At 36.1% G+C, this 288358-nt stretch overlaps 10 protein-coding genes and 1 long non-coding RNA gene across 14 annotated transcripts; 7 read left to right on the plus strand and 4 right to left on the minus strand.

Annotated features, from left to right (window-relative positions):
* The first annotated feature begins 3701 nt into the window (after positions 1-3701).
* LOC128231876 (tetratricopeptide repeat protein 37-like) lies at positions 3702-58430 on the plus strand. Of its 4 annotated transcripts, none has more exons than XM_052945126.1 (36): positions 3702-3720; positions 8677-8783; positions 9511-9654; positions 10401-10492; positions 12118-12199; positions 12543-12638; positions 14440-14548; positions 15905-16057; positions 18202-18303; positions 19088-19233; positions 20466-20543; positions 21924-22012; positions 35095-35209; positions 36859-37038; positions 37881-37933; positions 38098-38205; positions 39181-39297; positions 39873-39973; positions 40439-40541; positions 41273-41365; positions 41623-41682; positions 41800-42011; positions 42221-42282; positions 42922-42978; positions 44518-44661; positions 45313-45454; positions 46134-46227; positions 46746-46826; positions 47415-47542; positions 48305-48428; positions 49275-49449; positions 50903-51079; positions 52724-52835; positions 53543-53671; positions 54509-54606; positions 58184-58430. In XM_052945126.1, the coding sequence occupies exons 2-36, from the start codon at positions 8694-8696 to the stop codon at positions 58262-58264; spliced, it is 3927 nt and encodes a 1308-aa protein (XP_052801086.1). In that variant the 5' UTR covers positions 3702-3720; positions 8677-8693; the 3' UTR covers positions 58265-58430. The 4 variants fall into 4 exon arrangements, with proteins under 4 accessions (XP_052801086.1, XP_052801087.1, XP_052801088.1 ...); XM_052945127.1 differs by having other exon boundaries at positions 3705-3716; XM_052945128.1 differs by lacking the exon at positions 3702-3720 and adding an exon at positions 3747-3758.
* Positions 5725-6993, plus strand: LOC128232859 (proteoglycan 4-like). The gene is made up of 2 exons (XM_052946635.1): positions 5725-5730; positions 5974-6993. The coding sequence occupies exons 1-2, from the start codon at positions 5725-5727 to the stop codon at positions 6991-6993; spliced, it is 1026 nt and encodes a 341-aa protein (XP_052802595.1).
* Positions 58423-68458, minus strand: LOC128231877 (malate dehydrogenase, mitochondrial-like). The gene is made up of 8 exons (XM_052945129.1): positions 68301-68458; positions 67029-67281; positions 66505-66614; positions 65972-66097; positions 64921-65025; positions 63990-64061; positions 62959-63111; positions 58423-59144 (listed from the first exon to the last, which is right to left on the minus strand). The coding sequence occupies exons 1-8, from the start codon at positions 68364-68366 to the stop codon at positions 59019-59021; spliced, it is 1011 nt and encodes a 336-aa protein (XP_052801089.1). The 5' UTR covers positions 68367-68458; the 3' UTR covers positions 58423-59018.
* A 127-nt stretch (positions 68459-68585) lies between these two features.
* LOC128231878 (serine/threonine/tyrosine-interacting-like protein 1) lies at positions 68586-79092 on the plus strand. Its single transcript, XM_052945130.1, has 9 exons — positions 68586-68833; positions 70910-70971; positions 71457-71556; positions 73756-73824; positions 74395-74462; positions 74816-74961; positions 75638-75735; positions 76706-76818; positions 77499-79092. The coding sequence occupies exons 1-9, from the start codon at positions 68731-68733 to the stop codon at positions 77598-77600; spliced, it is 861 nt and encodes a 286-aa protein (XP_052801090.1). The 5' UTR covers positions 68586-68730; the 3' UTR covers positions 77601-79092.
* Positions 79093-80356: 1264 nt separating this feature from the next.
* On the minus strand, positions 80357-138994 carry LOC128231875 (nitric oxide synthase, brain-like). The gene is made up of 27 exons (XM_052945124.1): positions 138933-138994; positions 123134-124582; positions 117779-117915; positions 108971-109133; positions 108667-108758; positions 108109-108250; positions 107571-107710; positions 106843-107017; positions 105857-105958; positions 102795-102989; positions 102142-102242; positions 101426-101570; positions 98604-98708; positions 95327-95376; positions 94697-94846; positions 94044-94218; positions 92825-92969; positions 91894-91972; positions 90730-90926; positions 90105-90274; positions 89611-89821; positions 88786-88873; positions 87327-87460; positions 86460-86617; positions 85654-85845; positions 85259-85423; positions 80357-83440 (listed from the first exon to the last, which is right to left on the minus strand). The coding sequence occupies exons 2-27, from the start codon at positions 124502-124504 to the stop codon at positions 83369-83371; spliced, it is 4854 nt and encodes a 1617-aa protein (XP_052801084.1). The 5' UTR covers positions 124505-124582; positions 138933-138994; the 3' UTR covers positions 80357-83368.
* Positions 93522-98931, plus strand: LOC128231879 (uncharacterized). The gene is made up of 4 exons (XR_008260446.1): positions 93522-93695; positions 94033-94243; positions 94707-94824; positions 98618-98931. It is a non-coding gene; the product is annotated as an uncharacterized LOC128231879 (long non-coding RNA).
* A 7698-nt stretch (positions 138995-146692) lies between the features above and the next one.
* On the minus strand, positions 146693-149421 carry LOC128232864 (uncharacterized). Its single transcript, XM_052946641.1, has 2 exons — positions 149374-149421; positions 146693-147061 (listed from the first exon to the last, which is right to left on the minus strand). Exons 1-2 carry the CDS (start codon positions 149419-149421, stop codon positions 146693-146695), a joined length of 417 nt encoding a protein of 138 aa, XP_052802601.1.
* A 75647-nt stretch (positions 149422-225068) lies between these two features.
* Positions 225069-239698, plus strand: LOC128232916 (cell death abnormality protein 1-like). The gene is made up of 15 exons (XM_052946718.1): positions 225069-225106; positions 228959-229022; positions 229689-229808; positions 230212-230310; positions 230462-230587; positions 230805-230900; positions 232562-232699; positions 233841-233960; positions 234390-234479; positions 234911-235039; positions 235934-236020; positions 236639-236758; positions 237674-237763; positions 238251-238364; positions 238589-239698. Exons 1-15 carry the CDS (start codon positions 225104-225106, stop codon positions 238651-238653), a joined length of 1461 nt encoding a protein of 486 aa, XP_052802678.1. The 5' UTR covers positions 225069-225103; the 3' UTR covers positions 238654-239698.
* A 1709-nt stretch (positions 239699-241407) lies between these two features.
* LOC128232884 (nascent polypeptide-associated complex subunit alpha, muscle-specific form-like) lies at positions 241408-246681 on the minus strand. Its single transcript, XM_052946666.1, has 5 exons — positions 246131-246681; positions 244528-245393; positions 243698-244331; positions 242895-243528; positions 241408-242649 (listed from the first exon to the last, which is right to left on the minus strand). The coding sequence occupies exons 1-5, from the start codon at positions 246679-246681 to the stop codon at positions 241408-241410; spliced, it is 3927 nt and encodes a 1308-aa protein (XP_052802626.1).
* Positions 246682-257533: 10852 nt separating this feature from the next.
* LOC128232329 (histone-lysine N-methyltransferase PR-Set7-like) lies at positions 257534-262643 on the plus strand. The gene is made up of 4 exons (XM_052945824.1): positions 257534-257596; positions 258166-258367; positions 261822-261926; positions 262578-262643. The coding sequence occupies exons 1-4, from the start codon at positions 257556-257558 to the stop codon at positions 262584-262586; spliced, it is 357 nt and encodes a 118-aa protein (XP_052801784.1). The 5' UTR covers positions 257534-257555; the 3' UTR covers positions 262587-262643.
* Positions 262644-265462: 2819 nt separating this feature from the next.
* On the plus strand, positions 265463-269152 carry LOC128233036 (uncharacterized). Its single transcript, XM_052946893.1, has 5 exons — positions 265463-265505; positions 266640-266774; positions 267620-267728; positions 268072-268143; positions 268995-269152. Exons 1-5 carry the CDS (start codon positions 265485-265487, stop codon positions 269099-269101), a joined length of 444 nt encoding a protein of 147 aa, XP_052802853.1. The 5' UTR covers positions 265463-265484; the 3' UTR covers positions 269102-269152.
* The last annotated feature ends 19206 nt before the right edge of the window (positions 269153-288358 follow it).

Here is a 288358-nt window from a genome sequence, read left to right on the forward strand (position 1 = left end):
TCAGATGCAAAACGCATATACACCGTTTATATACCAAACATTTGACCATTTGCACGCATTTGTATGGCAATTGACAAAAAAGAATATTTTGTATGAATCGCCCATAGTTTGTGTTGAAAATAACATATAACATTATAAAGGAGCTATTACAACGAACATATTATAGAAACACCAAGTGTGCTATCACATGTATATGTATTCCCCCTAATGGTAAATCCCATCATGTTATCGTCGTATTACACATGTATCAATATTTTGAAGTACTGATGGCAGCTGTTGCCAAACTTTCCTTATGTACTTGCAACAGAGTTGTGTCCGTCTGCCACACACACTCTAGCTTAACGGTCGGCTATTTCAACGAACGGAGATTGCCGGACTTGGCATACCGTGATGATACGATTGCCTGTTACAGCACAAACACGAGCATACCAATCGGAACACCTCGGCCAGTATCCAAACGAACAATCTCGAAGCCTGCCGGAGATGACCGAGTTATGACGATTGCGAGCATGCACGTCAGTTTCGCAAATCGTGCTTCGACATACCCATAAAGCGCAAAACCGTTTTCGATCAACATGTGATAATGGGCAAAGGACGCTTTCACGAATGTCACAGCCGTTTCACCTATCTTGAAATATTCCTGCGTTCTTTTTCATGTCCTATGTGGTGCATTTGGTTTGCGTTGCGCGAAAGAACTGTCATAGGCGCTGTTCCAGTGTGGGAAAACGACAATTACACGCAACAAATGTGTTTTATATAAAGTTGTGTGTATTAATTGTGTTAACTTAATCAAACAGTAGATTTGATACTTGTCATATTGTAATTTTGATATTGATCACGTTCAAAAACTGACCTTTACATGAGATACAGAGGCTAGTCCAGTTTACAAGGCGCAACGTTACCATGGCTATAGTACTCCCAACACCAGTGGACCATGCCAGTATATATTTACATGTATACGTATACAATATGTGCAAGAGCTTCGGGACCGGTGCTGAATGTTTAAGACTAAACGCATTAAGGTCGATGGGACAAGTTTGTTAATCGAACGCCATGTCATGGTTAAAGAGTTACATCATGGTATGCATGTGTAATTTCTAATTGTTTAAATGATCAACTATTATATCACAAAGACGAATAAATTAACGAAAAGTACATGTATATGTTTAGCTACTCTAATATGTTTAATAAGCTCATTTTAGTATTGCTTTGTAATATATATCGCAATGTTGAGTACATTCGTGCAAGGTGAGTGCCCTGTGACAATTTAAGACATGCTGAGAATTAAGCCTATACATGACATACGCCGACTGGAGCTTACAAAAACCTGCGTCATTACCATAGTCTCAATCACGCCATCATGCAAGTTATTAAGAGAACGTTGACATTACCCCCTTAGTACAACTTATTTTTTAAGTTATAAGTGCTGTACATGTATATACAATTGATGACAATATATATATATATATACAGCAGAGACGGATTCAGGAGTTGAAGATAGAGTGGGCGTAACTTAGGGGTGCAGCCTTTTGACATACGCCCCTTCCTCAGAATCGAAAAGATTTTGGCATATACTGTTTTCATGGGAATTTGGGGCTACTCCCTCATTTTTTTTAACGATTTGTGGTCGGATATGGTGCATAATAAGCGCATTTTATTACTTTTTTTTCTCCCATATTGATATAAAAAGCACCCCCCCCACCCATCTTAACCCGCTAGTGTACAGTCTCAATCAAACCAAAACTGCTATCTTCATATTTTTAAGAGTTTGATATTTATAATATCATTGTAAACTTTGAACTCGAAAAACGTATCTTCTAGAATGCAAATCTGAAGCACTCAATATTCGTGTCACAATCTGGAATAGTACATCGCCCCTGTGTGCGTCAGACCAGCGCATGTCCTTTACTGCATTAGACAAATTTTGTCATAGAACACGAAACTCCAATGTAATGTGACTCATTGTTCACCGTGGCAAAAGTGATTGCTGAGGTGCTTATGGATCGTCCTTTAAAGCTTTGTCCTGAACATTCAATCCTGGAGAAAGAGGGAGCAATATACGCTATCAGATTGTCAGGTCATTTACATCACCCTCGTCATAACGTCATATAACCTCATTAAATATTCATTAAAGTAATCTGATTTATATACCTACACTTCCGTCTATGATCTGTATAAGCTGTCTCAAACCTAGAGCGTATGAACTAAAGTAGGCGGGAAAAAGACTGCCTCTGCGGTGCTTGATTCTAAAACCGCCGGGATATAAACACATGGCCTTATATACCGACTTCATAAGCGGGTGATCAAAAAAAAATTAGTAACCACATATAAGCACTAAAGACACCTTTTTAGGGGTCAGTATTACTACAAACTGCACAACTTGGCCATGGATTGCAAAGTAAGCACACATATAAATAAAATACATGTATAAATTGTTGCATGCAAACCAGGAAAAACATATTTGAAATCTGCTTTTAAGTGTTGTATTGTGGCTTTCATAACGTTTGTGATTTAGATGTGTTGGTATTTCAACGAGTTAAATTACACGTTGTCATGAAATATAGATGTTGAAACTTTGATTTTAATGAGAACATTTTTCAGTTTCTTGCAGTAATTATAAAAGTCTAAACGAGATTGTTTAAGATGTCTTCAACGACAAGTACCGTTTGCGAGTTCTGAACACTGAACAGCACCTGCATGGAGTACAGTGGCAATTAATTCGATACAGGATGAACTATAGTCACAGGTGTGCGTCATTGGATCCTTTAATATTTTCTCATAAAACAGACACTTAGAATGTCTCAGACTTGAAAGGTAAATACTTCTTAACGTTTTAATCAATACCGTAACATCGTGTGAAAATACTTCATGTATTTCTTTTTCAAACAGGCAGCCAGGGAGTGAATAATGCAACCTATAACCACCAATTCCAAAAGGTCTTACAGTAAGTTATGCTAAATAGCTTTTATAATTGCACATTCAGCCTCACAGCCAGAACTTATTACCATATTACCATTTTTGGACACAAGAGGGTACGCACACTACGGACCTATGTGTCCGTGCACATCCTTATAGAAATACCTCAATATGACTCAATCCACCGAGGGATGAGCATAACAGTTCTTGTCATGGAAGCTTGGCTTTAGCGACACCATTCCCTTAAGCCCGTTATTGAGCACAGCCAAGCCCCTATCCCCTCCCTTTCTCCACCGCCGTGACCCCGAATAATGGTCATTATCATGACCATGGACCTATAAAACTGGTATATAGGTCCGTGTCATGACTTTGGCAATGTTACTATTTTGTAAAAGTCTAAGGACGAAGAAAAACTTACCCCGCATCCTTTGACGACTCACATGGAAAACTTCAGACCCGCCGATGTAACGTTGGGTTTTAATTAACTGTTTAATGACGATGATACGATTCTTCGGGCCAACCATCTACATGCCGTACTTATAGATGTCTGTACAGTACGGATATATTATGTAACAGAATGCACAAATAGCTATGTGAACCTGGTAGGGATCGACCCACGATCTCTCGATCTACAGGCGGACACTCTACCGCGTCGCTATAAATGCTAGCTCATAACGAGAAAGTGTTACTGCCGCTATATTCGAATATCCGGTAGGTTTATAGTTGTAAATAACCTTTCACTATGTTCTTTCCTACATTTAAATTCACTTGGGGGTACTATTGCTACTTTCACTTTCGATGTTGGTTTGTATTTTTTTCTGAAAAAAAACGGTTCCAAAAATGTTAAAAAACATATTATCTTATCGCTTTTAAGAACATCTTATGATTTGAATTAGTCCTATTCATTGAAACTACCGGGTCTCGGGGATACGTGTGGAGACATTTTTTTATATGTCAAATCCTATGTTAAATCTTTACTACTTTAGGGTAGTCCAAATAATTGTGGGATACGTTGACGGATTTTTTTTAGATTTTTGATATGGCAAATCCTTCACGTACAAATTGTTTAGTATCAAAAGTGGGTACTGTAGTTGTTCCGATCAGGATTCTGGGTTAAAGCATAATATTATAGCGTCTATAAAATATCATAAAAACAAGAAATATTACCAGATAATGTTATTTTATATTAGTTCCGTACACAAAAAATAAATATCCAACTTATAATTATGAGTTTGAGGGCTTTTCTTCATTTCATTCTGTCAAAACATAACGATATATACATGAATGGCACCTGCAAGGCTTCAGGGCACAGTTTTAAATCGCTCAGAACATTTCGGCCATGGCCGAGTTGTTACAATTGTATAACGAGGTCTTTCTCAAAGCTTTGTCGGAGGAGGCCGAGTTATTACAATTGTATCGAGTTGTTCCCCTTCGCATAATTATTGTCTGTGTCCGTCAACTTTATTTTTTTTGGAAAGGTAAACAACTTGTTTTAATGCATTAAATGCTTGTTTAGTGCAAAATAACATTTCACTTACATGGTAAAATATTAATATAACTCTTTATGATGAATTTCAACCATAAAATACTTCACTTAAAACAATTTAAATATTTTTAAATCACCCCAGTTTTTTGCACATTCCCGTTTAGACGTTAGGGATTGGAAGAATCCCGTATAACACGTCTATTATTTTTAGACTATACTTTAGGGATGAGAAAAAACCCCTTATTAGACCGGTTGTTAGGCCCTTCTTAAAGTCATCAGTAGAATTTTCTTTAAGGGATTTTGCTCAAGTTTTTGAAAACATGCATTTGTTTGTATGACAAAATATGGTTCAAATATTTGTATGTTTCAATTATCGTTGGCTTTAATAACACTAATAGTCACTAACATATTCGTTGTTGACAGAATTTTTTTACCATTTTTGGTATGGTAAATCCTTCACATACAAATTGTTTTCTACCAAGAATGGATAGTTATTCTGATCCTGATTCCCTGTTAAAGCATATTGCGTCAATAAAATATCATAAAAACGAAATATTACCGGATAATGTTATTTTATATTAGTTCCGTACACAAAAAATAAATATCCAACAAATAATTATGAGTTTGATGTGGGTTTTTTCGTTTCATACAGTCAAAACATAACGATATATATATACATGAATGGCACCTGCGAGGCTGCGGTTCACAGTTTTACAACAATCGAAACACCTCTGAGATGGCCGAGTTGTTACGATTGTATTTACGAGGTCTCAAAGTGTGCCGGAGGTGGCAGAGTTGTTATGATTGGCATAATTGTTGTCTGTGTCAGTCAAGTTTTGTTTAATTGGAAAGGTAAATCCTTTGTTTTAATGCATTAAAAGCTTGTTTTGTGCAAAATATATTTGCACTTACATGGTAAAATATGTATATAAACCTTAATTATCTATTTCAAACATAAAAAACTTCTCTAAATACAATTTTTTTTCAAAACCCCTGTTATTGCACAAACCCGTTTAGACGTAAGGGATTAGAAGAATCTCGTATAACACATCTAATTTCTATTATCTTAGACTAGACAAAATAAAGTTAGGCAAATCATTAGGAAGGTTAAAACTAAGATACCAAAAGCTGGAACCAAATAGCAAATGTTGATATTTACTCAAATACTGTCTTTGAAGACCTCATTATTCATTGGCATTAATAACACTAATAGTCACTTTAACATATTTGTTGTTGCGTGATTGGTTGATTGACATTATCACATGTTGTAAGGTCAAAATATTCATCACTCTTGTTTTAGTCCTGGTTGCTTTGTGATAAAGATGCCGGTAATCCAAAAAAAATCTTGACTTGTTCACACCCCACATTATTAAACCAAAATACTTCAACTTCTTTATGGTCCAAATACATCAGCAAGTACCTTTAAACATTAAAATATATTTATACATCTTTTAAAACAAAGCAAACTGCCAATCAACAACCAAAACAAAGTAAACCAACAACCTAAACAAGCAAACTCACAAGCAAACCACCAACCAACAGCCAAAACAAACCAAACCATCAACCAACAGCCAAAACAAACCAAACCAATTGCCAAAACAAAGAAAACTGCCAACCAACAGCCTAAACCAAGCAAACCACCAACCAACAGCCAAAACAAAGCAAGCCCACAACCAACAGCCAAAACAAAGCAAGCCCACAACCAACAGCCAAAACAAAGCAAACCACAAACCCACAGCCAAAACAAAGTAAGCCCACAACCAACAGCCAAAACAAAGCAAGCCCACAACCAACAGCCAAAACAAAGCAAACCACAAACCCACAGCCAAAACAAAGTAAGCCCACAACCAACAGCCAAAACAAAGCAAACCACAAACCAACAGCCAATACAAAGCAGCTGCTTACCAACAGCCAAAACAAAGCAAACCACCAACACACTGCCAAAACAAAGCAAACCATCAACCAACAGTCAAATCAAGCAAACCACCAACCAACAGCCAAACAAGCAAACCACCAACCAACAGCCAAAACAAGCAAACCACCAACCAACAGCCAAAACAAGCAAACCACCAACAAACAGGCAAATCAAGCAAACCACCAACCAACAGCCAAAACAAGCAAACCACCAACCAACAGCCAAAACAAACAAACCACCAGCCAAAACAAGCAAACCACCAACCAACAGCCAAAACAAGCAAACCACCAACCAACAGCCAAAACAAACAAACCACCAACAAACAGGCAAATCAAGCAAACCACCAACCAACAGCCAAAACAAGCAAACCACCAACCAACAGCCAAAAAAAACAAACCACCAGCCAAAACAAGCAAACCACCAACAAACAGCCAAAACAAAGCAAACCACCAACAAACAGGCAAAACAAACAAACCACCAGCCAAAACAAGCAAACCACCAACAAACAGCCAAAACAAGCAAACGACCAACAAACAGCCAAAACAAACAAACCACCAGCCAAAACAAGCAAACCACCAACAAACAGCCAAAACAAAGCCAACTGCCGACCAACACAAAGCAAACAGGTAACCAGCAGCTAAAGTGGATCATAAGAATGTTACTGCATCGAAAGTGATTACATAGAAAGCGAAAGACATCAAAATTTCCTGCTTCAAGCTTTAGCCAAAACAGAAACAAGTTACCGGTACCTATTGATTTTAATGAGAGCCTGCTATTAAATGATACTTGGAAATGGAAAAGCTAATCTGATGGAACAGCTTAGTCGAAGATCCTAGTGCGATTTTCAAATTGCAATTCCTTAGGGATTACAAGTATTCCGTTTTGAGCATCTATTGATTTAAAGATAGTTTCATCCATACCTTACATTATGTTAAATTAAGACTTCAAACTAACTCCTGCATTATAATCTTTGAAATTCTTTCTTTGAAAGTATGTGGTTAGCTTAATGAATCAGATAGTCCTGTGTTACTAAAGATCCAAGAATCATTAATGATGTAGAGGGTAATTGAAGATTGCAGTGAAATACAGTATTTTATCTCTCGAGCGTTATAGAAAAACATATTTTCTTGAGTGGTTAAGTCACGAGTGAAAATATCTTTTTTCTATGATCACAAGTGAAATTAAATTCAAGCTCACACTAAAATCAACAACTTTTAGTATCTTTTAACGTTTGTTTTCAGATATTTATAGATACCCGTAACCTTAATTCAATTTTAAAATAGCCCTTTTCTACCTGGCAACCTGTGGTTCCCGCAAACTTAAACTGTCATTCATACACTGAGTTATGGAAAAATAGTCCTAGAATGTTCAAGTGTTCTTGTTTTAGTTCAAAATTCTATAAACATTTATCAATAAACTTAATTTGTTTAAAAGCGAATGTACAAAACAAATAAAATTGCACAACTCATGAATAAAACATGAATGAAAATGTCCAAATTACACGTTAGAAATTGTGAATAAAATAATAGAATGTGTGGAAAAGCCGTGAAAGGGAAAATAGATCATAAATTAAACTGTTGATGCCTCGCTAACTAAGAAGCGTCACACTGTTCTGCTACATTGTAATGACAGATAAATGACAATAGTAGCATTGAGTTCTAACACACTGTATTGTATCTTCTAAGTTAACTTGTGACTTGCGGCAGTTTTTATTCACTCAAACTAAATACAGTAATCATCATCATCTGCTCCTGGGGAATTATAAGAACATTATTTAATTAAGTTTATAAGTAAGTTGTGACAGAATTTCTTTCATGGTGGTAAATTTATTTGACTATTAGATTTAAAATCGAAAGGATAATTTTTTAACCAGGTTTATAAGAATGGGGATGTCGTTTGGCAGGCGGACAGGTGTCATGTCAAACATTGGTTTTTGCCCAATAACTTTAGCTAGCTTTGATGGATTGTAATGAGAATTTGTGTGTAGGTAGCTTATGTGAAGAGCTAGCTAGGGATTGCATTTTGGGAGGTGATGTGAAGGTCAAGGTCACTATTACTAAAGACAGAAACAAATATTTCTGCCCAACAATTTTAGTAAGAATTGATTTAAGGTTGGGTGGGTAGCTTATGTAATAAGCTAGCTTGAGATTGCTTCTGAGGGGGTTGAGGTCAAGGTCAGTGTTACTAAAAATAGAAAAATATTTTCACACTATTTTATTACTCAAACAAGAAATAAATCAGCCATAACTTCTGATTGCCCAGTTAAAAACCTGGTTTCGTCACATTGTAGTGTTTCTTATTCATATTGTCATACTGCGCTGACATTAAATTTGCTGATATTTCACTCCTTTTTTTCCAGGTGATTGCTTGTACCTGATGGATGCAAAGGAGGTGAAATCAGCTTTAAAGAAGGCAAGGGAGGCAATTCGACAGAAAGAATACAATGAGGCTCTGGGAGTTTGCAAGGTTACTGAACCTTATTGCTAAGCTGTATATAAATGCATTTAGTGAATGGTGGGAGATCCTTGGAAGTTTGAAAGTATATTCCTAACTATAAATGGGCTCAAACTTCCTAAATTGATGCCTTGGAAGTACAAAAACTTCCTTTTTTTTTTTAGAAAACTTCCAAAGTTGCAAACATCCCATATGTGCACTTTACCACACAACCATACACAATTTGTTCGGTTTTAGCTAGAGATTTGTGGGACAATGTGCCCGTGTGTCCCTAAGCACCCTGTCCCTTTTCTGCAGCACCCTCTCCATTTTAAAATCTAGCTAAAACCCTGCAACTGGGTTTGACGGTGTAGTTTTCCTGATGGGTAGTTTTACATGGCACATGAACCTGGAACACAACGGATTGGATGAAGTTTAATAATGAGGAGTTTTATGTAATGTTTTTCAAGTTTATTATCAAAGGTAAACAATAACTACCATTTAAAATGATTTATGTATTAATTAACATTTATTGCACAGTGCACACCTCAGAGCTTCTATATACCGACAATTTGCCGGCCTGGATCGATTTTGACCATGCCGGACCGATTTCAGGAACAGAAAATGATTAAAAAACCAGTTGAGGTTCCAGAAGCTCTGCCATTCATATTTAACCATAATCTGAAATGCATATATCCCTGGTATGTTCTAACTATAGATGACTTCAATAGTTTATTTTTTAAATATTTCTATCATTCAGGACATCATTGCCTCTGATGGATCTAACTACATGGCCTTTGTGTTGACTGCTGTAGCCGCGGAGGGGCTTTCTCAAAACGACCAGGCTCTTGGCGCATACAGAAGAGCAGTGCAGATAGATGATACACAGATTCTAGCCTGGCAGGTAAAATCATTGATTGTTCAACAAAGTGGTAAATTTATTTTCATTATATGCTTTCAAGTGGTTTATAGAGATTTATCAGTGAAATAAAATCGATTAGTATTAACTTGATATTCTTCACTGTTTTGAAATTAAAGCCTGCATTAGGTTCCAGATCAAACGTCAGCACACACTATATGACGTTGATGTAACTTCCTGTTTATATTGTTTGTTTATATCTTCTAATGAAGGTGTGACGCCAAAACGTTTAAGATAATAAATTTTACATGTTTGTGTGGTTTATTTTATTCATATTCATAATGCGCGCATACAAATTTGCGCGTTGTTCTAACAAATAGTAATTAAATGACTTTTAATTAATTAATTAATTCTATTTAATCTAGCTTTTAGACAAGATAGTATATGTTTGTAAAAGAATAGTAGATTGATTCGAATGGCACCAATTATTAGTGTAAATGAGGTAGGGGAGAAAACTCTTCTTCCAATGAAATTGAATGTTAAGATTTCATGCTCTTCAACTTAAAAGGGCTAGACACCAGATTATACACTTGCAAGAAAAAGAAGAACATTGTTATAAACTTACCCGGTACATGGAATTGATATCGTAGTGTACAATGCATTGAATCTTACTCACTGATATATGACATCGCTGATGACACTTGCATCTTTCGTAGTTTTGGGGCATTTTTTTAAATGCAAAATTGGCTAGAGTTGCCTTCATTCAATAAAACTGTTTTGTTTTTTTCCAGGGCTTGGGCACATTTTATGAAAAGAACTCCATCCCAGCCTATGCCTCAGACCAATGTGATGTCTACTTAAAGCTCATTGAGTTCAATAAAGGGTAATATGGTGATTTAGATATCTTAATATGAGAATAAGCGTTAAAAAAATATAGGCAGTGCAAAATTCACAATTTATGAAATGCAGTTTATAATTAAGGAGGAAGTGCACTGCCATGAATCTAACACACCTTTTTAAAAAAAGGCCTGTGTGACTTTCAACTTCACAATTTAAACTTTATGAATATTTAGGGTTTTAACTAGAGGGTTATGAAAGTGTGCTGCACCATGTCCTTTTTTGGTAGCACCCTTCTGCCCACATAGAGATAAACAGGTGCACCCTTCTGCCCACATAGAGATAAACAGGTGCACCCTTCTGCCTTCATTGAGATAAACATGTGCACCCTTCTGCCCTCATTGAGATAAACATGTGCACCCTTCTGCCTTCATTGAGATAAACAGGTGCACCCTTCTGCCCTCATTGAGATAAACAGGTGCACCCTTCTGCCTTCATTGAGATAAACATGTGCACCCTTCTGCCCTCATTGAGATAAACAGGTGCACCCTTCTGCCCACATTGAGATAAACATGTGCACCCTTCTGCCCTCATTGAGATAAACATGTGCACCCTTCTGCCCTCATTGAGATAAACATGTGCACCCTTCTGCCCACATTGAGATAAACATGTGCACCCTTCTGCCTTCATTGAGATAAACATGTGCACCCTTCTGCCTTCATTGAGATAAACATGTGCACCCTTCTGCCCTCATTGAGATAAACATGTGCACCCTTCTGCCCTCATTGAGATAAGCATGTGCACCCTTCTGCCCTCATTGAGATAAACAGGTGCACCCTTCTGCCCTCATTGAGATAAACATGTGCACCCTTCTGCCCTCATTGAGATAAACATGTGCACCCTTCTGCCCTCATTGAGATAAACAGGTGCACCATTCTGCCCTCATTGAGATAAACATGTGCACCCTTCTGCCCTCATTGAGATAAACAGGTGCACCCTTCTGCCCTCATTGAGATAAACAGGTGCACCCTTCTGCCCTCATTGAGATAAACATGTGCACCCTTCTGCCCTCATTGAGATAAACATGTGCACCCTTCTGCCCTCATTGAGATAAACATGTGCACCCTTCTGCCCTCGTTGAGATAAACATGTGGCCCCTTCTGCCCTCATTGAGATAAACATGTGCACCCTTCTGCCCTCATTGAGATAAACATGTGGCCCCTTCTGCCATCATAGAATTCAAAACTGAAGACTGTCAACTATTTCTGTTGTTTTTATTAAAAATATGATAATAATTACTTCACAAAATTTACATATTTGGCAGTTGGCAATAGACACCAAATATGACTCAGTTCAAAATATTCCAGTTTGTCACAGCTCCATTCAGTGTGCCCAGTTCAAAATATTCCAGTTTGTCACAGCTCCATTCAGTGTGCCCAGTTCAAAATATTCCAGTTTGTCACAGCTCCATTCAGTGTGCCCTTTTCTCCCATACCACCCTCTCCCTCTTCTGCAGCACCCGTCCATTTAAAAACTGGCTAAAACCCTATGATTTTGTCAGTTTAACTTCATGATTTTACAATGTCAACTTAGTACATTACAACTAACAAAGTAATGATTTTATCTTATACAGTTAAAAATATACTGTTAAAAGAGCTATGTCTTTTTCAGACAAGAGGACAAGATATATGAGCTGACAGTGAAGCTTGTTAAACTGACGGAATACGTGAATGATCCCGCCAAGATACAAAAGGTGAGCGCTAAAAAATTATAGGTTATTTAACATTGTTCTGTACAATACAGAGATATATAGACACAGAGTACACAGCTTGGAATATAAAATATTGGATGAGCCGTTATGTTTTATAAGATATTATCAATTTATCGACCGTAAATATGAAAAACTGCAATCTGATTTTTTGTCAGCAGTCTTATATCACTGGTTTCTAGACATTCACGACAAAAATTGGCTAATTTCAAGACAAAAACTAAAATAAGTTGTCAAAACGCCCTATCTGTGAGAAGTACAGCTTTCAAAGGCTGATGTTTCACTCACATAATTGATCATATTCATTTTGCTTGTAAAATCATTTCAGATCCTAGAACTATCTGGAGAGTATCTCGCTAGCCATCCTATGTACAGTGATGAAGTCGAGACCATTCTAACATTCTTCTTCTCACAGACTCTCCAGGTCAGCATCCTTCATACCTATTATATACCATGCAGTCAATGCGAGTACCCTATTAATTATATTTTGTAACAATATCTTTAATTTCAAGATTAATAAAGAGTTTGATCTAGCTGCTTCAGGGTTGGACGATCTGGAGGAGGAACAAAAAAATAATGTTTTTGGATAGGCAAGGGAGGAAAAAATGATGATTTTAAGTAAGAAGAAGAACAAATTTGAAATATTGATTTTTTAGCTCCACTGGCCGAAGGCCATGGAGCTTATGTCGTCACAGATTGTCCGTCGTGCGTGCGTGCGTGCGTGCGTAAACTTTTACTTTAAACGACATCTCCTCTGAAACTGATAAGCGGATTTTGACAAAACTTCACAGGAATGTTCCTTTGGTGGTCCTTTACCAAAATTGCTCAAATGGTTCCGGTCCATTGCACAATATGGCCGCCAGAGCTAAAAATAGCAAAATCTTTAAACGACATCTCCTCTGAAACGGGTCGGCAGATTTTGATGAAACTTGACAGTAATGTTCCTTGGGTGGTCCTTTATTAAAATTGCTCAAATGGTTCTGGTCCATTGCACAATATGGCCGCCACAGCTAAAAATAGCAAAATCTTTAAACGACATCTCCTCTGAAACGGATAGGCAGATTTTGATGAAACTTGACAGAGTTGTTCCTTGGGTGGTCCTTAACCAAAATTGCTCAAATAGTTCCGGTCCGCTGCACAACATGGCTGCCAGGGCAAAAAAATAGAAAAACCTTTAAAGAACATCTTCTCAGAAACCGATGATCAGATTTTGATGAAACTTAACAGAAATGTTCCTTGGATGGTCCTTTATCAAATTTGCTTCAATGGTTTCGGTCCACTGCACAAGATGGCCCCCAGTGGTAAAAATAGAAAAACCTTTAAACGACTTCTCCTCAGAAACCGATGATCAGATTTTGATGAAACTTGACAGAAATGTTCCTTGGGTGGTCATTAACCAAAATTTGTTAAATGGTTCCAGTCCACTGCACACCATGGCTGCCAGAGCTAAAAAATAAAAAAAACTTTATACGACTTGTCGTCGAAACCGATGACCTTTTTTCGATAAAACTTGACAGAAATGTTTGTTTGGTGCTCCTTTACTCAAATTGCCCAAATCATTTCGGTCCACTGCACAACATGGCAGCCAGAGCTATTAAAGTAAAAAATTTTTTTAAATAACTTCTCCTCAAAAATTGATGATTGTATTTCTATGAAACTTGACGAAAATGTTCGTTAGGTGGTCTTTGCTTGAACCGTTTGGCCAGTGGAGCACAGGCACTGATGTGCCTCTTGTTTGTCTTAGGGTTTAGCTTCCTTTTGTTTAATTTATAAGAATAGGATACAAATGTACATCCAGCCTAGAAAATCTAAATTATTTGTAATTGTGGGAAATCACATACCTTATTTAAATAATTGGTTTGAATCAAGATTTAGGTTGATGTCACTGAATACTGTTTGAAACATTGCGACTGGTTGAAATTTGTTGTGACAGGTAAAATTTTACCTGTCGCAATGTCCTGTGAAGAAAAAGGTTTTCGCGTTGTCTGAGTACATGTAAAGTTAATCTCAGATTAGGGACTTGCTTACATTTAAATCTTGTTGAAAATGAAGGATGTTGTTCACAATTAATCCTTTTTCAGAAGCCAGATTTACTTTCTAGTTATATGAAACTTTTCTTTTTAATTCATATACTACATGTATATGGTTTGAGGTATGTTTGGCTTCCTTTTTAACCAATTTTACTCTGTATTGTAATATTCTAAACTTAATTTTTACTTTTTTAGAGGGATGGTGATAGCATCTCCAAACTGGCCCAGACTTATCTTCAAGTTTACCCAGCATCCTCGGTTGTACTCAAACATTCCATTCTAGGTTGCCTTGACAAAATGATAGGTAGGTTAATCTTCAGGGTTAAAATTCAGCCTTTGTGTCGTTAGATATAAGTACATGTTTGTCTGTTTTCTAAAAAAGGAAATATAAGCAATTAATATAATATTTGTGTGGTTGTTGGCAAATATTTATTAACAAGCATGAATGTACGATAACTCCTCCCACTTTTTCTAATCTGGTCATATCATGTCAGATATGAGTCTGGTCATATCACTACAGAGATGACATCTGTCCTATACACCAGTTTTAGCAAAGCAGTGAATATGATAAAGACATGGGCAAAACATTGCAAATACATTTAAACACTGTTTATCTGAAGTCATCAGGACCCAGAATTTTTTTTCAAATAATTTCAATTCCGCTGCCTTCATTTCCCAAACAATGTGAAATAAGATGGATTCCTAATCAAATGGCGTAAAGAGCTAATGGAGGGTCTTTCCGTAGGACGAGCAGCCTCGTTCTGGGATAGACCTCTACCTAATATACCAAACCAACTCAGAAACTAGTAGAATAATAACACAAAAGCATATGTGAATTTGATTCTTCTATTGTCCATCAATAAAGGAAATATATCCTAAAACCCTATACAGTTACATTTCAAAGCAAGAACAGTGCATCGAAACATGGACAACAATTAACAGCACATTCACGTAACTACATTATTGTAGCACGTGCCATACATAGTACATGTATCACGGCGATTTGAGCAATGTTGCACAGCTTGATTTGCAACCAAGACAGCACATTAGTGTGAAGACCGATTCCTGAAATCCTTACTTGGCAAAGGCATTTAAATTTACCGACAATAATTAATTTTTTTGTGTCATTTGTCCAATAGCCAGTTGTAAAATTACTGGGACTTTTTATAGTACCCGACGATGTGTCCATAAATGACATATGAAGCGTGTTTAGTGTATTGTCATCACATTCACACCTTTGGCATTATGGGCCAATCGTTGTAAAAACAAGACAAACAAACTTTATACACAATAGCAGCTTTGTTGGCAAAAGCTTTTTAATTCTATTTATTCAACATTTTTTTCGAATATTCGAATACCGATTTTGACACACATTTATAAGAAGCGTTAAATGTTCTTCATTATCATCTCAAACCGATGCCCATGTGCTATCACCAAATGGTTTGGAAAATATGAGATGGCTGAGTTCGAAAACAATGATTGATAAATCCGTGTGAAAAAACTAATCAGGATCGTATTTTTATCTTCGTAATAGTGATAATTTCAAAACGACAGTGTTCGGATTAACAGTGTCTAAATGTAGTTCAAGATAAACGTTACTCTAGTCTTATTTCAATAAGATCAATTAAACAGTGTTTAATTATTAATTTCTTTATTAAAGTTGATGAGACAGTAGCCACTAAACTCCCAGACCTGGTATTGAGGTATGAAGCTGTGCTGGGTGGCTGTAACTGTGATGTGATGACAGTTGCAAAGGCGGCCATATCTTTTACGAGGAAGGATTGTACTTCAGCGCGGAAAATTCTCCAACAATGTAATAATTGGTTCCCTGTACTGGAATTTTAACAGTGTTAGCTAAAGTGCATGGGTAAAGCTGTCTTATGCCAGAGAAGCCTTGGCTTAAAGGGGCTAGCCACCAGTTGAAACAATTGTAAGAAAAAAAGAAAATTCTCAAAAACTTATATAAAATGGACATTTTTGTGTACAATGCATTGAATCTTACTTACTGGTGTATTACATTGCTTACGACACACGCATCTTTTACAGTTTATGCACATTTTTCCAGTTCGAAATTAACTAAGGTTGTCTACCTTGTAAAACCCATTAAGTTTAAAAATAGCATCGGTATATCTATCCGTACTCATAAACAGATATGAATTAGCTGGGAAATAATGATGGGCTGTAATAAACAGGAGAACACAGATGAGACAGCAACATGATTGTTGCAATTATTATTTAAACCATGTAAAGTGATGTATATTCGGCCTAATAGCTTGCAGGAAATACTGTATTTGCCTAATATTGGACTATCTTGTGTCTTACCCCTTCAACAGCAAAAGGATTATGTTTGAGGTTTATTCCAGCAGGAAAGATAAGCATTTAAACATTATTTATTTTAGTGTTGATTGCTATACTGCTTGTTCACTATTTGTTTCATTTTATTGCCTGATTTGGATCAATGCTATATCATTTCGTTTTTATGCCCCCTTTTGAAAAAAGTGGGGTATATTGTTTTGCACATGTCGGTCGGTCGGTCGGTCGGTCGGTCGGTCTGTCTGTCTGTCGGTCGGTCGGTCGGAATACCAAATGGTTTCCGATCAATAACTTGAGAACGCTTTGACCGAGGGACCTCATACTTGGTATGTGTATTGGTCATCACCAGCAGATGAACCCTATTGATTTTGAGGTCAGTGGGTCAAAGGTCAAGGTCAGTGTGACCTTTACATGAAAAACGGTTTCCGATCAATAACTTGAGAACGCTTTGACCCAGGAACCTCATACTTGGTAGGTGTATTGGTCATGACCAGCAGATGAACCCTATTGATTTTGAGGTCAGTGGGTCAAAGGTCAAGGTCAGTGTGACCTTAACATGAAAAACGGTTTCCGATCAATAACTTGAGAACGCTTTGACCCAGGGACCTCATACTAGGTAGGCTTATTGGTCATGACCAGCAGATGAACCCTATTGATTTTGAGGTCAGTGGGTCAAAGGTCAAGGTCAGTGTGACCTTTACATGAAAAACGGTTTCCGATCAATAACTTGAGAACGCTTTGACCCAGGAACCTCATACTTGGTAGGTGTATTGGTCATGACCAGCAGATGAACCCTATTGATTTTGAGGTCAGTGGGTCAAAGGTCAAGGTCAGTGTGACCTTAACATGAAAAACGGTTTCCGATCAATAACTTGAGAACGCTTTGACCCAGGGACCTCATACTAGGTAGGCTTATTGGTCATGACCAGCAGATGAACCCTATTGATTTTGAGGTCAGTGGGTCAAAGGTCAAGGTCAGTGTGACCTTTACATGAAAAACGGTTTCCAATCAATAACTTGAGAACGCTTTGACCCAGGAACCTCATACTTGGTAGGTGTATTGGTCATGACCAGCAGATGAACCCTATTGATTTTGAGGTCAAAGGTCAAGGTCAGTGTGACCTTAACATGAAAAACGGTTTCCGATCAATAACTTGAGAACGCTTTGACCCAGGGACCTCATACTAGGTAGGCTTATTGGTCATGACCAGCAGATGAACCCTATTGATTTTGAGGTCAGTGGGTCAAAGGTCAAGGTCAGTGTGACTGTAAGCTGAAAAAAGGTTTTCTGATTGTCCATATTTTATTTTCTTATATAGTAGACAGTAGAAATTTATATGTCACTAAATGCATGAGTTGAAGTATCAGTTTTCAGTGAACATCTAGTTTAATTATGCCCCCCTTCGAAGCAGAGGGGTTATATAATTGCTTTGCACATGTCGGTCGGTCTGTTGGAAGACCAAAGCTTGTCCGAGTGATAACTCAACAATTCCCGGACCTATGGTCATCAAACTTGACATGAAGATTAGGTATGACCAGTAGATGACCTGCCTCATATGCATCCAATGACAAATCAGCTGTCATTTCAGTCCATGCATATTTCATTCAATTGTCCAAATATTTCTGGCAACTTGTTCATTACAGTGTCAAGTTCTGGTGGTCAGCTGGTTTGTGTTGTGTGTCTTCAAGCCAAAATGGAATTTGAACTTCACCAGTATATTTCTGCTATCAGAACTTGCAAAACAGGTAAATGTAACATTCAAGAAACCTGAAACTCAAAATGCTTTACCTTTTAAATGAAAACATACATTAGGCTAAAGATTAAGTATTTTGTCCAGGTATTTGAATGTTTTTTTTCTCTTGATACAAACATAAAGATATTAGGGCTTTCAAAGAATGAGGAGAGCTATTCTTCTCACCCTGGCTACGGCATCACAATTTGGTTACAATTTTGCATTCAAATACTGTCATAGCTATATCATAGTAACTGCATGATGTCTTAGATAATTACTGTATACAAGGGTCCCCAGACATCACTCCAAGTTAAAAAATCAAGTAAGACAACTCATGATTAAATAAAATGCCAATTATCACCCTTGCTTGTCTTTCCAGAAATTCTGGTGAAAATTTGTTCAGCAAGAACTATCACACTACCAACACCAATGTGTTTCATTCAAACTTAAAACAAAGCTTCACTTATAAAAGACCTACTAAATATAGCTGCAGGCAAGTTAGGTAACTCTCATATTAATTTACGCAAAATAATGGCAATTGCAAAATAATGGCAATTGTTAAAAAAAAAATTGCAATTTCCATCAACTCCATATCTCTCTTACCGCCATTTGTATAATCAAGCAGGCTGTCTTATTGACAGCTATGGTTCAACATGAAAGTATTTCAGTTTTCTTATACATTGCAGATATCTTGATTTAAAATATTCAGATCATGTTTTATAATGTTTACCTTGTATAAAAACAGATATGAAAGAAAATATTTTTAATAATTAAATAAAAAAATATTTGTCTTGTAGCCATGGACCTTGTCAACAGAAAGGACGCAATTCTCACTCAGCTGTGTGGTAGCGTACGTCAGGTCATCAATGTTCTAACTGTGCGATCTCTAACACAAATAGGCGACACTGCCTCACTTAACAGGGCTTTGGGCATCATAGAAAAGGTAATGATTCAGTTTTCTCACTGTTTTTATTGTTTGTGTTATCAGAGTTAAGTTAAGTTTTACTCTTAGGATTTGCAACATTTCACTTACATAAATAAATGCTGAAAAAATCAGCTTCAAAGAGTGTCAAACAATATTAGCTGTTTAAACAGTGTCAGTATCTTTGGCATCGCAAATTTGAGCTATGGGGATAATGTCCTAGGATCTAATGTTGTATGCTCCATTTAAGTTTATATGAACATAATGGTCAAATCCATGAGTTGGGATTTTGAGCTTATGGATTGCCTGACCAACAACAGCCAGGAAAATGATTGTCCCATTACCATTAAAGGGACTAGACACCAGATGGTCCAAAAATAGGCAAATACATTATTTCCTCAAAACAAGCCTAGAACTATCAATACAATCTAGTATGAGGCTGATGATACATCACTTTACTTGATTAAAAGAATATTTTGTCACTGTCTCAGTGGAGTTAACCTGTCTAAAAAATAACGCATAAAGTTTTGCCAGTTTATAGTGACACTGTGTAAACTTAGCATGTGAAAGTCACATGATTAATACAGATACATAGAAAGACATTATTTTTGAATTTACAGGTATTTTTGTGGTAGACAAACCCAGAAATATACACAAAAACAGAAAGATCCATGTGCTGTTAGGGATGTGCTACATCAGTTAATAAGATTCAATTAAGGAATGAATTGCGGGGTTGATGTTATTAACGGGAATATGAACGCAATTGGGCTGGTCAAAGTACGCGTGGAGTCCTTCGGACTCCACACACTTTGACCAGCCCAATTGCGTTCATACCCCGATAATGACATCAACCCCGCAATTCATTCCTTATATTTACACCAATAGTTCATTATTTTATTCAAGAAATGTTAAAAAAATACTTCATTTCATTTCGGATTACCTTTCAGTTATCCTTTCTTACCCATTCTGTAAATAGGACGACCCGACTGTTACCGGAAACATTTTTTTTCAAATGACGTCACAAAAACGCGGGAAAAGATCAACCACTCGAAATCACTTTTAAACATAAAATTGAAACACTTTGAGCAACAAAACGTTTAAAATATAATAACTTTTTATATTTTACGGGATCTGCTGACACAATACAAACAATAACAAGATCAATAGTTTTCATGTATATTGTTATGCGATGAATTGCTATCCAAACATATCCGAAGATGTTGCGTTCATCGATTGATGTTTATTCTTTTCAGGATCTAGAGCACAGTGAGTCCACACAACTCATGAAAGGGCAGATATGCTTCAAACTGGGGGATCTACAAACTGCAAGGGTACTCCTGACTTTCTTCTTGATGCTGCTTGTAGACATGTTCTCTATACATTGAAACTTAACAATAAGTTCATGGGACTTATTTATTTTTAACATTTATGCATAATTTTTGAATTTCTTTGGTTATAATCTGCACTCTCACAGATTTACCATTCAGACAATTTGTTAACCAGGTTTTCACATAGGGAAACCTGGTTATTAGAATGACAAACGTTGTTGTTCAGGCGTCAAACTCACCTATGAAACTGAATATCTTCAGTAAGAGTTGACATATCTTCACCAAACTTGGTCTATAGGAAGAGTTATGGATGCCTTTAATGGGATTGCGTTTGGGGTCCCAAGGGTCAAGGTCAAGGTCACTGTTACTAAAAATAGAAAAACGGTTGAAACTGAATAACATTAGTTAGGGTTGACATATCTTAGCCAAACTTGGTATTTAGGAAGAGTTTATGGATGCCTTTCATTGGATTGCGTTTGGGGTCCCTAGGGTCAAGGTCAAGGTCACTGTTACTAAAAATAGAAAAACGGTTGAAACTGAATAACTTTAGTTAGGGTTGACATATCTTGACCAAACTTGGTATAAAGGAAGAGTTTATGGATGCCTTTCATGGGATTGCATTTGGGGTCCATAGGGTCAAGGTTACTGTTACTAAAAATAGAAAAAACAATTGAAACTGAATAACTTTAGTTAGGGTTGACATATCTTGAACAAACTTGATATAAAGGAAGAGTTTATGGATACCTTTCATGGGATTCGTTTGGGGTCCCTAGAGTCAAGGTCAAGGTCACTGTTAATAAAAATAGAACATGGTTGAAACTGAATAACTTTAGTTAGGGTCCACATACCTTGACCAAACTTGGTATAAAGGAAGAGTTTATGGATACCTTTCATGTGATTGTGTTTGGGGTCCCTATGGTCAAGGTCAATGTTACAACATTGAAAACCTGGTTTCGTCGCATTGCGGCGTTTCTTGTTTTATTTTGTCTTAGAATGAACTAATATTTGCGTTAATGTGTGGAAACCAGTGATATAAGATTGCTGACAAAAGCAGTTTTATGATGTACGTTTGAAAACTAATGTTTTATGGCTAAAAGCATTACTAACAGTGTATGAAAAATGAGTTTTCGCCACAAAACATCATACTTTGAACGTTATTATGGAAATTGCAATCTGATCTTTTTTCAGCAGTCTTATATTACTGGTTGACAAAAAATTTAAAATTTGTCAAAAATGTCAATCGGTGAGAGTGCAGAGATTAAAAATCAAGGTGTACATTACAAGTCTTGTTTCAGTGCTATATGTTAATGCATATATACATGTACCCATTCTGATTTTTTTGTATGCCATCTTGGTTCATGATGTATATATATTACATTTCAGTCATGTTTAATTGGAAACTCCACAGAAAAGCAAGACCTTGAGGGTCAGATATTCTTTGCAGAAAAGGACTTCAAGGCAGCAAAACAGATGTGAGTTTTAAGAATATTATTTTTTTTAAGGATGCACTCTTACTTAACCTTATAAATACATTACTTTTTAAATAACCGTAATGCCACACCAAATAAAGTTTAGTTCCTCGGATTTTTGCCGAAAAAAATTGGAGCGAGCGAGCGAAAAAAAAAAAAATTGTCAGTTTTCATTAAGAGTGAAAAATATATTTTTCCTTATATTCAATATAAATAAGGAAGATTGTTCAAAATAATTGCCCTTAAACCCATTTTAATGCCATCTTGGACCGAACCTCTAATGGACATTGGGAAAATGTCGGAATACATACTATTTATTCATCTGTGTTTAGTACTAACATTATATGGATAAATCTAATTTCTTATATAATTAAAACGTACTTTAATATGACGATCATTCATAATAATAAATAACCCTGCTTTTAGTAAAAAGTTTGAAACGACTTATATAAATCTACCTGAATAAGTTTAACATCATATGCAACTGTATTTAGACAAAACTTAGGATTGATTTTGGATTTGTAAAAAATGATCACTTACACAGGCATCATCAAACATCAGACTCCATATAACATAGGCTAAATTTTGTTTTTATTATCACAGGAAATGCAATGACATGTGCTTATTAAAACAAAAAGAACAAGGGTATTTTTCAGAGTACTTTTTTTGGTTATTTAGATGTTTTTATGCACCAGCCAATCGTATATGCCCCCCCCCCCCCAAGTCCGGAATAGCGGGGACTTTGACTTTCGGTCTCTCAAAATCCGGGTAAAACACCCGACCTGTAGGGACACACTGCTGGTAAAATCCCTGCCAAATGGCCCTGCAACCCCGAATACCTATGTGAGGCCCATTCCCGACTATTTTCAATATGAAGACAAAACCACATTCACTAGGCACTGCGGGGCCACCTGAAAGGTAAAAACACAGCCCATTGCCTCTGCCGTTCCCTGGAACAAGGGCGAAGGGTGGGCGGGGGCAGTGGTTACAATTGACAAGTGCATTACAATCCCGGATTATGCTGCAAATAAAAACAAAATATAAGGTGATAAACTTAGGCTTACTTATGTTGAGGTATATCCAGACCAGTGTTTATATAGCTATTTGTGAAAAGATAATTGTTCAAAACTGTTGTTTTGTCAGAATTTGATCAAAAATGAGCTTGATACATCAATTTGGACCAAACAATGACTCATGTTCCAGTTAAGTTGACCTGTCATCTTCAGCATCGTTTCACAAGGTTATTTCTCATTTATATTGTGTTTATAATTATCATCATTGTATTCATATTCAATCTCATCATTTCATCATTTTATAAAGTTTCATGTTTTATCATGTTTTTAGGATCTCAAGATGTTTCATATTTTTTAGATTTATGTTAACAGTATTTTATGTACAGTATCTTATGTCTGTGTTTAACCAAATTTCAATACTTTTAATCTCAAAGCAAATTGATTTTACAACTGAAAGGTCTGACTGATCATCTGGCCTTGACAATATTACATTTGTACAAATATTTCATTACTGGTCCAGACAACTATTGTATAACACTACTTAACATTTACTGACAAGTTGTTACCTTATTATGCAACAACGTCTGGCTTTTCGAGTACTTATACTTGGTTTGAGCATAGGCCATCAGACTTGAAATATCAACTGTTTGGCTCTCTTCAAACCAGGTACCCTCCAACCCAAGGCACAAGTGGTCTTAACGACAATAATATATTAATCAGCCAGGACTTTGACATACAGTCAACAATAACAACAACTAACAAACGAACGGCTGAAAACTGGTGATGAATCCAAAATCATACAATTGACCACTTGTTGCACATGCTGAGGGTGCCACATACAAGATCACAAGGACCAGTCGAAGACACAAGACGTCCGTTGGTACAAGAACGTGAATCCATTCAAGCTCTCCCATCCAAGGAAGAAAACACTATGGCCGAACGAGGACAAGAAGTAGCCAGGCAAGCCGAGGCAGACCCTGGACTTCAAGCCGGGCCGGAAGGAGCTGCCAGAACACAAGGTAGGCCTCCTTTTAAAGTGGAGTTAGTTGGGAAATATGATCCCACTGTAGATGCTAAGACTTGGGTGGAAAGGTTCGAGTATTTTGGCCGTGTTACTCAAACCGATATGGCATCTCTCGCCAAATTTTTTGGCATGTATCTTGCTATAGGTACTGCCTTTGATTGGTTTACAACATTGTCCGATGACATAAAAAATGATTTCAATACATTAAAAACAAAATTTATACAACGTTTTGGTAAAAAAATAGACAAGGTTCAAACATTAGCTGATTTATTCCACATGAGACAAAGGTCAAAACAAACAGTTAGGGATTTTATTTATGAGGTGCATACAAAAGCACACACTGCCGACATTTCCCAAGAAAACATTTTAAGTGCAGTGAGTGGTGGATTACTACCACATATTAGGGCTGATTTAAAGCGTAATCCTCCACAAACACTTGAGGGATTAATTGAAACAGCAGAATTATCTGAAAACGCATATGCAATTAATCCACCACAAATAAATTTCTCTGAACAAAGTCTTGCAGAAGTAATCAAAAACGCAATAGGTAATGTCAATATGGCAGAACTGAAAGAACAAGTTGATATTTTGGCGGCAAATCAAGCAGAAATATGCTCAATAAACAAATACAATCAAAGCAGTAATCAATTCAACAATAGAAACCAATTCAGATACCAAAACGCCACCTCACAACATAACAGAACAACTCATTTCAATCAGGACTCAAGGCACAAAAACTACAACAACATCTCACCTGCATACCACCAATCAGAATGTAGAGCCTGTGGGAAGGCAAAACCTCATACTTTTGCACAGTGCTTTGCAAAAACCAAAGTTTGCCATTTTTGCGGCATTAAAGGCCATATTAAACCTGCCTGCTTGAAATTGAAGCAGCAAGATAGAAAATAGGGATACTCGCCTGCCGGTGGTAAAAGGGGGAACCACATGGATAGGCCAAACGTAAACAAACTACAAAACTCTTCTACAAATGGAACTTTCAAAACAAACAAGATTATTCTAAAGCCTCAAAAGCAACAACACCTTGAGAAAAATGAAAAAATGAATTCAAACACAATTCCATCTATAGCAAATGTGTCAAGTAAAACTTCTTTAAACAGTAATTCTATTGTTGTACAAATAAAAGATGAAGAAATTAAAACTTTAGTAGATTCAGGGAGTAGTTTATGTTGCATTAAGAAATCCCTCTTACAAAAGCTGTGTCCAGATCTGAAATCATTCAATAAAAGCAAATATTCACATGTTAAAGGCATAAGTGGAAGAATGATAAAAGTTGATGGTACTGTAAAATTGACAATCACGATAGGAGACAAGGACTTTGAACATGATTTTCACATTTTTGATGATATTCATCACTCTTTAATCATTGGAATTGATTTTCTCCAAAAACATGAATGTACTCTGAACTTTTCAAAGTCACAATTTGAAACCAACACTGGTGATCGAATAATAGGCTTTCTCTCAACCTTCAAAATTGGTCTAGTAAGACTAACTCAGTCTGTCAATATTGCACCAATGAGCGAATGTCTGGTGCCAGTTAGATTGTCAAAAATTGCTAATGATGAGGTAGCACTTGTAGAACCAGTCAACTCTTTAACAGATAAGGAGATAGGATTAGCAAAATCTTTGATTAAATCAAAGCATGGTAGAGCTATGTGTAGAATTTTAAATCCCTTTCCATGTCAGAAATATGTTGAATCAGGCACTGTCATTGGCAAATTGGTTCCAATTGATGAAACTTCAATTAGTGCTCCTTTTCAAGAGGATGGCAGTAATGACAATCATGTCACAGACAATGACAATGTTGACATTGACAACAATATAGGAGTAAATTCAACCTCTCCAATTGACAGTGATGAAATATTAAAAACTTTAGGAATTTCATTAGAGGACTCTGGTGTATCTCAAGACGAAAAATTAAAATTGAAGAGTTTTATTGTCCGGAATAGAGATATGTTTGCATTAGACACATCAGAACTAGGGTGCACCAAATTACACACTCATAAGATAGAAACAGGAGACGCACATCCTCAAAGACAGTATCCTTACAGAGTAGGGCCTGATCAAAAGAAAGAAATTGAGAGTCAAGTCAATGATATGCTAAAACATGACATCATAGAACCTTCAGATTCCTACTGGGCTGCACCTGTCATTCTTTGCAAAAAGAAAGATGGAACATTCCGTTTTGCAATTGACTACAGGAAACTTAATGCAGTTACAGTTCCTCAAAATTATCCTTTGCCTAGGTTTGATGATGTTGTTGATTCGGTGAGCACCAATCAATCAAAAATTTTCTCAGTGCTAGATTTAAAAGCTGGATTTCATCAAATTCAGTTGGACCCTGAAACAAAGCACAAGTCAACTTTCACTTGTCACTTAGGAAACTACAATTTCAAAAGACTTCCCTACGGCCTTCGAAATGCGCCGATTGCATTCCAAAAACTTATGTGTACAGTTCTTAGAGATATCAACTTCAAATTTACATTAGTTTATGTTGATGACATTTTAGTGCATTCTGCCAATGTAAAAGAACATCTAGAACATTTAAAAATTGTCTTTGACCGATTGCGTGAAGCAAATTTAAAGTTGCAACCCAAGAAATGCAAACTTGCTACACATAGGGTAGAGTATCTTGGTCATTTTTTCTCAAGTGCAGGTATTGAAGTCAATCCAAAAATAATTGAATCCGTAAAAACTTTTCCAGTTCCTAAAAATCAGAAACAGGTCAGACAATTTATGGGACTATGTAATTACTACCGCAAGTTCATTCTCAACTTTGCAAAGATAGCTCAGCCTATGTATGAGTTGACAAAACTTGTAAATTCTTTTAACTGGAATGATAAGTGTCAAATAGCATTTGATACATTGAAGGACAAACTAACTTCAGCTCCCATACTTATTTTGCCAAACCTTGACAAACCATTCATTGTTTCAACTGATGCCTCGAGTTCAGCTATAGGTTTTGTGTTAGGTCAGGTTGACAACAAAAACAGAGAAAGAGTCATTTCATATGGAGGAAGAACTTTACGTAAAAATGAGCAAAATTGGCCAATTTATGAAAAAGAATGTTTAGCATTGGTGGAAGCAATCAAACAATTTCGACCATATTTATCATCATCCAAATTTACAGTTTATACCGACAACTTTGGCGTCAAACACTTTCAAAAACTTAAAGATGTCAGTGGTAGGAAAGGTCGATGGGCAATGTTTTTGCAAGAATACAATTTTGAGATTATTCATAAATCAGGTACAAAGAATGCCAATGCTGATGCATTGAGTCGAAGAGACTATTTGCCTATGAATGAACAAATTGACCATAACTCAGTACAGGTGAATTGTCTAGATTCAAAATATTTACAAGCCGAGCTATGTTTTGATGAAACTTCATTAATAGCTGCAATGGATATTGCAGATGACAACGAAGATTTTAAGTCTTTAGATATATCGAGCATGTTCAAAGAAAAAATCGACTTGTCAAAGGATCAGTGGGAATGTCATGATATGAAACCCATTCTTGCCTATTTGGTAAAAAATGAACTACCTGAAAGTCTTGTTGAAAGTAGGAAGGTCATCATTATGTCAGAGCAATATTTCATACGTGATAAAATTCTCTATCATATCTATGACCCAAGCTTAAAAAGACATAAAAATCAGTCACCTTCATGGGCACAGGTTGTTTTACCTAGGAAGCATAGGTCAAACGTCATGAAATCTTATCACGAACAACACGCTCATTTAGGATTTGAGAAAACATATCTTGCAATTAGGGCAAAATATCACTGGCCAAAAATGTACCGTGACGTAGAAGAACACGTGAGCAGTTGCTTAGAATGTCATAAAGCCAAACGCAACTATGACAACTCGACACCACCATTACATCCAATTCCAGTGCCTCCTCATAGCTTTTATAGAATACATCTTGATATAGTTGGACCACTACCTCCATCGAGTGAAAACAAGTTCAAGTATATACTAGTGGTAGTCGACTCATTTTCAAATTGGTGTGAAAGTTTTCCAATGCGAACTCAGGATGCTGTTGAAGTTGCAAAGATTTTATTTGAAGAGATCATTTGTAGATATGGAGCTCCTAGGATAATTGTCACAGACCGAGGGTCAAATTTTCTTTCAAAGTTAGTGTCTGCTGTTTGCGAAAGATTTCAAATAACTAGGCACCATACATCTTCATTTCATCCACAAAGTAACTCAGTTGTAGAAAGGGTTAATGGATTCTTAGGACAAGCTCTTAGAACTCTGTGTATGGATAACCAAAACAATTGGGCAGAACTAATACCAGCAATTATGCTAAGTTTCAGGAACGCTGTTTCATCATCAACTGGGTTTACACCTTATCAAGTTTTGTTTGGTAGGCATATGAATTTGCCTATTGATATAGCTCTTATTCCTAAGGAAGACTTGCCTGTAAATGTCAAGGAATTTGTAGACAACCTAAATGAACAGCTGAAGCTTATGAACTTGATTATAAATGCAAACAGATCTGGCCAGCAAATAAAACAAAAAGAATACCATGATAGGAAAGCAAAAGAACCATCTTATGTCAAAGGTCAACAGGTCATGTTAAAAAAGGAAAATGTCAAAGTAGGGCAATGTAGGAAATTGGCACCAAAATATGTAGGTCCATATGAAATTATTGAGTTAGGTCCCAATTACACCTACAAACTGAAACTAGTACACACGGGAAAAATTGTGAAATCATTGGTCAATGCTTCTCGTCTGAAGAAATACCACATCCCATTTGATCGGTATTCAGATGAAAACATTCAAAATGTTAGGGAAAATATGATAGGTCAAACTGGAGACCCTGAAATTGATGTCAGTGGCGATAGTCCAGATGATGATAATGTTCCCACAAACAAAGTAGAGAGAATACTAAGATATTCTCATCAAAATGGAAAGAAATGGTATAGGGTTAAGTTTGAAAACCTTGATAATTCGCACAACAAATGGCTTCTTGCGGATTTAGTCCCAGAAGAGATGCGCAATACCTTTCATTTTACATATACGTCTAAAAATAAAAGACGTAAGACGAAAGTATTTAAATATAGAAAGTGAACTGTCTTATTTTAAACAGTTATTTTAATTTTCAAACCATTTGCCTTTGGTTTGTATATATCATATAATTTATTACACATATGATGTAAGTTCACTACATTAAGCATGGTATTAATAATTTAGTAATCAACTCCCAGAATAACTGTGAATAGGCAGACATAAAAATGTCATATTGTGTAGTTAATACCAGGTTTAAAAATTTGATTGACCAAACATTTCATTATTTATATTTTAAGTAATGAGCAGGCTCATGAAATATAGTGCTAAATGACGTCAAATAATGATATGTAAGCTCAAAATTATTTTTGAATATGGGTATTTTCTACTTGCAGGCTATGTCCTGTTTTTCCTGACCTTATGTCTGCTGTGGCCAAATTCACATGGGCTGATGATTGAGACCAGACTAAATTATGGGACTATTTTTAAACCCATGCCTGATTTGTTTAGCTCTTCAGAACATTGGCAACACACTTTTGTCATTGATTTAAAAATACCAAACTTTCAACATGATGATCAACCAAAATGTAAATGTCCTGAAATTGCTGCTGTATCAAAGCATTTAAGTTCAGTTCATAATGATACAATGTTATATGTTGATACGGTTACCAACAATATTTTGGATATGGTTCATGTTAGTGATAAACTACCCTCTCGTCGTAGACGCAGTTTATTACCTTTCGTAGGAAAAATTGCATCAGGTCTTTTTGGTCTGTCAACATCATCAGATGTTCAGAAAATTGCAAACAATTTAAACGCTTTGCATAAAAATAACGATAAATTAGATGCATCTTTTAAACATCAAATTGATATAATGAGTTCATTTATGGCTACATCTAATGAAAGATTCAATAATGCTATTACTGGTTTGAAAAATAATCATGACATGATTGTTCAAATGGAAAACTCTTTTGAGTCATTTTCAGATAATTTGGAAGAAAAGCAGTCTTGGCTCTTTGCAAAAGTCATTGACCAATCTTACAACTATAACTTTATCAGGAATAACTATCAAAATTTATATTTAGGTTTTATTACATTGCTACAAGGTAAATTATCTCCGCTTCTCATATCACAGTCTGACATGAGCAAAGCATTGAGACTTGTAAAGTATACTTTATTAGCAAATAACCCTAGTTTCAAACTTTTACATCAAAAACCTTCATTTTATTATAACCATGCTGATTTTTCATTACACAAAAGTAATCATGCTATTCTCATAACTGTAAAATTTCCTATTTCGTCATTAGCGCAACCTTTCAAACTGTATGAAATTATTCATTATCCACTACCAATTAATAACACTGTAACACACTCAACTATGATTGAGGATTTGCCAGCATACATAGCCTCCAATGAGCAACACTATATATCTCTACCAAGAAACATATTTTCAGAATGTGACAAAAGCAAGCACTTTATAAACTGTCACATAAATTTTCCAGTAATACCGATTACCAAACCTGATTGTGCACTCTCAATACTAACATCAAATAAAACATCAGTCAAGAACAACTGCAATTTCAAATTTGTACCAAACGCTCTAAAGCCAACTTTCAGACAACTCAATCAAACTCATTTCCTAGCTGCAAACAATTCTCACACAACAATTCATTGTGGAAAACAAACACATGCTTTGGAAAAATGTCATTTTTGTTTATTCCAAGTTCCATGCAACTGTACAGTTACCACAGACACTGTCATTATACCACAACGAAACACAGGGTGTCATACATATTCAGGCTTCACAACATTACATCCAGTCAACCTTATCATGCTACAACACTTCTTTGATGAAAAAGCAATAGCAGACATACAGCCAAACACCACATTTCCTCAACCACTTAACATTACAATTAAACCATTCCACATCTATGAACATCAATTTCAAAACCTTATTGCCAAAGACAAAGCCAACAACTTGAATCTTGATAAAATGATTTATGCTGCTAAAGAAGACAAAATAATATATAGTGATTTAGCTGAACCTTTTCTGCAGGACTTTACAACTGACAATGAAACTTCATTTTCCGCTGCAACCGCATTAGCACTTATATCCATAACATTCTCTGTTGCACTGGCCATAGCTATGCTATTTATGTACAAAAAACACAACAAACTTATAACAGCACTGTTACTTGCAAACAACGTTCCAACCGTTACCAGTTCTAAATTACCTTCATTTCACTACACCGACCAACCCGCTATAGCTACAACAACAACACAATCCCCACTTGCACATTTCCATGAAATTTTTCTGGAATTTAATGAATATGTCATCTGCACATTGGCAATACTTGTTTTTGTATATTTCATATACAAACGTATCAAACCATTTAGTCGTCCAGTTCTATATCTGGAGATTTCAAATGGAAAACACTGTGTGTTTTGTCCAATTTTGTATTTACCAACATGTGCCAGAAACTGTGTAGCTACTAAATCTACACTTACCCCATCAGTTACCATTAAGTTAGGATTAAGGTCAGAACTCATGATTAACTGGAATGAATTACACATTCAGGTCACAAACCCGTCCATTCAACTCAATCTACCACATTCAGTCAAACTCAACCCAATCAATGCATATTCTGTTTACCGCATACTAAATAATGAAAACCCTTATACACTGTACTTATGGGTAACACATAATCAGTTTTGCATCCCAATAGAAATAGGAGCGAGCCAGTCCCATCTGCTCCGATGGAGTCAAATGAGGCAAAACCATTGCTATACCCAAAAATCAGCGAATAAAAAGAACCAAGCCTATCTATCTACCATCTGTATAATTTTGTGCATTCATTTTAACATCAGACAATGTTCTAACCAATTACATTTTTCTTTTTATTAATCAGTGTCATTTTTTTTTTTTTCATATTATTATATTTTTAATTTTTTTTTATCACAGCCAGTTTTAGCATCGAGTCAATTATAATGTTCTCCACATGAACAAGGAGGCCTAGCCTAAACAACATTTTAATTTTAATATGCATGTCTTTAAATAATATGCATTTCAATTAACATTGTTATAGAATATGTGCTGAGTGCTAATGGTATAAGGCCATAGTTCTTAGTCATATTTTTGTGACATTGTATTCATTACTTATATTCAACATGTTGATTGTTGATACTTGCAGATGGAAATATCTTTATTTCTTCATATGTAAATATGCATAAAATTCTTATATTATTATTCTTTTGCATTTAACTCCCCTGCCCTGTAATTCATTTTACTACTACACATGCATTGTGAACTGTGTTCAATGCAGGAGCATTGCTTTACTGGGCCAGAGGATGTTTTCACAAGGTTATTTCTCATTTATATTGTGTTTATAATTATCATCATTGTATTCATATTCAATCTCATCATTTCATCATTTTATAAAGTTTCATGTTTTATCATGTTTTTAGGATCTCAAGATGTTTCATATTTTTTAGATTTATGTTAACAGTATTTTATGTACAGTATCTTATGTCTGTGTTTAACCAAATTTCAATACTTTTAATCTCAAAGCAAATTGATTTTACAACTGAAAGGTCTGACTGATCATCTGGCCTTGACAATATTACATTTGTACAAATATTTCATTACTGGTCCAGACAACTATTGTATAACACTACTTAACATTTACTGACAAGTTGTTACCTTATTATGCAACAACGTCTGGCTTTTCGAGTACTTATACTTGGTTTGAGCATAGGCCATCAGACTTGAAATATCAACTGTTTGGCTCTCTTCAAACCAGGTACCCTCCAACCCAAGGCACAAGTGGTCTTAACGACAATAATATATTAATCAGCCAGGACTTTGACATACAGTCAACAATAACAACAACTAACAAACGAACGGCTGAAAATCGTCGTAACGAGGTAACATTTTGGTCCCTTGTATTATGACTTGAATAAAATAGTACTAAGTTGATCATTCCGATTTCCATTCAAAACAAGTCACTAATTGCGCAATATAATCGCTACCAGTCTCAGATACACATGCTTTATTGCATAATGATTGCTTTAAATAATGATCCTTTAGTGCATGAGACGATCAACAATGACCTCAAGCATGCTCAAAACATATTTATTGTCAAAAATAAGATTTAATTTCCAAACTTCGAGCCACATTGTTTATACCGGAAGCCGCCATTTTGATTGAATTTATTGAAACCCATGCTAAACCGATCAATATTCAGTATAAAAACACTACGCATCGGTAACTTCCCTTTACAAAAACACGAAAACTAGCGTAGAAAAATTATACTTGATTATTTTTAGCCTTTTAATAAATTATTACCTGAAAAAAATCTGCTTGGCAATCAAAATGGAGGTGCGGGCGCACAAAAAAAATAAAAATATTTTTTTTACATTTTCAAAAAAATAGGAGCGTTAAATCTGCGGAACGAAATATCAATTTGGTGTGGCCTAAAAGGATGAATAAATATAAAAAACAATGGTTCTTTGGAAAGATACCATGTTTAATTTAAAAGAAATGGTGCAGAAAACATGGTAATTCTTCCTTATTAGACTATAGTTATACCCCCCAAAACAAAGTTTGGGGGGGGGTATACTGGAATCGGGTTGTCCGTCTGTCCGTCTGTCTGTCTGTCCGTCTGTCCGTCTGTTTTTTTTTTGTCCGGGATTCATCTTTGTCGTTATTGAACAAATCTTTTTCAAACTTTCAAATATTAATGACCATGATGTAAACCTGTGCCTCCGTGGATTTGGTCAGAGTCGCATGATCCTGAGTGGAGTTGTGGCCCCTTAATGAGTTAAATTGGGCAAAATTAGCTTTGTCCAGGATTCTTCTTTGAAGCTATTGAGCAAATCTTTTTCAAACTTTCAAATATTAATGGCCATGATGTAAACCTTTGCCTCCATGAATTTGGTGGGAGTCACATGATCCTGAGTGGAGTTGTGGCCCCTTAATGAGTTAAATTGGGTAAAATTAGTTTTGTTCGTCCTACTCCTTCGTCATTTTTGAATGAATCTTTTTCAAACTTTTAGCCATGGTGAGAACATTTGCCCCTGTGATTGTGGTTGGAATCACATGATCATGTCTCCAATTATGGCCCCTGAATAAGTTAAAATAGGCAAAAATTATACAGCTTTGTCTAGCCTAATCCTTGGTCATTTTTTCTCATTTTTTCTATAAATCTTTTTCAAACTTTCAGATGTCAATGACCATGATATGAACTGTTGAATATGTGATTTGGTGCACCTGTATTAATCAGAATGTTTGCATGGCCTTAAAAAGACCTTTAATTGATTTTGTCCTTAAAAAGACCATCAAAAGTCCTGAAGTTAGGTGCATACAGGCCTTAAATTTGTTACAATATTCGCTTTGGTGGCCTACTCCTTTGTCATTTTTCAATATATTTTTCTCAAACTTTCAGCTATCCATTGCCATGATGTGAACCTTTGTATATGTGATTTTGTGCACCTGTATTATTGCCTTGTGCTTTCTAATGATACCATAACTAAGGCCAGGGCAAACAACCTAGACAGGGAAGGGTTGGGGGGTATTCGTTAGCCTTTGGCTTACAGTTCTAGTTGATCACTGTAAAGCTTTTAAGTCCGACCAGTCATTTAATATTTATGCGTTTTCAACAAATGAATACACGGATGCAATCTTGTTATCAGTAAATAATATTTTCCATAAATGCAATATTTAGTAAGTAGTTAAAGGTTTATCACTCAAAATTTATGTTTGTTATACATGTGTATATGTATTGATTTAAATACAATTATCGTTTTTACTTATTTTTGTTTTGAAATGTTGAAAGGTCAATTGGGTATCTAAATTAAGGATCGTATCAGCGAAAAGACTTCATATTTTAGAAGAAAGTTTTTCAGGACTTCAAAATTTGAACATTTAAACACAAATTCTGTACTAAAACAAAACTAGGCAGGCCAGAGAATTACCTTGATAACTAAATATGTATTTGATTTCTCCACTTCTTGCTACATCACAGGTTTGAGAGTTTGTTGAAACAGGAGACAGATAACTCCTCGCACCTTGTGAACCTTGCCAAGTGTCTATGGGAGACAGGGGAAGATAACCAGCAGTATTTCACCCTTCTGCTGAAGGTACAAGTTATCTTATATTGTTTAAGGCTTAAAACGTCTGTTTATAATTATGAGCTAGTGGATGGCAATATGTTAAGCATTAGCAGGAATTTAATACATTTAAAGCCACAAAAATCACTGCCCTGGTAGGGAGAAATTTGTAGGCGTGTTTATCAGATAAACAAACTATCACTCATGCAGAGGGATGCTGTGCCTGTGCTAAATATGGCTGACGTAATATTTCAAGCTACAGGAAAGTGAACACTGCCATGTGTATTTGTTTACAATCTGCAGTTCATGACCATTAAACTCCTCCATGAGATTTTCAAATCTTTGGCATTTATCAATGTGCTTTTTTCATGACATTTTCTCTGCCATTTTATTAGAAATGTTTCAAAGAAGCTATATAAATCTTTTTAGGCAACATATTTCTTGGTTATTTCACTACTGTGAAATCATTAATGTTCGTGGGGCATTAATACTCGTGGTTTTCGTGGGTTAGGTGATCCACGAATTCAAGATCCCACGAAATATAAACCCTTTATTCACTTTTTCAATTGCCTTGTTACGTACATACTCTAGTATATTATTTACAGAGGTCGCAGTATACAGTGTTAAAACCTGTCTCACTGTATAACTTACGATCATTATTCTGTTAGTATATTATAACTGCCTTTAACAAATAATGATCCAAATCAATTAAATGTGTTTTATGCAGCAAATGACAGTTATAAGCACGTGTTTAAACGTGTGCTGTGAAAATCTCCAAGTTTACAAGATGTGCGTGATGAGTGTCTGTACTCGATTTTTTTATTAAATGAAATAATTAATCGAGTACTAGTACATTGAAGGTTACTAAGCACCGAACGTGACAATATACGCACCTTTTCGGTGTTTTCACAGTTTGCAAAATTCTTAATTGGCATTCAATGGCTTCCCCTATTTGTATTTATGATCAGGGTACATCTTCTTTTATAACCTTTATTCCCAATTAAATCGATAAGTGACATGGGTATATGCACTAATTGGCATGTCGTACCACATTAGTGAGTGTCATAAACCGAGTGACGAAGAAGACGGAAATCACGGGCCAGCGCGTGTATATTATGCAGACGATCTAGGACGATCGCATCTTCATTTTTTTTTCAAAAATGAAAATCCACGAATTCAAGTACCCACGAAATTGTTTTTTTTTTCGGCAAACCACGAAATTTCATGCCCACGAACATTAATGATTTCACAGTATTTGAAAAAAGGCCACTTAGATGTGAAGCATGCTAAAATACCATGAAAACCATCTGGTGGCTTAGATAGTCAAGTTGGGGGTTTAAGTTGACACTTTCATTTAATAATTCATATTAAATTTATGTTCATGTCTTTTTGTATGCTGCTGAAGAAGTAGAAATGTTCAGGTTTCTTAACACTATAAAATTCCACATATATTTGAAATACCATACTCAGCATTGCCAAACATTTGAAATTGGGAGAACTACATCTAAAGAGTACTTTTTGCCTGTCTTAAAAAGTCACTACTTAATTGAAACAAAATGTTTATTCAGTCACCAAATACATCAGTATTTTTCCCATTGTGGACAATCCCTTTTGTCACAGTGACCGGTCTACCGTGAAAATCCTTTATTGAAATGCTTTCACTCACCACTTCTTTTCAGGCTGCAAAACTGGACCCCAACAACAGCGTGACCTTTCTGTATCTAGGTCATTACTACATTCAAGTTGGGAAGGACAAATTAAGGGCTCGCAAGTGTTACCAGAAGGCATTTGACCTTGACCCCAGCTGTAGTGAAGCAGGGGAACCACTGTGTGACTTTCTTACTGAACAGGGAGAAGAGGTGAGAGGGATAATTGTTAAGCTTTTACTTATTATTACACAATTAAAACTGCACTCAAATTGGCCGTTTTGACAATTTTTTAATTTTTTGTGTCTTAGAATTGGTCAATTTTTTCGTTAATGCCTGGAAACAAGTGATATAAGACGGCTGACACAAGATCAAATTGCAGGTTTCTAGTAAACTTACTGTTTTTTATGCCAAAAAATCATGCATTTTTCCTAAAGCATTAGTAACACTTTTAGCCATAAACCATTTATTTGATGAAAACTGCAATCTGATCTTTTGTCACCAGTCTTATATCACTGGTTTCCAGAGATTTATTCAAAAATTGGCTTATTCCAAGACAAAAAATGATTTTTTTTTTCAAAACTGTCCATCTGTGAGAGTGCTGCATTAAGTCCAACTGTTGCAATGTTACCAGAAGGCCTATTATCTTGAACTTTGTTGCAGTAAATAAGATAAGCAAGTTGTTTAATATATTGATGGATAATATTATTTTTTATTATTCTTTTATATTTTATTGCAAAAGGGGGATATTTTCAAACATAAAAGAAAGGCTGATAATCCCCTTTTGGATATAGTAATGGTAGGCATGTGTCTTTGCACAGTTTTTGAGATGTTATCTTCAAACTTAAGATACGGATATATCTCATGTAGGAAAAGTACAGTGCACAGAAGTCATAACTCTGGGTGCAGTATTTCTTGAGTTATTGCCCTTTATGAGTAAAAAAAGATATCCTTTGTGGTAAAGCAAAGTTGATACTGTTCTTAATTCGGCGAGGGTAATGGCAATCTGTATCTGCTCTTGTTCAACTTTAAAATAGACATGTTGATTATTGCAGGATCTGGTCCACCAGATTCTTGTCAAGTTCACGAGCATGGCTCCACCTGGAAGGTAGGCTAAATGGATGTATATTCAAAGAAATATCTTAACTTGATATTTTAAATTATTTATGGCGATCTTTATGATATACACATATTTCTGTTTCTTTCTGGTTGACATATTCCCGTAATTAGTATGTAAATAGTAAGTTATCAGAAATTGTTGCCTCATTCCAGCGGCAAGTGGGCGTGGCTAAGACTGGGTCTGTGGCAGATGAAGCATGGCGACCCGTCTGTTGCCATAGCGTCACTGCAGTCTGCCCTCAGGGCTGATTCTAAAGACACGTAAGTTTCTTGTTTATATTCTTTAATGATCTTCTGTTGATCGATTATAATCGGAATTTGATTGTTTGGGCCTGAAATCAGCAACAATTGATTCGTTTGGTCATAATCAATCATCAATTCAACCAGCAAGTTGTTTTTCTTCCTTCCTATCGTTATTTGCATTCAGTAAATGTCCCCCAATTTTCTTTTTCATTTCATTTACAAAGTTCATTTATACATTCAGAAGTGTTTAGTTGTTATCATTAGCAATATAGCCGAAAGCAACAACAAAACTTAAGAACTTCAAACATACACATAACATAAGCATAGTTTACATGTTATTGTGTAATAATAAATCTACAATTATTATACAAGTATTTTAAAAACTGATTGTACTATCGATCATTTGTAACTTGAGTGGAACCCATTATCCATAGTCAAGCTGGAACCAATTTTCAACACTAATATTCTTGGCTGGTGAACCATCTGTTAAATGATGTGAAACAATGATAATTACAAAATATATAAAAACCGTTCTGTTGTTTTAAGTCCACAAAGAAAGATTATATTGTTTATACATTTGCACACTATCCAGCCTTTTGCACAATATAATGTGAGAGTGTAGTCTTGTGCTGTGTGAGGTAATGGAGTATATAGAGGAAATCTTTTTTTCCAGCTTGGTGTTGAATGCACTCTTGTTATACTGCCACCAAACAAATTTTCTGGGAGGGGTATATAGAGTAAGCTTACATGGCATTCCTAAAGGAAAGAATAGGGCAGCAAAGCTTGACCCAGCCTTGCATTGATATTCATGGGTAAAAGGACATATCTTCAATTCTCTGTTTTCAGTCATGTATGGGAATGTCTAGGGGAGGCTTATCTGTTACGTGGCAGCTACACGGTGTCTCTAAAGGCCTTAACTGGGAAGCAGAGCTCAGCCCGGACAGGCATTAATATCCATGGATATTGCGATATATCTCCATTCTCTGTTTTCAGTCATGTATGGGAATGTCTAGGGGAGGCTTACCTGTTACGTGGCAGCTACACAGCGTCTCTGAAGGCCTTTACTCGGGCAGCCGAACTCAACCCAGCCTCCATATACTGTCTCTTCCAGTAAGCACTATCAAACTCAACATTTTTATTTACTGTTATCATGTATGATAGTTATGAGAGAGATTTCAACAATGATGATGTTGTGATGATGTCATGATGATGATGATGATGGTGATGTGATGATGATGATGATGATGATGATGATGATGATGATGATGATGATGATGATGATGATGATGATGATGATGATGATGTGTTCATGATGTTGTCACAAACTGAATATAAAGTACATTTAAAAGCCTTTGTTTGTCCGTTTTCACTTGGAAAGGTTTATCTGAATTAAAGTGACACTCTTATAACTGATAACAAGATTGTACCTGTGTATTTAAAAGCTGAAAACGCAAAAATATTAAATGATTGGTGAGTGCTAAAAGCTTTACTGTGATCTTCTGTCGTCTCACAAGGTAGAAAAGCCATGTTTTCTTCACCTGTCTTTCAAATTAAACTCGTAGTCATTCATAAGAACCATTGTATTCGACATTATCTATCCTTTTTGGTATATTAAACAATAGAGTTAATTGTGGTCAATCTTATAAGGGAGTAAGAACTTGCATCTTTAAGCAATTTGACTTCAGGATAGCCTCAATCAAGCAGACCCTGGGACAGTACCAAGAGGCCCTGGAGGAGTACAAGATGATCCTGGACCAGTCTGATGACTATGTACCTGCACTGAAAGGTAAAACACTGTTGGAATGATTTTCATATTTTAAACATTCTATCTACCCCCCGGTAATTGATTACCTTAGTGATAAAAAATACCTCACCATCTATTTTTTACCAAAAGTTGGTTAAAATTAATGTTGTTAGTTAAAACATGTTTCATTTGACATATATATATATCAAACATTGCAACATTGTATGTTATAATTATATACTAGTACATGATTTATTGAAATGGATTAAAACGAAAACAGAGCTTATAATGTTTCTTTAAGTGTAGTTCCTTTTCCATTTTGTGTAAAGCATCCGTAAGAACTCCCAACTGGAAGTTCTCAGATACTTTCATTTAGTAATATTGTTCATATCTATGTCTGTCTGCATTGGTACATACACATTATAGAGTGACCTTTTGCAAAGTCACTAATCCAATCGCTGCTAATTGACTTTTGTTCACTTAATTGTAATCCTTACATTACTGTAGGGCTGGGTGAGACATTGGTGCAGATAGGGCGTTCCTTACTCAACCAGTGTTTCTATGGTCGTGCCAGGGACACTGCAGAACTGGCCGTTAAACATCTGTACAGGTAATTTTTCAGAGATGTTGGTATATTTTATCCAATATCTTTGGTGATGATAGTGGGCTTCTAACTCAGCCAGTCTTTTTTATGGTTGGGTCAGGGAGACAGTAGAACTAGCTGTTAAACATCTTTACAGGTAATTTTTCAGAGATGTTGGTATATTTTATCCAATATCTTTGGTGATGATAGTGGGCTTCTAACTCAGCCAGTCTTTTTTATGGTTGGGTCAGGGAGACAGTAGAACTAGCTGTTAAACATCTTTACAGGTAATTATTTGGAGTGGGGATATCCACTGTCCATGTGTTTCCATAGTGGAGCCAGGGACAGAGTAGAACTGGCAGGTAAACATCAGTACAGTTAGGTTTATTGCACTTACTTTTCCATCATAGCTCTGATTTAGTGAATTAAGTTAGGATTTATGGAAAGGCCTTAACGTGTGTTTATTGAACTGTTTCAGCTGACTGTTTAGAGTTAATCGATGAGAAAAAAATAATGAGACCTGAATGGGTTCTTTAATAATCTCTTGTAAAGAACAACTGATTTAGACAATAACTCTTTTGGATACAAAAAAGAACCAACATCACCAGAAAGCTGCATTAATAAGTTAAGGATAAATGGCTTAACGACTAAAATTTCACACTTGAACTACATGCAAAATTAGTGTAGGACTTGAGGATTAGTTACAAGATTTAGTACATTATTACAATCATCATTCAAATCTTTATGATCTTTTTCAGGGCTGGCAGACTGAGGCCTGATGTGTCCTGTCTGTGGAAGCTGATTGGGGACGCTTGTACAATCATACATGTCCTGCCAGAAAAGGGCTTCAGGTATTCTTAAATGGCTTTTTTACAATAAGATTGTATTTTCATTGTTATGTCCTCTTTTCACTGAAAAACAATATGTAAAGCAAGGCCCACAACTCTGAATTTTTGCTCCATGGCGTTCCTGGTTTCCAATACATCAGTAAACATTTCAAGTTAGATAGCTACTTGGATATCTGTGCTGGTGAGTCCTTTTAGAGCGTATCAACAAATTAATATTAAGTTTAGATTAGTCATTACTTTTTTTGTTTGATTTTCTGTAGGTTTGAAAGACCAGAAAAGGGCAATATGACCAAGTTGGAGACTCTAGAGTTTGGAAATATGTAAGTAACACTTGGTTTGTCAATCTTAGCCAATTGTTTTGTTTAAACCTATTCAGAGAATACTGTTTGGGAAATGATCTGCTGACTCCATAAGAGTTTTTTTATCCAATTTTGCAGTTGCTACATTCGGGCTTTGAAAATTCTCCCAGACTGTTCTTCACTCTGGCATGATCTGGGTGTGAATTACATCCACCAATCAGATAGTAGCTCTGGTGATACTGCAATTTCATTGGCTGAAAAGTCTGTCCAATCGCTGAAGAAAGCCATTCAACTGGAACCGACCAATCACAAGCATTGGAATGCTCTAGGATTTGTGGCCTGTAGGAAAGGTACAGGGCAAAAAATAGTTATTTAAAATAAAAGTGCAACATGTTAAGAAATAAATTGATATACTGGTTCATGTTTTAAAGTACTTAAAACTATTAGGCACAACTCTAACATATTCACAAAGGAAATTTTTAATTTGAATAGTATTATCTGATTATTTAAAAAGATTAACAACTGTGATTGCTAGAGCTTTTCCTATTTATTGTTCAAGTGTACAACAAGTCTTCCCTGGCGCAACACTGCTTCATCAAATCTATCAAGGTTGAGGCTAATGTAAGTGGGAACTTTTTTTTAAAATTAGACCACTATTAATAGTTTGTTTGGCCTTAATTGACTGAGTAACAAATATTACCTTCATATAAACATTTTTAAAGCTGCACTCTTACAGATTGACCGGTTTGACAATTTTTAAAAAAATGACATGGAATGAGACTTTTTTTAGTGAATGTCTTGAATCCGGTGAAATATGACTGCTGACAAAAACTAAGTCGGCAGTTTTTTTATATTTACACTCAAAAATGGATAGTTTATGGCTGAAGCAAACGCTTTAAGAAAAATGAAATTTTTGGCATTTTACCAAGCAATTGAGATCTGGTCACATGTAAGTTATCTTAATAAAATATATGACTGAATGGTAGGCATTGATACAGAAATCATCTGATTCTGAGACAAAAAAAAATATTAAAAATGTCAAAACTGTCAAATTGTGAGAGTGCAGCTTTAAAGTTATTTTTAAATGGTTGCCTAAACTACAGTATATTACTTCTAGCACATGTATATGTTCTGAAAATAAAACATCTTACAACTTTTTAAGTTAAATGTAAGTTGCTTATCAAGAATAACTATTTCATGTCTGAAGTATATATATATTGAAATGTTTAATGTTTTGGAACCCTTTGTTCTTGGTTTCAGAATGTCGTTGCATGGACCAATCTGGCAGCTTTGTATCTTAAGAAGGAAAATGTCAAGGTATGTTTGATTAGCAATCTTTGAAAAGTAAAACTGCGTAACTCGAGGTCCTTTTGGCCCGACCTGAAACTCATAAAAAGAATTAAAAAGATCTGCAATGTTTTCAACTTTTAACACCCGTCAATTATATGATTATCTTAGAATCGGAAATTGTGCTTGATTCCCAGACTTATTTAGGTTTTGATCTATCGTCAGTATATATTATATGTTATATGAAAATAGAAGGAATAAAGGTCGGGAGTCGGGACTAAGCCTCAACCTCGACCAATCCGCAGTTCTTAAGAAATCGCCTGCTTGAGCAATGGCAGTTTTACTGTTCATTTGAGGTCATGGGTTCGATCCCTGGCCGCGTCATACCAAAAGACATTAAAAATTGGTACAAGTAGCTCCCTTGCCTGGCGCTCAGCATTTAAAGGGTAGTGCTTGGAAAAGTGGTGTACTCAGTACTGGTTTAACCCAGGAAAGTTGTACCCTGTGTATCGGTGCTTTACACCGGGCACGTAAAAGAACCAAGGGGTCTCTTCGAAAAAGTGCTAGGGTATCGCACCCGGACTTCCTTGTATCCCACCACTGTCTCTTCAGCGTGCTGTCCCTTCAGCAAAAACAAAGGACCCCGTTGGAAATAAGTGCTTGCACTTTCACGGGTTATCCTTGACCGCAAGGTCTAAAGAAATACACATACACATACACATGTAAAATGCCATTTTCCAATGATGTTTTTTTAGCCCTTTAACTCTTATTTGCCCTTTCATTCAGCTATTGGTCACACTTTTTCATGAAAATAACATTTATTGGGAACCATATATAATTATGTGGTGAGTTACTGTGTGCTGAAATAAAACATTTGTTTATTTTAATAATTGATTTAATATAAGCACCAAATGGGCTCTCAAGTTTGTTACACATTGCAAGAGAATTACACAAGATATTGGATAAAATTATAATAATTGACAAATCAAGTACTGTTTATAAATTTATTAAAGCTGCTCTCTCACAGATTGACATTTTTGTAAAATTTCTCAGAATAACTCACAAAAAGTGTTCCAATAAAACAACTTATGTAGCTGTTTCTCGGAGGTCATTTTTGGTCTCAATTTTAAAAATCAAATGGCGTGTGAGCGTTCTTGCACACTATCAGGAACTTTCACTTCTGTAATGGCGGACGGTCACGTGATAACAAAATGGTGGCGGTCTAATTTAAGACATAAGAATCGTCTATTGAACAGCTCAAGTTGATTCAACAAGAGGGTCTTCAACGTGACCCACAGCCATGATCCATTGTCACCCACAGCCATGATCCATTGTCACCCACAGCCTGGAGCTTTCATATGGTTTATCTCAGGTTTTTGATCAACTACCTGGTATTGTCATTATGGAGTTTTTTGCTCTGCTATTTCAGCTTGCGCATCAAGCTTTTAGAGTTGCTCGCAGCTCGGAACCATTGTTTGTTGCCAGCTTGGTGGGGCAGATCATTATAGCCGAGTATGTTAGTTAGTTGTTAAAACAATTGTACCTTAAATGTAAATATTCTCATTTCAGCTAGCCCATGAGGCTTTTAAAGTGGCCCAGAGCCTGGAACCATCGTATGTTGCCTGCTGGGTGGGGCAGGCTATTATAGCAGAGGTTGTTGGACACGAGGATGCTATGGATCTCTTTAGACACACCACAGAACTATCCCACCATGTGAGTAATACTGGATAGATTTGTGCTTGAAGGTAGTTGATGTGATTTTAGCGGTCATAATTAAATAGTGACTAACTGGTTTTCACACCTCATCAAATTTCTTTCAACTATCATTGCAATTTTTACAACTTGCGAAAATTTTTAACACCTAGCAATTATTTGTTTATTTTGGAACATGCGTACGGGCAAATGTGTGAAACCTCGAGGGAGTCATAAGGTTTTGTGCATGATTTGTGTATTTGGGACCAGCTATGGTGCCTGTTCGAATGACCACAGTTTTACTGTACATGTTTACAAAGACATGGTCAATATTTACTTGTGTAGCAAGTCCAATTGATTTTGCTGTAATACACTTTCAGTTGAAAAGCATAAGAGCGTTAGCATCCGTGGTTTGGTTGAAGTTATATAAACCAAGAATATTTCCCATTGAAGTGCTATGGTTGTTAAACAGATTTGTACATTTGTGATTTTTATGATACATGATGCATGTTGAAGGTTGAGTGAGCAATATACTATGACCACTAGGTTTGTTCCATGCTGCTCCAGTGAGATAAGAAGTGGAACATGCACTTTTAAACTATAAACGATATAGGGTTTTTTCTCTCAAAAAGTACTATATTCTTGTCCAAAATTTTTATACAAACCTTATAGGTTGAGGGAGCTATAGGCTATGGCCAGTGGGTGTGTTCTGTTCTGCTACAGTCGGATAAAAAGGGGACTAGTATGTACATGTATGCCATTGAAGAAATGGGAGCTGTACCTTCGGCTTCCGATGCTCTGGCTAGATACACTGGTAGGCATAGGGATTGTTTTCCTTTTTAGTTTGAATATTATATATTATACGATTGTGAAGAAAGTTATGATATCTCATACTAAGTCACTCTCGTTGGCACGATGTTGCGTGAGAGTGTGGTCTTGTGTTGTTGGGGAAAACGGAGTACCCGAGGAAAACCACTTGTCTGGCTTGTTGACCACTTACCAAACTCACATGCGGCCAGGCCGGGAATCGAACCCAGGTCACCATGGTGAGAAGCAAGTCTTCTAGCTGTTTACAGTTGAAATCCATTATGTCAAAGTTGTCATGACCATGAGAAATCCTTAAAAATAAGAAATTTCAACATAACTGAAATTGGACTGAATGACATCTCAATATGCCATTAAACTGGCATTTTTGATATTGATCAAAACAAATTTTGTTGTCATGCAATTGCAAAATATAAAAGGAAAATACAAGTATCTTCTCAAATTAAAGATGAATTGATTTTAACATATTGAACATTACAGAAATATTGGCTAAAGATAAAAGTTCTGATATACATGTGCATGTTTAAGTATCAGGGACCTTTTTTATGTCCGTGACAGTATAAATATGTAATTGTTTGCAATTAAGATACTTTAAGTGAAAGAAAAACTGCCATCATTCATCTTACAAGATACTTATGTTGTAGTTCTAACTTTCTTCCACAAATCAGAGTGTAATCAGACAAACCCAGTGGCCTACAACCTTCATGCTCTACTGTTGGAGAGACAGGGCCTGTATAAAACTGCCATCACACAGCTTAATAGGTACTGGTCTTTAGTTGATTGTGAAGTGTGGCGATTCTGTGGTCTAGTAGTAACATACTTGACTGTCAATCCAGGGGTCGCAGGTTTGATTCTCCCCCGCATCACTTAAAAAATACTTATCGTCTTCTGGGAGGGATATTGGGGGGGGGGGGGGGGGGGGGGTCCCATGTGCCAGTGCTATACACTGGTGCACATAAAAGAACCAGGGCTCTAACCAGAGTTACATTCTGTCTGTGCACTATGCTATAAAAACCTAAAATGTCTACCAATCTTGCCGAATGGGCTTACCTACAACCTTGATTTTGAAACGTAAATAAAGAAATCTGCTGAACATTAAATGCAAAATAATGAACATATTTGTTACTGGAAGAAAGTTGATAGCATATGTCATCATATATTGCTGTTTAAAAGTTACCAAAATGAGGACTCTTTTGCTACTGTTTTTATAAAAGTATTTGTTTGTTGTTTTTGGTCGGATTCAATGTTGCAAAGAATCTCTAAGAAAATATCAATTTAAGAGCGCTGTTGCTGTGCAAGTCCGGCCAGGAGAATGCTGAGATACTAAGGGACGTGCTTGCCAACTGTGCTCGCTGTTATAGGTAAGATGATCCTTCAAACTGAATGAAGTTTAGTTAAAATTTAATAGTAATCAACAAACTAATCACATAAATACATTATATACTTATAAGAATTCCAGGTTCATTTTTAGTGCTAAAAAAAGTTTCTGCTTAAAGACTGCAACAGTATGAAACTCCTTTGATTAAGGAAGTGACATGAATGTTACATAAGAATTTTATGTTATTTAAGTAATGGTAAGATGACCTGAATTAGAATCTTAATAAATAAGAATGGGCGGAGTGAGCTTAGCAAACGAGCCCTTCTTAATCATTAAGATTTGAATTCAGGTCATCTTACTGTCTAAGAATACAACCTTATTGGCTGACACATTGTCAATGCAAATCTGACTGGGATTGTGTATCATATGAGTGGCAGTGGGTGGACCTTTTAAACAGCCACAAAGTTAAAATTCTTTATGATTATGCCTAGTACTTAATTATTGCTTTTCTGCAATCTCATTGGCTGAAAATGTAGGTTGTATTCTAATTAACGATGTACTGAACAATATTGATAGAACATTAAAATCTGATTAAACAATTATGTTATTAAGTGATCATATTGACTTGCAGGAAGAATGGTGACTATCCTATGGCCTGTCAGCTATACAAAAAGCTAGGAGAACAGTCAAGGGTAGAGGACCTGTACCAGTTTGGCCTAGCCCTGTACCAGGGTGGGGACTGCAAAGGAGCCATTCAGGGTGGGTGGATAGGGGTTGGGGGCTGCTAGGTTTGCAAGAGGGGCATGAAGCTAGATCAGTCGAGGGGAGAGGACCTGTACAAGTTTGGCCTAGCCCTGTAGCAGGGTGGGGACTGCAAAGGAGCCATTCAGAGTGGGTAAAGAGGGAGTAGGGGTGGATGGGGGCTGCTAGGATTGTGACAGCGGGATGAAGTTAGGAAAGTAGTCAAGGGTAGAGGACCTGTACCAAGTTGGGGACTGCAAAGGAACCATTCAGAGTGGGTTTTGAGGAGAGGGGAGGGTGAGGACCAGCATTGTGACAGTAGCCTGTCAACTGCATGAGAATCTAGGAGACCAGTCGAGGGAAGTGGGCTTGTACCAATTTAGTCTAGCCCTTTGCCAGGGTTGGGACTGCAAAGGAGCCATTCAATCAACTGTGTGAGAAGCTAGTACAATTAAGGAAGGGCATTCACCGGTTAAGTCTAGTTCTTTATCAGAATGAGAATTGTGGCCATTCTTGGGAAGAAATGTTTTTTGTCTGCTTAAAAACTGATTGCTTGTGTACTGTCAGGAACATGTCTTTCAAAACTTAAATACTGGTTCTAGGCTTTGGAAAGCAAATTTGATTTGTGAGATCTTATTATATTTCTAAGTTTTCAATCTTACCAACAAGATCCTATTATTAATATTGAGGGAAATAAAAGTCAATTGAAAGTTGTTGATTACATACATGTAAAAGTCCAATTTTCCAGTAATAAAAAATAAAAATCTGTTCAACTTTCAGTGTACAGCCAGGCAGCTGAGCTAGAAACAACTGACAAAGAGAAGTCACATATTCTGGTAACCATGGCAATGGTGTACTACAAGATGAATGACCTTAATCAGACTAAAACAATACTTTTTCAAAGGTAGCATTACTAAGTATTCCAATCTGCTTGAATGATGTTCACCTTAAAAAATTGATATGGTGAATTCAATAAATTTTGCTGTTGGTATTTTCTGCTTCAACTTCTTGTGCAAGTTCAAATTATCAGGAGTATTGCTCAATGCCTAAGGCTTTGCCATATTTCTGGCGACCATTGATTCCAGGGCATTATGTTTAGAATTCCATGGGATTGTGACATTAATTCAGGAGATTTCTAAAACAAATGAATCAATATCTCATACATGGCATATTTCTGGAAGGAGTCCGAGTGGATTTTGCTCAGAAAAGCACTTTATTATGTTAACAAGTTGTAAAAAAAGGCATTACCCGGTACCCAAAGTGTTTAATTTTTATTTTATTATTGTGGGGAATATTTATCCTCCATCTGAGATGGTTTCCTATTTCAAGGCATTTTTTTCCTGCCAGAAGATATGGCATGTATGTGAAAAATGTGCGGTACAAAGACCATATAAAAGAAACATTTGTTATCATTCAACCAAAGTGGCAAACTGTCACAAGTTACTCCTGTCAAAATTATTAGTAAGTGTTCAAGAACTATGGCCGAAATATTCTGCCCATACACATATCATCCAAGTCTGGTTAAAATCAGATAAAAGCTTTTTGAGTATGAGTTTTGGCAACTTAGTGTACACCGCCAAACTGTTCGCCCCCGCCCTCCACAGGGGAATCAATGTTAATAATAATGGGCATATCAAAAATTAAAATGTTCCTCCATACACGTTTTGGTTTGCTGCAGTTGTACTGAACTAGAATAACATTTTGAAACTGAATTGCACAAATGGTAACTAAAATTTGTCTCTTATTCCAGTTCTCAGAGTTCTGAAGCATCTCCTGCTGGTCTGAAGGCCCTCTGTGCCCTTGGTCTGCTCCAGTCCGACATCACCTTGGCAACTGCTGCTGTACAGGAGCTCTCCAAACTGGGAGGGGAGAATAGTCACCTGTATGACTTCACTCTGCTGCAATGCATCTTGAATCTTGCTCAGGTATGTATTTGGTTCTACTTATATGAAATAAGTTGGTGGTGTTGAGGTCTTGTAAGCAATGACTTAAATATAAATTCTAGCACACCGGATAGGCATTTCCGGTGAATTCAGCCGTGCTGGAAAACTCCATCTGGCACCCCACCCCATGCCAGATGAGTCACGCGCTGTGACGTAATACTGTTCATTTCCTTTATTTTACACTCTACATGTATGTAACCATTATTGTGAGATTTCAATAGATGAGTTCTTTACAAAAATATACCTTCAATACAAAACAAAATAACCCTTAAAAGACGTGATACTGAAGGAACTTCTTGACGTATGCAGTGAATAAAAATTACTGCACGTCATGAAGTCAGTAAACATCATCACACACGCTTTTTGGTGAAAATACAAAAATGCACTTTTCTATGTATTTTTTCACAAAAAAGTAATTTAAGATGTGCTAGGAAAAATATCAATCATGTGTTTTGGTTCCGGATAGAAAAATCCGACCCTCCGGTACGCTGTGTGGCCGGTAACTCGGCACGCCTCGTTACCTGGCAACACAGGTGCCATCGGGGTCAGATTTTTCTATCTGAAACAGAAACACATGACAGATATTATTAAAGAAACTTCATATGGAATATAAAGACATATTTTTGCACATTATATGTAGGTTACTCATCACATATATATTTTAATACATGTTTGTTTTTTTCAATTAGCAAGCTTTAATATTTGTGACAGTTTAAATAAAATTTAAAAGTTATTTTGTGAAAACATTTTTAGGTTGCATCCTGTAGGGTGAGAGTGGTCTACTGGTATAGGTGTTGGCCTCTCACCCAAGAGGACATGGGTTCGATCCCACCAGCAGTACTTTCTCATGGCCTTTCGAAAATAACACAGTACTGGTTACTGTTCAGGAAACAGCATCGGAAGTGATCTTATAAGATATTCGCTTTCGTCACAATCAAGTTAAAATAAATAAGTATAAACCAAGGCTGCATTACATGCTATAACAAGAGAGTCTTAACAACCTCTTCTATCTAGGGAGTGCTCACTTTACTTTAGAGCAGACTAGTTGGCAAGACTACTTCCTATATTTGAAATTACCCCAGGACAATGGTTGCAACCTGAGCAAACGGAAATGTTGAATGTTGTTCCTCAAGCTGCACTGAAATTGTATGACCTTTCTGCTTCTTTTAGGATAAGGTGGACTCAGATCTATCTCTTGTTCAAGCTAGTCATCTAGAAACCCTCCACACACAAGTTGTTTTAATTTTCTCTCAAACCACAATTACACTGTATGACTTGACTGCTTCTTGTAGGAAGTGATTGACACAGCTCTAGCTCTGGTCAATGCCAGTTTAATAACAAGATCCCACTCCAACCCACATACATAAGTGGTCATACTTCAGGTTGTTGAAAATGACTCACTATCCACAATGATGTATGTTCCATCTTTTTCTAGGACGAGACAGACACAGCATTGGCTCTGGTCCAAGCTAGCCTGGAAGACAGCACCACACAAGGTGACTGCTGGTATCTTCTGACACTTCTACTGCTCATGTTTTACCCCAGTAAATCAGGCATTGCAACCCAGGCTGCTAGAAACGTTCTACTTCATGGACACACGGTGCATAATAAGGTAAGGGCATTATTATGCCACTAATTTCAGTAAAACTGTGGTTGTTCGAACAGGCCGTCGTTCGAGAACTGGCAGTCCCTCGAGGTTGGAGCTTGGTCCTGAACATTTTTCCCTTATATTTTCATATAAAATATACTGACGCATTAAAACCGAAATAAGTCGAGCACAATAGCCGTTCCCAAATACACAAATCATGCACAAAACCTTATGGCTCCCTCGAGGTCTAATTTCACACTTTTTCTCTAACATGTGTTCCAAAATAAATAAACAATCTCTAGGTGTTAAAATGTTCGCAAGTTGTAAAAATTGCAATGACAGTTGAAAGGAAATTTCATAAATTGTGAAAAACCTTTTATCACTGTTTACGCATGACCACTATGAGTTGATAAGGGCATTTGAGAAGATAATTATGAGTCTGAAAAGTATCACGAGACAGACAATCCCTGATTTTGCAAAACTTAAATCTGGCGCATGCCATAATATGTACTGTCATATTTAAATGTTGCTTGTTTAGAAAATGCGCTTTTTGAGCAATTTGAAATACACTGAAAGATATAACATAACAGACTTGAAAATTGAAACTCGGGTCGTTCTTATTATGGTTCCCTCGAGGTTATAGCTCGGACACCGGTGTCCTCGAGCGATCGCAGTTTTACTGTAAATTGCTTATTGATGGAAAGCATATCTTGCTTTGTACTTTTTCTTAATCTACTGCGATCTTGTTTAGTGGCACATCTCAAAAGCCAATTATCTAGTGTGATATTTTATAGTGACACAGCGCTACGACAGTAGCTCAGTAGCCACATATGTTCTGATCTTGTTTAGTGGCACAGTCAAGTAGACAATGATCTATTCTGATCTTGTTTAGTTGAACAGCCCCGTAGCCAATCATCTTTTGTGATCTTGTTTAGTGGCACAGCCCAGTAGACAATCATCTTTTGTGATCTTGTTTAGTGGCACAGCCCAGTAGCCAATCATCTTTTGTGATCTTGTTTAGTGGCACAGCCCAGTAGCCAATCATCTTTTGTGATCATGTTTAGTGGCACAGCCAAGTAGCCAATGATCTATTGTGATCTTGTTTAGTGGCACAGCCAAGTAGCCAATCATCTTTTATGATCTTGTTTTGTGGCACAGCCAACTAGCCAATCATCTTTTATTATCTTGTTTAGTGGCACAGCCAAGCAGCCAATGATATATTGTGATTTGTTTAGTGGCACAGCCAAGTAGCCACCAAGTAGCCAATGCTCTATTATGATCTTGTTTTGTGGCACAGCCAAGTAGCCAATTATCTACTTTGATCTTGTTTAGTGGCACAGCCAAGTAGCCAATCATCTTTTGTGATCTTGTTTAGTGGCACAACCCAGAAGTTAGTCTAGTGGCACAGTCCAATACTCCATTATCTACTATGATCTTGTTCAGTAGGAATTAGATCAAAATAATAAACCTAGTCCAGTAAACCTTAAATTAACATGGAACATTAATGAGGGATGTTGAGGAAGAGAACATTTTGCTAATTTTTTTTACTATTGATTTTAAGTATAAATGTTTTAAATATAGGTCTTTGTAATATATATATGATAAAATCTGTGAATGTAAGATAATAAAATTAATTCAAAAAAAGTTAACAACTACCATTCTTTGTAGAAAGAGCAGTTGCTAGTGCCAGTTGCTGACATCAAACATGGTTACCATGGCAATAAGACCAGCTGTAGAAACGCCTTCCTCAGTGCACAGAGGGCTGTACATCTTTACCCTGGTAGGAGCTTACATGTTTGCTTCATATGAATGATGATAAATACAGGACCATATCACATGTGGGTTAATGTCATTAAAGGGGCTAGACCACAGATGATACAATTGCAAGAGAAAATTGTCAAAAACTTACATAACATTGATACTGTTGTGTACAATACACTGATGTATCACATCCCTTGCGACACTTGCATCTTTTGCAGTTTTTGCGCATTCACCCAATTCAAAATTTACTGCAGTTGTCTACCATGTAAATCGCAGTAAGTTTTAAAAAAGCGTCAGTTTATTTATCCGTACACATAAACAGATATGATTTAAACGGGCAAAATGTTATGCGCTGTTTTAAACGGGGAAACACAGATAAGACAGCAACATGATTGAGGTGTTTATTATTGTAACCTTGTAAAGTGATGTATCATCGGCCTCCTACTGCATTGACAATTCTAGGCTTCTTTTGAGGAATTACTGTATTTGCCAATGTTTTGGACCATCTGGTGTCTGGATACAATTCATACTAAAAAATTGGGAATCATTTGTAGCATTTAGCCCCTGTTAGAGTTTTAGAGTTTATGTGGCTTCTCACTATTTAGATTGTTTGTGGATTGTTTCACAATACTAATTCAACCAGTATACTTAATGTACTATTTACTTTGTACCTGCAAGTTTTTATTTCTAAAGCAATATTTTAAACCAGTTTTCCTCTACTTGTAGACAAGAAGGAAGGCTGGTTGACTCTTACCTCGGCCGTCGGTGTTGAAGCGGCCAGTGCAATGGATGATGAGAGGCGAAGATCCCTGATGACATTCCGGTACAACATGCTGGTCAACGTGGTTCAACTAGGTATGTGCCTGTATTTTTGGTGGTACATTTGAAGGTTTTAAAAAAGATAAATATTTCCGAATAATCATGCCTCTGTATATATATGTCTTTAATCATCGCTATTAAATGTAATTTCTGATAAACATGATGTGAGTTTAATACTTCTTAATCTATGGTTCAAATTGACTTGCGTCCAATTTCTTCTTAAGCTTTTGTACAACTGCAGACCTTGATTTTGTGAAACACTGCTGGCGTCTACACAGAGGGAACATGTGCTGCCTTGGCAGGTCTTCATATTTATAGATAATGTTTCTTCATATTTACAGATAATGTACCACTTTGCTGTATTGTATACTTTCAGACCTAGATCCTATGTTATGACACTGGCATCTACACAGAGGGGAACATGTAATACCTTGGCTGGGCTTCATATTTATAGATAAAGTGTCTTCATATTTATAGATAATGTTACCATTGTGCTGTATTGTATACTTTCAGACCTAGATCGGATGTTTTGTTAATGGTGTATACATGAGAAGGTGACTTACATGTGCTGCCTTGGCAGGACTTCATATTTATAGATAATGTATCAACTGTGCTGTATTGTACACTTTCAGACCTAGATCCTATGTTGTCAATTGTGTCTACAACAGAGGGTGGCGTGTGCTACCTTGGCGGGTCTTCATATTTATAGATGATGTAACCATTGTACTGTATTGTATACTTTCAGACCTAGATTTTGTGTATTGTCAATGGTGCAATGTATACACCATTGCATACAACAAAGGTCGACGTCTGCTATCTTGGCTGGACTTAATATTTATAATGTAACCATTGTGCTGTATTGTATACTTTCAGACCTAGATCCTGTGTTTAGTCTCTGGTGTTTACAACAGAGGGTGGCATGTGCTGCCTTGGCGGGTCTACACAAGGAAGTCATGGACGACCTGGATAAGGTAAACCACTTAGGAAATCTAATCATTCATCACTGTTTAAATTTTAAGGTATGGTCACTCAAAAAGGTATGGTCACTCAAAAAGGTATGGTCACTCAAAATTAAATCTTCTTTTAGTTTCAGGTTATAATTTTAAAACTTAGGGAAAAAATCATGATAAAAAGCATAGGATCATTAGTTTAGTTTCTTTTGGGTTATATACAGCAGGTGCTCCGAAAATCTATTCTGCAATGTAAAACTTGAAAACAAATTACTGTTTTGGTGGGTAACCACAGTGTCAGTACCAACAACATGACCTGGCCCAAGTTTCTCGAAACTTCTTAAGTCCCTTATTACAGGATTGACCTAAGCTCGCTTTGTGTTTTCAATAATTTGCGTAACATTAAGAGTTCTAATACTTTTGATAGGAATTATCTTTATAATAATCACAATAAACCATTTTTCATTCATCCAAATTCGATTTAAGTACGTATTTCCACTAATTGAAATAAGTCACTTAAAGACCTAGATCGGTTGTCCTGGAGAACTGGTCTGTGATTGACAGGAGGAATTAACACAAGCTGGGTAATGGGTCATTGAAAAGCAGTTTGCTGGTCATAATCATTATTAGCAGCACGGGTCAGTCTGGAATTTTTGTGCTTGGGTAAAGAGAAGAAATATATGAACCCAAATAGTTTAGAGTATGTTTATAGCTTTTTATATTATAATGCAAGGCTATGTAGATTAAATCAAATAAAAACCAATTCAATACATTATTACCATCAATAGTGAGTATATGTAATAGGACAATGACGTAAAACATAATAAAAAAAACCCCATATATATATATATGAAGAAGTTTTGTACAAATAATTGTTACATGATTAATGTGAAAGGATGCATACCAATAATACCAATAATACAAATTAAATTTGATACAGTTATACAATGTTTAAAAATCTAGTTAATATCTTCTCAGAATGAAAAGGAATGTATTTTAATTCTACACATTGTATTTAAACATTGTACAGGGTATAATACATACAGCTGTAAGGTACAGCTACGTATATCACTGGTTGAAGTATAACCGAGGTTATTGAGACTGTAATAATTATGCACATACATTTGGCTGTTCATTATACATATGTTCGAGAACAATAGTAGAAATATTATACTTATAAATATTAATCATTGCGATAACGTTGTTATCATAAGTAGGTACAAACTATTTTATATTTCCTCATCATAATGACATTTTGGTCATTTGCTCCTTGTATGATCTTTCCGTCTTCTTTCACACTTACAAGGAGAGACCAGATGTCATTTACACATTTGTACGTTTTTTTTCTTAAATGTTTCCCAAGGTTTCTACGATTATGCTGAACATTTTGTCAATTGGACCGGGGCGTGTATGGTCCATCAATATGCTCGTTCAAGCTAAACGTTGCTAGATCAATCCTGGTTTTGTAGCTTGAAATGTTATAGTGTATTCGTTTGTCCAAGTAAATTAGAACACTGTTGTTGAAACTTTTAACATGTTTCTTTAGATTATAAGTGCATAGTCTGCAGCAGTGAGACTATGGAGGAAATTCTGCAAAAGTCTTACAGCCACTGGATCTCGTTACAAAATATAGTCCGGAACAAAGTTCGGTGTTTTACATTGTGACTCTGCAGGACCACTTTCATGAATATTTTGAAAATGAGGTATACAGTTGTCTATTATAGCACGTAATTCGTCAGGGTTGTTTCTGCAATTGTCTATGGCAAAGTACAAGTGGTTATATGTACTTTGGCTGCTTTGTCAGACAATTGTGGGTGCCATGTTATTGCAATATTTTTTGAGCTCCAGATGAAATTTGTTTCATCTTCTTAGATACCGTCTTTTCGTTAAAGTTTTTTACATTTTCTTTGGTTCATATGGTTTAAAAAAAATATTTACTGAAAGATTGCGGTCATGAGCACGCATAAGATTGCTTATACAGGTTTACCTTAATATAAATATAACAATGTTCTTTCTTTGTAAAGTCGTTATTACATGATTACCTCAATATTATTAAATGAAAGTGTTGACTTCACTTGAATAAGGTGACCCAGACATAGGAATATTATAAAATAAAATAAATAAAAAGCATATTCACATGTGTTTTGTTGTGGTTACTAAATTAATATGATAATAACAAAATTATGATAGTATCACATTGTGAAATAGAGATAATAGCTGTGGGGTAATTACATTCATCATGTGAAATGTTAAATGTATGTTGGTATAAAAAGCCTGGAAGTTATGATCAAGTGTAGTTGATAGCTAGCTCAGCTGTATAAATCTGAGTAAAATCTGGAATTTTCACTTTTGCTAGAAATCTGTGGAAAACTTCATGAAAACAGCCTGACCATACTGATGTTATAAATTGCCCTCAGTTGCCCTGGTCAGCGTAATGTAATAGCTTTAGACTCCCGCTATCCTAATGTCCTATCAATCAGACCAGTAGTCTAGGGCTACCGATCTAGGCCTTTAAGCCTATTAACCTTAAGAAGTTCCAAGAAATTCGACCCCGTTCAATAATACAATTTCATGTTTTATAGTGCTTCATCTTAAGTCACAAGTGCTCTTAAAGGGGCTGTACTCCGTATGATAAAATAGCGATAAAAAAAAAAAATGGTCAAAAACTGACAAACTTGGTATCGATGGGTACAATGAATTGGAACTTACTTACTGAAGTACCAGAAAGTTTACAATTAATTTATTTATCGCAGCTTTTTCGTATTTTTCCAATTAAAAAGATTACTAGGTATGTCTAGCTAGGGGAATTCATTCCTTATGCGTGATTGGCTAGTCGATGTTATCACGTGATATTACCAAGTTAGGTATAAAGCTTATGTATTCCAACCGTTTCGGGTTAGCCTCCATAGCACAGTGGATACAACACTGGACTGCAATTTTGGCGAGACCGGTCTCCAACTCGATTTTTTTTTTTACATTTTGGTATTTTTTTTACAATGATGATATCAAAGAGTAAAACATTTTATCAATTATTGTCCTGAGCTTCGTTACGGAAAAAAACTTTTTTTGGTGCCAATCTTGTGTACAGTCCCTTTAAGTGTTAAATGAATGTACAGGTAACAGCAGGTAATGTATGAAAGGGGTACCTTGGTCTGAAATGTATGCCACACCATGCTATTAAGTGTAATAAATCTTGGTTCATAAATCAAAAGCTCTCAACATATTTATGGTTCATAGTGAACTTAAGCTTCCAAACCATTTTCTTATTACATAACGGTAGCTTTATAAATGCAATAAGCTTGCTCTAGTTGGATTCTTGGAAACATATGGGGGTTTTTCAGATTTGTCTATAGATGGCTCGGGAAACAAAGAATCTATTTGGCATGGATTTTTCCATCAACGAGTGATTCACTTCGCATGATAATTTCTCCTTCCCAAGCTAATCAACATTTTCCAATGCCTATTGAAAATGTCAATTCAGTGCAAAACGCAAACAAAAATATATTTGTCCCATTTTCAAACCCAAATTCTATAATGGTTATCTTGTACAACAAACCAACCTTATGTAACTTTACAGAGGTATGTGATGGTTTTTCAGTTGATGACCGACTATGGAGAGGAAAAGGAAGCGACAGACTTCTTCAACCTTATGAGGAAATATCTAGCAGAAAACCCATGATGGATGTTACGATATTAACTGTCTGTTCTGACAAAACAAAACATTCATAATTTCTAAGAATACTGATTCGGAAGTCATCATTCGTCAGAAAATACTAGAGTTCTTAAGATGAACTTTGTGATGCAATATGTAAAATGGAGTAACAAATAAAGAGAATCAACAGTTACTGAGTTTTATTTTCCATAAAAATACATTAACAATAAATTTTGTGTTACAAGTTTGACCACAGAAGGGAGATCTATATACATGCAGCATAGCAGTTCCAACTTTTTCATAACACTATTAGTGGTCTAGTATTTGAAGTGGTGAAAATACAAGCATACATGTACACCCAATACATTAGCACATCAACTGATATAGAGCACTTAGACACCATACTACACATAATTGTGAAAGGAACTGTTGAACTAGTTCCATCTGAAAATGTAAACAACCTTACCAAGATCAAAAGTTAATAACAAGAACTGCATGTACATGGTGCTGGTTGTTAAATATATACATTTATTTACTAGAGGGGTACTTATTAATCAGTGGTTAAAATTCGTAAAAGCTGTGCAAAGTACCGGACAGTCTTGATAAATTTGAATTTAAACTCTCTTTTTAAGATCAATTTCGGAATCTTCACAAAACCAAAAAAACCAACGCTAACAAACACAAGAATGATAAATCAGCTAGTTCAAGATAAATTTTTCCCACTATATCACAAACACAAACTAATTGCAACATTGTTTCTCCAGTGAACTGAATGTCTATTCTACTTGTTCACAAAGTCTTCGCCTTTCTTGATGTTGGCGAGAAGTTCTGGCATTGCAGCGTCCAACAGTTTCTTCTCGTAATCAAGCAATTTTCCAATGCCCAGGTTGCTCTCTACCCCGTTTTTCTGGAAAAAAGATGTTACAACAACAGTTATAAATTGACTATGAATTGGCTTAAAGCTGTACTCTCAGAGATTGACTGTTTTGACAACTTTTCTTCTCTTTTTTTTTGCCTAAGAATGAGCCAGTTTGTGCGTAAATGTCTGACACCAGTGATATAAAACTGCTGACAATGGATCAGATGGCAGTTTTTCATATTTATGTGCCAAAATTGATGTTTTAAGCCTAAAATATCATTTATCTTGAAGTGTTAATGCTTTTAGCCACAAAACTTTGATTTTTGAACGTAAATATTAACAACAAACGCCGCAACAAGGTTTTCAATGATTGACAGAAAAACTTCAGCCTGTGTCTGTTTTTTTATTTTTAGTAACAGTGACCTTGACCCTAGGGACCCCAAACGCAATCCCATGAAAGGTATCCATAAACTCTTCCTTTATACCAAGTTGGGTCAAGATATGTCAACCCTAACTAAAGTTATTCAGTTTCAACCGTTTTTTTTTTATATTTAGTAACATAGACCTTGACCTTAACTCTAGGGACCCAAAACGCAACCCCATGAAAGGAATCCATAAACTCTTCCTTTATACCCAGTTTAGTCAAGATATGTGAACCCTGACTAAAGTTATTCAGTTTCAATCATTTTTCTATTTTTAGTAACAGTGACTTTGACCCTAGGGACCACAAACGCAATCCCATGAAAGGTCTCCATAAACTCTTTTCCTATATACCAAGTTTGGTCAAGATATGTGAACCCTGACTTAAGTTATTCAGTTTCAATCTTTTTTCTATTTTTAGTAACAGTGACATTGACCTTAACCCTAGAGACCCTAAACGCAATCCCATGAAAGGTATTCATAAACTCTTCCTTTATACCAAGTATGGTTAAGATATGTCAACCCTAACTAAAGGTTTTCAGTTTCAACCGTTTTCTATTTTTAGTAACAGTGACCTTAACCTTGACTCTAGGGACCCCAAGAGCGATCCAATGAAAGGTATCCATAAACTCTTCCTTTATACCAAGTTGGGTCAAGATATGTCAACCCTAACTAAAGTTATTCAGTTTCAACCGTTCTTCTATTTTTAGTATCAGTGACCTTGACCCTAAGGTTCCGAAAAGCAATCCCATAAAAGGTATCCATGAACTCTTCCTTTAAACCATGTTGAGTCAAGATATGTCAACTCTAAGTTATTCAGTTTTAACCCTTTTTCTATTTTTAGTATCAGACTCAGTGACCTTGACCATAGGGACCCGAAACCCAATCCCATGAAAGGTTTCCATAAACTCTTCCCATAGACCAAGTTAAGATATGTCAACTCTTACTGAAATTATTCAGTTTCATAGGTGAGTTTGACACCGCTCGCCCGAACAATAACGTTTGTCATTTTAATAACTAATTTCACAGGCCGTCCGCCAGAACGACGACGATCGGCCTTCTAATAACTATGTGAAAACCTGGTTCAAAAACTGCAATCTGATATTTTGTCACCAGTCTTACTCACTGGTTTCTAGATATTTACCCAAAGATTTATTCATTCCAAGACAACAATTAAACAATAGATGTTTGGGGAACATAATGCCCCCCTGAGCGCCATGTTGTCAGGTATATTTGGACAATTGAATGAAATAAGCATGGACCGAAATGACAGCTGATTTGTCATTGACATTGGATGCCTGGATGCCTTTGAGGGGCCTTTGAGGCAGTTTTAAGATTATGACCATTCAAAGTGAGGATAGAAGATACAGGTTTTCATGTTCAGATGATGACTGATATTTGCAGATAAACATATATCCTCTTAGCAGCAGGGAATAATAAATATGACGTAAATTTTAATTACCAACATGAGTTGTGACCTTGGCCTTTGATTATGACCTCAAAATCTATAGGGGTCATCTACTGGTCACACCCCAACCTAATCGTCAAGTTTGAGGGCAATGGGTGTAGGCATTGTCGAGTTATCACAAAAAATTTTCACACGACAAAGTTTTTTGCGCTCAAGGTTACTGTGACCTTGACCTTTGATACGAAGACCCCTAAAATCAATAGGGGTCATCTACTCGTCAGGCCCAGCCTCCACTTCAAGTTTGATAACCAAAGGCCCAGGCATTGTTTAGTTATCACTCAGACAAGCTTTGACAACCTTTTTGCGTTGAAGGTCACTGTGACCTGATGACCCCTATAATCAATATGGGACATCTACAGGTCAGGCCTAACCTTCATGTCAAGCTTGATGAACATAGGTCCAGAAATTGCTGAATTATCACTCGGACAAGCTTTGATCTACCGACGGACTGACAGACATGTGCAAAGCAATATACCCCCTCTTCCTATATAACCCCTCTTTTTTGAAGGTTGGCATAAAAAAGATAGTCGATCTGTGAGAGTGCTGCTTTAAGTCAGTGAATGATTTACAAAACTATGAGCAGTCAATTGAAGGTCCATATAAAACCTTAATATTTAACAAGGTGGTACAGTTCTTCGCAGGGCTCGTGCTTAATACGACAAGTAATAAATGTCTTACATCAGGTTGTAAACAACTGGCTTAGTCAGTTACAAAAATAGATATCTTGATAATAATTCTTGCAGAATGCATCAAGGACATGAATTGAATGTAGCAAATGATGAATGTGAATTAACAATAAAGTTATTGAATCATTTATACAGGTATAGCAACTGAACTTTGATCAGGCCCAAAGCAGGTTTGGGAAAGCTGCCCATTTTGGGAAAAAGACCCTAGACATTTTGGGAAATTTTGCTTTGCAAAATAGGGAAATTTTACAGTTAAAAGAACGAGCTTTCAAATCTCCTGCGAATGAGGAAATTATTAAATATTAGTTTCTTTTCCCTTTCAAATGACCTGTCAATGGGTTAAAGAAATATCAATTGCAATAAATCGTAACAGATAATATTTTATACTGATCTCTGAATGTGATGTAAATCAACAATTTCTGAATTCAATTACTCCAAAAACTTTACATCACACAATTCATCATGATGTTGAATGAACCAGTACAGGTAACAAGAGCTGTCGTTAGACAGCTCACTCGACTATGCCCCTTTGACTTAGTAGTGAATACAATAACGATGTAATGTTACCAAGTTTGGTCTCTTTATGTCAAACCTAACTAAAATTATTCAATATATAAGGTGACTTTGATGCTGCCCTTCCACCAGCCCACCTGAACAATGACGCAAGTCATTCAAATAACTTGTTTTCCCTTTATGAAAATGTGGTTAAGAATATAAAAATGTACCTTTCAAAAGAAATTTAAATAAAAAAATTCAAGGGCCATAATTTGTATTTAGGGTTAACATGGAGTTATGTTTCTTGTTGTAAGATGGTCGTAAATAATTTTGAATTTTATTAAGTGCATGGAATGAAAGGTATAGAAGTTTTTTTTATTAAAATTCCAACTAGCCCTTAACTTTTACTTGCCTAAAACTTTAACCTAAGTCAATCAGGGGCCATAACTTGTATTAAGGATAATATGGAGTTATGTAGCCTCATTGGATGATGGTCCTGAACAATTATGTGAAGTATTAAGTCAATTGAATGAAGGGTATATAAGTTATTAATAAATATCCCAACCTGCCCTAAAACTTTAATCTAAGTTCCATAGTCAATCAGGGGCCATAATTTGTATAAAAGATAATACAGAGTTTATCTAACCTCATTATGTGATGGCTCTGAACAACTGTGTGAAGTATTAAGTGAATTGAATGAACCCGTGGGAACTGTAGAAAAAGCCCTGTTTATCATTCCTGTATCTATTCAAACAAAATCAGATCAATCTGCAGTCATTAAGATCATACTTACCCCAAGCATGACAGGAGTGGCAAAGTACTTGGCCTCGGTCTCAGTGGACTCAACGTATGCACACTCCACTTTCCCAACAGCTCCGCTCATCGCCTCAATCAGACTCTCAGCAAACTGAGCAGCTGCGTATGCCATCGAAAGGGTGGCTGATCCCTGGCATACAGGAGAACAGGAATGTAAACAGGTGTGTGCTGGGTAAAATTTTAAGATTGGTCAAAATAGCCGCAAGTCTCTCCAAATCTTACTTTTTAATTCTATAGGATTAGTTAATAACTAACCATTCAATTATACATTCATATATATATATATTTACACCTCAACTTCCATTCCTTAAATGAACTGCCTTTCGGCAATTGCGTTCATAAATCGATGAACGCAACATCTTCGGATATGTTCGGATCGTAATTCATTGCATAACAATATACATGAAAGCTATTGATCTTGTTATTGGTTGTATTGTGTCTGCAGGTCCCGTAAAATTTAGATCAACATTTTTTAAAAGTGTTAGTTTATTATATTTTAAATATAATAGTACCAGAAGTGTTTCAATTTTACGTTTTAAAGTGATTTCAAGTGGTTGATCTTTTCCCGCGTTATTGTGACGTCATTTGAAAAAAATGTTTCCGGTTATAGTCGGATCGTTCTATTTACAGAATGGGTAAGAACGGATTACTTAAAGGTTTTCTTAAATTAAATGAAGATTTTTTTTAACAATTCTTGAATAAAATAATGAACTATTGGTGTAAATATAAGGAATGAATTGCAGGGTTGATGTCATTATCGGGGATATGAACGCAATTGGGATGGTCAAAGTACGCGTTGAGTCCTTCGGACTCCACACACACTGACCAACCCAATTGCATTCATGCCCCGATAATGACATCAGCCCCGCAATTCATTCCTTAAATATACTCTTCGTACATGTTTATGATGTATGTTTCTTTTTATATTTTCCATCATTTATCTCCATAATAAAGACGCATAGTTTCATAATTTTTTATTTACATCCCTTAAGAAAAATGATAACTTACAGCACCAGCCTTGGCCTCTACAACTTCCGTGCCAGCATTCTGAATTCTCACGGTCAATTTGTCTCGTACATCCTAAAAAAAGATGTTTAATGGATGATCATTAGATTTGTAAAAGCACTAAAATCCCACAACAACCAAATGGTAACATGTGAGGTCGTTTCATATGCCGCTTACAGAAATTCTATTTTTTTGAAGTCAATGCAATTAATTGAGATATATACATTGTTGTAATAGTGACTAGTATGCACAACTTGAAAACAGTATTTAATGATAATGTTGAGAGAATGCTATAAACTAGCGCAGTCTTAAAATGATTATTAGTTAAGAATATATATATATTGATATTCCAATTACTGTAGCCTGGAGGAGTCCATTTTATTAATAGTACATGTAATTAGTAAATTTGATTCATATAACTAGTTCCTTATAACAAGAATATGATTGCATTAATGAAAGGGCTCTGTTTTCGGCAGTATACACATCAAATACTTTTGTTTGCAGTCATTAACTTTTGAACAACTTGGTAAAGAGTCTTCAGACTTGGTATGCACATTGTTCATGGTCAGAAGACAATTTCTAATGATTATGGGGTCAAAAGGTCAATGTGACTCAATATAAAAATTATGGGCAATTTCAGTTCCAATCCATACCCTTTGAACAACTTGATATAGTCTTCAAAATTGGTATGAACACTGGTCATAGTAAAACAATGCCCCTTCTGATTATTCGGCCAAAGGTCAAGGTTTTTTATACACTCGCAACTGGCTACAATACACATCTAATTTGAGGAATTCTAGTTCCAAGCTTTTTTACACCAGTGAGGTACACTGAAAGATTAAATGGACATTCCAAAAAAGATGACTCCAACATGGCCACTGCTAACTGCAGGTGCACTGACTTTAATCTGACGGCCTAACACCTTGTATATTACCTGTGGGAAGGAGACCTGTGGTGTACACTGGGAGATGAGAGGAACAATCGTGACTCCACTGTGGCCACCGATAACTGGCAGATTCACTGACTTTACACTCAGGCCCTGGTGATGAAATATGTTTTAGCATTTTAACAAAGTTCAACATGCCTTGAAGTGAATAAATGTTAAAAAAAATAAAAGTAAAAGCCACATCCTCGAGCCTAAATAATGTCATGAAACTATGTGATGTGCTTTACATTAAAAGTGGTTTTAACAGAATGCCAATTCAAAATAATTATTACCGGTATCGATAATGAAGACAGTAAAAAAATTGGAATTATTTTTACCGCCTGTGCCTTGCAAATTGGGAAAAATATGTCGCCTTTGGGAAAAATACAAAATCAGGCCAAAATAGTTGCAAATATACATGTTTTAACGTTTTTATGCATACATTATGATGTGAAAGAGTAAGAATTGTCAAGATTTGTTTATATTTCCAAGAAATTCATTAATGTAATGGAGTAAATGGACATTATCAAATTGGGAAAAAATTATAAAATTTTGGGAAAAATGGACAGTTTTTCGCAAGGGGAAACAGCCTTTTAGAAGGCAGTAAATTGCACCAAAAAAATCACTGGAAGTATTTGCCTTTATGCAGAATACTTAAGCACAGGGCTTCCGTTAAAGGAATTTTGGAAGTATATTACTCCCTAGAAATGGGTTAAAACTTCCAAACTTAATTCCTTGGAAGTACAAAAACTTTCATAATTTTGAAGAAAACTTCCAAAGTCAAAAGCTTGGAAGTTCAAAATATCAAAACCTGGTGTCAATATTACTTTTATGGTCACAATTTTAATCAGTTTTGAAGTAACATGAATTATTGTAAAATAAATCTGTGAATTTGGAAAGACATAGTTTCAAAGTATCTGGTTTTGAACATACTATTTAAAAAATACTGGGAAAAAAAAATTGTATTCAGGGAAACATAAACTTCCAAATTTCAGTGAAAAACTTCCAATATAGGAAGTTCATACTTCCAGTTTCAAATTCTTAATACAAAGCAGCTGACCTTAGCTTCTGCAATGAAAGTGCTCGATCGGACCGTATCCAATGTTGTCACACCAAACAAACGTTTAGGGTCGTAGACTCCCTTCTTTTTTAAGACCTCAGCCGCAATTGGTACTGTTGAGTTCACCTGAATAACAAAGAGTGTTTTCTCAGATTCACACAGCTATGATGGTATTGCACTCAATAACACACACACACACACACACACACACACACACACACACACTTTAAAAACATTCAAGGGCTGACCTTCAGTAAATATATCTACATCATTTAAGCTAGCTACATATACACTTCTCTGATTTCTTTGTTCTGTTTCAATCAAAATGTCTTGAACGTTTGATGTTTCAAATAAAAGATCACTACTAGTGATAAAAAAGTTCAAACAACAAGGTCATGCAATGACATAAAAATAAATTTATTATGTAGATTAATGTTTCATTTGTGGATATGTTTTTTAAAAATTTCAGGAGACTTTTAGAGCCATACAATTGCTAATTATAGATTCTTACAATATTTAATCTAGTTTCTTACTGGATTGGTGATAATAGCAATCATGGCTTTTGGGCAGACATCGGCAATAGCATTCACAATATCCCGCACAATGGATGCATTTGTGTTGAACAAGTCATCCCTTGTCATGCCTGCAATGTTATGTGAAATAAGAATGAGAAGCAAACATGAATTCCATTTTTTAAGATTATAAAGCACTTATAACATTTACTTCAGTTATCATTTAGGACATTAACAGTTCAAGCTAAAGCATTAGGAAGCTGCTGTTCTCATAAATAAATATTAATTAGTCATCAAAATTAGACTTTTGGATGAACAAGCCCGAATTCTTACACTAATATTAGGACATCAAATTTTTTAACAAGCCCTGCTATATAAAATTAAGAAATTGAGCAAGCCTGGAACACATTTTACCAGTGCAGGGCTTGCAGGCTTCTTCTAATTTCGACCACTGTCATAAAAAAATATGCATGCATCTGCTCAAATACTACTAAATTCTACTTAAAAATGAATCTATATGCAAAGGCAGAGAAAAATGATTTTACCAGGTTTTCTTGGCACTCCTGCAGGAATAAGAACAACCTCTGCGCCTTTTAGACAATCATGCAGCTCATCGGGTCCCAGGTATCCCTTCACTGATGCTTTTGTTGATATGTGACTTAAATCTGCTGCCACACCGGGCGTGTGTGCAATATCGTATAGTGACAAGCGTGTTACAAATGGGGACAATTTAAGCAGCAAAGACAGAGGCTGGCCTATACCACCACTCGCACCACAAACGGCCACATTTGCGTTGTTCTGAAATGATAATGAATAAATGGTTTTAAAATTAACCATTTGTAACCACCAGATGCACTTAACAATTTATGCATAACACTAAACATACAACAGAACAACAAAACTCACAAACTTCAAACACATAAGTGAATCATAAATCAAAAATGTAGAGTTTGGTTAAGATTTGATAAAGTTATGGTCTCTTAAACAGCGTCATGTCGGCAAATAAATGGAAATTCAGGGTCAAGTCGTCACCCTTTACAAAGATAATAGAATAAAAATTAAAATATTTTTTTTTGCCAGTTATCACAAGTTAGTTACCACATCATATTCTTACTAAAAAATAAAAAAAAAACGGGCCGGGGCGTGGTGTGTCAAAACAATGCAACCTGCCCCTGTGGTTGAGTGTACTATACTTATGCCATTTTGTAATGTACTTGATCTACAGAAGCCAGTCTTTCAATGCCAGTTTTTACCCTAAATGTTAACAATACTTTTAGTAAAATGAAAATCTCAATTAATCCTTTAAGTAAATTGAACCCCCTTTAAACAACTGTGCTCACTTCAAGTTTGTGTAGATGACTAGAATGCATTGCAGAATGACCTTCAATAATTTGAGTTCATTTGGAATTTAAAACCACTGTATAATACAATAAAACAGATGGGTGCTATTTATCCAAAACAGACACATTGCAGATAATTATAAAAATGTACAAGGTCAAAAAATCTGTGATTTTCATCAGTTCCAGTTACTGGGAGTTACTCCCCTTGTTTGCGTCCTTCACGAAAATCAGGTTTCAAAGGCAATCTGACATTGTTGAAATATCTGAGGTTCTCATTTAGATATAACTTGATCTGTGTACAAACAAATAAAGTCAATAATTAAAATAAAACTGTCCAGGTTATTTTACATAATTTCAATGTCATGGTCAATTCGACATGATTTTCCCACACTGTCAGTGTCACGGCACACGCTGCAAAATGTCATTGACAGTCCGTTTTCAATAAATGAAAGCAAATGCAGAGGTGTGTATACTTACTGAGAGAGTGGTTGAAAATGCTCGTGATAGCAAACTACCAGTCGGCTTTGCAAATCTTGAAAACATTGTGATTTTACACACAATTTTGAAGCTTGTAGACTCCGCTATATGAAATTGACCGGAAGTGAAACTTGTTCACATGCGCAGATGTATTTATATATTCATTCGCACATAACAACATAAACTATTTTTAAAGTATATTTTTTAAATCTAAAACAACAACAAAACCCATTTTTAATACTAAAATTATGTTTTATACGATATGAAATTATTATAGATACTTCATCTGTGAGACTGCAATGATCAACATGTTGTTCTTGCACTAGTTTCTCATGCGGATTGAACTGTTTACATCGGATGTTGTTAGGCTCATGAGAAGTTCAATTTTTTTAGCAAATTAACAACCTTTCTTGTCCCTGTTTCTGTAAATATGGAAGGGCTTGTGCTATTGGAACCAACAGAATTATATAATATGCTTCAACAAGCATCAGTCTATTCTAACCTGAGTGACAACAACTATTTGTTATTGATAGGTTTGTTTTTATACACATTTCATATTTTCAACTGTAAATATTTGATATATAATGATGAATGTATGTATTTCTTTAGACCCAGGAAGTCCAGGTGCGTGACCCTAGCTCAAAGAGACCCCTTGGTTCTTTTACGTGCTCAGTGTTAAGCACCGATACACGGGGTACAACTTTCCTGGGTTAAACCAGTACTGAGTACACCACTTTTCCAAGCACTACCCTTTAAATGCTGAGCGCCAGGCAAGGGAGCTACTTGTACCAACTTTTAACGTCTTATGGTATGACGCGGCCAGGGATCGAACCCACGACCTCCCGCTCCGTAGGCAGACGCTTATCCACTAGGCCACGGAGACGGAGATGATTGATCTACTACATATAGTCAATTACTTAATTGGGTAAATAATACTCAAGTGTTAACTTCAGGTTGAGGTGATAAGTTTATTTTATGACGCCACTGGGAACTTCATCCATCTGCATCAGACCTGCGTGAGAATATTAATCTTGTTAGGTCAAAATTGGGCCATATTGAGAATTTGAGTGTGCAGACATGATGTATCCCAAAGAATAATCCTGGTAAGAACTACCGGTACTCTGATTACGGTATGTCACAAATGGCCCCTGTTAATCGTTCATTGAAGAAGATAGTTACTTTTGTTAGTACTGAGGTTGGGCTTCAATGAGCAAATATAACTCTGGGACAGACTCGCTTATAACAGTCAAATGATTTCAAAGAGATTGCTTAACTAACCCATAAATGATATACATTTAGAATTAAACACCCTATACTGCCTAGATACATGTAGGTGCGTCGTATAATTAATGATGGTCCAGGTTGGCACATCTGAACAATGGCTTATTTTAGTGCCAATCTCAGCTGTGAGGTCTGCTGATGTGGGTGGTTTGATATTTTAAGCTCAGAAGTACTGGACTTTTAAAGAAAGCCATATGGTTTACTATAAGTATCTATCATGTGTTTCCGGTACGGATAGAAAAATCCGACCCGAGGGCACGTGCGTAAGGCGGTAACGAGGCTTGCCGAGTTACCGGCCACGCAGCGTGCCCGAGGGTTGGATATTTCGATCCGGACCAGAAAAACATGATTGATATATTTTCTTGCATATCTAAATTTATCAATTTGTGAAAAAAAATGATGTAGAAAACGAACTTTTGTACAATTACACCAAAAAGCGTGTGCGACCTGTTTACTGACGTCATAGAGCGCAGTAATTTTAAATAGCTAAAAAAAGTGTTTTTTACGATTAATTATTTAAAATTTTTAATTAAAAGTCTTGCAAACATATATAATTGATTGCGCTTTATTGTAATGGCATAATATTTTTTTCATAAACCATACAATAAATGAAATAAGAAGTGGCGCGTTGTTGTGCATGACTCATCTTACATGGGATATGTAAGATGGGTTTTCCAGCACTGGTCACATGACCGGAAACACACATCCGGTATGCAAGAATACATGTACACTGGGATTTAATATTTCAGGCCATATTGGCAATGGGCAATATTAATCACAATTTAGGGCATTTATGATGCACAATCAATGTCAAACACCAAACTGCCAGTAAAAAATGGTTTCTAGCCTTTTACATGTACCAGCAGAGATTAGATCTTCCTGACCTGTTCAGATATCTGATAAAAAAAATAAGAAGAACATTATAAATTTCAGGTCTTGTTCTTTATTATCAGACAATTTTTTAATAGTAAATTTGAAGCCTTCCATTTTAATTAATATATTTTTGTTCAGCAGAACAAAATTATGGCTCCTTTATAACTATGTGCTATCTTGACGAACTGTGATATTGAACGTATCTTGTTGTTGAATATATATATACACACAGCAATAATATGATGTTAGAAGAAAGTTTAACTTTTTCTGTAAAACAAAATGCCTCACTAATACCTGATTGATTTTAACAGGCAAAAATTGTAACTATCTGAAAACTTTTCTTCTGGTACAATGTTGGTTTGCAATAATTAAAGATATTTTGTATTTAAGATAACCCACTTTTTCCTTTTTTGTATTCTTAGACATGAACATAACTTGTACATTGTATATTTCAGATGCTAGAAACAAGGATGATTACAATGAAAGTCACATAGTTACTGCAAAGAAAGCTCCCAAGGTACTTTATGTGATATGTTTGAACTAAGGTTGTGTTTAAAAGCTGAATAAAATTTAGAAATCACTTACTGATTTAGGGGGATTGGGGTGGCGGCATGCCCCCTCAAAGTGTCCATGTTTACCTTTTATGTTCTTATCGAAAAAAAGAGTAATAAAATAGCCTCAAAATGCACTATTTAAGATATGTAATGTTAAACAAGATTTGGGGTAGTAATCCCAAACCCCAAGGCTTTCCCCATTTCGATTCTACGGGAGAGACTCATTTAAAAAAATTGTGCCCATAGATTGAGCCCTCTCTAATGTCAATTCAAAGAACCCCCCTGGAAATGTTTATTATTGCAGCCTGAAATAAAACTGGACTTAAGAAAATGTACAATTGTAAAAAGGTTTTAAGCAGATATTACTGTAATGAATTAATAAAAAAAAAATATGATTAATTAACTAGTTTTGGCCTTCCTTTTTCTGTTAAATTGTTATTATTTTCAGAATAAGGATGGGCAGTTTTTTGTTCCTTTCGATTCAGAGCTGGAATGCAGACAGAATGTCGTAGTGTATGACAGTAACACTTGCAGTGTGAAAGAAACAAGTAAGGCTTTATTGTATTCCCAAACAAAATATTAATTTCATTGTTATGCCCCCCTTCGAAGAAGAGGGGTATATTGCTTTGCACAGGCATGTCGGTATGTCGGTCGGTCGGTCGGTCCGTCGGTAGACCAAAGCTTGTCCGAGTGATAACTCAACAATACCTGGACGTATGGTCATCAAACTTGACATGAAGGTTGGGCCTGACCAGTAGATAACCCCTATTGATTTTAGGGCTCATCGGGTCAAATGTCAAGGTCACAGTGACCTTTAATGGTAAAATAATTTTAAAGCTTGTCCGAGTGATAACTCAACAATGCCTAGACCTATGGTTATCAAACTTGATATGGAAGTTGGGCCTGACCATTAGATGACCCCTATTGTTTTTTGGGGTCATCGGGCCAAAGGTCGAGGTCACAGTGACCTTGAATGGTAAAAGGATGTCCGAGTGATAACTCGACAATGCCTGCACCCTTGGCCCTCATTCTTGACTTGGAGGTTGGGCCTGACCAGTAGCTGACCCCTATTGTTTTTGGGGCTCATCGGGTCAAAAATCAAGGTCATAGTGACATTGAATGGTAAAAGGTTGTCCGACTGATAACTCAACAATGCCTGCACCCATGGCCCTCATATTTGACTTGTTGGTTGGGCCTGACCAGTAGATGAACCCTATTGTTTTGGGGGGTCATCGGGCCAAAGGTCAAGGTCACAGTGACCTTGAATGGTAAAAGGTTGTCTGAGTGATAACTCGACAATGCCTGCACCCACGGCCATCAAACTTGAATTGGAGGTTGGGCCTGACCAGTAGATGGCCCCTATAGATTTTAGGGGTCATTGGGCCAAAGGTCAAGGTAACAGTGACTTTGAACGATAAAAGGTTGCCCGAGTGATAACTCAACAATGCCTGCGCCCATGGCCCTCAAACTTGACTTGGAGGTTGGGCCTGACCAGTAGATGACCCCTATTGATTTAAGGGGTCAGAGGTCAAGGTCACAGTGACCTTGAAAGCAAACTCGATAATTCCTGGACCTATGGTCATCAAACTTGACATGAAGGTTGGGCCTGACCAGTAGATGACCCCTCTTGACTTTGGGGGTCATCAGGCCAAGGTCAAGGTCACAATAACCTTTAACGCAAAAAAGTTAACAAATCTTCTCCCAGTGATATCTCAACAATGCCTGAATCTATGATCATCAAACTTGACATGTAAGTTGGGCCTGACCAGGAGATGACCCTTATTGATTTTAGGAGTCATTGGGTCAATGGTCAGTTTCACAGTGACCTTGAATGCGAAAATGTTTCAAGTGATAATTGGACAATGCCTGCACCCATGACCCTCAAACTTGACTTGGAGTTGTGTCTGACCTGTAGATGACCCCTTATGATTTAAGGGGTCAGTGGATCAAAGGTCAAGGTTACAGTGACCTTGAACGAAAAATGCTTGTCTGTGTGATATCTTGTCAATGCCTGCACCCATGGCCCTCAAACTTAACATTTAGATTTCTGGTGACCAGCTGATGACTACTATGGATTTTGAGGTCATAGAGTCAAAGGTCATGGTCATAACACACTCTATCCACAAACTTTGAATGGTCATAATCTTAAACTGCCTTAACGGCATACAATGTTAGCGACAAATCAGCTGTCATTTCGGTCCATGCATATTTCATTCAATTGTCCATATAATCCTGACAACATGGCGCTCATGGGGGGCATAATGTTTGACAAACATCTCTTGTTAATATTGATTCAATTTTACACTTACATAGATTTTGTAGGTTTCCAAGGAATAAACAACATTAATTGTATTGTAAATACGGATTAGGAGGGTGCATACTAAACACGACCCCAATTTCTTCCGATTTCTGCGTATTTACAAATATTTTTGTTGACTTTGAGTACCAAATATTAACAAATCTTCAGTTACTGTGTTCCATTCTACGGGGTCCTAAGTATTTAAAAACCTCCAGAATTAGGCACACCAAAAAGAGGAGTTTCAGTCTTGTATGGATTTTGAGTAAGGTTCAAAATATGACTGCTTTTTAGCTCGACTATTTGAAGAAGTCATAATCGCAGCAGTTAAATCATGTATTGCATTGAAACTTTAGATATGTGTTCCTAACTATCCAACCTACTTAATTCATGAAGTCGAACCATAAGGTCTGTACTTATACAGTCACTCTGTGTATCGTTTTCATTTTAGCTGAAGCAAATGACTGTGGAAGCCTTCTTTGGGAAATGGGAAGCCGGAATAAGGTTTACATACTGAAAGGTTTGTGACAGTCTGTGTAATTGTTATACGATTCTAAAAGTTTTATATGCATGGATGAAACAAGCGTTTTGTTTGCTGAATGGACTGTTTTGATATATTATGTTTGTTACATTTTTGAGTTTAATTGAGCTTTCTTATAATAACAAACACCACATCGGTAGTCCAAAACATTTGCAGGTAGTTTAGGCAACTATGAATTAATTGCTAGATTTATATTGCCACCCGCCCTCTCTTTTCTGCCGCCTCATAAATTTTATTGACCTAAATGAAAATAATGAACTAAGGTCTGTACTTGCGTATTGGTCTGGTACTGTTCGGGAATGGCATTTATTCATACCTAAAAAAGGAGAACAGTTACGATTGTGTTTGTGGCTCGTCTAGAAACACATGTATATGGTCCCTTATGCAATAAGAAAGAGCATGGTGAAACAGTCATAAGAAAAATAAAATATGAAAAATGAAATGTCACCCCCAGTGCTCCCATTTAAAAAAATGGATGAAAATCTAGAAATTAACTTATATTGGCCTTAGTGTTTCATAAAGATCTGTTAATTAGCTTTTTATTTTCAGGTGGCTATGAAGAATTTTCTGCTTTGTACCCATTTTTGAGAACACAGAAAATTATTTTTATGCCAAAAGTAAGTCTCTAGCTATGTCTAAGATTTTCAATCTTTGTATTACCGTATGTTCCGTAGGGTGTATATTTATATCTCTGCGATTTACAAGAATATGAAAATTATGGTTGATGCAATATAATTTATATACATCAAGAAGTCAAGTTCTTTAATATGAATTTTTAAAAAAGTGTCCATGTTTTTATTGCATAATATATACACTAAGCATAACACTTTCTTCCAGTGAAATTAAACAGGAAATTGTTGAATTTAAGTAAAAAAAGTAAAATTCTTCTGTGAAATGGCCCCTGAATTAATTCCATAAATCATGTTATGTAAAACATGTTCCATTTATATATATATATTATTTTTTTCAGGAACTTGATGAGATAAAGCCCTACCCTGCCGAGATAATCACCGGCTTTCTGTATCTGGGCGACTGGCGTCAGGGCAACGCCTCGTATGTACAGAAGGACCTCAAAATTAAGGCCCACATAAACTGCTGCGTTGAGGCAGAAACATTGTATGTTATCTTTTTTATGTTACTTTTAATATAATATTTGTGGGTTTTGAAGCTTGATTGATATAAAAAAAGCAATTTATGATTTAAAGTGTTCATCAAAAATAAGTATTGGCTGTTAAGGCGACTACAAATTAATTACTAGATTTTCATCCCAGCCAGCACACTCTTTTTTCCACCAGATCTTAAATTTTATTGACGCAAATAAAATATTGTTTTTTAGTGTATCCGTCCAGTACTGTCCGAGAACAGTGTTCATACCTACTGTGTCAATGTATAACATTCACATATAAAAAAGGAAAATTGTTACGATAATGTTTTTGGTTCACCTAGAAACACATGTATATGGTCCCCTATACAATAAGAAGGAGCTTGAACACATATTCAAAGGTGAAACAGTTGTCTAAGAAAAATAAAATTGTCACCCCCTACCCCCATTTTATAAAAGAATGGATGAATATCTGGCAATAATTTATATTTGCCTATTGAAGTGTAAAAAATTATATTACGCACATGGTGTTTATGTTGATTACTGATAGACACATGTGTGTTACCTTCAGGTACTAACCACCCACAGCAACATATTCTCGAAAATAATCACAGTTCAAAGCTAAGAAAAATGCTGTTTGTATTAGACATTTGTATACTGATATTTATGAGTTTTCCTTTATATTTCCAGTTTTCCTGCAAACAGTGGACACCTGCTTCACATCCAGTGTGATGACTCCAGCGATGCCGATCTCTCAAGCAAGTTTGAAGTCGCGTGTAAATTCTTAGGTGGGTTCAGCAAATTCATGTGCTTTTGCATGTATTTAAAGATTTCACCATCTCTGTAACATAAAACTGAAGCATTAATATCTATAAAAGTCTAAGAATCAATTTAAAAATCAATTAAAGATCCCAAAACAGTAGATGAAATTATAATTATACTCTTTGTAAAACAAAGGGGGAACGGGTAGGTTGGAGTGAGCTTGTAGGTTGGTCTGATGGTTTAATCCCTATGATAACTAATGAATAGGTCGACAGCTTTAAAAAATTATTGGTACACATGTTTCACACTACCGTATAAATACACATCTTGTTCGACCTTTGTTACAATCTAGCCATTTTTTATGGACTTGTGCCCTTTTTAATTAGAATTTGCTAAAAGTTTGGTGTACAGAAGTTAACTCATTAAAAGGACGAGTTATTTCAATAATTTTTGATACAAATATTTAACACCATAAAACACAGTTAATGTTTGACTTTGTTTTCAAACATCAAACTTTTTACAGAGTTATTTCCCCTTTTCCACTTCTATTTGCAAAAAAAGGTGTTCAGACAATAACTTGTACAATAGATTTAAATATGTTTTGTACATGGGTTTAACACTGTAAGATACAGGTCAAGTATGACTCTGTTTACAATCCACCAATGTTTGCTGGAGTAATGACCCTTTTTCAAATTCTTTTATAAAAAATGTAAACAAATGGTGACAAAAGAATCAAGGATTACAATATTTTTTTGTACATGGGTTTGGTACAGGGTTTAACACCATAACAGTCATGTACATGTTCATATGATTATTTTCAAATGGAATAAGTTTACCATACCTGTGCCCAGGCCGGATGTCCGAGTGTTTGTCACTCCTGTGACAGCTTGAGTTTAAAAAAAACTTGGGTTTATATGTTCTAGTATTAACACTTATGTGGGAATAATTTTACTTTACCATTGCTTACTTTTAATTATTATGCACTTTATACTGCAGACTCATGCCAAGAGAAGAACAAGCCAGTATTAGTGTTCTCTAACCTGGCTATCAGTCGAAGTGCCGCGATTGTCATGGCATATCTCATCTACCAGCGGAAAATCACAGTCGAGGTTAGTAGAACAGAGTTCATAGTAAAACTTAAAGGGACTAGACAGCAGATGATACAATTGCAAGAAAAAAAGAAAATTGTCAAAAAATTGCATAAAATTGATGTGTACAACACATTTAATCTTACTTACTGATGTATCATATCACTTACGACATGAGCATCTTTTGCGGTTTTTGTGCATTTATCCAATTCAAAATTTACTCGGGTTGTCTTCCATGTAAAATCTAGTAAGTTTCAAAATAGAGTTGGTATATTCGTCAGTACTCATAAACATATAATTTAAACTGGGAGACCATAATGCACTATTTTAATACGGGGAAACCCAGATAAGACAGCAATTTGATTATTGCATTTACTCTTTTAATTATGTAAAATGATGTATTATCAGACTTCTTCTAACACGCATTGACAATTCTTGTTTTGAGGAAATATTGTTTTTAATGATTTTTGGACCATCTGTGAAAAATTACAAAAGTTGTCTTAACAATCAATCTGTGAGAGTGCAGCTTTAAACAGTGAACAATACGTAATCACGAATTGTCATAAGGTCAATTTTAGACAAAGTTCATATCTTGCACAGTAACCTTTTTCCCGAGTATACAATTAAATAATTAACAATTAAATAAAAATGTATATATAATTTTTGTTTATCATTTGTTTTTCTTACCCACTGTGTTTCAGGAGGCTTTTAACCATGTAAAAAAATGTTCCAACTACATCCAGCCAGTACAAGCGTTTATGGACCAGCTTAAAACCTGGAGTGCCAAAGTTCTGGGAAAATAACTGACAACATGTTGTTATATTCTGTGATAATGGTCTTGTTCTGTGTTGCACATAATTTGTTTACAATTCAGAATTATGGAAAAGTTGTTAAAGAGTATTCTTTGTTGGAACTTTTAAAACTGTTTAACTTATTTTTTTTATAAATATTGATTTGTTATTCATTTTGTTTTTACATGGATTTGAAAAAAAAGTCACAAAAAAGTTGTTCCTGGTAATCACAATGCTTTTAATCTGAATGAACTTGATTGTTTTGTATATATCTCTGTACTATTGTGCCAATTTTCCAAATATTTTGTATTTCTTAGCTTGACATATCTCTTATGCTTATATTTTATTTGCTTAACTTAAAGTCCCTCTTTTTCAAGTCAACTTAGGCCATCTTTATATAAAAATGTTAATGAAACGATTTCTTTTAAACCTTACATGAATCGGAATCAGTTAATATGGCTGAACCAATTTCATCTTTAGTATGAATGAATTTGGACAAAAGAAATTGTAGCGAGCATGCAAAATATTTTTTTTTTTTTTTTAATTGGTTTTATCCAGGATCAGGTGCTAGCTAGCGAAACCATTATCCTATATGGAATATAATTTTGAAAAATGATCCTGTATAAGTATGACTTGATTATCCATTCCATGTGTATTTTCAAGCAAATACCCAACAAAGTACCCCTTTCATACGACTGTTTCAGTTGTCTGATCATATAATAACATGTTTTTGCATTATTCGATGCAAAATGGGTTTACAGAACTGTTGTTTTTTTGCCTTTTTTCAACTCTTATTTTTCCTTTCATTTAAAAAAAAAATCAGTGCAGAAAATCTGGTCAAATGAAATATCAATTTGATGTGGCCTCATTTTTATTTATTTATCTGAGATAGAATCAGAATGTTACTTTTTTGTGGATAAAAGACTGTGTATTTTTACTATTTCTTCCTGTTGTTTGTTTGATAGTTTATATTTCCATAAGTGTCAATATAATCTTTGTTTGTTATTCCAGTCTTCAGTGTTATTTCTGTACAGTCAAAACTCGCTATGTCGAACTCTGTTATCTCGATATTTTGGTTATAGTATCTCGATATTTTTGTTATAGAATCTCGATAATTTGGTTATAGTATCTCGATATTTTGGTTACAGTATCTTGATATTTTGGTTATAGTATCTCGATATATTGGTTATAGTATCTCGATATATTGGTTTGTCAAGCTTTTTTCAAATGTATTTAGTTTACCTATACACTTTTTGTAATTCAGATATATTGAATGTTAGTTATATCAAAAGATTTTCCTGAGGTCTCAAAGACTTTGATATAGCAAGTTTTGACTGTATGCTCTTTGGAAAAAACATAATGTACAATTTGTTGTGATGCTACTTTATCAGCATTTAATGCATTTGTTAAACTTTTCCCTATTGTCCATTTCTGTTTTATTTTATTTGGGTAACTGTTTTCTGTCTTCATATTATTACATTTACATTAAAAAATATCAACTTTTTGGTATCTGCTGCCTCTTTTCTTTTTTTTAGCTTGACTGTTCGAAGAATAAGGAGAGCTATAATACTCACACTATTGTTGGCATCACATCTTGATTAAGGTTTTGCATGTAAGCCATTATCTCAGCAAATACATCATGTATTGCATTGAAACTTTAGATATGGGTTCCAAGCTATCTAACCTACTTAATGATTGAAGTTTGATAACTCTATCATGCATATAATGCAAATAACTGCCCTTTATTACTGGACATAGAAATTCTGGTTAAGATTTTGCATGTAAGCACACATAGGTAAATATCTCAGCAACTACTTGATGGGTTGCATTATTGACACTTTTCTACTAAACCATCCAACCTACTTGAATGGCCAAGTTAGATAACTCTATCTGTCATATGATATAAATTTTGCCCCTTTATCATTGACTTAGAATTCTGGTTAAGGTTTTAGCATGTACGCAGATTTAAGTCAATTACTCAGTAACTTCTTTATATAATGCATTGAAACTTTATACAATCAAGTATAATAAGTTTATCTTGCATATAATGCAAACTTTGTTACTAGGGGTTAGGGTAACCCTTAACTTGGAAATTCTGGTTAAGGTTTTGCATGTTATAAACTTAAACAGTGATACATGCATGTTTCTCCAAAACTTTGCAGTCCTTGAACTTCTAAGCGGCGGAATAGTTCATTACACTGCCTTTGTGACAGCTCTTGTTGTAGAGTCTAGGTACTGTTACAGCCTTGATGTCTGCATCTTAATATTGCAAAAACTTCATATTTGGCAACATGTAAAAAAGGGTTCAAGATATTCAAAATAAACTTGGCACACATGTTGCCAGAGGTATTATGCACATATACACAAGGCCCATAACTCTGGTTTAAATGTTTTTTTAAGTTATTATGTTGAATCTTTGTTTGCCTAAAAAGACCAATAGGCGAGTGAAAGATGGGACCAATAACAATGATCGTACTTCTGGTTGAAAGTAAACTCACAGCTAAGCTTTTGTCATCATCGTTCCTCATCCGTCATCAACACTTAAAGATCTATGTTGACATACAATTTAATTGAAACTTGGTCAAAATGTTGGTTTAGCTATAGTTAAAGGGGTTGTGGAAGTGTCCTAAATCCAAGACGGCAAACAATGGCAGGGTTTTTCATCAAAACCATCCAACTTGTTTGAAGATCAAATTTATTTACATCTACTTGGAAAGATAAACTCAACAAAATATTCAATATGAAAAGAATATAGTGAAAAATGTGTATAAATTCAAGTGTTTTGCTTAGGACTATGATGAATATAAGAAATTCATAACAAGCAGAAAAAATATAATTTTCACATGCAAAATAATGAAACTTTTTGAAGGTACATTCCATCAAATCAATAGCAGGTCAATTTAAAAACAATCTTACAACTCCAAAGTTAAATGTCATATGTTAAATTATGCACTCGTTTGACAGTATTGGTCAGCTCTGATTCAAATGCTTGAAACGTAAATGCTAAATGTTTAAAAAAAAAGAAAAGAATAAATCATGTTTAAACAGCCTTGGACCATTTAATCAACATTTTGTATATTTCTATGTTTAAAAAGCACAACAGCACAGACCTATAATCCATGGTTTATTGGTCCGTAACAACACCAACTACTTTACTTGATGGAATATCAGCATTTGGAACTCCTAGGCCATTTTCCATCCTAAACAACTTATAATAAAACTAAATAACTACGCTGCAAGTAGATCACGTAACGTAGTAATATCAATTTAGCAGTTAAACTAAATGACAAAAAGTATAACTAGATTGATAATCTTATTTATTTATGCAATAAAACGCTTCACTGGCAATCAAATTAAACTTAGATATACAAAATACATGGTAGAACACTACAATTAATTATTATTATTATTTATTTTTTGACGAACTCCTGCTACTGATGCGAGGCACAGTTTAGGATGGAAAATGCTTGAAGAGTTCTGACTGGGAATACCAGCTGGGAACCCATTTGGAAAGATCAACCTTTAACTCTCAAAAGGTCTTTGTTATCATTTTAAAGTGTCAAACATTGAAAAAATAATTTCATTTGAAATGAGAACAAATTGCTTGTTGCAATGGTAAAACAATTCATCAATGGGTTAAATAATAGCTATATCGTTAACATTTATTTAAAGATGCACTCTTACTCCCAAATAAGATTTACCACAATTAATACAAATGTCGAAAACAATGGTTCTTATGAAGGATACCGAGTTTAATTTGAAAGAAAGGTGCAGAAAACACATCACGGTTCTACCTTATCAGACAATAGTAGATCACAGTAAATCTTTTATCAACCACCGATCATTTGTTTTTTTTTGCGTTTTCAGCTATTAAATACACAGTTACAAACTTGTTATCAGTAATAAATATTTTCATAAATGCATTATTTAGTAAGTAGTTAAAGGTTTATCACTCAAAATTGATGTTTGTTATACATGTGCTTGTATTGATTTTGAATAAGAGTGTCACTTTAAAAATCTGTCTGAAAATGCTCTTTGTCGAAAAGCAGTAGTATTATGATGCAAATGACTATTGAATCATTTAAGGCGTGATTTAAGGCAAAATTCTGTTCAAATGTGTATCTGTCATAAAAGTAAGAAGAATAACTCAATTTCAAAAATGCAGATGAAGTAAAAACGGCTAAATTCCAAATTAAATTAGTGATAGAACGAAACTACAAAGTAATTGGCAGCACATATGTAATGACCAGGAATAATTTAATGATTCTAAACAAATTAAAAACAAATCACAAACTTTTTTGTGGGCTATTTTTTAAAATAGTTATAGATGTACAATAATTATATCCATACATAAATACCTCTACAAGCTTTCAAGAGGACCTGGGTTCAACCTTTTCCCTATTTTTTTTGTAAATCTTCATTAAAATTTTACTCAGGTTTTGGTCTGGCTCCTTTTTCCAACTTTTACTTGGAAAAGCCTCTACTATCCCTACTCATGCAAAAATAGTTTGAGAAATAATTGTGTGTTCTAAAATGCACTCTGAATATCAGACAGAACAGAACATTTAATAACCAAAATGCAGAAAATGAAGAAGGGTAGAACAGAACAGAACATTTAATAACCAGAATGCAGAAAATGAAGAAGGGTAGAACAGAACAGAACATTTAATAACCAGAATGCAGAAAATGAAGAACCCTTTATGTACATGTACAACTAAATTGATGAAAATAATTGGTGTAAAATATTTGCCTCTAAGTGGAAAATAAAGAGCCCTTCTTTTTTGCCCTATTTTCAAAAACAATCCTACAACTCTGATCTATCTTTTTTGTAATTTGTCACTTGAAAGCCTGCTTCTACCTAAATCTTACAACAGAAATTGTTCTTGCAGAAATGGACAAATCTGATATTTGACAACAAAAAAGTAATAGTACAATATTGCTATAGTGTATTGCAAAATATATTAAACAACACAATAAAAAGTATCTGAAATAAACTATAACTAACAAATACCTTTAACACATAGATGGCCACTTAAAACACTAGTAAACCTCTCAAAACACAACCTTAACATAATCGCTTGACACGATAAATGTAATACATTTAGGTATACAAGAAAATGAATATATAAATAATAACTTCAAATTATCACAACAAAAAGTTTAGATTTCTAAAAACGTCAACAGCTATATGTACGCTTATACTACTAATAATATGTGTATGTTATTTCACTTACGTGAATGTTCACATGTCATAACCATATGACCTTGACAACTATATGTTATGTAGTCGTTCATGTTTAAATGATGAAATATGTCAACAAATATGTACATGATAAATTGTTTTTAAAATTAAACATAGTAAATACCTCATGGAGTTAAAATAAACTTTCAATACTTTTATCGGGTGGTATTCAATACAACTAAAGTCATCCATATGGTCATACATTATTGATTTCATTCACTCTATTGGTCAGAAATTACCAACAAGTAATCCGATTAGCTACATCGTACTAACATCCAATTAAAACTAATATTGAATACCAGCCCTGGTCACAATTTGAAATTTATAAGTATAATATATAACACTCATAGAGAAAGTTAATTATGGGCGAATCTCCTATCGCCAAAGCTTAAATTGTTCGTTATGCACATGATCTTCTAGATTCGAATATTCGTCCTTGTGCGCCCAACATATGTTAAAAATACGTGAATTATCCTGCTGGGGCGTGGTCGCTTAGGCCATTTGATATAATGCAAACTATGGCTGGAACGTGGTCACTTTAGGCCATGGAGTCTGGGCTGAACATGGAACTTCGTGGTGCCTTTGGTTTGCTTTTCGGTCCTTTGTAGTCCTGTGAAAACATAAGTGGAGCACTGTAAATAATATTGCTTCAATAACATGGAAAAACATTAAATAGATCTAAGTTCCATAAAGATCATTTTAACAATTTGAATTGATCTGCCAACGTTTTCTGTTATTTGATTTCCAATGTGTGAATCATATCCGAGTAAATGTATCTTAAAAATTTAGTTTAGCCTTCCTTTGTTGTAGAAGCGGCTATCTGAAAAGTTCCTCAAAAATGAAACTCATCGGTATAGCCGAACCCACTCGCTTGGCTCGAATTCCTCGTTGTGTCGAACTGGATTTTCTAGCACACCGGATAGGCATTTCCGGTGAATTCAGCCGTGCTGGAAAACACCATCTGGCATCCCCCCATGCCAGATGAGTCACGCGCTGTGACGTAATACTTTTCATTTCTTTTATTTTACACTCTTTGTAACCATAATTATGAGATTTCAATAGATGAGTTCCATAAACATTAACTTTACAAAAATATACCTTCAAAACAAAACAAAATAACCCTCAAAAGACGTGATACTGAAGGAACTTCTTGACGTATGCAGTGATTCTAGCACACCGGATAGGCATTTCCGGTGAATTCAGCCGTGCTGGAAAACTCCATCTGGCATTCCCCCATGCCAGATGAGTCACGCGCTGTGACGTAATAATTTCAATTTCTTTTATAATACACGTTATGTAATCATAATTATGAAATTTAAATAGATGAGTTCCATTAACATTAACAACTAACAAAAATAAACTTTAAAAAACAAAACAAAATAACCCTTAAAAGACTTAATGTCGAAGGAACTTATTGACGTATGCATTCGGAACTCCTCGGCCATTTTTTCAAAAACAACCTCGGATGTATATGGACGGTTTACATACTTAAAAAGTGGTACGTTTAAGTCCGCTGCAAATAGATCGCGTAGTAATCTTATTTAGTAGTTAAAATTTATGACTTAACTCTTGGGAGTCGTAATTATGTTTGCAATAATACACTTCACTGGCAATCAATTTAAACTGAGAGCAATGAATACAACTCTTAAACACTACATTTAATTAATGCTTTTATTAAAAAAATACGGACTACTTCAACAGATGTACCGGCATACATCCGAGGTTGTTTTTGAAAAAATGGCCGAGGAGTTCCGAATGTGACGTATGCAGTGAATACAAATTACTGCGCGTCATGACGTCAGTAAACATCATCGCACGCGCTTTTTGGTGATATGTACAAAAATGCGCCTTTTTTGAATATTTTCTTCACAAAATATGTTATTTAATGTATGCTAGAAAAAATATATATCATGTGTTCCCGTTCCGGTTAGAAAAATCCGACCCTCGGGCACGCTGCGTTGCCGGTAACTCGGCAAGCCTCGTTACCTGGCAACGCAGGTGCCCTCGGGTCGGATTTTTCTATCCGGAACGGAAACACATGACAGATATTGTTAATAAAAGTTAGTGCGCGTCATGACGTCAGTAAACATCAGCGCACGCGCTTTTTGGTGAAAATACAAAAATGCGCTTTTCTATGTATTTTTTCACAAAAAAATGTAATCAAAGGTATGCTAGAAAAAATATATATCATGTGTTTCCGTTCCGGTTAGAAAAATCCGACCCTCGGGCACGCTGCGTGGCCGGTAACTCGGCAAGCCTCGTTATCTGGCAACGCAGGTGCCCTCAGGTCGGATTTTTCTATCCGGAACGGAAACACATGACAGATAATATTAGTAAAGGACCGATTTCTAAATACTCGAGGCTCGAGGTATTTTCACCGGTCCCTGGGAGTTCGAGCCAACGGAGTTCGACTGTATTTGCAACTTACGCCTGTAGGAATTGGTGACACGGATTCCGTATCTATGCTGGCACGGTTGCGCCCCGCCGCGTTAACAAAGCTCCACGCGCGCTTTGCCTGGTCACGTGCTCGATCAGTCACCTCCGAGCTGCGCAGTGTGACGCCGAAAATGTCCTCATGGAATCGACTGTTGTCCTGCACAATATATTTAATGTCAGTTTGAGTAAATATATTTATAACGAATATATGATGCAAGCAAGTAATAGTCATTTATAACGTAATTAGCGGATTTGGTCGTACAACATGTGACTAAATATCGAAGCGCGCTTTTAGAATAATCTACTCTAAATTTAGGAATGAAAACAACTAAATTTGAGTGATGATCGATATTAGACAATCGACCACGTATATCTTCAAACACTTACCCTCAATTTCATAATTAAGCCCTTGGCATCTTGTGACGCCATGTTCCCTTCTGTTGCCACTATTTTCTCGAGCGTGGCTGTGACGTCAGACGCCATTTTGACGTCACCACATACGTAGAAGTGACCTGATTGTTTCACTATACACCGGAACACGGCAGTAGAATTCTGCTTTAATATGGATTGGACGTATGTCTGAAAACCAGAAAGACACTATCGTAGAATAATTTGGAGTTTTGGATCATTCGTATAGCCGTGTAACAAGAATGCTTCCCGTGGAACATTAATTCGAGAAAGTCACATAGAGTCGTATGGTTTTGACATGTGATCATACACGTACGTTCCCAGGGTTAGGGTGAACGCTATCCCTGAGATATTGTATTGTACAGCGTGTGTATACCACGTGATAAATTGTGTCATATATGCTACGTCGGAAGGCAACATTTTGCTTAAAATGAAGACTTATATCAAAGATAACGTTTCTTTTACTACACCGTTTTAAATAAAACAAAGGGCAGTTTATGCCGCTTAAAGAGCCCCGCAATTTATCACGTGGTATACACACGCTGTTGTAGTGGCCGTCAGTGTGTTTCTATTTAATATTACATGGAATTAGAGTACAACCTACATTTTTAGCCAATGAAATTGCAAATAGGCAACCGTTAAGAAGTAGACTAAATCATTGAGAATTTCAACTTTCGCGCGTGTATAAAGGTCCGCCTACTGCCAATCATCCGATACACACTCCCTGGGTCAGATTTTGCACGTATTAGACCTAATTAACGAGCAATGAAAATTGTCTCCCCCACCTTGGGTACATCTTTCTCCCGGGACAGTGCGGTGTAGACCTGCGTCAACACTCCTTCCGCTTTCATCTGCTCCAGTTCCTCCCGATAGATAGCGTCTATCTCGGAGTTCCGGCAGCCGAAATACAGGTGAATCTCGCCCCAACCCTTCCGCCCGCCGCCTGGGGAAAATATTGTATGTCTTGAATTTAACGCAAAATCATTTTATTGGCGTTTATATTTTTATGTTGTTTCTCAAGAACAAATACACATTTCAAAATGGTCCATTCCAAAACATCTCAAATCCTGGCCGATTTGCTGCCATCCCCCATAAATCAAATTTAGGTATTTGACAAATATGTTAGTTCTGGCTTCCATAACTTTAATGTACGATGCAGTTTTTTTGTGTTTATAACATGCCCCCAAAAGTAACATATATATATAACGTGTTCGCTGAAATATGTATACATAATGTACAAGAATTTTACCCAAGATGGCTTAAATAGACCTGTACCAGGCTGTGCCACATACTTGTTAACTACATTGTATACAGAAGGTGAACCCAGAAGCAATTATAGCATTGGTAGTGTGTATGCTCATTTATACTCGCCCACTCGGCGAGTGCTTCGATAAGATAGTTAGTTATTTTAGGTTTGTGGAGCAAAGTGCAAAGACGGAATGTAACCCTGGTTAGAGCTACCCTGGTACGTGCACCAGTGTATAGCAATGGCACAAGAGTACCCCCATATAATGTCCCTTCCTGAAGACGATTAGTATTTTAGTAGTGCGGAGGGGAATCGAACGTGCGACCACTGGATTGACAGACAAGTGTGTCCACGGATCCGCCACTGAAATATAACACGGAATTACGCCATTGCTACTTTTACTCACGGGAAGGCTCCGGATTCATCTCTCGGTCGATCTTGCGTTGCTGCCAGAAGCTTCTGAATGGTGCAATCCCTGTGCCGGGCCCCACCAGGATGATGGGAACAGTTGGGTCATCCGGCATGTGGAACGCTGGGGCGCTGAAAGGTTACAGTAGTCATGATGGTCTGCTGCAAGGAAATACCTGGGTCTCTGGTCAGGAGGAAAGGCGGACGCGCCACTGCAGCGGTCTAAATCAAATTTGTTGGAAATTTCTAATCCAAATTGTACCGAGGCCTTTTCTTAAAATCTAAAGTCTAAAAAATTCAAAGCAAACCATGTTTAGGCTGTATCGCAAATCGAAATCAAAATGGGCCGTATATATGTTGTAAATAGTGCTAATTAACATGACGCGGCCTGTCAGTCAAACTAGCCGGACGATACCCGACTGACCAATCAGCGTCCAGATTAGGCGGGGCTTATCAGTTGCATGTTGCTATCCGCCATGACCTCTAACAATCAGCACTTCACAAACAGTAGTGTAATTACTCTGTTTTCTATATATTAAACACAAAATAGTGTTTTTTTTTAACTGAGAGATAGAAAAGACATGGAAATTTATAATACTGACATTTTCCCTTATTGCTGCCCAAATTATGCAAATTATACATTTTTAATTTGACCGTACATATGCTAATATAATCTTTTTTCTTTAGTCATAAAACAAGAAATATCATTATGATTATAAGTGCATAATATTGACGACATCTCGCGATTTATTTTGATTTTTTTTCTCCTTCTTGTGCGTCAAGTTTTAAATCTGTAGCATATATATACATTTTTAAGTTTGTTTGGACAGACTGTTTGGACAACCTGTTTGTGAAAAAGACAACTCAGTTAATTTGAGTTACATTTTTTTATATTAAGTGTAGATAAAATATCAATTATCATATAGCTAAAGGTCACAAAACGTATATACGTATAGATAAAACAAAATCATCTTCGTAAATGACGCAAATCAATGTATAAACCTGTGCATTTATAACTCCTACATGTATGTTCCTTGTATGAACAGTTTCGCATTTCATTTAATACGGAAATTAATTCATTGAGAGAAATATTACGGTAGTTATATCAATAATAATAATTCACTAAACTTGTATAAAAGATGATTTTTAATGGATAACGGAAGAAAAACAGCAAAATCCATTTGATCTATACAAAAGTCATTTTTTGATGACTTTCGTAAAGGAAATAAAATAAATACATGCTTTTGGTTTCCCTAAATTTGAGGTTTACAATAGATGATCAAGGGAAATAAGTATTAAGACTAAATATGTGCGCCTTGCTACCCTTGACGAATTGTCATTATACACGTGCACATGTTCCATCTGGATATTTTAAACGGTTCTTGAATTGCGGCAAAATCTATGCAGGACAATGGCGACGATGATGACACCAGACCTAAGCAGACGATGAAACTTACTGCCTGATGAGACAGGGAACGGTGTCCCCGACCTCCCGTCTGTTGAGCCAGTTGGAGCAGACACCCTCGTGCAATGCCCCGTTACCACCTGAAAACATACCGAAAATATACTTCAGTAAAATCGGCGCTGATCACACATTAACACATTTGAACTGTTTTTAGTGGTAGAAGTTTTCTACGGCTGAAAGACAGACATTGGTTGCGGGTAAATCATATCCGTCCTAATTTTAATCTTGTGTTGAATTAAATTACGTTTGGATGCCTTTTGACCACTGCCAACGTCGAAAGCGGAATAACTCTTGCGTAATACAATGATTCGGAACACTTCGGCCATATTCCATTGAAAACAACCTGATATTGAAGGTTTACAATGTCAAGATTCTTTACATTCAACTACACTGCAAGTAGATCGCGTAGTAATTTCAATGTAGCAGTTAGACCTAATGACTTTCGTCTATGAATCTTAGTTATGCAATAATGCACTTCACTTTGAATCAATTAGAACTAAGATATTCAAAATTGACGTAAAAACACTAAAATGAGCCCCGATGGCTCGGACTCGCTTGGCTCGAGTTCCTCGTTGGCTCGAACTGGATGTAAAGGACATATTTATTTATACTGAAGGTAAGCATTCCCGTTTGGCTCGATTTTTCCGAAGCTCGAGTTATTATCGCCGGTCCCCTGAAGTTCGAGCCAACGGGGTTCGACTGTATTATTTAAAATTTTACGAACTACTTTTAATAATGTATTGACATAAATCCGGGGTTGTTTGCGATGGAAAATGGCCGAGGTGTTCCGATTGACGACAATGATACAGACGCTTACCCTGAGTCTTATACTTGACAACAGCCACGGTCGCGTGAATCTCCCCGGGGTAGGACTTGAGAGAGGACGAGATGCTGTAGAAACGAGACTGCAGGAGCGGAAGTTGGGTGAGCAGCAGGGACGCTGGTACGCGGAGCGACGGGAACTGGTCCAACACCTGAACTACGTTAGGGTAAGTCTCGTACTTCCACTCCTCATAGATGTGCGAGTCCTGGAAAGATATAGAACACTAAACAGAGATTTAAATGATGTTTTATATTTGACATATATTTTCAAATGAAATACTGTGAACTCATTCATATTCGTGGGATTGATATTTTCGTATTATTTTTCGAAAAAGGACACTTTCTTAGTTGATTAATTTCATGGAATTCCATTTTTAAAGCGCAAAGGAACATTCAATAATTATGTATGTAACCCTGTATGTACCCATATTTCTGCTAATACAGAGCATCACATGATACAAAATGTCTAAATTTTAAACACTCCCGTACATTTGTCAGATTCTCTAGGCTCTCCTTATCACAATCCTTGCTGGCCTGGGTGGCGAACAGCTTCAAAAGGGCCTGACTGGGCGGAGTTGTGATGTCCAGGTATCGTAGGAACGCCGTGTGCAACGTGCACACGGGGAGGCGCGGGTAGGGGTCCCAGGATTTCGTATTGCCTGGAAGAATGAAACATCTTGTAAATGATTAAATGAAATCGACTAAATATTCACTTACAGTCAAAACTTGCTATGTCGAAGTCGTTGGGATAACCCGAAATACTTCGAGATAACGACCATTCGATATAACCAAAATTCAACACGTGTTTATGTTAACCAAACATATCCGAGATTCATTTCGACATAATCAGACTATCGAGATGACCGACATAACGAGTTTCGAGTTATGAGTATTCTGATTATTAAAAGGGCACAATTACAAGACTCAAAGCCACCAACGCTATTGTCAATGACGACAGAGGCCATGCGTGACAGAAGCGATAGCTGGGATTCATATAATGGTATAGTCAAAACTTTTTTATAACTTTGATAATTAGTGAACACGACCTTATCGGTAATCAATATCGACGGACGAAACATTTCACTTCAACCTTTTGTCAAAACGGAAAACTTACCTAATGGGGTTGACCTCTCGTTCATGACCTCGATCTTGATCAGCTGTTCAGGGGGCGGGGCGTTGTGAAGGCGCATCAAGATGGCGTCCACGAGCGGCGGAGCGTTCTCCGAGAATATGGCCACGTGATCCCCTGGATGGTACAGCATTTCACCGGACCCAAGCGTTGCATCGAGCTTGATCAACATCGTCTGTCGACTGCAATGGATTTATGAACTTTATAACTCTGAACTAGTTTCCGTATGCACCATTTAACAAGAGCCGTTCTCAAGCGTATATAAAAATAAACATTAATAAGCTCCCTGAATTCTATTTTTTCTATGCAAATTGATAAATAAAAGAAAACCGAAAAGAAAAACAACAACAGAAAAGAAGAAGACCAACGATGAAGACCAACAAAGGAGAAAAACAAAAAGGAACAACAAAAAACCCAACAAAGAAGATAAAAGAAGAAGAAGACCAACAAAAAAGAACAACAACAAAGAAGAACAACATAAAAGAAGAACAACAAAGAAGAACAACAACAAAAGAGATCAACGGAGAAGAACAACAAAGAAAAAGAACAACAAAGAAGAAGAACAACACAGAAGAACAACAAAGAAGATAAAAAAATATCAACAAAGAAGAAGACCAACAAAGAAAATCAACAAAGAACAAGAATAAAGAACACCAACAAAGAAGAACAACACAGAAGAACAACAAAGAAGTCCAACAAAGAAGAAAATTTAAAACCGGACTTTGAATGCTCGTTAAGCTGGCACATGTTTGTTACAACAAAGAAGAACAACAAAGAAGAACAACAAAGAAGAACAAAAACAAAGAAGAACCACAAAGAATAACAACAAAGAAGACCAACAAAGAAGAAGAACAACAAGGAAGAACACCAAAAAGATTAACCAAAAAGAGGACAACAAAGCAGATCAAGAAAGAAGAACAACAAAGAATATCAACAAAGAAGATCAACAAAGAAGAGGATCAACAAAGAAGATCAACAAAGAAAAATGCCAATAAAGAAGAATACCATCAAAGAAAACCAACAAAGGAGAACAACAAAGAAGAACAACAATGAGAACACCAACAACAAAAAAATATAGAGCCATAGATGTAAGTAGAGCACCTTATAATTATGTTTTTTTGTATAATTGTCATTGATCCATCTACTTACTCCGATTCTTTGGCTTGAAGCTGTGTTCTCTCCATAAATCGACATGGAACAACATTTTTGTTGTGGATGGTGGACAGTGCTGAAGACAGAGTCAAATTTATATATTAAATTCAAAATTGGGTGTCGTTTAGATCTATATCCTTAGTCATCTAAGACGGTTTATAAACCCTTTTTTTTATCATTTTTAGAACATTTTTTAGATTTTTTTATCCGAATATTTGACAAAATATGTAATCTGGAAAATTATATACATTAGATATTTATGATTCCAATATATTTTCAAGAAGTATTCCTTTTGACTGCTGCTTGTTCATACTCGATAAAAAGAATCATGGTAAAAAGTAGCTCTGTATCTTCATTACTTGCGGATCGTATATTCAGGATCTTAGACAATAAAGTAATACATGGTTTGTTTTCAACTGATTTAGATTGTAACGTGTATTCAGTAGGCGGGGAACCAAACTTGACTTCATGTTTGTTAAATTGTCAAGACGCAATCATTTACGATATAGAGTAGTACTAATTAAAGGCCAATGGATGATTCGTTGGCTTTCAAGAAACAAGAATTATAATATTAACTACATTCAAAACCAAATGTTGTTCCTATTTCATGATTTTTCCATACTAGCCAACTTTCGATGGAGTCGCAGTGTACCCCTCATACCATATTCCTAGCATTTTGTTTGTGCATAATACAGTCGAAAGACGTTTGCTCGATATTGTAGGAACCGGCTTAATTAAATACTTCTAGCCTCGCGAATATTGAGTCAAGCGGGAATGCTTACAAAGAGTTAAACAAAATCTGTCCTTAACATCAAGTTCGAACCAACGAGAACATCGATCCAAGCGATATCGAGCCAACGGATTTAGACTCTAGATATAAAATTGTGCCTTTTTCTTACTCAAAAGTATGGCTTTTAAATCAAATTACCTGTGATTGGTTCCGGTTCCTTGTTTCCTGTGGCCGGAGTGACCCTGAACGTATCTGGTGTCCAGTTGTGGTCAGTCTTGGACAGTGTTCCAGCGGCGTCCTGCAACGCGCGGTCATCTCCAGTGCAGAACGTCTCACAGGCCGCCTAGATGAGATATGCAAGTAAAAACGTATGACTTCTAATACATTACCATTCCATCTTGTTACGTTTTACATGTATTTAAAGCTGCACTCTCACAAATTGACTTTTTTGAAATTTGTTTTTAGTTTAGTCTCAGAATCAGCTGATTTAGGTAACAACGCCTTCAGATCAGTCATCTAAGATAACTCACAATGGAACAGATCTCAACTATTTAGAAAACTGCCGAAAATTTCACTTTTCTTAAAGCGTCAGTAGCCAAAACGGTCAATCTGTGAGAGTGCAGCTTTAAGTCACCATTCAGTCCATAAAACGATGAATCTCTTACATAAAACATACTGATAACCTAGATTTTAGAAAACAGCAACCGGTTTGTTCGTCCAAGTTAACTTACACAAAAGAGCCACTAAGCAAACCCCAACGCTCGCCTCGTTTTCCCAAGTCAATCGAAAATAACTCTACCATATGTAAAGCCAGTATTATGGGCCTTGCTATACATGTTTGTATGTTTTCTGGCACCAATTTCCATTTGCATATCTTACCGGTTTTAGGTTATGGCGAAGGATGAAGTGTTTGCACGACGACCCCGAGGCTATCACCAAACAAACGAGCTTATAAAATCACTGATTGGTCGACGGCGTTCGGCTTAACTATATTGGTTGCTATTGAAGAATTAAAATCATTTTCTTCGACATTTATGCGTTCCTGGATGCAGTTTTGAAGTAACTCTGGGTAATTTATGGAAAAGCAATTCGCGTTTTATTTGTGATTAATAATGGCCGATATTTCTAATCGCCGTTCAATATTGGGCAACTGACGTAAAAAGTTACATCCACATTGCATTCCCATTATCTAATTGCTATCGGATAATCAGATTTTAAGCAGTATACAAGACAATCTTTTTGTTATCAGGACTTCCTGACCCCTCGACGCTTCAAGCCTGCCAAAGTAATAATGACCCCCTCCACCCCCTTCAATACCTCGACCCCTTTCCGTAAAGAAATTTCGCCCTCGAACTCATTGGAAATTTCAAGAAGTATAGCCTTTAATTTCTATAGTCCATCTCCAGACGCCGCTCACCTTGAAGACTTCCGTGGCCCACGTGCGGAACGACTCCTCCTGGCCACAGAGCTCATCACCCTCCGCGATCTCGTTGATCCGCTCGGCGCCGAGATTAGCGAACATCTTGTCCAGGTAGTGTGCGAACGCGCAGAAGTTGGGATAGGCACTGGAGCCCAGCCCGAACACCGAGAACCTATGGGTAAAGGGGGATAATTATTGTAAGTTTACAACACGCATTTTACGTGTGTAATAAATGAAACAATTTAATGCCACTTATCTTGAATACATGTGAGAAAATATTAATAATATATCTGCTAGAGAGGGCAATTGATCAGGGTATTTTGCACCTGTAATTGCGAAAAAAAAAAAAAATATTTTTTTTTAATCTTAAGGGCATAATGGATGAAGTTATTTTGGCGTGAACATTTCGAATTAGTCAGCGTCAGTATACAGTCGAACCCCGTTGGCTCCAACTCGCTTGGCTCAAATTCCTCGTTGGCTCGAACTAGATGTAGAGGACCGATTTCTTTATATGGAAGGTGAACAATCCCTCTTGGCTCGAATTTTTCGAGGCTCGAGGTATTTTCCCCGGTCCCTGGGAGTTCGAGCCAACGAGGGTTGACTGTATTAATGTATGCTTCACTTAAATTTTAATCATTTTAACCATTTACCTGACGTTAGAAAGCGGACCAGTCTCCAGTGTGAGGTTGTCCTCAAGCGACTTGAATGTGTCATCTGACGCTTCACTCCCGGCGTCAATTATCTCTATATCGTGCGGCTCCGAGACGCTAAGTCGCAGGTAAGACAACTGCTTGCTTAACCTGGATATGAAAAGTAACTCAAAGATGCACTCTAACAGATTGGACGTTTTGACAATTTGGCGTAAATATCTGAAAACCGGTCATATAAGCTTGCTAATAAAAGATCAGATCGCAATTTTAATACCTACGCTCAAAAATTGAATTGTATTGGTAACGCTTTAAGACAAATTAAAATTTCGGCAGTGAAAATAAGATCCGTTCTATTGTGTGTGCTCCTTCATTACTGATTTAAAAGCATTGATGCCAACATCACCTAATTCTGGGACAAATATTGATAAAGTTGTCATAGTGTTCAAGCTGTGAGAGTATCTATCGAGTTCAATGCAACGAACCTGACAAAATATATTAATTTAAATGTGAATATGAAAACTAATTATTGCTTCAATAGTTAAAATGAATAAAGGGGTATATTTATTAATGGTTTATTTAATTAAATGAAATGTTTTAAGCAGAAACAATCGCAATGCGGGTGAATCTTACTTATCCTTTGTGTCCGGATGCTTGGTTTCCAGCAGGTACTTTGCGAAAGACTGAAAAATACAACGTAATCTTGGTTACAAGCAGCAACGACTATGTTGATAATGTTCAATGTACTAAAGCAACGACGACTATGTTGATGATATTTCAAAGTTATATAGCAACAACGATTATGGAAATGTATCAATTTACTATAGCAACAACGACTATGATGATTTATCAATGTATTAGAGCAACAACGACTTTGATGTTGTTTAAATATGCTAAAGCAACAACGCCAATGATGATGTATCAATGTATTAGAGCAACAACGCCAATAATGATGTGTCAATGTATTAGACGACCATGATGATATATCCATGTATTAGAGCAACAACGACTATGATGATATATCCATGTATTAGAGCAACAACGACCATGATGATGTATCCATGTATTAGAGCAACAACGACCATGATGATGTATCCATGTATTAGAGCAACAACGACTATGATGATGTATCCATGTATAAGAGCAACAACGACTATGATGATGTATCCATGTATTAGAGCAACAACGACCATGATGATGTATCCATGTATTAGAGCAACAACGACTATGATGATGTATCAATGTATTAGAGCAACTACGCCCATGATGATGTATCCATGTATTAGAGCAACAACGACTATGATGATGTATCCATGTATAAGAGCAACAACGACTATGATGATGTATCCATGTATAAGAGCAACAACGACTATGATGATGTATCCATGTATTAGAGCAACAACGACCATGATGATGTATCAATGTATTAGAGCAACAACGACCATGATGATGTATCCATGTATTAGAGCAACAACGACCATGATGATGTATCCATGTATTAGAGCAACAACGACTATGATGATGTATCCATGTATTAGAGCAACAACGACTATGATGATGTATCCATGTATAAGAGCAACAACGACTATGATGATGTATCCATGTATAAGAGCAACAACGACTATGATGATGTATCCATGTATTAGAGCAACAACGACTCTGATGATGTATCCATGTATTAGAGCAACAACGACCATGATGATGTATCCATGTATTAGAGCAACAACGACTATGATGATGTATCCATGTATAAGAGCAACAACGACCATGATGATGTATCCATGTATTAGAGCAACAACGACCATGATGATGTATCCATGTATTAGAGCAACAACGACTATGATGATGTATCCATGTATTAGAGCAACAACGACTATGATGATGTATCCATGTATTAGAGCAACAACGACTATGATGATGTATCAATGTATAAGAGCAACAACGACTATGATGATGTATCCATGTATTAGAGCAACAACGACTATGATGATGTATCCATGTATTAGAGCAACAACGACCATGATGATGTATCCATGTATTAGAGCAACAACGACTATGATGATGTATCCATGTATTAGAGCAACAACGACTATGATGATGTATCCATGTATAAGAGCAACAACGACCATGATGATGTATCCATGTATTAGAGCAACAACGACCATGATGATGTATCCATGTATTAGAGCAACAACGACTATGATGATGTATCCATGTATTAGAGCAACAACGACTATGATGATGTATCCATGTATTAGAGCAACAACGACTATGATGATGTATCAATGTATAAGAGCAACAACGACTATGATGATGTATCCATGTATTAGAGCAACAACGACCATGATGATGTATCCATGTATTAGAGCAACAACGACTATGATGATGTATCCATGTATTAGAGCAACAACGACCATGATGATGTATCCATGTATTAGAGCAACAACGACTATGATGATGTATCCATGTATTGTATTAGAGCAACAACGACTATGATGATGAATCAATGTATTAGAGCAACAACGACTATGATGATGAATCAATGTATTAGAGCAACAACGACTATGATGATGAATCAATGTATAAGGGCAACAACGACTATGATGATGTATTCATGTATTAGAGCAACAACGACTATGATGATGTCTCCATGTATTAGAGCAACAACGACTATGATGATGTATCAATGTATAAGGGTAACAACGACTATGATGATGAATCAATGTATTAGAGCAACAACGACTTTGATGATGAATCCATGTATTAGAGCAACAACGACTATGATGATGTATCCATGTATTAGAGCAACAACGATCAATGTATTAGAGCAACAACGACTCTGATGATGAATCAATGTATTAGAGCAACAACGACTCTGATGATGAATCAATGTATTAGAGCAACAACGACTCTGATGATGAATCAATGTATTAGAGCAACAACGACTATGATGATGTATCCATGTATTAGGGCAACAACGACTATGATGATGTATCCATGTATTAGGGCAACAACGACTATGATGATGAATCCATGTATTAGGGCAACAACGACTATGATGATGAATCCATGTATTAGGGCAACAACGACTATGATGATGAATCAATGTATTAGGGCAACAACGCCCATGATGATGTATCAATGTATTAGAGCAACAACGACCATGATGATGTATCAATGTATTAAAGCAACAACGACTATGATGATGTATCAATGTATTAGAGCAACTACGCCCATGATGATGTATCAATGTATTAAAGCAACTACGACTATGATGATGAATCAATGTATTAGAGCAACAACGACTATGATGATGAATCAATGTATTAGAGCAACAACGACCATGATGATGTATCAATGTATTAGAGCAACAACGACTATGATGATGTATCAATGTATTAGAGCAACAACGACCATGATGATGTATCAATGTATTAAAGCAACAACGACTATGATGATGTATCAATGTATTTGAGCAACTACGCCCATGATGATGTATCAATGTATTAAAGCAACTACGACTATGATGATGAATCAATGTATTAGAGCAACAACGACTATGATGATGAATCAATGTATTAGAGCAACAACGACCATGATGATGTATCAATGTATTAAAGCAACTACGACTATGATGATGTATCAATGTATTAGAGCAAAAACGCCCATGATGATGTATCAATGTATTAGAGCAACAACGGATATGATGATGAATCAATGTATTAGAGCAACAACGACTTTGATGTTGTGTAAATTTACTATAGCAACAACCATTATGGTGATGCTTCAATATGCTTTAAGAACAACGACTATGGGGATGTTTCAATGTACCAGAGCAACAACGATGTTATATCGCAACATCGAACATGTCGATGATGTTTCAAATTTATTCACATTTCAAATATCTTACCTCGCCATTTTCAGGTGGGTCTCCATTTCCGAACGTGCTCGTGACAATCAGCACGAGCGCCTCATGCTCGAGTTCTGTGACGTCATAGTCATCCATACAGCACACCTGGAAAAAAGTGGTTATTTCGTCTATTCATTGTACAAACATGTAACATTTGTAGCAAAAATATCATCTAAGGAATTCGTTGGTTCTTAAACAATTCTTGACGTTTTAAGGCTCGAACATTTTTGACGGTCAAAATAATTCAACAAAAACAAACTATGTTGCCTTGAACTTAGTTCGACTAATTGGATGCACATTTGGAATGTATTTACGATATATCCGCATGCCAGTTTTTTAAAAACAGAGTTAAAGTAAATCCACATGACTGAACAATATTATATATTGCAAAAATGGTTTATTCAAAACATTATTTCGCGTAAAACGAAACCTATGATACGAGAAATATTAGTTAAACCAGATGTTCAGCTTAGGTGTTGCACGAACACATAAATTATTATGCAAAATATCTAGGTGATTCACTTTAATACTTTATGAAAATACAGTTTATATTCTTCGCTTTTTTCGGAATTTAGGAAGGGTTCAATAAGTTCGTTTTTGAAACTTTATTTTAGACATGAAACGTATATGAACAGCCAGAACAGCTATATGAAAAAAAACAAGTTAAAAACTAAAAGCGGACAATTCCTATTTTTATTTTGTTTTATCATTTGTAGAAGGTTACACGTAACCATAACTGGCGACGATAAAAGTATGGAAACGTTTTGTGAGCACCCTACAGTGATCAGTCGGCTGGTTATTGTGATGGCTATGGTGTTTGAAGATCACTAGAACTCAAATAGGGCCTGTTTTATTCAAAGCTGAAGATTATTATTAGTCGGCGCCCAGAAGGGCGTCGACTATATTTGATATTACTTTAGAAATATTCCAACTTAGGGACTAGTTCATAAATTGCAGCACAATGCTTTCAATAGTTTCCACGTTGCGCCCAGAAGGGCGCCGACTATATTTGATATGATATTACTTTAGAAATATTCCAACTTAGGGACTAGTTCATAAATTGCAGCACAATGCTTTCAATAGTTTCCACGTTGCATGATAAAATATGAAGTTTAGTTTGTTTTATAAAACTTTACACTTAATTGATAATGAAACCTTAAATTATAATAGCCCTGCTTATCATTATGAAAATTTTGATTTTAAATACCAACTCAATCATAACAACTCGGCCATCTCCGAGATAGATACAGGCCGTGGTGTTCCGATTGATATCAAATAGATGGAGGTTACACGGTACTATTAAAATATCCATTTATGTTTGTAAACCTCCTACGCAGTAACCTCCCTTGGTGACAGCAAAAATGCCGAGTTTTGAAAAATTAACCTCGAGCTTAATTGTTTGTTTTGAAAATGTCATTCGAAGGAATCAACTCCAGATAATTCCCCTTTGATGTATAGTATTTTTATCCCCGTTCTATATAATCATATGAGTGAAATGTGTTACAAAAACTTATACAAAATATAAAACAAGGAATTTACATAACATGCCGGTACAAATAAAAGGTGAAATTCATGCTATTGAAATCTATGTATTAGACCATTAACTCTATTTTATCCGAAGAAACGAATGTATATTTTTGTTATAATTTAGTTTAAACCGAAGGATTAGCTTGGGGAAAACCCCCAGAATATCTATAATTCCGGGCTTAAACTATTCTATCGTAACCACTAGCGTATCCAGGGGGGGGGGGCGCACCCGGCGCACGCCCCCCCTAAAATTCCCAGAGCTTACATGTTCTTTGGTATGGAAACAATAAAATATACTATATTTTCCTTTTTTTTCTTCGCTCGCTTCGCTCGCGTATCTTTATACAACATTGCCTTTTGAGATGTACTCGTACACAACACAGAGTGCACGCAATTTAAACCTTCCCGCCTTCCCTTACTGTAATAATTCGGCACTATATAACATGATCATGTTGATGCTCCGTAAAACCCATACAAACAAACACATCAGTCAATTAATTTCCTTTGGGTACATTTATACGACAACAAATATGGCTGTGCCGTCAAGTCCCAAACGCCCCAAGAAACAGAAGAGTTTGCACAGTTTCTTTAGCAACAAAGAAAAAGAAAGAAGAAAAGCAATTTTAAATTGGTTGATCTAGGCAAATATGACTTGTTCACTGTTCCACCATGCATGTAGATATGATGCAATTGGAGCATATGTTTGTCGTTTAAATATCACGGATTTCTTCAAGCGCCGTGGATATTTGCCTCGAATCAGAGAGATAAATACTGAACGTACGATAACGACATTGATCGCCGTGGAAAGGCATCAAAATTCCTCTTCGAATGCACTATATTTCGACAAAATCGGTTGAATAATAAAATACTTACGGCTATTTTTCTGTGTTTTGTTTACACTTTCTTTCTCCAATTATTAGCGTAAAATGACGTCACGTATATACAAATTATATAAACCACTTAGTCGTCCTAATAGAAACCTCGTTATGATATTAGAACTATAGGTATGCCTCTGGATCTGCTAGTGCAACCTTTAGAGTGATTAAAAGTTACGCCCCCCCTAACCCAAAATCCTGGATCCGCCCCTGGTAACAATATTATTAACCATAATGTCCTTCCAATATATGTACACCCAACATAAAACAAAAAAATATCATTGAAATAATAACCATTTTTGGTTATCTGCATGCACGTTTTTCTTCTAATTTCATTGCGCCGACTTGATGCTATGCATCAACTTTTTTCTTGTATTGCAATGGTCTAGCTTAATCTCTCATTAATTGTTGTCCACTTACCCTGGCGTCAAAAGCGTGCTTGAAGATCTGACAGAGTGTCTTGGCGAACCCTTCGGACTTTCCAGTCTCAGTGGCGTACAGGATCACACATTTTACCCGCCGAGCCAAAGCTTTGCCCATCAATTTAGCAGAGAACTTCACCGCTCTGAAATGTATGATCATTATTGTTATAAGGGATGGGTAAATGCTTTAAGCTCGGACTTTCCCTACTGGTACGCCCGGCTAAGGCCTTACTCATCAACTTTGCCGAGAACATTACCGCTCTGAAATATATAAATGAGTCATTATCGTTATAAGGGAATGGGCCATGTTTAAAGCGAATCACTCGGACTTTCCGTTTTGGATTTCCCCGCGAGCGACCTTACCCGTCAACTTTGCCGAGAACTTTTTCGCTCTGAAATATCCAGTTGGATGTTGTTTTTTCCCCTGTTTCAATATATAACACGCTTGCTTTGTTTTTGATAGAGTTGTTACTTGACTCTGAGTAGAACATGTATATAGATATTAGAACATAGACAAGTCTAAACAATGGTAATTGCTCTTTGAAGCCGATGTACATTATGCTACTTTTTAACTTCTGTTATAAGATTTTGATTTTCGTATATATAAGTAAATTAATTCCCTCGTATACCAATAAACAAATATTTTTTAGCAGACAGTAATCTCATTTTAGCTCTTTCGCGTTTCCGGCAGCCAGATAAAAACAGCAGTAATACCTGGCAAGTTCCCGGAAGCCGATCTTCCTCCGCGGCCGATCGGTTGAAGAGCGCGTCCGTTCCTTGTCTTTCTTCCACACGTGCGTCTTCCAAGCGTCCGTCTGAATCAAAGCATGATATGGGATACTTTAAAGTATGCTTATCCTTTATGCTGTATGAACGCAGTAGGGCACGCGAACAAATTCCATGAAGCGCGCTAGCGCTTTTTGGTCTATTGCTCGCTTGTCCTACTGCTCTAAACATGAGACAAACAACATGGGCGGTTAAAGTGACACTCGTATTTAAAACCGATACATACACATAACAAACAAACATTTTGAGTGATAAACCTATCACTTCTTACTATATCATGTTTTATGGAAAGTATTAAATACTGATAACAAGATTGTAACCGTGTATTTCGTAGCTGAAAACGCAAAAAAATATTAAATGACAGTGATCAACTTTCACCTCATTAGGTAGAAATACTTTGTTTTCTGCACTTTTATTACAAAATAAACACGTTATTCTACATATGAATAATTATTTTGGAAATTTATTTATCATTTTCAGTAAATTAAAACAGCTGTATCGATTGTGGTACATCTTATTTGGGAGTATGAGTGCATCTTAAAGTGAAACAACGTCGTGTTTATTAAAATAACGTTACCCACCTGGTACTCATAGCTAGGCTTAAGCTTATAGGCCAACATCTCCTGGTGAAACACGGGAAGTAGCGACCCACTCATGGGCGGCACGATCCATACCCAGTCTGCCGGACATCCGCCGCGCAGTTTCTGCTCGTTGTCCAGGTGCTTCATGAAGGAGTCGGAGGCCGCGTGATGATCTGTGATTGTCACGCCTTGAGACTGCAAGACAGTAAACACCGAAGTATAAAGCAAATGGCGAACTGGTACCTTTTTTTTCTTTTTTTTATATTTTGTTATTTATCTAAAGAAACCCGTAAGTCCCTTTTAACAGGATCCTACCATTGGTATCATCATAATGTTTTTTTTAATGAATGGGACTTCAACGACTTTAAAGCTGCACTCTCACAGATTGAACGTTTTGACAACTTTTTTATTTTTGTCTTTGAACGAGCGAATTTTTGCGAAAATCCATTGAAACCAGTGATATAAGACTGCTGACAAAATATCAGTTCGCAGATTTTGATATTTAAGTACGTAAATGATGTTTTATAAACAATAATTTTCGAACGGAAATATGAAAATCTACGATCTGATTCTTTGTCAGCAATCTTATATCATTGCAGATCTTTACGCAAAAATTTGCACGTTCCAAGACAAAAAATAAAAAAAAAGTTGTTAAAATGGTCAATCTGTGAGAGTGCAGCTTTAAGGAAAACCAATCGATTGAAATAAACAGACGACACAGATTATCCATGCAAATTACCAGAATAGTGTTTTTTATATCCACGAAATGGCAAAACACACAATGACCTTAAAATTTTAAAATATGAATTGTAACAACACTGGAAAGGTAAATTAATCGAGTTTCAACCATCATATCAACAAATATACCGACAATGACTTCAGAAAAGAAGACGCCTCTTGCGCATTGTGTACTTTCATTGTTTTATATATAATTTGACCGGTTCCAATTTAACACATATCTAAGGAATGGATATGATAGAGAGATTTTCTCGCTACCTTTACCCGTGGATTGTTCTCAAACGAGGTGCAACATTTATTCAACCACTTCCTTGATTAGCCAAGAATCTTCTAGCCAGGCCTCGGAGCCACATTACCAGACGCACGTTTGATATTCGGATTACCAAACATACTTTCCACCATTCAATGTTTCATAACTCATAACAATAACATTTCACATTATAATTTATTTCGAACATAATTTGAAAATAACCTTTTTTGTTGGTTGTTTCTAATTTCATGTAAAGGTTGTTGGTAATTCCAGAAGTATTAAGGTGGGCGCCTTAACCACAGGATTTATAATTCAGAGCCGAAATGTCTACGTTTTGTGTTAAATTATTTCAGATATATGTTCAACAAACTATATATATTAATTTCTAATGCCTTGGACATATGACAATATGGCCTTTGATGTCGCGTCTGTAATTAAAGTTGCAAGGAATTTTGCCATTAAAGTTCTAATATAGGAAAAATGGACCCATACAATTATAAGTATATAAAAGCTGCACAAGCGGTTGAACCATTTAATTAGATAAAATGTAAAAATGAAACAGAGTTATAAGTTCAGTTGCAGGAATATGATTCATCATAATGCATAAATCGACCAAAGGGGGCATGCATGGATTCATTCAACAATCACTTAATTGGCGGTTTTGTTGATATCAAATTTGTTTTAGTTTTGCTTTAAAGGGTTTCGGCGACTTCGAAACCTGTTGAGAAAGTTTCACTTGAAGTAACACACGCATGATTTTGTGTACAGTTTCAACATGATGGTGGAGCCTTTTCCTGTAGCCATTATTTATAAAAAAAATCCCAAACAATGATTCTGCATATGGTCTATTGGCTGTTAATATAAAATGGTGTTTCAACACACGTGTTGGATGTCTGTCCGACATGTCGTTTTTTAAAGTAAACAAGTTTTAGGATGGAACGAATAGACGAAGCTGCCCTCGGAGGAGGTCTCGAAAGTTTCAATTAATATTTTAAGTTTTCGTAAACGATACAAACGATAACACTGTTTTTCAATGAATTTGAAACTGTTAAAACAAATACACAATTCATGAAACCGATATAAAACCAAAATCAGTTTATTAAAAACAAAAACGCCCTAAGAAAGTTCGTCATTTGGTACTTCTAAATTGACCTATTTGGTACTTGTAAAGTGGCATATTTGGTACTTGTAAAGTGACATATTTGATACTTGTAAAGTGACATATTTGGTAATTGTAAAGTGACATATTTGGTACTTGTAAAGTGACATATTTATTTAAACATGTTTTTTTTGTGCGTGACAGCCGTGTTTATACTTTGGTCTTGTTTTTTGTTTCATTATTATTGAAAAGGAATAACAAAACAGGGAACATCTGTTAACATTGCTCGTTATCATATTTGAATTTACTATATATTGACGTTATTTATCTGTTTCAATGCTTATGATTGATGTATTATTATTGGCAATAAATACTCCGATTATACTGATTAAAGCTACAATTGGGAGTTTTGACAGTTTTTGTCTCACAAACAGCTGATTTTGCATCATTTTTGCACCAATACATTAAAAACAATCATATAAGATAACTCACAATAGAATATATCTCATTAGTTAAAAAACCCCGAAAACTCAATAATGTTTTTCTTAAAACATCCATTTACGACCTCAAAAATGAAAAACTGCGATCTCATATTTAGTCAGCCTTCTTCACTTGTTCCAAACATTTACGCAAAAATTGGCTCAAAGTTGTCAAAATATTTTAATTGTGAGATAGCAGCTTTAAACTAAACAAATGGAAAACGTGTATGTACTCAATAATATTACATGCAATTGAACTACAATCAAACCCCGTTGGCTCGAACTCGTTTGGCTCGATTTCCTCGCTGGGTCGAACTGGATGTAAAGGACCGAATACTCTCTACTAAATGTAAGCATTCGCGCTTGGCTCGAATTTCCCGAGGCTCGAGGTATTTTCGCCGGTCCCTGGGAGTTCGAGCCAACGGGTTTCGACTGTAATTTCCTTTTTTTCCAAAACATACTAATATATCAAATCTGCGTTACTGCCACTACGTACCTGGAAGCTGTGTAGGACGGCGACGTTCACCTCGACCAATGTCCGGTCTTTCCACAGCGAGGACGACTTCCGGGTGTCAAACCCGATGCGTTTGGCGATATCCTGTTGAAGGGAAATACGAAGTAATGTTAACTTATTTTCTTTACAACGAGTTTGAAACAAGTTTCCACAACATTCGTTCACAACTCTTTTTGGGACGTTGTTACGCGAGGGTGTGACCTTGTGTTGTGACGCGAGGGTGTGACCTTGTGTTGTGACGCGAGGGTGTGACCTTGTGTTGTTACGCGAGGGTGTGACCTTGTGTTGTTGTTACGCGAGGGTGTGACCTTGTGTTGTTGGGGAAATAATAATTTGGAAGGCATAACTTGTATCAAAATCACACATGAATAATTTTTGAATATGTTTTGATGTACTTTGAAATACTAATATAATACCCTCCATTTCTCAAATGATTATTTTAATTATCATCATCATCATCATCATCATCATCATCATCATCATCACCATCATCATCATCATCATCATCATCATCATCATCATCATCATCATCATAATCAACATAATCATCATCATCATCATCATCATCATCATCATCATCATCATCATCATCATCATCATCATCATCATCATCACATTTGTTTAAGTATATATAATACTAAATGTTTGAATAAAATTTCATTCTGATTCTGATTCATATTGGGGATACATATCTGGTCGGTTATTCTGTGGGCTACTTTTACCCTGCGTTGCTCATGTACTTGTGTTTGTCTTACAGGACAGTTGAAACTCCGAAAAAAACAACAACGTTAAATGTTAAATCAATATGTCTCTGGTTTAAATTGAATGAAAACACCGCAATAAGTCGTGCAGTTTTCTTTTGAAATGTTATTAGGAAAATAGACCTCGAACATTCAATCATTCTACCATGTAGTCTTAAAGACCCCCCCCCCCCCCCCACCCACACACAAAACAAACGAGAAGCGTACCTCGAGTAAATTATATCTGAAAGGGTCACACAGATCCCTGGCCCCAATTTCCGTCCCCATGAACCAGCCATTAAAAGGGGCCGCGACGAAGAGTAGACCACCGCAGTCAAACACCATACTGGAGACAGCCGGAAGTGCGTACCACCTCAGGCCCATGTCCGCGAACCAAGGGAACCTGCAACACGATCATAGAGGGTGTTCAATCACACAATGTAAACGTTTCTATTTCAGAAAGAAAACACCACGTTGGCAGACTTAACACGTGACACGTCACTAGCGGATCCAGGGATCCGCCTCCACCCCCTTTACTAAAGTCGCACAAGTTTATTTGATTTCAATAAAGGAGAAAACAAGTGATTTAAAACGCCCAAAACGCACCATTTCGTGCTAGAAATTGTTCCCCAACCCCTCTTTACTCTTTTTAAAGTTTAAGCCAAACAATTTTCGGTTCTGAGGGAAGGGCGCAAGGTTACGCCCCCTTCTAACGTGGTTTCCCGGATCCGCACCTGCACCCAACGCAAACTGGCACCATGTTTTTTTTTCCATTTTTAAATTACACTTATCCCTGCCCATTCTTTGTATCGTTTATCGAAAAAAAATACAAGGACATGCCAATATATATAACAATGATTATAAATCAGTTCTCATACGTTTTCCATTCACTATTAATTACAAGCACAGACAAAATAACACAACAAGACGTCACCATTCTGACTTCATCAACGTACTTAGGATGTTTGAAATGGACCTCGAGGATGAGTTCCGGGGGAATCTCGAACAACTCGGGGTCATGGCCGTTAGCCTGCAGGACGAGCGGAAGTACGTCAAACCGCGTCCCCTTGCCCTTCCAACCCAGCTTCTGACACACCTGTAGATGGAAAGAAACATTTAAAAATTAAAGCAAAGAAAGATAAATTTAAATGTATCTGTATTTATTGGGGCCACTGTAACACATGTGTGGATCGAAGAATTCTTGCAGCCATAAAATGCAGCGATCAATTTTGCCTACCCCTGGACAAAAAAGGCATTTACTTTTAGATAAAACAGCAAAACTTATAGCCGACTATAATGCTGAAACCAATTGCCGACTTTTTACCGACTGCCAACAACCTTTTACGACATCTGTTAACCAACTGGCCTAATAACCAACTGGCGACCAGTGGTTGTCGGATGTTGGCGATCGGTCGTGGTTCATCTGTGACTTGGTCTTAATAAGGCCCATCATACCACAAGCACTTGTTTTCCCCTTGTATCAGAGTCACATACCTGTGTAAGCTCAACATTTGAGGGATCGCCAACCACACTTCCGTCCTCCTGCTTATACCCGGCGTAGCGGATAAACTGCTGGTTCCAAACCCGGAAGTCGTGCTTCCCGTCCGTCCGTGGCGGGAACACGGTGATGGCCGACCTGTCGGAGAGAAATGGGGATGCGTCGTTATTTCATGTATAGATTTTTGGCCAAGCTGCAGTGTATATTGTAGATATATTGTTACGCATCGACTGACAAACATTTACAGTGAAAACTCGCTGTCGCGAATTTATTGGTACCTCAGAAAATTCTTCGAGATAATGAACATTCCATACAACCGAACCACAAAACATGTCTAACTAAACCTAAAAAGAAATGGTCGAAATAACCGGAACATCGAGATAACAGTTCGACGACATTCGACTGTATACTAAAATGCGGTACATGAATAAAAATTTCGAACACTTAACAAAAAAAAAGCATATTGATTGTGTTTGGTTAAATAACAATATATCTAAACCATACCAATCAAATCAACCAGAAAATGACTGACATGTTCCAAAACCTTTAAATACCTGATATTTCCTTTGTTTGTTCCATACTTGATGTGGTTACAGATGGCCTCAAACATTCCACGAGCAGTGGTGATATGGCGGGCGTCGAAAACCTGCAAGGGAAAAACGCCATTTTTAAAAAAATAATATAAATAGATTCGTTTAAATGTTTGATTTTTGTATATATTTGTTCGTTTTAATGTGTTAACGTACTTTCCGTTCTGTAATTCTCTCACTATCGACCATGACTTGCCGTCAAAGGCCTACGTAAATGGCATCATAGCCTTTAACATCATGAAATATGCTATGATTCGTCTTTCATCACCTGTAATTTGGACCACTGTATCCGACCGATACACCGAGGTGCGTTCCTCCACGCCGTTTTGGCGCCGAACGTCAGTTCTGCCGTGGTAAGTTCGTACGTTCCCGACGTTAACACAGCCTTCTCCACTTCCGTCCAGCGGTTCGTGTGTGCTGGAGTGTTCGACCTGAAAAGTATACGGATAGACGGCGAATGGTTAGTTGTTCGTAGGAGTTAAGTCTGATAGATGGAAACACGGGTGTCAACTTTATACAGGTATGAATTTGACTTAGATTCGTTGAGAGGATTATAAGCGAAAGGCAGTATTTTGAGACGACGTACTTTGTGGCACACTTTCTTCTTTCCTTCATAAACGTATTTCGAACATTTTTTACGGTTAACAGACGCTAGCTCTAAAAGTTAAAACTGTTCGAAAATCTTTTATTTTTTAAAGAACACTTCTATGTTAGACCAGGTGTTGTAAATTTATCGAACTTTAATAAAATATCACCATAAGTGTTCTTTTAAGGTTATTTTCACACACAAATGAAGCTTTTATTACGAACTATAGAAGCAGTAAAATGGCACTATAAATGAATAACAAAAATCGAGAAAACATGACATATTGACGAGAAAGAATTTCAAATATTGTTGATATATTATCCTTTCTAAGTAATTCACGTGAATACGATAGAAAATAATGTGCCACGACTCCACTGTGTTGTAACTCAATATTCAACTTAAGTCAATGTTACGGTCATACAGCATTGACTTCATTCACTCGTTTGGTCAGTCATTAATAACAAGTTATCCGATTAGCTACATCGTTCTTATATCCAGTTAAGACCAATATTGAATACCAGCCCAGATGTAATATAAAAGTACGGTATTTCGCGCGTTTATCCAAAATGATGTTCGATGGAAATGTCAGAGACGTTTCGCGGACAGGTGAAAGGAGTTCCGAATAGTTAACACACCCAATATAAACGGCAATGTCCACACATCCGATATCAACAGTTCATATACCCGATATCAACAGTAATGTTCACACACCCATATCAAAAGTTCATACACCGGATATCAGCAGTTAACTCACCCGGTATCAACAATTCATACACCCGTTATAAACTGTACATACACCCGTAATCAACAGTCCATACACCCGTTATCAACAGTTCATACACCCGTTATCAACAGCCCATACACCCATTATCAAAAGTATCAACAGCCCATACAACCATTATCAACAGTTCATACACCCGTAATCTACAGTACATACACCCGTTATCAACATTACATACACAATATATCAACCGTCAATACACCCGTTATCAACAGCCCATACACCCGTCATCAACAGTTCATAGATCCGTTATCAACAGTCCATACACCCGTTATCAACAGTCCATATACCCATTATCAACAGTCCATATACCCGTTATCAACAGTCCATATACCCGTTATCAACAGTCCATACACCCGTTATCAACAGTCCATATACCCGATATCAACAGCCCATACACCCGTTATCAACAGCCCATACACCCGTCATCAACAGTCCATACACCCGTTATCAACAGCCCATACACCCGTCATCAACAGTTCATACATCCGTTATCAACAGCCCATACACCCGTCATCAACAGTTCATACATCCGTTATCAACAGTCCATACACCCGTTATCAACAGTCCATATACCCATTATCAACAGTCCATATACCCGTTATCAACAGTCCATATACCCGTTATCAACAGTCCATACACCCGTTATCAACAGTCCATATACCCGATATCAACAGCCCATACACCCGTTATCAACAGCCCATACACCCGTCATCAACAGTCCATACACCCGTTATCAACAGCCCATACACCCGTCATCAACAGTCCATACATCCGTTATCAACAGCCCATACACCCGTCATCAACAGTTCATACATCCGTTATCAACAGTCCATACACCCGTTATCAACAGTCCATATACCCGTCATCAACAGTTCATACACCCGTTAGCAACAGTCCATACACCCGTCATCAACAGTTCATATACCCGTCATCAACAGTCCATACACCCGTTATCAACAGTCCATACACCCGTCATCAACAGTTCATACATCCGTTATCAACAGCCCATACACCCGTTATCAACAGTTCATATACCCGTTATCAACAGTCCATACACCCGTTATCAACAGCCCATACACCCGTCATCAACAGTTCATACATCCGTTATCAACAGTCCATACACCCGTTATCAACAGTCCATATACCCGTTATCAACAGTCCATACACCCGTTATCAACAGCCCATACACCCGTTATCAACAGTCCATACACCCGTTATCAACAGTCCATACACCCGTTATCAACAGCCCATACACCCGTTATCAACAGTCCATACACCCGTTAGCAACAGTCCATATACCCGATATCAACAGTCCATACACCCGTTAGCAACAGTCCATATACCCGATATCAACAGTCCATACACCCGTTATCAACAGTCCATACACCCGTTAGCAACAGTCCATATACCCGATATCAACAGTCCATACACCCGTTAGCAACAGTCCATATACCCGATATCAACAGCCCATACACCCGTTATCAACAGTCCATACACCCGTTAGCAACAGTCCATATACCCGATATCAACAGTCCATACACCCGTTAGCAACAGTCCATATACCCGATATCAACAGTCCATACACCCGTTATCAACAGTCCATACACCCGTTATCAACAGCCCATACACCCGTTATCAACAGCCCATACACCCGTCATCAACAGTTCATAGATCCGTTATCAACAGTCCATACACCCGTTATCAACAGTCCATATACCCGTTATCAACAGTCCATACACCCGTTATCAACAGTCCATATACCCATTATCAACAGTCCATACACCCGTTATCAACAGTCCATATACCCGTTATCAACAGTCCATACACCCGTTATCAACAGTCCATATACCCGTTATCAACAGTCCATACACCCGTTATCAACAGTCCATATACCCATTATCAACAGTCCATACACCCGTTATCAACAGCCCATACACCCGTTATCAACAGTCCATATACCCGTTATCAACAGTCCATATACCCGTTATCAACAGTCCATACACCCGTTATCAACAGTCCATATACCCGTTATCAACAGTCCATACACCCGTTATCAACAGCCCATACACCCGTTATCAACAGTCCATACACCCGTTATCAACAGTCCATATACCCGTTATCAACAGTCCATACACCCGTTATCAACAGTCCATATACCCATTATCAACAGTCCATATACCCGTTATCAACAGTCCATACACCCGTTATCAACAGTCCATATACCCATTATCAACAGTCCATATACCCGTTATCAACAGTCCATATACCCGTTATCAACAGTCCATACACCCGTTATCAACAGTCCATATACCCATTATCAACAGTCCATACACCCGTTATCAACAGCCCATACACCCGTTATCAACAGCCCATACACCCGTTATCAACAGCCCATACACCCATTATCAACAGTCCATACACCCTATATCAACAGTCCATACACCCGTTATCAACAGTTCATAGCACCGTTATCAACAGTCCATACACCCGTTATCAACAGTTCATACAACCGTTATCAACAGTACATGCACCCTATATCAACAGTCCATACACCCGTTATCAACAGTTCATACCCCCGTTATCAATAGTCCATACACCCGTTATCAACAGTTCATACAAGCGTTATCAACAGTACATACACCCGTTATCAACAGCCCATACACCCATTATCAACAGTTCATACACCCGTTATCAACAGTACATACACCCGATATGAACAGTCCATACACCCGTTATCAACAGCCCATACACCCGTTATCAACAGTACATACACCCGATATGAACAGTCCATACACCCGTTATCAACAGCCCATACACCCGTTATCAACAGTTCATACCCCCGTTATCAACAGTTCATACTCCTGATATCAAAATTATCATAAAACCGAGTTCATACTCCATCATACACCCAATATCAACCGCTCGAACTCGTGATATCAACAGTGCATACACCCTATATCAACCGTTAATACTCCTGATATGAACAGTTCATGCCCCCAATATAAATAGTTCATATACCCGATATCAACAGTGCATTTGCATGATGCCAACAGTTCGTACACCCGATATAAACAGTTATGTTATTTCACTCGATATCAAAAGCCCATACACCCGATATCAACAGTACATACTACTGATGTCAACAGTTCGTACACCCGATATAAACAGTTATGTTCATTCACCCGATATCCAGAGCCCATACAACCGATATCAACAGTACATACTACTGATATCATCAGTTCTTGCACCCGATATTAACAGTTTATACACCCGATATCAACCGTAACGATCACACACCAGGTATCAACAGTGCATATACCCGATATCAACCGTAACGATCACATACCAGGTATCAACAGTTCATATTTGACGCTTATAAGTAACAGAAACATATAGGGAATCAATTTTGCGTATTTGATGAACATTATCCTTGTTGGGTGTGCTTAATACCATTCCAGCCTCGCATGGTGTCTTTGTAGCTGTTATGTATGCATTAATGGTGTGTTTAATGTACTGCATTTAGTGTCCCATAACGGTATACGCTTACTAACTTCATGGGTTTGTTTCCTTTCACTTGTATAGTATACTAAAATATTTATCAATTTGCATAGAAATACGTGTCATGTCACGTGATCAATAATATTAATTATACATATATCATTTAGAAAAAAATCGTTTGTACATTTACGTGAATATTTTAAAGTTTGCATCAAATAACCCCATTCGACACTGAAAGTAGAAAAATAATGTTCACGCAGTTGGTCCCGAAAATAACGAAAACTGTGATACAAGAACCACTCGTAACCCAAGTGTGACCTGTTCGTGGTGCACTAACAAATGTAATAGATCGAATTATTGAATTAATTATCAATAAATATAGTTTAACGTCTATATTGCATACCATTAAGCCAACGTTCAGTTTTATGCACCTACGGGGTAGTCGTAAATATCGATATTTATAAAAAAACATTCTCTTATAATCATCGGCTGTCCCAGCCCTACCGTTCATACTTGTAGAGCTAAGGTCGAAAGATCGAAAGTTCAAACCATAAATTGTTGAAATCTCTAGTTCACAATTCAGTTTACTATCGTATAACAATTATCAAAATACAAGTATGTAAATATTAATAGTGTCTGTTATGAATTTATTACCCGTAATCAGAGGTGCTATTGAAGTGGACGTTTCTGTTAGTTTATCAATTTCGTCCTTAAATCAAACACTTCAATTCAGTTATCGATCCTTATGTGAATTTTTTCGTATATAGTATCAAAATGAATTTGGAAAGAAAGTATCTGATTGCGCTAGAGCTATCAAACTTGTTGACCTTATACATAATTTGTGAAAATGTTCAATGTAAATATTTATATTATAACCGTAAGTTCATAGCTGGAATAACAAATTTCATGTAATATATTAAGTTGCATTTACGCCTGATATTTTTATTTTTATTTTTAAAGAGTCATATGATGAAAAGGGTTTCAAAACTGAAAATAGCGATTGTCTAAGTGTTCAACACGAACGGTCTCTATAACAGCTAGCGCAAAAATGCAAACTTCTAAATAACAAACTAATTGCTAAATGTCTTTTAGTTGACAGCTCAAACTAGCTTTCTAAATCCCAACGATTCTTCTGACGGGGACATTGGCGTATGTACTAGGTGTTAAACTGCTCTTATATGATGTTTTTTGTTTTAATATTTAATGAACTTAATTGAAATGTCCTAAGAATTTGACGCCAAATCATAGCTTAATTGACTGTATCCCAGTCCTCTGTGGAATGGAGTATTATTCAAATTTAAGCCTGTTTATATTCCTTAGAGTTTAGGCCCATGCCTACGCCAATAGGATTGCCAGAGAGATTCGCATTCAATCATTTAGGAGAGCTCCGACAACCGACAAGTCCATTAAACCGATTGCAAACGCCAATTTTCCCATTTAATTATTAATTGATTTTATTAAGTTGGTTATGTAATAGTTAGATGACATGAAATTAAATCTTAATGATTAAGAATGGGCGGATTGAGCGTAGCGATCGAGCCCTTTTTAATAATTAAGATTTTAATGAAGGTTATCTAACTGACTTAGAATACAACCTCATTGGCTGAAACGCAAAATCTGACGCAGGGATTGAGTATCGGATGGGTGGCAGTAGGCGGACGTTTAAACACCCCTGATATATAATGCGTATGAAAGTGCGTGTGTTTGTGTGTGATCGAGGTCTTCCTTTAACTTCGACTAAAACTAGTACTAGCATACATCCATCTAGTTTATTTGGTTAACGTTTTGGTCCGGCCTTCGTACTTCAATTACTCTTAAAAAATGAACCCTGATGAAAACGTTCTTTTATCTGAAACCGCTCGGAAGTAAGTACGCTTTTGGGAGCAATAGTAGAAGCATCAGGGCTTGGCATTTAAATTGTATTTAACTTTGCTTGGAAAACATGATTTCCTAAAGGTTGAAGTCTGCCGATGCTGTTACATACTTGTTTGTCTTCACATGGGGAGTGTGCTATGCGGCATTTCCTTGGCCATTTTCTTACGCTATTAGCAAATAAAATAAAATTCGAAGCATTCAAAACTGTTTGTTTTATGGTGAATGTTTGAACAAATAATTACTGACCGGATTTCGTTGGGGCATTTAACAGTATTAATCCGCACTAAGATACAATAACAATTCTATCCTAGTCTAAAAGATAATTATTTACAAATAGATTACGTAAATACAAGTACCGGCTGAAGCTACACAATCCTTGGATTATCGTTCTGTTTCAAGAAATTAAAATCGCCAGCAATGTTAATCCGCCCTTTTGATGAGAAAGTTCCGCAAACAATGATGTTATATCAGGAACAATAAAATGGTTCCGACTGGCCGACCATGTAGGTGTAACATCAAACTAGTAAGAAAATTGCAACTAAGGTATTAATTATTTCGTTCGTCCCTTTGATCTTAAAATTAAAATGTAGAACTATGAAATCCCTACTCGTTTGTATGTTGGTAGATATATAGTCGATGTTTTTTATTAAGTAAAGTTATTAAGCCGAATGGGCAAAGCCCCAGTGCGAGTATAAATAAGCCTACACACCACCATTAAGTTCGGTTATTTTTCTTGAAGATTTGTTATCATTTTTTATACTTGATGAAATAATTCAGCAGAGTTGTTATTAAATGAACGCATTATTCCCGGCACCGCCCGATTTGGGGTAGATTGATAAATAATTAACTATTCATAAACTATATATGATATCAAATAACGGTCTTTTCATGAAATCAAAACATTACTATTGGTAAAAAATAACGAAAAGTCATATAAGAGTCTTAATGTGCCATCAAAGAAAACATATCGCCATTGACTTTTGTCTGACTAGGTCACATCGTATTCATATTATGAGCAATTAATAATTTTACTTGATGTGATCGATACACTGTCATGGATTATCAATAATTTTCGTTTTATTTTAGCCAAATGCTTTTGATTTAATTTAATGGCCATTTGTTACACAATAAAACGTATATAAATATCATAACACAGATGCAATGTTTTTAATTTGTAATTCCAAACAAATTCATTTATTGCAGATGCATCAACACTACCAGGCAAAACTCATGTTATACAAATGTAGTTAGATGGCGTGAAATAAAATCTTGATAATTAATAATGGGCGGAGAGCGCGTAGCGAACGAGACATTCTTAATCCTTCAGATATTACTTCAGGATATCTAACTGACTTAGAAAACAACCTCATTGGCTGACCCATTGCCAACGAAAAATTTGACGCAGGGAGTGTGTATCGGCAGTGGGTGGGCCTTTAAACTACCACGAACGTTGAAATTCTTAATGATTAAGCCTTGTACTTAATAATACCTTTCTGCATTTTCATTGGCTGAAAATGTTGGTTGTATTCTAATTACATATAATAAATGCAGCATCACAACAGGTCAAACTCACTTTATGCATTACCGTAATGAGCAGGCGGACCTTTCAACACCCACAAAAGGTGAAATTCTTAAAGCTGCATTCTCACAGATTGATAATTTTGACATTTGTTTTAAGTTTTTGTCTCAAAGTCTGCTTATTTTGGTATCAATGCCTTCAATTAAGTCATATGAAATAACTCACAACTGAACAAATCTCAATTGTTTGGAAAACTGCCAAACATTTTATTTTCCTTAAAGCGTTAGAGCCCTTTTAGCCATAAAAATCAATTATCGAACATAATATGAAAAACTGCGATCTGATCCTTTGTCAGCAGTCTTGCATCACTGGTTACTAAACATTTATGCAAAAATGTGCTAATTCCAAGATAATTTTGTCAAAACGGGCAATCTATGAGAGTGAAGCTTTAAGCCTAGTACTAAATGATTGCCTATCTGCAATATCATTGGCTGAAAATGTAGGTTATTCTCTAAACACATTTAAACGGTAAGAGTCTCACCGGCCTTAAATATGTTGGTTCAAATACGGGAATATTGGGTGTGGCAGGAATGAAAATACTTATTTGTGAAGGTAAGGTGCATACATTGTAGTTCTATAGCAAAAAGCACTTTAGGTGAAAAATAAGGAGATCTATTGTGGTCACCGTCGTGTTGGCTTAAAACCAAGCGCGTTTTGTCTTCGGACACCTCTTGTAAAACAACTATTTTGATGTGAAATATTCGATAATTTTCCAAACATCATAGAAATAACTTTATAAAACTTGTGTCCTTACCGTTTGATGGACTGGTAATACTGGTTGATAAAGTCTCGGGCATGCACGAGAACCTCTTCCTTGGGCCTTGGCTCGCCCGTCACGAGCCCGACGTCCATCACGGAACCCATACAGAAGTTGGCGTTGCATGGCATCGGCTTGAACATGAAAGAGAAACCTTACCGAAATAGTTAAATACATACACGTTACATTACACACATGTAACAATACACACATGTTAAACTACGTACATGTTACACTACATGTTACACTACATACATGTTACATGACATACACATTACACTACATACATGTTACACTACATACATGTTACACCCTTTACACTACATACACGTTACGTTACACTACATACACGTAACACTGCATGTTACACTACATACACGTTACACTACATGTTACACTACATACCCGTTACACTACATGTTTCACTACATACACGTTACACTACATGTTACACTACATACACGTTACACTATATACACGTTACACTACATACATGATACACTGCATGTTACACTACATACATGTTACATTACATACACGTTACACTACACACACGTTACACTACACACACGTTACACTACATACACGTTACACTACATACACGTTACACTACATACACGTTACACTACATACACGTTACACTACATACACGTTACACTACATACACGTTACACTAAATACATGTTACACTACATACACGTTACACTACATGCACGTTACACTACATACACGTTACACTACATACACGTTACACTACATGCATATTACACTACATACACGTTACACTACATACACGTTACACTACATACACGTTACACTACATACACGTTACACTACATACACGTTACACTACATACACGTTACACTAAATACATGTTACACTACAAACACGTTTCACTACATACATGTTTCATAACATACACTTTACACTACTTACATGTTCCATAACATACACGTTACACTACATACACGTTACACTACATACATGTTTCATAACATACACGTTACACTACTTACATGTTTCATAACATACACGTTACACTACTTACATGTTTCATAACATACACGTTACACTACTTACATGTTCCATAACATACACGTTACACTACATACACGTTACACTACATACACGGTACACTACTTACATGTTTCATAACATACACGTTACACTACTTAATGTTTCATAACATACACGTTACACTACTTACATGTTTCATAACATACACGTTACACTACTTACATGTTTCATAACATACACGTTACACTACATACATGTTTCATAACATACACGTTACACTACTTACATGTTTCATAACATACATATTGTTATATTAAGTTTTTAGAGGTATTGCTTTCTTCCACGGCTAACACGAAACTGGGTTTTTTACATTGCCTCAAGGTCATGCTTAAGGTCTGTTTTAGTATATCATTTATTCCATTGTAATTGTGTCAAACGTTTTTGAATATTTGTATTTATTCATAAAACACTACGGACATAAACATTAGTTATCTTAAAATATGACTGAAAGTTATATATAAACAGCATGTTCGTCTTGTCTTAAGAATATGTGTCACTAAAAGTCTCGCCCTCGTTTTATTGAAGGGTATCCTATTTAAGTGTTATTTCAATTAAACGGACTTCAGTATTTTGTAATTATACTTGCTTGCTCTATCGTCGATTCATTTTTTCTAAGTCTTACTACGATTTATTGTGGTAGTTCAAAAACATCATTTTACTTTAAAAATATAACCTCAACCCAATGACCCCTTATGACCTCAAAAGTTTTTTTTTTTTTTACATTTTTACAAAAGTTTTTTATTGCGACATTAAGACCTCTATTAATGTTTATGTCCCTTTTTTCTATGGAAAGTGTTTGAAATTGCAGCTATGAGAGGACAACTCATATCAAAATGATATTTCCATCTGTTTAATGTCGTAGATCCTTTCCTCAACATGAACTTTGCACGCGCTGGTTCAGCGCACGCCGTTTGGAATATAAAACATTTATTTCCAAATGACACCGCTCATGAATAGATTTCTTGATTCATATGAACTCCTTAATTATCAATTGAACGGAAACTTATTGGGTCTTTATGGCATATCAGATTATTTTTGATCGTTAAATGGTGTATAAAACAGTTTATTGCAACATGTGTTCATGCCCTTGAACCCAGGCCATTAGTATTAATAATCGCTTTATGTTACAACTGCTGAACGTCAAAATATTACTACGAACGCGATGAACCAATAATTTTCAATTTTCAGATTTTGAATCTCTCCCTCTTTTGTTTAATTATTATATTTTTGTTAATTAATTATATGAAATAGTTTGAGTTGTGATTTTACCTTTCTGCATTATACATGCCGTTTGTTAAGGCATCATACCGCTGACTGAATTTAAATATTTTGTGTAATTAATCACAATACAGTCTAACCCCGTTGGCTCGAACTCGCTTGGCTCGAACTCCTCGAGGTATTTTCGCTGATCTCTGGGAGCTCGAGTCACCGGGGTTCGACTATATACTTGCTGCTATACATGATATATGTGTGCAATGTTATTACAGAGTCAAACGTCAATACTGAGCTGGTATGAACCTTCGTGATATTATATACCTGCCCCGGGCCCTACCCACCAACATTAGGGACACCAAGAGGCCCGGCACGGGCATAATTGGCTTAAGACTACATGTACGCCTTACTACCATTACTAATGCTACAACGGTTACCTGGTACGGAGAATTTCCGGAAAAAGTTTAAAATCATTATAAATTGTAGTTTAATTCAAAACTCTATTACACATTATATTCTGAATTAAGTAGAAACCCTACATGCGACCACCCCGTTACATGCAACCACCCCGTTTCCACGACCAACCCGCTATTAAATGAGACCGATTTTCAGAACCGATCTGTTTCCTCTATTTCAATGGTCGTTAACCCCGATAATACGGGCGCCGTATCACATCTTACATAAAAAAACCGTTACCGACAAGCAATACAACACACGTAATGACCGTGAAGTCGATTTTACAAAAAAAACCCAACGTTTTCGCTGTTTATCAATAACCTAAGTTTACATCTCCGAAATCGTTGATTTCACTATTACTTAAGTCGGAACTCGTTATGTCGAACTCGGTTGTCTCGATGTTCTGGTTATGTCGAACCTTTTCGATTTTGTTGGGTGGTGTTACAAACTTTTTGTATTTCGGTTATATCGAATGTTCGTTATCTCGAAGTATTTCTGTAGGTCCCAACAACTTCAACATAGCGAGTTTGGACTGTATTAGCTTTCAAAGCCCTCACGTCTCTCGATTTTCTTCCAAAAAATCTTAACAGCGAAAGGGACCAGAAAATACAAATACTTCAAACGCTTACTTTATACGTTATTCATTCATTCATACATCAGCTGTCGCACATTTCTACCTTCATTCAAAACAAGATTTAATACGCTTTATTTAACATAATGCTGGCTATCATGAGCTTTATTGTTTGGAAAATACTTAAATATATATATAGTTATGTAACGGCCGATCGAAATTACATCGAAAAGTATGGCAGCCTTTGTCACAATACTGTGGTGCTTCTTTCAAGTCTTAAAATGTTTTAAATATCACATTCGTATCTACAATTCGCTATCCAACGGGCCGATTGCTCAAAACTTATAAAAGTTAACAACGTGATACGCGAGGTCGCTGTGACCTTTTAATTGTACACTATTAATGATGTGCTCATTCTATTAAGATAAAACAAGTAAATTTGAAACCACTGTTTCCCAAAAAATCAGAAATACTGCAGATCATAAGTGTATCCATTAAACTTCAATATCAGTATTTTTATGAAAGTTAACAACGATTACGTTAACAACGTTGTTAACTTTAACAAAGTTGAGAATAATCGGCCAATCGTAGGATACATTGTACTTAATTTTACTGCCATATTAAGATTTGTTGTTGTATTGTCAGTTTTCTTTGACTCCTAAAGTGCCCAAACAATTGTTCCGACCAGACTCATACGTTTTTACGAATTTCAACAACAAAAACTGAGAAAGAAGTTTGCTGCCCTTTGAAATTTCAAGTCTATATCCCAAGTGAGACATACGTATTGCAATTAAAATTTTAGATGACACACCATTTTAGTATTTTTTGCGTGAAAATATAATTAAGGATGCGTGCGGTAGACACATAAAGAAAAAAACCTTAACCGCCCCCCCCCCGCCCGCAACCCCCGCCCACCTCGAAACTGTAAAATTAATAATGTGCGAAGTATATTTCCGGAATGCTTTTGATTTTCAACATTTATTACAAATTGATTATCCTTGGATATTGGTATATATCATGATAGGTTCGCATGTTTTTTAAGACTTTGTATTTCGTTTGTTCATTTAATTAAGTTATACAACTTATATTTTCGTAAAACTTCTTTTATCATTACTTGATCTACAAAAATATTAATTAAAACAATGCACTACAGTATTTCGGAGTATATTTCGAAATATAATTAATGTAAACAGAAGGTTATTTTTTTACATAATTTATAAAAAAATCTACGGACTCAAATCTACTTATTAATCGATTGGCATTCTAGTTCATAATTAGTGAACTTTCATAAATTGTTGAAAAATGAATACATCATAAAAACTGACGTAATCTGGTAATCATCATTTACTTTCTTCCCAGTCTAGATTTAACTAATGCTTTTTAAATGTCTAAGTGAAGATGGCGAGGGATAAATAAAACATTAAACATAGTTTTTGCATCAAATATGTTGTAGTAAATATAATGTTACGGTGTGTGCGCTTTTGCAAAAATAGAAATTAATGAAATTGAATGAATTATTTAAATTTGGTGTCATGATTTTTTCATAACTTAGATACTTTCAAGATATTTTAAAATCATTCCTGTATCATATTCACCGACATTAATTTATGCCTGATTGGTATTTATAATTGTAATAACTGACATTCAGTTATTTAAGAGTTGTTTAAGTCACTTTTACTCATATTTCTTGTGGTTACAGGAACTATGTCGAATAAATACTCTTCTCTAGCGGAGATAAACAAGGTAAATATCTTAACTTATTTAACGTATCAAAGAAAAATACACATTCAGTAAACATTCCCGCTTGGCTCGATATTCGCGATATTCGCGAGGCTCGAAGTATTTTGGCTGGTCCCTGGAATATCGAGCCAATGGGTTTCGACTGTATTAAATAAAATAGGCACACTATTGAACAAAAAACTTTGCATGTTTCTCTACAAATTCGCATCATATAATACATGCAGTAATTTTATATATTTGACATATCGTAGACATTTCATGCGGTTATTGTTTTATGTTTTATGAAAGTTCTTACCTCAATTGATTTAAGATGCAGGGTATCGGAGCACATCGGCCTTTCCTCGGCAACGTTGCGCAATTTGACAAATTTCTTCACCGGCGAGTTTTTACCGGAAGCGGAACTCGTTCTTTCCAAGACGTCAACATCAAGCGTCCTCCGGATCTTCGCTGCATCCTCGCTGGGACGCCTGGAGCCTGGACAACTAGCTATCTCAAGCGATGTCACTGCGCCATTCATGTTGTTACACTCGGAGATATGATGACCATTTACTGGTTTGTTTAAGGCTGGCCCTGCCTTGGACTCTGTCGTTATATTTCCGTTCTGTCGCACCATTTTCACATCGGTATTTGAAGTTGCCGTTGGTACAAGTTTTGAGCCACGTTCAGCGTGCTGCGTTTCTCCAATTGTTTTGATTTCATTATCATTCATACTTTGGTCCTCGTCAATAAAAACCGATATGTCATCTGAAATATTAGAAGATCGTTTATTGTCCACAAGGCGTTGTCTGCTAGAATCATTGCACTGCACCCGACTTTCCCCATTAACAAAACTTGTCACATTAGTCCTGTTATTTGATTCGTCTATTAAGAGCCCTTCAGTTTTCGCGCTATTGCCTCTACAACTTTTATAACCGTCTCCATTCAACTCAGATATCTCACCACCCGTCGCATTGTTCTTTAGGCTGTTATTATTATGCGTCAAATCATTTGGAAGGTTCCCTTCGTCATTGCTTACTTTGCTTTTTAATGATAGGATTGAATTTTCGTCTAATTTTCGAGCTTCATTAGCCTCGGTCGGGTTTTTGGGGCGACCTTGGAATCCTGAAGTTAAATAAGAATTGTCAACGCTATCATGTGAAATCCCAGCATCTAAAAGGATGTGCTCATTATCCGTTTCGTGTTCCCCCGCAGACTTATGGCATTCACAATTTATTTGTGTCTGCTTTGTACGACATGCACGTGCATTTGAATTAGTTGAAAATGTCTTCTTAATCCTACTTATAAGTCCATCATTATGCAAAATAGGCTTAGTGATTCGGATTGTCTTGGGCACTCCGTCTGGCGAGAATCTCGTTTCGAGATGAGAGGTATACCCCTCCGGCCCCTTCAGTATGAGAACCACGGGTGTATTGACCGGAAGTGATTTCAAACTCTCTAGTGACTTCTCGTATTCAAGATTCTCAAAGCTGACGTCATTAACCTTCAGGATGACGTCACCGATTTGCACGAGCCCGCTTTCAGCTGCCGTACCATGTGACACGAGATCTGACACAACAACATGCGGCGTCTTTGAACGCTTCCGCACTAGGAACCCGAGGCCATTCTTCTTCTGTTTCATCAGCTTGACTCGTATGACATTTGAGCCCCCGACTTTCTCTGCCTCCATGTTTTATTTTTAGTCTCTACTTGTGTTTATATTGTATTATGTTCGTAGTTCTTGAAGTGTTTGTATTTCCCGTCACATCTGAAAAAAACACACGCCGTACTGTTATTCATACATGGTTTATAATCTTCATACAAAACTGAAAGAGTGTCTATCATTGTTTTGTCCTCCAAAAGGAGAAACTTCACATCTCGACTGTATGATATTTACACTCTTACTGTATAATGATCACGAAAATAATAATGTAAACTTATGAACTTAATTACTATATCTATGAAATATTTCTGTCGCGTATAAACATAATACAACTATCATACTGTTTGAACGATTTTAACGAAAGGGCGGAAGCCGCCAATTATTTATGTGGTTCTAATAATGGCCCATCGGGAATAGAAATAATTTTACTTTTGTATTTACTCGATTTATTTCAACTGACAGTCTGTACATTGTTGACAAACTCTTAAACGGACTCACTCATATTTCTGGACCAAACACTACTAGTTCCCCCGTAAAACATCTGAAAACACCTATTTTATAACTATTTTACTCCATGGTATCGAAATTGCAGAAAAAAAACCATGATATAAAAAAAAGAATTTTGGTTTTAGTGGTGTGCGAACTCACACCAGTACAGTTATATATTTTAGAAAACCCACGCCCCAACTACTAGGCCACAAGAACTTCTTCAAAAGTGATTGATATTTTGACCATTTAACAATACATTGATAACATCACGTGATAATGTCAATGAACCAATCACGCAACAGCAAAGTCGTTATTAATGCAACTGAAAATTGTGGTCTTCAATGTCGATATTTTAGCATATATTAACATTTGTTAAAGGTTTCCAGCTTTTGGTGTTTTAGTTGTAACACTCATTATGTTTCTTTTTCTCATTTTATTTCGTTACAAAAATGTGCATTTTACAGAACATGAGCGAGTCACTTTAAAGGTCTAAACTGAGTCTAAACTACAACCTTTTTCAACAAAACGATCTTATGAATGGAGAACCGTTCGACAATCGAGTTCTTTGGTAAAACTTTTCTTTATAAAACATTGCAAAAACTAATGTCTTATCTAATAGATAACGTTTAGCGGGTAGTTTACTTTTAAGCGGTGTTTAAAATAAATCTCTTTTTTATAAAAATAGTTTTTAACGTTTAAGTTTCCAAAACGAATGTTAGAGTGAACTAGTCACTTTTATCTTTTCAGCTATTTACTGCGATTGAATAACTATTTCTGTCTTGTTGAATATATAACGGCCTTCAATTGTATGTACTTTATGTACTGTATGGATCAACCCAATACTCCCAACACAACATTCAACGTTGTGTCTATAACTATGTTAATGAAATTGAAAGCCCATGGGATTTAAATGAAACAATATCGTTCATTACAAAGATTCGAATGTATTTTCATGATTAAATTACATAATTATGACATTAATGGTGAGACAAAAACACAAAAATTATTTTTAAATCCATATGTTTTCCAGTAAAAATAGTTCAGAAAAACAAACAGCAACACCAAGTAAGTGTATACATCGTAAAAAAGTAACGAATTGGATGGTAAAAATAAATGATTAACATAACTTGTAAGTGTTGACATGATATTGCTTGAACCACCTTAAGCCTTGCTATTTATGCAAAGAAGAACGAATTAACAGATACAGCCAAACCTCGCTATGTCGATACAGCCAAACCTCGCTATGTCGATACAGCCAAACCTCGCTATGTCGAAACAGTCAAACCTCGCTATGTCGAAGCAGTCAAACCTCGCTATGTTGAAGTCGTTGGGACCTTTGGGAATACTTAATGGTAACGAGAATTCGATATAGCCGACATATAACACGTGTATGACCTAACCTAATGTATTCGAGAAAAGGTTTGACATCACCAAACCGTCGAGATAACAGAGTTCGACATAGCGAGGTTCGACTGTATACTATCAATATTGTCGTTTCTGTTTATAATTGATCCGTCCTTTCTTTGCATTTTATCACCATATTATCTCACTCTACAGTGAATATTCTTATCACGTTAAGGGTCAGAAACTGTCTGCCGCGGACACGCTACAGTAAACTAAACGTTTCGGACTGAATTGACGTTGTTACCTCCACTTCCGGCGTGGTTCATACGTTTACGTTGATTTCGTTGTGATTTATTTTCAGCAACTAGTTATTAATTGGCACGGCAGCTAAGTTGACGCCAGTACACGTTAACACCAAACAGACTAACGATAACAATCACAAAAGTCTACATAAGTAAAACTTATTTGAATTCATACCACAGTTTACAAATACTTGTAACAAGTCCGGCAGAGAGTAAGTTATATACTGAAAGAATGTCCGTTTCCTAGGATAGTGTTGTAGTAAACAGTGCAAATCGCATCTTAGAAACAGAATAGAATAACCAATAGACACCCAGTAGATCAAATTACATAAAAAACAATGTTTGGATAATATGTGAAAAAACTGGATCAATATTGAAAGCGAGCTTGATAGAAAGTCAGAACATTTGGGGGCAATGTCTGTAAGGTACTATGCATTTTGTTAAAATAATTTAAATTAAGTAATATTGAAACATAATCCCTCATAAAGCTTTCAAACATAAGCATGAAGAAATCACAGAAAAATGTTGTCTCAAAAGAACGTTGATCAGAAAGATTAGCATTATGCAACTATACGCCAAAACGCGCATAGAAATTGTTAATCAAATAAACTGCTTATTAATATTATACGAGATTATTACATATGTATTAATGATCGCTTCTTTGATACAATTTATAATTGCATACATTGGAAATGATTGGCAAAGCATAGACCCGCCCTAACAAATTGGGAAGACCAGGGCTGCACCGATAATAACAGTGATTTTATGTTTACAAAATCATGATACAACTTTTAACGGCAGCAAAAAAAAATTATAAGAAAAAAAGACAAAGCGTTACCAGTGATTATACTAAGCATATATTTATTTGCTAAGGTACCTTTAAATTTCAGTTGCAACATAAGTTAACTGAACACAATATTATGTAATTACTTTTACTAATCGTAATACTTTTTCAATTTTTTTTTGTCTATATAATTCGTTTGTTTTGAAATATGTTACAGGTATTTTAAAGTTATGGAATATGGTTAGGTTCATTTTAATAAAACGCTTTTTACTTGATTTGATATTACGGCATCAATCAATTAGAAAAACACCACCCCCCCCAAAAAAAAACAAAAAAAACAACAACAACAAACAAACAAAAATAAACAAAAAAACAAAACAAAAAAACAACAACAACAACAACAACAACTTAATACCCTGCAAGACATCGCAATATCTTTCAATGAAAATGCAGTCATAATTCAAATAATCACATGCATTTTTTCTGTAATTCGCTCAATTTCGATTCAAACGCTTGTTAATTAATACTATCTGTCTTCGTCGTAAAATATTATCGCTGGGTCGGGGGGTGGTGGGTAAGCTTACTTATACTCGCACTAGGGCCTCGCCCATTCGGCGAGTGCTCCGTTAAGATTGTTAGTCATTTTAGGTTTTGTGGAGCATAGTGCACATACAGAATGTAACCCTGGTTAGAGCTACCCTGGTTCTTTAACGTGCGACAGTGTATTGCTGGGTCAGTATTCAACACTGCTTTAACCTTATCCTTAGACACGCCTCAGTGATAACCATTCAGCCAATTGGTCAGATAAAAATAATGGCCAATCAAAGTACTTAGACTCTAATGTTTAACTGAAGTTCAATCCATGTTTGTTAATCGTTACGCAAACTTTAAAGCATGTTTTCAATATCCAGTATATTTTCTCATAAGAACGAAAATATTAGAATATATAAGAACAAGTAAGCATAACTTTAAATGTCAATTTTGACCAACCAAGTTCTGGAAGGAACTTTGACGAAGCTAGCAAATAGATGCCCAAATGACGTAATAAGGATGCAATAGAGAAAAATGTACGAGTTAGAATGCAAGATGTACAAGTCAGAATGAACACTATATGTACAAGTCAGAAATCAAGACGTACAAAGCAAAATGAAAGCAAGATGTACGAGTCAGAACGCAAGATGTAGAAGTCAGAGAGCATGATGTAGAAGTCAGAAAGCAAGATGTCCAAGTCAGAGACGAAATGTAGAAGTCAGAAAGCAAGATGTAATTTTGGCTTCAATACCTGTACATAGTATCCTCCCATTCGTTCAATCGTTGTATCAGTATGACTATGATTAACATCAAGTTGATAATAATCGCTATGAGAGCGTTGTGAAATAACAAACAAAAACAAATCTTCACACCAAGTTTTATGTTTCATTCCAGCACGTATGAGCATTTGTCAACGCTTTATTGCAAGAGTTCTAGATTACAGGGTGGATACGGGGCTAGGTTTGGTGTCAGCCTGATTAATTGCAAACATTTAGCTATCCTGGGTGGGATAGGTCACTTAGCACAAGAATAATTCATTCTTAGAGTATAACGTGAAGACAGGTATGTTCCAAAGTTATCTAACACAATGAAAACATAACATATTGCTTGTGAACAGTTTAAAGATATAATCTTATACGATTTTCTACGCCAAGGAAAAACAAAATTATTTTGAATCCACGATCAACGATTTCATATCTTGAATTTAACTTTCGATTAACATATTATTTCAATTCAAGGTGTTCTTTAAAAAGGAATTTATAACATGAACGACTTTCATACCATATATGATCATAAAAAGAAATGGAAAAAAAATAATACACACACGCGCATCACCGTGTCCATATCCTCGAACAATTCACGATCAGGTCTATATTGTCCATAACCTAGGGTAATTGACGATCAGGGCACCGTGCCCATACCCTCGGGTAATTGACGACCAGGGCACCGTGTCCATATCCTCGAGCAATTCACGATCAGGTCACCGTGTCCATAACCTAGGGTAATTGACGATCAGGGCACCGTGCCCATACCCTCGGGTAATTGACGATCTGGTCACCGTGTCCATACCCTCGGGCAATTCACGATCAGGGCACCGGTCCATACCCAAGGGTAATTGACGATCTGGTCACCGTGTCCATACCCTCGGGTAATTGACGAGATAGTCACTGTGTATATACCCTCGGGTAATTGACGATCTGGTCACCGTGTCCAAATCCTCGGGTAATTGACGATCAGGGCACCGTGTCCATACCCTCGGGTCGTTGACGATCAGGTCACCGTGTCCAAACTCTCGGGCAATTGACGCTCAGGGCACCGTGTCCATACCCTCGGGACATTGACGGTCAAGGGCACCTGTCCATACCCTCGGGTAACTGACGATCAGGGCACCGTGTCTATACCCTCGAACAATTCACGAGAAGGTCACCGTGTCAATACCCTCGGGTAATTGACGAGATAGTCACTGTGTCCATACCCTCGGGTAATTGACGATCTAGTCACCGTGTCCAAACCCTCGGGTAATTGACGATCAGGTCACCGTGTCCATACCCTCGGGTAATTGACGACCAGGGCACCGTGCCCATACCCTCGGGTAATTGACGATCAGGGCACTGTGCCCATACCCTCGGGTAATTGACGATCAGGGCACCATGTCAATACCCTCGGGTAATTGACGATCTGGTCACCGTGTCCATACCCTCGGGTAATCGACGATCAGGTCACCGTGTCCATACCCTCGGGTAATTGACGATCAGGGCACTGTGCCCATACCCTCGGGTAATTGACGATCAGGGCACCATGTCAATACCCTCGGGTAATTGACGATCAGGTCACCGTGTCCATACCCTCGGGTAATTGACGACCAGGGCACCGTGCCCATACCCTCGGGTAATTGACGATCAGGGCACTGTGCCCATACCCTCGGGTAATTGACGATCAGGGCACCGTGCCCATACCCTCGGGCAATTGACGATCTAGTCACCGTGTCCAAACCCTCGGGTAATTGACGATCTGGTCACCGTGTCCATACCCTCGGGTAATTGACGACCAGGGCACTGTGCCCATACCCTCGGGTATTCGACGATCAGGGCACTACGTCCATACCCTCGGGTAATCGACGATCAGGGCACTGTGCCCATACCCTCGGGTAATTGACGATCAGGGCACCGTGCCCATACCCTCGGGAAATTGGCGATCAGGGCACCGTGCCCATACCCTCGGGTAATTGACGATCAGGGCACCATGTCAATACCCTCGAGTATTCGACGATCAGGGCACCAAGTCCATACCCTCGGAGAATTGACGATCAGGTCACCGTGTCCATAACCATTGGCCAGAACTTTTTTTTTAATTAGCATCTCATGAACCTTAAGCGGTTTATAGTTTACCGTTGAAAATTTTCTAAGAAGATATTATATATGATATCAGAATCCAATCAATTCATCGACTCAGACACGTACGCAAGAAAACAAAACAGAGTGCACGAAATGCTAAGCTTGAAATGGCTTGTAATACATGACTAGCTAAATATGCAAGTTAAGGGTAAAACATTTAATGCGACAATACACTTTTGCAGAGCCCTGTACCTGACTTAAAAAAGCCGATACTTCGAAAGAAAATGTTTTGCGCTAATTTATCAGTATCAGCTATAACAGACATTTGATATAAGAAAAAAGGCAAAAACTTCTAATGCTCTTGAATATAATATTTATTAATTGACATAATTGTACACTAGAATTGAATATGTATTTTATTGTCATATTTTACATCTAATTTTGTATTGACATGCGTTTTCTCTCTCTCTATTTCGCTGTGTCATTTTGAAGGCGTATCTACTATCTCTTTAACAACTCGTACGAAAATATTTATCAAAGCTTATAAATCAGTATGTTCCAATTTAAAATTTCGCTTTAAGATATTTATTGATCTTATGAATATTTGATCACAACTTGGCCACATCAAAGCGTTGAGATATAATTTAGGATTATAAAATTCATTTCAAATTTAGTATCTTGTTCACCAGAATTTCAGTCAAAGCTCAGGAAATAAAAAAGTGCTACACGTTTTAACGCGTGACTGAGAAAAGTGATAAAATCCTTGTAAACTGAAATTTGAATACAACCTTCATTTTCAGCCAATGAAATTGCAGATAGGCAATCATTAAGTACTACGCCTTATCATTAATAATTTCAACTTTCGCGGGTGTTTAAAGGTCCGCCCACTACCGAAACACAATTCCTACGTCAGATTTTGCGTTGACAATGTGTCAATGAGGTTGTATTCTAAGTCAATTAGATGACATTTATTAAATCTTAATCATTAAGATTTTAATTCATGCCATTTGAATATAACATCAACATTTTGGGAATCAAATGAAGCATGAAACAAGAAACATCATTCGAGAAATCATTTCATTATAATTCTGTAGCCTAATGTCTTTCAGTTTATCAAACCTTATCGAATTTGATGATGAATTGGTTTTACGACATTAAATGATTATATATGAGTATTGATGCCATTGCATATTGACGACACCGACTGAGATATTTTATATGGCCAACTTCAAATCCATAAAAGAAATAAATTAATAGCTAAAAATATAAATGAAAGTTGCACCAATGTATAAACTGTTAAATTACTAAGGACGTTTCCGTAAAGATTTTTGGAATCGACGGTATTGGAATAACACCATAACCGAATCAACACTTTGCCAGTATGAGAAACATGTGAGCCCAATGAATGATAAACATCTTTCAGAACCTTTTCTTATATTCGGATCTCCTCGGCCTTTTTCCAACGAAAACAACCTCGGATGTATATGGACGGTTAACAATGTCAGAAATCTTTACATTTAACTACGCTGCAAGTAGATCGCGTATCAATTTCATTTTAGCAGTTAAATTTAATGACTTCACTCTTTAGAGACATATTTAGCTATGCAATAAAACACTTCAATAGCAATTAATTTAGACTTAGTCATACACAAAACACCTTAAAACACTACAATGAATTAATATTATTATTATTTTTTTTTACAAACTACTTCTAGTGATGAACTGGCATACATCAGAGGTTGTTTTCGATGGAAAATGGCCGAGGAGTTTCGAATGACTTTTCGATACATGAAAACAACGTACGCTTGATTTTAGAGTGTTTCGTTATCAGAAACATATTATATTATAACATATTTTTCAAGCTAATCCCTTTTATAGAATTGAGTCTTCCATTTGACAGATACTGAGATAGCAAAACACATCTCAAGTGTTCAGTTTCAAAATTTTAAGAACACAAAGCTTTATTTAATATCTTTTAAAAATAAATAAGTATGGATCTATTACTAATATGTCCACTATCGGATTTAGGGGGGGGGGGGGAGGGAGGTCATCGTCATCGACATTACTTTACTTCTTTGCTGGTAAATGCGAATGGTTGTATGCTTACATGTTTATTTAAACATCCATGTTTAACTTGGAACATATAGGCGACTTCTCTTGTGACTCATATACGTATACATTTATTTAAGTCTTGATACGGCTTCGGAGTGTTTACAAGTTAAGGCCATGTATAAACTGTTAAAATACTAAGGACGTTTCCGTCGGTAGCAAGTTAAGGCCATGTATTTATTAGGTTAAACTCGATGTTGCCCTGATTTAAAAACAAAACAAAACTTATTACTTATGCATCTGAATATTTGTATAATTTCTTTATCTTTAATAGAGTACTTATACATCAAGAAATTCATAAGAAATCGTTCACGTTATTTCAAGTTTACAATAACATTGAACCACTCACCTAGGGTGTTGCCTGTCATTTACAGTCATTTAGTTAGGCTATTGATGAATCCATTATTTAATTCCATTGCCCTTTAGCATGCACACGATATTTCGAACTTCAAAAGTTTATCAAGTCAAACAAGAATGTTCTCTAAAATACTCCACCGAATACTCACTCGAACAGCTGAGACAGTCGGCAACTTGTGAAGATATTTAGATTATTTTATTTTTTTGTTTAATGTCAACTGAAGATCTTTTTTCAATAAGGGGTCGTTTGACTTTCTACGTAAATGTTTTCATTAGGGAAATATTTTGACAGCTAAATTGCTTTCATAGAACGATTTTTATGGTCCAATATTTGAAAAAGTGGTCTACAAAAGATAAGATTGGCCTATACGCGTTTAAAGTGTCTCTACGATAAAACTTCGACAACTTCTCAATTAACAAACAAAAGGAGTGCCTATGTAAGTCGTACAGGAGTCACGAGAGTTCTAATTGATGTCAAAATTACATTTGATCTTATAAGTAAGATATTTTGATAGTGAATTTATTAATAACCGCATTTCGAATACGTCTTTTGTGTTGTCAGAAGCAGTTATCCATCAAAAATATCTCGTGATTTAGTTGTAAGATTATTTTTAATGGCTAACGTATTATACACGTCATCAGCTAATGTATTTATTTTGTGTTATACGGTTCTGCCCATTACTTTGAATGCACGTCTATTAAGTATTTTAATGTATCCAAATTTGTGAATAATACCAAACATAATTTCCGCCAGTGAAATGTTTAGCGTAACACACCTGCAAGTAATAGTTAGATGACATGAATTAAAATCTAAATGATTTAGAATGGGCGGAGTGAGCGTAGCTTTCTACCTGACTTTGAACAAAACCTCATTGGCTGACACATTGTCAACGCAAAATCTGACGCAGGAATTGTGTTTCGACAGTGGGCGGACCTTTAAACCCCCGCGAAAGTTGAAACTCTTAATGATTAAGCGTAGTACTTAATGATTGCCTATTAACATTTTCATTGGATGTAAATGTAGGTTGTATTCTAAGTACGACAATGATCATGACTTCTTCTGAAAATCCACGATGAACTACGACTAATCGTTGATCTATGACACTGTATGTACGATAACCACGGGCAGTTCCTTGTGTATGTTGCCGCTACGAAACAGTATGCATTGGTCCCCTTGGTCCCCTTGGTCACATTGGTCAAATAGCGAATACACTGATAAACCCATACAGCGCAGTATGAACATAAATATGCCATCTGTGACCAAGACTGATGCCAGCTAGTTCCACTAAGCGCTCGTTTTGGACCAATGGAACAAAAGTTCTATAAGTTACGTATCAACCAGAATTGACTGGCGCAGATAACTGATAAATGCGCATTTAGAAAAACACTGATGTTTTAAGGGCTTTCTTAAACGTGGTTATAAATATATATCACCTGTCATGTATCTTGATTCAGCTACCTTAAAGATGCACTCTTACTCCCAAAGATGTACCACAATACTTATAAATGTTTTAATTTACCGAAAACGATGAATAAATATCGAAACTAATTGTTCTTATGAAGGATACCGTGTTTAATTTGAAAGAAAGGTGCAGAAAACACGGTATGAGACCTTATGAGACGATAACAGATCACTGTAAATCCTTTGAGACCAACCAGTCATTTACTATTTGTGCGTTTTCAGCTCTTAGATACACGGTTACAAGGTAGTTATCAGTAATTAATATTTTCCATAATTACATTATTAAGTACGTAGGTAATTGTTTATCACTCAACATTTATGTTTGCTATACATGTGTATGTATTGAGTGTCACTTTAATTGAGCCGATACAGCGATTTAACGAAAATTTAGACATTATAGTAAAGTAAGAACAAGCCCCTTGTGAGACTCGAACTTTCGACCTCCCGCTCCGTAGGCGGACGCCTTAACCACAAGGCCACGGAGACGGTTACATTATATGTAATCATCGTAAAAATGGTCAATATCTATCATTAGCCAATGCGTTTCAGATATCATTTATGATTCTTTTAGTACGGACTTTAAACACAATTTAAACGTAATGCATTAGCAGTTTGTATACAAGCGGATAATTTCTCTCATTGAGCACATCCTCAAATATTTACAGGAACACCCAAATGTAATATCAATTCAAAGTAATATCGACATCAGTAATAAAATGCCTGTATGGGCAATACTAATTAGGTTTGAAAAGTAACCATATTGCCACTCATTCGGAACACATCGGCCAGTTTCCATCGAAATCAATCGGATGTATATGGACCGCATGCATTGTCAGAAATTCTAACATTCAACTTCGCTGCAAATAGATCGCGTAGTAATTTCAATTAAGAGGTTGACTGTACTTTTTGGAATCTGAATTATTTATGCAAGAATACACTTCTCGGTAAATTAATTTAAAAATTTAAACTTAGCAAAATACATGTTAAAACACTACAGTTAATTAAAAATATCAATAACAATTGTACGAAATACTTCTTCTGATGTACCGGTTGTTTACGATGGAAAATGGCCGAGATGTTCCAAATGTATTGTCACTAGTTTTACAGCAAGTTGTTCTCATGAAGAAGTTTGTCTAATATTTGTAACAAAGAACAGCAATAAACAGTGTTTGTATAGTATTGATAATAATGCAGCACGTTGATTTCAGTTATTTAGCATATGTCATTAAAAGAGATAGAAAACTTTATCATAATGTATTCCGTTCTTTTCTAGATCAGCTTGAGTTTAGATTGAGATTAATTCATTAATTTAAACGATTTAGAGACATGCATGTAATTTAAAACAAAATAGAATTCATATTGTTTGATTTATTGCTTTAAACCTATTATAAAGACAGCAAAAATAGTATTTTCATTAAAGAGACCCATTAAAATATTTAAATTCATATCACAGTAAACATATGTCTCCGCTTCAACAGAACAGAACAGAACAGAACAGAACAGAAGTTTATTTTGATAGTCTCTCGTCATTCAAACAGCACAAAAAACAATGTACCACCCCAAGCTTCTGATCGTATTTATAAACATTTAGATAGTGTGTGTCCCTTAATATTGGTATAGTGGTATTTGCTAATAAATAGACGTAGTACATACACACACCGTTAGAACATTATGACATATTACGCTGTATTTCGGTAGTGACGAGTTTACCAAAACTCGGCCAATTTTGGTAGTCACTAAAAATAAACTTCTGTTCTGTTCTGTTCTATTGTTCTGTTCTGTTCTATTGTTTTATAGCGGAAACATATAGACCGTGATAGTCATTACCAAAGCTACACCGTACTAATTTCGATACTTCATTATCAAAACTAGGTTTATATTACCGTAAACAGGTAGTCATGACAAGACGTGGATGCACTAATTACATCAGTAACAACCACTACAGCCACCATCATTTTTTGAGTTAAACTAAACAATTAACATGTATAATATCATAATTGGCGATGGCAGACTTGTATTTTTTACAGAGAGTACTCGGAATTTGGACACATGGTCTCATTGGTGCGTGATATACTTCTTGTCAACGGTTGCATAAGTGATCATATTACAAAATCTTTCCATCGAACCGGAAACCAGCTCTTTGACCCAAGGGGCTCGAAAACTGCTTTCAGAGATAATTTACGCTGGATATAAACATAGCCAATAACAAAGATAGTTTCCTAAATCTACAACAGCGCCAGTCAGGTGCGTGTACAACTCTCTGACCAAATACACCCCACTCGTACTACAGGGTCGGACAACAAGCGCAAGGCGTAACAATGTGTAACCATGCTAAGAACTAAGATTACAAAAGGCCCTGGACACTTATCCCAGCGTATATGATACATGGGAACTTTGAAGTGAAAATTAAAAGAAGTTCAATCATTTACTATAGGACTTTTGTAGAAACTGTTTACATAGAAAGCCACTTAGTAATAAGAAATAAGGAACTAACTCTTATACAGGTATTTCTCTTTAAGGCGGTTCACACATTATCTGCTAGTCATAAGCAAGTTAAATAATTAGATTGATTTTAGTGGCTAAATATTTGCCATTCTGCTTGAAAATGTCAAATCGCTCAACTAAAAAGTAAAATAATTTATAAGACAACATTCTTAAAACTACCAGCATATATTTCAACTAAGACAGTTATTTTCCCTAATTCCTCGAAAAATGTTAACCACATGGAGGACAAAAAAACAGTGTAAGATCTTAATATATTCCTCCGAGTGAGCAACAAAGGATATATTTCACAAGTGGCATAGCTACGAGTAAACTATTTACTTTTGGTGTTCACAAGGTGAATATATGCTATCTTAAATTGAAACAAACATTTTTTATTACATGCCGTTTATTATTTCAAACAGTGAAATATCAATTTTATTTCACTGATAAATCTCTATAAACCACCGGAAATCATATAATACAAGAATCTTATCTCGGTCAGCCACTAACTGAAATTTATTTTTACATAATAAAGGAAGTTTTTATGATAACAACCGGCTTGTGACAATCGTTACCATATAATGCACTATGCCGCTATTTTATATTTGAAATATGCTTATTTAGCCGCATTGGCCATGTATTATATAGTATTTTCGCATGAGTGAACAAACGGTGTTTGACTCTTACTCGACTATGAATCAGTGTTGTATATACCACGTGATAAAATACGTCATGAATGATACGTAGGAAGCCATCATATTGCTTCGAATGAAGGATTAAAATAAAGATAACTTTTATTTTTCTTTATCATTTTAAATAATGCAACGCGCAGTCTATGTTGCTTAAAGAGTCCCGCCTTCGTTTTATTGCCGGAGTTTAATAAGGTGATTAGTTTTCTCGACAATAATGTTTGACAGCGCTCCATCAGCCGGCATCAGTGAAAATGTTTGTCGAAGTGTTTTAAGAAACAAAACTATTGTAAAAAACAGAAAGCGGAGCTCCGTCAGCGGCGTAGACTGCGTTATGTTTCATTTAAAATGGTGAAGACATAGTCAGCTAATCCTTGTTTAAAGTCTTCATTAAAAGCAAAATGTTGCCTTCCGACGTATAGCATTTATGACGTATTTTATCACGTGGTATACACACACTGATGAATAATAAACTCACAATGCATTTCAGTATTAAACTACATGAAATCCATTGAAACATAAACAGACAAATAAACAAAATTATGCTTACTGATTCATTGCTAATTAGAACACAGACAATGCAAAGCAAACTTAGTGCTTTATTGTAACAGAAGGCTCTATATGCCACTGCTATAAAAGTACATCATAAAATCTGAGTTGGTTCTTTAGCACGCCATGCAAAAACGCTCCTGACTTGGAAAAATCGCTTTTACGTTATTTCTTAGTGAGTATAAGACAGGCAGTTTGTTTCATTTTTAACACTTCTCTTTCATTTCATATCAGGTTTTAAAGTATGCGAGAACATACGAAGAATATTTTTTTTGAATTAAAATAAAAACAACAACAACAACAACATAAAAACACACTCATCAGTATAACGCTGTTGTTCATGACGGATGTTCCTGCGCTGGGCATGGACGCTGATTTTCTATAAAGACCTCCAAACAATCAATAAAACTATAGGATAAGAAAACAAAATGCTATAAACAAATTAATATTAATTCAAAACATAATGCTACAAGCTATTTTACATTTAAATACTTGAGGAAATTTTCTGATAACAAACATACCAATGTTGTTGTTTTTTCATCGTTAGGTTCCAAACACATTTAGAATATCAATTTCAAATAACATTAAACATTAAAAAAACTATTTTCCTTCACGAAGTTCGAAAACGTTTTTGTTAAACAATCACATCTTTAAATTAGGAAATGCTGTTTCAAATATTCCCCCAACGTCCTCTCCGTGCTAATGCTATCATTAACAATGAATCGTTGAAGGAGGAGATATTGGGCAAGTTCCGTTGACAAGTAGAGAGCTAAATAACCGGTTACAAGACCGGGAATTAATAATTTCCCTACATGATCATGAGTGTAATGACCAGTTCGGGTGATTTGAAATAAATTTTCACTATCGGAACCATTCATTTCTAGGGGGTTTGAGATATTAAAAGTAAATTTGGGTTTATTAATTTGTTTTGGCCAAATTGCGAACTGGGCTTTTAGTTATTATGAATTGTTCCGAGTCCGTTTCCTTGACCAGGACGAATATTCGGAACTCCTTGGTCATTTTTTTTTTCGAAAATAACCTCTGATGTATGCCGATACATCAGTAGAAGTAGTTCGTAACACTGAATTTTATTACGAATTAAATGTGGTGTTTAAGCTTGGATTTGTAGATCTAAGTTTAAATTGAATGCCAGTCAAGTGTATTATTGAAAACATAAATAATTTAGATTCCCAAGAGTTATGTCATTAAGTTCAGCTACTTAATTGAAATCACTACGCGATCTATTTGCAGCGTAGGTAAAGTGTACCAATTTCTGACATTGTAAATCGCCCATATACATGCGAGGTTCTTTTCGTAGAAAATGGCCGAGGAGCTCCGAATGCAGGACGAAATTAGAAAATGTATTTACCGTCAGTTCCATGCCCATTCGTAGGCTTTCCAACTTCTACTGCACAATAAAAAAATATACCAATCGGGGTTCGGAATAAAGGTAGATAAGTTATGACCTGCTATAGCACTTTTATCATCTTTTTTTACTCCTGCAGTCTCATGTGCTAGAACTTAACACACACACACCATCAAAAAACACATCAACTTGAGAATTATATCCATCAAACCACTAACTATACATATACAAGGCTCCCACATATATCCATATACTACATTGGAATTTCAGTTATTGCTTATAGCTGCACTCTCACAGATTTACCGTTTTTACATTTTTTGTCTTGGATTCTCATATTTCCGTTCCAAAATTAATGTTTTATGGCTAAAACCGTTACTAACGGTTTAAGAAAAAAATATAAAACATCATTTTTTGAGCTTAAATGTAAAAACATGCAATGCAATATTTTGTAAGCAGTCTTACATGACTTGTTTACATACATTTTCGCATAAATTGGATCGTTCCTAGACATAAAAAAAGTATTTTGTCAAAACGTTCGATCTGTGAGAGTGCAGCTTTATTTGAACGATCTGATCGCTCACAACCTGGAGTACCAATGACCCGTGATCCTCGTGCATATGTTGTTAACAATCGGTTTACTTAAAGCCAAAATACTCTTGAATCGCCGTTATTACGAAAGCAAGTATATGCCTATAATGTTTATACATGTTTTATTAAATTAATCGAGTATACATGGTTTTGAGATTTGCTCCGCTCTGTTTCAGAATGTATTAAAATACTCCAACATATATAATTGTTAGAAGCTGCAGGAATACTTGAATGAGGATACTTCTTGTTTATAAAGTGTTGAGTAAATATTGAATATTAAGAGCGTCCTGTTGAAACCCCTTGCTATTGTAATAGTCCGTTTTTGGGTGTCCTCGATCACTTGAGTCCTTCAAAATAGTCTTTTTTCAAGAGGACTCTTATCTTAAGTGTTTTACATTTTGCTTGCATACTGCTGTAGTTTTGTGCAATGTGTCACTTAAATTAAACATGTTTAAAGATGCAATCTTACTACCAAATAAGAAATACCGCAATAAATACAAATGTTTTAATTTACCGAAAAGGATGAAATCAGTATCGAAAACAGTGGTTCTTATGAAGGACACCGTGTTTAAGATGCAGAACATACGGTATTTCTACCTCATAATACGATAGTTGATCACTGTAAAAATCTTTTATGACCCACCAGTCATTTAATATTTGTGCGTTTTCAGCTTTTAAAAACACGGTTACAATCGTGTTATCAGTTATTAATATTGTCCATAAAGGCCTAATTAAGTTAATAGTTAAAGATTCATCACTCAAAATTTATGCCTCTTATACATGTGTATGTATTGATTTTAAATTCGAGTACACCTTTAAAGGGGCTGTCTTCAATTTTGGCGACGCGGTTTCGAACCCGGTCTCCGACACAATTTGTTTTTACATTTTGGTACTTTTTTTACAATTATGATATCAAAGCGTAACACATTCTATTAGATAATTGTCCTGAGATTCGTTACAGAAAAAAAAACTTTTTTGGTGCCAATCTGTGACACAGTCCCTTTAAAGGATACGTTTTGTAGTTTTTGTATGAAAATGGTCCGTCTCATCTTTTATCTACGTCAAGAGGGATGTTTCGTGCAGAGAGAACCGGATTACCGCTACACAACTTGATAAGTACAGCAAAAAACTATGTTATCAATCCAAAACAAGAGGGTCGCTATGTTATTTTGACGTCCGAATTGATGTCACCTTAAATGAGGTGATTTTGCATTTTTAAGAATGTTATGTAATGAAAACAGGACTTAATATTTTTCCACCAAATGTACTTTCATCGAAAATCCATCTCCCTAAATTGTGGCGCAGTAAAATTAGACAATAAACATTTTTATAAGCCTTCAAATTCGCATTTAATATGATCTCCCACTGATATTATGCAATATTTAGTATACCGTCAAATTCAATTGATATAATATGAATTTTGATATCATAGCCGTATCATTAGTACGAGGAAGAGCAATATATTCAATATTTCAGGAATAAAACCCAATTTGTACACACAGATGGTATTTATTTAACCCCTTAACACTATAGCGTATCTACAGCAGTAAGAGCATTCAACAAAAGTTATAATTAATCCTTAACCCGAATGATTGAGATCAGAATGGTCAAACTACTGCTTTATTGTTTTTTTTTATCCGGAAATGATTATCAGTCAAAAGCAATAATTAAATATTGTGCCAATTAAATAACTGGAGCAGTACTTGTACATTGATAACTTCATCCTTTAGTTGAATACCTTTCAAACATTTAAAAAGTATCACAACATAATTTTTGAATGTGAAAAGTGGAAAGACAACATAATTACAAGAGCACAAGAGGTGTGGAACTCGCGACAGAAAAATGCTTACACAATATAATTCTATAACCTTATTCACTGCGCTAAAAATGCATTATTGAATAGTGTTCCACTGGAAATGTTAAGCAATACAATTTACCACAGTCCGATGCATATTTTCCAAAGAATGTGCCTTATAACTTGTTTAAACAAATGTGCTATCTTGTTAATCACACACACACACTCATAACCGTTTTTATTCACACAGACTATTACACTTACTATCTTGTTTCATTACACCTTACTATCATGTGGAATTGCACCTATCATCTTCTTCGTTACACCTATTATCTTGTTTCATTACACCTATTTGTAGACTTACTATCATGTGGAATTGCACCCATCATCTTCTTTGTTACACCTATTATCTGGTTTCATTACAACTATTTTTACACTTACTATCATGTGGAATTGCACCTATCATCTTCTTCATTACACCTATTATCTGGTTTCATTACACCTATTATCTGGTTTCATTACACCTATTTTTACACTTACTATCATTTTGAATTGCATCTACTATCTTGTTTTATTACACCTACTATCATGTTTAATTACACCTACTATCTTGTTTAATTGCACCTATTATTACACTTACTATCATGTTTAATTGCACCTACTTTCATGTTTCATTACACCTACTATCTTGTTTTGTTACACCTACTATCTTGTTTCATTACACCTACTATCTTGTTTCATTACACCTACTATCTTGTTTCATTACACCTACTATCTTGTTTCATTACACCTATCATTACACTAACTATCATGTTTAATTGCACCTACTATCTTGTTTCATTACACCTACTATCTTGGTTCATTACACCTATTGTCTTGTTTCATTACACCTACTATCTTGGTTCATTACACCTACTATCTTGGTTCATTACACCTACTATCTTGGTTCATTACACCTACTATCTTGTTTCATTACACATATCATTACACTAACTATCATGTTTAATTGCACCTACTATCTTGGTTCATTACACCTACTATCTTGTTTCATTACACCTACTATCTTGGTTCATTACACCTATTATTACACTAACTATTATGTTTAATTTCACCTACTGTCTTGTTCCATTACACATACTATCTTTATATATTTCACATACTACCTTGTTTTATTATACAAACACTATTGTTAAATTACACCTACTATAATACCTTCTATCTGGTTTATTTACACGAACAATTTTGTTTAATTACACATTTTATCTTGTTTATCTACACATACTGTCATGTTTAGATAACTATTACAAATACTATCTTGCTTATTTAAACATACTATCTTGTTTAATTACAAATACTATCTTGTTTAATTACACATTCTTTCTTGTTTAATTACACAGTCTATCTTGTTTAATTACACAGTGTATCTTGTTTAATTGCACATTCTATTACACCTACTATCTTGTTTAATTACATACACTATCTTGTTTAATTAATTATATCTTATTGAATTACACATGTTGTCTTGTTTAATTACACAGCCTATCTTGTTTAATAACACATACTATTACACCTACTATCTTGTTTAATTACATACACTATCTTGTTTAATTAATTATTTCTTGTTTAATTACACATATTGTCTTGTTTAATTAGACATTTTACCAAACATCAGACAAAGTAAGTCGTACACATGATTATACGTAATTTCAAGTTAATTACAGTGTATAAATCATATGACCTTTTTTTGGGCGTCGGCGTATTGGAGCGATCAGGAAAATGAAACACAAAAATATACGAGATATTAAAGACATCCAATAAGCTTCTTTTTGCTGAAGTTTGAATTGAATCTGCGAAGCGTTGCAACCTGTGCCCATTGTTGATCATGTCATCTCAAAACATTTCTTTTCTATCCTACAACCTGTTGCTCTCAATATACAATTTAATGAACCTGAAAACTCTTTGATTCCATATCTACAACAGCTGTTTCATACAAAACAAAACAATTCACACCCTTAACGATTGTAGCAAGTTTAAAGTTTTTCCGATGACATCTAACGCAACTTGACAAGTTCAATTCTTGCTAACAAGCTCTGTTATGGAGAAATAAGTAATTTAAACGAATTTTAATGACTTTTCCCTCGCCAAAAGAACAGAGATTACAACTCGCTTTGATTCAATTTACAGATAACAAACTGTTCTTGTAATTGGTTTAACATTTGACAACGCGCCCTGTTCTAATGAGGACTGGTTCGGGAAACAGGCTAAAACCGAGACAAAAATGAGCAAAACTACAAAAATAGCGAAGTCTGTAAGACAAATGTATTATCCGGACGTCGATGATGCCCAACTGTACGGGATGCAGAGCTATTTTTGTGCATTACGCCATTTCAGTCTTACCCAGAAATGTTTTTTCCAATGCTTTCATTTTTCACTGTCCGTTCCAAGGCGGTGACACAAACATCTTTTCAGGGCAATGTCGTGTTTTGACAGTAATGTATTTGTTTCGTTGGTTATTATTTGATGGTCGAAAAAGAGTGAATCATTTTGCCTGTCGGTTGTTCCATGTGTTATATCAGAACACGTTTGTGTTTTCAATGGATATATATATGCTCAGCACTTAGATAAGTGTACTTTAAAGGGACGAGACACCAGATGGTCCAAAAATCGTTAAATACAACATTTCCTTAAAACAAACTTAGAATTGTCAATGCGAGCTAGTAGGAGTCCGATAATTCATCTTTTAATATGAATTAAAGAGTTAACGCAACAATTATTTTGCTGTCTCATATGAGTTTCCCCGTTTTGAAATAGAGTATAATTGTTTCCCGGTTTGAATTATATCTGTTAACAAGTTTTTTTGGCTAGAACTGGTACATCTAACGTGATTCTCCTTCGAGTATTGCTACTTTCGAATACTGTTATATTCCAATTAATGGTAGAATCCAGTTCACTTATTATAGGGAAGGCTAATAAAAATGTCATATGATTCCGAATGCCCAAGTCCTTTGCATACAGAGTAACTTGGTGTGCGGGTTTTAATTAGACTTCGCCATATGGTCGTGTTTTCCGTGGAATCTACAAACAAGAATCAAGTGTTGAAACAACAAAAGGGAAAGTTTATTCGTAAATTTTTATTGTGTTTTCAGAAATAATATTGTTCTTGGCTTATCTTTAAGGGTATGCCGAATTCGTCTGTCACGATGCTATTGGCTTTAACAAGTGTATTTTTAGAACTTTATAACTCAGTATTTTATTTGATAGAGCAATTTAACCCAAGTGTTAGTACACAAGTACAATACCCTGATAATTCATCCAAAACTTTGCTTCAGCCTTAAACAAATCAGTCAAAATGCTAGGATATTGCCTTTTATTTGTGAAGAAAACATAAAATAGAACACCAACTTTATTAGCATTGTCCAGATATCAAATATTTGATGTTTGGTTTTTGCCCATGCACTTCAATAAGCAATCATTGGTTGCAAAGTCTGCAGTGCGTTCAGTAAGGCGAGCGTTTACAAAACGCCAGTAAACGTTTTGTTTTGTATCCCTGTGGCAACGCAGCGCATACACTGCAAGCAGGGAAACAAACAGCAAACTGAACGCATGGCTGACTTTCGATTACATGAACAATACTACAAGAAGTTAAATAAGATGAAATTTTAAATGATATGAGGTAAAAAAGTTTATATGGCCTCTGGTAGCGAGGTAGAGGTGAATTGTGTACGGCTTCTGGTTCAGAGATAATGGAGGAAGTTTATACAACGACTGGTGGAGGAGTACGTTTATAAGGCTTCTGGGGGCTAGGTGAAGGAGGTAGTTTATAGGGCTTCTGGTGCTTGGTGAAAGAGGTAGTTTATAGGGCTTCTGGTGCTTGGTGAAAGAGGTAGTTTATAGGGCTTCTGGTGCTTGGTGAAAGAGGTAGTTTTTAGGGCTTCTGGTGCTTGGTGAAAGAGGTAGTTTATAGGGTTTCTGGGGGCTAGGTGAAGGAGGTAATTTATAGGACTTCTGAGGCTTAGTGAAAGGGGTAGTTTATAGGGCTTCTGGTGCTTGGTGAAAGAGGTAGTTTATAGGGCTTCTGGGGGCTAGGTAAAGGAGGTAGTTTAAAGGGCTTTTGAGGGCTAAGTGAAGGAGGTGGTTTATAGGGCTTCTGGGGCTTGGTGAAAGAGATAATTTATAGGGCTTCTGGGGGATAGGTGAAGGAGGTAGTTTAAAGGGCTTCTGAGGGCCAGGTGAAGGAGGTAGTTTATAGGGCTTCTGGGAGCTAGGTAAAGGGGATAATTTATAGGACTTCTAATGGTTAGGTGAAGGAGGTAATTTATAGGACTTCTGAGGGCTATGTGAAGGAGGCAGTTTATAGGGCTTCTGGGAGCTAGGTAAATGAGGTAGTTTATAGGGCTTCTGAGGGCCAGGTGAAGGAGGTAGTTTATAGGGCTTCTGGGAGCTAGGTAAAGGAGGTAATTTATAGGGCTTCTGATGGTTAGGTGAAGGAGGTAGTTTATAGGGCTTCTGGGGGCTATGTGAAGGAGGTAGTTTTAGGGCTTCTGGGGTCTAGGTGAAAGAGGTAGTTTATAGGGCTTCTGGGGGCTAGGTGGAGGAGGTAGTTTATAGGGCTTCTGGGAGCTAGGTAAAGGAGGTAATTTATAGGGCTTCTGATGGTTAGGTGAAGGAGGTAATTTATAGGACTTCTGAGGGCTATGTGAAGGAGGCAGTTTATAGGGCTTCTGGGAGCTAGGTGAATGAGGTAGTTTATAGGGCTTCTTAGGGCTAGGTGATGGAGGTAGTTTATAGGGCTTCTGAGGGCCAGGTAAAGGAGGTAGTTTATAGGGCTTCTGGGGACTAGGTGAAAGAGGTAGTTTATATGGCTTCTGGGGGCTAGGTGAAGGAGGTAGTTTATAGAGCTTCTGGGGGCAAGGTGAAGGAGATAGTTTATAGGGCTTCTGGTGCTTGGTGAAAGAGGTAGTTTATAGGGCTTCTGTGGGCTAGGTGAAGGAGGTAGTTTATAGGGCTTCTGGGGGCAAGGTGAAGGAGGTAGTTTATATGGCTTCTGGGGGCTAGGTGAAGGAGGTAGTTTTTAGGGCTTCTGGGGGCTAGGTGAAAGAGGTAGTTTATAGGGCTTCTGGGGGCTAGGTGAAGGAGGTAGTTTTTAGGGCTTCTGGGGGCTAGGTGAAAGAGGTAGTTTATAGGGCTTCTGCGTGCTAGGTGAAGGAGGTAGTTTATAGGGCTTGATAGAATTTCTTACTGCTCGTTTCTCGATCGCTTGATACTATAACCATCTAGGCATTTACCAAACTAATAGAGAATTGACTGGAAACGCTCATTTCTGTGATGGTAATAGAAAAAATATTAAATACCGGTCAACAAAATTTCTTACTTTTCAATCAAACGTTGCTAGTAGATAGAGTTCATTAAACGTTATTGGTGCTAATATTGTTACGTCAGTGGTATATAAAAGTCTGTGTTTGCCTAATGAAAAATATTAATAACTGCTGAGTAGGATGGTGCTAATTTACAACCTACTCGGGTGGCCGTAATCGACAGTGAATCAAAGATTGTGGGTCACTTTCACCGGGAAATAATGACAAGCAAATATTTGTTGAAACATGGAACACGGTATTAACGCAGCGAACCTCAATAATTGATACCACCAGCATTGTGAGTTTTGAGTCCACATTCTATGTGAATTTGAAATTGTAGAAGTAATACATGTTTTGCGACGAACTTATTGTTTTATTATTTGTTCTTTCGACGTTTTGAATTGAGGCCGATATGTTGATTTTGTTTGCTCTTTTACGGTATTACTTCCAAGCAATCACGTTTATTTATTTTTCTAAAAAAAATGGAATCATCAATATTGAGATACACAGAATATTTTTTTATTCACTTGCTTGTTTATAGACATGAGTACATTTCAATATTAAAGTGACACTCTTATTCAAAATAAATACATACACATGTATAACAAACATCAATTTCGACTGATAAACCTTAAACTACTTACTAAATAATGCATTTATGGCAAATATTAACTACTGAAAACACGATTGTAACCGTGAATTTAATAGCAGAAGCGAATTTTTTTTAAATAATTGGTGAATGCTAAAAGATTTATTGTGGTCTACTATAGTCTCATACGGTAGAAATAGCATGTTTTATGCTCATTTAATTCAAATTAAACTCGGTATTCTTCATGAACCATTGTTTTCGACATTATTCATCATTTATGAATATTTGAACTAAATTAATAATTGTGGTAAATCTTATATAGGAGCGCATCTTTAATGATCCTTCTGTTACGTTTGATATATGCTCTGACATGTTATCAGTTTTGTCACTTTTTAAAACATTTGTCCCAGAATCAGCTGATTTTGCCCTCAATGCCCTTAATTCAGTCACATTGGAAAACTAACAATGGAACAAATATCAATTGTTTCGTAAACTGCAGAAAATTTCAGTTCTCTTCAAGCGTTAGCACCGCATTTTGCCGTAAAACATCAATTTTTGAACGTAAATGTGAATAACTGATCTTTTTCAGAAATCTTATATCACTGCTTTCCAGGTTTGTACGCAAAAATTGGCTCATTCAAAGACAAAACCTACAAAATTGTCAAAACGGTAAATCTGTGAGAGTGAACATTTAAAACAACGTAATGAAATTACAATGCAGATGCGACATGAGACAGAATCCCATGGTGATTTTGTGATTTGTATGAGCCGCAATATCATACAGGCGGCGGAATTACTTCGAGCCAAGCGGGAATGCATACATTCAGTATAAAGAAATCGATCTTTAACATCCAGTTCGAGCTGTCGAGGAAATTGGAGCAAAGCGAGTTCGAGCCAACGGGGTTCGACTGTATATCAACTCAAAGGTGCAGATAATTGGAGATATATATATATATATATATATATAATCCGGTATAGTACTCTCGGTGTGGAATAATGAAACTTGTCAATGTATATAATGATGTAAACAATCCCCATCCCCATATTACCGATACTGCCACCTTTGTCTTAACCTGCAGCGGAAATATTGAGCAAGTCGGTAGCATCTGACAATATACTCAAGGTTTCAATACTAGCATGTTTGTGTAGTTCATGACCTTAGAAATACCTCGTCTACAAAACTGTTATAATGTTATAGTGGTGTGTTAACTTCCTGTATACGGGCGGTACACTAAGTTTAAGTGCGGTTTTTTTTTCTGCCAGCCCTTACAGTAATTTTAAGCTCATTCTTGACGGCTGTTTCATTTTTAAGAGGCATCCCTCTTGGAGAATGTATTTCCAGTGTACAATGTACAATGTAGTACACTATTATGTTTCGTGCCATATATATCCCATACAATATATATCCCATCGTACAATGTCCCGTACATGCATTTTCCGTGCATTGTATCCAGTACAGTGTGTGTATATGAACATGTATATACCGTGCAATGAATATCCCGTCATTTAATGTTTGTCCCCTATACTGTATATTCCTAGCATTGTATAGCGCACAATATATGTCCATTAAATGTAGATCCCGTACAATAAATGTCCTTTCGTATAATGTATGTCCCGGCGTACAATGTATATTCCGTACAATGTTAATCCCGTACAATGTAAATCCCGTACAATGTAAATCCCATACAATTCATGTTCCGTACACTGTATATCCCGTACAATGTATGTTCCGTACAATGTAAATCCCGTACAATTCATGTCCCGTACACTGTATGTCCCGTTCAATGTATGTTCCGTATAATGTAAATCCCGTACAATTTATGTCCCGTACACTGTATATCCCGTACAATGTAGATCCCGTACAATGTAAATCTACTATAATGTATGACCCGTACAATGTATGTTGTGTATAATGTAAATCCCATTCAATGTCCCCTACAATTTAAACCTGTACAGTGCATGTCCCGTACAATTTAACCCCGTGCAATGTATATCCCGTACAATTTAACCCCGTAATGTGTATGTCCCGTACGTTTTAACCCCGTACATATATATCCCGTACAATTTAACTCCATACAATGCATGCCCCGTGCAAAAACGTTAACATTTCAAATGTGTACAGAAAATAAAATCCTTTGTGCACCAATGACTTCGAGGTAGATTACTTTAACTATATATTTATTGTTAATAGGTTTGTATCAGATCCAGGATAATAAAACGCTTTACGTCTTCAAACATGTAATGCACATACAATCTGGCTGGCGAGCGCATCTTGATGTGAAAGCTATTATTTTTACATCAATCACTATAAATGAATAACCTACGCACGTATACATGTATAAGAGACAATTGCATGTTTTAGTAAATAATATTACACTTACATCATTGGTTCCATAGATACACAAACACGTATTGTTTCTTATTCCATGGTGATAATTCCTTGAAAGTACATATGTCAGTACTGGTTAGTTGTTTTCAAGGTAATTCAATCACTAGCCGTAGATTTGTTTAACACAGTTTCGAAATGTCACAAATCCAATTTGTCACCAATTGATCTTAAAACTCTTAATTGACTTTAAGTCATTTTTTTGGAAAATGCAACGCTCGTTTGAATGTCAAAGTGACTGTAATTACGCGTACAGTTTATTTAAAGAAAGATGTACTACTATTTCACTACTTTTCAAGGTTGTGATTTTATGCTAAATCAAGAGTCAAGCATCAAATATTTAATATAGGAATTTTGTAAGAGCGGATAAATCACAATTTATCGCTTAAACTATAGGTACACTATACAGATTTAGCTCTTATACACCCAGAGGTTATCAAATAAAAGGCTTAAAGCGACCCTAGGCACGCGGGCTCGGACATTCATCGGATAATCTTATAATAAATTATTGCCAAATTATTGCCCCCGTGTGAACTCGGAGAATAAATATTATAAATTTTAACAGTCTATCCTATGTAAACATTTAAATTACTAGATGAACCAATTTTAAACAATTCTCAAATAAATTTGAAAATAAGACGTTAAATATTTACATACCGGAATAAAATGGTGGGTGGGGCAATCACTGCTGTCACACTTAGCTTGTAATCAGGCCATATAATGTGGTCATCTAAGTCAATGCTTCATGTCCACAAATATGTGGTTTTAGATCCCTTGTGAACCAATTCAATTTTATATTTTAATTAAACGTTTTTGTGCAGATAAGAATTACACCCAAAAGACCTTTGAAATATATAAATATATATCATTTAACGTCCGATTCAGTTGAAATAAAGAAAATCATTTACACTTAATTAATTTAACCAATGCAGTTGACGATCAGTTAACAAACCTTTTACACATCAGTCAGAAATACCATAATAAAATAATACAATGACACCAAAACAGTAGAAGGGACCACCAGATATCAACGTTTTACATCGCGGCCAAATGCACGATACCACGAACATAACATTAGCATTGTTACGCAGGATACCTTAAGTTAAAAAATGAGCCGGCGGTAATTCAAACAATTGTGCCTTTACTGAACGATTTAAGCCCGTAAAATAATCATAACATATCACATACTATATCTTCATTCAGCATTAAACGGCATATGCACATGTATAGCCATATAATAAAGTACAATATTGAACAGTGAAGTAATATCTTTTATGCCACTAATTAAGAGCAGCTCTTTGCACCATGACGCTAAAAACAAGTATGTAACATTTACAATGCAAAACGACGAAAGAATTGCAAGAATTACACAATCAATTAACATCTATATTGTTTGTAAATGACATAATTATGTACTAACACTATCACGTAGATATATCTACACTAGACAACTTAGAGGAATATATCTTAGACATTATTTATTTAATTTTGATAGCAAATGCTAAAATGCTTTATCAATTATTTTTCTTTTTTTCTTTCTTTTTCAGGCTTTCATTCATTTTATAACCGATCGCCATGTATATATGCAGAATATTCAATTTATCAATGATCAAGGGCCATCATTGACTTATATCATTGTCTTTATTGTGTGAACTGATTTATACGATGTAAACTTTGTTCTGTTCTGTTCTATATAAATAAATAACAACATCGAATGTTTTTACACACCAAACTCAACAATGAGTCTTAGTGTGTTTTCATTGGATGGATTTTTAATGACGTACACTATGGCCCATTCCCGTAAAATGTTTACCGACTCATTTCCCTAATATGGTTTAACTCTAGGATCCGGGGCTGGTTTAATTTCCCGTTTATTGTTCACCACTGGCATTTATACATACTAAATCAGTATTTATACATGATGACGTTGTGTGCGGTGTTCTTTTAAGGTAACTTTGTATGGTTCTACTATCACACATTTCTCTGTGTTTATAAACACGGTTTAACGCTGCCTTCAAAGAACATGCAACCACGGTTTAAAGCTGCTTTCACAATAAGCGCACTCCGCCCATTCTTCATCATTTAAATCTTACTTCATGTCATCTAACTATTACTTAAAGCTTCGCTCTCACAGAATGAACGTTTTGACAAAAAAAAATTGACATGGCACGAGCCATTTTATGCGAAATTGCATGTAAACCAGTCATACAAGACTGCTGACAAAGCATTTGAATGCAATTTGAATGCATTGAAGATTTTAAGCATTAAGTTCAAAAATTGATGTTTTATACATTTTTCTTAAACCGTTAGTAACGGTTTAGCCATAAAACATTAATTTTGGAACGGAAAATGGTTTGCAGATAATTGCGCAAAAATTTGCTCATTCCGTTACAAAAAAGAAAAAAAGTTGGAAAAACGGTAAATCTGTGAGAGTGCAGCTTTAAACAAAACACAATAAAATATTTACATTAGATATTCATAGGGATAATCTTACATTTTACAATTCATTTATCCTAAGTATTCGTTTTTGCAGACTGCGATACATTCCGCAGTTTTTATTCAACGTGTTTTATTAATATTAATACCCTAAATTATTATTCATAAACGTTAAACCATAAAATACTGAAATAATCGCAGTTACCAAACTTGATAATTTTGGTAAATTAATCGAAAAATGTTAGTTTTGAATTGAAATGATTAACAGCACCCAAGAATTTATACGAGTCATCTCGGTAATATTTGAATGTTATATACTGATGTGTATGCATGGTTATGAAGTCTCAGTTCAAAACAAAAATATGCTATTTGCACCGCACAATTAAACATTTAACTAGTTACAGTGTTACGCTATGTCATTTCATCACAATTTTGTTGATAAAAAAAATGAATAAAAAAAAAATAATGTTAAAAACATTAAAAGTTTCTAATTCATTTCTTCATTATTAGTATAATAGTTGCTCTGTGAGGCTGAAATTTTCCCAAATTGATACATTTTTACTTTAAATTTCAGCTTTGATAAAACAAATGCTGAAACACCGAAAAGGTAAGTAAATAAAACAGATAAAATAAAATCAGTCATGAATTATAATTATTCAGCACGTGTATGACAAAAAAGCAGTTATTAACATTGGGAGAACTTACTGGTTAATCCAGATCAGTGACTTCTGACAAAAGCATCGAAGCGACTAAATGTTCATCATTTTCATCTCTTACTGCGATTAAACAATATCATATCCGACTAAGATATATTTCCTCGGTTTTGTATATAACATGAATAATTAAACACTCAAATATGAAACCCGGCGAGCTCTTCAACGTTCACGATACAATGCTATGAATTAGGCAGGCTTTGTATTGAATCGAACGTTTCCAATCAAACTACGTGATCCACAGAAATTTGTCTACGATATGGTTACGGAATATGTCCATGGTAGCTCATTACAGAAATTGTCCTGTGACGGTATTACCAGGTTTTTATCGGGTAATTAACATACTGTCCCTCTGTGACGTTATTGCCGGGCGAAGAAAAGAAGTTTAGGTGTTAAAATAACATGATTATGCTGTTAAATAGTCACAGCATAGTTTGTTTGTATTGTTTTTTTGACGTAAGGCAGCTTTAGCAAAATATATAAAATCCGCAACGTGTTTTTTTTCTTCTTCTTTTTTGTACTTTCTTGTATGTTCTTCTACACAAAAAGCATCTTATTTGATAAAGGCAAATAAAGTAAGAAACTCTGCAATCAACACTCCTGTGTATGTTACATTTTGTTATACACTCTCATGTCAATTCACTTATTAGTTTGCTTTGTGTGTTGGAATCATTATCTATGTTATTGTTTGACTGTATACCTTTTACATGTATGTATGCTTAAAAAAAGTGTAATTGATAGTAAGCTGTACATGCTTACATCAGACTAAACTTTATGTATGTTATGTTATGTTTAATTCAACTTCCCTTTTCCTTTCTGTTTTCTTTATAATGCCTTTCATCGTTGAGACCATATTTACTTATAATATATATATAGATGCTTATATTTATTATAATTTGTCAAGAAACTGTTATATGACATGTTTACAACAATAAACATTTCTGTCTGTCTGTTTGTTATATCTCTATTGTACATTTATACTGCATCGTCAATGTACCAAATGCTATATAATAATACACCAGCACGTTTTAATATATTTATTTACTGTGTTGGCCAAAACATTAAGTTATTTAGGTGTAGTGTTTTAAAACCATATGTATTGACGAAACAGTTCCATAACATGTACCACATGTATTCTGCTTAATTTACATTACGAACTAAGATGAAAACACTTGTACTTATTATCATACAGTTAATAATAATACGGAGGAAACTACTTGGACAAGCCTAGAAAAGCCAGGAATCCAAACACGTTCTGCAGTAATCTTGACTTGGACACAGACTCAAAGACGAGGTCAGAGAGACATCAGCCAAAAAACGTATAAGGGAACAACACAGTAGACAACATTTTAAGAACGATCATATATCAATGATAAAATTGAATCTACTTGAACAAACCCAGTAGCTAAACATTTGAAACTTGAACCCTGTTTCAAGACGCAAGCCTATGGTACAAAGGACAATGCACGAAAGACACTCAACGTATAAATAGTGAACAAACACCACATGAACAGGGTGATGAACCAACTGACTTCAAAAGGGTTCTCACATAGGTCACCGCGGGTCACAACCGATGTAAACAAACAAGTTAGTGATGTTAATTTTTAGAAGACGGGAATGAGTTTAAGCCTTTAAAAGACTATGCTATGTTCTGCTTCTACAAAAAATAAAGATATATGCAATCCTAAATAGCGAAAATTTCAGCGTTGCATCGTTCTACAAAGTTCCGTCAAGTTGACATTTTGCAAAGGGTTTCATCATTAAAATACAAGCATCCCTAAAATCTACCGCTGGAATCAACCGACTTTCGGTATCTAAACTATTGACAAGGTAAATCATTGGCGTATACGCTTTGTTAGGGTTAAACTCAACTCGAAGCTAAAGTCAACTGCAAAACTCAACTACAGCACAATAACATGCACAAACCAGTGATAAATACAGGAATCCAGCCTGAGGAATTACGTGAACTCCACCAAGCTTCAATGTAAGCTTGTACAGACACGGATCGAGCTTGCTCAGACACAAAACGCTGCTCAATTTTGCACAGACACTGCTCAAGCTTGCTCAGACACAGCTCATGCTTGCACAGACGCTGCTCAATCTTTCTCAGACACGGCACAAGCTTGATAAGACGCTGCTCAAGCTTGCACAGACGCTGCTCAATCTTGCTCAGACACGGCTCAAGCTTGCACAGACGCTGCTCAATCTTGCTCAGACACGGCTCAAGCTTGACAAGACGCTGCTCAATCTTGCTCAGATGCTGCTCAAGCTTGATAAGACGCTGCTCAAGCTTGCTCACACACTGCTCAAGCTTGCTCAAACGCTGATCAATTTTGCACAGACACTGCTCAAGCTTGCTAAGACACTGCTAAATCTGATACAAACGCTGCTCAAGCTTACTCAGACACTGCTCAAGCTTGCTCAGACACGGCTCAAACTTGCTAAGACACTGCTCAAGCTTGCTAAGACACTGCTCAAGATTGCACAGACGCTGCTCAAGCTTGCTCAGATGCTCAGACACGGCTTAAGCTTGATAAGACGCTGCTCAAGCTTGCACAGACGCTGCTCAATCTTGTTCAGACACGGCTCAAGCTTGCACAGACGCTGCTCAATCATGCTCAGATACTGCTCAAGCTTGATAAGACGCTGCTCAAGTTGTCGAGACACTAGACACTGCTCAAGCTTGATAAGACGCTGCTCAAGCTTGCTCAGACACTGCTCAAGCTTGCTCAGACGCTGATCAATCTTGCACAGACACTGCTCAAGCTTGCTAAGACACTGCTAAATCTGGCACAGACGCTGCTCCAGCTTGCTCAGACACGGCTCAAACTTGCTAAGACACTGCTCAAGCTTGATAAGACACTGCTCAAGATTGCACAGACGCTGATCAAGCTTGCTCAGATGCTTAAGCTTGCTCAGACACTGTTCAAGCGTGCCCAGACACTGCTCAAGCTTGATAAGACGCTGCTCAGGTTTTCTCAGACACTGCAAAAGCTTGCGCAGACACTGCTCGTATAAGTTAAGGAATAGTCAGGTGTATTCCAATTAGTCATGTAGTTTTGCTTATTTATTATTCATTTAGTCGATTTAATTCTGCTTATTCATTGTTCATTTAGTCGAATTTATTCTGTTGATTTTTGAAAGTAAAATATTTTCTCCTGAGGCATTGCTTACTTCGTTGAATAAATTGTGGTTGTTTATTATTTATTGTTTATTTAAACGCGCGAACCATGTTTATTCGTTGTTCATCTAGTCGATTTGTTTTCTGTTGATAAGTCACGCGTTATATGAAAATAAACTATTCTTTTGACGACTAACTTTTGCTTATAAAATATAAACTACATATTCCACCTAATTCAGTATGCTTATTTACAGTGCTTTGTTACTGTTTTAAGTTTAAGCATAAGCCGAACTTTACTCATACAAATAAGCATACAATATATGTTCTACAAACCTTTGTTCACATTCATGTGTGCGTTTTATGTATATATAGGATTTGTCCACACAGATGTGTTTAGATATACTTCATAAATCACCCTTTACAAAACACTTTGTTTAACAACACATTTTCGGATATGTTTTACCCAGCAACTGGTAACATATTTTGACCGCAAATACTTCAATCACCCGTTTATTTATGTAACACAATACTTGCATTTCAACATGTTTTACAATGACGTCGCAGGGCGAAAATACTTCTTATTAGCAACAATATGAATTCCCGGGCTAACTAAAGAATAATAAAGGTTAACATTTCTATCCATTCAGTTGTTTAGTAGAAACTGCATGGACAAGTCGTTAGTTACCAACATTCTTAGTAAAGAGCTGGCATCAATATCACCGAGCTACTCAGGTCAAATCTCAATCTCAACTTTACAGCATGAAAGTATAGTAGGATTAAAAATCTTGCGTGATTTTATATTCGTTGGAAACGTCTTTTCTCTTAGAACGTGATGATTTGTCAATATTTCAAGTTAATTTAAAAAAAATTGAACTGTACTGAAATACGTTTTTGGCTAAAGAATGTTTTCCCTTTGTATTTTGACCAAAGGCGTTAATCAACATTTTCTATAGAATGCGCTTTAAAAATGTATCAAAACAGTAAAATGAGTTTGGATTGACATATATCTTAAATATGTTCGTGATATTGGGGCTAGGGGCCTCGTGGTGTTGGGGCTAGGGGCCTCGTGCTATTGGGGCTAGGGGCCTCGTGATGTTGGGGCTAAGGGCCTCGTGATGTTGGTGCCAGGGGACTCGTGATGTTGGGGCTAGAGGCCTCGTGATATTGGGGCTAGGGGCCTCGTGATGTTGGGGCTAGAGGCCTCGTGATATTGGGGCTAGGGGCTTCGTGATGTTGGGGCTAGGGGCCATACTCAATAACCAACTTGGATTGAACTTAAATATAAGATTAGAATGTACCATGTTTTGATTGGCCTGTATTTTTAGGTAACCAATAGGCGGAATGGACTGAGGCATGCCTAATGTTATGATAAGATCGATATTGAATACTGGCACAAGTACTCTTGTCAAATGGCAAAAGGATCGAACGACAAGGACAAACACATGATCAAAACTAAACTAACAAGTCCAAATAGGTTGAGTTTAAGTTTAAAAACCCTGAGACTCATATCCTCGGCAGACACAAAACTAGTTGAGAAATCTGTGTTTGTTCTTTTGTGCAGGTTTGTATCTTTCAATGAGTGTCAGTCGGGCTTCGATCACAAGATCATGGTTAACGTTTTGGCTGGTAATACGATTGAAGACACAGAGCCAAGCATACAGTCACATGGAATACATAACGATTTTAAAAACGATAGAATCGAGCCTATCAATCCGTTCAACAAAAGATCAACGCGTATATCCGAACAACCAAAACCATTATCAAATTAATTCGCTTGTATTTGCCCGACCAAGACATTCTAGCTAGTCTATGGAAAGTTTGGGACTAAGTGAAACCACCACTCAAGTGTTCAATAGTATCGTATTTGCTTTCAGCCAATTGAATCGAATATACTATGACGTTTTAAGACACAAAGAATGTTGTTATGGAGTGCCTGTTGCAAATATAGAGAAACAAGTTGTTTTATTATATTAAACACCCAGCACAATTGTTATAGCTTTTTAAAGGTCGGAAGATTTGAACACGACAAATGCGTTTCTTAAACAAATCTGTAAATCAGTTGAGTAGCCTTTTTACGCAAACTAAGGTCACGTGACTTTAAGGAGTACCTGATGTACCGAAACAAAATTCCAATTCTTGGAACTTAAAATAGAAAACGGTATTTGCTATGCTATGACGTTTTTAGACACAAGAGAATATTTGTTTAGGATGGCAACAGGCACATACAGAAACCAGTTGTACTATATTATTTAGCAACCAGCACAATTGTAATAGCCTTTCTAAGGTATAAAGTGTTTTGAACACGAAAAATGTTTTTCTTAAACAAATCAGTAAATCAGTAGAGTCGCTTTTTAACGCACCCAAAGCTCACGTGACTTTAATGACTACTTGATATACCGAAACAAAATTCCAATTCTTGGAACTTAAAATAGAAAACGTTCTTTTACTGAGTGCTTATTATGGACCAAGGCCTCGGAAATAACCGGCGCTTTGTTATGAATTGTGAGTTTTCTCCGTACGGAAAAATAATAACTATCAGCCAACCATACACGACAAAGAAGCAAATAAATTGTAATTACCAAATGTTCCATATATTCAACATATTTGTTAACGTATATTGACATTATGGATACAGACAGTTTAAAGAAACAAATTAAGGTTATTTCACATAGCGTCTCACTATATGAATTCATCATACTAAACGCTGCTTCTGATGGGCTTTCAACACATCGCCATATCAAAGTATTCTGGTATTCTCATAAGGGTATAATATATATATCAATCGTATGACAACCAAGTTCGCACATAAACATGAGTCTAATCGGGGGATTAACTATATCTATAACGAATTGACGTATCTATTTAGCTATACGTGACATACTAAGTCATATTTAGTGAATAACCAGGACATACTAAACCAATCTTGATTGAACCTAATAATAATAAGTAGGGCTTCAATTTTTGCAGCTGGGCAGAGGGATTTGGGCCTGTCACCCTGTCGTGATAATTGACAGATACGGGCGGATAAACTACCCACATATTTACGCTTTGAACTCTAGTATGGTTCACACCTATTGAACAATTGTTTGAATCAAAACTGACAAGTTTGTGTCTATAGTTTTTCCAAGGCTAGGGTTAGGAACTATAAAAAAGTCAAGTGAGGTATTCGTACAAATTGTATATACGATTTCAATATTTCTGGTTACCATGCAGAGAATATAATGTTTTAACTATTTTTCATTTAATCCACCGCACCTGTTCTTTTTAAATCTCGATGCTTATTTAACATCTTGAGGCGGATGCACGGAATATTTGTTCAAGGAGAAATCTTGTGATCGCAACTATTTTCCTTATAAAATAAGTAAAGTAAATCCAACATAATAAAACTTATATTTGAGAGATAAACCTTTAACTACTTGCGAAATAATGCATTTATGGAAAATAGAATTTAATGATTATAAGATTTTAACCGTGTACTTAAAAGCTTAAAACGAACACATTAAATGGCTGGTGGCTCCTAAAAGACTGACAGTGATCCACTATCGTCTCATAAAGTATGAATACCGTGTTTTCAGCACCGTTCTTTCACAATTAAACACGATATCCTTCATAAGAACCATAGAGTCTGATATGTATTCATCTTTTTCGATAAATTAAAACAACTGAATTTATTGAAGTATACCTTATTTGGCAGTAAGAGTGCAGCTTTAACGATTTGAAACGGGCGTCTTACTTATGAAATCTCGCATGAGGAACGGATTATCCAAAAACTTGAACGCATTGAAGACCTATCTTAACTACCGGGACATGCTTAAGTAGCTTGATAAAGTATGTGTTCTTCAACAATTAGACCCTTCAAGATAGAACGTTGTCCCGTCAATTGATCCATAGACAAGACTATGTTATTACAAAATAATGATCATGACATGTCATACGCTCACAGAAACCTTGGAATGGCATGATGTGTTTTGTTATTTTTCCACCGATATCAACGTTAACTGACTAATCTTACCTTGAGTTTTGCATAATCATTTGTAGATACAGATTCCATTTTCAATATTGGTAACGCCATTGAACAGATTGTGTGAGGGTAGCTGTTACTAATACTTATCTTTTAAGTATTAACTTTGCATTTACTTGAACAACTTCATGTACCGTTTACGGGCTAAGAGCGATTTGTAAAAATCGTATGTATGACTGCAATGTTCATAATATAGCAAGATGACTTTGAATTTAAACGATAAGTTCCCAATTTAAGGTAGTATCCTTGAAGAAAATATTGTAAAGAAAACAATCAGATGAACATACTGTTCGACAAATGCTATGCTGGCATCATTTGTTTAAGGCATTATTCAAATTGCGTCTTTTAATTTGCATTTGGGAACACACACAAAACAAGCAAAAACTGGCAAGAAACTCATTTCAAAATAGTTTTGAGAATCAAAATAAGTTCAATTTTAATCAGCGTTACTGACGTTTTGAGGCCGTACTAAACATAAACGAGTCCCGCAGAGTTAATCTCGTTAATATAGAAGGCATCGAGTGGTGTCCGTTTGAGGTACAAGTATTTAGTTATAAAGTATTAACACACTTTTCATTATAAGAATGAAATCTTAGTGATGCGTTCATTGTTTGCATTATATTTTAAGCATATATAGTGATTGAACTTTTACTATTTGCTTTATAATAATATCATCGCCTTCTGTCAATCTGTTCTAATTCATATCGACTAGCAAGTTTTTATTAAAATGTTATTATCACTTAATGCGTAATTTTTGTTGGATATCTGGAGTAAACGGATATTTAATTTCAACACTAAGATAGTTTAAGGCTTAAACAAATACTGATAATCTGGAATTGAAATAACATGGCGAATTTCGATATGCAATTAAAATAAAAATAAAACAATGAAAATAACCAGGTCAATATCAATAGGCTTGCATTTAACCAAGATCCCGCTTTAAGGTACAATGGGATAGAACACACAAATATCATGTAGGAGAAACATGGCGTCACAATACAAACATTACACAGGTACCAAAAAATTGTTATTACTAGGTTTAAGTTTAAAACAACTTGATATTGAAAACGTCTGTGTTATGTGAAGCATAATGATTTGTTTTATGGCAGACATACAGACATTTATGATCGCCTTAAATATTTCTTTATTTCAAATTACGATGAATTAAATGTGAAATAAAAAAACTCCTGAAAGATTCAAGTATGAAATGACAATATGTTACAAGCACGGACTGAAAGATTCAAGTATGATATGGCAATATGTTACAAGCACGGACTGAAAGATTCAAGTATGATATGGCAATATGTTACAAGCACGGACTGAAAGATTCAAGTGTGATATGGCAATATGTTACAAGCACGGACTGAAAGATTCAAGCATGATATGGCAATATGTTACAAGCACGGACTGAAAGATTCAAGTATGATATGGCAATATGTTACAAGCACGGACTGAAAGATTCAAGTATGATATGGCAATATGTTACAAGCACGGACCGAAAGATTCAAGTAAGATATGGCAATATGTTAAAAGGACGGACTGAAAGATTCAAGTATGATATGGCAATATGTTACAAGCACGGACTGAAAGATTCAAGTATGATATGGCAATATGTTACAAGCACGGACGGAAAGATTCAAGTATGATATGGCAATGTGTTTAAAGCACTGACTGAAAGATTCAAGTATGATATGGCAATATGTTACAAGCACGGACTGAAAGATTCAAGTATGATATGGCAATATGTTAAAATCACGGACTGAAAGATTCAAGTAAGATATAGCAATATGATAAAAGCACGGACTGAAAGATTCAAGTATGATATGGCAATGTGTTTAAAGCACTGACTGAAAGATTCAAGTATGATATGGCAATATGTTACAAGCACGGACTGAAAGATTCAAGTATGATATGGCAATATGTTACAAGCACGGACTGAAAGATTCAAGTATGATATGGCAATATGTTACAAGCACGGACTGAAAGATTCAAGTATGATATAGCAATATGATAAAAGCACGGACTGAAAGATTCAAGTATGATATGACAATATGTTAAAAGCACGGACTGAAAGATTCAAGTATGATTTAACAATATGTTACAAGCACGGACTTTTTTACGCCTTGTGGTGTTGTGTCTCTCGTTACTGCGAGGCTTTCAACATGTCTTAGTTATTCACATTTATAGCTGGCTTCGTTTGTCCCTGTTTGTAGTCACTGAAAGATGTAATTTTCAGCAATGTTCTCACGTTTGAACTCTCTCAGATCAACAATTTCGTCGAGATCTGCGAGTTTCATTTTATTTCTGTACTTTTTCAACCGCTAGTATATTTCGACAGCAAATACTTCAATCACTCATTCATTTATGTTACAATATACTTGCTTTCCAACATGTTTTTTCAATAATATGGCAGACGGAAAATATTTCCCAAACCAAAATACTTCTTATTAGCAACAATTTGAATTCTCCGTCGAACTAAAGACTAATAAATGTTAGCATTTTTATTTAATGAAGTTGGTTAATAGAAACTGCAGGGACAAGCCGTTGGTAACAAACATTCTTAGTTTAAGCTGGTATTCGTATCACAAAAATACTCCAATCAAATCTCAATCTCAACTTTACAGCATGAAAGTAAAGCAGAATTATTTTTTTTGCATGAGTTTATATTGTTTGAAAACGTATTTTCTCTTAGAGTGTGTTGATTAAAAGATTTTAGATGTTATAACACAATGTAATTGTTAAAACACAAGGAATTGTACTCGAATACACTTTTGGCTGTAGAATATGTTTCCCTTCGCATCTTCACCAAAGGCGTTAATCAACATATTCTATATAATGTGATTTTAAAATGTGTAAAAATCACATGCGGTGTTTACCAACTTTTGAAGCTATGAGGTAAAATGAGTTGAGCTTGAGCTTTGAACATTTTCGAGGTATTGGGACAAGGTCTCTTATCGAATGGCACAAGGATCGAACAACAAGAGCAAACATAACACTAAACTTACAAGATCAAATAGTTGAGTTTAAATTTAAAACCAGGAGACTCATACACATGAACTCCATAATTTAATCCACGATTTTTCATAACAATAGAAGAACCAATCGGGCATATAAATCTGTTTAACAATAGATACACGCGTATATCGGAATAACCGAAACCATTTTCAAAACAATTCGTTTGTATTTGCCCGACCCAGACATTTTAGTGAGTCTGTACGCAGTTTGGGACAAAGTGAAACCACCAAACAAGTGAACAATAGTATCGTATTTTCTTTAATCCAATTTAATCAAATATGCAGGTTTATTGAAACCAGTTGTATTATATTTAGTAACCAGCACAAGTGTAATAGTCTATTAAGGTCTTAACTTTTTGAACACGACAAATGTGTTTCTTAAACAAAACAGTAAATCAGCAGAGTAGCCTATTAACGCACATAAAGCTCATGTGACTTTAATACTTGATATACCGAAACAAAATTCCAATTCTTGGAACTTAGAATAGAAAACGGTATTTTACTGAGTGCTTATTATGGACCAATAACCGGCGCTTCGTTATGAATTACGTATGAGTTTTTATCCTACGGACAAATCCTAAACATATTAACCAACCATACACAAAAAAGAAGCAAATAAATTTTAGTTACCAAATATTCCATATTTCAACATATTTTTAATGGATTTTTATCGACATGATGGATACTGGCAGTTGAAGGAAACAACATTTAGGTTTTTATTTCAAATAGCGGCGTACTTTATGATTTCATAATACTCAACACTACGCATTAAATGCATAAGTTTCTTGTGGTTCCAACAGATCGCCATTTGAAACTAGTCTGGTAATCCCATAACGAAATATATATTAATCAAATGCCAATCTAGTTCGCTCATGTACATGAGTCTACTCGAAGGATTAAATATATCTGCACCGAATTGACGTATTTATTTAAGCTATGCGTGAATTATAAGTCATAATTTATCTAGTTGATAACAAGAGCATACCAAACCAATTTTGCCTGAAACTGACAATAATAAGTAGGGCCCGGATTTTTGCAGCTGGGCAGAGGGATTTGGGCCTGTCAACCTCTGGTGATAGTTGACATATATGGGCGGATAAGCTATCGACAGATGTACGCTTTGAAATACAGGCTAGTTAACACCTCTTGCAAAATTTAAAGGAGCTAAACTGACATGTTTGTGTCTTTAGTGTTTCATAGGTGAGGAATATTTGAGAAGACCAGAATGAATGTTAAATGGCGTATTGGAACAATTTTTATATATGCGTTTTTAATATTTCTGGCTACTACGCAGAACATATATTTTAAATAGTTTTTATTTAGTCAACAAGTCGTCTCTTTTTCTCACCCCGATGCAAATTTAATATAACGAGGCATATGGAGAAAAGTACTTGTTCATGAAGGGCCATGAGGTCACAACTACTATCCTATTTTCGGCAAAGATTCATCCATTGCTGGAAATATAGGGAATCGTTAAAGTGACACTCGTATTTAAAATCAATACATACAGATGTATAACAGAAATAAGTTTGAATGATAAACCTTTAACCCATTACTAGTGCATCTTTAAAAAATCGGAAACGGGCGTCTTACTGAAGAAGTCAATCGCTTTATCCAAAAATGTGAAGGGCATTGAAGACCTATCTAAACTACCGGGATGTGCTTAAGTACCTTGATAAAGTATGCTTTCTTTAACAATGAGACCCTTCAAGCTAGAACGTTGTCCCGGTAATTGATCCATTGACTATGTTATTTCAAAATAATGATCATGACATGTCATACGCTCACAGAAACCTTGGAAAGGCATGATTCGTTTTGTTATTTTTCCACCGATATCATCGCTAATTGAATGATCTTTGGTAGCCTTTTGCATAATTAATTGTAGATATAGATTTCATTTTCTATATTTGTTACGCCATTGAACAGATTGTGGGCAGCTGTTACTTGTTCTTTTCTTTTAAGTAGTAACTTTTCATTTACTTGAGCAAGGTCGTGTTCAGTTAATGGACACAATGTGATTTTTAGAAAATCGTCGGTACGACTGTAATGGTTATGAAACGATAACATTGAATAAAAACGAAGACTCACTATCTAACTAATATATACTAATATATCCTTGAAAATACTACTGTACCGTCTCAAATACTACCGTTTGGCAATTACTATATTGGTTACATTTGTTGATGACGTTGTTCAAATTGCGTTTTTTTTAATTCACATTTCGGAACAAACACCTAACATTAAATGGCGAAGCACTCGTTTTAAAATAAATTTGTTAATCAAAATGTATTCAATTTGTAACAGCATTACTAGCGTTTTGCAGCAAAGTAGAGCATTTGTTCCGTCTCATCTCTAAACTATTGTCTACAATAGAGCTCTTATTTAATGTTTTGATCATTTTATATAATCACGATTGTTGTTTCGGTTTTCGAGCGCATAAAACGTTAACGAGTCCCTAAGAGTTCATCTCGTTAAGTGCATGCATATAGAAGGCAACGATCATTGGCTATTTCAGGTACTAATATTTGGTTATTAAGGAATAATCGCTTTACATTTTAAGAATGAAATCCTAGTTATACATTCATTATTTACATTCAACTTTAAGCATACACAGTGATTTAACTTTTACTGTTTGCATTATAAATATGCCATCGCCCTCTGTCAATCTGTTCTAATTCATCAAGACATGCGAGTTTTTATTAAAATTTTCTTATCAATTAATGCGTAACTTTGGTTGGATATCTGGAGTTAACGGATATTTAATTTCAACACTTAGATAATTTGAGGCTAAAACAAATACTGATAATCTACCATCGAATTTTGTTGAGCAAATGAAATAGAAATAAAACAATGAATACCACCGGGCCAATACCAATAGTCTTACATTTAACAAAGATTCTGCTTTAAGCACAATGGGCAAAAACACACAAGAACCTAGTGAGGAGCACATCACGGCACGATACAGGTACTAAAATAGTGTTTTATTAGTATCAAGAACTGTCGATAATTCGTTGCTGGGGCAATTTTATGGGGGCGACAATCGATAGTGGGTGTCCAACCAAAATTAATGTCTCAAATGTTATTTACGTAAATTACACACTCTTTGTATTTATCGACATAAATTTGGCGCAGTGTTCATCATTTGTTCAATTATTATGTTTGTGTTTTGTTGTTATGTTCCTTTATAAGTCGTCAAAGACAGAAAAAAGAAAGAAATTTACTCACTGTTTCCAAAAAGCATGACTTTAGAATTACAATTACTGATTCCAGGTTGATCATGATGACACTATTTATAAATAATGTTTTCCATTGTAAATTATGAATAACATACCCATATGGTACTGTCAGTAAGTAAGATCCGATACGTGGCGTGCAACTATATCAAATTCATGTTAGTGTTTGATTTTTTTCTTTTAACTGTGTCGTCTGGTGTGTTGTCTGGTGTTTAGTCCCTTTAAACATATCAAAGTTATTTTTGGCTGGTGGTTTTGTCCCTTTATTGTAAACACTGCAGAATGTCGTGTCGGGCAAATATGTCACTTTGGATTTCTTTCGGACCAACACTTGAGTAAGCACTGTCTTCTGTGAGTTTCGTTTTGTCGTTTGTTTTCTTTTATAATCTTCTTAATTCCAAAATAAATGCCATAGATGCCATTTTCTGTCAGTGCTTCCAATTAAATGGACATAACTCAGATACATTTAAACAAGAGTAAACGGCCTCTTATTACACTTATACATAATCCGATTATAAACACATGTACTAAATTGAATTTTGTATTTTTGAACGGCTTCAAAGCAATTTTTAACAAACATTTCATTTTTCGTAGAAAGGAAATACAACCAAGTCTACGAGTTTTCCACGGCTTCGGCAATACCTAGGTCGTTTCTTAAGAACACACAAATACACGAATTAGTAACTTAAAGAAATGCGCAAAACCAACGATGGCTATTTGTAAGAATATATGGGTTGTCAAGAATAATTTAATGCGCCATATTTCAACTTAAATACGGGTGTGTGAATAATTACATGCCCAAGCATAGATACATCGAGAGAAAGACAAGCATTTCAACTCTTTCGTTTTCACACTTAGTATGGAACTGGTGTTTGGTTTAAATACACAAATGCTGTACAGTACAATCAAAGGTTTTGGTAACCAGCCGCAATTTCCTGGATGTTACAAGGTTAAGAAGTTTATTTAATTAAGCCAATTTGCAATTTAAATCATATGTTCTTTAACACGGTTGACTTTTATTGATAATCAAGATAACTTCCTTTAAAAGTATTAAAACTGCGAAAAATGAGTTCCGAAAGGTTGTCGCCAGTTGCCAATTTTTAACAAACATTTTCCAGCGTCATTTGATCGCGATCAGAAATAAATATGTTTTCAAAATTTTATTGATTTTTTTAAAATAACATTTTTATAGTAATTTAATAAACAATTGGTAAAAATAAATACTTGAAATGCACAATAAAACACTGTTTCTAGGATAAGGACACCACGAGCAGACAGAAATGTGTCCCAGAAGGGTGATTTATCGTCGAACGTATGAAATACAACATAACAACAACAGTCTCGAGTTTAGTGAGACTCTGCAATGAGCATACAGATAACGTCAACATTGTCATCACCCATCGCAAATAGGTATATTTTTTATCCAGTTCACTGGTTAAAATCATCGGTTGCAGTTCCGGTGGGTGAAGATAAAACATCTGATTTTGTACAATCTTTGTTCATAGAAAATATAAACAAAACATGTTTCGTCATTCCTGACAAATATTGCCCCTATTGAAGACAAAACCAATGTACAACATGATTAATCAATGAACAAATTTTAATTAGGTACATACCTTTTGTTCTGTACTATAATGGTTGAAGTTGTAAATCAAACTTTAATCACATAATTCCACAACCTTAATTGATAAGAATATCAAAAGAACGGAAACCTGTCACACTCATGAGATAATATTTGTTCTTTTGTTTTGATCAATAAAATCATAGACAATTTATATGAACCAAAATTAGGTTTAAAGAGAAGGCACTTGGCAGGGTTTCGGGATAAACACTCCACAGGCTGCCCTGAAGAGGGTAAAGGTGCTGATAATGAAAGACGCAAGCTTAATTTTTTAAGCTGAAAACTTGATCTATTACCCACTGTCGACACCCACACATCTTAAATGAATTGATATATTGTTTAGTTTGCAATGAACTAAGTTCAAACTGTTTCCTGAAAGTGGGTCGTTCACCAATTGGAAAGAAGACAACTTTAAAAACACTCCTTCGCCAACGTTTTTTTAGTTTGCATACAAATTGCTTAGTAATATATACTGCGATAAATTTAATACATTGCTGTTATAAGGATCCTTTACAGTCCTTGTTACAATCCTTTATTCATTCAGAATTTTATGGAAGTGAATACAAATTAATTGATAACTGGAATAACTCTGCTGATCCCAAATATTATCGGGCGATGTTCAGTAAACGAACACATAGAGATAAACATTTGTTTTAGAATGTTGGTAATAATGTTTATAACTTGATGTGCATGTATAATTTGCTCATCTACATTAAACAAGATTGAAAATTGTTTTAAGTATGTTCATTCAATTAATACATTTATTTTAAACTTGCAATCAGTTTGTTATATAAATAGTACTTATCCGAACTGCTTTGCCTAATAGCACCCTAGAAGGTTAATAACTATTTTTATTATGTTCATTCAATTTGTAGCATAAAGTCAGTTTGCTATATAAATAGTACGCTGTCTTGGTGTTGGTTTGGGTTACAGCAGCTGAGATATAGGAGTAGTCCATTTGATTATAATGAACTAATTTTTGATGACAATAACAAAATTCGAGACTTTAGGAACGCTTTCAGGAATAAGTTACGACATAAAAGGTTAACAATTAAGGGAACACGAGAGATGCAAATTCCATAATATTATACAATAATAAAGGAATTTAAAACATTTGATAAAGATTGGCTGACGTAATGTCAGATAACAATTAAATAAAATTCCTTCCATCGAATTAGACTTCAATGCCGAAAACCAAGGTTTATTTATACGTTGCACCATTCTTATATTGTAATATCGGACAGGAGGGTTCGTCTGTCTCAGTCATAACATTGGGAATAAGGGATAATCTATCTTTCTAATAATATCGGTAAGGCTGTATGGTATGTCTCTCTCATAGCTTATTTAATCTCGCACTCGGGCAATGCACATTTTGCGAATGTTCGGAGAAGATTGTTATTCATTTAAGGTGTTTGGAGCATAGTGCACATAGTTCGAGTTACCCGGGTTGTTTAACGTGCAAACGTGTTTAGAACTTTCACACGGGACCCCTATTTAACGTTTCTCCTGGAAGATTATTAGTATTTTCGTGATATTGGGGCCAGTAGTCTTGTCCAATGGCACAAGGATCGAACACCGATTGCAAACAGATGAAAATACAACAAACTTACAAGATAAAATAGGTTGAGTTTAAATTTAAAACAGGGAGACTCATATTCTCGGCAGAAACCCAAACATTTAAGTAACCTGTGCTTGTTCTTTTGTGATGGTTTGTGTCTCTCAATGAGCGTCTGTCGGCCTTCGATCACACGATCATGGTTAACGGTTTGGCTGACAATACAATTGAAAACGCAGAGCCAAGCACACACATAGACTCCATAACGATGTTTGAAACAATAGGAAACAAACAATGAAGCCCATATGTCAGTTTAACAGTATATCCACGCGTATATAACAACCAAAACCATTTTCAAATTAATTCGTTTGAATTTGCCCGACCAAGACATTCTAGCGGGTCTATTAGCAGTTTAGTACTAGGTGAAACCACTCAACAAGAGTACAATAGTAAAGAATTTGCTTTAAGCCAATTTAATCAAATATGCTATGACGTCTTTTAGACACAAAATAATGTTTGTTTGGGATGGCAACAGGCACGTTTATAGAAACTAGTTGTTGTATTATATTTAGAAACCAGCACAATTGTAATAGCCTTTTTAAGGTCTGAAGATTTTAACACGATACATGTGTTTCTTAAACAAATCAGTAAATCAGTAGAGTCGCTTTTTTAACGCACACTAAGCTCACGTGACTTTAAGGAGTACCTGATGTACCGAAACAAAATTCCAATTCTTGGAATGTATAGAAAACTGTATTTAAGTGCTTATTATAGACCAAGCTCTCAGAAATAACAGGCGCCGCATTATTAGTTACTGATGAGTTTTCTCTGAAAGGACAAATCATAAAAGAATGTAATCCAACCATACACAACAAAGAAGCATACAAACTCCAGTTACCAAATTTTCAATATGTCAACATATTTTTAATGGATATCGACCTTAGGCAGTTGAAAGAAACAACATTTCGGTTATTTCACAAAGCGGCTTTCTATATGAATTCTTAATACTCAACCCTTTGTATTAAGTGCACAAGTATCATGATATTCACACAGAGCACCATATCAAAAGATTCTTGTATTCCAATAACGAAATATATATTATTCAAATGATAATCAAGTTTGTTCATGTACAAGAGTCTATTCGAAGGATTAAAGTGACACTCGTATTCAAAATCGATACATACAGATGTATAACATAGAATAAATTTGAATGATAATCCATTCACTTATTACTTAATAATGCATTTGTAGAAAATATTAATTACGTATTTTAAGATTGTAACCGTGTATTCAATAGCTGAAAACGCAGACATATTAAATGATCGGTGAGTCCTAAATGATTTACTGTGATCTACTATCGTCTCATAACGTAGAAATACCGCGTTTTCTGCACCTTTCTTTTAAATTAAAAACGGTTTTCTTCGTAAGAACATTTCTTTTTCATATCTATTCATCCTTTTCGGTAAATTCGAACAGTTGTATTAATTATAGTACATCTTATTTGGCAGTGTGAGTGCATCTTTAAAAATTCGGAAACGGGCGTCTTACTGAAGAAATCAATCGCTTAAGGATCGGATTATCCAAACATTCAATGGGTATTGAAGATCTATCTTAACTACCAGAATGCGCTTAAGTACATTGATAACGTATGTGCTATTTAACAATGAGACCCATCAAGATAGATTGTTGTCCCGTCAATTGATCCATAGAAAAGATTATGTTATTACTAAATAATGATCATGTGACACGCTCACAGAAACCATGGAATGGCATGATGTGTTTTGTTATTTTTCCACCGATATCAACGTTAACTGACTAATCTTACCCTGAGTTTTGCATACTCATTTGTAGACGCCATTGAACAGGTAGCTATTACTTTTCTTTTAAGTATTAACTGTTCATTTAATTGAACAGCCTCATGTACCGTTGACGGGCTCAGTGCGATTTGTAGAAAATCATCGATTGACTGCAATGTTCTTAAAATAGCAAGATGACGTTGAATTTAAACGATAAGTTACCAATTTTAAGGTAATATCCTTGAAGATAATATTGTAAAGAAATCAATTAGATGAACATACTGTTCGACATATGCTATGTTGGCAACATTTGTTTACGACATTGTTCAAATTGGAACACACACAAAACATCAACTGGCAAGAAACTCATTTCAAAATAATTTTGAGAATCAAAATTAGTTGACTTTTCAGCAGCGTTACTGACGTTTGAGGCCGTACTAAACATAAACGAGTCCCGCAGAGTTCATCTCGTTAGTATAGAAGCCATCGAATGGTCTCTATTTCAGGTACTAGTATTTGGTTATAAAGGTATTAACATACTTTTTATTATAAGAATGAAATCTTAGTGATGCGTTCAAGGTTTACATTAGATTTTAAGCATACATAGTGATTTAACTTTCACTGTTTGCTTTATAATAATATCATCGCTTTCTGTCAATCTGTTCTAATTCATATCGACTAGCGAGTTTTTATTAATATTTTCTTATCAATTAATGCGTAACTTTGGTTGGATATCTCGAGTTAACGGATATTTAATTTCAACACTAAGATAGTTTTAGGCTAAAACAAATACTGATAATCTAGAATTGCAATAACATGGCGAATTTTGATCTGCAATAAAAATAAAAATAAAACAATAAAAATATCCAGGTCAATACCAATAGTCTTACATTTAACCAAGATCCTGCTTCAAGGTACAATGGGATAGAACACACATATATCATGTAGGAGAGACATGGCGTCACAATACAAACATTACAAAGGTACCGTAAAATTGTTATCAGTGGTTTTAGTAGTGATGAAACGGTTATCAACAACTATCGATAATTCGTCGCTGATGTTATGTGGGCGAAAATCGACAGTGTCGCGAATGTTACTCCGTAAATTACGCACTATTTGTAGTGTGGTGGTTATCGACATGTTTTTGGTGCAGTGTACATCATTTGTTCAATTATTATGTTTGTGTTTTTCTGTTGTTCTCTTTATATGTCATCGAAATGGGTAAAAGTTTATGGAAGTTTACTCACTGTTTCCAAAACGCATGCTTTAGTATTACAATTACTGATTTCAGGTTAAATAAAACCTTTTGATCATGATCACATTATGTATAAAGAATGTATACCCAAAATAAATTATGAAACACAGATACAGTAAGTTTCGAATTGAAAAAAAGTAGGCAAAAACTGCGAATGAAGTTTGTGTCGTGAGCAATGTGGTTCTATCAGTAAGATCTAATACGTTACATGCAACGATATGATTTTCAATTGTGTCGTCTCGTGTCTAGTCCTATTAACATATCATAGTTATTTACATTTTTAGCTGCTGGTTTGGTCCCTGTATTGTAAACACTGCATGATGTCACCTCAGACAACTTTGTCACTTTGGAATTCTTTCAGACCAACACCTTCCTTGAGAAAGCGCTATCTTCTGCGAGTTTCGTTTTGTCGTTTGTTTTCTTTTATAATCTTTTTATGTCCAAGATAAATGCAAGCGGTTGCCATTTTCTGCCAGTGCTTCCAATTAAATGGACATAACTCAGATTACGAAATTGAATTGAATATTTTTGAACGGCTTCAAAATATAATAATACCAACATTACATTTTTTTGCAGAAAGGAAATACACCACGGCTACGACACAGCGACACCACGGAACCAAAATAAGTTTTAGAGAGATGGCATTTGACAGAGTTTTGGGATAAACACTCGACAGGCAGCCCTGAAGAGGGTAAAGGTGCTGATAATGAAAGACACAAGCTAAATGTTTACGCGGAAAACTTGGTCTATTACCCATAGGAAGTCGGGTAAATGCCTGACACTCACACATCTTACATGAATTGATATAGTGTTTTTTTGCAGTAAACTTAGTTCAAACTGTTTCCTAAAAGTGGGTCGTTCACCAATTGGAAAGAAGACAACTTTCAAAACGCTCCTACACAAACATAGTTTTAGTTTGCATACAATTTGCTTTGTCATATATACTGCTGTAAATTAAATACTTTGCTGTTATAAAGATTCAATACTTTATTTTATTCAGAATTGAATGGAAGTGAACACAAATGTATTGATAAGTAGAACAACTCTGCTGATCGCGAGTATTATCGGGCGATGTTCAGTAAACGAGCACATAGAGATAAACATATGTTTTAGAACGTTGGTAATAATGTGTATAACTTGATGTGCATGTATAGTTTGCTTATCTACATTTGACAAGACTGATAATTATTTTGATAATGTTCGTTCAATAAGTAGCATTTTTAAAAGCAAATGCAGTAGGGTTGCTATATAAAAAGTACGCTGTCTTGGTATTTGTTTGGGTTTATAGCAGCTGAGATTTAGGAGTAGACCATTTGAAAGCATTTATATAATGAACTCATTTTGGATGACAATAACACAATTAGAGGCGAACGTTTTCAGTAATTAGTAACCGCATAAAATGTTAAAATTTGAGGGAACATGAAAAATGCAAAGTCCATAATAGTATACACTAATAAGGAAATCTAAAATATTTGATTAAGATTGGCTGACGTAAGGTCAGATAACAATTAAAGAGAATTTCTTCTATCGAATTAGACTTCACTGCCGAAAACCATAATAATGATTTATTTATACGTTACACCATTATTATATTGTAATATCTTTCTCATAATATCGGAAAGGAGGTATGATATGTCTCTCTCATAATATTTGAAAGAAGGGATCGTTAATTTTCTGGTAATATCGGGAAGAAAGGAACTTCTATCTCATTTATAATATCAATAAGGATTGGGAGTGTATCAACTTCCTTTCATCGGGAATGAGAGATGATATATCTCTCGCATAAAATCGGAACGGAAGAATTCTCTCTCTCTCTCTCTCTCTCCCTCTCTCTTTTATAATATTGGGCAGGAGGGATCGTATATCTCTTTCATAAGATCGTAAAGGATGGATCGTCTATTTCTCTCATAATACCGGGAGTGTGTCTATGTAAGCTTAATTAAATTCGCACTCGGGCAATGCCCATTTGGCGAGTGCTCCGATAAGAATGTTTGTCATTTTAGGTTTTTGGAGCATAGTGCACAGACAAAATGTTACCCCCTGTTTAGAGCTACCCGATTCTTTAACATGTACAAGTGTTTAAAACTGTCACACGGGACCCCCATTTAATGTCCGTCCCAGAAGATGATTAGTTTTTATTTAATTTGTGCAGCGAGGATCGAACCTGCGACCCCTGGATTGACAGTCATCGGGGTTACCGGGAAGGTGGGATCCTCTTTCTCACTCATTATAGCTGAAATGAGGGATCGTCTATCTCCCCCATAATACCGTGAAGGAGGGATTGTCTATCTTTTACATTACATGATAATATTGGAAGGTTGAAATGTATTCCTCTCTTTGTGTATGCGGTCATTAGTTATTTTTATCTTTCGTTTACATATTCAACATCTTTTGGTTTAAAAACCTGTAGCATAAATCTCAGACATCTTACGATGTTTTCATCCGCTGATTACTCGCACACTGTTTTAGACATATCGAGCCCGGAAGCACCTAGGGACGAAAGGGCTTTATCTATATGTACCCTCATCAGGTGATAATGGATCTAAAACAGTCACAAAGTGCATTTAGTACCAGTCGAGTACCTGTTACGTTAGTTTGACTGTTGCAGGTTGGGGGTCGATGGGTTTCTGTTTCCTGAATAGTTGTACAATCTAATCATGGAACGAATATGGTATTGACAGGAATAGTATATGTTTTGGGCAGGTGATTTAGACGTCACTTAGGTGCTTACTGCTCTTGGAGCCGTTTATATCACACTAAAACGCTGTACTCTAAATAGTAATATTTAAGGCAAAGTTTTATTCGCATAAAATTTAATCTTAGTAACAAATAACATAACTGAATAAATGAAGATAACGCTTATTATTAATAGTGGTATAATATCTCAAACTGGGCTTTGAAAATCATGAATGAACGCGGAGAGTATTGTTAATCGGCGACCTCCTCATCGGAGGGTGCCGACTATATCTGATATTGTCCAAAAGGTAGCTTTAACTTAGGGACCAGTACCTCAATTGTTAATTGTTCTTTTGATATTTTACACGTAGCACGATAAATTATAAAGGACAATGTGTAAACAAAGATAAATTTAAAATTAACAAGCAAATTCGTTGAATTGATATCCCCCGCCTGATTGGGCTAAGTCAATGAATGGAAATTAATTGTTGATGAAATATATATATATATATATATATATATATATATATATATATATATATAACAATTCCATCTATGTTTCTTTATCTTCTACGCAGTACCTTGGTGAGCAGCGACAAAGGCAGAGGGCAAAACCAAACCTAACATTAACCTTAATTGTTTAATTTTAAAATGTCATTTTGACATATGTATACTTAACATGATATCATCAAGTAAATAACTTTTTGTGATCTACATGCATGTTTTTTCTTCTATTGTTATCGCGCGGATTCTTTTTCTTATTACAGACAATCTTAGACTAATGTGTATTCACGCTGTATTAGTTTTCGGAAGGCTAGTTAAGAGCTTGAGCAATAAATGTCTCTTTAATTAAATACATAAACAAACAAATTTAATTATTCGCATTTACCAATTACATTTTTGTATCCCCCAATTATGACAGTTTGTAATATTGACACGCACAGTATTTTGCGACATGCCGCAAACCGTCATGAATATTTTCACACCTACGTCTCGATCTACAGTTCGACATAAAGAACATAGGAAATGTGTGAAATTCGACCACTGGGACTGAAAAACGAGGTCGACAGAAAAAGTCGAAATAAAAAAATAAAAAATCGACACAAACAGATTTATTTTATATAGAATAAGAAGGAATAAATTCGGGACCGGAAAAAAAGTCGACATAACCGGAAAGTCGACTTATCCGACGTCGACATAGCGAGGTTCGACTGTATTTACTAAAATGTTTATAGAAACAACTATTGCATAATAATAATAATAATCTAAGAGGAGTTAAAAAACAACATTTAATATAAAATATCATTGTTTATTTAGTCGCATGTATTATTCTCATTCATTGTTTTCATTTAGTCAAATGCATTTTGCGCATTCTGCTTATTCATTGTTCATTCTGCTGATTCCTAAAAGCTGAACATTTTCTGCTGAAGCATTGGACATTTCGCTGAATAAATTGTTGTTGTTTATTATTTATTGCTCATTTAATCGTATGAATTATGATCATTTTTTGTTGATTTAGTCGAAATATATTTCTGCTGATAAGTCACGCGTTATATAAAACTAAACTTATCTTTTGACGACTACCTTTTGCTTATACGATATGAATTACATTCCAACTACTTCAGTACGCTAATTCACAGTGTTTTGTTACATAAGTTCAAATATAAGCCGAAATTTACTCATACAATTTAACTTAGAAGACTACTACAAACTTTTGTTTGAGTTACTCATATTGCACATGTGTACATCGTATGTGTATATAAGGTTATACCACACAGATAATGTTGTTAAGATGTACTTCATAAATCATCCTTTACCAAACACTTCGTTCAACTGCACATATCTAGAATAAAAATTATGTTTTACACAGCAACTGCTGATAAACTTCGACAGAAAATATTTCGATCACCCATTTATTTACATAACAACATGCTTGCATTCCAACATGTTTTACAATGACTTCACAAGGTGGAAACTATTTCATGAACGAAAAATACTATTTTAAGCAACCATTTGAATTCCCGTTTAGCTAAAGAATAATAAAAGATAACATTTTTTTCATTAGGTTGTTTAATAGATACTGCAGGGGCAAGCCGTTAGTTACCAACATTCTTAGTAAAGAGCTGGCCCCAATAACACAAAAAATCTAGAGCAATAATATACCTAAGGTATTATTTTTAAAACACAATGAATTGTACTCAAATACATTTTTGGCTGTAGGATATGTTTCTCTTCGTAACCGAAGGCGTTAATCAACATGCTTTATAATAGAATGCACTTTTAAATGTGTAAAATATCGTATGCAGGTTTTAATAACTATTGATACGGTAAAATGAGTTGAGTTTGAGATTTAACTTAAGAATTCTTGTGATATTGGGGCCAGTAATCTTGTCCAATTGCACAAGGATCGAACGTCAAGGACGAACAGACGAAAAACAACAAACTTACAAGACCGAATAGGTTGGATTTCAGTTTAAACTAGGAGACTCATATTCTCGGCAGAAACCCTAACATTTAAGTAATCTATGTAAGTTCTTTTGAGATGGTTTTTTATCTTTCAATGAGTGTCAGTCGGGTTTCGATCACAATATCATGGTTAACGTTTTGTCTGATAATACGGTTGAAAACACAGAGTCAAGCATACACATTGAATCTATAACGATGTTTAAAAGAAGAAGATACAATCGAGCCCGCGTACATCGGAACAACCATAACTATTTTTCAAAAATAATTCGTTTGTATTTGCTCGACCCAGCCATTCTTAGTCGGGCGGTAATCAGTTTGGGACTGAGTGAAACCACCAAACCAGTTAACAATTGTATCGTTTTTGCTTTCAGCCAACTGAATCAAATATGCTATGACATCTCTTAGACACAAAATAATATGTTTTTGAGGATGGCAACAGGCACGTATTGAGAAATCAGCTGTTGTATTATATTTAGGAACCAACACAATCGTAATAGCCTTTTTATGGTCTGAACATTTGAGCACGTCAAATGTGTTTCTTAAACAAATCAGTTAATAAGTAGAGTCACCATTAAATGCACACAAAGTTCCTATGTCTTTAAGGAGTACCTGAAATACCGCCCCCCCAATCCTCCTTTGACCTTAAAAAACGGTATTTTAAGTGCTTATTGTGGACCAAGCCGCTTTGTTATGAATTGCGTATGCGCTTTTCTCCGTACGAACAAATAATAAAAATATCAGCCAACCATACACAACAAAGAAGCAAAAAACTTGCAGTTACCAAATATTCCATATTTCAACATAATTTTAATGGATATCGACATTATGGATACAGGCAGTTGATAGAAACAACATTAAGATTATTTCAAATAGCGGCTTACTATATGAATTCATAATACTCAACCCTTCGTATTAAGTGCACAAGTTTCATGTAGTTCCAACACATCGCCATATCAAAATATTCTGGTATTCCAATAACGTTATATATAACGTTCGCACACGAACCTGAGTCTGATCGAGGGATTAAATATATCTATGACGAATTGACGTATTTATTTAGCTATACGTGACATACTAGGTCATATCTAGTGTATAACCAAGACATACCAAACCCATCTTGACTGTCCCTAATAATAAAAAGGCTCGGATTTTTGCAGCTGGGAAGAGGGATTTGGTCTTGTCAACCCGTGGTGATGATTGTAAGATACGGGCAGATAAACTACCCACATATGTACGCTTTGAAGTCTAGTCAGGTTTACACCTCTTGCAACAATTCTTGGATCAAAACTGACATGTTTGTGTCTATAGTGTTTTCAAGGCTAGGGATTTAAAGGGGCTGTACTTCGGATGATGAAATAGCGAAAAAAAAAGAAGAGAATATTGTCGAAAACTGACATAAACTTGGTATCGATGTGTTCATTATGCATTGAAACTTACTAACCGAAGTACCACATAGTTTACAATTAATTTATTTTTCGCAGTTTGTTTGTATTTGTCCATTAAAAAAGATTACTAGGTATGTCTATCTAGTAGAATTCATTCCTTATGCGTGATTGGCTAGTCGATGTTATCACGTGAATATACCAAGTCAGGTATAAAGCTTCAATATTCCAACTGTTTAAGGTAAGCCTTCGTAGCACAGTTGATACAACACTGGACTGCAATTTTGGCGACACCGGTTCCAACCCGGTCTCTGACTCGATTTGTTTTTTTTACATTTTGGTATTTTTACAATTATGATATCAAAGAGTTAATCATTTTATTAAATAATTGTCCTGAGATTCGTTACAGAAAAAAACTTTTTTTGGTGCCAATCTGGTGTACAGTCCCTTTAACTATAAAAAAACGTCAAGTGCCGTATTCGTACAAATTGTACATGTGATTTCAATATTTCTGGAAAACTATGCAGAGAATATAATGTTTTATAACTAGTTTTCATTTATTCCACAACACCTCTTCTTGACCTATCCCGATGCAAATTTAATATCATGAGGCTGATGGACAGACGTATTTGTTCAATGAGTGGTCTTGTGATCACAACTATTTACCTCATAAAATAAGTGAAATAAACCCAACATAATATCATGTGTGTCATGATGAATAAATAAAGATGATTTGAAAATAATAATAACTTAAACATATTTACGTTTTTACGACCTTATCCCTTCGATAACGAGACGTTAAGCAGAGGGAACGGGATCAAACTTTGCATCCATTGCTTACCCGTAACCTATAGGAATTCTTAAACGTGACACTCTTATTCAAAATCAACACATGTATAACAAACAACAATTTTGACTGATCAACCTTTAATTACTTACTAAATAATGCATGTATGGAAAATATTATTTACTGATAACAAGATTGTAACCCCGTGTATTTAATAAATAGCAGAAAGCGCAGAAATATATAATGATTGGTGAACGCTAAAAGATTTACTGTGGTCTACTAAAGTCTCATTAGGTAGAAATGCCGTGTATAATGCTCATTTACTTCCAATTAAACTCGATATCTTTCATAAGAACCATTGTTTTCGACATTTGTTCACCCTTTACGGAATATCAAAACAATATTATTAATTGTGGTAAATCTTATTTGGAAATAAGAGTGGTTCTTTAAAATATTTAAAACGGGCGTCTTACTAATGTAATCAATAGCTTAATTAACGGATTATCCAAAAAAATGAAAATCATTGAAGACCTATTTTAACTACGGTGATGTGCTTATGTAGCTTAATAAAGTATGTGTACTTCAACAATTAGACCCTTCAAGATAGAACGTTGTCCCGGCAATTGATCCATAGACAAGACTATGTTATTACAAAATAATGACATGTTATACGCTCACAGAAACTTTGGAATGGCATTATACGTTTCGTTATTTTTCCAACAATATCATCGCTAACTGACTCATCTTAGGTAGCGTTTTGCATAATCATTTGTACATTTAGATTATATTGTTTATATTGGTTAAACCATTCAACAGATTGCGTGTGGGCAGCTGTTACTTATACTTATCTTTTAAGTATTAACATTTCATTTACTTGAACAAGGTCGTGTTCAGTTAATGGGCACAGTGTGGTTTGTAGAAAATTGCTGTAATTAATTGACTGTAATGTTTTGAAAACAGGATGACATTGAATAAAAACAAAAACCTCGTCACCTAAGTTTAAATCGTTGAAGATAATTTAGTTGTAAAAAGACAAAGAGATGAACTAACCATTTAAAAAATTGTTTATGACATTGTTCAAATTGCGTTATTTACCTTACATTTAGGAACAAACACCAAACATTGACTGGCAAAAAACTCTATTAAAAAAACTTTGTTGATTTTAAATTTTAAAAGCATTACTAGCGTTTGCGGCTAGAGAGAGCAATTTCATCGTCACGTCTTAAAACTATTGTTTTCAATAGGGCTCATATATAAACTTTTGACGATGTTATAAAATCATGATTGTTTGATTCGATGTATGACCGTATAAAACGTTAACATGTTCATCTCGTTAAGTGCATGTATAAAGAAAGGCATCGAGTGGTCTCTATTTAAGGTACTAGTATTTGATTTTAAGGTATTAACACACTTTACATTGTAAGAATGAACTCCTAGTGATGCGTTCATTGTTTACATTCAATTTTAAGCATACATAGTGATTTAACTTTTACTGTTTGCATTATAACAATATCATCGCCTTCTGTCAATCTGTTCTAATTCATACTGTCTCGTGTTTTTATTAATATTTCCTTATCACTTAATGCGTATCTTTGGTTCGATATCTCGAGTTAACGGGTATTTAATTTCAAGACTAAGATAATTTAAGGCTAAAACAAATACTGATAATCTAGAATCGAAATAACTTGGCCAATTTTATTCCGCAAAAGAAATAGATAAATGCAAACCTACGAGTCAATACCAAAAGCCTTACATTCAACCAAGATCCTGCTTAAAGCAAATATACAGATATCAAGTAACGCACCAGTCAAATGAAACCACGCCCCCAGGTCCGGAGATTAGCTGGGTCTTTGCCATCGGTTCAGTCAATCCCAGGTAAAATCCTCGCAATACGGGAACAAACTGTTGGTAAAGCCCCAGCACCCCGGGGACAGCCTAGGTAATGCCCATACCCCACTATTTTAACGCAAAAACGAACCTAGGCCATGAAGGTGGTTAATGGAAAATGAAAGGACAAGTCGTTGGTTACCAACATACTAGGGTATAAACTGGCATCAATATCACAAACATAAGTTAAGTTTCAATCTGAATTTTACGACACTGTATATATTCTTTTACACACACCATTAACATGAAGGTCGATATTTGTACATATAGGCTACGTGTGGGATTGTTCGGATACTATCAATAACGAACTAGAGGTCTAAAATTCCTTAACTCTTTCGAACTTTTGATATGGTTAAGTATGTTATCAATCCTCTCTGGCACCATTCACACATATCAGGGTCACTCAATCTCTTCCTCGACATGCTCGTCGAACTACCAGATATCAGTCTCAAATTTACCCATGTGTCATTACAATGTTCAAAGTTTTATAAACAAAAAAATACATTTTATTTGCTGAGCTTAATAACTTTGATGTACATTTACTGAAACATGGTTAAACGACAGTGTTGCATCTCATGATATACTTTTTCCTAACTACAGTATTCCCTTTAGGCGAGATCGTCCTTCTGACAGCCATGTCTTAGTTTAGGTCAAGGACAGCATAACAGCATTTCGTCGAACTGATCTTGAACTAGGTGATCAAAGTTATTTTGCTTTAAATCATAGTAAAAAAAACCCCATATACTTCTTGGTTTATTTCATCGATCACCTAATGCAAACGCAATGGTTTTGAATCTCATCAACCAGTTAATTGGTTTTGCGTTCGATACTGGCATTAAAGGTATCCTTGTTACTGTTGATTTTAATCATGATGAATTTAAGCATCAACCATCAACCAAATTCAACCAAACAGAAGATAAAAGACATTTCCTTGAAAAATGTTCTTTCTGACCAGGATATTGATGTCCATGCAACAAATTTCACTAAACAACTCTTGTTCTTCTGTGAATTATGTATCCCAACCACAACTGTCACTATTCAAACATCACTCCTTCCCTGGTTTCACAACGAAATTAGTACATATATCCGTCGTAGTAAAGGCATACAAGAGAGCCAAGACAACCACGAACCCGGCACATCTGGCACTCCATAAGCAGTTACGCAATGAAACAAATCATCTAATTCGCTCAGCAAAGCACTGTCATTTCAACAAATTTGCACCTGCATTAAGGGAACACCATCAAATGGTGTTGGAAACTTATCAAGCACTTTACGCAGCCTACGAACGCAAACAAAATGTCCCCACCTTGAAACACAATTCCCAAATATATGAGGACAACTATGGCAAATTAAATATTCAGGAAGTCGAAAACCATAAAAACATTGGAGTCACATTATCATCGAAAGCATCAGGCAAATTCAGGAATATGCCGACATTGTGTGACAACATAACTCAGGCTGAAACTGAAGATCTACAACGAATCCAAACTGAAGAATCTAGAATAATATAAGGAGCAACGCAGTTGGTGTCGCTAAACACTTTTTACAGTGAAACTGGTCTCGAACCCCTTAAATCTACACGCGAAAAAATTCAAATACTTTAAAATGCACCTTTTACTTTTACCTCAAAAACTAGGGGTCAAATTATAGGTCACTAGGTCAAATCTTAGAAAAAACTTTGGAACATACTAGAGGCATTACACATGGTCGAATATTCATGAAGCTTAATCCGAATGTTTTCCTTGATGAAATCTTGGACTTATTTAAAACTGGGTCACATATGATCTAAAATTAGGTCACTAGACCAAATCTTAGAATTGTTTGTCCGGGATGGAAATGATTGGTCAGATTATGTTCAAACTTGGTCATGACGTATATCTTGGTCAAATATGGACCGCTTGTAAAAGTGGGGCACATGGGGTCAAAAACCAGGTCACAAGGTAAAATCTAAGAAAAATCTTTGAAACACATCAGAGGCATAGTGTATGGTCTAATATTCATGAAACTTGGTCAGAATGTTTTCCTTGATGAAACCTTGGACATGTTTCACTAGGTAAAATCTTTCAAAAATCTTGTTTAAAACTATTTTATGGTGGTGATTGGTCGGATTATGTTCAAACATGTTCAGAATGTTCTTTTTGGCAAATTTAACCTGCGTTTTCAAAGTGGGTCATATTGGTCAAAAACAAGGTCAATAGGTCAAATCTTGGGAACACAGTAGAGGAAATCTAATATTCATGAAACTTTATAAGACTGTTTTCGTTGATTGTTGTTGAATAGTTCGAAACTGGGTCACATGGGGTCAGAAACCAAGTCAGTAGATGAAATCTTTGAAAATATTTGTCCCGAACCAAACATTGGTATTGAATAGTCAGTTATGTTCAAATTTGGTAGGAATGTTTGCCTTAGTGAAATCTTACAAAAGTTTTAAAATAGGGTCAAAAACAAGGTCACTAGGTCATATCTTACAGAAAGCTTGGGAATACTCTAGAGGCAATACATCTGCTCTAATTTCCATGAAACTTAATCAAAATGTTTGCCTCGATGAAATCTTGGAATAGATTGAAACTAGTAGGTCATGTGGTGTCAAAAATGAGGTCACTGGGTCAAATCTTAAAAACACCTTGAGGATTATGTAGAGGCTATATTTTTTGCAATATATCTGGACCAATCTTCATGAAACGTGATCAGAATGTTTGCCTTGATGAAATCTTAGATTAGTTTGGAACTGGGTAACATGGAGTCATAAACTAGGTTTCTTGGTCAATTTTAAATGTTACATTTTATACAATATTATTTTCATTTCAAACAGTTGCAATCAAACTCAAACTGATATATATATATATTTCACCAACAATTGATTTCCATTCCTTGACTTAGCCCAATGATGCGGGGATATCACTTCAACATATTTTCTTGTTTACATTGTTTTGGCAGATTGAAAACACAGAGCGAAGCATACAAATTGAGTCCATAAACGATGTTGAAAAGAATAGAAAAAGCAATCGAATCAATGTATCAGTTTAACAATATCAACGCGTATATCGAAACAACCAACACCATTTAAAATAATGTTTGTATTTTGTATCTGTTGGCAGTTTGGGGATAAGTGAAACCACCAAACAAATGTACAATAGTATCGTATTTGCTTTCAGCTAACTGAAGCAAATACACTATGATGGTTTTTAGACACAAAAAAATGTTTGTTGAGAATGGCAACAGGCACGTTTTATAGAAACCAGTTGTATTATAATTAGCAACCAGCACAATTGTTATAGCCTTTTTAAGGTTAGAAGATTGGAATACGACAAATGTGTTTCTTAAAAAAACAGTATATCAGTTGAGTCGCCTTTTAACGCAAAATAAGCTCCTATGGCTTTAAGGAGCCCCTAACATACCGAAACAGAATTCCAATTCCTGTCACTTAAAAAAACAACGATGCTATTTTAAGTGCTTATTATGGACCAAGGCCTGGGAATAAACAGACTCTTCGTTATGAATTACGTATGAGTTTTCTCCGTATGAACAAACAATAACAATATTAGCAAACCATATACAAAAAAAAAAATGCAATTACCAAATGTTCTATATTCAGCATATTTTAATGGATATCGTTATCGATAAAGACAGATGAAAGAAACAACATTTAGGTTATTTCACATTACAGCTTACTAAATGAATTCATGATACTCAACGCTTCGCATTAAGTGCACAAGTATCATGTGGTTCACACAGATCGCCATATCTTCCAATAACGTTATACTCGTATATTTATCACATGGCAATCTAGTTAGCACATTAGTGTGATCAAAGGATTAAATATATCTTTGACGAATTGACGTATTCATTTAAGACATACTTGACATACTTAGTAATATCTAATGGATAACCAGGACATACCAAACCAATCTTGATTGACCCTGATAAAAATATGTAGGGCACAGATTTTGCAGCTGGGCAGAGGGATTTGCGCCCGCCAACCCGTGATGATAATTGACTGACAAGGGCAGATAAACTACCCACAGATGTACGCTTTTAAGTACAGGCTTGTTCACACTTCTTGCAAACTGTTCAGGATCAAAACTGACGTGTTTGTGTCTTTCGTGTTTCCGAGGCTAGGGATGTTTGAAAACTATAAAAAAAACGTCAAATGACGTATTAGGACAAATCTTATATGTGATTATAAAATTGCTGGCTCCTATGCAGAAAATCTAATGTTTTAATTAGTTTTCATTTATTCCACAACACCCCTTCATTTCTTTTCCCGATGCAAATTTCATATCACGACGCTGGTATATATAAGTATTAGTTAATAAAGTGATCTTGTGATCACAGCTATTTTCCTTTTTAAAAAAGTAAAATAATCATCACATACTATAATATGATTAATGATTAATATTTGAAATTGATTAACCCCCCCCCCCCCCAAACAAATTTGAACATATAAACGCTTACACGATCTTATCCCTTTAGTATTGAAACCTTCACGAAAGGGAACGGCAGAAAAAGATGCATCAATTTAAAATCAATCAATACATGTATAACAACAAATATTTTTGAGTGATAAATCTTTAACTACTTCCTAAATAATGCATTAATGGAAAAGAAATATTAACTAACAAGAAGATAAACTTTAACCGTGTATTAAATAGCTGAAAAAATAAATAAATGGCTTTTATGTCCTAAAAGATTTACAGTGGTCACCTAATGTCCAAAAAAGTTGAAATACCGTGTTTTCTACCCCTTTTTAAATTTAACACGGTATTATTCATAAGAACTATTCTTTCGATATTATTCATCTTCTTCGGTAAATGAAAACAATTGAATTAATTGTGGTACATCTTATTTTGGAGTAAGAGTATATCTTTAAAGATAAACGGGCGTCTTACTGATGAAATCAATAGCTTAAGGAACGGATAATCCAAAAATTTGAAGGGCATTGAAGACCTATCTTAACTACCCGGACATGCTTAAAGTAGCTTGATAAAGTTTGTGTTCTTCAACAATTAGACCCTTCAACTGATCCATAGACAAGACAATGCTATTACAAAATAATGATCATAAAATGCCATACGCTCACGAAAATATTGGAATGGCATGATACGTTTTTGTTATTTACCACCGATATCAACGCTAACTGACTAATCTTAGATAGCATTTTGCATAATCACTTGTAGATTTATATTCCATTTTCTATATTGGTTACGCGATTGAACAGATTTTATGAGGGTAGCTGTTACTTATACTTATCTTTAAAGGATTAAGCTTTTTTTTTAATTCAACAACGTCATGTACCGGATACGGGCTCAATGTGGTTGGTAGAAAATCGTCGGTATGACTTAAATGTTCTTAAAATATCAAGATGACATTGAATTAAAACGAAAAGTTCGTCATTTAAGGTTATAATTTTAAAGATAATATTGTAAAGAAAACACAGATATGCCCATACCGTTTGACAAATGCTATGTTGGTAGCATTTGATTAAGACATTGTACACATTGCGTTATTTAACTTACATTTAGGAACAAATACTAAACATTAACTGGCACATCTTTTATTTCATCGTTGTTTACAAAATAGCTCTTTTTTATATTTGTGATAATGTCATATTATTATGTAAGACCGTATAAAAAGTAAACGAGTGCAACAGAGCTCATCTTGTTTAGTTCATGTATATAAAATGCATCGAGAGGTCTCTATTTTAGGTAGTAGTATTCGGTTATTTCGGTATAAGCACACTAATGTCGCATTTATTGTTAACATTCAATTTTAAGCATACATAGAAGTTTAACTTTTAATGTTTGCGTTAAAGTTATACCATCGCCCTCTGTCGATATGTTCTAATTCATATTGACTAGTGAGTTTTTATGAATATTTTCTTATCGCTCATTGCGTAACTTTTGTGCGATATCTCGAGTTAACGGATATTTTATTTCAACACTTAGAATTATTAAAGGCCTGAACAAATAATGATAATCTAGAATCGAAATTACTTGGCAAATTTTGTTCCGCAAATGAAATAGAATCCAAACAATGAAATTTACCAGGTCAATACCAATAGTCTTTAATTTTACCGAGATCCTGCTTAAATCACAATGGGCAAGAACACACAAGTACCAAGTGACAGACACAAGCGTCAAAACACAAACATTACACAGGTACCAAAAAAGAGTTATATTAGTAGTGATGAAAAGATTATCAAGAACAATCGATTATTTGTCGCTTACTATGTTATGTGGGCGACAATCGACAGTGGGTGTCCAAACTCGATGTCGCGAAGGTTACTTACGTCAATTACGCACTATTTGTAATGTGGTTATCGACATGTATTTGGTGCAGTGTGCATCATTTGTTCAAATATTATAGACATTGTAAAATTCGAATTGGAAAAAAAGCAAAAACTTCAAAAGAAACATGTGTCGTCAACAATGTGGTTCTATCAGTAAGTAAGACCCAATACGTTATATGCAACGATATCTATTTCATGTTAGTTTTGACAATATTCTATCTTTTGTAATTGAATCGTCCGGTGTCCAGTCCCTTTAAACATTCATAGTTATTTACATACATGGCTGCTGGTTTTGTCCCTCTCCATCAACGTTGTCTCGTTGGAACTCTTTCAGACGAACAATTTCGTCAAGAAAATGCTGCCTTCTGCGAGTTTCTTCTTGTCGTTTGTATTGTCTAAAGAATCTTTATAAGTCCGAGATAAATGCAAGCGGATGCCATTTTCTGTCAGTTTTTTTTCCAATATAATGGAAATAAATCAGATACATTTAAAGAACAGTAACGAAATTTATTACACTTATACATAATCCAATAATAAACATATTTTCTAAATTTCATTTAATATTTTTGAACGGCTTCAAAATAAATTAATACCAACATTACATTTTTTTCGTAGAAAGGAAATACAACCACCATAACGACACAGCGACACCACCGTTTCCTTAGAGTCTAACAGCAGGCAAGCTATACAAAAACACACGTATTACTAACTTAAACAAAACGCGCAAAACAAATGACGGCTATTTTGTAAGAATATATGGGTTGCCAAGAACTATTTAATGCAACATATTTCAACTTAAATACGGGTGTGTGATTAATAACATGCCCGGGCAGAGATACATCGAGATAAAGACAACTTCAGAATTGAAATTGAAACGGTTGTAAATGTCAGCGTCAGAAATACAAGCATTTCAACCTTTTCGATTTAACACTTATTATGGAACTTCTGTTTCTTTTAAATGCATACATACTGTAGAATAAAATCAAAGCTGTTGGTGACAAGCCCCAATTTTCTCGAAATTTCCTAGGCCTTACAAAGTTAAGTAGTTTATTTAATTTAGCCAAATTGCAACTTGAAGCCTGATTATACATAACACGATTAATGTATAGTGAAAATCATAAAGATAACCGTTGATTAAATAATAGAAACAATTATGCAATGCTTCTGGGATAAAGACAAAAACAGACAGAGACGTATGAGGGAAGGGGTACTTTGGTGTGTAGGCTTATTTATACTCGCATTTTGGATTTGCCCATTCGGCGAGTAATCCGACAAGATTGTTAGTCATTTTACAATTTTGAAGCATAGTGCAAATAAAGAGTACATCCCTTAAAAGTCCGAAAATAGAATAACTAGAATTAGTCAGTTGATAGCAATCCGAAAACATATTTTCTTAAAATGTTCATAGGAACAATATTGCATTATATTCTAAGAGAATTTTAGAAAAAAAACGTTGGCTAAATAGTACGTGAAAAGCACAATAATACTATGAATCTGGGGTAAAGAAACCAAAAAACAATCATAATTATATCCTGGAGTGGTGATCTCTCTTCGAACGTATGAAATACGTCCAAAGCATAACAACAACATTATCGGCTTGAGTGAGATTACATTGAGCATGCAGATAACATCAACAATGTTATCACCCCTCGTATATAGGTTTATTTATATTCAATTTAATGGTTTTAAATCATAGGTTGCAGTACCGGTGAGGAAAGCTAAAACATATGATTATGCACAATCTTTGTTCATACAAAATACATACAAAATGTTAAAATGTTTCGCTATTCCTGACCAATATTGCCAACGTTGAAGACAAAATCAATGTAAAACGTAATTAAACAACGAAAATAATTTTAGATAGGTACATACCCTTTGTTCTGTACGGTTGTAATCGTAACACAAATTTCAATCACATAATTCCACAACCTTAATTGATAAGAATATCAAAAGAACGGAAAGCTGTCGCACTCATGAGATAATATGTTTTCTTTTGATGAATATGAGCCAATAAGATCATGGACGATCTATATTAACCAAAATAAGTTTCAAAGAGATGGCACTTGACAGGGTTTCGGGATATACTCTCCACGGGAAGCCATGAAGAGGGTTAAGGTGCTGATAATGAAAGACAAAAGCTAAACCTTTACACTGAACACTTGGTCCATTACCCATAGGAAGTCGGATCACTGCCAGACACCCACACGTCCTAAATTGGTTGTTTTGTTTTCACTGAACTAAGTAAGGTTCAAACGGATTTCTAAAAGTGGGTCGTTCACCAAAAGCAGACCAAGCTCCTACCCCAACGTAGTTTTAGTTTGCATACAATTTGCTATGTCATATTTATTGCTATGAATTTAAATTATTGCTGTAATAACGATATACTCCTTTATGTTTTCCGAAGTTTATGGAAGTGAACACAAATGTATTGACTACTAGAAGAATACTGCTGATTCCGAATATTATCGGGCACTGTTCAGTAAACGAACACATTGAGATAAACATATGTTTTAGAACGTAGTTAATGATATGTATATCTTGATGTGCATATATAATTTGCTTATCTACTATTTTACAAGATTGAAAAGTGTTTTGGGTATTTTCATTCAATTTGTTTTTTTTTAAAACTGAAAAGACATTTACTATACAAATAATACTCTGTCCTACCATTGCTTTGCCAAATAACAGCTAAGAATGAGAAGTGGTCGAGTTGAAAGCAATTATATTGAACATTGTTTTGAAGATAATAACAAAATAAGAGACTAAACGAACGCTTTCATTTAACTAAAATGTGAGTTTTTACCAAACCAAAAAATACGGTTTCTATCGCTTTAGAAGTAGACCATAGAAACCGAATAACGTATCAAGTAAGTAACCACCTAAAATGTTAACATTTGAGAGAACATGAGAAATGCATAGTCCATAATATTACATGGTAATAACTGAATTAAATAATAATTACTTCCATCGAATGTGACTACACGGACGAAAGTGCAACATTATAAAACTATAATATCGGACAGAAGGAGTAGCTATCACTCTCATACTAGCAGGAAAGAGGAATCGTCTGTCTCTCTCATACTGTCGGGAAAAAGTGATCGTCTGTATATCTCATAATATCGGGATGGAGCGATCGTCTGTCTCTCTCATAAAATCGGGAAGGAGAGATCGTCTCTCTCTCTCTCTCTCTCTCTCTCTCTCTCTCTCTCTCTCTCTCTCTCTCTCTCTCTCTCCCTTTCTCTCTCTCTCATAACATCGGGAAAGAGCGATCGTCTGTCTCTCTCATAACATCGGGAAAGAGCGATCGTCTGTTTCTCACATATAATCGGGAAAGAGCGAGCGTCTGTCATTCTCATAACATCGGGAAAGAGCGATCGTCTGTCTCTCTCATAACATTGGGTAGGAGGGATCGTATTTCTCTCTCATAACATCGGGTAGGAGGGATCGTCTGTCTCTCTCATAATATCGGGAATGAGGGATGTTCTATCGGTCTCATAATAGCCTGAAGGAGAGATGGTCTGTCTCTTTCATAAAATCGGGAAGGAGGGATCGTCTGTACCTCTCATAATATCGGAAAGGAGAGATGGTCTGTACCTCTCATAGTATTTGGAAGGAGGGAAGTTCTATTTTTCTCATAAGATCGGGAAGAAGGGATCGTCTGTCTCTCTCATAATATAGGGAATGAGGGATGTTCTATCTATCCATAATATCGGGAAGGAGAGATGGTCTGTCTCTCTCATAATATCGGAAAGGAGGGATCGTCTGTCTCTTTCATAATATCAGGAAAGAGGAATCGTCTGACTCTCTCATAAAGTCGGGAAGGAGGGATCGCCTGGCCCTCTGATATTATCGGGAAGGAGATATGGTCTATAACTCTCATATTTTCGGGAAGGATGGATGTTCTGTTATTCTTATATTATCGGGAAAGAGGGATCGTCGTAAGGAGGGGTGGTCTTTCTCACTCATAATATCGGGACGGAGGAATGGTCTCTCTCTCTCTCTCTCTCTCTCTCTCTCTCTCTCTCTCTTAATATCGGGAAGAAGGAATCGTCAATCTCGTTCATTATATCATAAAGGAGTGATTGCGTATATGTAAGGTTATTTATACTCGCACTCAGGCAATGCAAAGTCGGAAAGTGCTCCGATAAAAATGTTATTTATTTAAGTTTTTTAAAGCGTAGTGATTAGACAGAATGTAAGTCCGGTTAGAGCTTCTTTAAATCTTTAACTTGCACACCGTTTTGCATTGTCATGCGCAGGAGGGATCGTCTATCTTACTCATTAAACCGGTAAGGATGGTGTTTCTTTCTCTTACATAATATGGAAAGGTAGAAAGGTATTCCTCTGTTTGTGTATGTGGTCATTAGTTAAGTTTATCTCCCATTTACCAAATCGACACCTTTCTGGTTTAAAAACTGTCGCTAAAGTATCGAATATACCCGTATAATGTTATAGGGATCTGGACCAGACATATTGAGCCCGGAATTACCTGGGGACAAAGGGGTTTATCTATATGGACCCTCAACAGGTGATAATGGGTCGAAACCGCCACAAAGTGCATGCATACCTCTCCAGTCGAGTTCCTTTTACGTTAGGTGCCTACCGCTCCTATGGTCGTTTTGTATCACACTAATACGCTTTACACTAAATAGGTACCCACATATTAAAGCGACAGTCCGCAAATCGGGCAAATTAGCCATGAAAAAAAATAAAATTCATCTATGTGTTGATAAGCATTCCTGACTGACGAATCCAAAATTTTTTTGGTTCAAATCGACCTAGAAATGAGTTTTTCGTGTCATTTTCAATATCTCTTCTTAACTATCGGCCCCCGAGAGTTAACGGTTATATAAATAGAAAAAACAGTGGGATTCCAAAGTTCTTGCGCATGCGCAGGGCGATACTATTTCCCGGTCTCTCCTCGTAAAATCCGGTCTCATCCGGTCTCATAATTCCCGGTTCATAACTTATGGCCCCAGGCAACGGATTGTGTTGCTGATGTTTATAACACGATTTTGACAATCTTATTTGTTTTTATATGTAACAAAATGGTATAAAATATATAAACATTATGTCTTAATTTATGCAATTTGTTATAGGTATACACTATTTATGCAATTCGTGTTAAAGGTGTAGAGAAAGATGCGATGCAGTACAAATGCTCATGTTTTTTGCATAAAAGATTGAGGACGGCTAGAGTATGAAGTAACTTAGAATTGCACCTTTTAAATTATGTTATGTTATGTTATTGTTCTTCCTTTTATGTTTACCCCCCCCCCCCCCGACATAATTTTTTTTACCGTAAATGACTGGGTATTAGACGCACTTTTTTCCCTCAGATTTTGATGCAAAAAAATGCCTGCGTATAATACCCAGTAACAATTTTTTGAACTTTTTTTCTGAGGTCAATTTCAAGCCGAGAGTTTGTTTAGATTTATGTAGAAAGGGATGTTACTCGCGTCATATTGATCGAGTATATACGGGTTAAAACGGCAGTTGAAGATCGGGATACGGTATATCGTAAGATGTTTATAATTTCAACAAAAATATTTTTCGATTAAAGTTACCGTAATTCACCTAAGAGTTCGGACACTCTTAAAGTTACCGTAATTCACCTAAGAGTTTGGACACTCTAAATATTTGGACACCCATAATTATTTCCCAAAATAATTTATTTTGCGTACCTTATTTTCGGGCACCCAAAGGACATCAATCATAACTTTCATAGTTACCAAGTTTCACAGACAAAGATTATTGATTTTTATCTTTACAATGCCTGGCTAGATTACCTAACCGTATACACCACTGAGACAATTTAATTAGTTACTACCCATCCTAAACGATTTATTGCCTTTTGAAAAGGAAGTGTGATATATTTATTTGAGGATTAAACAGACAACAAGGGCAATCAAGGGATTAAGCAAACATCGACATGGCATGTTTGTAAAACGATCTGCCAATAAGCTTTTAAACTTGTACCACACTTATAGACTATATGAAGCAATAATCGTACAGTTATACTTTAATCCTGCATAGCAATGTCCATGCTATCCACGAGATCCTCGTGGGTATAACTGTAAGTTATGTGACGTCACACAGTGTGACTCTTTGATCTGAAGCCGATAGAATGTGTTTATTCAGTTCAGTGCATGTATAAAATGGTGTTTTAATTAACTTCATGAAGGATTTACACTTATAGGCGTAATAAATAAGTTTATGACCATTGATTACTACGGATAAATTAATAAGTGGTAAAAAGCAAACATGAAGAAAAAAGGCAGGTTATACAAACATGTAAATAAAATGTAAAAATGATAATTTTCTATGTATTTGGAGAGCGAAAAAAATAATTAATTTATGGTGTCCGAACTCTTGTGAATTACGGTATTCAATATTATTTTGAATAATAAATTGAATTAAACAATAATCAAACTTACGTATAAAAAAGCAAAGTTTGGCACTGTCAAAATATTTTTTGCATAACAAAACTTTTCATTCTCGACAGTATGGTTGTATGGTTTTAACCATCGCCATTTTCACGATTTTTTTTTTTTGTCACTGTCAACAAACATGGTGGCTGAAAATGCCGGACGATTTTGACATTTTTTCTATGCGTCTTTTAACCAAAAACATAGATTAAAAGTTTTTTCCTCGGATTTTTCACATATTTTTTTGCCCTGCGTCTAATACCCCCTATCGTCTTATACCCAGTCATTTACGGTAAGCATAAATGATTACAATTGAAAAATTCCATGTTTGCATATCCGACTCATATCTGATTTACATGTAGTCAAGCATTGTTATTTTTTGTATTACTATTATCAATAGTATACTTATAACTGAATTTAATATGAAAAAAACACACACTCAATGTGTTTGTTATTCATGACATTAATTTCAGTACATGTGCATATTTCATGTTTTTATCTTTGCCTAAATTTATTTTATGTTTTATTGATATAAAATTTGAAATAAATAGTGACATAATTATCATCAAATATCTAATGTTTTAATCAACTGTAATCTTTTGTAATCCTATTACCCCCCGCGGTCATTAACACCTTTTTGATCACGCCCGATAGCTACTATAAAACAGAGACCGGAGGAGACCGGGACCGGATGAGACCGGGACCGGGAAATAGTATCGCCCCCAAGAGTAGTCGGAAAAACCGTAGACCTACTTTCTCTTTTGCCGTCTAAAAATAGCAACTTTCGGCAATTTTCAATTTGTTAAATCTAAGTTATTAAAGCGATTTTTTAAAAAATAATTGCGGTTCAGTCGGTCTGAAACAATGTGGAACTTATTAAAAACTTTTGAAATACGGTTACTTTTGCGGACTGTCGCTTTAAGTCATATTTTCAACATGACTGAGAAATAATAGCAAATTGAGTGATCGCATAATATATTCGCATTAAACTGAATCTAAATAACCAAGAACAAAGCTGAATTAACAAAAATACCGCATAAAACAAAAATGCTTGTAACGGAAAAAGCTTATTGAAGGGACTTTTAACACTCTGCAGAGCTGGCAAGTGCGCCGACTAGATACTATGCATCCACGGGTTTTGTGTCATTTAAGCGGTATAATATCTCCAACTGGGCATTTACACCGATTTGAAAATTATGATTGAACTCGGAGAGTGTTGATTAGAAGACGTATTTTTTAACTTAGGGACCAGTTCATAAACTGAAGATGATTGCGTTTGATAACTCCCACGTTGAAAGATATAATGTGAAGGACAGTGTTTTTAAAAACATGTGTTCTTAAATAGATAAAGTAGTCGTAAATTACATTTTTTTTTAAATATTGATTTGAAATATCAAAATGTCCCCAATATATGAAAGATACACGGTACTCTATCAATTTCCTTAATGTCTTACGCAGTATTCTCCCTTATCGAGCAGCGAAAAAGGGAGTTTTGGTTAACAAACACTAAGATTGTTTGTTTTGCAAATGGCATTCATAAGAAAAAATCCAGATAATTTCCTCAGTTTGAATAAGATTATTGTAAACTTGAAAACAAGCCGAGGATCTTTAATAAATCTTGGTGAAGAACCGAGCGGACTAGGTTAGTACAGATAATTACGCAGGCAATTGAAATGTGGTGACTTAAGGTCCCTGCCTTAGTTTTCTTACTTAAGTTATTTTGTAATTTTGAAATAATTAGAATTTTCAATCATCATTTGGGAAATTTAGTGTGTCTCATAAAACTATTAAAGAAACATAAATCCTTTTCGAGCGACAATCTGATCAACGGATGTTTTATCGCATAGACTAAAATTTTGGCCTCGCATTTTAGTTGTTATTTTTAACGGTATTTCGCATACCATTTTTCCCGACCAATGGATCGAAGGCTTAATTGTGCTTTTTAAGAAAAATTTAACCCCAGTTTTGTCAATTATTATTGACGCATAAGCATTGTAAGCTGTTTTTATAAATATATTTATTGGTATACATAAACGAGTCTGAAAGCATGATATCAAATGTAATGCACAATTTGGCTTCGGAAGGGAAGGTCTTAATTGAATACTAACAACCGACCGACCGACCGGCCGGCAGGAAGGCAGGCAGGCAGGCAGGCAAGCAGGTAGGCAGACAGGCAGACTGACAGACAGACAGACGGGCGGGCGGGCTTTCGGGCTGTGGCGGGCGGGCGCTTTGGCGGACGGGCAGGTAGCCAGGCAGACAGATAGTTTCTTGACAAAACATGATATGTATCAGAAAATTATTTGATAAAATAATGGCAAATAACTAATATATAACTATAAACATATTCAAATAAAAAAGGAAGTCAAATACATGTAAAGTGAAGCATAATCGCGTTTGTCAAATATAAAGTATAAAACGTTCTAGTCTCCCTTGGATTTGCATTGTCAACATGGATGCTCAGTTTGTATCTATTATTGGTTTGCTTAAACATAAGACATATTCATTTATTGTTAAATTCACATACATTTGAACGATCAATTAAATGTAACGATTTAATTAAGTTCCAGCGGCGTGTTAAAGATAAATCTATACAACAGAAAAAGACACACCTATTGACAGGTAAAATAACGTTTTTGATTGATACATGATTTAAACGGCGCATTTACCAAAAGAGAAGTGAACTGTGTAGACTTAATTACCGACGAAGCGCTGTTAGTTACCTTTGAATAAATTCAAATCGACAGACGACACACGTAAACTTGAACAGGGCATGCGGTTTATTGCCCCGGTTTTATAATTTGCGTTAGGTGTTTGAGTAAAATGGAAGTTTATTCAAATTTAGTTTGCATTTAAACATTTTTAAGATATAAAAAGTTAACCCGTTTAATATAACTCTCATTACAAGCTACACACAATTCTATAACATGACTACGACTGCAATTCCGCAAAACGATCTGGTTAATGCTTATGGCGGTTTGTGTACCTATGCTCTTAACATTCTTGTAACAAACGGTCTTAGACCTTTGTATACTTATTTTTAACAGGATTCTTGGAAAGAATATAAGTATCTATCATGTGTTTTCGGTACGGATAGAAATATCCGACCCGAGGGCACGCGCGTAAGGTTTAGCCTCGTTTAGCCTCGTTACCAGCGACGCATCGTGCCCGAGGTTTTTTTTTATCCGGACAGGAAAAACATGATTGATATTTTTTCTTGAATATCTACAATTATCAATTTGTGGAAAAATTGACGTAGAACACGCATTTTTGTACATTTTACCAAAAGGTGCGTGCGACGTTGTTTACCAGTGACGTCATAAAGCGCAGTAATTTTAACTATTGACGTCAAATGGTTTCTTTAAAAATCACGTCTTTACGATTGTTTATTTTCATTTTTTTTTCTTGCATACCGGACGTGAGTTTCCGGTCATGTGACCAGTGCTGGAAAACCCCATCTTACATACCCCATGTAGGATGAGTCACGCGCAACAACGCCACTTCTTATTTCAATTATTGTATGGTTTATGCAAGATATATTATGCCGTTTCAATAAAGCGCAATAAAATATATATGTTTGCAAGACGTTTAATTAAAATTGAAAATAATTCATCGTAAAAAACGCTATTTTTTGTTATTTAAAATTACTGCCCTCTATGACGTCAGTAAACAACGTCGCACGCGCCTTTTGGTGTAATTGTTCAAAAGTTCATAATTTTAGGTATGCAAGAAAAAATATCATACCTCGGGCACGCTGCGTGACCGGTAACTCGGCAAGCCTCGTTAGCGGCTTACGCGCGTGCCCTCGGGTCGGATTTTTCTATCCGTACCAGAAACACATGATAGATACTGATATTCCAGTACTGGTCAGCTGACCGGAAACAGCCGTCCGGTAAGCAAGAGAACAACGTTGAAGTCGGTGCTAGTGCGACTGTTGACAGTGTTCGATGCATTTAATGTTTTCAATGAATAGTTTCAGTCAAACTAAGTCAAATAGTTTCCCCCCAAGAGAATGTTTTGACCCTTTTCTGGTATAGTGGGTGTCGAGACTGATTCATTTGGATTGCGAGATGAAGTAAACGTCAAATGAAATTACTTAAATACTGAGTATCACTTATATGTAGGCACTGTTGATTTGTGTAATGTAGAAAAAGTATGAGGTTAGTGTGAAATTCGTGTAAAAGTGTATAACATAGTTTTACGAAAGATGCCATTCTGCAATCCGTAAGTTGTGAATGATGGATGATATCAAAGTAATAATAATAAAATATGGAAGAGGTTATTGAAACATATATTTACTTAAAAATATTATATACAACATCCACTCGTTTTAACATGCGAACATGCAATCCATTGTTATGCACTCCTCCACCAGCATAGCTTAGCTAGAAGTGCATATCATACTGACACGAAATGACCTCTTCAATGTTTCGCGTCATTAAAATCAATCTCGACACCCAATATGCCATACCCAAAGTCTATTAGCACTTCAAGTGCTTTGATTTTTGTAGAACAGTGGCGAAAATGTAGACAGAGAAGAGTCGGCACTGACGACACCAATAACAAAACACGTGATTTAAAATATATAAAGGTTTATTTGATTACAACCCAATAGCTTAGAAGTCAACGACAAACTGCTGTGTCCATAACATTTCGCACACCTTCCTTCTCAAAACTCCCCACATGTGTCGGAGATTTCACCATCGAATTCAATTGCAGTTGCGAATGTTTACCTCCTGAAATGAAATTATATGGACACAGTAATTATGATCATAAAAATAACAATTCCATACCTCTTTCATGCTTTGCTTTGATTTCGAAAAGGGAAAAATATGAAGACAGAAAGGAGCCTACTTCAGACAACACCCCCTACCAATCACCGACTTCAGACAACATCCCACACAAAGCATCGACTTCAGAAAACACCCCGTACAAATCACCGACTCCAGAAAACACCCCTACCAATCACCAACTTCAGAAAACACCCCGTACAAAGCATTGACTTCAGACAACACCCCGTAAAAATCACCGACTCCAGAAAAACACCCCTACCAATCACCGACTTCAAACAATTACCCGTACAAATCATCGACTTGAGACAACACCCCGTACCAATCACCGTCTTCAAACAAGACCCCGTACTTAAGGCATCACCGTGTCAATCACCGACTTCAAACAACAACGCGTACCAATTATCGACTTCAAACAACACCCTTTACCAATTACCGACTTCAAACAACATCCCGTACCAATCATCGACTTCAGACAACACCCCGTACCAATCAGCGACTTCAGACAACACCCCGTACCAATCGCCGACTTCAGACAACACCCCGTACAGATAGCCGACTTTAGAAAACCCCCCGTACCAACCACCGACCTTAGAAAACACCCCGTACCAATCGTAGACTTCAGAAAACATCCATACCAATCGCAGAGTTCAGACAACACGCAGAACCAATCATCGACTTCAGACAACACCCCGTTCCAATCGCCGACTTCAAAATACACCCGTACCAATAGCAGAGTTCAGACAACACCCAGTACCGATCACCAAATTTAGAAAATAACCCGTATCAATCACCGACTTCGGGGAACATCCCATACCAATCACCAACTTCGGGCATCCCCTACCAATCACCAACTCCAGAGAACACCCCGTAACAATCACCAACTTCGGGCAAAACCCCGTATCAATCACCTACTTCGGTCAACATCCCGTACCAATCATCGACTTCGAGCAGCACCTCGTACTAATCGCAAACTTCAGACAACCCCCCTTACCAATCACCAACTTCGGAAAACACCCCGTACCAAACACCAACTGAAGGCAACAACCCGTACCAATCACCAACTGAAGGCAACACCCCGTTCAATCACCAACTTCGGTCAACATCCCGTAGCAATCACCAACTTAAGGCAACACCCCGTACCAATGACCTACTTAAGGCAACACCACGTACCAGTCACCGACTTCAGACAACACCCCGTATCAATCACGAACTTCAGACAACACCCCGTATCAATCACCAACTTCGGACAACATCCTGTAGCAATCACCAACTTGAGGCAACACCCCGTACCAATCACCAACTTCGGATAACACCCGGTACCAATCACCGACTTCGGGGAACATCCCATACCAATCACTGACTACGGGCACCCATTGCTAAATACCGACTTCAGACAATACCCCGTTCCTATCACCTCCTTAAGGCAACAACCCGTACCAATCACCAACTTCGGTCAACATCCCGTACCAATCACCAGGTAAAGGCAACAACACGTACCAATCACCAACTTCGGTCAACATTCGATACCAATCACCTACTTTGGGCAACAAACCGTACCAATCACCTACTTCGGTCAACACCCTGTACCAATCACCGACTTCAGACAACACTCCGTAGCAATCGCCAACTTCGGACAACATCCCGTAGCAACCATCAACTAAAGGCAACACACCGTAGCAATCACCGACTTCAGACAACATCCCGTACCAATCACCAAATTCGGACAACATTCCATACCAACACCGACTTCGGACAACATCCCGTAGCAATCACCAGTTAAAGATAACACCACGTACCAATCACCAACTTCGGTCAACATTCAATACCAATCACCGACTTCGGGCAACAAACCGTACCAATCACCTACTTCGGGCAACATCCCGTAGCAATCAACAACTTCGGACAACACTCGGTACCAATCACCTACTTCGGGCAAAACCCTGTACCAATCACCGACTTCAGACAACACCCCGTAGCAATCGCCAACTTCGGACAACATCCTGTAGCAACCACCAACTAAAGGCAACATCCCGTAGCAATCACATACTTTAGACAACACCCCGTACCAATCACCTACTTCGGACAACGTTCCGTACCAATCACCGACTTCGGACAACATCCCGTAGCCATCACCAACTTAAGGCAACACCCCGTACCAATCACCGACTTCAGACAACATCAGGTACCAATCACCGACTTCGGGGAACATCCCGTACCAATCACCCACTTCGGGCACCCCCTGCCAAATGCCGACTTCAGACAACACTCCTTTCCTATCACCAACTTAAGGCAACACCCCGTACCAATCACCGACTTCGGGCAACATCCCGTACCAATCACCGACTTCGGGCAACACCCCGTACCAATCACCTACTTCGGACAACATCCCGTACCAATCACCGACTTCGGGTAACATCCCGTACCAGTCACCGACTTCGGGTAACACCCCGTACCAATCACCTACTTCGGGCAACACCCCGTACCAATCACCTACTTCGGGCAACATCTCGTACCAATCACCAACTTAAGGCAACACCCCGTACCAATCACCTACTTTTGGCGACACCTCGTATCAATCACCCACTTCGGGCAACACCTCGTACCAATCACCGACTTCGGGCGACCCCTCATACCAATCACCTACTTCGGACAACATCCCGTACCAATCACCGACTTCGGGCAACACCTCGTAGCAATCACCTACTTCGGGCATCACCCCGTACCAATTACCTACTTTGGGCAACATCTCGTACCAATCACCACCTTAAGGTAACACCCCGTACCAATCACCTACTTTGGGAGACACCTCGTATCAATCACCGACTTCGGGCGACATCTCGTACCAATCACCAACTTCGGACAACATCTCGTACCAATCACCGACTTCGGGCAACAAACCGTACCAATCACCTACTTCGGGCAACATCCCGTAGCAATCACCAACTTCGGACAACACCCGGTACCAATCACCTACTTCGGGCAACACCCTGTACCAATCACCGACTTCAGACAACACCCCGTAGCAATCGCCAACTTCGGACAACATCCTGTAGCAACCACCAACTAAAGGCACGTCCCGTAGCAATCACCGACTTTAGACAACACCCCGTACCAATCACCTACTTCGGACAACGTTCCGTACCAATCACCGACTTCGGACAACATCCCGTAGCAATCACCAACTTAAGGCAACACCCCGTACCAATCACCGACTTCAGACAACATCAGGTACCAATCACCGACTTCGGGAAACATCCCGTACCAAACACCCACTTCGGGCACCCCCTGCCAAATGCCGACTTCAGACAACACTCCTTTCCTATCACCAACTTAAGGCAACACCCCGTACCAATCACCGACTTCGGGCAACATCCCGTACCAATCACCTACTTCGGGCAACACCCCGTACCAATCACCTACTTCGGGCGACACCTCGTACCAATCACCTACTTCGGACAACATCCCGTACCAATCACCGACTTCGGGTAACATCCCGTACCAGTCTCCGACTTCGGGCAACACCCCGTACCAATCACCTACTTCGGGCAACATTCCATACCAATCACCGACTTCGGGCAACAAACCGTTCCAATCACCTACTTCGGGCAACATCCCGTAGCAATCACCAATTTCGGACAACACTCGGTACCAATCACCTACTTCGGGCAACACCCTGTACCAATCACCGACTTCAGACAACACCCCGTAGCAATCGCCAACTTCGGACAACATCCTGTAGCAACCACCAACTAAAGGCAACATCCCGTAGCAATCACAGACTTTAGACAACACCCCGTACCAATCACCTACTTCGGACAACGTTCCGTACCAATCACCGACTTCGGACAAGATCCCGTAGCAATCACCAACTTAAGGCAACACCCCGTACCAATCACCGACTTCAGACAACATCAGGTACCAATCACCGACTTCGGGGAACATCCCGTACCAATCACCCACTTCGGGCACCCCCTGCCAAATGCCGACTTCAGACAACACTCCTTTCCTATCACCAACTTAAGGCAACACCCCGTACCAATCACCGACTTCGGGCAACATCCCGTACCAATCACCGACTTCGGGCAACATCCCGTACCAATCACCGACTTCGGGCAACACCCCGTACCAATCACCTACTTCGGACAACATCCCGTACCAATCACCGACTTCGGGTAACATCCCGTACCAGTCACCGACTTCGGGCAACAACCCGTACCAATCACCGACTTCGGGCAACACCCCACACCAATCACCTACTTCGGGCAACATCTCGTACCAATCACCAACTTAAGGCAACACCCCGTACCAATCACCTACTTTGGGCGACACCTCGTACCAATCACCCACTTCGGGCAACACCTCGTACCAATCACCGACTTCGGGCGACCCCTCATACCAATCACCTACTTCGGACAACATCCCGTACCAATCACCGACTTCGGGCAACACCTCGTACCAATCACCTACTTCGGGCAACACCCCGTACCAATTACCTACTTTGGGCAACATCTCGTACCAATCACCACCTTAAGGCAACACCCCGTACCAATCACCTACTTTGGGCGACACCTCGTATCAATCACCGACTTCGGGCGACATCTCGTACCAATCACCGACTTAAGGCAACACCCCGTACCAATCACCTACTTTGGGCGACACCTCGTATCAATCACCCACTTCGGGCAACACCTCGTACCAATCACCGACTTCGGGCGACCCCTCATACCAATCACCTACTTCGGACAACATCCCGTACCAATCACCGACTTCGGGCAACACCTCGTAGCAATCACCTACTTCGGGCATCACCCCGTACCAATTACCTACTTTGGGCAACATCTCGTACCAATCACCACCTTAAGGTAACACCCCGTACCAATCACCTACTTTGGGAGACACCTCGTATCAATCACCGACTTTGGGCGACATCTCGTACCAATCACCGACTTCGGACAACATCTCGTACCAATCACCGACTTCGGGCAACAAACCGTACCAATCACCTACTTCGGGCAACATCCCGTAGCAATCACCAACTTCGGACAACACCCGGTACCAATCACCTACTTCGGGCAACACCCTGTACCAATCACCGACTTCAGACAACACCCCGTAGCAATCGCCAACTTCGGACAACATCCTGTAGCAACCACCAACTAAAGGCAACATCCCGTAGCAATCACCGACTTTAGACAACACCCCGTATCAATCACCTACTTCGGACACCGTTCCGTACCAATCACCGACTTCGGACAACATCCCGTAGCAATCACCAACTTAAGGCAACACCCCGTACCAATCACCGACTTCAGACAACATCAGGTACCAATCACCGACTTCGGGGAACATCCCGTACCAATCACCCACTTCGGGCACCCCCTGCCAAATGCCGACTTCAGACAACACTCCTTTCCTATCACCAACTTAAGGCAACACCCCGTACCAATCACCGACTTCGGGCAACATCCCGTACCAATCACCGACTTCGGGCAACATCCCGTACCAATCACCGACTTCGGGCAACACCCCGTACCAATCACCTACTTCGGACAACATCCCGTACCAATCACCGACTTCGGGTAACATCCCGTACCAGTCACCGACTTCGGGCAACAACCCGTACCAATCACCGACTTCGGGCAACACCCCGTACCAATCACCTACTTCGGGCAACATCTCGTACCAATCACCAACTTAAGGCAACACCCCGTACCAATCACCTACTTTGGGCGACACCTCGTACCAATCACCCACTTCGGGCAACACCTCGTACCAATCACCGACTTCGGGCGACCCCTCATACCAATCACCTACTTCGGACAACATCCCGTACCAATCACCGACATCGGGCAACACCTCGTACCAATCAACTACTTCGGGCAACACCCCGTACCAATTACCTCCTTTGGGCAACATCTCGTACCAATCACCACCTTAAGGCAACACCCCGTACCAATCACCTACTTTGGGCGACACCTCGTATCAATCACCGACTTCGGGCGACATCTCGTACCAATCACCGACTTCGGACAACATCTCGTACCAATCACCGACTTCGGGCAACAAACCGTACCAATCACCTACTTCGGGCAACATCCCGTAGCAATCACCAACTTCGGACAACACCCGGTACCAATCACCTACTTCGGGCAACACCCTGTACCAATCACCGACTTCAGACAACACCCCGTAGCAATCGCCAACTTCGGACAACATCCTGTAGCAACCACCAACTAAAGGCAACATCCCGTAGCAATCACCGACTTTAGACAACACCCCGTACCAATCACCTACTTCGGACAACGTTCCGTACCAATCACCGACTTCGGACAACATCAGGTAGCAATCACCAACTTAAGGCAACACCCCGTACCAATCACCGACTTCAGACAACATCAGGTACCAATCACCGACTTCGGGAAACATCCCGTACCAATCACCCACTTCGGGCACCCCCTGCCAAATGCCGACTTCAGACAACACTCCTTTCCTATCACCAACTTAAGGCAACACCCCGTACCAATCACCGACTTCGGGCAACATCCCGTACCAATCACCGACTTCGGGCAACACCCCGTTCCAATCACCTACTTCGGGCGACACCTCGTACCAATCACCTACTTCGGACAACATCCCGTACCAATCACCGACTTCGGGTAACATCCCGTACCAGTCACCGACTTCGGGCAACACCCCGTACCAATCACCTACTTCGGGCAACACCCCGTACCAATCACCTACTTTGGGCAACATTTCGTACCAATCACCAACTTAAGGCAACACCCCGTACCAATCACCTATTTTGGGCGACACCTCGTATCAATCACCGACTTCGGGCAACACCTCGTACCAATCACCGACTTCGGGCGACCCCTCGTACCAATCACCTACTTCGGACAACATCCCGTACCAATCACCGACTTCGGGCAACACCTCGTACCAATCACCTACTTCGGGCCACACCCCGTACCAATCACCTACTTTGGGCAACATCTCGTACCAATCACCACCTTAAGGCAACACCCCGTACCAATCACTTACTTTGGGCGACACCTCGTATCAATCACCGACTTCGGGCGACATCTCGTACCAATCACCGACTTCGGACAACATCTCGTACCAATCACCACCTTAAGGCAACACCCCGTACCAATCACCTACTTTGGGCGACACCTCGTATCAATCACCGACTTCGGGCGACATCTCGTACCAATCACCGACTTCGGACAACATCTCGTACCAATCACCCACTTCGGGCGACACCTCGTACCAATCACCTACTTCGGACAACATTTCGTACCAATCACCGACTTCAGACAACATCCCGTACCAATCACCGACTTTGGGCAACACATCGTACCAATTACCTACTTAGGACAACATCCCGTACCAATCACCGACTTCGGGCAACATCCCGTACCAATCACCGACTTCGGGCGACACCCCGTACCAATCACCTACTTCGGGCAACACCTCGTCCCAATCACCTACTACGGGCAACACCCCATACCAATCACCTACTTCGGGCGACACCCTGTACCAATTACCTACTTCGGGCAACACCCCGTACCAATAACCTTCTTCGGACAACATCCCGTAGCAATCACCTCCTTTAGGCAACATCCCGTAGCAATTACGAACATAAGGCAACACCCCGTACCAATCACCTACTTCGGACAACTCCCATTCTCTTCTCGCTGACATCAGGCAACACGTTTGTACCCATACCCGGTCATCATGATATATTCGACTTTAACATCAGCCATTTAATGGAGTTCTCGTAGAATTTGGAAACGTGTTCTATTCGTGTTTACATCGATTCATGGAGACAAGCATTTATTCTGGGTTATTACCTATTTGAAGTTACTTAAATTGTTTTTATTACCCCCAAACAATGGATCTTAAAATATATTAAACAGACAGACAGAATTGTTAATGGTGGATGTTAATTACAGCTTGACTTAAAATGATATGCAACCGAAGATAATTAAATAAAATTATAAAAATATAATTAAATATGGTCACAATGAAACATTGCATATTATGAGGAGAACATATAGCCAAATAAAAACATAACACATTAAAATATATATTAAGTGAAACATAATCGCATTTGTCAAATCTAAAGAATACAACGTTCTAGTCTCCCTTGGTTTCGCATTGTCAGCATTAAAACTTAGTTTGTACAAAATAGCTACATGTTTGCTTAACCATATGGCACATTCATTGCTTGTTAAATTCACATTCATTTGAACGATCAATTAAATGTAACCACTCAATTAAGTTTCAGTAGCGTGTTAAAGAGAAATCTATACAATAGAAAAGGACATACCTATTGACAAGTAAAATAAACGTTTTGGATTGATACATGATTTAAACGGCGCATTTACCAAAAGAGAAGTAAACTGAGTAGACATTATTACCGACATAGCCCTGTTAGTTACCTTTGAAGCAAATAAAATCGTCAGACGACATTCCTTACACGTAAACTTTAACAGGGCAGGTGGTTTATTGCTAAGGTTTTATATTTATTTGCGTTGGGTGTTTAAATAAAATGGAAGTTTATTCAAAATAAGTTTATATTTAAAAAAATAAAATAAATATAAAAACTTAACCCGTTTAATATGACTCTCATTACCTGTGCATCTTATAATGTTAAATACAGAATACGGATGTAAACATCTGGCAACCACGTAAACAGTTCATATCGTACTTCAGCATCGACAAGGACTCATTGGATTATGTTCCTACTGTTTCAGCATATTGAGCATGGTCTCGCACATTTTAGATTAAAAGCAATCTGTTCGGTTTGATATTTGGAAAACCCCGGATTATCTTTAAACGTATAAGTAAAATTTATTTAATTTTCTCCGCATTAAGACAAATATTCAAGAGTTCTCGCGTGGCAATTATTGCCATTATTTTTGACATGAATTAAACCATGATATATAATAACATTCTATTTCGGTTCGTTTATGAGGGCTGACAGGCTTAATTAGCTACAGACCATGTGTCGTTATGTGTTCTGTCGAGGGAATCAAACCGTCCGTCTCTGGTCGGAAGCTTGTTAAACTAGGGAAAGATTAGTAACAGCGAAAATATCAAGGCCCCTTTCTAAATCAAATCTCAAAATCATACTTGAAGATTTCCGCGAAGGAATTTTGCATATGGAAGCTTAATTGTGCATTAACATTTGCAATCGTACGAATATATACCATACTTGTATCCATGCGTGGACTCTTCATCATGGTCAAAGTCACTGTTGATATTTTCCGCCCTTGAACATTGGTACGGGATGAACTATTGTGATCAAAGAGCGTGTTTTAGACTGTTTATTAAGCGAAATATTTGTTATTCTATATTTGTGTTTAAAGATGCACTCTTACTCCCAAATAAAGTTTTTATCAGAATTAATAAAATTGTTTTGATATTCCAAAAAGAATGAATAAATGTCGGACACAATAGTTCTTATGAAAGAAACCGAGTTTAATATGAAAGAAATGTGCAGGAACCATGGTATTAATATTTTCCATAAATGCATTATTTAGTAAGTAATTTGTTATACATGTATTTATATTGATTTTGCATAAGAGTGTCTCTTTAAACGATCGACAGAGAAATACTACATAATATAATAACGTAAGGCCACACCAAATTGATATTTCGTTCTTCGGATTTACCGCTCCTATTTTTTTGAAAATGTAAAAAAAAATATTTTTATTTTTTTTGTGCGCCCGCACCTCCATTTTGATCGCCAAACAATTTTTTTCAGGTAATAATTTATTAAAAGGCTAAAAATAATCAAGTATAATTTTTTACGCTAGTTTTCGTGTTTTTTTAAAGGGAAGTTACCGATGCGTAGTGTTTTTATACTGTATCTCGATCGGTTTAGCATGGGTTTCAATAGATTTAATCAAAATGGCGGCTTCCGGTATAAACAATGTGGCTCGAAGTTTGGAAATTAAATCTTATTTTTGACATTAAATATGTTTTGAGCATGCTTGAAGTCATTGTTGATCGTCTCATGCACTAAAGGATCATTATTAAGCAATCAATATCCAATAAAGCATGTGTATCTGAGACTGGTACCGATTATATTGCGTAATTAGTGACTCGTTTTGAATGGAAATCGGAATTATCAACTTAGTACTATTTTATTCAAGTCATAATACAAGGGACCAAAATTTTACCTCGTTACGACGATGCTGAACTGGAACATGAGTCATTGTTTGGTCCAAATTGATGTATCAAGCTCATTTTTGATCAAATTCTGACGAAACAACAGTTTTGAACATATATCTTTTCACAAATAGCGATATAAACACTGGACTGGATATACCTCAACATAAGTAAGCCTAAGTTTATCACCTTATGTTTTGTTTTTATTTGCAGCATAATCTGGGATTGTAATGCACTTGTCAATTGTAACCACTGCCCCGCCCTTGTTCCAGGGGTATACCGGGGACAGCAGAGGCAATGGGCTGTGTTTTTACTAGGGATGGCAACGAGTAGTAAAATTAATACTCGAGTACTCGGACGATCGTTCGATCGAGTACTCGGGTACTCGATTACTCGGAAAAATTGAATATGTGTTCGCAAAGACAAGATTGTGCATACATGTATCGTTAATGACGTATATTGTGCGTTGGTCGTATTATTGGTCATTTTCACCTTTAAAGTAAACTTTCTTTACGTATTTTTACTATTTTAACAAAAAATGATATAAAAAGAAAACAAATGTTGTCTCAGGCTTTTAATTTGTCTTATTCGTTTCATTTTATACAAGTATGCACTGCAGAAATGAACAACAATCAGAATTACAATGAACGAAAATTAATAGCATACATAAAAATAGTGAACGAAATTCAATACGAAGTTCAGTTGTTGAGTTGTTTGCTCTACAATTTTTTTTTTAAATGATAGTTTTTCGTACTGTGTAATTGTTGTTTACCTCATTAATATTCATAATTCTTGATTTAAAATATCAACCAATCAATTGTGATATTCATTGCAAAAATAGTTAAAATACGCCCATTAAGAAATCAATTCTCGTAAACAGTCGATATTCTTTCGCTCGTTAGCATCCATTGTTTGGTGGAAGGTCTCTAATTGGTATACAATAGAATTGTGTAGGTGAAAGTACCGCTATCAAAACTTCGCTAATTGACATCAGTGCTTATTTGAAATAAGGGTCCTTTGTTGACAGTTTGCAACTATCACAACTACTGTCAACTAATTGATTGAGGTCAATTGTGTACACAGCGGTGATCAGATGGACCGTAAATTGTCCTCTTGGCAACTAACCAGATCTGATATTTTGTCTGTAAATCGTGTATTTGGTGATTTTTATATATGTTTTTGATTTTTTTCCGAGTACTCGAGTAGTGATTTGGTACTCGAGTACTCGGACGTTCGATCGAGTACTCGAGTACTCGGGTACTCGTTGCCATCCCTAGTTTTTACCTTTCAGGTGGCCCCGCAGTGCCTAGTGAATGTGGTTTTGTCTTCATATTGAAAATAGTCGGGAAGGGACCTCACATAGTTATTCGGGGTTGCGGGGCCATTTGGCAGGGATTTTACCAGCAGTGTGTTCCTGCAGGTCGGGTATTTAACCCGGGTTTTGAGAGACCGGAAGTTAAACTACCCGCTATTTCGGACTTGGGGGGGCATAAACAATTGGCTGGTGCATAAACACATCTAAATAACCCAAAAAAGTACAAAAAGTACTCTGAAAAATACCCTTGTTCTTTTTGTTTTAATAAGCACATGTCATTGCATTTCCTGTGATAATAAAAACAAAATTTAGTCTATGTTATAAGGAGTCTGATGTTTGATGATGCCTGTGTAAGTGATCATTATTTACAAATCCAAAATCAATCCTAAATTATATCTAAATACAGTTGCATATGATGTTAAACTGATTCAGGTAGATTTATATAAGTCGTTTCAAACTTTTTACTAAACGCAGGGTTATTTATTATTATGAATGATCGTCATATTAAAGTACGTTTTAATTATATAAGAAATAAGATTTATCCATATAATGTTTGTACTAAACGGATGAATAAATGGTATGCATTCCGACATTTTCCCAATGTCCATTAGAGGTTCAGTTCAAAATGGCATTAAAATGGGTTTAAGGGCAATTATTTTGAACAATCTTTATTATTTATATTGAATATAAGGAATAATATATTTTTCGCTTTTCGCTCGCTTCGGTTTTTATGAAAACTGACAATTTTTTATTTTTTTTTCGCTCGCTCGCTCCAATTTTTTTTGGCAAAAATCCTAGGAACTAAACATTAATTTGGTGTGGCCGTAATGTAGACTTATCGGCAAACGACAATTGAAAGATGCAATGTAGGCGTCTAGTATTAAGTACATTCATTTTTTACTTTTAAAACTACCCTTACCGGTGACTGCTCTCCGTTAAAGATCCGATTCTTTTATGATTGACTGTTTAAATGGATTATGCTCTATTTCGAAATACGTTATGAATATAACGATATATTCCATAGAAACTCATTCGGGTGGATAAACCATTATTCAGTAAGTTCTTAACATTGGCCAAGCGAATTATGAAAAAGCTTAAGTTTTCAAAGAACGAAATTATCTCTTTAATACTGATACACAGCTTATTGTCTGGGATTGTCTTTGCCATTGACAATAATAATTACAAGTCTGTGTTGACCCTATAAATTTATGACATTTTCCGTTTCGTGCTGAACACACTTAAACCATTTTAAATGCATCTACAGACTCACTATATTTATCGTATCAACGGACGCATTTAAAGATTAATATTTCTGTCGGCTAGTATTTGGTGCTTAAAGACTTTGTGAATTAAACCTTCAATTCAATATTAAACAATTAAATAACTGTTATTTATACTCTCAATGGCTCGAGTATACCTTGTCCTTTAGGCAGGTGTCGTTTGTGTCTAATGGTTACATTTCTGAATTTTTGGAATTCTTTTTAATCTGAAAATATACAATACGACCATTCAATTTGTAAATGTATTGTTTCGTTTTTGAACCTGATGGTATCAATGTATGTCTTATGTATTTGGAATGATCATCCATCCGCTTAAAATATGTCATTTGAATTTTAGCAAAACATATTGAAATATTATACAAGCCTTTGTGATAGCTACCAAACCAGTATACATTTTTTAGACAATATACTTAGACGGATTTGAATTTAATACCACCATAAACGGTAGCTTTATTTAACATAAGGAGCTTGCAAATTTGTATATAAGATGAATGAGAAACAGGTGTAGTTTGAAATTATACCCCCACCCCAAGTTTCCCAAATATTTCTTTTTTAAAGCCAGTAAATATCCCAACTTGCACTAAAACATTAACCGGACGCTGACGCTCGACTATTTGAATAATTAGGAGGACTATACTACTCGCCCCAGCGTCGACGTCAGCGTTCGGTTAATGTTTTAGTGCAAGTTGGGATATTTACTTATTAATCCAATACCCTTTATTCAATTCAATTCAAATAAATTCATACTTCAAGAACGTCGCACAATAAGGTTGCATAACTCCAAATCATCCAAGATACAAACTATAGCCCCTGATTGAATTAGGATCTTTGGTTAAAGTTTTAGGGCTTAATGTGTGCGGTTATAGTTGTAGGGCAAGGTTGGATTTTCACTTATAACTTCAATATCCTTTATTTAATTCAATTCATACTTCAAACTGCTGTTCAAGACCATCACACAATTAAGTTAGGAAACTCACCATCATCCTTGACACAAATTATAGCCTCTGTTTGACTTAGAAACTTCAGTTAAATTTTAGGGCACATTGTTTGCGGTTAGAGATTTAGAGCAAGTTGGGATTTTCACTAATAAATTCATTACCCTTCATTCATTTCACTGCATACTTCAAATCGTGCTCAGCACCATCACATAAATAGGTTGTATTAATTCATATGATCCTAAATGCAAATTATGGCCCTTGAGTTGTACGTGGTCAACACACAATAAGGTATCATAACTCCATATTTTCTTCATACAAATTATTACCCTTATTTTTTTAGGTTGACTATTCAAAGGATAGAGAGCTATACTACTCGTCTCGCGTCGGCATCCTGTTCAAATTGTAGGGCAAGTTGTGATTTACACTTATAACTTAAAATCCTTCTTCAATTCACTAACTACTACACACAGTTTAATTATGATCCTCTTTTTATTATTTTTTTTCATTTTATTTGTTTTAGCTTGACTATTCAAAGATAAAAATACATTATATTTCTCGCCCCCGCCGCGCACCCTGTTCAATTATAACTTCAATACTCTTCATTCAATTCACTTCATGTTTTATTCAGTTTAATTATTGCTCTTGTTTATTTTGTTTAAATCATTTTTTTTTACTTTTTTGAGGTCGACTAGGAAAAAAATAAGAATGGTATACACTACTCGCTCTCGCGACGGCATCAAGTTCAAGTTTTAAGGAAAGTATGGAATGTGATACAAGGCAGCGTGATAGTAACAACCACTGTCTGACAAATATCTTGATGCTGTTCATTCAAGTGACATAATAAATCACAAATTAATGTATATGCCATATACGTATCACATCAATGATTAATTCGTTTCTAAGACAAAGCTGCGAACAGTCGAGTGCGCTGTCCTACGATAGCTCTTGTGTTATGTGTACGCCTATATACTGGTCTGAACCATTAAACTTCAAGGGTGTGCCATGAGTTCAGTTCTAATATGTTCCGGACGAGGGACGGCTGTCCGTTACCGTCAGAGATATGAGAATAACGCCAACATTCAGTAGATGTACAACGCAATTAAACCAGTAACAAAATGCATTTAAGTCCACTGTTAGCCTTTGGAAAGCCATTGCAATTGGAATGCTATTCCGGATACAAGTTTTCCTGTTTGGTTGTTGGCTAGTTTTGACGCGATAATTTTGGCTATGTCTGATGCTTGAAAACCATTATGAACAAAACGATATTCTATTCATTGATCAATAGAAAACTTCTATATAATTATAAAGTCAATTCAAGCTATTAAGTTGATTGTTTTATTATAAATAAACGATCAACGGCCTAAATGTATAACATTGTATAACATACAATCTTAAAACATTAAAAGTTGTGGCGCGGCAATGCACAGAAATATACACGCATATTTTAGGTGTTAAACATCGCTAAATAGTTGAAAGTTAAAATAAATCGTCCCCTAATTTACTCCTAAGTACATTCTTATAAGATCCTTAGGTATTTCAAGTGATTATTTCTTGTCAATAGATTTAGCTATTCGTTATTTGATATGGTCAAAGCTATCGTACTAGTGTACGCCTTGTAACGCCTCTGGACATTCATAACACATAACACTTATTTGGTCTATTAATTCTTCTATCTTTCAATGATTCTTTGGATTGTCAGCCTTATTTAATTTCTACTAGCGTAAACACAATGGCGCTAAGTTAAGATAACTTAATCTTAATTACAAACTTGACAATTGCCAACAATTGAAAGATTATAATCTCAAATCAGAATAGCGTCAGATGATTAAATAGAATATCAGAACATGATACAATAAGGTTTTTACAGGCAGGCATTCTAATCCATCTTAATTAAATTCAATCAGGCAAAGGCGAAAGAGATACAACCATGATACATCATTTATATACAATTGCCGCATGGAAAAAGATCATTAAATACTTTTAAAATCAAAGGCAATCCCTGGCAATACAAATATTACAGTGGACTGGTCTCACGAACAAATCAACTTTGAATGGTTACCGAATATGTTCTCTTATTAATTAATAACAAACGCATGCTTATTGGAATTACCAACTTTTTTCGTTAAATCTGTCTTATGTTAACATAAAACAAAACAAAGATCAGGTCATATACATAAACAGTATCGGTCCTCCCTTTGTAAAGATGTATTGCATTTGTACAAAAGGAAGGGTCCAATTACGCTCGATTTCAAATTATAATAAAGTCTTCGATACCCACTTAAACCTGGTTTTGTTGTCTTTTTGAAACATTAACCGTTGAATGATGTGGAAAAAAGGTCTTATACACGCAATCCAATAAAATGACTACGACTGCAATTCAGCAAAACGATCTTATTAATGTTTAGGGGCGGTTCTAGTACCTATTATAGATTACCAAAAGTGCAGTACTGGTCAGTTGAACAAGCTTTAATATGTACCGAAACCGCTCTTGGCAGTTTTGTGAAAACGGTCCCTAGACCTCGCTATCATTATAATATATAACACGAGTTTTGGAAACAAAACTACATTGAAGCTGGTGCTAGCGCGAACGTTGACAAGGTTTAGCGCATATTGTAATGCTATTAATGAAAAGTTTTATTCAAGCTGCACCAACAGTTTTTATACCAATTTTTATTATTCGTTTGTGTTTTTTCTGTGTTGTGTGTACGTAGCGTACCTCTCATTCAGTGTTTGTTAACTCTTTAAACCCAAAAGTAGTATCCATTGTGTCAGCGAATGTTGTGTGTGTATCCAAAAGATCCCCCATCAGCAATCCCCACACCAACTATGACCTACTTATTTGCTTGAACTGTTAGTGTGTGTTATGTTGAAGAAGCCTATTCATCGCATTGATTTTCACTCCAATACGTCAGTACTTTAATATTTCTTATATGCATGCGATATAAAGCGTTTTATGATTTGAAAATCTTTAGATTTTATTTCTGCCCGCCAACCCTCTACCAATAGCCAATATCATGCACTACTCCTACCAATCGCAGACTTCAAACATCTATACCTACAAATAACCGACTACAGTCACATCCCCATAGAATCGCCGACTTCTACAAATCGCCGACTTCAGGCAACATCCCACCGTTAGCAACCACAGCCTTAATGCATCTCTATCGACCAATCGCCGACTGTAGGTGCCTTGCCTACCAACAACCGACTTCAGGCACCCATCCCTTCAACAAATCGACGGGTTAAGGCGTCCGCGACCTTTAGATCGCCGAAATCAGGCATAACACCTTCAATTCTACCAAGCGCCAAACTCAGACCACACCCAGATATAAATCGCTGACTTCGGGCTTAACACAACCTTCTCTTTCAAATGCCGAATTTATTTAACACGCCTGTAACAATCACCAACTTAAGACTAAACTGCACCAATCACCGAATTCAGGAAACAGCTCCTACCGATCGCGACTTCAAGCATCTCGCTGGACATATCACCGACTTCAGTCGACACCACTGCTGCAATTGCCGAATTTGGACACCTCATCCCAATCATCGACTCAAGGCCATTCGCCAAAGTGACTGCGACGAACGACAACCACTTATATTTCTGTGAGACTCGTCGCCAATCGATTGTATGGCCGGTTATCAAGTGTTGCACGAATTGAATCTTTTTACGAACGAATTTTCACTATTGAATGCCCACTGCTCTTGCAAATGTTGGCAACTATCGGGCAATTTTGTTTTTGTTGCTCACTCGGTATAATGTTTTGCATTCTTTGCTTTCATTAAAGAAAACATTTAACTCAAGGAAAAAAGTGGGTTGGCAGAGAGGGTGCAGTGGACCTTACTTGAAATAGCCTAACATTTGTTTTGTTTTATTTTGTGTAACTTAAAGAAGTTGATTCAAATCATATACCTTGGTATCTATCAAGAAACATGTATTGTGTTAAATATACATACTATATCATATCTGATCTAACCTTTTTCCGACCTATTCACCTATCTGATATGACAGTATTATGAAATTATTACTAAAAAAATATATTGAATGGCTCCGTCGACCCCTCTTTATTATCAGAAGTAAATGTGTTATAATAATTATCATTGTAAAAAATTGCATTCATGAATGAATAATTATTATATAATTGACAGCAATTTGAGTCCTTAATTAGCAGTGTGCCTTCAGTTCAAGATGAGATATTTATCGAGTTTGTTTATGGCTATAACAGTCATTAAGCAAATGTTGAAACAAATAGGACATCTTATCAGAACATAATATCGTCTCAAATATCCGTCAACATTTGATATCCATAGACATTCAAGGGTATTTAAGCGCAAGGAATTCGGTCACATCTGTGTCATTTGTTACAGTTTTTCCTCTTAAATAAAGCAAAGTCTGACTTACAGTATTAAAAAAAGAGAAAAAAGTTACCTTAAATACACAATTGACTCCATTAGCTTTACAAATCTCAGTAATTAATATCACCAATCAAAGACTATGCGAAGCTATTTAGTTTTAGCATTGGTCAGTAATTAGAAATCTAAGCAAAATAACTGAGCTATGGGAGGGGGGGGGTGGGGGTTGGTTGTAAGACACTTCCATGCTACTAGACACAACCAGGAATCAGTTTAGTCGTTGTATTTAGCATTAACATAATAACGGATGTTTCACTTGTTCAGATAGATCGCTTGGCAAACCTGAACATGGGACCATGCCAACTGGCTTAAAAACATTCAAGGGATATTATTATTAAGTTTGTATTCTACATTTTGCGCCAACAGGTCTACAAGTTGCGTACCAAATTGAAAGGCGCTGGACTCAAAATGGTATTCACTAACGAAGAGCTGATCAAACAACGAGCTGAACTATTCTCCAGAACCCGTCGTAGGCTCAAGGAGAACAAAGTTGTCGATTGTGTGTGGACCTTCGACGGTGTCATTTACGTTAAAAATAAAATTCAAAATGTCCATAGGATTGAAACACCTGATGCCTTCGAGTCTTGCAAGATAGTGAAAAGACTTAAATTACTTTGCTCTGCCGCACAGTGTACTACGTAGTACTACAGAGCAGATTATGGATCAGTTTATAAACATTTCATTGATATGAAATTACTATGTCGAGCGCACCAAATCCCGATGTAACCTTATCACTTAAAGGAACTCGGTCACACTTATTATGATGATTTTTCTTACTTTAGATGGCCACACATCAATAGTGATGGGTATCGGTTATTGCTTTATAATAAGTTTATGCCCAGGAGAAATATTTATATATTTTGATAATGTTTCATCATTGTAAAAAGCATTCCGTACATATTTCATCCGATTTTATTCTTGCGATATCTTACTCCACTAAACGCGAACGAGTTACTTTAACTCCACGCACTTGTGGACAGATGTGCCTTGTTTTCAGAACATTTTATTTGTTCTTATATTCGTAAGAGGCATTTTACAATATCAATACAATTTAATATTTAAATCTTTATTTGTAAGATCTTGGGGTTCCTAGTTACTTGGGGATTTTTTTGCGGTTGTTTTCATCTTATTACTTTTGTAATTTAGTTAATTAACCGTAGTTAATTATGTCTATATTGAACTACGATTTGTTGGGCAATGAAGTTTACTGTATGGAATATTGACATGAAAAACATTATCATGATTGTTTTTATTTTTACTGCTAATATGATTGTTCATGGTTATATGATTTCTTCTACGCAACTTAATGACATGTTTTCAATATATTGACATTACGTATATTTATTACTGTTATAACATTACCAATTGCAATAACATTATGCACTTTCTTTTATTAATTGTCCGGAGTTTATCCTTTATCATGCCAGTATTTATGCCCAATCTTGTGAGCTCTTTTCATGCATTGGCTCTTACGCTATTGTTTTGTTTTTATACTTGATTCACTGCCCTTGTTCGTGCTTTATGCTTCAATGTATGTCTCCATCCAACATCAGTAAAACTGTTGCACACATGGCCTTTTAAGTCATTGTGGATATATATATAATCACCCTTAATCTCAGATTAGTGGGTTAGAAGGCCCAAGTGTTCCGGTATTCTCGTCATGTACATGCACTCTCTCTGCCACGTTGTAAGTATTCGTCTGGGTTTCTGTTAGCAATGTTAATCCTTATTCAGGCGATAAACACCCAAACCCCGGTCTATCCAAATATAATGTATCTGCAAACACATCTACCTCAGCATATATCCATATTCTTAATGATGGGTTAAGCATTATGCACTTGAATATCCAAAATCTTAAACCTAAAATTGTCTTTCTTTAGGTAGATGCCTAACCATAATTATGATGCATTGATTTTCACGGAACCATGGATATATGATCGAGTTTCTGACACTACAATTTAAACATTCCTAACTTCTCACTACCATTTCATTGCGATCGTGTCGGTAGAATTGGGGGCGGTGTAGCCATATACGTTTGACAAGGAATCCATGCTTTGATTCGACAAGACCTGAGCACGAATGACATAGAAGCTCTATTGCTTGAACTCAAAGTGAATAATCGTAAATTACTTGTTGGAGGTTTTTACAGACCACCAGATGCTAACCCTAACTATTGGCTTCTGCTCGAGCAGAGTATATACAAGGCTTTTAACGAAAATTGTGCAAACATTGTAGTAGACGGTGACTTTAATATGGATGTTCAATTGTCTGTCTCAAGCAAAATATATAGGCTTATAAAATAATATAACGCTTACCAACTGATTGACTTACCAATCCACTTCATCGAAAAGTCATGCTCAAATAATGATCTTATATTTTGTATAAAACACCTAATAATATTATTACAAGCTTTGTTGTTGACCCATTTATACCGCATCTTACACGATATCATTGTCCTATTGTTTGTGTTTTAAAATTCGATAAACCTAAAGGGTCCTGTTATTAACGTCGTGTGTGGTTCTATGATAATGGTTAATATGGTGATTACAGAGATAAATTGGCGATGAAGAACTTGAGTTTTATACACAATGGTGATTTTAATGATGTTGCCGACGAAATTGCTAAAACGTGTGCTTCAGAGACTGTTTCCATTAAAATAGCAACAATTAGGACACATGAAATTCCATGGATGAACAATGATATCAGAAAGCTTAAAGGAGCACGAACCAAACTACACTAACATGCAAAACGCCTCAATACCAATAAAGCCTTGAGTAATTTAAAAAAAGCAAGAAATGATGTTACCATAACTACTCGAAAATCAAAATCAGACCACAATAAGTAGATTAATTAAATTCAAAAAACGTTTCAACAAAGGTATAGTTTAAAACTGCCAAGCAAATTACTAATACAAAAACGTCAAACGACATTCCCACCTTTTCTGATAACAACATTGAAGCTTCAACAAAATTTTAAGGTCGAAATAGCAACTATGTTAAATAGTTTCTTTTTTCAATCCTCTCTTGACGATTCACGAAATCCACTTGATATTATAACTGTTATGAAAGCTCTCTTGAGGACATTATTGTTTCCGAACAGGATGTGAAGGGAGCTATAAGTTGTATGGACCCTTCAAAGATTGGTGACCCAGATCTCATCAACCCTAGATACATAAGTGAAGGAGCATGTGTTCTGGCGGCTCAATTGTTTACTTTTGTCTCCAAACTCATCGATTCCTCCACATTTCCATCGCCTTAAAAAACTTGAAAATGTTACGCCTATATTCAAGAAGTCTGATCCTTTCAAGCCCTCAAACTATCGTCCTGTTTCTCTCCTTAGCTGTCTAAGCAAGCCAATGTAGCGCTGTAAATCAACTTACTTTCTCTATAATGATGTATGTCAATCTCTAAATGAGGGAAAGGAGGTGAGGGCGGTATTTTGTGATATATCTCGGCTTTCGATCGAGGCTGGCAAAGAGGCCTTATTCACACACTTTCTTCTTTTGGCATCAGTTGGATTCCTCTCAACTGGCTCGCATCATATCTTTTCGGTAGGAAACAAAGAGACGATGTTTCGAATTTTTCCTTATCTTGGTCTGATGTGCTTGCGGGAGTGCCTCAGGGCTATATTCTCGGTCCTCTTCTTTTCTCATTTATATAAACGACATTGTTGATGATATTGAAGCTAGCGTTCGTTTATTTGCATGATACTAGCCTATACATGGTCGAGACACGTAAAGCTTCAGCTGCTGTCATCAATTCTGATCTACAGAAACCATCCACTTGGTCAACTAAATGGCTTGTCACTTTCAATTCTTCTAAAACAGAATGAATCATTTTCTCTAGGAAACGTGATAGGGGAATTCATCCTCTTTTGTTTATGCACAATACTCCAATTTTAAATGTTTTTTCTCAAAAACATCTCGGTCTCTGCGTTTCTGATGATGCTGAATGGAAAGATCATACCACTTCTGCTCTCGATAAAACTTGGAAGGGATTGGGTATCGTGCACTTGGGTTCATACTTTCTCGTGCTTGCCTTGAAAAAATAGATATAAGCTTCATATAACATATTGGGACTTTGTCTGGGACAACTGTAGTGCTAATTCACAGAGTGAAATCGAGGCAATACAGACTGAAGCAGCGAGGATAGTAAGCGGTGCCACTAAACTTTGTAACATACAGGATTTTATGGCTGATATGAAGTGGGACATCCTTGTAATAAGAAGAGAAAAACATGCGCTTGTTCTGTTTGTTATAAGATGACCAAAGGCATGATGCCCAAATACCAATCGTCCTTGATTCCCACTCAGTCTCAGGTCATATATCCACTTAAAAACTCTAAACACGTTTCTCTACCAGTTTGTCGAACCAAGTCATATTCGTCATAATTCCTGCTATAGGTCGAGATAGGTCGAGATATGAACTCCCTTTTAATAACAACAAGACAGTCAGAAACAGTCCTCTCTTTCTTGAGTGTAGTTCGAATAACCATGATCTTCACAGAAAAAAATATCATAGACTCTGTTTTATATACATGCACCGCAATCGAAGATGCTTTCCATTTTCTAATGATATGCCCTTTATATTCCACTCAGAGACAACGATGTTTCAATGACCTTCCTTGTGCACCAACCATTGATAATTTACTTTTCTGACGAATGATTTTGAACAAAACATTGATTGGATTTGTTCGGATAGTGTTCGATTCCGAGGGGCAGTGTGTCATGCATAGATGACAAACCAATTGTAAAGCTACATGTGTTAGAAATTATAACAGTATACTACGTAGCAAATATATCACGCATCTTATTTTAAGCATCTTGATCGGATTAGAATACCATAAGTTAAGTGAACTATATAACTATAAGAAAAGGAATTAATATAAGGCTTTAGTAACTTGTTTTCCAATCCTTTTTCTTTGTGTTGTTGTTTTAATACCTTGTATATGTACATTTGAAATAAATACTGTTTAATCTAACGAGATAACGGACCGACCAGTACAGCTATCGGCTGGCTGTCCCTCCCTCCCGAAACCTTAGGCTATCACCAGAAGTGGAAATTAACCATCCCTAAGACCTAAGCAATCACCTGAAAAAGACGTAATTAATCATTCCCGAAAACCTAAGCAATCACCAGAAAAAGAAGAAATAAAACATTCCCGAAAAACTAAGCCAGCAACAAGCCAAAAGACAAAACTAAAGAAAACATGTCGAAAACCCATGCCATCAATTGAAAAAAATCGAAAACAAAATATATGCCCCAAATTTCCAAATTATAGCACTAACAGACAAGAGAAAAACAATACCAGTAATTCAATACAAGTTTATCCGATGAATTGAAAAAAAGACCAAAACACATGCACGAAAACACAGTCCAGCGATTGAAATAATAATATTGAAAGGACATGTCTATAAATCTCGGCAGCAGCAAAAACGAAAACCATTTTCTAACAATTGAAAAACACATGTACTAAAACTCGCAACAGGAAAATGACCATACTCCATATTCCAATAGAACAGACGAAATCATTATCTTAAATAACACAAGCAATTCAATATCGCATATCAAAATGATCTCAAAATATATTTTATATTTGTCCTAATATCAAGTATTGCGTATCTTGGGTAAGATGCAAACATTATTCATCGTCTGTCACGAAGGGTTTTTGCAGCCTAAAATCAACCAGCAATACCTGTACTTAAAATTTCCATTTCAGTTTATATTCGAATTGTCAGTCTTCGCTAAAACTCTTACAATGACGCTTTCGTGATTTGATTGAACAAAATATCATAAACAGCTAAGTTCCTAAACATTAATCGATTATTTTTAGATATAATAATTCTGCTTATTTAAGCATTTTATCTTTTAACCGAAACCAAAGTTTAGATTTTAGAACGTCTAACTGATAAACTATCCATCGAACAAATTTAAAAGCTATAACGAACCGGAAACTTTCTGTCTTCAAAAGTCGAATTGTTATATTAAAAATTTAAACCGCGTCAATTTAAAAGTAAGTTAGAAACAAGTTAAAGTATAATGAAATAGATTTATTACTTTCTGTCCGTCGTATGAATGAGAGCTGAATGTACTTTCAAAAGGGCTTCTGGTTCAGTGTCATAACCATTTGAATATCCAGGGGCCCATTACAATAAAGGATTTTAATGGCAAATTCAATAATCTGAACATTAAATGGTAACACATTCATTTATTTTATATTCTCATCTTTGTTTTTATTTTGTAATACTGATCAAAGTTAAATGGACTCAAGTATGCAGCAGAATATTGAAACTTTTCCATCAAGATAATTTCAATTCATGACTAAAATCTTTAATGAAACATTTCCTGGTGATCCTTAATTTACATACACCAATGCCAATGGGACTTCTATAATATGAGGACAACAGACACGGGATTAAACCGTATGCGAACTCATCAATTGAAAATATTCACGCTACTACTAAATACTTGTATTAACATCATAATTGGACAAGTGACTAAAATACAGGTCAGATTTAAAATCATTAAGTCGTTGTGCTTATGCCTATATCAGATATGCATAATGCTGAAGCTTTCGTTCGGTACAGTAAACTTTATACGACATTTTGTGTGTTTTTCTGCACTCTTATTCGTGCAATTATTCGACTGTGCGAAACCTTATCGTTTTAAAGGCATATACACAGGTGCTAAAACCAAGGATTCATTTGTGACTCATCCCTCTAATTAAGCCTTTTTCCGCATGATTATTTGCTTTTATTTAACGTTCGGAAGACGTCATCTCATGGGCGGAGTATGAATTCCTATATTATAGCGTATGACAGTCGTCCAAATCCTCCTAATGTGTATCACGTGATTTTGTTGCCAAATAACGGATTGTGGTGGAAACCAGGAGCCAATCTGAGACTCGAGAGACAAACATCTTAGACATTAAAAACGTATAAAAGCGAGATGCAGCGGCGTTCGGGGTCCGTCCTGAGGTTTTGGATATCTTTTTATTTGGTGTGCACAGTTTACTAAAATGGTAAGCATTTTACGATTTTTAAGTTATAAATTAAGTACTCCATTATACACAATAGTAAATATTTATTGATATGTTGCATTTAAAGTCCAGCAACAAAGTACAAAACTAAATTGATAATATTATTTAGTGAATCAAAATACAAAACAAAATTACAAATAAGAGTATTTTTTTATTGATTCGTTTCATTTGATCACAAAATAAAATACCAAACTTAATTTTGATGTTAAAAAATAAAAAAAATAAGGTATACCCAAGATTTTACATATTTTCAAAATATTAAGATAAATATGAAACCGATCTTGTATTTGTTTGTCGTTTCTTTATATTGAAAGACTTCTCAAAATTGATTTTAATCTTGTTATCACATACTTATAACATCAAATTACCCAGGACATGCATATTTGATTTGTGTATGTCACTACAAAAGAAAACAGGTTTGTTTAATATATTAAATTGGAGAGAGTAAAATCATGCTGTAGAATTAACAACTTTTGAATCCCATCGTAGAGAGATTGATATACCTTTACTCCTATCCGTTTTAAGAAGGGGTATTTTATCACTATAAAACAAAACGATAGCAAAGAAAAAGCTTAAGCTTATATTCAGTTTTAAACTGATAATTTTGATTTGCAGCATTAACACGAGTTTCGGAAAGCAATATGCAAAGACACATCTTAATCCTAGCATTTAGAGGATAACTCTAACTCTCATAAGCAGCATGTTGTTATTAGAAAAATAAAGCAAAACTTATCTATAAAATGTTAATCCTCTGTCAATTTGATGTTGAAAAAAAGAGATACTTTAAAAAAATAGAAGTGTCATCGTTTTATATCATTACCGCAATAAATGATATTGAAATGCTTCAGAAATCAACACAAATCTCAACGCTTTGTTGTTAAGAATCCTGGTGCCTTCTGGGGAAAATAAACAGTGTCGTTTTGAGAATTTAACAATGTCGTTTTGAGCATTTAACAGTGTCGTTTTGTTAAATTTAAGTATGTTAAAAAACATGGACTGTGAATATTTAGCGACATACGAAATGAGTCTTAATGTCTTTATTAGAACAGTTTTCGGTTTGTATGCATTGAAACTCCTGTAAATTCGTTTATGACCGCAAACTATCTAACAAAACACCAGAAAAGGAAATCTCTGTACAAAAGAATCCTTCTTAAATGTATTTACCTTTCTCTTATCTTGCTCTGCAGTTGTAATTCTAAATAACTACAAATGCCTACCACTATTTTGTCTTTGTTTTTTCAAGGTTTTTAAAGTTTTCTATTTATGGAAATGAATATGCGTCTTTTTGAATGATAGTTATGTGTTACCCATTAAAGTCAACGGAGAACGAAGAAGCATTAAGATTGATATCAGAGAAAATACCATGCTATTGTTAACCAAACCGTATACCTGTATACGATTGTTTGATTATAGATAAGATTCCACATCTGATGTGTGTCAATACATTGATTCATGCGCATCCTTCCTTAGGAGCGAAATATTAAAGCAATTGCACTTGAAGTTTTGCTTAAAACAGTTGTTTGTTTATTTCCGTTTTTTCATTAAAACAAGCCATATTCTCAATAGAACATATTTCCTTTTTTTCGGCAAAGTGATTTTCTTGAGCGACATTTATCAAAATAAAATTATGACCAAGTATGTCTTTTAAACTTCTTATGATAATTTGCCTTTTTTACAAGTATTTTGTTCAAAAAGAAAAACATTAGAATGACCCAGACCAAGTGAGTGACACCCTTTTACAATCTAGTTATGAGTCCGTAATGATTTATTGATATGCTGCATTTATAATCAGCAAACAAAATACACAACTAAACTTTAATCACAAAACATGTAAAGTCCTGATTTAAGATTCATTTAAAAATATTAAGATACATATAAACCAATGTTTTAATCATTTTTTATTGATAAGCTTCTCAATTTTCTTTCTACGTTAAACATCATGTACGAAACGATCAAGTTTCTAGGACTGGCGGATTGGATTTGTGTTTTTTTACTACAGACGAAAACAGCCCAGTATTTGATATCTTTTATTCGCTTCGGTAAAATACGCACAGTTGTACAGTTGTATCTTTTTTCGTATCGTATAATTATATAATGTAGAAAGATAAATATAATTTTATTTCCCTCCCTTAAATACAAATAAACATAAGCAACAAAACAGCTATAATTCATACCAAGTATCATTAAACATGTACTTTTATTCGACTCTAAAGCATTTAACGGAGTGAAAGAAAGTTATATGCAAAATCCTAGCTTTCATAATTCGCAAGTTTTGTTCAAAACAAAGAAAAATAAAACACAGACACAATTAAACCGTATTTGAACAAGTATACCATAACTTTTTGACGTCATTCGTCGCTGCTGGATTATCAATTTCAATTTGCCCTTAGAGTGACGTATGGAGACTAATGCGATGCCAGTGAAGCGTTTATGGCGTACGTTCTCAGTGTGTGTATACCACGTGATAAATTGCGTCATAAACGCTACGTCGGAAGGCAATATTTTGCTTCGAATGAAGATTTTAAACGGAGATAACTTTCCTATTTCTTCACCATTTTAAATGATACGCAGTCTACGCCGCTAACGGAGCCCCGCCTTTGGTCTTTTACCAGAATTGGGTTGAGAGTGTATGTTCTTAAATCACTTCAACAAACCTTTTCACAATACGGCCGTCTGACGGAGCACTGTCAAAACATTATTTTGGAAACAGGTTTGTTGAAGAAAAAAACTCCGGTAATAAAACGAAGGCGTGCTTCTTTAAGCGGCATAGACTGCCCTTTGTTTTATTTAAAATGGTGTAGTAAAACAAAGTTATCTTCGATTTATGTCTTCATTTTATTATTGACTTAGCATATATAACGTAATTGATCACGTGGTATACACACACTTGTTTTATGAACATAGTAATTTAGTTATAGCGGATAATGAAATATATTTTATTTGATCTTTTAGTCTCAATGAATTCATTTTTTTACCCAATTTAAAATGATTATATCACTCTTGTTGCGCATAACATATACATTGTAATCTGAATAGGATAAGGCTATTGCATAGAGTTTATATAAAATCTTGCATCAGATATATAAACTTTAATCAGAGTGACTGTTTTAAAGTATGCATCATAATGAAATACAAAATACACCAAGTTAAAGAGTGGTTTGATACCATTCAAAGAATAATAAACGACTTTTTTAATAGCCACTTTTTAAATTTCGCATTTAATAACATAATGTAATAATACATACATAATATTTAGATAGTATCAATAAAGCTATTATATCAAAGAAAAAACTTGAAATTATAGCATTAATGCTTTTTATATAAATGCCTGAACCTAAATAAATCGAAAATTTTGACAAAGGTTTTGATAAAAAGTGTTCCATACAAACGTCGTAATCTTACTGTATATATTTCCCAAAGGGGTTGTCCTCCATTTAACAGACGCGGCGACATTGGTTTATTTAGGTGCCTTAGCCAAGGACTGGGTTTCCCTGTAGTTGCCTTGTGTTTATTTCAATATAGTTACATTTAACAGCAGATTATCATAACGTGACATCATACTTTCGTACGCTATGATGCTTAAACTGCGGATAGTGTATTATTGCAAATGTATGTTCATGTTTCTTTTTAAACCCGGAGCTGATTTTTTTAAATTCAATTATGACCCCAATTTCGTCCCTTGATTTCGGCCCAATATAGTTGTGTTTTATTCCACTAATGCAGAGTTATTAATTATAATAATGATTACCAGTCATTCATTATTTCCTCCTACATACATACACATGCAAGTACAGTTTTCCGCCACGAAAATTGTCTTTTTATTTTTTTTTTCAGGTTGGACCAGGTTATTTGTGCGTTTTGCTGGTGATTGGTTTGTTCGTGAACAATATCAATGCAGGTGGGTTGCATTGTCTGTTTTGTTTTAATGGCTCAATTTATCCTTTTAATAGTTGAGTTAAAGCTTAACGACGTTTCACAGAATTAAAATGGCTCTTGCATCTCGGTTGAAATTATGTATGCAAACCTACTATGTTGTCTGGTTCCCGGTCTTCTTTATGGCAAATGTTAGACGAAGTGGTAGGGACTATCCAGCGTTGAGCCAATCCTCTTGTTTAATGTTACACACTATGTGTTATTAGTGCCATCAGTGGGCATCGGTCAATCAAGCTTAAAAACATATTGCTGAATGTACTCATTATGACTCCTTTTAAACGTTGGATAAGTGAGTCCTACGCCCTCCACCGCGGTTAGTCGTGACCGAAGCTTTTTTATTACCTGCTCAGTAATATCACATACCTGTAATACATGGTCATAACGCGCATGCTATACTCATTTATTAAATACATCATTGAAAATATCATTATTTGAATTTGAAACATAATTGACTAAGTGATGTGTTATACAAGCGTTTTGTTTTCCATTAGCTCTTGTTGTTATCATAACAAGATATGTGATGAACATTTACCAACTCCTATCGCTTTTTCATAAAAAAAGAATAATATCACACATAAACATCCTAAAACACATCAATGAATTGTGTCAGTTCTGTTTGTTTTCTTTTCAGTTGCCCTTGATGGAACATGTACAGCAGACTGTGAATGTACTGACGCCCATACCACGTGTCAGTCCAGTACCTGTGCATGTGTAACGGGATACGCCAAAATAAGCTCCGCTTGTAAAGCAAGTAAGCTATATGTCCTGGTCTCTTTTCTAGTAGTTTTAATGTATGTATAAGCGTTTAATAATAAATTAAACATTTTTATATTCAATGGAAATATATTTTGGGTTTTATTACCAACTACTATTTTTGTCGATAAAGTGTATATTTGTTAAAATTGCATAACAATAACGTTTTTTTGTCCGTTCAAATGCTGAATTAATATAGTTAATATAGCGAGGAGTGACCGGTAATGCTTACAACAAGTTAACGACTCAATGCATAATCATTTACGTTTCAGTCGTTTTTCTATGCAACACTTACTATAATCCACCGTTTGTAATTGTTTTTTAAGCGTCTGTGGAAAAGAGAAATATCCTCGTTAGTTCTTTTGAAAATCAAAACTAACCACATTCTTATATTTACCAAGGCATTGGGACAACATGTACCACAACTGCTGACTGCGATACGACAACGGTGACTGGCACTATCTGTGACACGACTGCTGCAAGTCCAGTATGCAAAATAGGTAAAATAGATTATTATGGTGAAAATGGTCTACAAATGTTATTTATTTATTTTCCCATCAATTATACTCGATTGATTAACTTCTTGAGAGAAAGGTGGTATAACAAATCACAGAATAAGAAGGTTTAAATAGTTCATTATTACATTTGTAGAATCCTCAGGAGACTGTACAAACGTCCAGACTGGCTGTGTGTCGAATGCAGCTTGTGATAGCAATGCCTGCACATGTACAGCGGCCACCCATACTGAGGAGACATCCTCAAAACTGTGCAAGAAAAGTAAGAGAAGTACTGATTTCAATAAAGCGTTTCTATAAGGCCTTCATATCGTTTATACCGGCTCTAATTTAAAATGTTTTCCCTTCAAATTTCTTCTTATGTCACGATTTCTGAACTTATTTACCAATACAAAAAATAAATAAGAGCAATTTTACTTTTTACTTTTTATATGAAATGCTTACTTAATATGATGTAAACGCAAAACGTTTATTTTCAGAACTAGGACAATCTTGTACAACAACAGCTGACTGTGATGCTTCTGTCACCAAAACAGTTTGCGACACCACAGTGGCTTCGCCCGTCTGTAAACTAGGTATCGCTGACATATGTCTTGACATGTATACAGACTCCATCTCAATATGCTGTTTTCAAAACACATATTTACATAAGCTGTTATCTGGAGAATGTGGACATACATAAAATGATCAAAATTAAATTGGTATGGTATCAAAGTTAAAAATAATATTCTGAAAGTTTAAGCCATAAACACCCATTTCCAGCAAAGAGTAATACGCAGCTATTGTATTATTTTTCTTTCAATGGTACGTTACCGAATCGCAATGGTTGCCTGGTAAGTACCGAGCGCACTCGCTTCTAACCAAGGCGACCCGGGTTCGATTCCCGGCCTGGGCGCATGTGAGTTTTGTGAGTGGTCACCAAACCGGATTAGGTTTTTTTTTGGGTACTTCGGTGTACAAGACCACACTTCCGTGTAACATCGTACCAACGAGAGTGCCATAGTATAAGTTATAATAACTTTCATGACAATCGTTGTAAACATATATAACGTTTTAACTAAATCGCAATGGAAATATGCAGTGAGTGTTGTTATTTTATATGCAAAGTATGACATTGGTTTTACTACTGTGCTATTTTATGTATTGCCTTAAACTATAGGTCAGAGTAACATAATCATTTAAGTGTATTATTGGTTAAGATATATAGGGAATATTATGATAGGACGCTTTACTGGTGACCTGTATCACGTCGAGTTCGGTGTGTACATGTTTACTCACCGGACAAGACGTGATGCAAGTCACCAGAAAAGCGTGTTATCGTAATTTTCCATTTATTATATACCTGCCTATTTAATTATTCCCTTTTTTCGGTTTCAATTTGATTTAAATTCACCGTATAGGTTTTCAGTTCTGTGTAATGACGCGAATTCGCCTTCTTCTTTGTATTAGCGAACTGCTCATATTTATGATAATAAACATGGATAATGCAACAATTTATAGACTTCGATATAAACAAGTTTACTGGTGTAGTTCTCTAGACAGATTTGAAGTGTTTTCGGCTACGCGCTTATCCTCATGGTTATTTGAATAACATGCGAACCACACTCCTAACATGTTTTAACATGCTTCTGGGGCGTGAGCAAAGTTAGATCATTTAATGTATTTAAAAGTTGACAGGTTTTACAAGTGTTTTGGGTAAGCTATTTTTAGCAACGCGAAAGTAGTTCCAAGATTACACACGGTACTCTCATGATACAGAATCAGAAAACGACAGTATCATGATACGGACTACGGCGTGTTGTATTTTCACTGTTGTATATGGAAAAGGAATTTGATAAAAAATTGTCATCGTACGCATAAATCTGCAATGAAGCCATTGAAAAAATCACCCTCATTTAACAACGTTGCAGCGTGTTGTCATTATATTTGTGTACGAATCAACAATCAAACAGCTTGATCAGTAAGCTTGAATTGGTTCTGCAATATTTGCACAAGTACGCTACGTATTACACGTTTTGTTTGACAATTTGGTTCAAAGTACTTACTACAACGACCGAACCCTAGTGATCGAAATTATTTATAGCGCGCCCTATAAGTTCATTTGGTTATGACTTCAATAATAGGGAAATTTATTGCAGTTACTTCTTTATGTTTAAGTTGATTTACAATCCATATATTACACATATAACATGTATGTGTTGAGCATGACAATGTAAAGCCTTTTGATGTAATTTAGGTAGCGGTGGAGGCTGTAGCGCCGGAGGTGGCAACGCCGCCGAGTGTATGTCAAATTCAGCTTGTGACACAGGAGGCACCGACTTATGCGTTTGTACAGCAACACATCCTGAGGATGGAAACTTTCTTTGCGTGGGTAGTAAGTATGGAAATGTCATTTTTGAAGTATGAAACTTGTGACCATGTCAATTAAGATGATGCGTTCAGGTACATATCGTTACTTTATGACAATAGATAAAAATATAACTAGTACACACAGTCATATTTAAATATATACAATACCATAGACACAATATGTTCCAATTATCCTATTGTTTATACCTTACCATAGCTTATTTATGAAATGTTTAATATCTGATTGCCAACAAATAATAGGTTTATTTTTAATTGAAATAAACGTAAAACGTATCATTGCTACATGCATTTAGTAAGGGTTATTCTTGGATTTCAGTGTAAGATTGCATTTTATTTACGAGTGATCAAGGAAAACAACAATAATCACGAGAAGTCATTAGTGAACATATCGTTTTATTTTATCAGAAGTAAAATGAAGTTTTCTATTGTTATCAACAAATTATCTGTTTCTTTGATGAAAATTTTCGGATATTTAATCATGTTTTTATGCCCATACCTGATGTGCACAGAACAAGCACTTGAAAACTAGTTCTCGAACCATTGTGTTTATCATTGAATCTAGATTTATTTCAAAAACTAAACACAAAATATAACATTCGGGGCTCCTCGGGGGTTGTTTTCGATAAAAATGGCCGAGGAGTCCCGAATGTAAAAAATAAATCAGCAAGACCTGTTTATTATTTTTTATAATTGAAATAACTTTTATTTACGAACGAAAACGCAATACTTTCACGCAGCATGATTATCATTTCGTCACCCTGGGTCACCAATCAATACTTTGATGGACATGTGGATTTAAAACAATTTTAATATCCATTGGAATTTGTTTGTTAAGATTTAACCACTTTCAACGCAACAACCAGATGCAGATGAAATTCTTGTCTGCGTAATGAGTTTTTTTTTACCGATTGGTTGTCTTTGTTTATTTCCAAAAAAGTATGTAAAAATTATACAATGCTTTTTCCATATATTCGTGTGTTGTTGTTTTTTGTCATTTCAAATGTGAAATAGTGATTTCAATTTTTATCAAAGGGAAGTAACTGCAATAAGCGATAAAATAGTTCTTAAAGTTGTAATGTTCACTGCACTGCTGTTATATCACTGACACATCTTCAAAAATATTCTTCCTTGTTTTTCACTGCCAGAGGCCGATTCTGCGTGTGTCACCGATGCTGGCTGCATCAGTAATGCAGCGTGCACAAGCAGTACCTGTTCATGTATGACTGGCTATTTGGCTAATACAGCCAAAACATCATGTCTTGGTGGTAAGAATAACTTTAAGATAAGATTAACTTGTTACATTATTCCGTTGTGAATTGATAAGAATTTTCAATTCGAAACGTATGACAATTTTAGAAAACGAGGTTGTGTCGAGTATTTGAACGCTTTGTCGAAAATGTTTTTGTATCAACCACTGGCGGATGGTAGTAGACTTATTTTTGACCTTTTTTCAATTTAATTTGTTTTCAATTTTTGAAGGTTTATTTCATTTTTAAGGAAAAGATAGTCTTTTACGTTAAATAAACATATATTCAGAGAAAACGCACAAATATACTAGAACGAGAAATGATGTAAAGAGTCCAAACAAGACCTCATGTCCCATGGGTAAAAATCAGTGAGAGTTTGTTTTTTCAATTATGCAAAACGACGAATGCACTCGCGTGTATTATATATAATATTTATTTTTGTTGCAGATTATGGGCATACTTGCACAGCCTTGGACCTGTGTGACACTGACACGAATACAGTTTCTATTTGCAGTAACGCTGGAGTCTGTGCTATAAGTATGTGCAGATACACTAAAGTAGAATAGTAATATAATGCATGTATTAATTATTATTTACAACAAATGTAAAACAAGTTATGATAACATTTATATCCTATGCAAGTTGAAAAGATGAGAAACTAGAGCCCCGCCATCTGGTTAAAGGCAGAAACCTATCCAAGGATCCCCAAAATGGACAAAACCAATGCGGGGATCGAACTGACGTCTTTATGGTATCTGATAAATGTCATACGGCCACTATCGAAATGTTGGTAGCTAAGCCTGGTTAACACGCCATTTAATACCATCAGTTTTTAATTTGATGATTTTCTATCTTTATTTTGTTTGTGACTCGGGCATTTTGGTGAACTTGATGGAAAACAAGAAATTATTTCATGCCTATTGATATATGAACAATAAATAAACAACAAATGGTTCTATTAATAACAGAGGCGGGTTCGAGTTGTGCCGGGAAAACTGACAAGTGTGTGGTTTACGCCGGCTGTACTGGAGCGTCCGATACCTGTGCATGTGGCGATGGATACACAAAGGATGGAAACAATGAACACTGCGAAGGAGGTACCAGTAGCGATTTTATTCCCTTTATGCAATTTTGACGTATGACATGACGATTGCTGCCAACTAATAAAAATCTTTATTCCTACAGTCTTTGAAAGGATGTCGAAAATAACTTGACAAAATATATCACCAGGTCGTCAACGCTAAGTTTTATGTGCTTTAATGAAAAGCAAACACACATAAAAAAGTATTTTGAACATAATAATCATTCGGAGTTTCGAGGATTGCCTGCCATCATGGAAGGGAAAATGACAAGTGATGGGAACACCATGTATTTTTATGTAGCCTATGGCTAAATTCAAGGATTGTTTTATTTGCTTTAGTTATTCGCTTAATAACATCCAGGTATGTGCACTAGATAAGTACACTGAAAAAAACATTTTGAGCAAAATCATTTAAATGATAGAAACACGTCAGGTGTGTTTAAATATATTTACCCTATGTGCAGTTATGTTCAATCGAATATCAAGGGGAAGGCACTGTTAACGCCTTGACCATAAACACGGGTAATTCAATCCTATAAGTGTTCATTGAATGCTTTTTACAACCCTTTTCCTTCTTAAGCGACAAAGGCTCAGAGTCCTTTTGAAATGTGCTGTTTCATAAAAGTATACAAAAACTGCAAAGATAATCACTTAAAACGTTAACAGTGTTAGTGTGTGATCGATATATCTTAAAACTGATTCTGATTCTGAATCAGGCACGTTTATTGCCAACAATTTAAGTTTGACAATCATGTTAGGCATGTTTGACCATCATGAACTGCAAGTCTCATAGATATATACAGTTTTGCAACTTGAACATAAAAAGTCTACCAAAACAAAATAAGCATGAAAGTGAAATCATTTGTAAAATCATGATGCTTGAATGCAATTATTTCAAATTTATTTTCAGCTGCCGGAAAAGCCTGTTCATCGTCTGCTGACTGTGGAGCCAGTCTCTACTGTGATCTGGCTCTTACAGTACCTTTGTGCAGAAAGGGTAAGCTAAGTATTTGACTGTGTGCTTTGTATGATGAGAAAAAACATTTTAAGAAGTATTTTATCGTTTTATTTAACGTCTTTTCAACTCCCCACATATCTATATGCCAATAGATGTGGAAACAAACGCTAAAATGCCTTATCGACGGTAATACATTTTAGCAACATATTTCCTAATTATAATTTGGTAGATGTAAAGGAAACTGTGTTAATGCATTCTTTTTTAATTAGATGTGTCTTCAATATGTGATCAATATTAAGGAATATGTCATACGTATGCCTATTAAGTCCTGATATGTCAAAAATACATACTATTGTATCAATTTGCTCAAGTGTGGACATTGTCTGTAATAAAATGACGGCATTAATCGCAAAGGCAAGAATAAGTTTAATTCATCTATCAAACATTGACATTTTCCAAGATCTACTTTCGGTAGCCATTTGAATAAACTATTCACAAGCTGTCCGACCTGTAATGTTTTGCAGGTAAAAGGTGTTATAAGATAAGTATTGACCAATCAATGAGCGATTGAATACATTTAAGAAATATTTCTGTTATACAGTTTTTTTGTGAATTAACTGTTTGACTTTAACGTATTTTTTCTTCCTATACTTCCAGCGGTAGGTGATTGTGGTGGTGACCAGGTCAACTGTGTGACATTTTCCTCGTGCACAGGCACAACGTGTACTTGTGCCACTGGATACACTGAAGATTCAACACTGAAGATTTGCCAAGGAGGTACCCGCCTATTTTATATTGTACATTTTAACGACTGTTATCGTTTGGAATGAAGCTGGCATGATTTTTTTTTATCTCTGGAAGAACTTTATCAAAACATGTAAAACCCAATTTAAATATATAGAATTATTATGTCTCAAGCAGTTTACACAATAAAAAATAATTTATCTTTAATGCCCTCCCCCGATCAAAAAATCAAAAAAAGGTTAAGAAACAAAAAACACAAACAACATTTCATTTCCCTGCACCAATCCAGAAAACTATAGGAAAACGGGATCATCCATCGCAGATGGTTGACTAAGTTGCGTTTTAACACAGTTTATTTAACACTTATTTGGTAATTGAGCATACTTATCTCAGATTAGTTAAATACTACTATTGATGTTAGACTTGTCACCGCTCGTACTTGAACATTAATAAGCTTATACTTCAACATGTTGTTATACCATTGTAAGACATCATACCATTCTGGCTTAATGGATCGTACTATCGCTTAAAGTTCTAGATTCATACTTCTTTGATGCCAATGGTTTGGTAAATTTGCTTTCAAATCCAACATATATAATAATTACCGCATTTGAACAAAATGTTAATGGACATAACAAAATAGCAAGGTCGATATCAGTCAGATCGCTGCATGCAATCTAGACTTACTGACTTCCTCTTAATATCTTTATTAATGTCTGGTTTCTTTATTTATTGGATACGTTCAGCCGAAAACACATAGTTTTTGCCACTTGATTTTCATTCATTTGCGTTGAAACATTATATTAGTATTAATTGAACTTAGTTACAATTTCATGTCACCAAGTTTTGTTGATAGGCTCGTTGACAATATGAATGCCTCTGATTTTTGCGAGTCAATCGCATGCCGTCTCTGGTTGTTCATTTCCTACAAGATTGCATTACTTACAGCTATCGATAAACCCTGCAACAATGACCTTGGCTGCAACACCGGAAGCGATGCTGACCTGGTTTGTGACACCACAAAGACATGCAAGAAAAGTAAGTATTTCCTTGTCAATTATATATGTTCTGTTATTTCGGGACCATACTGTCCGCGTTAAATCAGTGATATTTAGACATATACTATCAGATGTATATGTCTAATACCATAAAGTTTTACTTAATATACTTTTGTTTGAAAACACAGTCTTTGACGAACCGATGCTGCTATTTTCATATTTCAATGTATGTGGGCAGTCTAAGGTTACAATTTCCGATAACTTACACAATGTTACCATTCATTGGGAAACATAAAAGTACAATGCATATTACTTCTTGTGAATGTTTAAGAAATAACGTATTGACACGAACAAGCTTATACATATTAAAATTTACCAGAAGATTTCATATGAACTTTGATAAATACAATTGACCATCAAATATTCTTGTTGATATACATGGTGATACAATTAGCAAAACAATTGTAAAACATAAATGCACCATATAAGCGTTTTTTTTAACAAATATCTATGTGTTTCTGTTTCAGAGCAAGCGGCAACATGTACAACTACCGACCAATGCGTGGCAAACTCGAATTGCGAAGGCGACTGTAAAGTCTGCACATGTACGGGTGGTGTTGTGGATGATAAGCTATGTTCTGGTAAGTTTATACATTGACGTTCTAATCGAAAAATAACATATAAACGGTTTAACACAACGCAATTATTTTCATTACATAACAGAGACTGGTCGTGTTGAAAGTTGATCGACTTTGTATGCTATAAATTAATTGTAATATACTGTAACATTGTTATTTGACTCTGTTAGCTTCAAATTAAACGTTACAACTAGATAAACTAGATACACATATTGTATTTATTTCAGGGGCCGGAGCTGTGATTGTTTCCTTACTCGTGCTCCTGTCTGCACTGGTTGTGGCTAAAGTTTAAGACCATGATAAAGAATCTTAATACCAACACAAGGACAGAAGAATGTTTTAAGAAATACAAATAAAAACTCATCACAAACCTTAAACAAAATGTAGAGAAAAAGGTAAAGAAACGTAAAAAAGCTTACGGAAAAGTCATTATGTTAAATCTATGTATAAAACAATAGAAGATGTTTGACATTTTCCTATCCGAAAATTCCCCAACATATAGAATTTATGAACTCATGTAGTAAATTATCTAAATACCTTTTGTTACTAACCAACATCATAACCATGCAAAAATACAACAAAATTTGATGTACATTTCCGTTGCAAGCTAGTAAACTGCGAACACTAATTAAAATGGACGTTGGTATGCGTCCACTTATATTTAAACAACAATTTTGCGATCAAAAATATTCAAGAGAACTTTTGATGTTTGTTTCATTTTATAATTGGGATACTTTTGAAAATCGTAGTACCTAAAGTTTGCTGTGATATTAACGTTTTTATCAATTTTACGTATCATGATCGCGACGTTTAAAAATCAGCATTTACGCATATTTCCCGTAGATGAGGGCTGTGTTTATTAACTATGCCTTTTCTATGAAGTTGATACTTGTGTTTATGTTATTTTGAACCAACATTTCGATTCCATGTTTCAAAATTAGCCTGTGACATTTTGGTGATACACGAGATTTATGTGAGGAACGGAGTCACGTGATGAAACATAATGCAACTATGGTAAACTTCTAATTACCTCATACGTCATTACGTATGTGGTAATACAATGGTAATTTCGTCATCGGTAACATCAAAAGTACAGAGTAATTTGAAACTTATATTTCTATACAACGATCAACAATTCAAGAGCTATTATAACCATCATCACAAATGTGGCTTTGATGATCATGAAACTTGCGTATTCACCAAAATATCATTTTGTCTGTTGAAAGACAGCACTAGAATTTTCCAATTGTACTCAAGTAGTGGCTACGATTTATTTTGTTTTATGAACTGAAGAAATTCGCAAATAAATGTATTATATATTTCCTGAATTTAATTTAAAAAAGGCTAATAAATGTGGAATTCGAAGTATGATGCTTTTACATGTATACCATGTTGATGTGTTAATAAATTTCAAAATTTGTTTTGCTTTTTACTTTGATATGAAATCGTCAGAGGCAATGCTGAACATTTTCATGATGTCTAAACGATCATTAGAATACAACCTACATGTACAGCCAATGAAGTTGCAGATAAGCAATCATTAAGTAATAGGCTCAATCATTAAGTATTTTAAATTCGCGAGTGTTTAAAGGTCCGCCCACTGCCTCTCACCCGATACACAATTTCTGTGACATAATTTACGTTGACAATGTGTCAGCAGATTATGTTATATTCTAAGTCAGTAAAACCGCTACGCTCACTCCGCCCAGTCTTAATCATTAAGAGTTTAATTCATGTCATCCAACTATTACCTGATGTCATACTCCTTTACCACCACCAATTTTCGTCATAAACGGAGTTTTGGTCCTTGGTCATTGCCTGTTTGATCAATATCCCATTGCATAAGCATTCTACTTGTTCAATATGCATTGTCTAAATATCCTACTCCGATTTGATATTTATTGAAATTAAAGACCAATTACCCGTTTGAACTCTGGACTGCTCGATCGAACCGAAACAAAACATGCGGGGGCTGTATGACAGATGTGCTGTGACCATGTTATGGACATATATACTAATTATAGACGTAGTCAGATCGGGACAGCTAGTATGACCATGGCAATAATTCAAACAAAGTCTCGTGGCTAAATCAAGGTAAAACAAGTCTTAGTCAAATGACAATATATTTGCAGTGTTTGGATTGCAGAGTCATATCAATAGCGTTGAAACATGGTGATAATGTGAACAAAATAATGCAGGCTCATGCTTATTGTACGGGTTTAATTAAAGGACAATTCCATGATTTGGAAAATGCATTTTTTACGGATTTGTTTCGAAATAAAGGATGAAAAATTAATATAAGTGTTACAACTAAGATACTGACGACTTGAACACTTTAACAAAGATTGATATGTGCCCCAATATTGTGTCTAAAGTTCCCGATTTAGAAAAATGTAAAATAAATAAAATTAAAAAGTTACGCCATTCAGCTAAAGGCTGTAGCGAGATTGCTGACTGATATCATCAAATGATGTTTCCTATATTTTCATTTAGGTTGAAATATCCGTAAGATTAGTTAGAGTCTTTGTTAAAAGTGGATATGGCATCAGTTTTTTTTATTTCGATGCATTACCGGGAATCTCATTTTGGGTCAAAGACATGAGAGAGTCATTTTAAATATTAAAAATAACATGTTTATTTTTCTGTTTGAGATCTCGATGACCCCTTTTATTTGCCCCGTAATAGGAACCATACTTATTTAAACATATTGCAGGCATAGTTTGGCCACGTTGACTTTCACAGGGGCTCATTAAGGGGAGTGAAGGAGAGAAGGCGAATGAGCATCACGTACGATTGCAATTGTACTCATATTATGTATTAAACAAGTTACAGTTTAATTTAGGCAAAAGATAAGAACCCAAATATAATGCGCTTAGTCGTAACAACACTAGGCAAAGAGAGAAAAAACAATTGACTTTTGAAGTTAGCGATTTGATTTAAGGTGCCAGGCAGTTTTCAGTTAGAATAACATTGTTGAAAGGTTGTTTAGTGGTTGGTGGAAGAACAATTTCATCACGGGCTTGTTGGAGAACTTTTAAATCAGTGTCTAGTGGGAAAGGACTTCGTCAGGGGCTGGTGGGAGAAGACTTTGAAAGGAGGTTGTGGGAGAAGACTTTGACATGAGGCTATGGGAGAAGACTTTGACAGGAGGTTGTGGGAGAAGACTTTGACATGAGGCTATGGGAGAAGACTTTGACAGAAGGTTGTGAGAAGATTTTGAAAGGGGCTGGTGGGAGAAGAATTTGACAGGAGGTTGTGGGAGAAGACTTTGACAGCGGGTTGTGGGAGAAGACTTTGACATGAGGCTATGGGAGAAGACTTTGACAGGAGGTTGTGGGAGCAGATTTTGAAAGGGGCTGGTGGGAGAAAAATTTGACAGGAGGTTGTGGGAGAAGACTTTGACAGCGGGTTGTGGGAGAAGACTTTGACAGGAGCTGGTGGGAGAAGACTTTGACATGGGATGGTGGGAGAAGACTTTGACAGGGGTGTGGGAGGTCTTTGACATGGGGTTGTGGGAGAAGATTTTGAAAGGGGCTAGTGGGAGAAGAATTTGACAGGAGGTTGTGGGAGAAGACTTTGACAGCGGGTTGTGGGAGAAGACTTTGACATGGGCTGGTGGGAGAAGACTTTGACAGTGGCTGGTGGGAGAAGACTTTGACAGGGGTTGTGGGAGAAGACTTTGACAGGGGGTGTGGGAGAAGACTTTGATAGGGGCTGGTGGGAGAAGACTTTGATAGGAGGTTGTGGGAGAAGACTTTGACAGGAGGTTGTGGGAGATGACTTTGACAGGAGGTTGTGGGAGAAGACTTTGACAGGGGGTGTTAGAGAAGACTTTGACAGGGTCTGGTGGGAGAAGACTTTGATAGGAGGTTGTGGGAGAAGACTTTGACAGGGGGCTGGTGGGAGAAGACTTTGACAGGGGCTGGTGGGAGAAGACTTTGACAGGGGGGTTGTGGGAGAAGACTTTGACAGGGGGTGTGGGAGAAGACTTTGATAGGGGCTGGTGGGAGAAGACTTTGATAGGAGGTTGTGGGAGAAGACTTTGACAGGAGGTTGTGGGAGATGACTTTGACAGGAGGTTGTGGGAGAAGACTTTGACAGGGGGCTGGTGGGAGAAGACTTTGGCAGTGGGCTGGTGTGAGAAGACTTTGACAGGAGGTTTTGGGAGAAGACTTTGACAGGAGGTGTGGGAGAATACTTTGACAAGAGGTTGTGGGAGAAGACTTGGATAGGAGGTGGTGGGAGAAGACTTTGACAGGAAGTTGTGGGAGAAATCTTTGATATGGGGCTGTGGGAGAAATCTTTTTCAGGAAGTTGCGGGAGAAGACTTTGACAGGGGTTGGTGGTAGAATATTTTGACAGAAGGTGTAGGAGAAGACTTTGACAGTGGCTGGTGGGAGAAGGCTTTGACAAGGGGTGTGGGAGAAGACTTTGACAGGGGTTGTGGGAGAAGATTATGACAGGGGGTTATGGGAGAAGACTAAGACAGGGGGTTGGTGGAGAAGACTTTGACAGGAGGTTGTGGGAGAAGACTTTGACAGGGGGTTGTGGGAGAAGATTAAGACAGGAGGTTATGGGAGAAGACTTTGACAGGAAGTTGTGGGAGAAGTCTTTGACAGGAGGTTGTGGGAGAGGACTTTGACAGGGGCTGGTGGGAGAAGACTTTGACAGGGGTTGTGGGAGAAGACTTTGACAGGGGGTGTTGGAGAAGACTTTGATAGGGGCTGGTGGAAGAAGACTTTGAAAGGAGGTTGTTGGAGAAGACTTTGACAGGAGGTTGTGGAAGATGACTTTGACAGGAGGTTGTGGGAGAAGACTTTGACAGGGGGTGTGGGAGAAGACTTTGACAGGGTCTGGTGGGAGAAGACTTTGATAGGAAGTTGTGGGAGAAGACTTTGACATGGGGCTGGTGGGAGAAGACTTCGGCAGTGGGCTGGTGTAAGAAGACTTTGACAGGAGGTTGTCGGAGAAGACTTTGACAGGGGTGTTGTGGGAGAAGACTTTGACAGGAGATGTGGGAGAATACTTTGACAAGAGGTTGTGGGAGAAGACTTGGATAGGAGGTGGTAGGAGAAGACTTTGACAGGAAGTTGTGGAAGAAATCTTTGATATGGGGCTGTGGGAGAAATCTTTGACAGGAGGTTTTTGGAGAAGACTTTGACAGGGGCTGGTGGTAGAATATTTTGACAGAAGGTGTGGGAGAAGACTTTGACAGTGGCTGGTGGGAGAAGGCTTTGATTAGGGGTGTGGGAGAAGACTTTGACAAGGGGTTGTGGGAGAAAATTTTGACAGGGGGTTATGGGAGAAGACTAAGACAGGGGGATGGTGGAGAAGACTTTGACAGGAGGTTGTGGGAGAAGACTTTGACAGGGGGTTGTGGGAGAAGATTAAGACAGGAGGTTATGGGAGAAGTCTTTGACAGGAGGTTGTGGGAGAGGACTTTGACAGGGGCTGGTGGGAGAAGACTTTGACAGGGGTTGTGGGAGAAGACTTTGAAAGGAGGTTGTTGGAGAAGACTTTGACAGGAGGTTGTGGGAGATGACTTTGACAGGAGGTTGTGGGAGAAGACTTTGACAGGGGGTGTGGGAGAAGACTTTGACAGGGTCTGGTGGGAGAAGACTTTGATAGGAAGTTGTGGGAGAAGACTTTGACATGGGGCTGGTGGGAGAAGACTTCGGCAGTGGGCTGGTGTAAGAAGACTTTGACAGGAGGTTGTGGGAGAAGACTTTGACAGGGGTGTTGTGGGAGAAGACTTTGACAGGAGATGTGGGAGAATACTTTGACAAGAGGTTGTGGGAGAAGACTTGGATAGGAGGTGGTAGGAGAAGACTTTGACAGGAAGTTGTGGAAGAAATCTTTGATATGGGGCTGTGGGAGAAATCTTTGACAGGAGGTTTTGGGAGAAGACTTTGACAGGGGCTGGTGGTAGAATATTTTGACAGAAGGTGTGGGAGAAGACTTTGACAGTGGCTGGTGGGAGAAGGCTTTGATTAGGGGTGTGGGAGAAGACTTTGACAGGGGGTTGTGGGAGAAAATTTTGACAGGGGGTTATGGGAGAAGACTAAGACAGGGGGATGGTGGAGAAGACTTTGACAGGAGGTTGTGGGAGAAGACTTTGACAGGGGGTTGTGGGAGAAGATTAAGACAGGAGGTTATGGGAGAAGACTTTGACAGGAAGTTGTGGGAGAAGTCTTTGACAGGAGGTTGTGGGAGAGGACTTTGACAGGGGCTGGTGGGAGAAGACTTTGACAGGGGTTGTGGGAGAAGACTTTGACAGGGGGTGTTGGAGAAGACTTTGATAGGGGCTGGTGGGAGAAGACTTTGAAAGGAGGTTGTTGGAGAAGACTTTGACAGGAGGTTGTGGGAGATGACTTTGACAGGAGGTTGTGGGAGAAGACTTCGACAGGGGGTGTGGGAGAAGACTTTGACAGGGTCTGGTGGGAGAAGACTTTGATAGGAAGTTGTGGGAGAAGACTTTGACATGGGGCTGGTGGGAGAAGACTTCGGCAGTGGGCTGGTGTAAGAAGACTTTGACAGGAGGTTGTGGGAGAAGACTTTGACAGGGGTGTTGTGGGAGAAGACTTTGACAGGAGATGTGGGAGAATACTTTGACAAGAGGTTGTGGGAGAAGACTTGGATAGGAGGTGGTAGGAGAAGACTTTGACAGGAAGTTGTGGAAGAAATCTTTGATATGGGGCTGTGGGAGAAATCTTTGACAGGAGGTTTTGGGAGAAGACTTTGACAGGGGCTGGTGGTAGAATATTTTGACAGAAGGTGTGGGAGAAGACTTTGACAGTGGCTGGTGGGAGAAGGCTTTGATTAGGGGTGTGGGAGAAGACTTTGACAGGGGGTTGTGGGAGAAAATTTTGACAGGGGGATGGTGGAGAAGACTTTGACAGGAGGTTGTGGGAGAAGACTTTGACAGGAGGTTGTGGGAGAAGATTAAGACAGGAGGTTGTGGGAGAAGACTTTGACAGGAAGTTGTGGGAGAAGTCTTTGACAGGAGGTTGTGGGAGAGAACTTTGACAGGGGCTGGTGGGAGAAGACTTTGACAGGGGTTATGGGAGAAGGCTTTGACAGGAGGTTTTGGGAGAATACTTTGACAGGAGGTTGTGGGTGAAGACTAAGACAGGAGGTTATAGGAGAAGACTTTGACAGGAAGTTGTGGGAGAAGACTTTGACAGGAGGTTGTGGGAGAAGACTTTGACAGGGGCTGGTGGAAGAAGACTTTGACATGGGTTGTGGGAGAAGACTTCGTGAGGAGGTTTTATGAGAAGAGTATGACAGGGGTTTGTGATAGAAGACTTCGACAGGAGGTTTTGGAATAAGGCTTTGACAGGAAGTTGTGGGAGAAGACTTTGACAGGGGTCGTGGGAGAAGACTTCGTCAGGGGCTGGTGGGTGAAATCTTTGACAGGAGGTTGTGTGAGAAGACTTTGACAGGGGTCGTGGGAGAAGACTTCGTCAGGGGCTGGTGGGTGAAATCTTTGACAGGAGGTTGTGGGAGAAGACTTTAACAGGAGTTTGTTATAGAAGACTTGGACAGTGGGTTGTGGGAGAAGACTTTGACAGGGGCTGGTGAGAAAGACTTTGACAGGAGGTTGTGGGAGAAGACTTTGACAGGGGCTGGTGGGAGAAGACTTTGACAGGAGGTTGTGGGAGAAGAATTTGACAGGAAGTTGTAGGAGAAGACTTTGACAGGGGGTTGTGGGAGAAGACTAAAACAGGGGCTAGTGGGTGAAGACTTTGACAGAGCTGGTGGGAGAAGACTTAGACAGGGGGTTGTGGGAGAAGACTTTGACAGGGGCTGGTGGTAGAAGACTTTGAAAAGACGTTGTGGGAGAAGTTTTTGACAGGGGCTGGTGGATGAAGACTCTGACAGGGGCTGGTGGGAGAAGACTTTGACAGTGGGTTGTGGGAGCAGACTTTGACAGGGGCTGGTGTAAGAAGACTTTGACAATGGCTGGTGGGATAAAGACTTTGACAGGGGCTGGTTGGAGAAGACTTTGACAGGAGGTTGTGGGTGAATACTTTGACAGGAAGTTGTGGGAGAAGACTTTTACAGGGGCTGGTGAGAGTAGACTAAAACAGGGGCTGGTGGGAGAAGACTTTGACAGAGCTGGTAGGAGAAGACTTTGACAGAGGGTTGTGGGAGAAGACTTTGACAGGAGCTGGTGGGAGAAGACCTTGAAAGGACGTTGTGGGAGAAGTTTTTGACAGGGGCTGGTGGATGAAGACTCTGACAGGGGCTGGTGTATTGTATTAAAACATCCGGCCCGAGTGCACGTGCTGACAATAAGGACTAAGTATTGACATAGCATTTTTTTACAAGTACGTGAATAAGATGACCTAGTCTCAACAACTTATACAATTATATACGCCTCCATAGTTGTCTTTGTAATGAAATATGTTGGTTTGGTTACGTTATTACCTAAATATACTTAAAGTATGGTTCAATACATTTGCGTTGATTGTGAATATGCACATAAGTTTACATTATCATTTTTAAAAAAGGAGGCAAAAAGTATGTGCAATACCTAAGTTTGAATTTTGATACGTATATTTTGATCGACAATAAGGTTATACAATCTGCATTCTTACAAGCCAGTTAAACTTATTATGCGAGCGTATATTACGAAAGGGGAACAACTCATTTAGATAATTAAACACTTATGTTTGCATTATCATTCATTGAAACGTATAATAATGCATGCTTTTGGTGGGAGGAAATCATTACAGTGCTTTTATGTAAGCGAATATTGCACGTTATATTTCTAATTTCTTATAAAAAGTAATCCATTATCGAATTTGTAACTTCGCTAAAGGGCTGGATAGCGTTTCGCACACGTGTCATAGTATACATTCTTGCAAATGGATATTAATCCTTTAAGCAAAATTTTGTTTCTTCGGAAAATGTTCGCAGCTGATTAACACGCCATAAAAAGTTATGGTTTAAATGTACAGTTATACATTTACAGTATTTAGAAGTGCACTGCTTACACCGCTACCATGATAGCTATTTGAAAGGATCAAAATATGTGTATTTTTCCCAATACCAAGAAAATTACCAATACCAAAGATAATTATACCGTGGACAGAGAAAAGAGGCTGTTTTTGCACAGCCTCCATACAGTGCTTAGCTTCCTGATTAAAACACATTATAAAATACAGTTCTTAGGAAAGCACAAAACACACCTATTTATTAGGATTTGTTCAATGACGTTATTATAAGTACACAATTTAAACATGAGCACCATGCTTGCAGGACATTCACTCTCAGCAAAAGTTTGATGAAGGAACTTGTTATAATTACTTGTACAATCTCAAAAACCTATGCTATCACAAATTTGTGTTTATTGTCACGTGACGTTGCATGTCACTCGCTCATAGTCTTTGAATCTTACGCCTTTGAATTTTACATCTTCACTGCTATTATTTCACTAATAAAACTCCATATTTTATCGAAAAGCATGAGCAAAATGTGCCATATTTTACAAACTAACAAAGGGACATAACACTGTGGAAAATATTCCGACCAAACCCTGCAGTTGGCATCCATCACTAGACATGAAGGGCGCACATAAATCGTCTTGTAAAGAACATAGGGCCATAACAACATAACACACTGTTCGATCAATCTTTGACAAAGGCATGCTTCACCATGATAAACATAAATCACTCATAGGAATGTTCATGCAGTTTCGGAGACGAAGCGCGTGCAATAATATTTATGTACGATGTATTGTTAAACAAACGAAGGGTCCTTTTATTTGAAATAATCCCAGCTAATCCAACGACAGCATGCACCAAAATAAAACAAAAACAACATTAATTACTTATGTGAAGTTTAATCCCCGGCCGGCCAAGGTTTAAGAAGATTAAGGATGCACAAGATCGTGTCTACAGACAAGTGGATAGATATACGAGCGGACGAACAGTTGGGAACGCAGAAGGCAGCATGTACCTCCTCCCACAATTTTTTTGTGTAGGGATATAACACTTGATTACACGATAGCTCAAAACAGCCAGTCCGACCACCCTTCCAACATATAACGAAAAACACTCATAATCATCTTTAATTCTCAGTATTGGAATAAATTTTGCAAAAAGTTCAAGCCATACAGGTGATTTGGTATAATTTATGTCCTAATTTTGACTTTAAAGTGTCAAAAATGCATATTTTAAGTTTACCCCATTCAATTCAAATTTAAGTCTGTTATACACAAGTCATTTATTTGACGAATATATGTGTTTTAAAAGTCGTTAGAAAGCCATTACTCTTTACAATTGTTCAGATAAGCAAATAAGATGCATCGTCAATGGATGTTGACAGTCGTGATGATTGCTTCATGCAAGATTGATTGCTTTTTCTTTTTAGTGTTATAAAATATTTTTTATCTGCATTCTTTCTACCAAAGATGGTTTAACATAAAACATCCCTTGCGGATCGCTCAAACAGTTTGTTTTGTGAAACCTTTGTTTAACCTGTTGAATACAACATGTGCGCTGCAAAAAAATTCAAAATGAAATTTTGTTAGCATTAATCAAACGGCGCTTTACTTGATGGCGTGTAACTGTGAAAGAACTCTTTTCAAAAAATAAATAAATACCCTTAAAGAGAAAAAGAGTGATTCGTTATTATCAATTGGCTAATACGTAAAGATTTTCAGAAATGTATTATACAAAACACAACACAGTTCTTTCAGCAAAACTTGGAAGGTAAAAAAAGCAGTGCTTCTGCCTTAAATCATTTCAAATAATTTCCTTTGGCTTACCAACAGATTCTGATTTTGTGCAACTTAATAGGAAGTGACCTATGACTGTAACCTGTCCAACTTCTCTTCTTTCCTTCAGCACTCACTGTTTAGTTTACACTATATTTTTTATTAATTCCATACCTTCTAGTTTATATAAAGTTCCATTGTATTTAGTATTTGTTTTAAAAATAAGCTACAAAATGTGTGTTTACATCATCTCAAAATTAGCTAATTGAGCTGCCACTGAAACTGACGAAACATATTTCAGTATGACAACACTTGCTAATGAGTATAGTTTCATCTTAAATTTAAGTAGATGTCGACATGATTTTTGCAGATTACAAGGTAAATATCCACGACCCACCACACCAGAAAATACACCCGATCACTTTAAAATATACCAAGCAATATTTATCACACCCTGTTTCAATCAAAGATCCTGTTTTCGCTGGTTATCTTATTTGCGGGTAACATGTCAGCTTTTATACCGATATCAGCATGAGTACAATGCCGCCGAACTTTTGTTTAGTTCCGGTAAAGATAGGCGGCAATGACGAGCACAGTTCCTCGTTAGCAATACCCGGATTTGCTTTGAACAAACGAACGTTAACAAGGGTTTCATTCATACCTACGTTAAGCGTTGTTCTATTGTCATATAGTCACTTGATACGTGTACGTCTTGTTTAGCCAGAACTTAAAAGGAAACTCATATTACTATGGAAACTCAAAACTCGATTATCATTGTCAACACGTTGTTCAATGCCATGCTGGTCAGGGTCGTAGCTGTAACAGAATGAACGTGTAGGCCCGAATTGCTTGTCATGTTCGGCGGCCTGCTTCCTCGGGATTTTTCTTTGAATTCAAGAATGTACGTTACTGAATATCCTAGACTAAAATACAGATATTCGTAACACAATGTTTGACGGGCAACCAAAAGGCCTACAAGTAGCTACACTCGTGCATTACTGCCTGTTAAGATATCTCTGTGTATTATAGCATGCGCCATTATCTAAATAAGTATAATAAATATATCATTATGTATAAGTTAATATGTTCAACTTGACTGTATATTATATTTACTTTGGATTGACTATGCTTAATGTTTGTAAAGGTTTCACTAGTAACATCTACTTAAATAAACAGCATTCCATACTTATTTTGCTTTCAATACACTATTGGTAGGCTAAAGATATGCTGTCAAAGTGGTAAGATTAAATGAACTGACGTATACAATGAGGTGAAACTGAATAAAATCAATAATATTAATGGAAACTTCAGGGACAAGTCCAGCAGCCCAGCCATTGAACAATGAGCCTGTTTATAGGCAAAGGGTTCAATGACTAGAATGAGGGACACAAAATCAAGTAACATAGGCATTAAAGCATCACGTTCCCTATACGATAGTTTGTGGGGTGGTTGTTGTGGTGCCATAGTTGATCATGGTGGTGTGCATGTTGATGTAGTAGTGAATGATGTACATGCAGTTCATTACGTTTTCTATACTTGATGTCGATAACAAATTAATTTACAGTAATATTATTTCTGTTATTGCAGCTGTACTAGACGAATCGTGTGCTGCACTGTGGCAAAAAGCGTGGGCAGCACGAATCGCACCTGCTCCACTGGATACACATAGCAGGGAGCATACTGTAAAGTAGATATGAATTCAATATCTTTTAACATATGGCAATATATATTAACTAACGAACGTGACATTGCTTTAAATGCTTTACAGTCAACAAATCTGCTTTGGTTTTCCAGAGCATACATTTAATTCAAATATCAAACCCTCCATACGTATTGTCTTAAACCCCAGCGTTTTTATTGTTTCGTGTATGAAAATTATGCACAGTGAAAACAACAAATGCGGTGATGTATTATCAACAATTAGCTCAATGTATAATGATGAGTAATGACAAGCAGAAACACTACAAATGCTTAAAGATTAAGATCTTATTTTGTTTTGCTTAAATAATACTACCGTTTATTAATCGGATGAAAATTAACAGTCTCTTACACAGTGATTTTCCTTGCCACCTCGTATGAATTTAGCTGGATTTTAGTTATTCAAATGCATTTTCTTAAATTTTATTGCCTTATTTTGTGTTTATTTTATATAATTAGTTAATGATTCTTGGAAAAATTATGTGAGCTTTACTATATTAGAAATGAATTTGGATATAAAACATTTCGATATTTTGATAATGATCACGTGTTTCTACGTGTTGGTACCTCTGCAGAAAAGCGAAGTGAACACAATGTGGCGTTAGGAAAACTAAAGGGAACAGTTAGTTTAAGCTTGTTTAAAGGCAACTCAAATTAACCGCTCATAAATTAGCTAACAGAAATAGTTGAACTTTCCCTCAATAACAAACATGGAGGTGAAAACTTAACATTAAGGGCATACCACAGATGCCCGTGAAGTTGGCAACCCAGCAGCCTGGCATCGCAAAGTCAGCAGCCTAGCAGACTGGCAGCCTAGCAGCGTGAAGTCAGCAGCCCAACAGACTGACAGCCTAGCAGCGTGAAGTCAGCAGCCCAGCAGCTAGCCTGGAAACATGAAGTCAGCATCCCAGCAGACTGGAAGCCTAGCAGCGTGAAGTTAGCAGTTTAGCAGCTCTGCTAAGACGAACTCGTGTGAAGTTTCCCGTCAGTTTTCAGTTTTCAAAGCCAAAAAGAAACCCATAGAAAAAATGAAAAACCCCTATACCTGTTTTTTATTCAATAAAAAATGCATTAAAACGTTTAACATGATGTTAAACGTAATATTATTCATGTTAATAAGAGCTTAATTTTTAATTAACCACAGATCAATTCTATATAACAGGAATTGTTTATTTTTGTTAAATTCATAATTCAACATGGTTTTCTTCTGTTAAACTCCGAATGGTAAACTTTGTCAAATCATTATAAAACTGATTATAAATGAACTATAGTTAAATAGTTACTAAAAGCTCATTTTGTTAAGGGTTGTTGTAGCCAACACACGCACGCACGCACGCACGCACGCACGCACGCACGCACGCACGCACGCACGCACGCACGCACACACACACACACACAATACGATAAAATATGTGCAGTAAAATGTTTAATTTTGTTTATCAACGCATTGTTTGTTTTAACCCATAAAGAATTATTCTGATTTGGCGATGCATTCAATGCCCATGATACAGAAGACAACAAAGCTACCTTATCCCGCACTTTGCCGTGCGTAAAATGACTGTAAACGCGTGCGTGCTTTTGTGCATACATGCCTGCGTGGGAGAGCGTGCATGAGTGTGAGAGCGTGTTTGTGTGCGTGTGCGTGTGTGTATGTGTGCGTATGTATGGGCTTGCGTATGGGCATGTGTGCATGTTTGTGTGTGTGTGTGCGTACGTGCGTGCGTTTGCGCTTATATCCTTTGGAGGTTAATCATATGAGTACACAGCAACCTTCCGAGGCACAATTTACTTCCGAGGTTAATTGTCCCGTTACCTCGGAAGTTTAAACCTCTGAACAGCGTTATAATGTTCACCAGACTCTCCTGGTTAAATATGAAGATTACCTCTAAATAACGTTGTATAGTGTGTCGTGTGTTTGAGTGTGCTTGCACACATTGACATACGAAAACAGGGCGTGGAAAAAGTTTAAAGTCGGGCATGCGCATTGGCTCTCCGTTTCGCTGCGCATGCCTAGTCCGCCCCCGCAGGCACCTGTTAACTTCGCGCATTGGGCATGCGCACTACCATCGACACCTCACGTGGTGTGGGAACAACATGGCGGCTTGCCGAGGTAAGTTGTTTATTATCGATTCTAATGATGGCGGACAGTTTTTCTGCTGTAGGATTTTGCAAATTGGTTGGATTTTGAAGTGTGTACGTATCAATTCTATTGTAATACCTTTTTATGGAAAGTAATGGATGTCGGAGAACACTTCAACATCGTTCTGTACCATTGTTTTAAGACTGTTACGTACCACAGCACATGGCATTAGTCATTTTAGAATGACTACACATGGCACATACCTGTACTGTATAATGATATATCATATACTGGGTGAGTACCTAAATCGGAACACTTTCGGCAAAATTTGTGAAATATTTTTAGTTAGACTTGCACTACAAGTTCGTGTACAAGTACAAAAACTTTCATCAGCATACTAGGATTCAAGACCAATTGAATTGGTTGATATAAATGGCATTTTTCAAGATACTACCAATCTGCATGAAAAGTACTTTATTAACCGCACAATCAAGGACTGCCATTTTCGTCCTCGGAGTACATAAATATGGAACAGTTTTAATTTGTTATTCATTTTCATTTATTCTTTTAAAATTATTGCTCATTATTTTGTTTAAGTAAATTAATAATTTATGTTATTTACAGCTTGTCTTTTTTTTGTCATTTTTGTCAGTAAAATTTGATGATTTCAGTAAAATACAGGCTGTACCAGTATGCTGTGATTATGGCAAGCATGAAGTCTTTCCCCCGCGTGCCATGTATTGACATTTGAACATGAAAAACTTTAAATGATCGCAGTTTTTGAAATACTGACCGGATAAATGTGTCCTTTGGAACATGTATCTGAAGCAAGCGTCTTTATTGATTAAAATCTTAATAACCTGATCCCGATCGGAAAAACACTTTTATAATGGGTGTTCCATATTTAGGTACTGTTCCGATTTAGGTACTCGCCCAGTATATACACTTTATAGTAAGGTTTTTAACGGTGTTTAGTACGTGCTTATGTGGTGGTTAAAGGAGAAATTAGTGTGTGAAAACTGGCTCTCTCAATATCGAAAACATGCAACAGATGCGAGGTGCCTGATCATGCAGTTAGAACTCAAGAACTGACATTTTGTGGTTTACCAGTATGCAAGAATTAGCAGTCGTGAAAATTATACTTTTGAATTCTTATAGTTTTGCTTAGCATCAAAATATTTAACAAGCACTGCTATTTAAAATTCAGAATTTGAGCAAGCCCGAAAGACATTTTACCAGTGCAGGGCTTCAGGGCTTGTGCTTATATTGACCACTATAATTATACATTGACAGATATATTTTACGATTTTTGATATGGCAAATCATTCACGCACAAGTTATTTTGTATCGAATGTGGGTAGTTATTCTGATTGCATCTATAAAATATCTTAAAAACAAGAAATATTACCAGATAATGTTACTTAAATAATAGTTCCGTACACAAAAAAAACAAATATCCAACAAATTATTATGAGTTTGATGCATGTTTCTTCATTTCATACTGTCAAAACATAACAATATACAATACATGAATGACACCTGCAAGGCTGCGGTTCACAGTTTAACAACAATTGGAACACTTCAGCCATGGCCGAGTTGTAACGATTGTATATAAGAGGTCTTTCTCGAAGCTTGCCGAAGATGGTCAAGTTTTAAGCTTGGTACAATTGTTGTATGTGTCGGTCAAGTTTCGTTTTGTTGGAAAGGTAAATCTTTGTTTTAATGCATCTAATGCTTGTTTTGGGCAAAATATCTTTGCACTTGCACAGTAAAATATGAATATAAACCTTTATTATCTATTTCAAACCTAAAATGCTTCTCCAAATACAATTTCAATATTTTTCAAAACCCCCCTGTTTTTGCACAAACCCGTATACAAGTTATGGATCGGAAGAATCCCATATAACATGTCTATTATTTTAGACTAGGCAAGAATCTGCATGTGCAGCCACAATCGATGCAGTATGATTTGTATATATATACATTGACAACACGAACATCAACAGAATAAATGCCCCAGATTTGAGTAAAACAAAAATTAATATCAATTTATTTCCTAAATCATGGTCTTAAATGTGCGGCAACATGTGCATGTTGTTTAAGTCAGAAGTCATTTTTACAGTCATTGTTGGAGTACGATTTATTAAAGTTCTATTGCATAACTGATCTGATTAAATTTATTGCCTTTCCTTTTAAAAAGGATGAATTCAGGTGTGAAATATAGAATATAAGTATATTATTATATTATTGCATAATACTAGTACAGTTAAATGGAAACTATAAGCTTTCACCGATCTTTATCGTAATGTGAAAGAAAAAGTAAGATGTTAAAAGGCTGCCAAACCATGTTTTCAAATTTGTCTTTCTGTTAATCTTTGAAATTTAAATGGCTGTAACACAATTGTTTATTTTCAAAAAAAACGATCCTATTATTGATTGTAAAAAGACCCATCCATTTCAGAAGATGTCGAAATATCGGAAGAATGAGAGCATGTGTTTCTTTTTCATATTTTCCACAGCAGTGGTCGAAATTAGCACAAGCCCACAAGCCCTGCACTGGTAAAATGTCTTCCAGGCTTGCTCAAATTCTAAATTTTATATAGCAGGGCTTGTTCAAAAACATGATTCCATGCAATAGTATAAGAATTCGGGCTTGTTCATCCGAAAGTCTCATTTCAATGACTGCCACAGTAATAGCAGATCGAAATAGGACTCAGTACACATCCATGTACTCCTCATTTCTTTTGGAACTTTCAGGCCTTATGATATATGGATTTTGTCCAAGTGGCCTTTGGTTAAAAATGCTATTTCACAGACTGATTTCAGAAAACCTTCATTAGTAACTTTTGCCCGTTTTTTTTAAATGCATGCTGTTTTGACAACATCTAGTTAATATGTTTATGGGGAAAGTAGATTCACGAAATTATTTAGACTACATTGATTCATTATGACTTACTTATTTGATAATGAGATAAGCTTGGGTCTAATTATGCAAACACATGATTGTCTGCTCATAAAGCACCAATCACACAGGGCAGTATTGGGAGCTATGCTAAAAAGCCTAGATGAAACACTTTGATACACAGCATTGATTAAGCATGTCATTTGTGTAAACCCAGATGGTCATGTCATTAACTGGCGCGAGAAGTAAGTGGATTGAATAGTGGCTGTTTACATCAGACTGTTGTTGATATGTTGTCATTGTTCCAGCCTCATTTTATTGCAATTGCAGATGTTTTTGGCCAGAATCAACGCCCTTGCAGAAAAAAAGCCAACCAAAACTACCTTCAGACAAACACGGCTGAAATTGAGCTGAATTTGTGCTATATGCAGTATATCGATCAATACATAGGTATGATTTTGTCGTGATACATTAGCAGCATATTTGTGGACTTAGTCAGGGAATTGAATTTAGAAAAAAATACTGCTCACCCCTTTGTGTTTGTTAGAAAAATGTATGTACTTAAAAACAACAACAATGTTTTCTGTGTCATAATCAAAGCATAAGGTTTGTAAAAACAAAAAATGTTTTGAGTAGGTCTGATATGCAGTCTGCACAAAATATCTTGCCGATGTTCTCATCATTTTCTGTATTGAAGTCTAATTCTAGGTGGAGTTTCGTCTCCCATTGAGTAACAGTTTCTTTGGACAGTTTGTTAATTTTGGCTGCTATGTCGGATTAGTTTGATCATCACCATCGGCCTTCGTAGATATTAAATATCAATGCATAAAAAACTTTAAAAATATTATTGCTTGTCATGATGATGGACTGTGCCTCAAAATTGATATAAGTCAAATACTGCCGTCTAGAATCTGAGCACGAAATAACAGTCTACAACGTGTGAGTTGTGTATACGTCATCATTTTGTGTGTTTACAAGAAATGGAAAGTAAACAAATTGAAAGTTGTTCTTTTTCAAGAGTTTTCACTCGCATTTTTATACCCCCGACAAACGAAGTTTGAAGGGGGTATATTGGAGTCACCCTGTGGTCGGTTTGTCGGTCGGTCCTTTGCAATTTACCTTGTCTGGAGTATAACTTAAAAACTACTTGATATATAAATATTGCCCTTTATTTGTTTTTTTTTGCTGTCAATTTTTTTTGTCTTTGTTTTTTTTTTGGAGGTAAACTATACATTGCAAAAAGGAGACTCTAGACAAGTACACTTTTGATAGGCCAAAAAAGAACACTTTTTTAACATTCCATCTAGAAAAAGCAATCAAAGTAAATGTGAATTTAAAATTTGGTGGCATGGCACAATATTTATCTCAGGTTTTACGATAAGTATCTCTTCTCCTTAAAGTCCCCCCACTTCTCCCTAATTTGACTGGTGGGAGAAGTGACTTCTCCCCAAAAATTCAGCCTTGTGAGAGCCCTGGTGATAACAACCCGAGATGGTAAAGAAAGTGTCTGAAGTGAAAATGAACAAGAAAGAAGAATTAAGAGCAATCGGTCGGGATATTACTACAATGTGTGCATGAACATGCATGTACTTTGATATCAATACAATGCATTGTTTTCCCATTTAAGAAAGCACCATGTTTTGGGCCCACCCTGCCCTTTTTAATTCCTGGCTAAAACACTATTTACTGGTTCCAGGTAATGGAGTGTTTGCTAGGCAAGAGCTCTTGAAGGGGCAGTTTATTCTCGAGTACAGAGGAGAACCATGTAAACAGCAGTCTGATGGTGATGAAATGTTCAAATACCATTTCAGACATAACAACAAGGAATACTGGTATGTATATATAGTTTTTGTGTAAGCTATAATTTTTGTAGTAATAAATTGCTATTTATTTTCTTTTATACACTACTTTTTTAGCTTGTCTTTTTGTCCATTGATAAAGTCTGGATAGTGTGATGGCCTTGTGGTCGTACCAAAACTCTCTCTCAGATTACATGGTTACAGTTAAGTTTTGTTTTGTAAAACTATGCATTGACATAATATCTTGTCGTGTCTGGGCGGTAATTTTGGGTTAAAATTCAGCGCTATTCCCAGTGCAAAAAACATACATTTTCCCCATGACTGGAAAATATGTGTGGTTTATATTAAGAAACAATATTAAGCAATGTCGGGTGCATTCTCCAAACAAAAAAACATTATCAAAGTCAATAGTTTTCTTGGTTTCAATATTTTAAACTGAAGCATTGTTGTTCACAAAATAAAAAAAAAATCTAATGACACCCAAAGTGGTGAAAAAAACACATAGGAACATTAAACACATAGGGACATTAAACACATAGGGACATTTGTCATAATACATTTCCTTTCTTTGTAGTAATGTTATGTTTCAATTGTTTTAATAGCATCGATGCCTCAAAAGACACGTGTCTGGCATGCATGGTCAACGACTTGGACCGATACACAAAGCCTAATTGCAAAATGGTTAAAGTTGTTGATGACAGACATCAACCAAGACTCTGTCTGTATGCAACTGAAATGATCAGCAAAGACACTGAATTGAGGTACGATTATGGTGTTGCTGATGTACCTTGGAGAAAGCGAAAGGTAAATAAAATGTTTTAATTTTCTCTTCTTTTTAATTGAAGTCAAAATACTGAATGCATTGTACTCAAACTCTGTTGGATGTTAAATAAAGTCTGACGGGTATTGCTTCTCCCTTGGGTAAAATTTGTATTATTGATTTCCCCTATTGATACCCCAAGTTGGTGTGAGCTTTATGACGTCACAAATTTTAATAATAGACCATCATACAACCTCAACCTCTAGTTTCGTTAAGTGTTGAATTATTTCTTTCATTGCTTGTTTTTATGAATTATTCCCTTTAAAACCTATAAAAACTTACGGATATACTACTATTTTGTCTTGATTGAAATGTATGTTATAATTTATTACATAGCCTATGGTGTAGATACAGACATGACTTAATCAATAATTGAATTCCTTGTAAATGAGATTGTTTTATTAGCAAGGTGCACACAATCAAAGCTATTTCATTCAAATGGACTTAACTTGAATCCGGACAACTATCGGCAACTTTATGATAGTAAGTTGAATCATAATGTTGACATCAATGTCTCTGCATTTACAAACTTGTATACCATATTTTGCAGAAAAATGATGTCAAGCCTGTGGTTTTTGAACAATTCAGTAATATCGAGATGTTCCTTGTTAATTGTTTTTGTTATTTGCATGGTTTTTTTGAATATGCAAAAGTGAGAACTGTTCAACTACATATTCAGTGTACATGAAAAGTCTTTTAGCGTTCAAAAATATTGATTATTAAAACAATTGGTACTTACTGTTTCTAAGAAGCGTGTACATGGGATTTAATAGTTAATAAAAAAAAATCATATTGCCTTAAAAAATTTAAAGCAAACAATTCTTTTTGTATTATTAAATACAGAGAGACAATTTTTTTCTGTCGTAGTTCGAATTTACACATGACATATGATATATAAAAGCCTGGCAATGTCATGTTCTCTGACTCATTTCATGTACACTGTATTTGCCTTACATTATTTTATTTTCCAACTTCATCTAAAAGTTATATGACTTAATTTTCCGCCCCACCATTTGAATATTCATAATTTTGTTCTCCATTTGAACAAGATTACGGAAAGCCCTGTCCTACTATTGCCGTAAAAATCCACAAAGTAATAAAAAAATCTCAATAGTTTTTTTACTTTTTCAGTCTGTGTCTTGTTTTTTTGTTTGTTAGAATTTTGTGTTTAAAAGTTGTTCATCAGAACGTTTGTGGGAATCTTAAAACTGTTGAAATGAATAGTTTTTTCTAGGGATGCAAACGAATGGCAAAATTGATATTCGAATATTCGGTAATTCTTTTGATCGAATATTCGAATATTCGATCACAGGCAAGATTGTCTAAAAACTTCTATATTGCATCGATCATTTGCGTTCCAAATAATGACTTCCGGTATGACATTTGCCGAATAATTTTATTGATGTCGGATTGTATGACGTCTGTAATACGTGTAGTGGCTTTATTGTGCAATTTCAAAATAACTTTGCATATGTTATCTAGAATTATACTAGTATGTCATATTGTTTCATTACAAAAACTACGTCGATATATCAAAAGTCAAGGTCATGGCATCTTCACCGTTGCAAACGGTCTGGTTTCCGTCAACTTGTTATTATTTTGTACCCGTCTTTTGTTTGTTACTTGTTTTTGCACTAGGATGTTTTCCTTTCACATGATTCCATAGATTTGTGGTAGTTCCCAAGTACGTAAGACTAACACTGCACAACTTGCACGACACTGTTTTCTTGTCTACAGACCGTGTGAAATAATTCCAAACTTCAGATGAAGCAGGCATTTTGTCGATTATTTTGTTTACGTGTATTTGTTATATTTATTTCCGAACAGTTCGAGAGAGCTTATTCACAAGGAATGATGGACATCAAATTTTATGCGCATTATATTCAGTGCGATTTTAGCTACATTGCTCAGTTTAATTGACATACAAAAGAAATATTTTGTGTTATTGCTGACATGACGAACCCTTAATTGGCATCGTTTAAAATAGGTTCCAATCCCCTTTCAACTTTGTTTATTTCATTGCCGCTAATTGGCAGGGGACGGCACACGTAAAATTATTTGTTTATTTCGCCATGATGATGGGCCTTAATTGACACTTGACGCGCCACTGTGTATTGTCTAGATGCTCGCGCCTCGATAATTGGTGACATGCGTGGGTGTATTGACGAAACAAGGGTAAATTAGAGCGTTTTAATCTTTAAATATAAATGTTAAATAAATGTTCAAGATGGAACAAAATTTAGAAAAAAAGTAAAAAATAAACCAATATTCGAATACCGATTTTAATATTCGAATACCATTCTTTTGATCGAATATTCGAATATTCGTTTGCATCCCTAGTTTTTTCCATAATTAATTCATTATGTGATTGGCCTTTGTCAAGACCACACAATCATCTATACTGCAGTTCATCATTATGTAAAATTACCTCCAGCTCATTTATCCTAAGTGTGTTAGAATTGTACCTCAGAAGGTTTGTCATAATTTAAAATTGTAAAATGATTTTATGGCGCTTGATATACATGGTTGTGTGCTGAAGACAGATACTTTTATGATATCTCATAAATGATTATGAATCCCAATTGGGCTAATTAAAATCATCCGTGTGTCCTTTTTCCCTCCCAGTTGTGTCTGGACTGTTATGAAGTCATCTATGGACTGATTTTAAAATACTTTTGCAAATGTGTTATGCATACAAAGACGTCATGTTGTGTGCAAGGCCAATGTCCTTACCTCCAAGGTCAAAATTACACTATATAACCCGCACTGTATCCTCTTCATGTATAGACAGTTCTCAAAGTAATTTGCTGTTTTGCATACAAAGATGACATTCCACTTGCAGGACCCGTGTCCCTACCTCAAAGGTCACACTTATGGTTTGATTTCTATGGAATGCTGCGTTTAATGACATAGAGTATATCTGTTCATGTCCGAACTGTATCTTTCACATGTATGGAAATTTTGAAATTATTTGGCACACATGTTTAGTATACTTTAGGCATGTGTTACGTGCAAGGTTTGTGTTCTTACCTCCAGGGTCAAAGTCACACTTTGTGTTTGATCATTATAGATTGTTCAATATACATACCGTACATTGAGTATAGGTGGTCATATCCAGGCTGTAACCTTTTGATGTTTGGACAGATTTTAAAATAACTTTGCACATCTGTAAACCACATAAAGACAGCCTTTAAGACCTGTTTCCCTTTGTAAAAGATCCAGGTCACACTTGTCTATGTTTTATTACCTCACAAAGTATGCCAAAAGTTTTTAAATAATGGTGTGTTGCTGTGTGATAAATGACTGTATATAACTTTTTAAAATTTTAAAATGACCTTGCAACTCCTGAAACCCTGTCTTTGAACATAAGACAAATACTTCTCATGGCATTGTGACATGGCAGATGTGCGCATGGTATAGAATTTTGATACATTTCAGATGCTGTTAAAGATGGTCATACAGCTGCAGATACTACAGAGGTCACAGAAACATCTGAAGATGCCCTCGGTGAATCAGCAGAAGTCTTGGAACATGCTTATCATGGTAACTTGAGTGCTATTTAGTTCATACTAATTGATTTAAGCCTGATTGTGTAAAAGCTAACAGCTTATTTTAAACAAACTCCAGTCGGTTTTCTTGGTCAAACTCACCAGTACTGAGTGTAAATATGAGAGGAAACTAGAACATTTTCCTCACTGGGGATCAAACCTAGCACCTCTTGGCTGTGAGGCGGACACTATAACTCTGAGCCATCCTTACATTAATTGTGTTTATGATCTGAAACAGGTACATACATGTTTCTGTTGCATCTAGACAAGCATCGACTTTAAAGTACCTCATGATGTATGCTAAAAGTTTGTAATGAATTGTGTGTGTGTTGGAGTCAAACCTCAGAAAGTTTGTTAAGCTTAATTCAGTAAAACTTATGCTTGTTCTCAATCAACAGATTTATTCAGTCTGGGTTATTTAATCACTCATTGGGTGTCACCTTGGGGGACATTGTTTCTCGGAATGACAAACACATGTTGATTTATACATCTAGATCTTGTATGTTCGTAATTTGGCGATGTAAGCATCTAGTTAGTTAATAATTGCTTGTGTTATTTTTGTACCTGAATACCAGTATATATGTGTGAAGCTTTTAGCTTTAATGAGTTTGTAACAGAATACAATCAACTCAACTGTGTTTTTCAGATGCTGTAGGGAACAGTGGGACAGTTGCCCCATCCACAGTTGCCCCATCCACAGTTGTCTCTGAACATTCTGAAGGGCCGCCTCAAGGTAAATTGAATACAAAAACCAAGTTTCTTTACATAGTTATTTCTCACTGGTGACCACAATCTGTTGATGTTAATTACTTAAGACTATTTTTCTGTGATGAGGTACCTCATAAAGTAGACATAATGCTTGTAAAGATGAACATGGAATATGTGTGTGTGTGTGTGTGTGTGTTGCTTACAAATGTTAGATATCTTGTCATCTATTAAAATCAGGCTTATTATACTCTTTGACATGTATTTGGACAAAGTATGCGTAAAAATATTGGTGAAATGTGTGTGTTGAAATGAAGAACCTCTGTGTGAATTGGGTCATCTTGTGTCGGAAAACTTAATTGTTAGGTCACATAAGAAATAGCCTATTTATACCGTCTTAACCATTTTTTGTACCTTTCTTAAACATGGTGAGATTGCTTCCCTGTACAAATTCTTGGACAACTCTTATACTTATTTAACATAATTGAATTGATCATCAGATTGGCAGATGTTTAAACCATACAGATGTAATTCAATCATACTTCATTTGAAAGTTTTCAAAAGACATATTTCTATATTTTATTACCTCACAGAATATGCCAACAGCTTTAAACTAATGGTGTGTTACTGTTTGTCAAAATTGTAGCTCTGAGTGCTTGTATGGTAACTTAAAACTAAACTTACATCTCCTGAAACCTATGTTTGTGAACATAAGACAAATACTTTACTATCTCACAGCATTGTGACATGGCAGATGTGCGCGTGGTATAGAATTTTGATACATTTCAGATGCTGTTAAAGATGGTCATACAGCTGCAGATACTACAGAGGTCACAGAAACATCTGAAGATGCTCTCGGTGAATCAGCAGAAGTCTTGGAACATGCTTATCATGGTAAACTTGAGTGCTCATTAGTTTATACTACTTTATTTAAGCCTGATTGTGTAAAGCTAACAGCTTATTATGCCCCCACAAAGTGGCGGCATATAGGGTTGCCCTTGTCCGTACGTACGTCTGTCTGTCTGTACGTACGTACGTCCCGAAGATTGTTTCCGATCTAATTCTTGAAAACTGTTTGTCCAATCCTCACCAAACTTTAAACACATGTTTGTGACCATAATATCTTGATCAAGTTCGATAGTCATGGAAATCGCTTTAGTCATTTAGGAGTTACGGCCCTTTTTTCCCCAAAATACTTCAAAAATATATGTTTCCAATCTAATTCTTGAAAAGTATGTGTCCAATCCTCACCAAACTTTACATACATGATTGTGACCATAATATCTTGATCAAGTTCGATAGCCATGGAAATCGCTTTAATCATTTAGGAGTTAGGGCCCTTTATTTCCCAACAATACTTAAAAAATATCTTATCCGATTTATGGCTTATTTTCTGTGACAAAAAATCGAAGTGGGGGCATCCGTGTCCTATGGACACATTTCTAGTTTTAAACACACTCCAGTCGGTTTCCTTAGTCAAATTCAGTACTAAGACAGTGTACATATGAGTGGAAACTAGAACATTTTCTGAGCGGGAATCAAACCTAGTGCTCACCTCTTGGTTGTGAGGATGACACTCTACCTCTGAGCCATCCTGACATTAATTGAGCTTATGACTGAAACAGGTACATTCTTTTTTCTGTTGCACCTAGACCAGCACAGTCTTTAAAGTACCTCATGATGTATACTAAAAGTTTGTAATGAAATGTGTGTGTTGAAGTTAAACCTCAGAATGTTTTTTAAGCTTTATTTAGTAAAACTTATTCTTGTTCTTAAATTATTAGATTCATAGAGTCTGGGTTATTTTTTCACTTATTTGGTGTCACCTCAGGGACATTATTTCTCAGAACAACAAACAATTGTTGATTTATACATCCAGATATTGTATGTTTGTTATTTAGCGATCATACACTGATGTAAGCATCTAGTTAGTTTATAATTGCATGTGTTATTTTCATCCCCCCCCCCAGGTGGGCATATTAAATTGCACCGTCAGTCTGTCTGTCCGTCCGTCCGTCTCCGTAACTTTCCCTTGTATGGACAGATTTTAAAACAACTTGCCACATGTGTTCCACATACCAAGACGACGTGTGGCGTGCAAGACTCGTGTCCCTACCTCAAAGGTCAAGGTCACACTTAGTGTTTATTCACGATGGAGTGCTGCATATAAGGACATAGAGTATAGGTTGTCGTGTTCGGGCTGTAACTTTCTCTTGTATGGACAGATTTTAAAATAACTTGCCACATGTGTTCCACATACCAAGACGACGTGTCGCGTGCAAGACCCGTGTCCCTACCTCAAAGGTCAAGGTCACACTTAGTGTTTATTCACAATGGAGTGCTGCATATAAGGACATAGAGTATAGGTTGTCGTGTCAGGGCTGTTACTTTCCCTTGTATGGACAGATTTTAAAATCACTTGCTACATGTGTTCCACATACGAAGACGACGTGTCGTGTGCAAGACCCGTGTCCCTACCTCTAAGGTGAAAGATACACAAGTGTTTATTCACAAGGGAATTCTGAATATAAGGACATAACAGTGTAGGTTGTCAAGTATGGGTGGTATTTTTTATGTTCAGAGGCAATTTAAAATAACTTGCCATATGTATTTGACACGTAAAGGCAAGATCAACTTTTCATGTACTGACCTTGTTCGTAGGTCAATGTCACATTCGGGGGCATTCGTCACATACTGTGACAGCTCTTGTTTATACCTGAATACCAGTATATTTTTGTGAAGTTTTAAGCTTTAATGAGTTTGTAACAGTTTACATTCAACTTAAATTTGTGTTTCAGATGCTGTAGAAATCAGAGGGAAAGTTTACCATCCACAGTTGTCTCTGAACATGCTGAAGGGCCGCCTCAAGGTAAATTGAATACGAAACCAACTTTCTTTGAGTAATTATTTGTCGCTGGTGATCACAGTCTGTTGATGTTCATAACTTAAAGACTTTTTCTGTCAAAAGGTACCTCATAAAGTAGACACAATGCTTATTAAGATATACCTCGGAATGTGTGTGTTTGTTTGTGTGTGTGTGTGTTCCTTACAAAATGTTATAAATTTTAAAATACCATCAGCTATACTGCGGTTTGATTACCTCACAAAGTATGCTAAAAGCTTCTCAAGATTTGTGTATTGCTCACTTGTTGTGTGTTCAACTTGTACCTCAGAATGTTTGTATGTAACTTAAAATTGATTTTAGGACATCTGACATATGTTGGTGTACATACAATCCTATCAGTTTTAGCATGTCTGTTTTTCAAAGAAAATATCACCATGGTGCCTGGTCAGCGGGGGAGTGAAAAATCTTCAAATAAAGTCACAACTCTTTGGGCAATCATGGCCCTCTTGTTACAATATTAGCATATTTTCTTGGTTGAAACATTGATAATCATTTCATAATGAACAAAGGGAATGAAAACCAGGCAATATCTGAAGAGAATGATGAAGTTGATTCTGTAAAAGTGAAATGACCATGGAGAAAAAATAATGGAATTCAAGATCGAGATTAAATGTATAAGGTAACCGGAAAGGTCTTGTTTCCTTCACCGGTCAAACCTGAATGTGTCTGTTTTAAAAGCTTGTCAGAAAGACATACATCATTACATGTATCCCTGATACAGAATGAACCCACAACTGTTTGAGTGAAATACCTGCACATAGACTAGATAATTAACCTTGCTCTCAAGGAATCTTGTTTTGTCATTTCATTTTATTGATTAAGGATGTGTTCAGTGCACATATTATGAATAATGTTAGTTTCTTTCATGTACTACTATAAACAATAAAAACATTGGTGACTGCTTCGCCAATGGAAAGGGCTACAACAGACACCTTTCCATGGAGTTGTGAAACACTTCTACATCAGCTATAGGTGACTTGTGCTAAACTTTACCTATCCGGTATATAAAACAATGTTATGTACTGTAAGCATACTTAGTAATCTTAAGCAATTGTTTGCAGGACATGTTTTTCTATTTTTGTACATGTTTTTTTGCAGCAATGTTCAAGATTTGACCCAGGAGCAGCTACAGTATTATGGTTGATCAGAGTGAGAGGCATCTGCGGAAAATATTTGGAGGATATATTCTCTGCGAGAGACATATTGCATTCAAGCAGGAAGGAAGAAGCAAAAGTAAGGCATTTATGAGCTCAAACAATTTCAGGAATAAATGCACTGTACTTTTATGGGTAATGTATGAACTTTAGGCCACACCAAATATTTGTTTATTTGTTCGATTGTGACCAAGAAAAGTTGAAGCAAGGAGCAGGAGCAACAAAATTCATATTTCCCATTTCTTTCACAACCAGGAGTTGACAAAGCTGATTTTTTTTAATTGTATAATGCCATAAATACATTCTTGAATTTTCCCTCCTAAATACAAGTTAAAATAAAGAACAAACAACACAAAAAGTATGCACATTATTATTCCTTGTATTTTAATATCTTTTACACCCAAACACCAGTAGAGTAAAATAACTTTTTGCATTAAAACCTTATCTTTTGAATGAGGAAACCAGAATTCTTATACTTCTGCTTGGCAATACAATTTTAAACAAGCCCTGCTGTATAAAACCCAGGATCTAAGCCAGCCCGGAACGTATTTTACGAGTGCGGCGCTTGTAGGCTTGTGCTAATTTCAACCACAAGTGAACAATATGCTTGGTCCAAAATGGTCAGCAAACAGTACCATTAACCCTACAGAATTATCAGGAGCTCTGCACTTGTAATTTAACTTTTTATGGTATTCTGCATCATAATGTTGTTTGGAAATATGGTTTTCATTATTCAACAATATTTATATATAGAGAGAGATTTCCAAAATTACTAGAAAACTGGCGCCAGTTTTTTAGAATGACTATTTAATGCTATTACAGTTCTGTTTGCCCATGACTTCAACCCAACCCTCTATAACACAGGTATATAATATAGACTGAACCGAGAATGTTGCAGTTTGAAACACTTTCAATGCATTTCAGATGCTGTTAAGACGATTATACAGTTGCAGAAACAACAGAGATCTCAGAACCATCTCAAGATGCTCTTGGTGCATCAACAGAAGATCAGAAGTGGACCATGCTTATCTTGGTAAACTGCAGGCTTAATTGAGCATTTTATCTGTAAATAGGTACATACTTTTTCCTGTTGTACCTAGACATGCATTGACTTTAGTACCTCATGATGTATGCTAAAAGTGTGTAATGAATTGTGTGTGTTGAAGTTTAACCGCAGATGTTTGTTCACCTTGATTTGTTGTTGCCCAAAATGACAACACTTCTTGATTAATACATTTAGATCTAATAATTTTTGTAACATTTATAATTTATGTATCCAGTAAGTTAATAATTGCATGTGTTAATTTTGTACCTGAATACCAGTAAGCTTTCATAATATTGTAGCAGTTAACATTCAACTTAACTGTGTGTTTCAGATGCTACAGGGAACAATGGTACAGTTGCCCCATCCACTGTCATCTCTGAACATGCTGAAGGGCTGCCTGAAGGTAAATTCATGTTTGTATGTTGCTTGCAGATGTAGACTTATCTTGTTTCTCATTAAAAGTGTTCGCTTAAAAATAAGAGTTTTATTTATGATCCAATAGATTTGCAGCAATGTTGCTGTCTGTTATATAGACAAAGTATGCTTCCAGTTACTGATGAAATGTGGGTGTTGAAATGAAGCACCTCAGTGTGCACTGGGTCATCTTTTGTCGAAAAACTAACTTGTTAGGTCACTTAAAAAAGCCCTGTTATACTCAAGAGACCATTTTGGCACTGTCTTGATAAATCTGGTCATAATGTTTTCCTTGACAAAATCTTGGACAAATTTGATACTTGTTTTCCATAATTGTATTAATCCTGAGATTGACCATTGTTTAGACAACACAGCTCAAATGCAATCATATTTGTTTTAAAGGCTTTCTAAAGACAAGTCTATGAGTTTTTTTACCTCCTAAAGTATGCAAAAAGCTTTCTAAAATTGGTGTGTTGCTGTTTGTTAAAATTCTACCTCTGAATGCTTGTATACAACTTAAAGTTGTGTACATGAGGCAAATATTTTATATCTCACAAATGATGTTGCAATCATGAAATGTTATACATTTTTGCCGATTTTGTGATTTTTTAATCCACTTGTGGAATGGTGAGACCAACATTCACATGATCATTTAGAGTTTCAAGCTCTAGTTCCAATTTCCTCAAACCAGTTTGCACATATCTTCGAACTCTTCTGTTGCTCATAACATTGGTAGTTATATATATGATTTAAAGTGTAACGATATTCCTGGCTTGGTGATTTATTCATGTTATTTAACCTTTATCTTTTGTCCAGCTTAAATCCTCTCTTGCATTTCAGCCAGGAACTTTCAGCGTTTAACAGAGGAGCAAGGCCAACTCCTAAGAAAATGTCGAAGTGTTCAACATTACTATGAGACGGGAACTGAAGATGATAGACTGTATTAATTCAATCAAAAGCCACAAGTGTTTGAATTCTCTGAAGTGGAATTAAATAAAAAACACATAACACAGTTGGATAACGACAGATTGCACACTGAAACAATAATAAGTGTTCAAAGTGCTAGTACATCTTGTAAATAGTGTCAAGGTGTCCAAGCATGTCTCTGTAAGCCAATGGTTCACTGCATATGAGGTTAATTTATATCTTACAGTGGATTGCAGCAAAAGGCCAGAGGAAAATATGTTTTGATACTCATCCGTATTTTGAAGAAGAAAAATGGGGCTGAATGGCATGTTTATTTTTTTATTTGACGGGCGGGCTGGGATGAGAATCTAAAATATTTTTTCTCTGGCTTGAGGCTTTATTCTTAGTATGTATCTATTATTTCATCATGATGAAGTCATCGTTACTATTCTACATTGTTAAAAATTAGATTCAATCGTTTTTAGATTTCCGGAGGTTTTGAAGAGCATATTTTTAACAGCCAATGGGATCATAAGCACATTTCGACTGTTACATGACCCAGCCTTTTTATCAAAAGTTGCTCAGAGTTCATTTTTGCGTGTCAGAGTAAAAGGCCTTGGAAACTTCAAAATGGCTGAAAAGGCTTGTCCAAGCACTTTATTTTCGCTTGCACTGTTTATCATCTAGGTTAATAAATATAATTTCAGTTGATTTGCAGAAAGTTTACCAGGATAAGAATTTGTCGATTGTTTCTATACAATAATAATTTCAATAAATTAACTTTATTTTCAAACAGTTTTGACACAATGACCACAATGAATTTATATTTTGTCACAACTAAAACTGGTACCAAGGTCTACTGCATTGTAAATGAAAAATAGAAGATATGTGTTGACATACGCTCGAACAACAATTTAACAAAATGGGTATGTCATGTACAACACTGATACAATGTTCTCAGTAGTAGTGACATTATGTCATAATAATTTTTGTCACAAATAGATTTTTAGAGTTTCCGATTGTTTTATTCAAACAGTAATTTCTCATTTGAATTTTATGGAGAAGTGTATTTTAATTATACACATTCACAGTTAATGTGTAATTTCATGGTGTCAGTCATTGGTTTGCAGTTCATGTTACTTTGTAGTTTCTCACTTGTATTTTGTGACATATTCTTAACATGTAAAGATGGCAAATGTATGTGATGAATGTGAGAGATTAACATTGTTCATTGCACAATGTATTCACATATGTGCTTGTTAACCTCGTTCAGTATTTTATTTCCCTCTGCATGTAACCAAAAATGACTTGTATATAAAATGTCCATGATTTATTTAAAATTCCATAATCATGGCAACTCGACTCAGTCTCTGCAATATTCAAGTGTAGATCAAGGGGCAATCCCCTGGCATTATTAATTATTAAAATATTTAATTTTACTCGTTTTAATCTTCGAAAAAAGGTGAGGGCTCGCTCCACGGCGCTTCTTGTTTGTTTGTTTTTAGATTATTTTTGCTCTGAAGCAAAATTATGACCCCCAATTCTTTTGCTTATATTTTTTAATGAAATGTATAAAATACATGTACTTAAACGTGAAATAAATTTGCCTTAAAAGGATGCTTTGTTTTACACTGATGGTGAACAAAAAGTTCCTTCACGGAGTTCCACCTACAGAATGGAATGTATACAATGTATTGAGCGATCTATATAATGGACTTGAGGAACAAAATACTACGTCATTATCTTGATGAAACCCTGAAGTGGCTTTAAGGGGGACAGGGAACCCGCTGCTGGGAATTGGCTCTTTGTGCTCTAAATGGTAGCCAAAAAGTTATACTATAAGCCAGTGGCCAACACAGTTCGGGTAACCGTTTAATATTGTGGTCAGTTTGAAACGTTACGTGTGAAATAATGAAGATTTACATTAACAAGAGGACACATTTCAAAACCAAAATAAATTTAGACGTTTTTATGAAGTATATTTTTACTCTAGCACCGCTTATTAGCAGCCAACCTACAAGTCCGAGTTTCCGAATGACAAATATGTCAAATTCTCTTACTCAGTTATTTCCCTTGACAATTATATCATATTTCTTTTGCATCATCGCTTTTAGATTTGACAGCCAACAAATTATACGCAATGTGAATAATAAGATGAAAATAAGCTCCATGGTTACACATAGGTATAAATAAAGGAAGAAACATAAACTTAGGCAAAACTATGCAGGTATCATTTTTAGTTTTAATTTTATTTCCGTCGGCTGGGTTTGGTTAGAATAAGGCAAAGGCCGATCAAGGGTTAAGTACAAAGCTCGTCTTTTTTGTTAATTGTGATTAAGTTGATGAAAGAAACACCACTGGAACACGTGTTACATGTCTATCCGGTCTCCGGACAGGTGAACAGTTGGTTAAATCGAAGTCTCGATGTCAAAGTAGTCTGATAGTCCGCCAATACAAAAGAGAAAACGATTTTAGACTCCTGGCGTCTATCATGTACCATTCCAAATGACATTAATGGTGCCGCTTGTTTTTACAATTTGGTTACGAGGTTGTGCGTACGCAAACTAATTAAACCCCAGTAAAATTACATTTTGCTGACGTTCCAAAGTTTTAACCCAACAATCCTTGATAAACAGTTCCCTAGTATTATACATTATATATGTTGTGTGTCGTTTGTGCATGTTTGTGTTGTTTTTCTGTGTTTCTGGCTTTAACCCTATGTCATTATGTTTTAACTTTCGACTACTGAACTTGTATCTGTACTTTCAAGTCAGTATTAAGATACATTAATGTAGAAATGTTTGCTATGCACCTTTTAAGTCTCAAAATGCGTTTGATATAAGAGCAATAATCAACGATATCACGGCATTGTTCCCAGGTTTGAAGTATTAGTTTAGTTTATTTACTTATTTTTTTTGCAACGATTGTGAAACAAAGTTGTTACGATTAATCACTCAAGTTGTTACGCGATAGTGTGGTGTTGTGTTGTGCGGGAAACCTGAGTGCCAAGAGAAATACCACTAGTCCAGCTTGGTGACCACAAACTAAACCAACATGCGCCCAGGCGGGGAACCAAACCCGGGAGTGCGTTAACCGAACAACCTTAAAGGCCTAGTTTAAGCCTTCTATAAGTGCCCCCCCCCCCAAGTACCCAACTTCTGGTAATTGATCTTAATCTTAATGCCTAATTGGCTTATCAGATCTCCAATCTGAGTATCCTGTTGCGCAGTTTTCATTGTTTTATTATAAAAATTGACCCTAAATGGCCCTGAGCCAATAAAACAATGCACATGATATTGGCCCCTACTGTGGAACCAGTGTGATAAGCAGAAGATGCACAGCATGGGATTATCATGCCAAAGATTCCTTAAACTAGGCCTTTAAGAGCTAAAGAAAGCGGATTCTGACTGGCGCGGTTACACCGCCTCATACGACAGTAACTGGAACAAATCATACACCATGATTGAATTTTGACAAGTTTCCGTGACAGGAAACAAAACAACGCAGTCTGTTTAAATTTCATGGTGTGCGCTCTACCCACCCTCCGGGGCAAAACACGGATAGGTGCAAATATTTTTAGAGTCATCAAACAATTCTGAAAATGATGAAGCGGGAAGAAAAAAGCCGTGTACAATAATGTGTCAAATGCAGCATACTACTTGTTCAAAGTCGTTAATGCCACACACAAAGTACACGAACGCAAAATGTTATGGTTAGATGACATGAAGTAAAATCTGTATGATAAGGAATGGGCGGAGCTTACGAATGCTAAATAAATAATAATAATAATAAGAAGAAGGAAACAAAAGTGGGATAGATTGGGGTTTGCTCTGGAGGAAGAACACTTGAGGTAAAATCCTCCTAGGGGTTAAAACTTCATGATGAGTGCTAGTAAACTCGAGAATTAATGTATGATTTAACACAACAATATTTTACCTCGGTGAGTAAACACGTATTCACTGATCATCAACGTTATGAGTTAAAACAAGTATTCACTAATCATCAACATTATGAGGCAGTTGTGTGTAATATGCAAACGAGGAGATGACAGACACATGTCATACCATATATGGAGATGCCTCTAAATGATGTTGAAAAGTTGAAGAACAAACTATTGATGTTATTTGAATTCTCGACAGCAATTTACAATATATGCCCCATTTACGATATTAATTTGAAAGATGGTTGCTCTATCTTCAACAAAAAGGGCAGACCTCGGTACGTCGGTGTAGCTCTATATAACTCACAAGTATATATAAACGCGTATGCTTGTGTGTGCACGCGCGCGTGTGTGTGTGTTTGTGTGTGCGTGCGTGAGTGCGTGGATGAGAGTGTGTGTGTGGGGGGGGGGGGCGTGCGTACATATACGAGAATGCGGGCGTATACGTGCGTGCATGTGAGTGCAAATTGTGAGAACTATAAATACCCTGAATAAGGATTCAATATGATCATTTATAATCAGTGCAAATGCAAGTATTAAACACAATACGCAATGCTTTAAGATGCACTATTGCTCCCAAATGAGATTTTCCACAATTAATAACATTGTTTTAACAATGGTTCGTACGAAGGATACCGAGTTTAATTTGAAAGAAATGTGCATTTAACACGTTTTTTTTACGTTATGAGACGACAGCAGATCACAATAAATCTTTTAGCATTCACCAATTGTTTTAGGCTTTCTGCTATTAAATACACAAGTAAAATCTTGTGAAATCAGTGAATAATATTTTGCATGAATTTATTATTTAGTAAGAAAAAGGGTTCATCAGTCCAAATTGTTGTTTGTTATACACGTGAAATGTTGATTTTGAATAAGAGTATCACTTTAAAATTTGTGATTTGTCTTTTAAATTAACGCTGATGTAACATTCAATTTTGACCCCGTTATATATTGACCACATGAGTAGTTTTTCTGTTCAAAGAATGACTGATCATATTTTAACGTAAAGAACTGATCATCCCTCACCCCCTTCCCCAACCGTTGCGTAACAAATGGCCCTCGCTGAAAGTTGTTCAAGAGTTAAATTCACTACCAAACTTAGTCAATCATATGGTTTCCCTTTCTTAGTTAAATTTATTAATTGTATATATTTTTTATACAACGATAACCGATTGGCTACATTAAAATAAGATCCAAAACACTGAACTCTATTTTTGCGTATTTTATAGGTCTGTATATTATTAAATTTTTCTCCGATAGTGATGTACTTAGGTAAATTTGGGTGACCAGTCAATTGTAACCACGGCCCCCAGGTCCTGGGAACAGCAGGGACTTTCGGTCCAGCAAACCCCGGGCAATCGCCCTGCGGGAACGAACTGATGCTATAATCCCGCAAAATGCCCCCGAACCGCCGCAAGGCCAGTTCCTCGATATACTTTGCGCGAAGACAAAACCACCGCATTCCCCCGGCACTGCGGGGACACCTGAAAGGTAAAAACACGGCCCATTTCCCCGGCTATCTCCGGTATACCTCCGGACCTTGGGGCCGTGGTTACAACTGGTGCATATGCATAGTCCAATGACTTGAACGATTATTGATGTGTATTATCAAAATATTATAATTCGGCAAATGAGATTGCTTATTAATTTCGAAAGCCTCTCATTAAATTAGCCGCCAGATTTAAGTCATCCGTTGATTTATAAAGCTGGTTATCAGTAATCAGTTTTATAATGATTTGATAATGTTTACTATTTAACAGAAGAAAACCATGTTGAATTTAACAAAAATAAACAATAACTGTTATATAGTATTGATCAGTGGTTTATTCAAAACTAGGCTCTTAATTAATAATATTACGTTTAATGTCATGTTAAACGTTTTAATACAATACGTATTGAATGAGAAACAGGAATAGGGGTTAGATTATTTGATACTGCGCAAAAAACGAAGTCGGTAAGGTACACTTTTCTTGATATAAGGTGATATGTATTAAAACATTGTATAGAGGTATTTAAAAAATCAAAAATTAAACGAGCAGTTTTTTTCAATAATTATAGAAAGGCGTACTATCTTCAGCGAAACACGACGCCGTTTATCTCGCGAAAAATGACGTTGAAGACGAATTTAAAATTAAAAAAAACGTAAAATAAGACAAAGAAAAATATATATGTGCGTGAATGTTTTCACAAGACGCACTTGAGGTTGCCATTTCAGCGGTAAACAAAGAATTGATGAAAATATCGGTTTTTGTAGCATGAACGCAAAACAATTACAGACGTCTCAAAATTGACGTCAGTGGTATATTTTGAAGACTCATAGTTTCAGTAACAGTAAAAACAGTAAAAACAGTCCCTAACTGGGTATATGCTCTTCTATTTGTATACCAATTTTCAGACATTAACTCGAAAATTCGCTCATAGTCGCGTTCTACCTTAAACACTCAAATACACAAACTGTTTATACTTATTGTAATCTTAAGTAATATTTCATTTATTCTTTTTTCCTAAATCTGAATTTTAAAAAATACTTATTGTAATCTATTTTATTTTTATTTATTCTTTTTTCTTAAATCTGAATTTTAAAATACCTTAAAAGTATATCTTTACAAACTAAATGCTTTATTTTATGCACAAGAATGATACACATTTGAAAATATAAATGCATCGTAAAATAACGTCACTAGTATACACTTAATAGATTCCGTGTACTCATAATGATATTTTCTACTTATACGAATATTATTTCTATCAAAATTGAACATTAAACGATTGATATATTAGGAGGATTCATTCATTTTGCTTTCCTAAAATGCTTAAATTAAAAAAGTCAGTATTTTTTGCTTTTCTGTTTTGTCGGAACTGTAGAGTAACATAGATTGATAGCAACGGGTTACTTATAAGCCCCACCCAGTCTGGACGCTGATTGGTCAGTTTGATTTGATGCGGCTAGTCTGACAGGCAGTCTGCGTCATGTCAATTCATTATTGTTGGAGATCATGGAGGGCAACTGATATGCCCTGCCTTATCTTGGCGATGATTATGCAATTGATTATCGGAGTAGCTGGTTTAACTGGCATCTGCTTCATGTACGGTAGCAACCAATCGCCTCGGAATGTGTGTGTTTGTTTGTGTGTGTGTGTGTTCCTTACAAAATGTTATAAATTTTAAAATACCATCAGCTATACTGCGGTTTGATTACCTCACAAAGTATGCTAAAAGCTTCTCAAGATTTGTGTATTGCTCACTTGTTGTGTGTTCAACTTGTACCTCAGAATGTTTGTATGTAACTTAAAATTAATGAAGTCATCGTTACTATTCTACATTGTTAAAAATTAGATTCAATCGTTTTTAGATTTCCGGAGGTTTTGAAGAGCATATTTTTAACAGCCAATGGGATCATAAGCACATTTCGACTGTTACATGACCCAGCCTTTTTATCAAAAGTTGCTCAGAGTTCATTTTTGCGTGTCAGAGTAAAAGGCCTTGGAAACTTCAAAATGGCTGAAAAGGCTTGTCCAAGCACTTTATTTTCGCTTGCACTGTTTATCATCTAGGTTAATAAATATAATTTCAGTTGATTTGCAGAAAGTTTACCAGGATAAGAATTTGTCGATTGTTTCTATACAATAATAATTTCAATAAATTAACTTTATTTTCAAACAGTTTTGACACAATGACCACAATGAATTTATATTTTGTCACAACTAAAACTGGTACCAAGGTCTACTGCATTGTAAATGAAAAATAGAAGATATGTGTTGACATACGCTCGAACAACAATTTAACAAAATGGGTATGTCATGTACAACACTGATACAATGTTCTCAGTAGTAGTGACATTATGTCATAATAATTTTTGTCACAAATAGATTTTTAGAGTTGCCGATTGTTTTATTCAAACAGTAATTTCTCATTTGAATTTTATGGAGAAGTGTATTTTAATTATACACATTCACAGTTAATGTGTAATTTCATGGTGTCAGTCATTGGTTTGCAGTTCATGTTACTTTGTAGTTTCTCACTTGTATTTTGTGACATATTCTTAACATGTAAAGATGGCAAATGTATGTGATGAATGTGAGAGATTAACATTGTTCATTGCACAATGTATTCACATATGTGCTTGTTAACCTCGTTCACTATTTTATTTCCCTCTGCATGTAACCAAAAATGACTTGTATATAAAATGTCCATGATTTATTTAAAATTCCATAATCATGGCAACTCGACTCAGTCTCTGCAATATTCAAGTGTAGATCAAGGGGCAATCCCCTGGCATTATTAATTATTAAAATATTTAATTTTACTCGTTTTAATCTTCGAAAAAAGGTGAGGGCTCGCTCCACGGCGCTTCTTGTTTGTTTGTTTTTAGATTATTTTTGCTCTGAAGCAAAATTATGACCCCCAATTCTTTTGCTTATATTTTTTAATGAAATGTATAAAATACATGTACTTAAACGTGAAATAAATTTGCCTTAAAAGGATGCTTTGTTTTACACTGATGGTGAACAAAAAGTTCCTTCACGGAGTTCCACCTACAGAATGGAATGTATACAATGTATTGAGCGATCTATATAATGGACTTGAGGAACAAAATACTACGTCATTATCTTGATGAAACCCTGAAGTGGCTTTAAGGGGGACAGGGAACCCGCTGCTGGGAATTGGCTCTTTGTGCTCTAAATGGTAGCCAAAAAGTTATACTATAAGCCAGTGGCCAACACAGTTCGGGTAACCGTTTAATATTGTGGTCAGTTTGAAACGTTACGTGTGAAATAATGAAGATTTACATTAACAAGAGGACACATTTCAAAACCAAAATAAATTTAGACGTTTTTATGAAGTATATTTTTACTCTAGCACCGCTTATTAGCAGCCAACCTACAAGTCCGAGTTTCCGAATGACAAATATGTCAAATTCTCTTACTCAGTTATTTCCCTTGACAATTATATCATATTTCTTTTGCATCATCGCTTTTAGATTTGACAGCCAACAAATTATACGCAATGTGAATAATAAGATGAAAATAAGCTCCATGGTTACACATAGGTATAAATAAAGGAAGAAACATAAACTTAGGCAAAACTATGCAGGTATCATTTTTAGTTTTAATTTTATTTCCGTCGGCTGGGTTTGGTTAGAATAAGGCAAAGGCCGATCAAGGGTTAAGTACAAAGCTCGTCTTTTTTGTTAATTGTGATTAAGTTGATGAAAGAAACACCACTGGAACACGTGTTACATGTCTATCCGGTCTCCGGACAGGTGAACAGTTGGTTAAATCGAAGTCTCGATGTCAAAGTAGTCTGATAGTCCGCCAATACAAAAGAGAAAACGATTTTAGACTCCTGGCGTCTATCATGTACCATTCCAAATGACATTAATGGTGCCGCTTGTTTTTACAATTTGGTTACGAGGTTGTGCGTACGCAAACTAATTAAACCCCAGTAAAATTACATTTTGCTGACGTTCCAAAGTTTTAACCCAACAATCCTTGATAAACAGTTCCCTAGTATTATACATTATATATGTTGTGTGTCGTTTGTGCATGTTTGTGTTGTTTTTCTGTGTTTCTGGCTTTAACCCTATGTCATTATGTTTTAACTTTCGACTACTGAACTTGTATCTGTACTTTCAAGTCAGTATTAAGATACATTAATGTAGAAATGTTTGCTATGCACCTTTTAAGTCTCAAAATGCGTTTGATATAAGAGCAATAATCAACGATATCACGGCATTGTTCCCAGGTTTGAAGTATTAGTTTAGTTTATTTAATTATTTTTTTTGCAACGATTGTGAAACAAAGTTGTTACGATTAATCACTCAAGTTGTTACGCGATAGTGTGGTGTTGTGTTGTGCGGGAAACCTGAGTGCCAAGAGAAATACCACTAGTCCAGCTTGGTGACCACAAACTAAACCAACATGCGCCCAGGCGGGGAACCAAACCCGGGAGTGCGTTAACCGAACAACCTTAAAGGCCTAGTTTAAGCCTTCTATAAGTGCCCCCCCCCCAAGTACCCAACTTCTGGTAATTGATCTTAATCTTAATGCCTAATTGGCTTATCAGATCTCCAATCTGAGTATCCTGTTGCGCAGTTTTCATTGTTTTATTATAAAAATTGACCCTAAATGGCCCTGAGCCAATAAAACAATGCACATGATATTGGCCCCTACTGTGGAACCAGTGTGATAAGCAGAAGATGCACAGCATGGGATTATCATGCCAAAGATTCCTTAAACTAGGCCTTTAAGAGCTAAAGAAAGCGGATTCTGACTGGCGCGGTTACACCGCCTCATACGACAGTAACTGGAACAAATCATACACCATGATTGAATTTTGACAAGTTTCCGTGACAGGAAACAAAACAACGCAGTCTGTTTAAATTTCATGGTGTGCGCTCTACCCACCCTCCGGGGCAAAACACGGATAGGTGCAAATATTTTTAGAGTCATCAAACAATTCTGAAAATGATGAAGCGGGAAGAAAAAAGCCGTGTACAATAATGTGTCACACACAAAGTACACGAACGCAAAATGTTATGGTTAGATGACATGAAGTAAAATCTGTATGATAAGGAATGGGCGGAGCTTACGAATGCTAAATAAATAATAATAATAATAAGAAGAAGGAAACAAAAGTGGGATAGATTGGGGTTTGCTCTGGAGGAAGAACACTTGAGGTAAAATCCTCCTAGGGGTTAAAACTTCATGATGAGTGCTAGTAAACTCGAGAATTAATGTATGATTTAACACAACAATATTTTACCTCGGTGAGTAAACACGTATTCACTGATCATCAACGTTATGAGTTAAAACAAGTATTCACTAATCATCAACATTATGAGGCAGTTGTGTGTAATATGCAAACGAGGAGATGACAGACACATGTCATACCATATATGGAGATGCCTCTAAATGATGTTGAAAAGTTGAAGAACAAACTATTGATGTTATTTGAATTCTCGACAGCAATTTACAATATATGCCCCATTTACGATATTAATTTGAAAGATGGTTGCTCTATCTTCAACAAAAAGGGCAGACCTCGGTACGTCGGTGTAGCTCTATATAACTCACAAGTATATATAAACGCGTATGCTTGTGTGTGCACGCGCGCGTGTGTGTGTGTTTGTGTGTGCGTGCGTGAGTGCGTGGATGAGAGTGTGTGTGTGTGTGTGGGGGGGGGCGTGCGTACATATACGAGAATGCGGGCGTATACGTGCGTGCATGTGAGTGCAAATTGTGAGAACTATAAATACCCTGAATAAGGATTCAATATGATCATTTATAATCAGTGCAAATGCAAGTATTAAACACAATACGCAATGCTTTAAGATGCACTATTGCTCCCAAATGAGATTTTCCACAATTAATAACATTGTTTTAACAATGGTTCGTACGAAGGATACCGAGTTTAATTTGAAAGAAATGTGCATTTAACACGTTTTTTTTACGTTATGAGACGACAGCAGATCACAATAAATCTTTTAGCATTCACCAATTGTTTTAGGCTTTCTGCTATTAAATACACAAGTAAAATCTTGTGAAATCAGTGAATAATATTTTGCATGAATTTATTATTTAGTAAGAAAAAGGGTTCATCAGTCCAAATTGTTGTTTGTTATACACGTGAAATGTTGATTTTGAATAAGAGTATCACTTTAAAATTTGTGATTTGTCTTTTAAATTAACGCTGATGTAACATTCAATTTTGACCCCGTTATATATTGACCACATGAGTAGTTTTTCTGTTCAAAGAATGACTGATCATATTTTAACGTAAAGAACTGATCATCCCTCACCCCCTTCCCCAACCGTTGCGTAACAAATGGCCCTCGCTGAAAGTTGTTCAAGAGTTAAATTCACTACCAAACTTAGTCAATCATATGGTTTCCCTTTCTTAGTTAAATTTATTAATTGTATATATTTTTTATACAACGATAACCGATTGGCTACATTAAAATAAGATCCAAAACACTGAACTCTATTTTTGCGTATTTTATAGGTCTGTATATTATTAAATTTTTCTCCGATAGTGATGTACTTAGGTAAATTTGGGTGACCAGTCAATTGTAACCACGGCCCCCAGGTCCTGGGAACAGCAGGGACTTTCGGTCCAGCAAACCCCGGGCAATCGCCCTGCGGGAACGAACTGATGCTATAATCCCGCAAAATGCCCCCGAACCGCCGCAAGGCCAGTTCCTCGATATACTTTGCGCGAAGACAAAACCACCGCATTCACCCGGCACTGCGGGGACACCTGAAAGGTAAAAACACGGCCCATTTCCCCGGCTATTTCCGGTATACCTCCGGACCTTGGGGCCGTGGTTACAACTGGTGCATATGCATAGTCCAATGACTTGAACGATTATTGATGTGTATTATCAAAATATTATAATTCGGCAAATGAGATTGCTTATTAATTTCGAAAGCCTCTCATTAAATTAGCCGCCAGATTTAAGTCATCCGTTGATTTATAAAGCTGGTTATCAGTAATCAGTTTTATAATGATTTGATAATGTTTACTATTTAACAGAAGAAAACCATGTTGAATTTAACAAAAATAAACAATAACTGTTATATAGTATTGATCAGTGGTTTATTCAAAACTAGGCTCTTAATTAATAATATTACGTTTAATGTCATGTTAAACGTTTTAATACAATACGTATTGAATGAGAAACAGGAATAGGGGTTAGATTATTTGATACTGCGCAAAAAACGAAGTCGGTAAGGTACACTTTTCTTGATATAAGGTGATATGTATTAAAACATTGTATAGAGGTATTTAAAAAATCAAAAATTAAACGAGCAGTTTTTTTCAATAATTAAAGAAAGGCGTACTATCTTCAGCGAAACACGACGCTGTTTATCTCGCGAAAAATGACGTTTAAGACGAATTTAAAATTAAAAAAAACGTAAAATAAGACAAAGAAAAATGTATATGTGCGTGAATGTTTTCACAAGACGCACTTGAGGTTGCCATTTCAGCGGTAAACAAAGAATTGATGAAAATATCGGTTTTTGTAGCATGAACGCAAAAAAATTACAGACGTCTCAAAATTGACGTCAGTGGTATATTTTGAAGACTCATAGTTTCAACACTGTTCCGAATACTGAAACAGTAAAAACAGTCCCTAACTGGGTATATGCTCTTCTATTTGTATACCAATTTTCAGACATTAACTCGAAAATTCGCTCATAGTCGCGTTCTACCTTAAACACTCAAATACACAAACTGTTTATACTTATTGTAATCTTAAGTAATATTTTATTTATTCTTTTTTCCTAAATCTGAATTTAAAAAAATACTTATTGTAATCTATTTTATTTATTCTTTTTTCTTAAATCTGAATTTTAAAATACCTTAAAAGTATATCTTTACAAACTAAATGCTTTATTTTATGCACAAGAATGATACACATTTGAAAATATAAATGCATCGTAAAATAACGTCACTAGTATACACTTAATAGATTCCGTGTACTCATAATGATATTTTCTACTTATACGAATATTATTTCTATCAAAATTGAACATTAAACGATTGATATATTAGGTGGATTCATTCATTTTGCTTTCCTAAAATGCTTAAATTAAAAAAGTCAGTATTTTTTGCTTTTCTGTTTTGTCGGAACTGTAGAGTAACATAGATTGATAGCAACGGGTTACTTATAAGCCCCACCCAGTCTGGACGCTGATTGGTCAGTTTGATTTGAAGCGGCTAGTCTGACAGGCAGTCTGCGTCATGTCAATTCATTATTGTTGGAGATCATGGAGGGCAACTGATATGCCCTGCCTTATCTTGGCGATGATTATGCAATTGATTATCGGTCAGCTGTTTTAACTGGCATCTGCTTCATGTACGGTAGCAACCAATCGCAGAAGAAAGAAAAATAACGCAATTTGATATTGAGAATTTAAGATAAGTTGTATTCTATTCTATTCTTGCCGATTTAGATTTGATTTTTTAAAAGCGATAATTTGGACAAATTAAGTTTCTTCTTTAACATCAGAACATATTGTTTTGTAATACATGTGTGGCTTATAATTAATATTATGTATGGATTATATTCAAGATGATTGAAGTCTGCTCTTATGTGTAAAACATAGCTTGTGCCAGTTTTGTGAGCTTACCGATACTGAAACTGTTTCCATATTCCCGTTCACACATTACAGAATGTTAAAATCAAGCTTTAAAGCTGCACTCTTACAGATTGACAACTTCTTTATTAAATTATCTTCCCTTGGATTGCAGGAAAGACATGTCTGCTAGTAAGATTACGTAAAAGACTTGTTGTTCTGAAACAGTTAACATCTTTCCTTTGCTCATTTAACGTAGAATTATCCGAACATTACATATACTGAAAGCCTTGTATCCAGCCTGGGTTAAAATATCATAATACGCTTGGCATTGGTGGAACGAGCAAGATTTGCTAGCAGACTGAAATCTAAAAGTCGAGAAAAGAGAAATGCCTTAGTTCACATGAAAAGAACGGTGTAAATGTTTTAAAAGTATACATTCTAGTATTTGAAGGAATTTTTCATTTTTTATGTTTTTTCTGGCTTCGAAAACATGAATTTCTTATTTTTCCGTGTTGTTAGAAAAGACAATATTCATCATATAACGCTTTGATGCCTGGTATGGTAAGGAGAAACTAATTTACCGTTTAAATGGCAAAATGAAGAGTTTCGAATTTGAAGACGCGCTTTTTCACAATATAACGGCGGGAAACTTCGCGCTATTTCGTCTTAGCAGAGCGATAGAAATCGAGGTCAATTCTATCAAGATTACGTTGAAGAAATAGTGTTCTGGAAAATTTTACATCTTATATTTTCTTTAAAGTCATTAAACTTGGAATCATTCGAACGTTACATATCTTGAAAGCCGTTTATCCAGCCGGAGTAAAAATATCATAATACGCCTTAGGCTACCAGGGGCTGCAAGGGGTTGCGCGGCCCTGCCAGCAGTGTGAAATAAAAAAGGTGAGTCAAGTGATTTCTTGAGTTCACATAAAAGGAATAGTGTAAATGTTTTAAAAAAATATTCATTTTAGTATTTTTGCGTCATTTAAAGGTGTATTCTAAAAACGAACTATTGTGAAGGATTATTTTCATTTCTTATGTTTTTTTCGGCTTTGAAAACTCGACTTTTTGGATTTTCCGCGTTGAAAGAAAAGACAGCATTCATCATATAACGCCCTATTACATGGTTTGGTAGGGTGGAACTTAATTACCGCTTTAATGGCAAAACAAAATGTTTTGAATTTGAAGACGCGCTTTTTTTTTACAAAAAACGACGGGAAACTTCGCACGATTTCGTCTTAGCGATAGAAATCGAGTTAAATTCTAGTAAGATTACGTAAAATAATTAGTGTTCTGTAACATTTCACATCTTATATTTGCTTTAAAGTCATTAAACTTGGAATCATTCGAACGTTACATATACTTCAAACATTGTATCCAGCCCGGGTAAAAATATCGTAATACGCTTTAGGGTGCCCGGTGCTGCCCGGGGCTGCCAGAAAACCAAAATCGAAAAGTCGAGTAAAGTGATGTTTTAAGTTCACACAAAAAGATTAGTGTAAATGTGTAAAAAGTATTCATTTTAGTATTTTGCGTCATTTAAAGAGTGTTTTGTAAACCAACTATTGTGAAGGATTTTTTTTCATTTTTTTAGTTTTTTTATTGGCTTTGAAAATTGAAAACAGTCGGGAAACTTCACACGAGTTCGTCTTAGCAGAGCTACTAATCTGCCCAGCTGCTCGGCTGTTGACTTCACGCTGTCAGGCTGCTAGACTGCTAACTTTACGCTGCTGGGCTGCCAATCTGCTGGGCTGCTGACTTCACGCTGCCAGGCTGCTAGACTGCTAACTTTACGCTGCCAGGCTGCCGGTATTTTAGGCTGCTGACTTCACGCCGCTAGGCTGTCAGTCTGCTAACTTCACGTTGCTAGACTGCCAGTCTGCTTGACTGCTGACTTCACGCTGCTAGGCTGTCAGTCTGCTGGGCTGCTGACTTCACGCTGCTAGGCTGCCAGTCTGCCAGGCTGCTGACTTCACGCATGGAACAATCTCTTTTGGGAGTTAAACATACATTCTTGGTGACATGTTTTTGGGTAGTAAGGAATTGAACAAATTTTACAAAAGAAGATTTGATCAGACTTTTAATAAAAAGAACATTCACATTCTTTTAGAAAAGTCTGTCGACATTATTACTTTTTTTACTGTTTTTTTGTTTGTGTCGACATGCCTCACACTACCTAATCAACAATGTTTTGAGAGTTCTTGATGATATATTTTCAAATTAGAACGTTATTCAAAACAACAATGAAAAATAGTGGATGAAATTCATTTCATGGTTACAAAAATGCAAATATCTTTTTTTTGAAATAGCTGCAATCACCTAAAAGCCTCAAGACACTGTTGATCGGGTAGTTCCCCTTAGTTTAACTCATAAACAACGCAGTGCCGAGGCCGTTTTTTCGCTTACTAAAAATATAGAGACAACGAATTCCAAATCAAGAATTTCATGGCGCTATTGTCAAATTATTGTACACTGTCACTCCATTTGAAAAGATACTAATCATGTAAATCTCTAAGGCAAATAAAAATAATGTTGCGCTGATTTACATGAACACATAAATTGTAAAAACAAATTTGGTTATTATTTTAAATAATCAGTTTTAGAATACAACCTATATTTACGGCCAATGAATATGCAGATAGGCAATCATTAAGTACAAGGCTTAATAATTAGGAATTTCAACTTTCGCTGGTGTTTAAAGATTTGCCAACTGCCACTCATCCGATACACAATCCCTGCGTCAGATTTTAAGTTCATAATGTGTCAGCCAATAAGATTGAATTCTAAGTGAGTTAGATGACCTGAATTAAAATATTATGATTCAGAATGGGCGGATTGAGCGTAGCGAAGATTATTATTCATGTCGTCTTACTAATTCTTAAAGTTAAACTTATACGGATATATAACAAGTGCAAACTGCTATGTGTTCATTGTGGATTATTCACGTAATACGATAACGTTTTAAGTTTAAGATTTTTCTTTGTTTTCTACTCTTTACAGGACATACAACTAATAAACATTTTCCTTTGCCCTAACGGCTGGGCAAACCCCAGTCACATTTTCATTGGACATTGAGTCCGCATTTTTATTAAAATCAACATTTTATAATTATTCATTAAACCTTAATGAAAGAAGGTTTTTAAAGTGCTTTTTCTTTAAATAAGTGCATAAATTAACAAAATACAAGAAAAACAAGCTTGTTAACACACGTCTTGATTCTACCATTCTACTTTTTCTACTGACTGTTTAAAATTAGAACAATGCATGTCCATTATTCGAACGATGACTATCTCTTCTTAAAATATTGGACAGTAAGTAGAAATAAAGTACAGAACGCAGTCCAATAACCTATATAGAGTCCAAAAAGAACAATGGATGAAGTGACAAACATTTTAAATCAGTTTTATGGTCCAATCTATTACAAGAGTAAAACACATCCTTTGCGACATGTTCTGGTGTTGAAGGTTAAAAGGGGTTGAGTGCATTTTTCGAAGAAACAATTTTGCAGACATTTGTCGAAAGTCAATTCTGTAATTTTCCTGTAAATGTTTTCGACAATTTAAATATTTTTGTGTCAAACTGTTTAAAATATATTTAATGAATTATATCGTGGTTGGTTTTCGCTAAAACATTTTAAATCTAAAAAGATATTTTCTAAAATAATGAAAAATAGTGACTAAATTCCACGTTCTGGTTAAAAATATCTTTGGATGACATTTACGATATATTTGGTACGTTTTGTTTTCGATTACAAACACTTTTATATCATATTAAAGATAAATGTTTGTCTTGTAGACATCGAAAGTAGATGTTTTTCTTGTGAAAACATTTCATTTTGTGTTCACTTGATGAAATTAATTCGATATCTCACTTACTGAACTATCCTCTATTTTTTCATAACGAAAACGTTTCACTCTTTACCCAGATATCGGATCACCCTGCATTATTAAGACGGATTGTGCTTTGTAACCGACGTTTTGACGGCTTGCGACATGACCGTTGCCCCTTCCGTCTGCAAAGTCGGTACTTATATGGTTTAGTTGTTAAGTTAAAGTATTTTTTATATGTTTTTGTAGAAATACCTGAAAATGATTTGAATGTGTTCATCATCAATGTTAAAAAACCCAAATTATATGTTAATGACATAATAGAACGATGACAAAAACGCGACAGTACGATGATTAAAACGCGACAGTGCGATAGTACGATGATGAAAACGCGAAATCACGATATAACGATGGTGAAAACACGACAGTACGATGGTGAAAACACGATAGTTTATCGCATTATATTCATCATATTGTCGTATTATTGTGTTTTCGTTATCGTACTTTCGCGTTTTCATCATTGTACTGTCGCGTTTTCACCATCGTAGTTTCGTGATTTCGAGTTTTCATCATCGTACTATCGAGTATCGCGTTTCAGATCAACGCATTCATAGGCGATTGCCGTAACGGCATTCCGTATTAATACCCTTTCTTATTTTTTTGTAAGATCGCCATTCGTAGCAATACACATCTAATACGAACGACTTACTGCTCGTCCAAGAGTAGGATAGTGGCTTGTAGTGTCCCAGAAATTGACCTCTCTTCATTTCAAAGGTTTTGGACGCGTAGTTCCTATTTAACTCATAATTCAAGCCCTTCTCCCCAAAGGTTTTAAATAGACTACAGGTCTTGGCTCTAGTTTGGTATCTAAAAGACGGGAGTGTTTTGTTCTTAAAACCACTGTTTTGAGCAGTGTTTGGGATCATTGTCTAGGTGCGGAATGTAACAATCCTCAAAGACTATCTAGGCAAATGGAATATGATATATCAAAAGAATGTATGTTTATATTTCTTATGCCATATACTGGTTCAACACAAACAAAGAATTTTTAAAAGAAACGTACAGTCGTACTTTGGCCACAGTTTTTTTCTATTGTTGGCCTTAACACCGATGATGTGGACATTACACTCTCTTAGATGAATAAGATTCAACATTCAACATTCATGATTCAAAATATTTATTAAAGTAACTTAAACATATACATGCTTCTCGTTACATGATATTATGAGTTAAAGAAACATATGATCAACGTGAATATGTTTAGAATAAAACGTGAAAAAGAAAGAAGAAAAAAGAAATAATAAATTAACATATATCATTAAGGTTGTATCACAATAAGTAATGTAAGTCATGTAACAAATACCACTCCAAACGTCTCTAGCACTGTCTCTTGTTTCATAAGACGAGGGGGAATATCCCTCCCTTTTTGCTTTCTAAAGTGTG

This window comes from Mya arenaria, chromosome 4, assembly GCF_026914265.1.
Source record: "Mya arenaria isolate MELC-2E11 chromosome 4, ASM2691426v1".
NCBI lineage: Eukaryota > Metazoa > Mollusca > Bivalvia > Myida > Myidae > Mya > Mya arenaria.

Excerpts from the sequence above, each read along its gene's own strand:
- LOC128231875 (XM_052945124.1), bottom strand. The coding sequence starts at position 124,504 with ATGGAGGCAGAGAAAGTCGGGGGCTCAAATGTCATACGAGTCAAGCTG. Across the intron at positions 107,018-107,570 it reads GTCCATTTCAAACATCCTAA|GTTCCCTTGGTTCGCGGACA; the intron begins GTACGTTGATGA and ends ATCGTGTTGCAG. Across the intron at positions 90,927-91,893 it reads CTTCAAGCCAAAGAATCGGA|TCGACAGACGATGTTGATCA; the intron begins GTAAGTAGATGG and ends AATCCATTGCAG.
- LOC128231877 (XM_052945129.1), bottom strand. The coding sequence starts at position 68,366 with ATGTTTTCAAGATTTGCAAAGCCGACTGGTAGTTTGCTATCACGAGCA. Across the intron at positions 67,282-68,300 it reads CATTTTCAACCACTCTCTCA|AACAACGCAAATGTGGCCGT; the intron begins GTAAGTATACAC and ends TTATCATTTCAG. Across the intron at positions 64,062-64,920 it reads CACAGGTCTCCTTCCCACAG|GATGTACGAGACAAATTGAC; the intron begins GTAATATACAAG and ends ATCTTTTTTTAG.
- LOC128233036 (XM_052946893.1), top strand. The coding sequence starts at position 265,485 with ATGCTGAAGGGCCGCCTCAAG. Across the intron at positions 266,775-267,619 it reads GCAGGAAGGAAGAAGCAAAA|ATGCTGTTAAGACGATTATA; the intron begins GTAAGGCATTTA and ends AATGCATTTCAG. Across the intron at positions 268,144-268,994 it reads TGCTGAAGGGCTGCCTGAAG|CCAGGAACTTTCAGCGTTTA; the intron begins GTAAATTCATGT and ends CTTGCATTTCAG.
- LOC128232916 (XM_052946718.1), top strand. Across the intron at positions 230,588-230,804 it reads CTCAAAACTGTGCAAGAAAA|AACTAGGACAATCTTGTACA; the intron begins GTAAGAGAAGTA and ends GTTTATTTTCAG. Across the intron at positions 235,040-235,933 it reads CAATGAACACTGCGAAGGAG|CTGCCGGAAAAGCCTGTTCA; the intron begins GTACCAGTAGCG and ends ATTTATTTTCAG.
- LOC128232864 (XM_052946641.1), bottom strand. The coding sequence starts at position 149,421 with ATGCCTCTTAAAAATGAAACAGCCGTCAAGAATGAGCTTAAAATTACT. Across the intron at positions 147,062-149,373 it reads AGAATGAGCTTAAAATTACT|AAGCTCTATAAACTACCTCC; the intron begins GTAAGGGCTGGC and ends CCTTGCCCCCAG.
- LOC128232329 (XM_052945824.1), top strand. The coding sequence starts at position 257,556 with ATGTTCAAATACCATTTCAGACATAACAACAAGGAATACTG. Across the intron at positions 257,597-258,165 it reads CATAACAACAAGGAATACTG|CATCGATGCCTCAAAAGACA; the intron begins GTATGTATATAT and ends TTGTTTTAATAG. Across the intron at positions 258,368-261,821 it reads TACCTTGGAGAAAGCGAAAG|ATGCTGTTAAAGATGGTCAT; the intron begins GTAAATAAAATG and ends GATACATTTCAG.
- LOC128232884 (XM_052946666.1), bottom strand. The coding sequence starts at position 246,681 with ATGCTATGTCAATACTTAGTCCTTATTGTCAGCACGTGCACTCGGGCC. Across the intron at positions 244,332-244,527 it reads TCCCACAACTTCCTGTCAAA|CCACTGTCAAAGTCTTCTCC; the intron begins GTCTTCTCCCAT and ends TTCTCCCACCAG. Across the intron at positions 242,650-242,894 it reads TCCCACAACCCCCTGTCAAA|CCCCATATCAAAGATTTCTC; the intron begins GTCTTCTCCCAC and ends TTTCTCCCACAG.
- LOC128231878 (XM_052945130.1), top strand. The coding sequence starts at position 68,731 with ATGGAAGGGCTTGTGCTATTGGAACCAACAGAATTATATAATATGCTT. Across the intron at positions 71,557-73,755 it reads TTGCAGTGTGAAAGAAACAA|CTGAAGCAAATGACTGTGGA; the intron begins GTAAGGCTTTAT and ends TTTTCATTTTAG. Across the intron at positions 74,463-74,815 it reads AAATTATTTTTATGCCAAAA|GAACTTGATGAGATAAAGCC; the intron begins GTAAGTCTCTAG and ends TATTTTTTTCAG.
- LOC128231876 (XM_052945126.1), top strand. The coding sequence starts at position 8,694 with ATGGATGCAAAGGAGGTGAAATCAGCTTTAAAGAAGGCAAGGGAGGCA. Across the intron at positions 14,549-15,904 it reads TTGCCTTGACAAAATGATAG|TTGATGAGACAGTAGCCACT; the intron begins GTAGGTTAATCT and ends TCTTTATTAAAG. Across the intron at positions 39,974-40,438 it reads CTATGTACCTGCACTGAAAG|GGCTGGGTGAGACATTGGTG; the intron begins GTAAAACACTGT and ends ACATTACTGTAG.